The sequence below is a fragment of the Ambystoma mexicanum genome, chromosome 1q, assembly GCF_040938575.1.
Source record: "Ambystoma mexicanum isolate Mex_15411 chromosome 1q, UKY_AmexF1_1, whole genome shotgun sequence".
Classification (NCBI taxonomy): Eukaryota; Metazoa; Chordata; class Amphibia; order Caudata; family Ambystomatidae; genus Ambystoma; species Ambystoma mexicanum.
The window spans coordinates 832,613,074-832,901,431 of record NC_090922.1 but is presented as its reverse complement, the minus strand read 5'-3'; the positions used below and the strand labels follow the sequence as shown (position 1 = coordinate 832,901,431).

At 46.1% G+C, this 288,358-nt stretch overlaps 1 protein-coding gene across 1 annotated transcript; it reads left to right on the top strand.

The window, feature by feature from the left end:
* The first annotated feature begins 53,314 nt into the window (after nucleotides 1-53,314).
* Nucleotides 53,315-257,513, top strand: LHX4 (LIM homeobox 4). Its single transcript, XM_069641452.1, has 6 exons — nucleotides 53,315-53,931; nucleotides 211,153-211,324; nucleotides 237,515-237,717; nucleotides 240,696-240,850; nucleotides 251,105-251,276; nucleotides 252,980-257,513. Exons 1-6 carry the CDS (start codon nucleotides 53,856-53,858, stop codon nucleotides 253,372-253,374), a joined length of 1,173 nt encoding a protein of 390 aa, XP_069497553.1. The 5' UTR covers nucleotides 53,315-53,855; the 3' UTR covers nucleotides 253,375-257,513.
* Nucleotides 257,514-288,358: the final 30,845 nt, after the last annotated feature.

The window sequence follows — 288,358 nt, the reverse complement described above, 5'->3', positions numbered from 1 at the left end:
TGTTAAAGGGGACATTAGTGAAGCAGTGTAGTAGGCGTGGGAGCGCCACCATTTTGAGGAGTCCCGCCCGCCCAGCTACAGAGAGAGGGAGCTTCCCCCAAAACTCCATGGATTTAGCGAGAGCGTCCCTTGCCCTGACCGTGTTAAGAATGTGTTCGGTGCTCGGGTTACGGTGTATGGTAACACCCAGGTATTTAAAGGACGTTACTTGCCACTGGAGGTCTAGTGGGGGGAGGGATCCGTACTCCTCGCAATGCAGTGCAGCGAGGGGGTAGAGGCAGGACTTGTCTTTATTTATCTGTATGCCTGTGAGTGTGTGGAAGCACTCCAATGTCTCCAGGATGTAGGGCAGGCGGAGCTCGGGATCCTGCAGGTAGAGCAGCATGTCGTCTGCATACATGGAGATGAGATGTGACACCCCGTCTAGCTCGATGCCTCCGTCACCATATTCCTGACGGAGATATGCAGCCACCGGCTCTGCAGCTATGATATAGAGCATGGGGGATAGGGGGCATCCCTGTCGTGTGCCTCTGTGGAGGGTCCATTTGTCAGAATAAGTCTTGTTGGTGCGCACCCTGGCGGTGGGATTGGTGTAGATCAATTGAGTCCATTTAAGGAAGGCGGGTCCGATCCCCATCCTGGTCATAGTGGCATACAACCATTCCCATCTGACCGAATCAAAGGCCTTGGTGGCGTCGAGTGACGCCACGGCATATTTCTGGGATTTCCCCTCGGTACTATATATGATGTGGTGTAACCTACGTAGGTTTTCAGTAATAGAGCGCCCGGGCACGTAGCCCGTTTGGTCCTGATGGATTAGAAGGGGAATCACTCTGCGTAGTCTATTGGCAAGCAGTGCCGATAGTATTTTGCTGTCTACATTTAACATAGAGAGAGGTCTATACGACCCGCAATCTGTCCCCTCTTTACCAGGCTTTAGTATGGGGATTATTATTGCTTCACTCATGGAGTTCGGGAGAGCGCCTTGCTCGAAGGCCTCGTTATATACCTGTGCGAGCAGGGGGGCGAGGGACTCCTCATATGTCTTATAGAATTCCCCGGGGAGGCCGTCCATGCCCGGCGCCTTTCCGGAGGGAAGTGATCTAATTATTGCCTTCACATCATCAGGGGTAATTGGTTCGTCTAGTGCTTCTGCCAGTTGTGGGTCTAACCTGGGTAACTTAATGCAATCTAGGGCGTCCTCGATCCCAGTGTCGGCTGAGGGAGGGGTCTGGGAATAAAGGTCACGGTAGAACTCGGAAAAAACCTGGTTAATCTCTGCTTGTGTGTGCGCGGTGGTGCCATCGGGTTTGCGTATGTGGCAAATGGGGGTGCTAGGGGTCTCCCTTTTGTACAGCCAAGCTAAGAGTTTGCCGGGTTTATCTCCCAGAGCGTGTGATCTTTCTATATGTTTGGCGAAATTTAATTTCCCCAGTGTCTCCCAGTGGGATAGACAGGCTTGCCGCAGTTTGATTATTTCCTGTAGACACTCGGGGGTCACGTCTACCCTGTTCTCCAGCTCCCCCAGCTTCTTTTCTGCATCCGCCAGGGAGTTCACAATGGATCTCTGGGCCCCTCCCCCCGATGCTAACATGTCCCCTCTCATGACCACTTTATATGCCTCCCATGCGGTGCCAATACAATCTACACTGCCCAGATTGTCTTGCCAGTATTCGTCTGTGCTGTCTTGAATGTGATCCCGAAAGGCAGCATCCAACAGGGCCTCGGCCCGCAGTCTCCACGTGGGGACCGGGGGTCTGGGCGGATATACCACCCATGTGACTATCAAAGGGGAATGGTCTGACAGTACTCTAGGTAAATACTGTGCATCACGAAAGGTGGCTTGCTGCTCTTGACTGACCAGCATGTAGTCCAGCCTGGTGTGGACTTTATGCGGTGGGGAGAAGAAGGAGTATTCTCGTCGCTCTGGGCCTAGTTCCCTCCACAGATCACAGAGTGATAGTTGGGTCATTAGTTTGGACAATATCTTGGCTGGGGGGGATGGTCGGGAGTGTCTGGCATCGGACCTGTCCTTGAGGGGGTCAAGGGTGCAGTTGTGGTCGCCGCCCCAAATCACAACACCGTTTACATATGGGCCTAGTCTGGGATAAAGGGAGTGGAAAAAGGGAGTGGCATCGTGATTGGGTGCATAAGTGCTAACCAGGCACAGGTCTTTCCCCTCTACCGTACCTTGCACAAGTGCCATCCTGCCCTCGTCATCTGTCTTGGTGCTCGTTATTCTGAAGGGGACAGACGGGTCGATCCAAATCAGGACCCCTCTTGCGTATGAGGAATAGGCGGATCCAATCAAGGTCCCTCGCCATGTTTTGGCTAGTGCCTTCAATTTCTCCTCCGTTAGATGTGTCTCTTGGAGCATAGCGATTCCGACCTTGCAGCGTCGCAGGTATGTGTGGATCCGGCGTTGTTTTACATAACTGTTCATGCCTCTGACGTTCCACGTCATTATTTTAATCGTTTCAGCCATGAGCATGGTTGTGCCCAAAGTTCCTCCACCGACTCAATCGGGGTCCTATTAGAGATGCATCTGTAGTGAGGTCATTCTGAGGTCTCGGTATATCTTGATCAAAGGTCCCAACGTGGGTATAACTCCCCTGTGTTTCCCTCCCCCCCGATAAACTTCCCCAACATAGAACTGGTCCAACGGGCGGTTCCCCGTCATGACTGTCCCGTTTCCGCTCCTTGAGACCAAGCATGGTCTTCGGGTGCCCTACGGGCGGGTAATTGTACCCTGAGAAGAAAAAAGAAAACTCCTGGGGGTTGAGGGAGCTGTTGCTTCGGTGTTCCGCGTATTTAAGATCAATTCAGCTGCTCAAAGGGCTCGATTTATGTTGCTGCGCACTTGGTGTAAGAGCCGTTGCTCTGCAGTCTTGGAGGGTGGTTCAATGCGGCTTGCGTCTCTTATCTTCAATGTCCGGTAATTGCTGCTCGTCCATCCAGTCCCGAGCCAGCGCCGGGGTGTCAAACAGGTAGGTTCTATTTTTGTATATCACCTTTAACCTAGAGGGGTACAGAAGCATGTATTTCACTCCGGCAGCTTTCAATCTGGCCTTGGTGTGTATGAACTGAGCTCTGTCCATCTGTACTTGGAAGGTGTAGTCAGGGTAGATCGCGATTTTGGCAGAGTTCCTCAGGATCTGGCCCCCAGAGCGCGAAAAAGCTAGGATGATCTCGCGGTCCCTGTAGTTTAATACTTTAGCTATCATAGGCCTGGGAGGGCCGCCTGGTGGAGGTTTCTTAGCGAGGGATCTATGTGCCCTTTCGATGGAGAAACCCTGTGATAGCTTCTCAGCTCCGATCTCCTGTAACAGGAGGTTCTCTACGTAGTTGGTGGGGTCTGGGCCCTCGATGCCCTCCGGTACGCCAAGCAGTCGGATGTTATTCCGGCGAGCCCTCCCTTCGGCCTCCTCAGCCCTGTCCTCCAGGTTCCTGACCCTCTGCCGCAGGCCATCCACTTCGTGCAGGAGCTGGGTTTTCGCTTCAGTGTTTTCACGCACCTGGGTCTCAAGCGCCTCGGTCCTGCCCGCCAGGGAGCGGACGTCTTGGCGCAGGAGGCCCAGGTCTATGGCCACCGCGTCAATTTTGTTCACCATTGTCGCCTGGAACAATGTGATAGCCTCCAGGAGTTGGGTGTTGCTGGGTTCGGCTGGCGCTCCAGTAGGGCCCGCCCCTCCACCAGCCGCCGCCGCATCCGGGCACCCGGGGCCGGGGGGCTCGCCGGCTGTATAAGCGTCCAGGGTGGTCTGTCGCTGCTTGGACCTAGCTCCTCTTCCCGATGATCTATCCAGGCCTGACATTCCTGCGGTTTTGTGGACTTCAGGCTCGCGCCGGCACCGGGACGTGGCCCTGGGTGTGGTCCCGGCTTCTATATGTAAGGGCGGTTGATACGTCCCGGCTCCCGGATGGTGTGCGGACCTGCTCCGCGGGGGGACAGTCTCCAGCTCCCCCAGTCTCCTCGGGTCGCTTACAATCCGCCTCAATGCCAGCGCCGTTTGAAATATAGGTGTATTGCGCGGGGAGGGGTGCGATGATTGGCCTGGCGTGGGGCCGCACTCCGCTACATGTGGTGGGAGTTTCTTTTCTATTGTCCGGCGGCTAGGAGTTGTCCGGTCTATGGCGCGCGGGGAGAGCCCCTGTTCCGCTCACCTCTAGTGGATGGAATTACTGTCCCAGACCTCCTCTCCTTAAGTCTGCAGGCCGCGGTCTCACTCTGGTCCCCAGGCAGGTAGGCCCAGCAGGGGGGGGGAAGTTCTCTAGTCTCCGGTCGGCCCGCACATCTGTGCTTCCACCCCCAGGCCGCCGGCCCGTCAGGGCAGACGGCCCCAGTAGATCCCCCGGCGGGACAAGTTTAGGAGCAGGGCAGTTGGCGTTTGCTCCGTCGCTCCGGTCCAGGCGCAGGGCTGCTATCGTCAGGTCCCTGAGCTCCACTGGTCTCCGCTGCGGGCCGCCCCGGCCAACGGTGCGCCCCAGCGGTGCAGGCAGTGTCTTCGCTGCGCTCGCTTCCCGCGGGGCAGGTCACAAGCCCGGCGGGACTCCTCTCAGCCGCTCTCCGACACACTCCCTCTCCAGGCGCTGTGCAGGTTTGCCGCCTCCGCGGGTCGCCGGGCCAGCGCAGGCCTCTCCGGATTCGCTCCGGTCGATGGCGCGGGCCCGGCAGGGCAGGCGGCGCCGACGAGCCCCCCGGCGGGGCCAGTCCAGGCGCGGGGCCGCTAGCGTCAGGCCCCCGAGCTCCACTGGTTCCCGCTGCGGGCCGCCCCAGCCAACGGTGTGCCCCAGCGGCGCAGGCAGTGTCTCCGCTGCGCCCGTTTCCGCGGGTCAGGTCACGAGCCCGGCGGGACTCCTCTCGGCCGCTCTCCGACACACCTCCTCTCCAGGCGCTGTGCAGGTTTTCCGCCTCCGCGGGTCGCCGGGCCAGCGCAGGCCTCTCTGGATTCAGCAAGGGGAGGCCGCCATCTTGGCTTCGTGATACGCGGTTTTTCCGCAGCCTCGTTCAGGTCTCTCGGGCTGCAGCCCTCGTGTGTGGGGGGCCCAGGAGCCTCTCCCTGGCTTCAGTGTCACTCGTGATGCGCCGGCGGGCTCGGGTGAAGCTTCGGTGTCCCGTAGGGCAGCTTATCAGTATTCATCGAGCGGAGCACACCCAGTTTCGGCTAATCATAGTGACGGACGCATCCCTGACAGGCTGGGGAGCACACATGGGCACTCTACAAACGCAAGGTCATTGGTCCCGGAGGGAGTCACTCATGCACATCAACGTTCTGGAACTGAGAGCAGTGCGCTGGGCCTTGAAGTCTTTCCTGCCGCACATCAGAGGGTCCATAGTGAGAATATTGACAGACAACACGACGGCAATGTTTTACTTAAGGAAGCAAGGGGGCACGAGGTCCAGAACCCTTTCCACCGAGGCTCAGAAGGTGTGGCATTGGGCTCTGAAACACGATGTCTCCATCGTAGCTCATCATCTCCCGGGAGTAAGGAACGAGCAAGCGGACTCACTCAGCAGAATAATGGACCAAATACACGAATAGGAGATAGACAGCGTCCAATTGTCGAAGGTCTTCGAGAAATGGGGACAGCCTCCGCTGGATCTCTTCGCAAAGAAGAGGAACAAGAAATGCAAGATGTATGCCAGCAGATGGCCACAGGAAGGTTCTCGGGGGGAAGCGTTCTCCTTCCCGTGGATGGACAAGTTCCTCTACGCCTTCCCACCGTTCCCTCTTATAAGGAGAACTCTGCAGTGGATACGCAGGTACAGGTGCCGGGTCATCCTAGTGGCACCGTGTTGGCCGAGGCAACCCTGGTTTTCCGACCTGCTTCACCTGTCAGTAGATCAACCAAAACATTCCCAAAGGTTCCCAATCTCCTGTGCCGGGACTAAAGAACAGTGTGGCATCACAATCCAGACAGTCTCAATGTCACAGCTTGGCTTCTGACGTTTCGAAATTTGGTGCCTTGAGTATTTTGTCAGATTGTCAGAGAATCCTGCAAGCAGCACGGGCCCCTTCCACCAACAAGTCGTACACGTGTAAGTGGAGAAGGTTCTGTACATGGTGTCAAGGACAGCCGGGAGTGCAACCTCTAAGGGTAACTCCGGAGCAACATCTACGTATCTGCTACACCTGGCGAAAAGCGGATTATCCTTTTCATCAATAAAGGTACACCTGGCGGCCATCTCTAGGTTCACGAGGAGGAGGTAGTCGTCTCCCTTGTTTAGTGACAGGCTGGTGAAACACTTCATGAGGGGTCTGTTCCGAACATTCCCGCCAGTTAAACGGTTTCCACCAACGTGGAGTCTTAAGGTGGTGCTAGCAGGGTTAATGAAAGCACCCTTTGAACCAATGGCCACATCGTCGATGAAGTTCTTGTCATGGAAATTGGCTTTTCTAATAGCTATAACATCAGCTAGGCGACTCTCAGAATTGCAAGCATTGGTCGTAGACCCGCCGTACCTAAGGTTCTTTAAGGACAAAGTGGTTCTGTCAACTAATCCTTGTTTCATTCCAAAAGTTCCTACGGCTTATCATAAACACTCGTCCATTGTCCTGCCTACCTTTTTTCGCGACCCCCTCATCGGCTGCGGAAAAGGTCCTCCATACCTTGGACGTGAAGAGAGCTCTAAAATTTTACCTTCATCGGACTCAACAACTTAGATCTACTCAGCAAATCTTCATAGCATATGGTCCATCAGCGAGAGGAAAAGCAATTTCAAAGCAGGGACTGGCCAAATGGGTCTCGTCGACGATTGCCTTCTGTCATTCCAAAGCGGGAAAACCGCTACAAGGACGTCCGAGAGCTCATTCCACGAAGGCAACTGTCAGGACTGGCTGGGTTAGTAACAGGAAGAGTAACAGGATTAACAGGATGGCTGGGTTAGTAACAGGAAGAGTAACAGGATTAACATTGTGCTTTCAGAACTGGCTGGGTTAGTTGTGCTTTCAGAGCTGGCTGGGTTAGTAACAGGAAGAGTTTGTACATAGAATTAACATTGTGCTTGCCCAAGTCAAGATGGAGCGAAAGAAACTTAATCTGATTGGTTAAAGGAACAATGATATGTTTGGTTTGCCTGATAGGTGGAAAGGACAATGGGTTGGATTCTTGGGAGGTGAGCAAGATTCTAAACTGCCTTTCATTCATAGAAATTCAGTGGCTGGTTGTACATTAGTTAAGCTCCTTAAGTAAGGCCTTTTCAGAGCTCAGAAAATCTACCAAAGAAGTAAGAATATCGTTAGCGATCCAGTTTGAACAAGAAGACATCAGGTGGGATTGTTCTTTTAAAGATTTTATAAAATTTTTATAAGAAAACTTAAAGAGTTAACAAGTTTCAAAATTATTTGAGAAAAGAGACATTTACAGTTAAAGTTATTATAAGGAAAACAAGCTTGAAGATTGTGCGTAGAATTTTAAAGTTAATTAACTGCGTGTGTTCTTCAAGACTGTTTAATGTGTGCGCAAGCTCGCAAGTCGTTGTTTACGTGTTTTTTTGAAAGCGCGCGGGTATTCAGAGCGATAGAGCGCGTGCCCAAATGAATTGCGCAAGTGAATTTTAGCGCGGTTACATTTTTAACGTGAAAGACGTTTCATGAGAAAGCGCGTGTTGGTTTGCGATAGAGTGCGTGCCCAAATGAATTGCGCGAGTGAATTTTAGCGCGTGTACATTTTTAACGTGAAAGACGTTTCATGGGAAAGCGCGTGTTGGTTTGCGATAGAGCGCGAGTCCATTTTGATTAAGCGCGAGTTGTTTTTAACGCGTGAACTATTTGACGTGAATTACGTTTCGTTTCTTCGCGTGAGTTCGGTAGCGATAGAGCGCGAGTCCATTTTAACTAGCGCGTGTTATTTTTATCGCGTTTAGGTATTTTTTCACACGCGCGGGTTTGTTAAAGAATCGCGCGTGTATTTTAAACGCGAGGACAATTCTTCACGTCTTCTGATTTCACGTGTTTAACGCACACGCTTATCAAGGAAGAAACTATACGTTCTTTGTGTAAATAAGGAAACAATTCACACGCAGAAGGAAAGCAGCATTCCAGAAAGTTAAAGAATATTTATTTTATGTAATTTATGCAAATGGAATTCAATACTTCAGAGAAAGACTGCATTTTATAAAAGCATTAAAAACTACATAGAGTTAAAAGAACTTTGAAGCAAGAAGAATATCTAGTTCTGAAAGGTGTTTGCAAGGGCCATCACTTTAGGATTCTAAAGAGACTTGAGTGGCTTGAACTATATGCACTACACAAGATATTATTTACAAGATATTCCACACAGATTATTAGCCTCTAAGTCTTTTACTGAGGTTTAAGAGGTAAAGAGTTCAGAGTTTATTTAGAATAATTTTAGAAAAGAAGTTTATATTATCATATAAGTAACCAGGTGTATTTGTTTACCACAGATACCAGAGCCTACCAGACAGTTGGAGGGCTGCAGTGTCTCCGTTGTTATTTTCTCCAAATTCACCTTTCCCTTTCTTGGGGTTTTCAGCTCAGCTTATATTTAAGGGTTGAGAGGTGAACTCCTGGTGAGGGTCTGTGGGGCCATCATCAGCTCCTGTGGAATTCAGTCAAGCCGGACCCTGACAGCAACTTTGTCTTTGGCGTTGTGGGCAGGAATCCCGCTGGCAGACATTTGCCAGGCGGCATGGTCAGTGCCTCACACGTTTACCTGCCATTACTGCCTCGAACGGCAGCATGCAGACGAGATACAAATGGGAAGAGCAGTCTTACGCCATCTGTTTCAATAAGGTAAGCCCTTTTCAGGAAGGGTCTGTACTTATTTTGGCATACGTATATATGTATATGTATATATATATATATATTTGCATGTACTTTTGCGTATTTATATATTGGCAGTTTTTACGTAAGCATGGTTCGGTATACATATGCTTAGGAGGGTGTTGGATCGCATTCACACCTCCCCTTTTCAGGTTCACTGCTGTGTATTCTATTCTAAGCATGTGAATCCATGAAAGATCCAAAGCTGGAGAAGGGAATAGTTTCTTACCTGTAACTCCATTTCTCCAGCATTGGTATCTTTCATGGATTCACATGCGCCCTCCGGCCTCCCCGGAATGCAGTCTACTTGTATAACTAGGTTTTCACCCCATTCTGCTTTGGAGTGGTCGAAATCTGAAGGGAGCCGCGGGGGTGGGGCATTTATACCACTACGTCCTAGTGGGGCATGCGTGGGCGTCCCCAAAAACAACATAGATAGGACACAAAAGTGTCGTAAGTTTTCCTATGGGAAACGGCTTTATAAGTGTACCGAGGGTTCCCAGTCTGTCGACGGGGAATATTCTAAGCATGTGAATCCATGAAAGATACCAATGCTGGAGAAATGGAGTTACAGGTAAGAAACTATTCCCCATCTCTATCGCTACCAAAGAAACTGGCAATAGTTAGATGTGCTTCCCATCAGAAAATATTGACTGAAATTCAAAAGGGAAATGATTTTGCTGACTTCATAGCTAGGCAAACAGTGTTAGATTGTACTTCTGGGATGTATCATGCTGAGAATATTAGAAGGGCTCAGGATTTAGGATGTATGGAGGAAACCACTTTCTACATTAAAGAGATACAAGCAATTGCCACTGAAGAGGAAATCAGTGGGTTGTAAAACAGCTCTGCTATGCAGGATGATGTAGGGTGTTGGGTCACAGGGTCTAAAAAACAGCGGATGCTACCTAATGCTTATGTGCCCCATGTTTTGCGTATGACCCATGGACCCGCCCACATACATGATAAAGCTATTTGTAAACAGTTGGAAAATGTTTGGTGTAATTCATTAATTACAGCAACAGCTGAGAATGTGGTTAGGAATTGTGTAATATGTCTAAGCCATAGTGTAGCTGGAGGGACTACAGTCTCTGCAGGAAATGTTGACCCTCCTACCTTTCCATTTGAAGTGTTGCATTTTGACTTTATCGAAATTAGAAAGCTGTAATAATTTGAAGTATGTGTTAGTAGTAACCTGGGCCTTTAGCAAATGGGTAGAGGCTTTTGCCTTGAAAGAAAATACTGCCATCTCCACTGCGAAAGTTATGTTGAAAGAATATTTTCCCAGGTTTGGAATATCCAAGGTAATTTGGTCTGATAATGGCCCCCACTTTATTGCAGAAGTAATACAAAATGTGTGTAATGGATTGCAGATCAAAAAGAAATTTCACACAGCTAACCATCCTCAAAGTGTGGGTTTAAGTGAACGCCACAATGGAATTTTAAAGACCAAGATCGCTAAAATATGTGCTCACACAGGACTTAAATGGCCAGATGATTTATCTTCAGCATTACTCTCTATGAGGACTACAGTTGCGTCCAAATCAGGGCTATCCCCTTATAAAATTGTTATGAGCAGACCAGCTAATATTTGGGGTGCTCCAAGACCACGACCCTTGAAAGACATTTCCATGCTTGTTGATTATTGTAAACAATTGATTGGACAATTGTGTTCTATCCACCAGTAGGTGAAGGATAGCTTACCAGAAGGACATCGGGTGAAGCCTGGAAACCTGGTGCTGGTCAAGAACTTTCAGCGGAGCACTGCACTGGGACCACGTTGGTTAGGACCATACCAGGTGGTGTTGGCCACCCGAACTGCAGTTCGAGTAGAGGGGAAACGGATTTGGATCCATGCTGCTCACATCAAATTGGTTGCCCTAACCCTTGGATGAATATCATCCTCTTTTATCTGAAATAAAAGATTCTTGCACCACTGTGAGTTTGCCAAACTCTGAGATGAAGTCAATACAGACACCCATCTTGTTTGAAGATCCTACTATTCCGGGAGCAACTAGATACAATTTAAGACCCAGGAAGGATAAGGAGTGCCCACCTACAAAGTGCAGATCTGGTACTGAGGTCAGACTCCACCCACTGGAAACCTACAAGTGCGGGTTTGATATTTGGGTATCCTTGTACCTATGCGAAATCGGCATGTCCTGTTCCCTGTGCACACCAGGAGTGAATGGGGTATCAAAGGACTGAAGAAGAATCTGCATTATGGAGTTGCATCCATTCGGTGATCAGATTCAAATGAAAAGCAAGGATAGGACTTTACCTTCTAGCTCACAAAACCTATGGCCAAAGGAAGATCAAATAGTAATATTGACATTTTGTATGATTCTAGGAGTAGGACTTTCTGCCTTTTTCTGGTTCCTTGAACATGACTCTCTGCATCTTTTAAAGACACTTTTTCCCAATGACACTAAAGCTACTACCGAGATTCCTTTTTGCCCTCATGTCTTAACCCATACTCATCGCCGCTTGGATGTGTTTCAAAGATATAGGTACCATAATAATTCATATGTACCAGTTTTGGGAAAAGTTCAAAAAGCCATTAATAGAACAAATTGTTGGCTTTATACAGAGTGGAGATGGCGTAGGGATACCCTATTATGCAGTCCTAGTTAATAGATAAATATTGTGTGCTGTACTTGATGATTGGGATAGAGCACGAGCTCCTCCTGGAAGGAGAATGCTTAACACTACTATTAAAAACCCTGAAATATGTAATAGCACCCTTAATAGCGATCGTTCAAGTCTTAATATGGTGTCTAAACTCCCATGGAGATCCTATACTTCTTATATGAATGTTACACATGCTTTATTCAAGGTAACTCATAGGATAGGAGAACCTCCATTTAATATAGGTAGGGATAAATATAATATGCAATCCTTTGATTCTATTGTTGATTATACCAATTATACTAATTCCATCCTTCCTTATGGGAATTGGTATTCTGTCTCCGAGGACGGGAAATTATATAAGTGGTTGAAAAAGGTTTGGATTGGACAGGCGTTTGTTATCTTGAAATATATTTCCTGGAGTGTATGTGGCCTCCACAGATAATATATATCAGCGTGTAAAATTGCAGAGAGATAAAAGAGAAGTGGATGAGACTGATACCTATGGCCAAGTAGCAGCAGATTTTGTGGAAGGAATAATACTTTAGTTAGGGGTTGCTCTAAACTCTAGAAGCATTCGTAGACTCAGTAGAGTGGTAGAAAGTATGTTGAACAAGATTGCAAATTTATTTGTGAATTTAATAACTGAACAGAATGCTAATAGGTTGGTGGCACTTCAAAATAGGATGGTGTTCGACTTTCTCACGGCTGCAAAAGGAGGGGTTTGCAAATAAGTGGGCTCTTTTTGCTGTACTTACACAGCTGATGGCGCTAGAGATATCTCTGATGCTATTGATCATTACATGTGCTGGGAGAAGCAGTGCATTATGAGGTGGGACAGGAGAACAGCTGGTCCCAATGGTTTTGGAATCTGCTAAAGGATTGGGGATGGAAGTAACGGTCTATATTTTTAGTGTTCTTTGGGTTAATATTAGGTTGTGGTCTTCAGAGTAGTCCTGTATGTTTTTTTTAATCTCAGAATTGTGTTAGTGCAGTAAAAAGAATTAAGCCCCAGCCCAAAACTAGATATAGAATGAATACTATGATGATGGAAGAAATACAGATCCAGAATTTAATGGATATATATATTGAAAGTCTAACCGATTTGGGCAGAAAAGATTTAGCTTAGGCTAAAAGGAGGGTTTGTTGGAATATGTTAATAAAATGCATCTTTCTTAGCCCCAAGCTAATTCCCTTTTTGCTATCAAAATCCTATTCTTTCAGTAACATTCAAAATGGAGTCGCATTTGTCAGTCATTGAGTAGAAACAAAATAGAGATGTGTTCATGGCTTCCTGCATCAGTTATTACAAGAAAAGGCTGGGTCCGTGGAGAGGGCATGCATCAGTCATCTGGACTTCACCAATAAACCTAGTTTAAATAACATTAAGTATAGGTCCATCTATTCTGCGAAGTAAGTTAAGCTGTTCCAGTATGGCTCTATTCTCTTCTTTAAATGCTATGTAAATGCTGACTGCACCAAGCAGAGGTTAGTTACACATTGAGTCATAGTGTTCAGCCTTTCCACTTTGTTAAACACACAAAAGTTATCTTTTTAAGATTGTGCAAATAGGGTGACCATTGTTGGACTGGAGGGCAAGTGGATTTTGTATTTAAGACCTCAAACATAAGTCACTGTCCGTGCAGTGGCCGAAAGAGTTTGTCATTAAAGCCATAGGTAAAGTGGAAATTCGCAATAATAACGGTTGAAAATGTCATTCGTTCTGCCTTCTGCGGATTAGGGCAATGTTATGTATGTAGTCTGAACATATTTGTGTTGTTATCTCTTGTATTGATTACCAAATGACCTATACTGATGCAGGTTTCATTTTCTGTATAAAAGAAGACAGGGCAGCAGCAGACGGGCTCTCACGTTGCTTTGTGTCAACAGAGCATTTCAATGTGAGCCATTAGGCACTGATGGGTGGCAGGGGGGACTATTAGCAGCAACTTTTGTCCCTTTAGAAATGTGCATGGGAGGAAGTGATCAGCAGTGGAAGGGTGCATAATGTTGCAGGCTTTATGAAATAATGATTATGGCTTTACCCAAGGGGATTTGTTAGGATTGCGTTAATCTGCATGATGCTATTGTGACTGTGCATGCAGAATAAGGGGAATACAACTAAAGCCATCCTCTTATTGCTCAACATATTTCTATGATGATGTATATAGTGTAAAGTTAATTATGAAAGGATAGTTTATTATGTAATGTGCTTTGCTTCCAAGGCATTGCTATAAATAAAGTATGATTTTAAGCACATGGAATTCAATGGGAAACCTTAATAAATATCTATATTAACTTAATCTGTGAAGATGTGCTAAGTTGCTTAAGTTGTCCACATCCCGGTTTCACCATTTAACCAAAGTGTGTGATCCTGGGCAGATCATGTAATCACACTGTGTCTTGTCTGCAGCTATGTAAGTGATTCACTTCATAGCGTATGTTAATATATCATGCTATTTTTAAAAAAGCCTGACTATAGAGTTGCTCCATATATAACAATAGTGCAATTTGGGTGTGTTGCATCACAAAGTTACTTGCGACTTGGCTTACTTATGGCAACTTATTCCAAATTCACTTTCATGGTGCCTCCCAGCATCAAAGACTGATGATGCTCCTTGCAATGTCCTTTTCTGTGAAGTAATTTCTGTTGGTGCAATCCATATGCAAATGAGGAGGTTTGCATGTATTTTGCCCAGTGCTTTAAGTGGGATTGGAAATCAAGGGGCGGGCCTATTTAGGGGGTGTGCCCTAAGGACATGCCCCCTAACGAGAGCCCCCGCTCGGTTAAGGGCAGGGGGCGGCTGGTAAAAGTTAGAGCTGGGGCAGACTGGCATTATTAACTTTGATGCAACCAGCCCCTCCGTTTACACAAAAGAAGGGGCTGGGCACACCAAATGGTGTGACACCAGTGTGCCCCAGCTCGCACGCAGCAGGCAGTCCTTTCATTCAAGGAGCCTGCTTTAACCACAGGCTCCTTGACTGAAAGGTCTGTACTTTAAACAGGAGGAGGGCTGGAGGGCCCAGTCTCTCCTTTTGTTTTTGAGTAACTAGTCCTCACCCAGCATTATGCTGGGTGAGGACTTGTTAGTTACTTGAAACAAAAGGAGAGCTGGACAGTTCAGTCCCCCTCCAATTTGAGTGTATAGACATCAGGCAGCCTGCACTGCACGGTTACACCTGCTGCCTGCAGGTGTCAGCATTTCGGTTTAGAAAAAAGAAAGGCAATGCCTTTCCTTTTTTCTAAACCGAAATGCTGACACCTGCAGGCAGCTAGTATAACGTGCAGCCTCTACACGGGCTGCCTGAGTTGTCAGCTGGCTGGGGCTAGTCGGGGTGGGCCCCGGCGGGGCCCTGGCTCGGGAGCCTCTCCTGTGTCGCTGCCAAATTCCCCGCTTGTGTAGGGTGACCAGATTTAAAAAGTAAAAAACCAGGACAGGGCAACTAACATAAAAGTAGGGCTAACTCTTGAAAGTGGCTGTCAAGGCACTACACTTCAGTAGAAGTTGGAGGAGAAGGGGGTTTAAGTGTTACTGTTCAAATAAACACATATTATAATTAATTTATCACAAACTAACACAATCTTAAATTGTAAAATGCAGCATTTCTTCTGTGGCAGAGTGTGCATTCATGCCTATCAGCTATGAAGACCGACTACCAAAAACCGGACCTCTGCAGTTTCCAATGAAAATATAATCTTGAGCAAGGGGGACAGAGCAGCAAAAACCGGGGCAGTCCCGCAAAACCTGTGACTTCTGGTCACCCTACGCTTGTGCCCCCAAGGCACGTAGATCTCTTCCCATGCATGTAGTGCTCTCTCCTCAAGCCACTCCTACTAATACCCAGTACGCCCCCGCCTCTCACCCGCCTCCCCAGCCCGCCTGGAGGGTGTCCAATGATTTCCTATGATCAGGGCTTTAAGTGGGCCCAGCCAGCTCCGAAATTTCGTTTTGAGGCGGGGCCCTGCCCCGGCCCACTAATCTCCCCTGCCAGCCCCGGGAACTACACGAAAATGATTTTTCTGAAGCTCTTGCTCGTGTGCGACTCTCGCTCATGTGCGAAAGCTTCAGGCTTCAGAAAAAATGTCTTTCAGCCATAATGGTGGTGGCACCTGCAAGGCATCCGGAGAAAACGTGAGGCTGCTGGAAGCTGAGGCCGTTTTCCTGAAGACTGAAACTCGAGGTAGTTTCAGTCTTTAGGAAAACGGCCTCCGCTTCCAGGGGCCTCACCCTTTCAGCCTTAATGGTGACGCTGCCCCTACCCAGCTGGTGAGGGGCAGTGCTACCATTAAGGCTGAATAGGCGAGGCGCTGTCCCCTGCCAGGCAAGCCTATGGAAGATAAATACAGAGATCAGCACGGAGAGGGTGCTGATCTCTACAAAAGGCTGCCTGGCAGGGGTGCCAGTAGCCCACTGAGCGAGGCTGGTCAGGGGGGCGTGGCCTAACGTGCCAGCAGGACCCCCTTCGTTAGGCCATGCCCCCTTGATGAGCCCCAACTCATTTTCTAGTGCCACTTAAGGCACTGCCTATGATAATTAAGATGTATATATAATTCCTAAAGGCTGTGCAGCCACATAAGTCGTGTAGACTGGTAGCGTGGCCTGTGTCCCGGGGCATATTAATGCTGGCTGTTGCTGCGCCAAAGGCCATGGTCTAGTCCCCGGTCTCCCAGTATATCCCCAGACCACCCCCCGCTCGTCTCCGGTGCCCTGCTCATCCTTCTGACAGATGCCATTGTGGGCGCACTGGCCTGCCTGCTTCGGCCGGTCTGGGCCCATCTGTCCAATCCTCCTGTAACCAATTCCCTGGCATTAGCGGTGAGTGAGCTAGCTCCGCTAATCCCGGCGCAGCGCGCGCTCAGGCCGGCCTACAGGCCGGGCGCCGGACGATTCCAGGCGATTACAGGCCGGCTGCTAATAAACTTTATTAAGGCAAGGAGAGGGCAATCCGATTTAGAACGTGTGTCCGTCCTAGCATCTTAACTTCGTGCCGCAGTCTGCAGCGGGTGGGGGAGGGGAGCGGCATGGGAGCCACCTGCTCGCTGGACACTGGCCAGCCTCGGACCGTTATCTTTGCGTTGAGTCCTTGACGGATGTTCTCTGCGCGTGGCTTCATCTTTTCATAGCTGCTTGTGAAGTCCGCGTGTGAATGTCGGTCTCATTGCTACTTTATTGCCCCAGTGGGAAGAGGGCTGCTTGCATGACAGAGTTTGCGAGTGTGTTGGAGGATTTGAGCAAGCCTGTCTGGATTCGGTTTGGCTGCCGTTGCATCCATATTTTTCCATGTGCAATTGTATGTGGGTTGTCTGTGTGCTTTCGGTTACTTGTGTGCGCAGTGTTTCCTTCGTCTGTGCGTTTTGTTATTAGCTCGGTTCGTTTTTCTGACCCTATATATTGTCTGTGTTTGCATTTGTTGGTTGTTTTCCATTTGATGTCTTGTATTTTTCATTCCTAAATCTATTTTTGCATGTCTATATTTGCATCTACTGATGTGCTGTTATTACGTCGATGAACCTCTGTGGAGTCTGTCCACGTTGATGTCTGTAACTATTATTCCAGATCTTCACGTGAACTTGTTGTTTGTCTATGTGTGTTTTGCGGTCTGTGCAAGTGCCAGTGCTTACGATTATTTGTGTTACATCTTAGCTACCTTATCTCTCTGCGTTTTGCTGCCTGGATATTTGTATTCATTGATGTCTGGGTGCACCGTGTGCGTTGTCTACGTGTGTGCATGGTCTAAATGTATTGCAGTATATGTGCATTGATGTCGATGCGTCTAATGATTCATTTTTGTGTGTGAACGTGTCTGCGTTTTGGTATGCATTTTATATTCCTGTGTATTAGTGTCTTTGTTTTCGTGTGTGTGTGTATTGGGGCTTGTGTGCGTCAGTGTGTGGTTTGGTTTCTGTGTGTTGCTGTCTCTATTAGTGTCTTTGTTTACGTGTTGAATGAGGCTGCCTGTTTTTCCTGCCACATTCTCCTAAGTGTTGTTCCTGCACGCTTTCATCTTGATTTCCCCAGACACTTGTCCTGGGTTTTAATAAAACTTAATATTCCTCCCCCGACACACCCCTACCTGACCCTCTCCTTCTCCCTTCCCTCTTGCCTCTTTACCCTGCCTGCCCCGAGCGGCAACAGCTGCTCCTCTACACCGTAATCTCATGTGCTGTGGAGGCCGATATGAGATGGCCTGCTTATGCAGCCATCTGCCTGCCCCTCGCCCCCGCAGCCCTCTCCCCGAGTGCCATTGTAAGTGGCACCCATCTTTACTAAATGCAGCTAGATTATTCTACTGCTTTCCGAGTTGTTCTTGGTCTATGTTATATATGCCTTCATGACCCATGTTATTTCATTTGATATTTGTATAGCGTCTACTGCCATTGTTATTGCTTCGAAGCGCTGTGGTGGATGAAGGCTCTTGGGAAGACCATAGTCTGTGCAAACGTGAAAACAAAAAGGCATTACTTTGCATGAGAATAGTGTTTAGAATTCGGTGACTATTCAATTACTAGCATAGCGGACTAGTCTAAAACAGTAAAATCATGCAGCGCATTGTGTTCAAGCGCAGAGATGACTGCTATGTCAGTGACTGTGACAGATGGACCACATTTTTCATGGCACTCAGCTGTATTCTATGGGTTGCAGCGTAAGAGGGGGAATGAGTATTATAAATAGTCTACCAACCTGTTGGGAAGGGTAAACGATCGTCCCAGGCCACCCCCAGCACTTTCGGATGAAACATAGGCCTGTGAATGTGCACTAGGGGCAGGACGAGGTGCACATTTTTTGCCCTAATATGCGTGGGGAATCAGACGCCATTTTAGATAGCAGTAGTCATATTAGAATCTAGGTCTAGATTTTCCCTGATGCCAGGGTCACAGGCCCTAACCACATGTTAAGAAAGATATCATCAACTTATAATTTCCCCTGCATTTGTGGAACCCTCCCACCCCCCCAAACCTTTTGCTTTTGTTTAGCTGTCCTATCCTGACTTTTGCCAGTGGAGAACAGCCTGCAGTTACGCTCCACTGTGCTTTTGCTCACGTGTTATGGGGAAACTGACACGTCCTTCAGACTGTCAGTACCAGGAAACTGTTTCCCTTGGTCTTCAACTATGTTGCCATTTTTTGGTAACTTTTTAACAGTGCACAATGTACCTTCCAGTACCATGCGCTGGGGTCCTTTTTGTTTTATTGCCCTAGACACCCTCGAAGGATTTTTGTGATTTTACGAGTGTGCCTGGGAGGAACTGGTGGCAGCAGTTACTTTTTATAAGTCTTTTACTTGTTTTTACTGAATCACATCGCGTTTACCGCATTTGGTACAAGACTGTGGCCAGGTCCGAAAATGGCGGAGCCACAAAGTCTTTTGTTCTGTCCCATGGCCATTTTGTTGTTTGCCTTCACACAGGTCGAGTAATACGGGTTTTCCTTATTTAGGCATGCAGCCTCCCGCGAAAACCGATCTCTTTCGCCGGCTTCTGCCTGTCGCGTTTCTGTGCCTAGCAAGTGGGTTGGGACTGTCTGGTCCCAATCCACACTACTGGTGCCAGGATGTCTGTAGAGCCTGAATGACTGGGACCACTGTGGACCGTGGTTGGTCCACAACTGGGATACCTGCATGAGAGCAGATCTTCGTTTGGAAGACTTCAATTTTTGTGCATAGATAATCTTGGATAAGAAAAGAGGCTTGCATCCACTCCAGGTCGATCACCTGAGTTCTCTCCGAACTACAGAAGGAGCCAAGTATCCTGCAACGAAGAAACAGACTTGCGGAACTTCACCCTCTGCTGTCCCGTCGGACCCCTGTTTTCTTCATCGATCAAGAAGGCCTGCCAAGATGCTTCACCCTTCTGGAGTAGTGGGAACAACTACTCTCGGCGCCCCCTGCTTAACCACCAAATGAGCCCCTTCGGAAGTGTTCCTGGGCCATCCAGTGAACTGTCTAGCTCTACCTCAGGGTATCCCGCAGAATCGCTGCCGTCTCGAGTGGAAGACTGAGACTTGCTTGTGGTCCCGTGCCCTCTTCCGCCAAATTTCACTTGGTTCTGAATTAGGGGAGTGCATAACGCTGCATCCATCTGTCATTCCTGCATCACTACATGTTAGTGACAGTCGCTGTAGGTGTCCTGCTGACCTGCTCTCCTGTGCCCTGAAGCCTCCTGCACCACAATTTTCTTTGTATCTCCTTTGGAAGTTGAGAAAAGGCACCTGTCCTGTCACAGACGTTCGGTCTATCCCACAGCCTCTGAGAGCCAGAGCGTCGCGAAACTGCAGGACTTGAACCTACTAGCGACCTCGACTAAACTGGCAAAGTTTGGTCCGGACAGTGCCGAGGGTCGGTGAGTACTTGGATCACTTACCGGTGGCCCTCTGGCACAACCAATCTCTTCTATGCACGAATATCCCTAAAAAGGTATTTGCTCTTGGCTGGGTTAGCCTGCGCTCCTTAACGATTCTCACCTTTTGAAAACCGCTCTGCTGGTAAGGGCAGACTCTACTCGAATAGTGGGAACCAATTCTTCATCACCTCGAGCCCCTTCCTGACTTGCTACAGCTCTCCCAAGAAGACGTGCTTTTTGTTACATCTGCACGATTGTGCATTTTTACGCACAACTGTACTGTTGAGCACAAGGCTCCCCACTTCTTTAGTGCTGGTCCTGAAAGTTAGGCAATGACTCCGATGAATTGTCTAATGCTCCTTGTGTGTTAATCACCCTTCTTTTTACATGTTGTAGCTGTGTTTTACTCATCTGTCACATTAGGAAACGTATTGTATACATGTTATATAGCATGGTATTTTGTGTGGTAACTGTTTTTATATAAATAAAGTTTACTTGTGTCTATTGGTCCAGCCGACAATAAATATATAGATATTTTTCATGTACACTTGTCTAAGATAACTTGTGGTTTGTTGCTGTGTATGCTCATTGTGGTCTTCCGATCACTCTCACCCCACCTGAGACTTAGTCTTGACTGCCAACCTACCTAGATTGGTCAGGCTTGCCCAGAAGGTTCCCCCTTTTCACTAAACAGAGGGTGGCCTCCTAAACTTCTGCCCACAAGGTCAGAGTTTAGAAATCCATCTTAACACCAAACACATAGAAATAAAGTGTATGCTGGCGGGAATAGGTTGAAGCTTGGGCACCGGTGAGTAAGGCCAGAGCTGCATAGATTCATAGACCCTTCATTTTCTCATGTTGTCAACATCTCATATCCCAGAAGGAATGCACCCTGCAAGGCCACAAGGGGGTTGAGTGCTCACTGCGAAAAGTAATCCCACAAGAAGGAGGGCACGAGCCTCAGACTCTTCCTGTCCCAGATCGAAGTAATAGCACCTGAACGCCCCAGCCCCAAGACCCCCAGCATTCCAAGATACCAGTCAGTCCCAGACCACCAACCATAAAACTGTTAAACTCCCATCGATCCGAAAAGATCTGAAAACAGGGATCAGTTGCCTTCATCATAGGTTGTGTGATTTGTACTGCGAGGTTGCCCCATGAGGGATAAAACAACATAGCTAAATAAAACAAGGGTGGGGAACTTTGGCCAACATGTCTGGAATCGAACTGTAGTTTGTTAGAAGCGATGGCCTCAAAGAATCCTCCATTTAGCTACATCTTTTTGCCTGATGACGCGCAAGGAGGATCCCACATGGAAGAAGATGGACAGAGAGGGCTGGGACCAATGGCCTGGCATCCCTTAGGGGGCAGGTAGCCTATGTATAGGGTCTCGACCAACCAGCCATGCGGGTTTGCACAATATGTAACTCACGTCACTGATGATGCTGTATGCCTTCATAAAGTTTTGTTCGTACTGATTTTGCCAGAACGTTCTGTGGCAGCAGAGTCCTTTGCTGGTGCATTTCTAATTTTGTGGAAATAAAACTTTGTTTTCCTTGCAAGAGGTGTGCTGGGGCTGTTTCCCTAGTTGGTTGTATTTTTTCTAGTTTAAGCATTGAGGGGCTTCTCTACACACACCCCAAGGCAACTGTTTACAGTTGAGGGGCATGCTATACTTTACTTGCAGAAAAGGCAAGTGTGAATCCAGTCCTGGTTTTAATTTTGAATTCTGGGACTTCGTCATACATTTATAATGGGAAAATCCAGGACTAAAAGTCCAAGAATGTAAATTTAAAACCTGGACTGGACTAGCACCTCCTGAATGCAATGTGCCAAATTGGCATGCATGGTGTGTGTGTGTGTGTTCTGTGCATGTGTGTCTGTTGGGGGGTGTCTGTTGTTTTTTGTGTATGATAAAATGGCTACTGCTCTGCAGGAGGAGAGCGAAGAGTAGTGGTCCTGTAAGCCCATACTCATCTCTACACTATTCTTAACAGAGCAGTGATCTCAGTCATAAAGGTGAAACAAGCACTGCCGGAAAGGTATATACTCCCTTTGCCTTGTGTGTTAGTGCAGACTGAGAGCAGTCTGTCTTCAGGAGGGGTGTACACTGATATCAATAGTTACACAAACATTTTTTGTACAATGGTCCAAAATAAAAAAAATGCCCAATCGAGGTTCTATACAAATATAGACTTTTAATAAAATATTAAAATGCAATCAACTGATCACAAAACACTAGAAAAGCCCATCCCTGTAAAAGAAACATAGATAATGCTGACTTTTGTGAAAGGGCACACTGGATAGATGAGCAGGGTTGTTTAGAAAATAGACTCCCAACAATGTCACTGTTCAAGGTTATGCCTTTGAAGAAAAAGGAAGAGAAGGGTGGCTTAAAAATCACTATGATCCCAAAGGTGGGACAGGGCCTCCTCACAGTTACCTTAGTTCTTGTCTTTGGGGCTCAACGGCTTCCGTTCAGGCATTTCGGCGTTGAACCAGGAGTCTGGCGCTTTCTGTGGAAGGCTGGGATCGAGTCGTGTAGTGGCTTTGGCTCGCAGCTTGAAGGCGCTGGGAATGGCAGGCGGTGTTGGGTCGGTGGTGCTGGAAGACTGTGACCTCTGGGATGAAGAAGCAGAGACTTGCCTTTGGTGTCAATGAATCATCTGAGAGCTCGAGGGAACTGGTGACCATGTGAGGATATTGAGATGGGGACACTAGAAGACTTGTGGGTCACAGATAAAGTGACAGCGGAGCATCTGCGTCGAACGAACTCAGAGATGCGGAGGAGGTGCATGTCAAGGATAACTTTGGTGGTTCCCTTACAGCAGCTTGGACGGCATTGAAGATGCCCAAACTAGTGGTTCAGAGATGCTAGGAGGGCCAGGGTTTGTTTCCTTGGTTCAGTGGTTGCTGGGAGACGCAGTCCAATGTTTCCAGAGACAAGGTTAGTCCTCCTGCTCTACAGTCCCACTCCAGGGAGCTTGGCTTGCATCTACAGGGAACCCTTTAGTGAACAAGGAGGATTCCAGTGCAGCTAGTAAGGCCTTGGTCCATCAGCATTTCACTCTCCTGTTCTCCAGGGATGGTTAGGGGAGGGTGCTCGCTTCTACCCTGGGTGCCTTCTGTCTTCACCTTTATCGCAGAGGACATTGAGGTAACAAGAACTTCCAACAGAGGTCCAGTGAATCCTTCTTTTCCTTGTATGTGTCCAAGTTGAATCAAAGAAGGAGGGGATTTCTCTCCTTATAAAGGAAAATATCACAGGAGATTGGTCCAAAGTAAGGCTGATGTGAGGGGCCTAATACAGGCTGTTGTAACAAGTGCTGTTTGCTTGATGACATCACACCCAGAGTATATTGCCTGCATAAAATGGGGGTACAGGTAGAGAGCCCCAACAGAAATCCAGATGGTGGAACCCCTCTTTCAGCTCATTTTCTCTCCTGGCTACTCTACCTCTGCCCCTTCCTATGCTTGCTGGCTTCAAAGGTAATTCTAATAGTCAGCACCAGCCCTACAGATAAGTGGTGTATCGGCCACTTTTAGTTCCTAGAAATAGCCAAATGCTTCAAGAAAATAAAAATAGGGAGTAGAAATACTCCCAACAAAAATAAGGAAACCGACATGTAGGACATTGTGCCCCAGTTTTCTCCCACACAGCTCAGCGTATATGTTTGGACCAGTAGTACATGTAGTACCACAGAAAGAAACTACTATTATTATTGCCTGAGGTAAACCTGTAACTTTTAATGTGCATAATTAGCTAAGTGCAAAGAAATATTATTACAAAACATTTCCATTTGCCAGTTAAACGTTTTTACTTGCTTATAAAATAGTCTCATTGGGAATGGGATTTACTTTTTTACTTCCTAAAAAATCATTTTACTCCCAACTACAAAATCTTATCTGGAGCATTGGCATAGCACCCTGGTGTAAGAGGGGATTTGGTTATGTCAGTGCTGCTTTTGAGACACCTGTTCCAAGGAGACCTCATGCTGGAAGTTCCTGTGTCCTAAGGGAATGTGTTACGCTTTAAGGGAATGTGTTACCCTTACTGCAGGAGAATCAACGAGGCAGCATCCTGGCCATTGTGCCACACAGATATATTGGAGAGACCAGCCACTAATAAACATCAGTCCTGTCATAGCTCTACCCTGCTCACACAGCTGACACTAGTGTGAAATCAAATTGCTGTTGCTGTAAAATTGTGTGCTCATAGTAGTCAGCATGCACAACCAGATAAGGCATACCTTTTAAAGATGTATGTGCCACAAGTGACTAAGGCATACAATTATTAAGTTTGAAAACAAAGGTGCAGAAGCTTAAAAAGTCACCACTGCCTGCAGGAACGTTGTGTTCCAGCAGCAGCCAGGAATGCATATGTGACCGTTGAACCTGCCCATAACTCGTGAAGGGCTGGTGAAGAAGGGCCCCAGGAGGCTGTCTCCACAAAGGTACATGTATGCACTGCCATTTTGGCATGGAGCATTCAAGAAAGGGGGTGGTCTGATTAGCAGTCCACCCCCTTTCAGAAACTGAATTACCTGCGTCATTTAATTTCAATAAAAATCAAGAGCTAAAGTTTTCTCACCCATGCAGATGGCACCTGTCACTGTGTGCGAGGGGGTGGTGGTGCGGTGTGTGTGTGTGTGTTGATTGATAACATGTATATAGCACCAACGCAAAATGAGCTGTATCAGGGTGCTGTACTGAGTATGAGCACAACATTCTTGAGGGAAAAACTGCTGAAGTAAGTGAGACTTGAGCAGTTTTTCGAAAAATAGAGCTGGAGTAAGCATTTATGTTTTCAAAGAGTAACACACATTACAAACAGATACTCTTCTGGTGAATGAAGAAGGCAGGAAGTCTTTTAAATTATGGTCTGCCAACCTAAGTGTATGTTGCATTCCATTGATAGGATTGGAGCGCGGCGCAGGGTTCAGGCACCGAGTTCCCAGTCCACCACAGCGCGCCTTCTCGCTCTTCCAAAAGCGCATCTGAGCAACATGACTTTAACTGCTGAGGGCCCCCAGACCCGAAGGAAAATGCTCCATCATTGACGTATGCTGAACCCGTGGACTGCCATGAAAGCCACCTTGGGCGGGCGTGAAAAGGTAAGCAAGTGTGCAAGTTGGCCTCTGCCCTTACCCTTACCGTTATCATCCTCGTCTAAAAAACAACCGCTGTGTCATTCCAGCGACACGCGCAGCGAAACTGAAAGTGCCGTCACGTATCTATTTCAACAAACTCAGCATTCTAATGACTGCCTGGGCGTGCAAAATTGCATACCTGCATACCTGTAAACACAGGAATTGTTGTTGATCAGCCTAGCCCGCACACCCAGCTCTCCTCATCCATCTTGCAATCTCATAGCAAAGTTAGGGGAAATTCAGGAGCACCTGTGGCAACTCCAAAAGAAAAAGTGCTTACCCTGTTATCACTACGCGACCTGGATGCAATGCCGGTTCCAACTCTGCCAGCATTCAATTTGTCACAATTACATTCTAACATGGCAGCGAACATTGACAGTGGCGATACTTCTGACAAGTTCTATTCTCCCTTCTCCTTCACCGATGCTGAGTTAATCAGTTCATCTAACGCATCAAATGCTGACCCTCAGCTCGTAAACAACAATGTTTGGGAGTCAACTGAACGTGCCCTCCAAAAAAGCACACTAAACAGAAATGGAAACAAGTGTTTACAAATTCCCCTGAATGAAGCCTTCCTTATACCGACTTCAACGTGTCTTCCCGCTTCTTCTGGAGTTTCACCTGTGGCAGGAGGTGAACGTACAGGGCATGACAGTAAATGCTCGCGCAATCAACGAGGAAATGTAAGTAGACTTGATCGAGTCAAATGTAGCAAAAAATGACATGAGACCACGTGTCTCGGACACAAACAATAGCAACCACAGCAACAGAACCGCAAAAAGGGGGCGGTGATGACAATTTGTGAGAGTTGGGAGTTGATAGATAATAACCAGTCAAAAGAAAATGGCAACCATAGTGCATATGTATGTTAAGTTCCTGAAGTGACAGGAAAGTGCATTATGGTAACTTCATGCGCAGACTTAGACAATGCTAATGCCTCTGCCGCAATCCAAAGTTCACCTCAACCAGTATCTAAAATGAATACCGTGGACTTGAGCTCCATTGCAAGAGCACGCCGCCTACAGCGAATTGTTGAGCTAAAACTAAAATTAAATCACTCAACATTTAAGGAGCCAGAAATCTCGGCAACAAATGCAAGTATTCTGTGTCCTAAAATCAATAGTATTTCTGTGGAGGACCGAGTAAACAAACCACAAAATCTTTCTTTACTAGACACACAGTTCAACATTGAAAGCTTGCACGCATCATCCAATGGAAATGATTCTTCTGCCCAAAACGAACTACAATTGAGCCTCTCTGTCAAAACCCTAACCCAGATACACAACAATGTTGCAGCAGCCTCTTCAATTGTGCTGCTCCTGTTCACTAAATTATACGAATCACTGAATGGAGCAATCAGTGATCAAGGGGCAATGCTGTCCAATCTTGTAAATAAAACGGAAAAATTGGATCTTTTCACGGGGTTCTTGCAAAAACAAATAGAACAGGAAGCTGATCTTTCTGAGCGATGGCAAAAATGCTTAAGTGATTTAGCCGCACGCACCATTGCCAAAATTACAATTTAATCGAATGTTTGTTAGAGGCGGTGAGATGGATGCGTCACCATACTGGAGAATTGGAAAAGAAGGAACAGAACCGAAGAGAACCCATCATAATGAAGGACAGCCATCCCAACAAAATAAAACCAAGCCTCCGAAGGTGCTCAGGAGGCCCTCTTCAAACGAGCCAGAGACCATCCAAGGCACAATGCCAATCATAACCACTTGCCTCAGCTCACAAACCCCGGCTCTGATCGCGGATGTTTTACTGAATGAAAAGGGAATTCAAATAAATGGCTATGATCAAAACAAAGCCGGCAATATGGAAGTAAACAACCAGCATCCTCTTGAATGCACCACAAACCCAGCCGACCCTCTGCAACGCTTAGCTGGCGCTTTACTGGCACCAGCAAATGCAAACAAGTCCACAGCTTCCAATAAGCGATCTGAGGCAGATGCATTAGTGGTGCCAATCAAAAGCACACAATGTTCGTTTAACATCTTTAATGGCCCTGCTAAAACCATTTCGATGTTTGGGAATTCCACAAGATCTTCTATAGAAGTCAAAAATGTCTCAGTCCGAGGAAAGAAAAACAATCAACAAAAGAATGTGCGTCCAAATGTGAAAAAATTAATAAGGAACCTAACCACGCCTACAAAAAGCGGCCTGTTTGAACGCACAACAGGCACAAGTAAGCCGGTCGCACAGTCCGCGCCTGACCAAGGCACCGGCAAAGACAACGGTCATCAATCAAACAAACAGCAACACGTCGTCGCCTAGAATCCGACGAAATGAGTAATGCTAGCTCACCTGCCTCATCGGCGGTGGACTTATGCGACCTTTCCACTTACTCAGTTGAAGCTGAAGAGCCTGAAGTGTCCACAAACAATGGCCTTGTTGCTGGATGAACATGTCTCTCGTGGACACCAGCAGCCGACAAGCGGAAACAACCAAAGCCACTGTCCTCAAAAAAATCAATTAAGTATGCCCCTAAAAAAGATAATGGCAAATCCTCACGGACGTCAACGTCCACTTTAACTTCTAAGCTCAATCCAAAACTTACAATAAATCAGCGGAATAAAGGAGTACATTATTCATCTAGGGTACACCTCAGCAAAAGTCCAAAAGATAACACTCGTCTTTGGAAATTGTGTCTCCAAAATATTCAAACTGATGACAACGAGGTTAACCTAAACAGAGCTAACGTAATGAAACTATTTGCCTGTATTCCTCTATTGCGAACAATATCCTCTGATGATATAAAAATTGTAGAGTACCCAACCGAGTTAACGTTTGATCAGGTACTACTGCACATTAGTTCTTCTGCGATGAAAAATATGTTACTGCAAGCCATTGAAGAACTAATTGTATTTGGATTTGATATAACACTGGATCCCGATCAAGTGACGCAAAATGGAAAATCAGGATGACAGGAACGCAAAATCGAGGAAGAAATTGAACTACGACGAGCTACACTGCGAAAATCGTTATCATATCCTTCTGCTACTTGAAATGAGAGTACCAATCAAGGAGCTCTGCCGAGAACGAAAACAAGAAACCAATCATCAAATGTGAAACATCAATAGCAATGATTGAAGTGGATCAACCCTGCTCAAAATGTGTTATCCTGGAACACACAAGGTTTCGTACACCTGTTTAATAATTTCGAGGTTCCGATGGACAACATTCTTGCAGTCTGCTTGCAGGAAACCTGGTTACGTGAACCACCGACCCGTGATGGATTTAGTATTTTCCTAAATCCTGCTGGAAAAAATGCTATGGGATGCCCTTTCTCGGGCCTTGCTACCTTGTTGAAAATACACAACTGGTTGATCCCTTTGGAGTCGTCAAATAATAATAATGACTGACAGAAAAAGCCATGACCACATTTACATTTTGATTTACTCGGTGAAACTGACAAGCGCAAACCCTTTTTAACATTGCTAAAAGAACAGGGTTTTGATCGCAAAGAGGGATTTGCTTAGGGCTAAGAAAAATGCATATTATTATTATATTCTAACAAACCCTTCTTTTAGCATAAGCTAATTCCGTTTTGCCTAAATCAGTTAGACTTTCAATATCTATGTCCATCAAATCCTGAATTTGCATTTCTTCCATCACCATTATACTAATTTTATGACTATCCTGTGGGTTCCTTGGAATAAAGGATAGGTAACAATCACATAAGAGGTGTAGGATCGCCATGGGAGTTGATAGGTTGCTTAAGGGTAATATTACATATTCCAGGGTTTCTAATGGTAGTGTTAATCACTATCTTTCCAGGTGGGGCACGTGTTCCATCCCAATTATTTATCAAACTGCTATGAGACAGAAAAAGTACAACACATAATAGTAATTGATCAACTAGAACTGCATAATAAGGTATTCCTTCGCCATCTCCACTCTGCGGAACATGTGAACAAAGCCAACAGTTTGTTCAATTAATAGTTTTTTGAACTTTGTCCAAAACCTGTACATATGAAATGTTTCCGGTAACCATATCTCTGAAATACATCCAAGAGGTGATGGGTATGGGTTAAAACATGGGGGGTAAATGGGAGCTTAGTAGTAGCATCACCATCATCGGGAAGATGTGTGTTTAAAAGATGCACAGAATCATGCTAAAGATACCAAAAGACCACAGAAAGGCCCATCACCACGATCGTACATAATGTCACTATTACGATTCGGTCTCCTTTTGTCCATAGTTTTTGTGAGCGAGAAGGTAGATTCACTTTATTGTTTTTCATTTGAATTTGATCACTGAATGGGCGCAACTCCATAATGCAAGTGTTTTCAGTCCTTGGATACTCTGTTACCTTCTGGTGTGCACAGGGATCAGGATGTGTCAATTACTCATAGGTGCAGGGCTGACCTCAATATCAGACGCGCACTTGTCGGTTTCCGGTGTGCACAGACTGACATCAGTACCAGATCTGCATTTGTAGATTTCAGAAGCCCAATCTTATTCTTTCCTGGATCTCAATTTGTATCTGGTCGCTCCTGCAATAGTATTATCTACAAACAAGGTGGCTGTTTGTATTGAAGACTTTATATCGGAATTTGACTTGCAGGGGTGAAAAGATCCTTCATTTCAGACAAAGGGGAATGATCTCCATCGGTGGATGAGGGCAAAGGAACCAATTTGATATGAATAGAGTGGATCCAGTGCCTTTTCCCCTCTACTAGAACTGCAGTTTGGGTGGCCAACAACACCTGGTATGGTCCTAGCCAACGTGGTTCCAGTGCAGTGTTTCTTTGAAAATGTTTGACCATCACCAGGTTGGCATGTTTCACCCGATGTACCTCTCGCAAATTGATATCCGGCACGCTATGCTTCACCTGCTGGTGGATAGAACGCAATTTGTTCAGTCCGTCAATCTCTATCTCTCTATTATTTTGTTGGTGTTTTTGCCGATCATGGATTAAAGCTTTGTCATCCTGTGACATATGTCTTAGAGCAAATTTCTGCTCGCGTTTGATCTTCTGCGTGGCTTCATTACGCCAATCGCTGATAACATGAAAGGCGGAGGGTCTAGCCTTATTCTTTAATAACACCGATTCTAAATGCTGAATTAAAGATACATCAAAAGAGCCATGTTCTGGCCATCTAAAACTAGATGTATTTTTAGTCTGTTTGTGCCATGAACTGTTGAACACTATCGGCTCTATGCCATATTTGACAAACATTTTGTATGCTGGGGTTCCTTCTTGGGGTGCAGGCTGAACAAATTCTAAATTGTTCGCTGGGCGAACACACAAAAGTCCAGACCAGCAAACTTGAAGCTTACTGGGACCATGCATCATAAAGCTCTATCCTGGCAAAGAAGATATCTGCTAAATACCTCCAATTTAACACACCCAATCAAGTCTTACCTGCCAAGACTGCTCTACTTACTAACAAAGGTCTGTCTAAATTGTTCTGGGCGAAATATCGCGTGTAGTTCGAAGGGCCCCAGTCGGGAGAGGGTGTCAATGGGGAGAAAATCTCAGAGGGAGACCAGTGGCAACTGCGAGAAACCAAATCTCCCTAATAGTAGGGATCCCTGAAACCAAGCGATCAATCGGCTGATTCTTCTCCTTCACGTCTAGAAATTGGAGTGTCATTGGTGGGGCCCCCACATTCCTGGACGCCATTTGAGACTTTTAAGCAATATAATTCAAACAAAATAGAACATCTGAGACAGGGTTGCAGTTCAAATTTAATATACAATATACATGATAAAAATTAAAACACTTAGCGGACCTCAGTTCAAACCACTGCCCATGTATAGCAAGTGCAGAAGTGAAGTGCCTGAATGGTTAACCAGGTTGCATTTTATACAAAATTGAGCCTGCATCAACATAGGTCATGTGTTATTCATTTGCAAAAGATAACGCAAATATGTTTAAACTACATACACAATAATTGACCAAATCCCAAGAGGGCAGGACAAATTGCATATTCGGCAGATGTTCTTGCTATGTCAAGAGTCTTTACTTTGCTTTATGGCTCAATTGCATACTTAATTGCCCAGTTCACGGTCAGTGACTTATGTTTGAGGTCCATAAACATGGATCCCGCCTGCCCTTCATTACAACAATGTTCACCCTATTTACACAACCGTTTAAAGATACCTTTCTTGCTTTTAACAAGAATGGAAGGGCTGAACATTATGACTCAGTGTGTAACTAACCTTTGCTTAGTGTGGTCAGTCTTTACTACATAGCATTTAGCTAAGAGAACTAAACCATATTGAAACAGCTTTTCTCACTTTGCTGAATGGGAGGTCCTGCTTTTAATCTTATTCCACCTAAGTTTATCAGTGAAGGCCAGGCGGCTAAAACATGCCCTCTACATGGACCCAGTCGTCTTCTGTCATAACACATTCTTATAATGACTGACAACAAAAAGCCACAAATGCATTTCCATTTTGATTTACTCGGTGAAACAGACAAAGCCGCAACCCCTTATTAACATTACTAAAAGAACAGGGTTTTGATTGCAAAAAGGGATTATTTTAGGGCTAGGAAAAATGCATATTATTATTATATTCTAACAATAGTATACCCGAGTCTTTTCCAGACACTACTCAAACTCTATCCGCACAACTGGGCCCATGTATCCTGGATTTTGGTGGATTCCCCCTGTGGCAACAGGGTGGGTAGCATCCTTTAGGTAGAACAAGTACTCCTGCTAAAGTACCGAGTTTTGTTGCAATAGCGCCCATACTGCCTCCCAAATTTGACGTAGGCCAGGAGGGTCTCTAGGTGCCTGGATAGGTGCTATGGTAATCCTCTGATCCCTGGGCATGATCCTATTGCTAGTCCCAGATTACTTTCCTCCTCACAAAACTGATGCTCACTCATTCCTGGGGCGCTGTCTCTAGGCTTAGAAGCTGACCCTTGGGCTGTCTGTCTGCTAACCTCCTCATCTGCCCATCAATAGATCGTTCCTCCTGCCTACTACTTCCAGACAACAGTTTGACACTATTGTCTTACTGTCTGTGGCTAGCCCTACATTCCCCCCACCCCCACGTTGTTCTTCTCCTTTCGGCTTCTTCTTTCCTCCTTCAGGTTCTCATTCCTTCTATGCGACTGCCCTCCTTGGCCCACTCTGCTCTCTTCCTCAATATTCTCCTCCAACCTCTGTTCTTTCTTTTTTGATGTTCTTCAACCTCTGCATTTCATTTTCCCCACCTTCTTAAAGTTCTCCTCTTCCAACCTCTTCCCCATGATCTCCTTGTGCTTGATGATCTCCTCAAACCTCGCCTATCCTCCTGCTTGATGTTATTCTCAACCTCTTCTGTTTTCTCCCCTCCTGCTTCATGGTCTCCTCCTACAAGCTCTTTTCTTTTAACTCTTTACTGCCCTCTGGCACCTTTAGCTGTCTTCCTTCAACCCCTCTAGCCCATTCAACACTCTTTCCAAACCCTGCTCCTGCACCTTCAGCCCTCTCTCCACGTCTTCCTTCTGCACCTTCACTTCTCTCTACAATAATGTCACTCCATGCCTGCTCATTCTTGTTCTCTAAACACCCACACTTCTTAATACTCTTTCTGGGATTTTATATACACTTGATCCATTCCCCCTGGGCCAGGCTATATAGCCTTTGGTCTACATGTAATGATGACACTGAGCTGAGGATAGGCCATGCAGTAAATAATGAGGTGATTTCAATGTATCTTCTGCCCTCTGGGGGGAAACTTCAATAGGCTGGTCTGCCGTATTGGAATTTGACTCAGACATGTGTGGTGGAATGCGGACAAAATGGTTGCGTTTGTCTGGGGGCGGGTGGACTGCAGTGCCCTCGAGAGCATCATTCTAAAACCTGAGGTTGGTAATGCTTGCAGTTGCCTTGTCACTATCCTTTTCCTTTGGGTACACTTGACTGTGGGCTGTGCGGTTGCTTCTATCTTACATTTAAATCTACCTGATTTAAACACCTAGTAGGTCCTATTTCCTTATCGCTTTCCCCTCTTGTATGTCCTCGGTGGGAGCGCCTATCCTACATATGGGCTAGTTTAGCCAGCAGATCTTGGTTCCTTGTCACTAAACTCCTTCTGCCGGTTTGAATGACCGCGGGCCATGATGAGTTTCTTTGTCTTGGGCTATGGCTGATTCGGAGAGCCTACAGCAATAGTAGACTTAATTTGGTGGTCCCCTGTTCCATGCCCCCGATGTTGTAGTGGGGAACAGGGGATCATACCCATGGTTCCATGTCATTTCGTCGCCTACAATTTCATCCCCTGTCATTTTAAAGTGTACATTCCAACGAAAATGCTCATCGTTTTTATTGTTCCCTCCCACACTTATTTTTGGCTTTTGCCTACCCGCCAAAACCCTTATCTGCCCTTTTCCACCCCCCCTAAAAAATTAGATGAGCATATTCGTTGTAATATGCACGTTAAAATGCCATGGGATGAAAATGTAGGCGAAGAAAGGACGTCGTACCATCCCTATACCACTCCTGGACCACACATTACACGCTCACACACACACCCTTGAGACAATACAGCAGAACAGTGAACTCTGCATACGTAAGTGCTTCCCTCGGCAAAAATCCAAATCTGGATTCCGCACCATGATACACCCCCATCCCTGCATCCATAACTTCCCCCTCTCTGTGACCATACAGAGGGCCCATGTGTGATACAGACAAACGTACCATCAAGAAGCAGCTTTGTACAGATCTGGCCAATGATACGGATAACGCATGCAGAAAACATTCATGTAACGCCAACAACCATATTGTTTTTCCACTTGTGTACAAATGACACATGCACAAAACACACACATGTAGCAGCAGCAGCAGCAGCAACAACAACTAGATTTATTTGGACATGGCCATGAATAAACATGCACAAATACACACCTATGTAAACCAACAACTGAATTCCTTACATGCCCATGTGTATGGATAACACTCAAAGTAATGGGCATGTGGAAATGGGCGTGGAAAGGAGACACTTAACAAAAAGAGAGGGAAGTAGTGGAATACAAATATACTTTTTTAAAGGATTTAAGGTTACTGCTGTGACAACGGCACTGTGGCCTCACAAGAAAAGGGAGACTGAGCAACTCTGGGGTCCAGTTGGATCCATCTGGCCAGTGATGCCACCTCTGGAGGAGGTGAATGTGGGATCGCCTAGTGCTCCTGCAGTCCTCCCAAAGATGGCATGAAAGACCAACAGCACATGGGCCTCGTTCAGACTTCTTGCAAAGACCACATAGCCAGGGCAGAACTCTCAGACACACAGACAGACAGTGGCTGCTAGGGTAAAACACATGCTGCCTAGCGTAAATGCTGAACACAGTTGAGGCATGGAGTGGGAGTCCCAGTGCAGCTTGACAATGAGGGACTATGCCCGACCGGACTCGAACAGAGCTCCAAAGAAAAGCATTTGGCAGACACAGAAATTGGGTGTTCATGCTTGGTGCCCGAACATGAACCACAACTTCCAAATCCCAGCAAATAAACAAAGAGGAGAGACAGTGCCACACCTTGGAAGGCAGAGGACTGGGTCAGATAGCAGCCTTGTATCGCCTGCCTGCCCCGGACGCAAGCTAGACCATTAGACAGCTCCCCTTATCTGGAGTTAAGTAGAAAGGGTGTTGTAGTTGGGCTTCATGTCACATTATTATGTAGTACAATGTGTGTCGACAGGGGCTTCTAGAACTGGAACCTGTCTGATGGTGTCAGTTTCTGGAGGCTGCAGCGACATGGGGTTGCTGCAATAAAGCTTCTTAATCTTCATGGTGTGCTGCCCATCATTTCATTGGCAGCGAGTGGAGCACCCTGTGTCCGTACCCACAGGGAGGATCTTCGAAGGGTGGTGTGTCTCGACGGCCGGCGTTCTGGCATCTCCTGAGGGACAGTTGCCAGTCCCTCCCGACGGCATCTTCAAGAACCAGGAGGCAGTCTTCCTAGCACCGAAGCAGCCGGTCTCCACGGAAAGCAAGAGGTAAATCCTGTGGGAGACCGTGGGCAGAGAGAGATCCTGGGAAAAGGCCCCGGCTCGAGGGAAGCCTGCAGGGCTTTAGGAGTTCTCGTGCAGCTCTGCAACGTCAAGGAGGGCGCCCACTCTCAATCGAGCTCACGAGAGCAAAAACCTGGCCAGTAGCAACATCTACTGGTGGAGGAAAGGTGGACAATATATATAGAAGCGATGCGGCTAATCCTCGCCCGTGTTTTTTGACAACACCCGGTGAAAAACCCCATATAGTGGGAGCTTGGTAAGGACAGCTTCAAGGTGTATTTCAGAGAGGCAGGGGGGAGCTACGTTCACTGCTGACCAAAAGGAGGCAGCCCTCCTCAGTTGCATTGGGACCGAAGGGTTATGCATCCTTCGGCATCTACCTGGGGAGAACACAATGGCCCCACCTGTGGAAGGGAGTGGTGAAAACGTTGTCAGCTTATATGACACGTTTTTGGCAAAATTGGAGGGACGCTTTGGAAAGAAACCAAATGTGGTTCTAGAGCGCTATCATTTCTATTTGCGTGCACAAGGAGCTGAAGAATCCATTGATTCATATGTCACAGCACTTAGGACCCTGATGGCCACCTGCAAATTCACCGGAGTGTTGGGTAAGTACATCAGGGACCAGGTCATGATGAAAATATTGAATGCCAAAGTAAGGGAGCATATGTGGATTGACAAGGCCCTCACATTGGACAAAGCCTTGTAAATTGTGCATGCTATTCAGGAATCATCCTGGAGTGTACCTCAAAGCATGGTGGAGGATGTGCAAGCTGTGCAATCTAGAAAACGGTCAGAAAAACCGACACGCAACTGGGGAATGAATGGAAATCAATTTGGAATGGAGGCTGGCACGAACAAATAGAACAGGGACAGGAGGACACTGCAACAGGTGTAGGTGGTACAGCCACAATACAGATACTAAAGAGTGCCTTGTCTGGAATGCAGATTGGAAACAATGTGGTCAAAAGGCGCATTTCTCTAGACCTTGGCAAACACCTAGCGTCAGGACACAATACAGGTGATATATTTTTACTTCTAATGTGTGAATGGTAGGGGACGGGGAGGCGGGTGATGGGGAAGGAGCCCAGGCAAGAGTGTTGTTACGCTACAGGGCACACGACATAGTGGATGATGGGACACTATACGAGTCAATGAAGTAGACATGGAGATGTTGGTAGATTCAGAATCTCCCTATGCCGAGATTTCTTCTAAACTTTATGAAAGCAGTCACAAGAAGGCAGAGTCAGGTTTGAGGCCAACATATATAAACCCTAGGGTATCCAGTAATAACGTCCCCATACATAATGTCCCCAGACATAATGTCACCGGGTAAAGACATTGGCGACATTATATATGGTGACATTATGTATGGGGACAGGTTGCAGGGATGTCCCCTACTCCCCTTGTAAAAAAGCAAAACTCATATTCAATGTAATAATGTCTCTGCAAAAAAAAGGCAACATTTTTGCGGGGACATTTACATGGAACCAACCCTAGTGCGTATGGACAGTCAGCTGTAGAAGTGTTAGGGTACGATTAGGCGCTATCGAATATAAGGGGCTGGTGGTGACAGGGAAATTGTATGTAGCAGTCAAAGGGGCAAATGTATTAGGGTGGGAGGAACAGGCAGCATTGGAAATTCAGTTGTGTCCAGGAAAAGCATACCCCACTGCATTTGCAGAGAAATTGTGAAAGCTTAGAGGATTTGCCTACTGAGTATACACAAAGTCAGACTCATCTCCGTTTTGGCTAGGGATGCCCTACATTCTGAAGTGGATAAACTGTTGAAAGCATGGCTGATTGAGAGCATTGAATCATCAGGATGGTTATCCCCTGTGGCACTAGCTCGCAAGCAGGATGTGGGACTGCGAATGTGTGTTGACCTCAGGGAGTTAAACAATAACATATGGGTTAACAGGCATCCTTTTCCTAACATTATATATTTATCAGTGGACAAGGATTGTGGATTCGCAACTGGGTACCTGTGCGCTGTTTATCACTTATCAAAATTAAGAGAAATAGAGTAGTGTAAGCAGCAGTCCAACTCCCGCCAATCTATCCAGACAAGCTGGTGCTGGTACAATGATTAAGTGAAAAGAGGGGTGGAATTGCGCTTTACACCATTAGATTAAACAACTGCGATCAGAATTCAGTATTTTAATAAGATAAGGAACAGCCGACACGTGTTTCGACTCTCAGGTCGTCTTCAAGGCTGAGTAATTAGATCAAAATTAGATATCAGATAACAATAATGTAAGACATTACAGAAAAAATAACATACCGAGTGATGAAATAAATAAACCATCAAAACAGTAATGATCACAATATTTGTACAGCATGATATAATAAACATAGACATGAGTCATGAGTGCATGTTCACAAAACAAAATAGAATGAAGTTGGAGAATAAAAGGAAATAATTACATGTACCAACATTACATGTACGAGTGGACATTAACCATGAGGGCACATTAACAAGAAGACAATATGTGAAAAATTCAATAAAAATATAAAGAAACAATATATAAAGCATATCAGGTAGGGAGGGAAGGACAGACGTTGCGGAACGGTGAAAAAGCACAACAGGAAAAACAAAATTCCAATAAATACTAATGATAATGGTTGAGTATAGTTATAGGTCAACATGGATGACGTATACTGCGTATGCCTCAATCACCGCTGTCATCCCCCATGCAGATTAAGCACCAGCCACAGAAAGAAAATGTGCATAGAGCAAGACAAAGGTGGAGCTAGGAAAGAAAAGAGAGATAAAGAGGAGAGAAAATCGTGCTGAGACCTATGATTGCAGATAAGTCTTAACTCACCAACATTCGAATTAAAATGTAAACGGAAGATTGATATGACGGCAAGTAAGCCCATAGGCGAAATCAGGTCAGGGGGTGTACCATGATGAGGAAGAGAATGGTTGATGGAAAGCCCATAAGTGTGGGAACAGTAAAACCCTAATGGTAGTGAGTAATAAGGTAATAATCTGAGAAGAGCTTACCGTGGAGGAAAGGAATTAGCAAATCAACAATGGACTCCTGTTAGGAATGAACCTTATGTCAGGTTTCATAAGTATGAAGAATGTCAGTATTCATATAATGAAAAAGATGCTAACACATACCGTATGGAGAATAACTAATTCGTACCCGAAAAAATTGTGTTCGAAATCGAGAAGGGAAGAGATGGCGCTGCATTGGCTCAACTACATATATTGCCTGCAAAATAACAATGAAAGTAAAGGGCTCAGACACCTCTACGTGGCTATCCAGCAAGTGAAGAGCACAATAATACGTGGTGGAAAGGAAGAGGTTATTCTTACTAGTTGAATCGAGTAGCATCCTAATATGACGGGATGATTCCAGCGAAATGAGTATAAGGTTGCGTGTATATTATCGCGGCTGACGTGTATGTCACGGAAGTGACGTAGGCGGTCGCATGAATGGATTACGTCGCACGAATGACGTAAATGGTAAACAATGGTGTGGGATCGCGTGTATAGTACCGGGGCTACCGCGTACATCATGGAAGTGACGTAGGCGGTAGTGCGGATGGATTGGGTCGCACGATTGACGTCAATGGAAAACAAAGTGCACAGTAAACAACAACATGAGACTAATAACTGAATAGCCGAATGAACAAAGTAAACTACTATGAAACCCAGGAATTAGCAGGGAAAAAATAAACAGCATTCCAGAGAAGGTGGAAAAAGTAGAAGGAATGGTGGAAAACAAGTGGAGAATTACTATTGCTACCAGGTGGCTATTAGCTAATGCTGACAACTGGAATTAATCTCAAGTAATAATAGTAGGTGCCGGTGATTAAAGATACATGGGGGAGTACAAGGGTGAAAGGCAACCATGTCCCTCAAGATGACTTTAGTCAAAGTAATGATCAATGAATATAAGGAATAACAAAGAAATCATATAATGCAGTGATGCATAATCTAGGTTTACAAAAAGACGTGCATCTCGTGATCAGAATTCAGACATCGAGTGGTACATCGTAATAAACAGATAAGTTTTGCTTCCATTTGTCGTAGTTTAAGTTGAAGATTGCCGCCCCTTTTCCCCGATGCGCTTTCATTAATCCAATGTAGCGCAGATCAGAAGTAAGATCCAACTGATGTTCAAGTTTCCAATGAACTGCTAAGGGAGATTTTGGTTCATACATCCGGCGACTGGTTAGGTGTTCTCTCATACAAACTCTTTAGAGTTGACGTATGGTGCTGCCCACGTAGAGCTTGCCACAGATACAGATGATGGCATACACCACGTGAGTTGTTTTACAGTTAATAAAGTCCCGTATGACCACCTTTGTACCAAATTTATCTGTGAAGATTTTACATTTAGGGTGTGCCCAAGGGCACTGGTTAAAATTCCCACATTTGTGGAAACCGGCTGGTTGGCGTAGCCAAGAGGGATTTTCCACTTGAGTGTCAAAAACAGGAGGACTGACCTGTGATTTGATCGTGGTTGCTCGCAAGAAAGTAAATTTAGGTTTAGGTGTCAAAAATGGTTCAAGATCCTTGTCGAGTCTCAGGATGTGCCAATGTTTTTCGACCATTTTATGCAACAGTGACGAATCAGTAGTGAATGGGGTGACAAGAGAAATGTGTTGCGGAGATTCCTTAGGCTTGGGCACCTTGTCCAAGAGGTCAAGTTGTTTAACTTTAGTAAACTTGGCATGTGCTTCATTGATAACATCACTTTTGTATCCTCTATTAAGGAAATGCTGATTAATGACGTTACATTCCTTATCATAGTCTCTGGGGCAAGTACAGTTACGTCTGGCCCTATGGAATTCTCTCTGTGGTATATTTTCAATAGTGGTGTGTCGGTGGTTACTTTGTGTGGCTAAAATTGAATTGACCTCAGTGGGTTTCCTGTAAGTACTAGTGAGAAGGTGTTTACCTTCAGCAAAAATATGCAGGTCCAAAAAATCAATTTGCTGAGGATCGCATTTGCCAGTGAGACTGATCCCGAACGCATTGGTATTGGCAAAGGTTAGAAAATCATTAAAGGCAACTTCAGTGCCTCTCCAAATCATAAAAATGTTGTCTATGAAGCGGCGGGAGTTAGACTGCTGCTTACACTACTCTATTTCTCTTAATTTTGATAAGTGACAAACAGCGCACAGGTACCCAGTTGCAAATCCACAATCCTTGTTCACTGTTTTGCTGTTGCCATTATCTGTGCCAGCTGACTATCACTTTTATGACAATGGCTGATTATGTCCAATAGAGACCAAGATAGAGCGGCCCTATTTGCCCCGAGGGGCAGTATGGCCAATGCTTTTAAAAGCAATTTTTCAGTACCTGAGACCCTGAAACAGAAATTCATCAAACTTGAACGATTATCAAAAAAAGAAATCAATAAATACTGGGAACAAGCTTCCTTTACTAATTACCTTGAAAACAATCTCATTCCCAGAGTCTTAGGGATTCTCACATTTCCGAATTTCAATAATGAGGAAGATGCAAATCTAGAAGAAAAATGGGTCGATAACCTCAACCAGAGTTCCAAAAATATGTTAGAACTACTTATTCTACACGTCACCAGAGAGCATAAAAGAGTACTTGCCCAAATACAGGAAATTAAAGAGGAAATTACTAAAATGCCTAATTATGAAGAAACTAAACAAAATAATTTTGAAAAGATGCATGAACTTTTTGTGGAATGCCAGGATGAAATTAAAATGCGAAAATTCAGGAAGTTTTTTCAGGATGACAAGGACTATCGGCAAGATAGTTTACACATTTCAACCTAAGTATGATAATATTAACACCAGTTCCAAACCTTCAGCTAACACCACTCCCGCTAGCTTTGACCCAGATTCTGAAACAGAACCGGGTGAACCAGATGCAAATAAGACGCAATCGATTGAAATTTCCAACCAAAAAGGAATTTATTTTTTAGGAGAAATCAGACGCTACAAGAAAGGCAACGTAAGATTTGCAAATATCAAACAAGTCTTTTTCACCAAAACTCCCACTGTGTTTACTCCACCTCCACCAAACATAGTAGGGGCAGGGGGGGGGGTAAGCGGCAGCAGAAGCGGCAGCTCGGACGAAGATCTGACACGTCCGGGTATCTTAACTCGCTCCAAAAAACGTTTGGGTCAATAACTGATGTTGATTTGGTGATCAACCTTTCCGAACGCACTCTAACTGCTCATGAAATGTCTGCCCTCAATAAAGGTTTATCATTTTCACCCAGTATCTGTACTAATTTTGTTAACTTCCAGGTAGATCTTTTTAAATTTCTGAGAAAACTTAAGTTCAAGAAGTTCTTTGCTACCCAGGTGACCATGTTTACTCCTAAGCCCAAACCAGATCCCCCTAGCACTTTCAGTATTGGGGATTTGAGAGCGATTGAGACTTTGGTTTCCTTGGACCAAGGGGTCAGCTGTGATTCTTCCAATGTAGTTCATGATTTGAAAATTAACCCACTCCATTTGGAACTTAAGGAATTAAAATCTAAGTCGAAATTTACTCCACAATTCACAACTGATAATGTCATTGAGACTTTCAATCAAGCAGTGACTAAAGACATCCATCGGTATCTAGATAGGCGGACTAAACCCCACAGGAAATCTAACCTTACCACCAATCAGCAAACTGCTCTATGACAATTAGCGAATGATCCTGATATTGTGATCAAAGAGGCAGATAAGGGAGGAAACATTGTCATTCTTAACACATCTGACTACATTACCATGGGCTTAAAACACCTTAACACCCCCGGTTGCTACCAGGTTCTTAAATCCAATCCTACCAAACGTGTTGTGAGAGACCTTAAAGAGCTAATTGATTGCTGGTAATCCAAAGGTTATTTGACTGAGGATGAAAGACTTTCTACTTATTAGTGACCCCACCTTACCCACTTTGTACTTCCTGCCCAAGATTCATAAGTCTTTTGATTTGTTGCCTGAAGTGAGGCCGATTATGAGTGGAATCAATTGGGCTACGGCAGGCCTATCTAAATAATTGGATGAAGCACTTAAACCGTTTGTAGTACAAATGAAATCTTTCATTAGAGATAGCACTCACATTCTTCAGGGGCTTCAAGGGTTTTCATGGGAATCAGACTATCTGCTAGTCACTATTGACGTTGTTGCCCTCTACACTAATATTAATCACGACCTAGCATTACAAACACTAGACTATGTCTTCAGAAATAGTTTGGCATCATTTCTTGATCATGTACTTATGCTCAAACAATTTTTACAATTTGTTCTAGCCAACAATGTGTGTCTCTTTAATGACCAATTCTATCTACAATTGAAGGGAGTGGCTATGGGGGCAAAATTTGCGCCCTCCCTGGCCAACCTCTTTATGGCTTACTATCAAGAAACTCATATTTTGAACCAATCACAATTTGTTTCTAACATTACTTGGCAGCACTTCATAGACGACATTTTTATGATTTGGAGAGGCACTGAAGTTGCCTTTAATAATTTTCTAACCTTTGCCAATACCAATGCGTGGTATACACGCATTTCGCCGACCTATTTTTGGTCGTGGTACTTTTCATCGCTGGATTTTACATCGCCAGAAACCCCGTTTTTTATTTTGGGGGGTGTTTTGTTGGGGTTGGGGTATTATTATGATAGTAAGGGGTGGGTCTGGAGGGGGGAAACCCCCCCAGAATAAAAAGAAAACCAAAAACAGGGTTTCTGGTGATGTAAAATCTGGCGATGAAAAGTACCACGACCAAAAATAGGTCGGCGAAATCACGTAGAACCCAATGCGTTCGGGATCAGTCTCACTGGCAAATGCGATCCTCAGCAAATTGATTTGTTGGACCTGCATATTTTTGCTGAAGGTAAACACCTTCTCACTAGTACTTACAGGAAACCCACTGAGGTCAATTCAATTTTAGCCACACAAAGTAACCACCAACGCACCACTATTGAAAATATAAAACAGGGAAAATTCCATAGGGCCAGACGTAACTGTACTCGCCCCAGACACTAATAAGGAATGTAACATCATTAATCAGTGTTTCCTTAATAGAGGATACAAAAGTGATGTTATCAATGAAGCACATGCCAAGTTTACTAATGTTACACAACTTGACCTCTTGAACAAGGTGCCCAAGCCTAAGGAATCTCCGCAACACATTTCTCTTGTCACCCCATTCACCACTGATTCCTCACTGTTGTATAAAATGGTCGAAAAACATTGGCACATCCTGAGACTCGACAAGGATCTTGAACCATTTTTGACACCTAAGCCTAAATTTACTTTCTTGCGAGCACCCACGATCAAATCACAGGTCAGTCCTTCTTTTTTTGACACTCAAATGGAAAATCCCTCTTGGCTACGCCAACCAGCCGGTTTCCACAAATGTGGGAATTGCAACCAGTGCCCTTGGGCACACCCTAAATGTAAAATCTTCACAGAGAAATGTGGTACAAAGGTGGTCATATGGGACTTTATTAACTGTAAAACAACTCGCGTGGTGTATGCCATCATCTGTATCTGTGGCAAGCTCTACGTAGGCAGCACCATACGTCAACTAAAGAGTTTGTATCAGAGGACACCTAACCAGTCTCCGGATGCCTGAACCAAAATCTCCTTTAGCAGTTCATTGGCAACTTGAACATCAGTTGGATCTTACTTCTGATCTGCGCTACATTGGATTAATGAAAGCGCATCAGGGAAAAGGGGCGGCAATCTTCAACTTAAACTACGACAAATGGAAGCAAAACTTATCTGTTTATTACGATGTACCACTCGAGGTCTGAATTCTGATCACGAGATGCACGTCTTTTTGTAAACATGGCTTATGCATCACTGCATTATATGATTTCTTTGTTATTCCTTATATTCATTGATCATTACTTTGACTAAAGTCATCTTGAGGGACATGGTTGCCTTTCACCCTGGTACTCCCCCATGTATCTTTAATCACCAGCACCTACTATTATTACTTGAGATTCATTCCAGTTGTCAGCATTAGCTAATAGCCACCTGGTAGCAACAGTCATTCTCCACTTGTTTTCCACCATTCCTTCTCCTTTTTCCACCTTCTCTGGAATGCTGTTTATTTTTCCCCGCTAATTCTTGGGTTTCATAGTAGTTTACTTTCTTCATTCGGCTATTCAGTTATTAGTCTCATGTTGTTGTTTACTGTGCACTTTGTTTTCCATTGACGTCAATCGTGCAACCCAATCCATCCGCGCTACCGCTTACGTCACTTCTGTGACGTATGCGGCTGCTGCGATACTATACATGCGATCCCACACCATTGTTTACTATGTATGTCAGTCATGCGACGTAATACATTCATGCGACCGCCTATGTCACTTCCTTGACGTACGCGGCAGCAGCGATAATACACAAGCGACCTTATACTCATTTCGCTGGAATCATCCCGTCATATTAGGATGCTACTCGATTCAACTAATAAGAATAACCTCTTCCTTTCCACCACGTATTATTGTGCTCTTCACTTGTTGGATAGCCACGTAGAGTTGTTTGAGCCCTTTACTTTTATTGTTATTTTGCAGGCCATATATGTAGTTGAGCCAATGCGGCGCCATCTTTTACCTTCTTGATTTTAAGCACGATTTTTCCGGGTACGACTTAGTTATTCTCCATACGGTATGTGTTAGCATCTTTTTCATTATATGAATACTGACATTCTTCATACTTATGAAACCTGACATAAGGTTCATTCCTAACAGGAGTCCATTGTTGATTTGCTAATTCCTTTCCTCCACGGTAAGCTCTTCTCGGATTATTACCTTATTACTCACTACCATTAGGGTTTTACTGTTCCCACACTTATGGGCTTTCCATCAACCATTCTCTTCCTCATCATGGTACACCCCCTGACCTGATTTCGCCTATGGGCTTACTTGCCGTCATATCAATATTCCGTTTACATTTTAATTCGAATGTTGGTGAGTTAAGACTTATCTGCAATCATAGGTCTCAGCACGATTTTCTCTCCTCTTTATCTCTCTTTTCTTTCCTAGCTCCACCTTTGTCTTGCTCTATGCACATTTTCTTTCTGTGGCTGGTGCTTAATCTGCATGGGGGATGACAGCGGTGATTGAGGCATACGCAGTATACGTCATCCATGTTGACCTATAACTATACTCAACCATTATCATTAGTATTTATTGGAATTTTGTTTTTCCTGTTGTGCTTTTTCACCGTTCCGCAACGTCTGTCCTTCCCTCCCTACCTGATATGCTTTATATATTTTGTCTTTATATTTTTATTGAATTTTTCACATATTGTCTTCTTGTTAATGTGCCCTCATGGTTAATGTCCACTCGTACATGTAATGTTGGTACATGTAATTATTTCCTTTTATGCTCCAACTTCATTCTATTTTGTTTTGTGAACATGCACTCATGACTCATGTCTATGTTTATTATATCATGCTGTACAAATATTGTGATCATTACTGTTTTGATGGTTTATTTATTTCATCACTCGGTATGTTATTATTTTTTCTGTAATGTCTTACATTATTGTTATCTGATATCTAATTTTGATCTAATTACTCAGCCTTGAAGACAACCTGAGAGTCGAAACACGTGTCGTCTGTTCCTTATCTTATTAAAATACTGAATTCTGATTGCAGTTGTTTAATGGTGTAAAGCGCATTTCCACCCCTCTTTTCACTTAATCATTATATATTTATTAGCTACCATGGGGAGGGCATCGTGGTTTACCACGCTTGATCTGTCATCTGCGTACCACCGGATATACTTACATGATTAATCTCGTCCACTCACATCCTTTGTTATGCGGTTTGGGGTATTCGGGTTTTGTAGGATGCCTTCCAGATTGGCATCTGCATCCTCAATGTTTCAACGGTTGATACAGAATTGTTCAGCGACATGCGAGGGGTCCGTTATTTTCAGGGCGATATATTGGTGTGGGGAAGAACAGAAGAGGAGCATGATATGAGGGTGCACAAGGTGATCAGGGTATTGCAGGAGAAAGGGTTAACGGTTAAGCTTGCCAAATTTCCGGTGAAGGTGAACAGTGTTGCATATTTTGAACACACCATTGATCAGAGTGCTTTCAGGCCTAGGGAGGAGTTGGTCAGGGTAATGGTGCAGACACTGGTGCCGGTGATTAAGGAACAATTCAGGTCTTTCTTGAGTATGTCTTGAGTATTATGTTAAGTTTATTCCGCTGTATGCTGAGAGGACAGTGCATATGGGAGAGTTACTTAAGAAAAATTCACCTTTTGTATGGTCAGGGCAGTGCCAGAGTGAATTTGAATTAATCAAGTGTAATATAGACGATGTATCTTCATTGTATACGTTTGAAGTCGAGTGTAAGACGGTATTAACGGTGGATGCTAGTGATGTAGGTGTGGGGGCAGTGTTGGTGCAGTTGCAAGGTGGCAAATACAAACCCATTGCAATCTCATCTAGAGCATTGAGGGAATATGAAAGGAGGTATGCTGTTACCGAGAGGGATGGTTTGGCGGTCTGGTGGGCTCTGACATTTTTCGAACATTATTGTGAGGGATACCTTACGTAGTCCATACAGACCACAAACCAATCGTGCATGTGATGATCACAAGATGCAAAGCCAGATGGATTTGCAAGAATAAAATGTTCTGGTAGAGTATGTACCGGGACAGCGAAATGTTGTAGCAGATTGTTTATCCATGGTAGGAGAGATAGGAGGAGAAGGCAGCAAGCAGGTCACGTGTGTTGTACCTGTAATAAACAAGGAGAGTTGGGAAAGAGCAATTCGACAAATAGCTAAGATGAATTTGCAAGGGACTGCGTGAAGGATGGGGACAAGTGGTCAAAAGTGAGAAGTATGGTGCTGTGTTGGATTAGTTGGCCTGAGATTCCCCCCTCCCCAGGGGCTGTGAGAAAGGCGTTGGTGACATTAGCGCACAAACTGGTCATAGATTGTGTGCTGTGTGCCATAAGTTACAAAAGGCAGACCGTGAGGAAGCAACCTATCATGCCTGGGGAAATTCCTGAAAATGTGTGGGATAAACAAACTCTTGATGTAATGGGTCTGTTTGAGATTTTGGGGGAAAATGCTAGATTCCTATTGGTATTGGTGGATTACACCTCTATATGGGTAGCAGTATAACCGGCACGGCCAGTCACGATGGAAACTGTAATCAGGTTTTTGGAGATGGTGTTTGTGAAGGAAGAAATACCGGCATGACTAGTGATGGATAACGGGGTGCAGTTTGTGTCTCTCCAGATGAGAGATTTCTTAGCTAAACAGGGCATAAGGCATCACAGGACGGCTCTAAATAATCCCAGGTCAAACGGTCTAGTAGAAAGGACTTACAGGCTCATTAAGGATCCCAGAATTAGCGCTGGTGAGTGGTCTGGAATGGCGGACAGTGTTGTCTCAAGCCATTGCTGCACACATGCGCGCTCCATCAGCCTTGAGTGGGTGTACACCATTTGAGATGATGTGGGGAAGAAAGGCCGGATGCAAGTTGGTTCCTCTGAGTTTGGGAGGGGGGCAAGTGTGTATAGACATAAAGGCTATGGCTGGACATGCTACAAGAAAACAGGCAGAAAAGAAAAAAAGAAAGGCAGGAGACATTTTAAAAAAAAGGAGATACAGGGGTTTAGGTGTGCGGGTGGGGGACATGGTCAGGATAAAAAAAAACATTTTGTGAGCAAGGGGTTGTTTGTGTACCTGGAGCCAGCTAGGGTAGAGAAAGTGGGCAAGAGTTATGTCAGGCTGGAAAACGGCACAGCGTGAAGTAAAAGTCACATTGCTGTACAGGGAGGAAACGGCACTGTGGTTTTGGAATGGAGGAGGGCAGTAGATGGTGACAGAGGAGTGTGTCGGGGTGAGGTGGCGGAAGACTGGGGCGGATTGAAGTAGGACGTGCGCTGGGAAGGTGAGAATGGTTGGAGAAATGGAGGGATTGATGTTAGGGCAATTGCCGAGCGGAGATCGGGGAGCTCAGACGGTCTACAAGAACCAGACGGATTATGTGCGTTATTAATGTTGGGACATTGTTGAGGTCATTGTTCTTCTGTCAGCTCAAACGTTTCTTTTGTTCTTTGTGTTCTAGTATTAAAGGGTTAGTAACGTAAAGAGTATAAACCTTGCAAGCCCTATGGAGGGAAGGGGGAGGGTGTTGTAAGAAGGCTTCATGTCACATTACTATGCAGTAGAACGTATCTTAGTTCCGTGCCGTCAGGGGCTTCTAGAACTGGAACCGGACTGAGGGTGTCACTTGCTGGAGGCTGCAGCGACATGGGGTTGCTGTAACAAAGCTTCTTAATCTTCGTGGTGTGCTGCCCATCATTTCAGCAGGGTTGCCCACAAGGGGTAGAAATGGGCACACTGGGCCAGGGGAAGAAAGGAAGGAACGAGCCAGCCAATCAGAGCACATATTTACCCAACCACCCTAAATATAAAGGGGGCTAAAACTCCACTGGCTTTCTGGAGGAGAAGACACTTCAAGGAGGCTGGTGTTATCAAGACAGAAGAGACGGGGAGATTGATGGAAGGGGAGAAGGAGAAATAATGGAGAGGGAGAGGTTGGAGAAGGGCGAGTGTCAGCAAAGGTGGGAAGTGGCGGGCAAGAGCTGGAGTGTAAAGACCAGGAACGTCACCAGGGGGGCAGAGTCAGAGACCAGGAGGGTGTCCCCACCAGAGGACCCCAGTGGGAGGATTCAGTACTCAAGTGGGAGAATCCGGGCCAAGGCAGAGGGTCAAATAGGGATGCAGGGAAAGAAGCTGGCAGGGTCCACAGAGTACTAGAGAGGAGGCTAAATAGAGTTAGGGGTGCCAGATACTCTAAAGATGTTGTAGCAAGTAAGGATCAATGTATCCCGTAAACAGAACCTATATGTGGCCAAAACTGAGCAGGCCAACAATGTCTGTTGACACAACAAGTGGCTTCATATTGTGAAGGAAATGATCCAGTGCTCAACCTAGATAAAGCATAAGGTCATGTGCATGGGAGCAAATGTAAGAATAGACAAGTTGATTGATGTGTAGATTATATTCGTCTTTTACAAGTTCCTGAATTCAAGTACCTACGGCTCACACAGGCGCCTGCAACCTTTTACTAGCAAGTTGTTTTGGACTAAAACTTCCATCAGCCCTCGTCAGCAAAGTCAATTGTGAGGGATCAACGGGGGTTGCAGTCCAAAACATCTCAAGAACCAAAGGCTGCAGACCCCTGGGTTTAGTGATAGGTTGAACTTGGTGGTCCATAAAGGAGTGACTCTTAAAAATTGTGAAGTCATGTTGGCACTTTGCACTTTCAGTTTCCGTTTTGGTGGCCTTGCTGTCAGCCTTCCGATTAAAGCCTTTTGTTGGAAGGAAAGTCGAGTATATTATATGGTGTGGGACGCCTACATTATTTACTTTTTTCTGAAACAAATCAGTGGGTGTTAAATAATCCTGCTTCAAACATCCTTCATTAGGGTGTCGTCACATTTAATAGTGGTTATAAACACATGTTGATATAACATTTCATTTTTCACAACGTTGACACATTTGAATCTATAATTAGACAGCTAACATAATCCTCGTACACTTACAACTACAGTTAAACTAAGTAAGTTGGTGGCCAGTTACCAATGGAATCCAACGTTTGTGAAACCCAAAAAGAGCATATTGAAATTTGCAAAACCATTTCAGCCATACAATCTCTTGCTAACTCCCTATCAATCATCCTCTGTCCACCTAAATGTAGGATGTTTATGGAATGTAACTTTAAACCTGTTGGGTTCAGGGGAAGTTGCCCAAATTGGCACACCAAGAGAACAAAGTCGTATTCGTCTATGCTCCTCTTAGGGAGTAATTGAGACTGCTCATCACCATATTATTCACTGTATATTTTATTTATTGTGCATTTGTATGGTGCTTATGCACAAGTGTTTCCAGGTGCCACAACACAAGGGGGTGGGTGTTCCAGTGGGAAATAACAACAATAAACGGCGCTACTCGGCCTTGTGACATTCGGACTGTGCAAGTGCAGTGACAATAAGTGCAGGGGGGGCAGGGCGGAAGGGAGAGGGGTAAGGGAGAGGGGGAGTGCAGGAAGGAGGGGCTGGGATAGGGGGGAAGGGAAGTGCGGGAAGGAGGGGCCACAGGGGCTGGACAATTGCTGAGGGGAGCCCAAGGAAAGCATGTGCAAGGGAAAACCAGGGGTAGAGGTCAGCTATTGCAGGGACGGTGTGGACCAGGATCATTCTGGTCTAGGAAGGGTGCCCGAGGGCATGTGCTGATTTGGGGTGCTGGTGTAGACTTGTCGTGGAGGGCCTGGCCACAGTAAGACTTGTAAGGGACCAGGCACCAGTCACAGCGGCAGGGGCACATTAGCATGGAGGGGGGAGGGAAGGAGGAGAAGAAAGGAAAGTCTTGGGAAGCTTCCAGAACTTAAGGAGATCCGGCTCAAGTCCGAGAGGGGCATGGAGGCTGTTCCAGAGCGAGGCTCCTGCCGATAGAAAAAAGGGGTCTACCCCCCACTCTGCTTGGCAAAACGTCTGATCAGCAGAGAGTTGGAGCTAGAGAACCAAAGGACTCTAACAAGGAGGTATTTAGGGAGCGAAAGTTGGATGTATCTGGGTCCCAGGCCTCAGGAAGCCTTTTGGGTGATGCAGAGGGTCTCGAATTTTATCCTTGCAGTCACTGGAAGCCAGTGGAGAGATTTTAGGGCTGGAGAGATGCGTCCCTGGGTTTGAGAGATTTTCGTGTGACATTGCTTTGAAGGTCCAAAAGGTGCTTAGCTTTTAAACCCAAGAATCTATATTAAAAGTCCATACAGAGCGGAATACCAAACTAGGCCATTTTAAGACAGTCTGCTCATTCCTATGTGATTGTTTGGGCTGGCAATCCGATGACCTGTGTTCGGATCCACCCTTGACATGTAGAAGCCAAACACACTTTCACCCGTTCATGCAATTGATGGAGGCACAACACTTTTTTTTGTTACTTCCATAAAAACACTCCAGCAGTAGGGCGCTCGCCCTCTGAAAAAAAAATTAGGTTCCGTGACCTTCGTGCGCATGTAGTCGACTTGAGCCCTACCTGCCAGAACATGGTTGGTTGCCACCAGGGATTGGGGGGCGGGGGCTCATGAGGGGTCACAATTTGCCTATACACCAGTGGTCTTCAAACTGTGGGGCTAGTCCAACTGGGGTAGGGTGACCAGATGTCCTGGTGTTGTCAGTACCGTCCTGGAATTAGGACCCCTCTCGAGTTTTTTTTAAATTTAAAATACATGTCTCGGTTTTGGGAAAAGGAATGATGGCTGCTGTTGTAATACAACAATTCAAGCTGACATTTTTACATAAACTGTTTTCTAGCATCACCATTGTTAGAAACCCCACGGTAACCGCGAACCGCCAACCTTTTTGTGCATAACCACACTTGCATCTACTGAATGCACCTCTGAGACTGGTTTAAAAAAGAGTGTTCCAAAGCCTGTAACAGGAATCAAAGCAAAAGCTCCTCAAACTGCTAGAGTGAGGTATAATTTCACATCCCTGACGTTAATGTAGAGACGTGCTGGAAATATTTAATGTAATGCATGATCCCATGGGGAGGAGGTGCCATGGAAGGGGGGAAGGTGGGCATGACAGAGGTCACGTTGAATTTGCTTAGGGTGCTAGTCCTACTTTTATGTTTCTAACCTGCCCCGGTTTTTCATTTTCAAAATCTGATCACCCTACACTGGGTGGTCCGAAGGATGGCGGGGAGAAGGGGTGGCACGAGCCTCTTCCAAAAGGGAGTACAGTGACCGCTTTGAATAGAAAATGTAAGCAGATATGGCATATGGGGCGCAGCAGCAATATTTGTACTGGGGGGGGCTGAATACCTCTGCTGTACATGCACAAGACTCGGCGCTTTAAGACCATTAGCATTGCAACAATTAATTGGTTGGGCATTCTAAAGGCATGTATGTTTACAAATGCACACAATATATTTTACGGTAGCCTGGAAGCCTCCTCCTCAAAACTGCTCGCTATGGACATTCCGGGAGACGTGAGGTCTGCTCTGGCCTTTGACCTCAAAATAGAATGCGGCGGGATGGTGAAGGCTAAATTGCAAAATTGCATTATTATGCACAAGTGTGCATAATAGCACACTGCTATTGGCAAGTCTTGGTGAGGGGGCACGGCGGTTAGCAGGAAGCCAACGTTGGATTTCATCGGTAAAAATGAACTAAAAAAACCACAGACATTGAAACGGTTTTCTGTCAAATGCACAATTGTTGCATTGAAGATTTCCGCCGCCCCAAGCCATGGCGCTTCACCCCCTCCACACCCCAACCTTGGGGGCACAGGGGCTATTCTCATTCATTGCCTCTGGGGCCCGGTGCTTTAAATCCGCCAGTGCTGACTGGCCTAGACACTGGGGGGCAGAGGGGTGCGGGGACATAGTGGGCCTCAAGGCCAGAGAGGGGGTGAGGCACATGGGGGCGAGAAGACAGAGAGAGTGGGGCACAGAGAGAGTCGGTGGGGCGTAGTGTAACCGACACACACACAAAGGGCTACGGGAGAGAGACGGGAGGGGGTGGCGGGGAGCTGCTGGGAGGGGCAGGGCGAGGAGAGGCGGCTGTCACATCAGGAGCTGGAATGAAATGACGGGACTCGCAGAGGAAATTAGTAACTTCATTTTCTTCTGCCCAAAGGCCGGGGAAACCCTGGGGGATTTGGCACACGCTGTCCGCCTCGCCAGAGTAAGGGAGGGGGGGGGGCGGGCCTGGCCCTGCGAGCTGCCATGAGGAAGGGATGGGGCACCGGCAGCCACAGGTCGAGGACTGCAGAGCAGGGAGGAGAGGCAGCACCGGCACGTGGGGTGGCGCAGCGCGCGTGTGGGGAGTGGGCCCGTGGAGGCACGCGCAAAACAAGGCGGAAAGCATGAGGAAGGCAGAGGGAAATGCAACTCGAATCCCGAGAAAGGCGGCGTCCCGAGAGGGAGGACGGAGAAACTGAAAGAGAGAGGGCACTAAATATGGAGTGGGCGGCGAAATAAGAGAGGAACGTGACGGGAAATGAATGAAAGACGCGTGCGGGTATGTCCATTCCCAACCTCAAATTAAAGAGATAAATGATAAAAGCAAGGAGACCCTGGTAACAAAGAAAGGGGGAACGGCGAAAAAAAGAGAGGGGGAAACAAAAGAAAAAAAGATAGGTTCCTATGTGCGGCTGACCTCTGCTGACCTTTGTGAATTGCTGGTGGGGAGGTGGGTGACCTCGCGTTGACTGCCCTCGCTAGAGTGGAGGGCGCACTGGTTTTGCGCAAGGTGCATGTGTCCGCCAGCAGAGAGGCCAAGAAGAGCAGGGGAGTAGGCACGCTCTGTCTCGGAGGAGTGGGGGCTGTGCCTACACGTGCATGCGAGACAGGGGAGAGATAGGAGAAATGATGGATAAATGCCTGTGTCCCTGAGAGGGGAGCGAGAAAAGGCAGGGGTTCGGAGGACCGGGGGTGCATCGGAATGGAAGGATGAGAGGGGAGAGCAAGGAAGGGTGGATGGCGGGAGAGAAAGGAGGAAGGGAAAGGTGGTCCATATAAGACGGAAAATAAACCACTTGCTGCTGCATTTAAAGGGCTGCAGAGCGCCATGGCGGGCCACGCCCCGGCCACGCCTCCTGCATGGATTACCTGCCTGTGCCCCCACCCACTCTGTGCAGCGATTGGCCAGGGTGTGGGGCCCACCCTGCGGGCGGTGGCGTCACTCCTCCCCTGCAGTGTGAATGAATCAAAGCTGCACTCAGTGTGGAGCCTCCAGCTGTGGGAGCTGCAGCCTCTTCCTCGGGGGCAGGACCGGCAAGAAACCGACAGCAGCAGGGTCCCTCCACAGCTGGACTGAGCGGGACTGCGCCACAGCTGGACTGACTAGGCCCTGCACAGCTGGGCTGAGCGGGCCCGCGCCACAGCTGTCCTGAGCAGGGCCCCATCACAGCTGGACACTGTTTTTTTATGTTTTGAGAAACAAACCTTTTTTTGTTTTAAGTATATCCATATATTTGTGGCTCGTGAACTCCTCTCGATGATGCAGAACTCGGTTCTGGCCGCAGACGCTCCTGTCAAGGGGCTTCCGGACCTCCTGGGGCTGCCACTACCACGTAAGGCCTTTTCTTCCTACTCATTCATTTGGTGTGGATGGTGCTTGCAGTGCTTGGGCGAGGGGCATGCTGGTTAGGCGGGTGTGTTTGAGCCCCCTGGAGCCAAATCGAGTGGGGTTGGGGAGGTGCAGGGGCTACTCACAACCGGGCAAGCACGAGAGGCCTACTTTAAACCCGCCTCCTCGTAGTACCGAGAAAAGGTCATCCTCAGGCCTCGGGATGGAGTGGGCTCGGCTCCCGACGGTGGCAAGATCGGCCCAGGACAGACAGCCTCCAATCTAAGGAACACGTGGGGTGCACAGACCACAGCGGGGATCCCTCATAGATTAGTCAGCCATGGGACCCCTCAAGGGATTTCAGCGCTCATCATAAAAAGCTCCATGACCAGAAGCTGGCATTGCACCCCAAGAGGCCCCGCTACACACACACAGGCCTGCACTGCCCAAGTGAAAGATTCGGGGGGCGCCGGAATGCTAACATAACAACAGAGGCTGTGTGCGTGTCGCGGCCCATCTCCCTGCGCCCTAAATTCGAGGTCCCCAGGCCCGAGGCGCACTTTGGTATTGGAGCAGAGGATTCTCCGGACAGTGGCATTCTAATCTAGTGCCAGATCAGGGCGCCTGCCCTGGGCGAGGGAAACACAGACCTTGGGATACGGGCATATGGGTCAGGAGGTACCGAAACACTGTGGCCCTGGGATGCAGGAACACCAGGACTGTTTCTCTGGCCCTCTAGGGGTGGGTGTGACCGCAGCACGGGAATGTGCAGGGGTTCGGAGGAGTGACACTGGAGCACCCTATTACTGCCACGCGGGGATGCTGGCACAGATGGGACACTGTGAGGCCAGTACACTCGGGCAGTGGTAAGCAGGAATGCCGGGTCTTGGGGCTTTGGGGTACTGATTAGACTGGCACATAGTGGCACATAGTTACACAAGTGGAGTTAAAGCACACGGATCTATGAACATTGAATGCTAGGAGTCAAGGGTGTCAGTTAGATGCATTGGTACTAGGGGTAATAGGATGTATGAATGCTAGTGCACCTGACTCTGGCTGGCACTAGAATGCTGGCACACGTGTAGGTCTGGCTCGTGCCACGTCAGAGTGCTGTGTGACCACGTCCAGGCTTGAGTCAGGGAGCTTGTGCTAGGGGTCAGCGTCAGCATGTGGGCAGTCTGGTACTCGGATGCTGGGATACGGTCAGGGTGGGGGCCTGTAGGATGCTCCGTTCATCAATGACTGGACTTGGCGGGTCATACTGGGGCGCTGAGGGGCCGTGGCCTTTGTATAACGAGACTCTATCACCCCCACCACCTCCGGGCATATCACTGGGAGCCTAGCATATATGGTAACCTGCCCGATATCATTCTCGAGGGCTCTCCCACTCCTTCGTTTTAGTTGTATTCGGGGACTGGCGGTTTTGCAATTTCCCTTTATAAAGTCAGAGCTGCAAATCCCAGAATGCAAGAGGGGCTCTGGGACTGGGATTTCCAGACACTGAACACCTAGAATACGGGAGCACACAAGGACTATTGGATGACTGCAGTTCTCGCATACTGGTACACTAGAGCTATGGGATACTGGGGCTCCTGCACACTGGCCCTATGGGGCAGTGGAATTCTGGGAAACTGGGGCTCTAGGACACAGGAGGTGTACGATACACGGACTCCAGGGCACTGGGACGATGGGATACTGGGACTCCTGGACACTAGAGATCTTGGATGCCACAACTCCAAGTCACCAGGCCTCAGGGATACCGGGGCGATATAGACCAAGGCGGTGGGCCGACCCTGCTGGTAACAGCCCAACAGCCAAGTTAAAGGCCCGAGCAAAGCTGCTGAGGCCGGCGAGGTGTACATCAGCACCCCTGTAGTTCCCTACGAGGGTGCTAATGGTGTGTATTAAAAAAAAAACATACATTGCTGCGAGGCCCGGTGCCGCTCCGTGGTTCCCAGGTCTGTTTTCAAAGTTGACGACCGTGATGTCATTCACATTGAAAACAGATTTGGATAACCATGGTGCGACGCAGCGCCAGGCCGCTTACCAAGGTAAATTTCTTTTTTGTACAAAAAATAAATGACACACTCTTAGCACCCACGTAGGAAGGCACACAGGTGTTAAGCGGTGAAGGAGGTGGGGAAGGAGGAGCAGGGAAGAGAAGCAGGTGTTGGCTGGCAGCACCCAGGCTGCTTGGATCGCAGGCTTGTATCAGACAATACAGCCCATGTTTTGAGCATCCTGATTGGCCAGCACCCCCTTCTAGGGTGCTAATGGAAGTAAAGGGCATTGGGAATCCGAGACCTGGGGACTGTGGTATTCAAGAACTTGATGATACTGGGACCTGCAACTGAAATGCTCGGATGCTGGGACTTTGGGACACAGGGATCATGTGATACTGTGATGCTGCAATAAGGCGAACTCCCGGAGTTTGGAACACTGGGACTACAGTATTGGTGGACTCTAGAATACTGGAACTCCAGGAGACTGAAATACTGGTACTTCATGTGCATGGGACTCTAGGATTTTGGAATACTCAAAACTCTGGGTGGTTGAGACTCAAGGACTTCTGGGTTTTGGAACTCTTGGGTACTGGGCTTGTCGAATAGGGGGTCTCTAGGACACAGGGTCTCTGGGATACTGGGACTCTGGGGCAGTGAAATTCTGGAGCTCAGGAATACTGGGACACTGGACTTTGAGATACTGGGATTGTGGGATATTGGGCTACTTGGACTCCATGAGCACTGGGTCGCTCGGCTACATGGACACTGGATATTTTGATACTGGAACTCCTGTACACTGGCGGTCTGGGATACACATACTCTGGTATAATGGTGCTCTTGGACATTGGGCCTCTGAGATACTGGGACTCCAGGACACTGGGGCTCTTGAGTAGTGGCCCTGGGGTACTGGGACTCCTTAACATTGTGGCTCTGGGATACTGGGGGCTGCAGGACACTGGGGTGCTGGGAGTACTGGGGTTCCTGGTCACTGAGGTTCTGGGATAACGGGCTGTGCAGCATCGAGGCCCTAGAATACTAGGCTGTAGGACACTGAGGTTCTGGGATAATGCTGCACTTAGAGACTGGGCCTTCTGGATACTGGAGCTCTGTGATACTGAGGTCCATGGAACCCTAGGCTCTTGGATGCTGGGATTCTTGGACACTGGTGGTCTGGGATACAGGAACTCTGGGTTATTGAGATACTCAGACTCCCTGAACACAGGGGCTCACACCTACTGGGGCTCCTGGATACTGGCACTTCGGGGAACTCTAGGCTACTGGGATTCCTTAACATTGGGGCTCTGGGACAATGGAGGCTCCTGGACACTGACTGGAGTTCTGGGGGTACTCGGGCTCCTGGACACTGAGGGACTGGGGTAACGGGGCTGTGGTGCACTGAGGCTCCAGGACACAGCGGTTCTGGGATAATTGTGCGCATAGAGACTGGGGCTCCTGGGCACTGGGGTTCTGGGATACTACTGCGGCTCCTATAACCCTAAGCTCTGGGATAGTAGTGTTCCTGGGGCCTGGGGCTCTGGGATACTGAAATGCCAGGCCACAGATGCTCTGGGATCTGAGTGCCTTGGCCCTGCAGAGCGAGTCCTGCGCCGCAGTGGGTACGGTATTTTGGTAGACGCTCTCTGCCCCCTACCTCATTTCAGCGTGAGTACCTCGAGCCAGGGAAGAACTCCTGGTGTGAGTATCTCCCGCAGAGCACCGCTAGGTTCTGGGCCATGCGTGCAGGTTGGGAAATGGTTCGGTCCTCGCCATGTCAATGCATTGTTTGTGTGGGTGTTAAGATCTGTCAACACACTGATCGCCAGGTCGCAGACACGGTGGTCGACGAGAGAGTGTAATAATCAGCCCGGGGTTTCAAATAATTTTACAGTGCGCCCCGATGGAAGAAAACGCGCAAAGTAGTTAATTTCCCCCCCGAACATGTTTATGTATTTCTGGGTCGGTCGGGGGGCATTGGGCTGTCACGGTTTCGTTTCTTCCCTCCCATAAAACCAACGCCTGGTTTTCGGTGCGTCCCGAATTATATCGATTTAATTCTCGAGTCCCAATTTCTGATCTGAGGAATTGTTGAAAAAAGATAAGAAACCCATAACAGTGAGTAAACAACACGGTGCATTGTACATTTCATTTGAAAAGCACGTTGTTGAATTTTCCGTTTTTTAAAGAAAAAAAAAAAACAGCAAGATATTTCGGAATTGAAGCGAGGTCGGGAAGCAGTCGCGCGACACTCGGGGCTCGCATTCCAACCGGCCCTGCGGTGACATGTCTCTGGGATGCTTGGCTTTTATTGCTGGGCACGAGCGCAGTTTTCGAAATCTGCGCCCTGTCGTTGTTTTTAATGTATCGCTATATGTTCTTCTGTATTTGCTTAGTCTTATTGTGTAACGTTCTAACCGGGAACGTGTGTTGTTCCATTAATGGCACGGGTTTCCCGAGGAAGCATTGCTGCGTTTTCGTCGTTTTTAATCGGCGTTGTTATGATGTTTTCTCGGTTGCCGATATTTGAATAGTTGTCGATGTTCCTGTTTTCGTTGTTAATGATATTCGTAGTATCCTGGTGAGCAGTATAGGGAGGTTTTGCAGGTGCGCTTTTTTTGAGGGCAGGGGCACTCCCGGCTCGGGTCTCGTGGACATAGCCCCCCGCCCCCCTCCTCTCCCTCCGGGTTTCCCCTTCTCGTGGCTGTTATTGCCACTTTTCGATGTCTGGGTATTTTCCCTCGCCCTCTCTTTGCACTGGGTTGCCACTGGTCGTTTTTCCTCGTCGTTTGGTAAAGCCGAGAGAGAGGGACAGAGCCGTTTATCTGCCACAGTCGCTTAGAGAGGTGCAGCGGCCTGTGTGCCCGAGCGCTCACAAGTGGGTTTGGGAGGGTGGGGGTTCATACGGGGTACCGGTCCCTCAGGTCTCTGATAGTCACATTTAAAGGCTGACAATCCCAGAAGCATTGCGTGGCCCGAGCGTATGAACCTATACTCCCGAATTGGCCTGTTTTTACTCCCGTATTCCAAGGGCCTGGAGTCTCCCGCTTCCTGCGCCACAAACGCACGTTCCGTGCAGCCATGTACGCATCCGCACGGCGTGTGCGGTGCATGTTTCGCATATCTGTGCACCCTTTTTATCAACGAATACATTTACACACGTACAGCCATCATGTAACGCACATACGAATATCCACGAATCGCAAGCACCAGAGTCTAAGTGCGTCCGTGTACACATTCAGCGCGGCCCCTTTCTGCTGAGATGAAAATCACGTTGAATTTATAAAAACCTGCTAAAAATAGCACACACCGGAAGTAGAAAGCTCTGGACGCCCTTTCCACATATGTTTCCCCACCGTTTACGGTGCATGGGCTGGGGGAGGGTTGGGAGGTTACGTATTAAATGAATTCATCGGAAGCGTCGTCTGTCATGCCACATGCGCATTTATCAACACAGCAATAAATCAACAGGTGTGTGCATACACCATTACAATCACATTTATCGAAATGTGCATTTTGGAATGTGTACTCATAGTTATATATAGTTACACTAACACGCGTGTTGCTCCAACTTCGCAGGCGTATAATGTAAATACAGGCGTGCGGCTGATATCAACCGTGCACCTAAAAATTCACCTTTTTTAATGTATATCCAACATTCCTCAAAAAAAGGCCTCGTTCTTGAGATTCGGCATGTTGGGGGGTTTATAGATCAGGGTTAGTGAAGATATTTGCGGGTGGGAAATGGGGGGGGTGCTCTTTTTTCGGTGTATTCTTGGCCACCCATGGCGAACAGGCATGACCACGATGAGCACCACACATGCACCAAACGATAAAATTACGTGTACAGGAAAGTTCCTTTCAACTGATGCGCATTGTTAAACAACGATACATGTACACGATTTTGTTGTATATATATATGTCTGCTTGTATACACCGTGTGTAATGCTGGTAAATACTCGTGTAGCGGAAAGGTATGCGTGTTTACTTCTTAATTGTTTGTGTTTGCTACTGTGGATTCATATGTACACGTAAACATTTACGTACTTGTAACCCGAGCACACGCCTTTGTACACACGAGTATGGGTTTTGTGCCTGCACATAGATATGCATGCACAGAGATTTTTTTGTTTGCTTACATAGCGGCTCGGTTCACCTGTTTCTGTGATGTGTGCGCACGTGTGTGCACAGAGAGGGCTTTGTAAATATACGCGTGGCAGTTTCTTTCGGGTATGCCTTTTCCAAGCAGTATTGGCATCCCATCGGTAGCAATCGGTCGCACGTGTACATGAAGGTTGAGTGGACCTGCCCTGGGCAGGGGGGCTTTGCCTACTGTAAATGGCGGCCCCTCATTGCACACGCAGTCCCCAGAATACTCGGAGGGGCTCTGCCAGCACACGCGCCGGCGGGGAATGGTCTATACTGCGCCGGCCTCAGTGCCCCCTAGAAGGCATTATAAGCATAGACTACACCTCCTCGCTGTTTCCCTCAAGAATGGGCTCTGTGCTTTGCATGGGGCGCAGACCCTCATACACCTCCACCAGGCACACACTCTGTTCCCTCACAAGCTGCGCTCCACGCCCTCAGGGCCCCTTCATGAAACACACTATACTGCGCAGCTCCTCCATACCCAGGCCCCTAACGCGTTCTGTAGTGTCAATGGATGACACCTGCTCTCTAGAAGGCACAAAGAAAACCTACATTTGGGGGGGCTAACCCTTCAAATGTTGGGAGTGGCGCTAACTTCACAGGTGGTGGAGGAGGGGCAAATTTATCTGTCTGGGGGCATCTAACTTATTTATGCATTCTAATGACACTATTCTAGTGCAACTTCAATGTTACAAGCAGTTAACTCTCTCTGTTAAGTCTTAAAGCACCCACTTAAAGACTGCTGTGGGAATGAGCGGTTGCCTGTCCCCCCTCTACCCTTCCAATCTCTCCCCTGGCATGCACGTACAAACCCCACATCACCATTTCAATTGCCTAAAACTGTATGCACATGAATGCAGGTGCTAGCAATTGCAGGGCCTTTGTTCACTGTGAAGCACAGGCGCGGTTTAACATCTGTGTCCTGTTCTGTCCGGCCATGTCCGGCCACTGATCTTTAGGTCAGCCAGGTCGAGCCAACATAGCCCAACATTTCAGGGGTGGGGGGGGGGGCTGAAGCCCGATGAGCTCAATTGTGTTTTGCGCCACTGCTCATAGCTCACGTATCCTGTGCATTGCCTTAATGCAGCCCCTGGGAGAGCCCCCGAGTGTCCATCCCGGAGTATGGCGACTGCGGTGTCCCCGTTCCCTTCCACTGTACGGCACTGCACACTGGTCCTGTCGCCCTGCTCTTGAGTGCATCCCACCCGCACGTGGCCGCTTCACTGTGCACGGGTGCATCCGCTCCGGCGTGGCCCCTCCTCGCTCCATGCTGTGCATGCGGTTGGGCCTTCTCGTGCTCCGTGGCATTCGAGTACCCAAGTTCCAGAGTTTTAGCCAGCTACATGTGGAATTCGGTGACATGTAGTTCGGCGGTTCATCTTATGAGACATGGCGAGAGGCTGGGGTTGACCTTAATTAATAGGGTCAGTTGACCGTAATGCGTGCTCACCGTGCCAACCTGTGAATATCGGGGAGCGCCCAAGAGTCCTGCTCCACTTACAAGGCGCTTTATTCTTTTCATGCTGTACAGCTTCAATATAAATCGACTCCCTGCTCATGGATGGGGGCCGACTCTGATTTTCGCTAAGGGACTCCGACAAAACGAGAGCAACTGTGTTGGTGGATGCGCGCACCTGCGCATGTTACGCAACCCTGCAACATCAAATCCGTGATTTAGAACTTTGCGTTAACTACTGGTCAATTGATGGGCAGAGTGGAGGGGGTTCGGACAGCCTTTGCAAACCCCCTACCTACTGTGGTACCAAGAGAGCACACCCTAGGGGCAAGCACCTGGGCGACTCGGGATGTGGAAATTCACCAGCCGGCTATTGCCGGCTGGTGTGAAGTCCGGTACAGGCCAGAAAGCCCCTGAAAGGCTGAGAGGGCTGGGGCAGAGACGGTCACAAGTGAAGTGCACAAATTCTGGCCTGTCAGTCCTTAAACCTATATGTGCTCGTGAAAAAGGATAATATCCGTTAAAAGAACATTCCTCTATGACATGGACGCGCAGCATTGCCAACTTCTAAAACATGTTTTCAAATGCTTAGATGAGAAAGAGAGAGAGGACTGTCATTTGTAACCATTAACGTCTTAAGTGATGGAATGGATTTCGGCAAATTCCTGAGCTCTTACAAGAAATGAGTTTGCAAGTGTTTTCAGCTGGCCGTGCCTTGCGCCGAGAGGGGGGGCGGGGGGGGGGGGTTGACCCCGCTGCCTCGCTATACTCGGTGCCTATGTGTGCATGCGTTAGGGCCTTCTGATCTCTAAGGGGGTCTATATTATGCATGCGAGGCAGCCCTTCAGGGCCGCACACCCGTCTGAGGCTCTCTATACTGGACATGGGAGGCAACCAATAGCCCCAGTATCCCACCCCCTTCAGAGGCACTCCATGCTCTGCATAGGAGGCAGCCCCAGTATCCCACCCCCTTCAGAGGCACTCCATGCTGTGCATAGGAGGCAGCCCCAGTATCCCACGCCCTTCAGAGGCACTCCATGCTGTGCATAGGAGGCAGCCCCAGTATCCCACGCCCTTCAGAGGCACTCCATGCTGTGCATAGGAGGCAGCCCCAGTATCCCACCCCCTTCAGAGGCACTCCATGCTGTGCATAGGAGGCAGCCCCAGTATCCCACGCCCTTCAGAGGCACTCCATGCTGTGCATAGGAGGCAGCCCCAGTATCCCACCCCCTTCAGAGGCACTTCATGCTGTGCATAGGGGGCAGCCCCAGTATCCCACCCCCTTCAGAGGCACTCCATGCTGTGCATAGGGGGCAGCCCCAGTATCCCACCCCTTCAGAGGCACTCCATGCTGTGCATAGGAGGCAGCCCCAGTATCCCACCCCCTTCAGAGGCACTCCATGCTCTGCATAGGAGGCAGCCCCAGTATCCCACCCCCTTCAGAGGCACTCCATGCTGTGCATAGGAGGCAGCCCCAGTATCCCACCCCCTTCAGAGGCACTCCATGCTGTGCATAGGAGGCAGCCCCAGTATCCCACGCCCTTCAGAGGCACTCCATGCTGTGCATAGGGGGCAGCCCCAGTATCCCACCCCCTTCAGAGGCACTCCATGCTGTGCATAGGGGGCAGCCCCAGTATCCCACCTCCTTCAGAGGCACTCCATGCTGTGCATAGGGGGCAGCCCCAGTATCCCACCCCCTTCAGAGGCACTCCATGCTGTGCATAGGGGGCAGCCCCAGTATCCCACCCCCTTCAGAGGCACTCCATGCTGTGCATAGGGGGCAGCCCCAGTATCCCACCCCCTTCAGAGGCACTCCATGCTGTGCATAGGGGGCAGCCCCAGTATCCCACCCCTTCAGAGGCACTCCATGCTGTGCATAGGAGGCAGCCCCAGTATCCCACCCCCTTCAGAGGCACTCCATGCTCTGCATAGGAGGCAGCCCCAGTATCCCACCCCCTTCAGAGGCACTCCATGCTGTGCATAGGAGGCAGCCCCAGTATCCCACCCCCTTCAGAGGCACTCCATGCTGTGCATAGGAGGCAGCCCCAGTATCCCACGCCCTTCAGAGGCACTCCATGCTGTGCATAGGAGGCAGCCCCAGTATCCCACGCCCTTCAGAGGCACTCCATGCTGTGCATAGGGGGCAGCCCCAGTATCCCACCCCCTTCAGAGGCACTCCATGCTGTGCATAGGAGGCAGCCCCAGTATCCCACCTCCTTCAGAGGCACTCCATGCTGTGCATAGGGGGCAGCCCCAGTATCCCACCCCCTTCAGAGGCACTCCATGCTGTGCATAGGGGGCAGCCCCAGTATCCCACCCCCTTCAGAGGCACTCCATGCTGTGCATAGGGGGCAGCCCCAGTATCCCACCCCCTTCAGAGGCACTCCATGCTGTGCATAGGGGGCAGCCCCAGTATCCCACCCCCTTCAGAGGCACTCCATGCTGTGCATAGGGGGCAGCCCCAGTATCCCACCCCCTTCAGAGGCACTCCATGCTGTGCATAGGAGGCAGCCCCAGTATCCCACCCCCTTCAGAGGCACTCCATGCTGTGCATAGGGGGCAGCCCCAGTATCCCACCCCCTTCAGAGGCACTCCATGCTGTGCATAGGGGGCAGCCCCAGTATCCCACCCCCTTCAGAGGCACTCCATGCTGTGCATAGGGGGCAGCCCCAGTATCCCACCCCCTTCAGAGGCACTCCATGCTGTGCATAGGAGGCAGCCCCAGTATCCCACCCCCTTCAGAGGCACTCCATGCTGTGCATAGGAGGCAGCCCCAGTATCCCACGCCCTTCAGAGGCACTCCATGCTGTGCATAGGAGGCAGCCCCAGTATCCCACGCCCTTCAGAGGTGTTCTGTGCTTTTCATGGAAAGGCACTCTATCCTCTGCATGGATGGATCAACTCGGGGCCCTTCCCCCTCCGGAAATGCTCCACACTGCATAGGAGGCACACACTGAGTGTTCCCTCTCTCTTCAATAGCGCCCTCTATGGTTCAGGTAAGGCAGTCCTTGAGTGCTTCTTTCCCTTCAGAGGCATTCTATACTGTGCGTGGATGCAGAACCTCAGTGCCCGCAACCTTCTGAGGTGCTCTATCCATCCCACTCCATTCAAAGGCACGTCATACTGTGCATAGCAGGCAGACCCTCAGCCTCCCGCTGCCATCAGAGGTGTTCTGTACTATACATGAGAGGCACCCCTGCAGCACCCCATCCCCTTCCAAAACATGCCATTCTGTGCATAGGAGGCAGACCCTCAGTTCCCTTCAGAGTGCGTCTATACTGTTTATAGGAGGCAGACCCCCAGTTCCCTTCACAGTGTGTCTATACTGTGCATAGGAGGCAGAACCCCAGTTCCCTTCAGAATGTGTCTATACTGTGCATAGGAGGCAGAACCCCAGTTCCCTTCAGAGTGTGTCTATACTGTGCATAGGAGGCAGAACCCCAGTTCCCTTCAGAGTGCCATACTGTACATTGGAGGAAGTCTATAGTGTGCATAGGAGGCAGACCCCCAGTTCCCTTCACAGTGTGTCTATACTGTGCATAGGAGGCAGACCCTCAGTTCCCTTCAGAGTGCGTCTATACTGTGCATAGGAGGCAGACCCCCAGTTCCCTTCATAGTGTGTCTATACTGTGCATAGGAGGCAGAACCCCAGTTCCCTTCAGAATGTGTCTGTACTGTGCATAGGAAGCAGACACCCAGTTCCCTTCAGAGTGCCATACTGTACATGGGAGGAAGTCTATAGTGTGCATAGGAGGCAGACACACAGTTCCCTTCAGAGTGCGTCTATACTGTGCATAGGAGGCAGACCCTCAGTTTCCTTCAGAGTGCCATACTGTACATGGGAGGAAGTCTATAGTGTGCATAGGAGGCAGACACACAGTTCCCTTCAGAGTGCGTCTATACTGTGCTTAGGAGGCAGACCCTCAGTTCCCTTCAGAGTGCCATACTGTACATGGGAGGAAGTCTATAGTGTGCATAGGAGGCAGACACACAGTTCCCTTCAGAGTGCGTCTATACTGTGCATAGGAGGCAGACCCTCAGTTCCCTTCAGAGTGCCATACTGTACATGGGAGGAAGTCTATAGTGTGCATAGGAGGCAGACCCTCAGTTTCCTTCAGAGTGCGTCTATACTGTGCATAGGAGGCAGAACCCCAGTTCCCTTCAGAGTGTGTCTATACTGTGCATAGGAGGCAGACCCTCAGTTCCCTTCAGAGTGCCATACTGTACATGGGAGGAAGTCTATAGTGTGCATAGGAGGCAGACACACAGTTCCCTTCAGAGTGCCATATTGTACATGGGAGGAAGTCTATAGTGTGCATAGGAGGCAGACCCTCAGTTTCCTTCAGAGTGCGTCTATACTGTGCATAGGAGGCAGGAACTCAGGGCTCCTCTGCCTTTAGAGCTGCTTTATGATGTGCATAGAAGGCAGAGACTGAATGTCCATAAGAGGCAGACACTGAGGGTCCTCCTCTCTTCAGTAGCGCCCTCTATTGTTCTTATAAGGCAGCGCCTCAGTGCCCCGCTCCCTCCTGAGGTCCTCTATACTGTGCAATGAGGCAGCTCCTCAGTGCCCCACTCCCATACTGTGCATAAGAAGCAGCCTGTATTATCGCATCCCTTCAAAGGCATATCCCCTCAATGCTCTGCTCCCTTCGAAGGCTCTCTATACCGTGCATGGAAGCAGGAACTCCGGCTCAGGCCCCGCACTCTTTAGAGGCCCTGTATACTGTCCATAGGGGTTAGACCCTTAGGGTCCTTCTTCTTTTAGATGTGCTCTATACTGTGCATCGGAGGCAGACACTGAGTGTCCGTAGGCAGGAAGGCACTGAAGGCCTTCCTCTCTTTAGTAGCGCTCTCTATTGTGCATAGGAGGCAGACCCTCAGAGCCCGCTCTGTTCATAGGGGAAGCGCCTCAGTGTTCACTCCCATAATGCAACGCTATCCACTTTGCAAATGTCCTATGGGTTGCCCAGCACCCCATGTTATCAACCCCTGCTCTCTCTACCCAATGCCTTTTTGTACTCAAGGTACAGCCAGCACTGGTCAATGGGCGCTTGCCGGGTCCGAGAACCGGCATAAGATGTCTGTGCTCTTTTGTCCAGCTGTCATTTGCAGATCTGCAGATCATATTTGCTTAGCCTGTGTTCTTCCTTCTGGTCTGAAAGGGACACCCATAGGAATCAATATGATATGATAAGTTATTTATAACGCGCTTAATACCCAGAGGTTTCTAAGAGCTGACCTGGGGATCGAACCTGTGTTGCTCCGTGTCGTCTTGCTTCTAAGGCGAGCACGTTGCCCCTGAGCTATTGTCCCGAGACAATGGGACATGAATATCACTGGGGCAGGGGCCATCACTGTTGAAAGCAGGCTTTCTACATGCTGGGCACAGCACTGTTTTCCAAATGTGCATTTTACACTTTCATAGAAAAAAAGTAATTTCCAAACTCAAAAATGCTGCTTAAGCTTGCATTCGCTAGTTCACTAGTTTTCTTTGAAATGTGTTTTTTTTGTTGTTGTTTGGACTACCACACAAATACTGTGTAATTTGTGTGCCCCTTCCTTTGTGTTTTATCACAGGTTATATTTATAAAGATGTTGTATGCTGTTGTACTGACAGCAGTTGTTAGAAATTAAACTCTGGGTTCATGGGTGCCAACTTTTGATTTTCACTACAGGGGCAGAGACACCCCGACCTATGCCCTGAATATAAGCAAGCAAGCAGCCCAACCCATGCTCTGGCCACACACATTTTATAGCACTTGTTTTTTTTTCTCTTCTAAATAACAAATTGAAAAAACTCATACGATTAACAACCAGTTTTGAATAAATAATATCTCAGCAACAGTCACTCAACCTGCTGAGCTACCCTGGTGCCTTCTACTGTAGAGCATGTCTTTGGATCCCTTAATGTACTAAAAATCACTGCATTACCAACAGTATTTTGGGTGCACCGCTGCCATGGAAGTGATTTAAAGTATAATTGATGTACAGTGTGGAGTTTGGAAAGAAGCAACAGAAAAGAAATTGCACAATTTAAAAAAGATATCATTTTGAAAATTTGCTTTGAGCAGAGTCCAACTGCCAGCTCTGCCCCCTTGGAACCCTGCCCCCTCCTCCAAACTCGACCCCAGCCCTTGTGGGATCCCCTTTCAATTGTATCCATTTCCACCAGTGGGTACAGCTTCTGTGCCCCCCTACAGGACTCTCTATATATGGGATGCTGCCCCCTGGCGTGGCCCATAAGCACTACACACTAACGTGCTCCATGCGCCCGACACCCCCCTCCCCCCCTGCCCCCCTCATATGTCGGCTTCGCTAGTGGGAACCACCTCCCCCTCCCGTCCCGCGGGTCTCCGCGCGCGGCCCTCTGCCACGGAGGGATGATTAATGGCGCACCCCATTACTCAGCACCGCGGGAGGGATGCTGGAGTCTAGATCACCTCAAAGGCAGAGCCCACAGCTCCAGCTCGCCTGCTGTGCAGGAACGGGGTGGCCTTGGCTTAGCAAACCCACTTCACACCCTCCCAAATAATGGCCTTTCCCGCCCGAGTCCGCGGACTTGCGCGCGCGTCCCCTCCATCTATTTCCTTCTACTGTTGTTCGAAGTCGATCGCCTTTTTCTTTCCTTTTTGTCGTTTTTGCCCTGTCTATGTCTCTCTATCGGATTGTTCTTTCATCCTTTGCTTTTTCATTCCATGTTTCGATCTTTATTACCTTTGTTAAATGTTTTTTTTTGTTGCTCCCTAGCTTCTCTTTCTAACCTTCTTTGGTCTCACTTTTCTTTCTGCCTTTCTTAGCTTTTTCCTTCTTTCTTTTTTCGATCTTTCTTACTTGTGCTTCCCGTTCTTTTCCCCCAGGGACCCTGCTGCCAGTCTGCGCCTGCTTGCTTGCACCCTGTGGGCTGCCCACCTACCTGAGCGCACCGTGCCTGGGTCCTGCCTTCACACTGATCGCTCGTTGCACCCAGACTTCTGCAGCCACCCTCTCTTATTTCGTGTCTCCCTCCCTGGCGTCCCCCGTGTCATCATTCTCCGCGCGTGCCCGCGCTTCCCGTTTAGTTATTTCCCATTCCCCTTGCATGATTGCATCTTCCCCTCTTTTTCTTCATTGCATTTGTTTCACTTGGTTAATTTCCAGACTTTCTTTCCCCGAGCCTGATTATTTAATGTCGCGGGTTTCCTGTCACTTACTGTCTGTATTTCTAACTTTCTTTTCTCGCTCTGCTTCGCCGCGTGTCCTGCGCTTGTTTCCATCCTGTCTGCGGCCTAGCATGATAGCACGGACGCTCGGTCCTGCCTCTTGCTGCCAGTGGCCGATAAGTAACCCCCCTGCCCTGCCCTGGCCTTCACCTTGCCCGTCTGCCCGGGCTCCCACCGCTGCGGGTGTTACATCGTGCCCAATACCACGCCCTCCCCGCCCCCTACGCACGCAGGGGCAAAGACCTCGCAACAGCCGAAACTCCATTATATATCAAGCTCCCGATTCCAGTGTTCTCGCTTTTCCCGTTTAATTATCTTCACATTTCTTCATTGTTATTGGTTTCTGTCTTTTCATTTCTCTCTTCTTTTTTCCTCCTTTGTTTCTGACTTCCTGTTTTTTTTAGTTCTTTGTTGTGTTTTTCTATCGCCATCTGTATCCGTTTTGTGTTTCCTCCTTTCTAAGTTTGCTTTTTGTGTTTGTTTCTCTGTCTTTTCATTTCTCTATCTCGTTTTCTTCCCCCTTTGTTTTCAAATGTTCCTCTTTTCTTTGTTTTTCTTTTTTTCTATCCGTCGACCTGTTTCTCAGTTGTGCGTTTTCTCCTTTCCTAGTTTGCTTCATTTTTCTGTTTATTTTTCTCTTCATTTCTCTGTCTCGTTTGTTCCTCCCTTTGCGTTGCTTTTCCTCTTTTGGTAGTTCCTCTTTGTTGTGTTTTTCTATCGCCCTCTCTGTCTCGGTTTTGTATTTCCTCCTTTCTTGGTTTGCTTTTTCTGTTTGTTTTTCTGTGTGTTCATGTCTTTGTCTCATTTTCTTTGCCCCATTGTTTTTGAAATCTCCTCTTTTCTTAGTTTTTCTTCTTTTCCTACCCGTCGCCCTTGCAGTCTCAGTTTTGCAGTTTCTTCTTTCTCGGTTTGCTTGATTTGTATGTATTTTTTCCTCTCGTTTTCTTCGGCCATGTTTTTGACTATTTCTCTTTTCTTAGTTTTTCTGACCATAGCCCTCTCTCTGTCGGTTTTACGTTTTCTCCTTTGTTAGTTTGCTTTTTAGGTTTGTTTTCCTGTATTTTCCTTTCTCTGTTGCGAGTCTTTGCCCCTTTGTTTTTGAAGGTTCTGCTTTGCTTGTTTTTTCTTCTTTTTATGTCCGTCGCCCTCCATGTCTCCGTTTTGCGTTTTCTTCTCTCTTGGTCTGTTTGATGTATATGTTTATTTCTCTAACTTCGTTTCTCCGTCTCGTTTTCTTCTCCCCGTGTTTTTCACTTTACTCTTCTATAACCGTCACCCTCTGCGTCTTGGTTTTGCGCTTTCTCATTTCTTTGTATTGGGGTCTCTCTTTCGTATCTCTGTCGTTGTTCCCTTCTTTCCGTGCGCCTGATTTTCCGGCTGTTATTTTCTTGCTGCGTTTGTGTATTCGCACTGTTGGTTGTTTATTTCTTTCCTTCGTTTATGTCTGTTTATACTTTTTCCTCTTGTGCATTTTCGTTTGTAACCCGCTGTTTCCCTGTTTCCCGCCTTATCTGTACCGCTCTCGGGCCTCTCCCGCGTCACCATTTTCCACACCGCTCCTTTTCTTGTTTCCTCTCCCCCTTTCCATACTCTCCCCATTATTTCTTCTTTGCGTGTCCAGGGAAGGCGGCGCTTGCGTCGCAGCCCCAGAGAGGCGAGGTCGCCCACTGGAGGCCCGTGCCCGCTCGGGCAGGGAGGCTGGGTGCCAGTCTGGAGCTGGCGAGGGGACGGACTCGCTACACCTGCGCCGCCCCCCGGCACCGGGTGCAGGAGCTCCTCGGAGCCGAGGGCCTGAGCACTGCCTTCCTGTCAAGCCTTGGTAGCCGCCGCCCTTCTTTCTTTCCCGCTTCTCAATTTTGCCTTCTTTGCATTCTTTTTTTCTATCTTCAGTTTAACATTATTTCCCCGGGCTGTCATTCGTACACATATGTTTCTGTCTGAACATTAAATATCTTTCTCATTCATGTATAAGTTATGTTATTCGAAACTCACCTTCCTTTCAAATCTCTATTTTTCTATGGTCTTTTTCATTCTTTAGTTTTTTTAATTGACTTTGTCTAGCGCTTAACGCCTAAGTGCGTCACAGAAATCATCAACACGGTGCCAGAAGTAAGCAGGCTTTCTTAGGCTCCGCCGTCCATCTCTCTCTTCTGCTCTTCAATAGCTTTGCCTTTCTTGCCCCGCCGCGTTTTTTCTTCCCACTGTTTCGCTCTTCTGTTTCTCTCTCCTGCCTCCTCTCTCTTTCTGTTGGCTCGATTTTCCAGGCATCTTTCACCTCACGCCTGTCTGCCTCTCAGCTATATTTCACTGCCCATGTTTCATGCTCAAAGGTTGTACTTTCCTCGTTCTTACAATGTTCCCTACCCTATATTCGTCTACACCCCCTTTTCATGTGTTTGTCTATAGCCCCGTGCTCCCTTTTCGTTCGCTTCTTCCCTCTCTTCTAAGTGTCCCCGGCTGCCCCTTAAATTCTCCCCAGACTTTTGAGCACTGGTCTTCGTTCCCTTTCCTCTTCGTTTCTTCGGTTTCCCTTTCTTTCAGCACAACCGTCACCACCCCCCCCCCACGCCCCCACCCTCCCTCCCTTAACGTCTCTCCCCATTAATCGAGTATCAACCCCCCCACTCCCCCCCTGACAGGGATGGGATTCGCTACAAGTACTCGCGTGACATCGACTCTGACAGGTGTGTGCCTTGGCAGGGGTCACTGCTGCCACTCTGTGGCGAATCACTCTCGGCAGGTGTGGCCAACAGCACGTATCGGCCCTGTCAGGTGACAGTGCTGGCAGATGGACACAGTGTAAAGGGGGATGCCACAAGCGCCAGGGTGGGCGCGGAGTTTGAAGGAGGGGGCAGAGTCCTTAGGGGGTGGAGTTGTCAGATGAACTACACTCAAAGGAAATTTTCAAAATAATCTTTTGAAAATGGTGCCTTTGCTTTCCTGCTGCTTCTTTCCAAACTCCACATTTTACATCATTTACACTTTAAATCACGTCCATGGCAGTGGTGCGCCCAAAATACTGTTGGTAAGGCAGTGATTTTATGCACATTAAGGGCTCCTTAGGAACGCTCTACAGTAGAAGGCTACCAGGGTAGCTCAGCAGGTTCAGGGACCATTGCTGAGATGCTATATATTACAATTTGGTTGTTCATCCTATGACTTTTTGCAATTCCTTATAAAAGGCAAGTGCTATAAAATGTGTTTGGCCAGGGGATGGGTTGGGCTGGTCACTTGCTTTTATTCAGGGCGTAGGTGGGGGAATTTCTTTCTGCCCCTGTAGTGAAAATAACAAGTTGTCACCCATGAACTCACAGTTTAATTTCCTAATAACTGCTATCAGCACACAAAACAATTCATTTGTGATTAAGCAGTTTGACAAGCATAGAACATCTTTATAAATATAACCTGTGAAAAAACGCAAAGGAAGGGGCACAAAGATTACAGGGCATTTGTGCGGTAGTCAGACAAAAACAGAAACACATTTCAAAGAAAACTAGTGAATGCAAGTTTAAACAGCATTTTTGTTTCAAAAGAACTTTTTTTTTTCTATGAAAGTGTAAGTTGCACATCTGGAAAACAATGGTGGGCCCAGCATGTAGAAAGCCTTCTTTTAATAGCGATGACCCCCACCCCACTGATAGTCATGGCCCATTGATTCACGTGGTGTCCCTTTCAGGACAGAAGAATTAAAAAACAGGCTCAGCAAATCAGCCTGCAAACATGCAAATGACGGCTGGGGATAGGAGTACAAAGCAGATTAGATCACCAAGCCCCCAGCTTCCCTCGCAGGTCCGAGATCCTTTGCTGACAACTGGCCGGAGCGCCATTAGCCCCCTGCCACACCTGCTCGGGGAGTCTTTCAGGGGCTCCCCCGAGCTGGCGCATTGGGTGAAGGCTCGGCAGGCAACCTATTGAACCAAAAACTGCCGCTCTCGCGCTGATGCCAGCATGAGAGTGGGGTGCATTTGATCACAACAGGGTGCAGCTGTCAAACCAGCCTGGGAGAGCCTTTGAAAGGCAGCCCTAAGCTGGTTTGCCAGCAGCAGCTCTATTGAAGTCATTAACTCCCTGCTCCAGCACGGAGCAGGGAGTTAATCAGTTAATTAAATACAGCGCCGCTGCTAGTTTTGCAGCAGCGCTCTATTTAATTTGCCCCCCAACTCCTGAGGGGTGCTGGGGGAGGAGCGTGGGGGCACCACATTTTGTTGACTCGCCCCAGTGCGATGGCAGTGCTAGATCCAGCCCTGCCAGCAAGAGCCGACCCATTGACCAGTGCTGCGCGCAACACTCTTCGACTCAATACAAACCAGAATCAAACATGTTTTTCCCTGACGTAAACCCCATGTTATGCCATTGCTTTATCATTTGCCTCGACCCACCACAAAGCGTGATGTTGTTTTTGTCCAAAATGGTCCCGGCTATTCTTTATCCAGATGTAGTAAAACGGTGCTCCTTTATCGCTGTTCCGTGTGTAGGAGCCACGCACCCAGCCAATTCTTTCCCGGTACATGCCTGCTTATGTGCCAACTCTCGATAACTCCCATGTAAGATGCAGAACTTCTTTTTGAGGGGTTTCTCGGGATTGGGCTGAACCGTGCTTGTTGTGCCATAGGAAGTCACCACTGTCAGGTGTCGACCTATGTCACTGAGCTAATAAAAGGGGAATCCCCCTCAACCCCCCCGCCCGGCACAGGAGCAAGTCCAATAGGATACTAAAAAGCTACATTTTTTTTTGGGTAATCACTTCTTCGGCTCTGCGACCAGTCTCGCTAATGTATCCCGTGTCGCGTGTGTGTGAAAGAAGTCGGAGGAACCACTTCCAACCTCCATTGTCAATGTACAAGGTTGTCGCTTCCACACAAGAATTGCGCCACAAGTGTGATTCAAAACATTATTTTGCTTTATATAGTTAGAAGCTTCTCATAACTCCCGAAGGAGAGCCCTTTTGGATTACACGTGTTTCGGCACGTCATGTGCCTTTATCAAATCAGGGCATGTAATCTCTCCATGGTATGACATTCACATGTGTCTCATTCTTCCCTTCTTTAGTATTGCTAATGCTCCGAAAACCTCCTGGCCTTCAATCCCACCTCAAAAGTTTGTATTTCGTCTCTGTAGGAGGGAAAGAGAAGAATAGAGGGAGAACGGAGTGACGTCTAAGTAATTCATTCGTCTAAGTCAGTAGGCTATTAATCCAATCATCATGCAAAGGTCTAGCCATATTTTTCCACAATCTCAATATTTGCTTTTTGGCCACAATGAGTGCTCTGTAAAGCCATTGTTTTTCGGCTTATTTAACCCTGTGGTTCTAGGTATCAACCCTAAGGCACAGGAAAGGCTTCAACTTCTTCAAATGTCAGAACATATGAATGGTGGTACCCCTCACAGATTTATATAACCAACACATATCCGTTAGTAACAATTGAATTATCTTCTCTTGCATGTACCTTAAATTCAGATCAATTTTCCATCTGGAAGGCCCAGCACATATACAAGACCAATCTTCATAAGAAATATCCTGGCTTAAAATCAAAATCCCATATATCTTTCTCCTTCAAGAACATATAGTTTGAATCAAAGTCATTAATAAAAGAGTATATAAAGGATGCAACAAATATGTAGATTTGGATAATCTATACAAGTCTGGAATATTGTGAAGATTAACACCCAAAGTCGTAAAGTCTCCAACATCTCTCGAGTTGCCTGTAATGACGGATCTCTTTAGTTTCCAGCTGGTATTTAAATTTAAGAAAACCAAAATCTCTCAATTTCGCCCAATCCAGGACTTGATCCAAGGGCCATATTCCAACCCTTTCCACGAAAGTGTGTGATTGTTGATGGTTAAGGCTGGGTATTTCCAGAGGCATGACTCTTTCGATAGAAGGCATTTTGTTCCATACAAGAATTATTGACCTTCTATTTCTTTATGATGTGAGAAATTGGAGGTGGCATTTTAACTACTTGATAATTATTTTCCATATTTAGAGCGAAAGTCAAGAGGAATAGCAAAACACATGCTTGTTCTATTTTTACCCAGTTTGGAATCTCATACGTGACAGCATTTAGCCAAAGATGAAGTGAGCGAGGCAAACATGCTAGATGATATTCTTTTGTAATTGTAATTGTTTCTTTGTAAAGCGCTTATAGACAAGTGAAGTGCTTCAAAACGCTTCAAGGCAGAAAGGGAACAAGGGAATACAGTCGTCATTCTTAGGCCTTGAAGTTTCGGAAAGAGCTAACAAAAAATATTTAGCTTACTAGGCCTGAGGCATTTCTACTAGTGCAAGTGCATGACAGGAGGGAATGAGATAAAGGGGGGCAAGGAGCAACCAAATCCTCCTTTCTCTCCAGGACTTTGCAACACATCAAAGGGAATCTTTGCTTCTTTCCCTTTCCTCCACAGAAAGCTGTTAAACACTTTATGAATTTCTGAAAAAACACTGAAAGCAAGACAGGCAACATACCAAAAAGATATATTAGTTTTGATTAAAAAAAAAGTTATTTTTAGCACACCTATTTTCCCCCAAATTGTTAACTTAAGTCTCTCCCATGTCTTACACAAGTATCAGATGTTTGTCAATTTAGAATGAACATTATGTGCTAGACTCTTATTTACATCTTTAGAAATCCAGATTCCCAAATACTTAAATGCACTTTCTGACCAATGTATTCTCTTAATTCCAAACATATATTTAATGACATGAAGGAGAAAAAGGGAAGACTTCCGTTTGGAAGTATTAACTTGGAACTCAGAAACACGATCAACCTTGTGAATTACATCCATCACATTTTCAGAAGACCTTTCGGGATTAGAAATCAAGATTAGTAAATCTTCTGATTAAAGTAAAACTTTTGAGGTTATACCGCCACAGTCTATTCCTTCAATGTATGTATTATTACGAATAATAATTGCCAGCGGTTGAGTAAACAAGTCAGATAATATTGGAGATAATAGACAACCCTGCCTAGTACCCCTCTTAATAGGAAAAGCAATGGATGTGAAACCATTTACAGACACTTGAGCTTCTGCCTTTTTGTATAACGCATCAAAAAGAGTCAGGAAATTAGGGCCACAACCAATTTTACCAGGAATTCTCGATAAATAGGGCCAACTGACCCTGTCAAAAGCGTTCTCTGCATCTAGGATCACAGCAGCACATGCCACCAATGTTGATTCATGTAGGTTTATGGCATCAACCAACTCGCTCAAATTGTCTGAACTGTTCCTCCCTGACATAAAACCCATCCAATTTTTATGTATAACCTTAGGAAGGACAGTCCTCAATCTTCTGGCATACATTTTAGCTAACAACTTCACATCAGCATTCAGTAAAGCAATGTGCGTATAATACGCACATTCCGTTTCACTTTTCCCAGGTTTAGGGATTACAGTAAATAGAGCTGATTGCATTGAGGGGACAATAATACCTTTCCCAATAATGGAAATATATACTTCTCTCAAAACTGGAGCAACGTTCTGTAGAATTCTATAGGCAACCCATTGGGGCCATGGCTTTCCCACTTTTCATGAGGGCCATGGCTTCTATTATTTCTTCCAACAATACTTCCTTCTCTAAATGTTCTGCATCATCCTCCCTCATTGTGGGCAAATCTAGTCCTTCTAATAGTTCTATAATCTCCCCATCATCCACAATTCTCTCTTGTGTGTATCGCTTTTCATAGAAGGATCGAAATACCTCTCAAATGTCTTCATTTTTCATCCATATAATTTGTCCTCTATCCAATATTGACAAAACATGTCTCTTATCCATACCCTGAAGACAATTTGCCAACAACGAACCTACTCTTTCTCAATGCTCCCAAAAAGCCTGCCTTGTATAAATCAGACTGGTCTCTGCTTTATAGGATAACGTACAACCTAAGGAATGTCTGGCCTGTATAATTATTTCCTTAGTCCCACTATCAGGGTGAGCACAATATATTTATTCTGCAATCCTATGGTCAGCCTCCAGTTCTTTCTCTGTGTGTTTTCACAAATGTGAGATGCATAACTAATTTTCTTGCCCCATATTGTGGCTTTCAAAGCATCCCATAGAATACATAAATCTGTGTCTGCCTCACTATCAATTAACAAGTACTAACTTATCTCCTCATTACTATGTTAAAAAAAACACATCAGTCAAAAATGATGCTTTAAATCTACACCGACTTTTACTGCCCTCCAGTTGATTTGTCATTGTTAACTTCTATAGCTTCATGATCTAAAATTACACTCCTACCAATATCAGTCGAGAAAGAATCCCAGAAAACACTCCCATAGATGAGAAATAGATCAATATGCGCCCAAGTGCCATGAGGCAGAGAGAAAAAAAGTTAGCTGCTTTTCAGCAGGATGCAGCTCCCGTCATACATTTGCTAGGTCCCAGGTGTATTTAAGCTCTACCAATCCCTTTCTGGCTTTCTCTTCTGAGTAAGATCTACCCCCTCCCAATTTATCTAAGTGATTATCCAAAGTTGTATTAAAATCTCCTCCTGGTACCAATCCATAAGTCATTTCACCCCAAATTATATGACTCTGTTTCTTGAAGAAAGTAGCCTTGGCTATGTTAGGGGCATGTACACTTGTAAATGTTGAGGGTCTATTTTCCACTAAAACATAAGCAACTACAAAGCACTCTTCGCTATCCTGCTTTACACTAGTAATGGAAACCTCGGATTCTTGTGGACCAAGATACACACCCATCTAGAACTACCCCATCACAGCTTGAGACCTCTTTATTATACATTTTGTTGAATATGTATTCATTATCTCCACCTTTTAGATGTGTTTCCTGCAAGAAAACTACATCTGCCCTCCTTTTACTAATAAAAGGCAATACCTTTTTTCTTTTCACAGGATGTTTTATGCCGTTTACATTCCAACTTAATCATTTTAAGTTTTTTAGCCATCCCAGTATCTAATGAGGACCTTCAGAAAAAAACACCAGCATCTGGATTAATGTGCACATATAGTGGCATTCTAAATAAAACAAGACTTTTTCTTATTCCGTATAGACATGGAAGGACATGCTGATGATAGATAACTACTTCCCTAGAACATACATTAAATACAATTGAAAACGAACGATACAATGCAAAGAAAGGAAAAATAAAAACTTGAACACATAGTAAAGTCCTAACCGGGACCAGCTCAAATAAAAAGTGATTTGAAAGAAAATCCATGTGGCAGATAATTAAGAATTGATTGTTAATAACCACCACTATGTAAAACGGACCTATAACTGATATAAGCAAATCAGCAACAAGCAGCCTCCATGCCAAAGTGTAAAAAATATCACTTCACTCCCATTCTTAAATCCCCTATAACCTCACACAGTACTCCACAAAACAAGAGTTACATCAAAATAGGAGTGCTAGTGATAGTATAGTCCTTGTGTTATCAGGGCAATTAGCGACAGTCAAAATGAATCAATAGAAGCATGTACACACACAAAAGTCTGAGTCCACCACCCCGGAATTAATATACAATTTGATATACAACTGATAACTGCAACTACACATAATTCACAAGGGGATTTTCGCTTTTTTTTATTTCTTCATTTATTGAATTCACTGCACAAACTTGTATAAAGCAACACACACAAAGATTACAGGATTTAAATCTCAGCCATGACCAATCCCGACAATAAAGTGGACATACCTGTACATTCAAATGCATACAATTTCATGAAAGAAAACCTAATTACAACTGAAACTAAAAGCACTCCCTCCCAGAAATTTGCTTAACTTAATAAGAGCCAACAATTCATATGTGTCCTCATATGAGAAAGAGATTCAAATTACTAACCCCTTAGAACGGGAAACATTGGCAAATTCCATTGTAAAAAAACAACTTCCATTCCCCAACTCATTAACAGCTACCAACAGGGAAAACATAATATGGGCTTTGTAACAACAGCATTATTTACTGGGCAAGCGACTCAACGCTCCAACCATGCCCCAACAAGCCACATTTCTATATGCGCGCTATGGAAGGAGTTTGTGAATAGCGGGCGATCCAGAGCACAGAGCACATCACCATTACGCTCACGGTATGGGACATCTAATGAGTAAAGAACCCAACCATACAAGGAGAATGGAATTTATTTAGAATTTTAAACAAAATACGGCACCATTGCAACCTTTTTTTACCATTGAAAATTAATGTAATTAAAAAACATGGAAATATATAATGTAGTGTCTATAAATATAGTAAGTAGTGTCTATAAATATAGTAACTAACTGTAAATAAATAAACAACCTGAATGAATACTAGGTCTAACAAAAACACAAGACCACTATTAATCAAAGTTTATGAAGAATGATGAGGGCATGCCTTGTGACTACCCACCCAACCTTTCTTAATAAGTTGTTTAGCTTTATCACGATATGAAAAAGAGTGGGTAATCCCATTTATCACAATCTTAAAGATAGTAGGATAGACCATATACAATGTTAGTTTTTCAGTCCGGGCTATCCTGCCTGCCCGCTTTACTTTTACAGAACCGTTCAAAATCGAATCCTGTGGTTGTTCCACAATATTTCTACAAGCCCCCTTGCTCTTTTCATAACCATTTATTTAACAGGAAACCTTAGAAATCTGACCACAAACGCTCTTGATGGTGGATTAGGAGCTGGTTTGGGGGCAAGAGTGTGATGTTCCCTTTCTACTTCCTAAAGGTTTCCTGGTGGCAAATCAAGTAATCCTGGTAGCACCTTTTGCAAAAATTCAATGGGGCTTCCTTTCCCAGCATCTTCCCAAAAACCCCAAACCTGTACATTAGAACACTGTGATTAATTGCCCTGATCCAATATTCTTTTGATGGCTGTGTCCAGATCCAAAGACAGGGCTAGAATTGTTTTTTTCTGAAGCTTAACTCTTAGCTTCAGCCCCTGAGACCCTTCATTCCAGTATATCAGTGCGGAGGTTGCTTAATTTTCCCTATTGAAAGAACCACCCCATCCATTATATCCATCAGGTAATCTTATGAATGTTTCTATATGGCCACACAGGAATAAACTGATGCAGCCAAGCTTGACCTGTTTTCTTATTGGGGCATGGCATTTTTGCAGGTAAATCCAGCCAGAGTATGTTCTCACTTGGAGATACTGGCATATACTGTTAGAGCCATGATATGATATTTTATTTGTAGCGTTGCTATACACAAGTGTTTCAAGGCGTGACATCATGAACATGTTTCCTTACAGTATCATTACTGTTATTATGCGCAAAACAAACATGAGTACGTTCTTATATGGGAATATTGGCATATGTTAGTGCAGCCAGCATGGATATGTATGGGCACAGCCAGCATGAACATGTTTTTTACTGGTACATATTGTAGGAAAAGGCATCATGAAAAGGTGTTGGAAAATTCAATTGTGTATTGTTGGTGACTTGCATCTCTAGGATGAGTGACCCTACAAAACCGATTTCAAACTGTGTGGCAATTTACTCAATTTTTTCACAGGTAGGGTACTACAAAATGCACCACTTTAATCCATTAGTTTAAAAATGTTCTCCGTGGTTGGTTCAAGATCCTTCACTGCGCTTGGTTACCTCTGCATATTGGCGGGGAAAATGTACACCCGCCCAATAAATAAATTCACCAGATGCCGTTGGAATAAATGCTGCCCTGCAATTACAAAACACGAAAGTACTTCCAGTTTAAAGATGCTAAAAATCAACTTCCAGCTCCAGTTCAATCGTTTACTGATTGGTCAAGTTCTTGTAGACTCATAGTGCACCGCCTCCTCACTCTAAAAAATGGTGGGTTCCTCAACACTTAGATTGTAGTCTAGTGCCTACTTTCCAGAAGGGCACAGGGCCTAGTGCACGGCTCTAGGCTTTAATTGGATGCTCTGATAGTCTCACGCAGACCACTTGCTCTAAAGAGATCCTTTAGTCCCTGGGCTTCCACATCTTCCAGGCACTGTTCACAGGTTTCTAGGCACATAGGGCTCATACAACAAGGGAGGCCAAGGCAACACAGCGAGGCCGAGCGTCCCACTAGCTCTCTAAATGGAATCAAGGAGTTGCCTCTCCTGAATTCAGGCAGTCCATTTTCAATTCGGAGCAGCACTATGACATTGAGAATTGTAAAATGTAGAATTTGTCACCCCTTTTTTTGGTGGGGACGCATTTTCCATTCAAGATGCTGCACAGTATGTGGCCGTGTTCTTGTCATTAGATCGAGGAACGGTGCCATAGCTCCATAGTGTATTCTCAGGCCTATGAGGGCTTCCTATCGTAGCCTTCCACGTGCCACCCACGCGCCACCCATGCTCCTTTACAGCAGTGCGGCCTACCACACATCACACGCATTTGGATCCTAGACTTCCTTCAAAATCAAATATGGCTCCAATCTGACTTCATGTAACAGCACTCTGTTCTCGGTTATCACTTTGGAATCACAGCGTGCCATACCAATCCAGAGCAAAGGGCATAGGCATCAAGCATCGGGGGCATTAAGCACTCAGACCTCACTTTCCTGCTGGAAACATGCAGTGACGTGACAACCGAGGGTCTGGGCGTGTAACAAATAAATAAAATAAATGCACTGGGGGTCCCTTGCCATCTTCTCTCCTTATTATTTTGGCTCTAGAAGAAACATCCTAGCTAACTGTATGGCGTTATGCCCCATATTCATTTATTGTGTTTGCCTTTTTGCTCATTTTCATTTTGTTCCAACTACGCAACACAGATTTGAAAAGGTTAAATGGTGCTCAAGTTGTGGTTATTCACATCAAAATCAGCCGACACGTGTTTTACACCAAATGGCTGTTTCTCAAAGCTTTTGTAATGCTTGACCGTCCATCTTACTTAAGATCGGTCATGTGTATGATGGCAGGTGTCATTGGGTGTGCCTCCGAGTATAGTGCTTGAGACTGATAGAAGCCTTGAGAAAACTAGGTTGTTTTTCGTTTTTACTTTTTATTAAAGATGAGGCATGAGCCGATGCCCCTTTTCATAGCTGATTTGGCTGTGCAACAGCAGTTTTCCAGGCAAATCACCTCATGAACTGTTGGTGCACACTTCTTCCTCATCTTCCTTTTGCTTTTGACACAATGAACACTCCATTTGTCAGTCTTACATTTCCTTTTAGGTATCTCTGTCTCTGTTTTCTGATGTTCTTCCTATCTTTCTAACCCCTCGTACTGTGTGTCGTGGCTGGTGACTCCTCTAATATTGTTCCACTATGTTTCAGCATCTCGCAAGATTCTATCCTAGGCCCGCTGCTATTCCCTATCTAGACCATCCCTATCTCATTAGTTATTTTATCTTGTAATTTCTATATTGATAAAAGTGAAATCTTTCTTTACTTATCCTTCACTGATCAACTTTCCTCCTCTGTCTCTGGTTGTCTTTCTGCTATCAAGCTCTGGATCAAACTCTTCTAAAACAGACCTTCTCTTCCTTCCTGCATCTTCTCCCAACGACTGTCCTTCCCCCCCTCTTCCATCTACAGTCTTCCTGATTTTCACTCTGTCTACATCTTCTCATACCCTTGGTAGCATTTTCCATTCCTCTTTCTCCTTTACTTCCATCATCTCTTCTCTTACCTGTTTCTGTTGCTATCTCCTTCAAAAGATCCACAAAATGTGTCCTTTTCTCACTTTTTCTGCCATTAAGACCATTGTTCTTTTCCCGTCTTGACTGACTCTTGCTTTAAATTTAATCTTTTATTTTCAAACCATACAACTATAACAATAACAGAAAAAAGAAAGGCGTAGGCCAGTTAGTACTGCACTCACACCATCATATTATGTCTGAATACAAACGGATATCATGCGGCCATGGTGTGCCTAGTCATGCGTCAATTACCACATATGCCTTGCTTATTGCAACAAACCTAAAGAAAAGAACCACCACCCCACCACCCTCCCCCTCCCCTTCGCCTACCCTCTGCCCCTTGTACAACGTTCCATATAAGTTACAGTGTGGTAGACATAACCGTCATTTAGCGGCCTGGTCCGCCAAGCCCCAGGCAAAAGGCCCAGTTTGAGTAATAAGACGTGCGTTCCAACACCACATCCACCCTTCGCCCCTGGCCCAGGTCTGCCAGGGCCGTCGTCGGGTGCATACCACTTATATTCAAATTCAAGGGCCATGTACCCACCCGCGCCCACAGATCACGGCTATCCGTTATCCCCCGACCAAATGTACCCTCAAAAGAGCAAATGTCCCCTCGTCACAACCGGGCTAGCACACTAGATATAGGGATATACAATCTCCCAGAAGCGGTCCGCACATCTGGTACCGGAGTGCTGTTTGAGTGCACTAGTTCCAGCGAGCACAATTTAGCCAAAAGAGCTCTCCAAACGGCTTCAGTAGGTGGGGAATTCGGATCTCCATTGGATAATCAGGAGTTTACGGGCAGTGAAAAGCATCACATGGATTAGTTTGCATATCAGGCAGTCTTCGTGCCACTCATCACTCTGAGCTCCAAATAGCATAGGGCCTGGGGTTCACTCAAGTCTCCTGCCTGCGATTTGTGATATTTGCCTCTGGACCATGTGCCATAGAGCCCAGGCCCCCACAGTGCCGCCAGCATGTCAGTGTGTGTATTAGCCCCATGTTATATAGCTTGGTAGATGTGTAGTACATTCTGTGGATCCGTTTGAATTGGATCTCTCTGTTCCTGATGTTAAGAGAGATCTCCGGGATACCAGCAAAAAGGTCATACAGATCTCCGGCATCCAGAGTGATCTCCAGGTCGCTAGCCCACATTGTTAGGAGTACAGATGGCATAGAAGGTGTGCAGGGACGGAAAGTTGGTCACATTCTGTGCCATCGCCAGGTCACCTGCATTCGGGCCAGCTTGGCGGGATTGCGCAATAGTGTACCTACTGAGCACTGACAACCGGGTTCTGTACTTAGCCAATCAGCCTCCCCGTTTCCAGGATCTGCCTGGCCTTCGGGAAGGACACTGTGGCATCCCCTTCGTATAGGTCCATTACCCTGACATTTGGCCAAACCATGTCTTGCTTAGCTTGTGATTGAGTCCGCATGACAAGAGCGCTCTGATACTATTCCAAGCCGGCGCATCTTGGATGGTCGTGCCCAATGCTCACCTCGTCCTCTGCCACTGCGTGAGAGTCGGGCCGATAATGGGGTGCGCCTTAATTGGGCCAGGTAGCTTGGTTGGTGGAATGGCGAGGACCTCTGATGGGTAGAATGGTGCCAATCCAGATAACTCCATCACCATCCAGGTGGTCGTATCCTCCGGGTTGAGCCACTGCTTGATCTTTATTTAGCACCCGAAACCTGAAATCCCATTAGACTTTGTCAAAAGCCTTTTCGGTGTTGAGGAGTAGTACTGCGACCCCGGGCTCTGCCCCCCCCCCGCAATGTTATGTAACAATCGTTGGACATTATCTGCAGAATGTTAATGGCGGATAAACCCTGTTTGGCCCCTATGGATCAGGAGCAGAAGAATCCCCTCCATTCTTTGCGCCAGGCACTTTGTGAGGATCTTGGCATCTGCGTTAATAAACAAGATTGACCGATATGAGCTGCAGTCTCCCAGGTCACAGCCATTTTTGTGCAAGACCACGATATTAGCAGCCGACATTGTGTACGGGAGCCTGCACCATTCACTCACCTTGGCAAACTGATCCCAGAATTGGCACCAGTCTATCTGCCATTACTTTACTTTAAATAGGTCGATGGGCAGCCCGTCTGGACCCTATGCTTTGCCAACTGTGAGGGATTTGGTAGCTCGAGAATTTCTGCCAGGGGTGCGCCAATCTTGGAAAGTGTGACAGAAGCGAGAAATTTGCTGATGCTCTGCGCTGCGTGATGCTCATGGTTGGTCTAAAGCGCGCTGTAGTATTCTGCAAAAATGGTCATTGATTTTGCTATCTGCCAAAAGAGGTCTGCATCCCCCTCTAGGTGCAGAGGAAATTCTGTATACCACATGGCCCTGAAGTTCAGCCGCAATTGCGGTAGTATGCGTGGGACCTCGCGAGGGCCAAGCGTAGGAGTACCGGCACGTGGTCTAATAGAGTCGTGGCTAGGATATTGCATTTCTGAACCAGGTGTGTGGCATTGGAAGGGACCAGTAATCTATTCTAGAATAGCTGCTGTGCCGGTTCAGAATAGAAGCTGTAATCCCTGCGCCCCTTGTGTGCGACCTGCCAGACATCCTTGAGCTTAAGGTCAGTCATAAGGGAAGCAAGGGTGGCCCATTTGCGGGGAGCGCTGCCGCGGTCTTGTGCGCGCTCTGACTGTCCAATAATGGGTCCAGAACGACATTCAAGTCTCCCCCACCATGGCCAGAGCCCCCATGTAGTGAGCGCATTCAGTGAAGGTGTGTGTAAAAAAGGCTGGTGCGTCCGCTGTGGGCTCATATATGTTGAGCACTGTGATAGACTGTTGCTGGATGCGGCCCTGGATCAGGATGTAACTTCCTCCTTTGCCTGCGTGTTGAGCACCTGAAAGGGTGTGTGTCCATTAACTAGAATCAAGACCCCTCTTTTCCACTGGCATGTAGAGTGGTGCGCCACGCCCTCCCAGCCATGACTCAGTTTCGCTGACTCAACTGCGTTGAGATGTGTCTCTTGTAAAAATATTATGTCACCGTGGGCGTCCCGCATGTAGTTGAGCATTTGCCTCCTTTTGATGGGGTGGCCCAGTCCCTGTACATTAAGTGTTACCAGTGTGAGTGCAGTCATCTCGGCCTATAAGGGGGGGGCCAGATCACAATGAGCTTGGGCGTGAGTCACCAGGCTACCACCCATGATTCCAGAGTTGACAGAGACATGCTAGTAGAAGGAACCCCAACAATGAAAACCCCCCAACAAACACATCCACGAGACCATTGGAATTAATAAACTACTTTCCAATACAGAGCTAGAGTAGCCCATGCATGGGGCCTAGTGGGATAGGTCACCAGACCATCTCTCTTACCCATGCATGCCAGGGCCCCTGTCTCGAGAGCATGGTTGATCTTACCAAGCCAGTTTATTGCTACAGCCCAGTAGAACCGGGGGATGTTCAAATGAGCCCATGGTGGCGAGCCGTGCAATGTTCACCATCCCTATACGTACTTTCTAAAATAACGTAGTGTAGAGTGTCCATATTACCGTCAGAAACAGCGTTATGGTACATCCTGTGCAGAGATTAATGTTAATCCCAGAACCCTGCTGTCGCCTGCGTATGAAGAGAGGCCAGGCAAAGTGCCAGTCAACCATCCTCTGGCACTTGCCGAAAGATATTGGCTAACGTCCCCTTTGCAGGACCACCACATTTTAATGTCACTCCCTCTCTTGTCTGTGGCCCCCTTCGGACTCTTTTCCATCTCCCTTTCAACCACAAACTGCGCTGCAGCAACGGCGAGACACACCCCGCCTGTGCATCACTGCTGTCCATCTTTGGATAATCGGTGACTACCAAGTCTTGGTGTTTCAAAAAGCGCCATGCCTCTTCCGGGTCCTCAAATGAGTGCCACTGCCTATTGAGCTGGATGCACCAGACATCAGAGAATTTCTGACAGAATCTGTGCTCCGTACCCTTCAGTGCATCAATGAGAGGATTGAATCCTTTCCTGCAGCGTGAGACCTCAATGGAATAGTTGTTAAACAGACAAAGGCCTGAGTTGCCCACTCGCACCTTCCCTGCAGCCCGGTACGCCTTGAGAATTGCGACCTTGTGCTGAAAGTTTAGTAGGCGCATGGTTATAGTACGTGGTCGTTCTCCGGCAGCGGTTTTAGGGATAGGGGCCTTGTGCACCCTTTCGATTATATAGTTCCTCAGACTGTCAATGCAGGGTTTTTCCTGCAGGAAGCCATAGATGTATGATTCTAGATCGGCACCTTCAGTCTGCTCCGATAGGGCCAATAGGCACAGGTTATTGCGCCAGGATCTATTTTTCTGGTCCTCCATTTTGGCCCCCAGACGCTGCACCTCTTTGATCCGTCCATCGAAATCCACGGTGGCTGTGTCATAGTCATCTTCCAATGAGCTGATGGGCTTCTCATTATCGGTTCTTCGCTACGCCTGCACATTCATTCGGGTGTGTACATCCTGCAGGTCCCACTTGATATCTTGGACGGCACTGTTCGTTTCCTGCGTTCAATGCCCAATTATTTTCATTTCAGCTAGTATTGTGAAATGGTGGAACCGCAATCCTTGCCGGTAAGTTATACGCACGCTTTATTGTCCTTGGTCTGGTACTCATGGAGGGTCCATGAAACAGTAGGAAAATGTAGGCAGAGGGAGACACATAGTACACATTTTGGACACTGGATTCCCCACACCCATCCAGCCAGCCTCTCTCACTCAAGTCCCAACCATCCCTTTAGAACTCAAAAACCCCTTCACTCCACAGAACCAGAAGCTCTGACATCACCAACTTGACAAGCACGTCACATTAAAACATATTGCTTGCAATTGGGTCTGGATATCCATCTTGTTATGTTTTCAGGGCGATCAGCGTAAGGGGACATCGGCCGAGGCACAGTCCTCAGCACTGTCAGAGGCATGATAAGCTGTGTCCCATTGCATGCCAAGCAGACGCAGGAAGCAGGGCACCCAGTGGCTGCACGCCGGCAACAACAGAAGGTGTCCGGACCATCAGCATAAGCAGCGGTCTCTACTCCGTCTAAGGCCAGTGCCAGCCGGGGGGTAGCGCCCCTGGCGGTCAGCGTTCACAATTGTACAGTCTATATTATGCAGATGGTAGTTGGTAGCGGTCTTTGGTGACACAGATGTGCGCACAACCACCTACCACTCCCATAGCGTTGTGCCCGGAAAGCAGAAGGCTACCAGCTGCCTCATGTTATGGGCTTATGATATATTTGAACCTGCTACCGGGGGAGCCCCCGTGGATGTCGCAGTCCAATTCAGCTCGTCCAGCCTTCCTCTTAAAGCAGACCATAGAGTTTTAGGGCAGGAAACTGTACTTGAACATCAGTGTTGGTTATTGGGCGCAAATGTTCACATGCGTTCTCCTTGCTGCCGGCACTACCGCCACTGCTCCCTGCTCTTTGGTGCCTTTTCTGTGTAGGTGCGGGCCTGTCACATAACTACCCCAGGCCGCACATCCGCAGGTGGAGGAATGGGGCCAACCCACAGCCGTGCTCTAGGTCTGTCCCATGTCGTGGCAGCACAGCTCAGCCCACAGCTTGCTAACCTTAAAGCGCCGCCGTGCCCACCACCACAAGCACATCAGGAGCAATACTCCCATCAGCACTAGCCCAAATCTGTGCTGCAGACTGCAGCTCCCAGCACCGGGTGCACAGGGTAGGTGCGCCGCATCGCTGATCAGCTCACTTTCTCTGCAGGGGATGGATCTCATCTTCGTCGCAGCTCCTTCCACACCAGATCTCCAGCAGGCAGCCAGCTCAAGCCTTGGACCGGGGCGGTTACAGCCGGGCACGGCACAGGGAGCACCACCACGGTAGCGGCCCACATGCTCCTCCCCCTCCTGCCTGATCACGCTGCAGGCATCAGCCCACCGTTGCCGGGTTCCCACAGTGCTGCCTCCGTCACCCTGCTGCCATCTTGCTCGGGCTCTCGAGCGCCCCCCTTGCTCTTCACTTCTTCATGGCTTGCCAGCTTCTCTATTCGGTCTCTTGTTATTTCTAATTTGTGATCATATTGAAACACTTTTTCAGGCAATTTGACATGCCAGGCGCTGCTGGTGCATGTAGCGTTTGGTATGTCATTGAACACAGGAGGACATAGGGGAAAATCAAACTGGTCCAAACTTTCTACTGAAGTCAAAGCAGTGGCATCAAGGCAAGACAATCCTGGGGTGTACCAAAGATATTAGATTTTCTAGAGTAATAAACGTGAAGGGATATACAATTTCTCACCATGTTAGGCATATTGCATATTTTAGAGGGTGTCACAATAAAGCTTTTCCCCCAGGCCTTCTCTTTTAACCCCTGGCACAACAAACAGTTGTTATGTTGATGAGTGCGGTGCCCGCTGAGAGCCTCAAGGAGGACATTTTATTTTATATGGCTATAAAATGAATTGTGGCCTATGAATAATGCATTGCATTTATTGTGCATGCACTCTTGCTCAGACCCACCCCCTTGTCTTTAAGCACATTGGGGATTGTAAGGCGGTAGAGTATACGCAGGAATGAATATGCCTTTAGGGAAATCACAGGAGATTTCAGGAAAGGGGGGTGCCTCTGGAAAGTGGGGCAAGCTGAGGTAAACATTACAATCTGACTATGCCACAACCCTCCCAGCATTTCCATAAACTAGCCGGACATATGGACAGCTCTCAGGTTTCTCCTGTGTGAGCTGCCCATCCAGGCCTGATTTTGTGCTTTGAATTTTGGTACACATGGTTTTATTTTTCCATTAAACTACTGTTACGAAATGACTGCTTCTCTGCAGGGTTGAGTAGTGAATACAGTTCCTACTCTGCCCCGCACTAATAGTAAACCAGCAGTGATCCCAATCATAAAGGCAAAACAGGCACAGCCTGACAGGTATACCTCCTTTGCCTAGTGCGGTAGCATAGGCCGAGGGCAAGCTCTACTCCAAAGGGGATGTGAGCTCGCACAGATGCATCCAAAGAGCAATATAACTAGGGTACCAAAATAAAAGAAAGTTCAATACAAGGTTCTATAAAAATAGGAGTCTTTAATTAAACTAAGAATACAAACACACTAATCAAAAACACTATAACCCACCCATGCAAGAGAAGACACAGAATATGCAGGCATTGGGCCTCATTACGAGGTTGCCGGTCCGGTAACAATGGTACCGGTATGCTTGCCGGTACCGTTGTTACCGGACCGGCAAACTCCGAGCTGTGCTCGCGGGTGCCTTTCATTCCGCCAGGTCTGCCCTGGTGGAATTAAAGGCACCCACAAGCCCAGCAAGCCTGTAGGACTGGCACCGTTATGAAACGTGCCGGTGCTACAGGCATCCCCATTCCCATTGAGCCCTATGGGGCTGAAATGGGAATGGGGGATCTACCGACACTGGCACCCGCGAAAGGGCATTTACCGGGTCCGGCGGGCCACCAACCTTTCCTCATGACCAAGAAATCGGAGGCTGTTCTTATGCACCTGGTTGCCCTAGTGATGTGCAAATTACAGCACAGGGTGAAACCGGGTGCAGCAAGTGGTTTGTGTTCTTTCACCTTTACCATCGCTCTACGCATGGCAAGGCTTCCTTTAGCACAGCACAAACCGCGTAGAGAGAGACCCACGAATTGAGCGTAAACAGTCTCGCAATGCCCTATAGGGCAATAGGCCAATGCCTGAACCAAAAATGCAAAATGCTACTGTGGGCCGGGCCAGTTTGATAAGTTACTTCACTCTGCGGCTAGTAGTTTTGACCGGTGTTACTGAATGAATATTCTTTAAAATGCACAATTTGCATCACATGGTACCAAAAAACTCCCCCTTGAGTACTATTCAAACAGCGTAACAAAAGGAATGAATTGCCATTTGCAGCTGTGAGACCCTGAGCGTAAACTGCATATTTCATGTAAAATGATCTACATGCAGTATTCCGCGATGAAGTAAACCACACTGTCTTCTTCACATTGTGCAGCAGGACTTGTGCACATGTCTCTTGGGCTTGCTGCATCTATGTGTGTTGCTTGTTGCTTCATTTCACGTGAAGCCTGCTGAAACATTTGGGATATTCCCTTCCCTCGGCGTGCTGCTACCACAAAGACTTTGGCAATGCACAGTAGCTATACAAATACCTGTGGTGGTGGGGGAGGGGTGCATCCTCCTTATCCACAAGGCCCACCTGGATTACAGATCAAGGTCAGAGGGCATCGGTTTTGCCCCAGTCTTCAGCAATGACACCTGAAAGTGCCATTGCAAAAATTGGGCAAAAGTCAGATAACCCAGGATCCAACTAACCGTGCTTCTTTCAACTGGTGTGAGCCGCTTGCGAACTGCTTGTCGTGAACACCACAGGGCAGGTGTCCATAAGCTGTGGCTCTCCACATGTTTTAGACCAGGGGTGCACGACTGGCTTCGCTGAGGGCCGAATGTACCACACCATTCCATAGACTGGGCGGAACTAGCCATGGGAAGGAGCAAGTGGTAGTGGCATTGGTGAGCACATTTGAGTTCTAAAAAAAAATGGGTTTTAAAGTGTACTTGAAAAAAATATTTTATGTTTTACTGTAGCCCGCGATGCATAACAATTTGATTTATTATTTGTATTATGGAACTGAAATCATGTCTTAAATAGAAGTGAAACTGCACATATAATTAAGCAAAGACAAAAACGTGACCTCAGAGGCTTCACGCGCCTGACATGCCAGACTTAGACTGGACATTTCATTATTCAACTCACGTGACTTGGAGGGTCTTAAATAATGTCCACAGAAGGGCCGCTTTTTTTAGCCTATGTTATGCAGCGCTGTTTTAGACTATCTCTCAGGATCCCTCACTGTTGACTACGCTGGCTGAGCTGCACCCCAAAACATCTGGGAAGCCGAAGGTTGTCAGTAGACATGTGCTTTCCCGTTTGTATGCTGCTTTTGCGTAATGTAAGAACCACCACAAGTAACGTCCGCGCCACTGAATGCTATTTTTCCTGAGCCGAAGCCCCCTGGTTAGAAATGAGCCCTGGGTTTCTCTGGCCAGGCGTGGCTAGTTAGTTCCTTGTTTTGGGGTCGTGTAGGCGCACCCCTTTTCTGATACGCACCCTGCTCCGCAGTGGGAACGCCCAGTCATGCCTTGTGTTCATATGTGTTGGCCATGCCGTTAATCTTTACCGTGCCAGCCTTACTGCTCCTTTAGAGCAACGCCACATGAAACCATACGCCATCTTCAGAGCGCAAGGCTGATTTGCTCCTCGTCCGAAAAGTGAGAAAAATATCTGAAATATCTCGGAGTAGACGGGGTGGGTTACGGGGTAGTAAACCTATAAGACATTTTGTCTTATTTTTGGTACCACTGCAATATGTGACAAAAAGCTGACGATTCGCCCATAAAGCTGCACGGATATTGGAAACCAGAAGCGGGTTTGGCGCCAGCAGAACTGGAGCAGCACCAAGGAATGGTGCACTCTATTCCTGCGAAGGTTCTTCGGGGCTCGCGGGGCGGCTTTCACAAGAACATAAAGCGCGCGCTCAGTTATTCCAGGCACGTCGGCCTTTGTGATGCTGCGCTGTCGTAAACGAGGCCTCGCAGAACATGAGGCAAGCACTTAATGTTTGGGAAAGGCTCCCATCCGGCATGGAGGAGGGTGGAGGAGGGTGGAGGGTGGAGGAAGAAGGGAGGTCCCTGACACTCAGAGGAAGGGAACGCGAGAACGGGGGGATGGTGGATGTCAAGGGAAACGCAGAAAGTGGAGGAAGGGGGCAATGGAAAAGGCACTGTGAAGGTAACGGACAGGAAGAAAGTGTAGAAGATTACAGCAGGCAAAGATGAGGAGAAGGGGAAACGAGGAATGGAAAGGAAAAGAGGACAGTGATGAAGTGGAAGGGAAGACGAAAGGAAGGACCGCTAGAGGACATGGAGGAACGAAGGGGAGAATGAAATGCTAAGAAAGGGCGGGGAAACGAGATGAGGGAAGGAAGCGAGGCAGTAAAGGGGGAAGGAAGAAAGGGAGAAGTGCTAATGATGGGGTCTAGAAGATAAACAAAAAAGCAGTGAAGGAAGGGGATTGGAGGAAAATAGAGAAAGAAGGAAGATGGGAAAGCAAGGGGAATTAGAGGCAGGAAAGCACGAGACCATGAGTTGACCTGTAAGCCTCAGGCAGGTTTTGGGGGGGGGGGCTCCAAAGGTAGCCTTCCTTAGACGTACCAATACCCCAGCACGCTCCACTCTTAATTGAATGTTAAACAAGGGGTTTACAAGAACACCTGCTTCACAATTCCGTAGCAAGGCTGAACGCTCAGGCTGTACACCACAGAAAATGAATTGGCTGTCTTAGATTACAGCATAGCACACTCATTTAATCTCAATGAATAAATAGGGTCTTGTCTGGTAGTTCTAAAAATGCATGTAACTATTTAGTCACATGAAAATATAACACAATATTTTAAGAAATCTATGCATAGTTAAATAACATAAACATATTTAAGGTTTACTGATTTTAGAACAATAGCACATATAATTTAAAAATACAAATGCAGGAGTACTGCATCTTACTCTCCTATAAAAAGAGAGGCGGGGCAGGGGGGGGGCACTTGGAACTTCACTGCGCCCTGACCCTCCAGATTTCCATATGTAATGTTGTGCTTGCCTATGGTGTGATGAGCTGTGTTGTGTCATGCAATATTACCAACTCTAGCTCGTTTCCAAAGTTTTATGATGCTTTCGATTCCCTCTTTTTTCTACCGCCTATTGGAATATTTGCAGCTTTCTTGTGTGACTAACAATTTTTGCACTTGTACCCTAACAACATTTCTGTGCTGTTATACAAGCTCCTGCAACCCGCCCCATGCCACTAGACCCTTGAAACATAGCAAATTTCCATGAATAGATTGAATTTTCTCCCTGACCATCACACTATACATTGACCAACTTGCCAAAAGCTACCCAGGCCTTGACAAGCACTGTCCAGGGTTTCATCTCCAGAGCACTTTGCATCATCAAGCAACCCAACCTTCTAAGGCCATCACCCCGCAGCACACTTATCACTGTACATTTTGAGGAAATCGATGCTTAACTACAGCACATCATGATCTCTGAGTTGCCTCAGATCACCACATTGGGAAAAGCAACCTTGCTCTCCTGCCGCTCTTTCACTAAATACCATCCCGACACTTCTATTACATGACCCAAAGTACCAAAGAGGCACACAAAAGTCAGAAGTGGCTCTATATATTACGTTGTTAAGCTTTTGTACTGCACCAAATCACCACCGTAGTAGTTTCAAGGTGGCAATCCTTGTCCGTGGTGTATGTGACCCCGCCTGGGGAAGCAAGACCTTAGTTTGTTGCAATCAAGAGTGAAGCAGGGATGGGAGCTGCAGACACAGAGGGGGAGTCAAACGGGGAAATGCTTCGTATTTGAGTGAATATGATATGATATGATATGGTATTTGTAACGCGCCTATACACAAGTGTTTCAAGGCGCGACGAGGCAGGGAGGGAGGGAAACAAGGGGAAGACGGACAAGCGATCCTACTAGGCCAGGTGTCATTCAGATCGCGCAAGTGCAGAGGTAAGGGGAAAAGGAGAAAGTGCAGGGGGAGGAGGTGGGGGGAAAAGTGCAGTACAAGGTAAGTGGCGTAGTGAAATAATAACGATAATAATAAATAAAAAGGGCCAACTAGTGGCAAGTGCGAGGTAAGTGCAGAGCAAGTGCTGAGCAGGGGGCTGTAGGGATACAGTGACAGTCCCACAGTGCAGGGGGAGCCAGGGGGGCAGTGCAAGTGGAGAGTGGCTGGGCCCTGGACCGAGGTCGCTGAGAGTGGCCCAGATGCAGGTTAAGTACAGAATTCAGTGGGGAGTTAAGCAGGTTTAGCAGGGGAGAGGGAGAGAGAAGGCAGAAGCGAAGAGGAAGGTTTTGAGGTGCTTCCGGAACCGGAGATGGTTCTCCTCAAGTTTCAGGGAGGCAGGCAGGCTGTTCCAGAGGGAGGCCCCTGCTGCGGAGAGAGATCTACCCCCAGCGCGTTGCTTCGAGAAGCGGCTGACCATGAGGGAGTTAGAGATGGATGAGCGAAGGGCTCGTGAAGGAAGATATTTAGGAAGAGAGAGTTGAAGGTATTTAGGCCCCAAGCCCCAGAAGGCCTTGTGGACAATGCAGAGGGTTTTGAACTTAATCCTCGCAGCCACTGGGAGCCAGTGAAGAGATTTCAGTCCTGGAGAGATACGGTCCCTGGGCTTGAGGCCAAGGACAAGTCTCGCAGTTCTGTTCTGGATAAGTTGCAGAGGGCGGAGAGTGGAGGCAGGGAGATTAAGATAGAGGCTGTTACAGTAGTCCAGCCTAGAGAGAACCAGGGCTCGGGAGACAGTGAGCTTCTGGGGGAAGGAGAGGAAGGGAAGAATACCTCTGAGGAGGTGCAGCTGGTAGTGTGATTTCTTAGAGACATCAGATATATGAGGAGAGAAGGAGAGTGTGGAGTCGAAGATGACCCCGAGGTTTTTAGCCTTGCATGTAGGGGCAGGAAGGGGGCCAAGGGAGGCCGGCCAGAGAGCTGCAGGGAAGGAGGGAGTGGGTGCGCCGATGAGTAGAATCTCAGTCTTACTGGCGTTAAGGCAGAGGTCATTGGCGGCACACCATTCCTGGATAGCAGACAGACAGTCAGAGATGAGGGAAGGAGAGGAGGAGGCCGAGGGTAGCCTGAAAATGAGCTGGGTATCGTCCGCATAGCACTGGAAGTGGGGGCAGAGGGCGGCGATGCGGTGGGCAAGGAGTGCCAGATACTGGTTGAAAAGCCAGGGAGAGAGGTTGGATCCCTGGGGGACACCACAGGTGGAGAAAAAGATGTCAGAGAGGAAGGAGCCCATTTGGACCTGGGAGGGTCGACCAGAGAGGAAAGAGGTCAGCCATGCCAGAGCCTGACCAGTGATACCCAGGTTATCACGGAGACGGTTGAGCAGGATGGCATGGTTGACAGTGTCAAAGGCAGAGGAGAGATCGAGCAGAATGAGAACACAGGGAGTGTTGGAATCGAGGTTTAGGAGCAGGTCCTCACGGATGTTCAGGAGAGCAGTTTCCGTGCTTCTGGCCGCTCTGAAGCCGGATTGATGGTCATGAAGATTACCCACAGATTCAGCATGGAGGTTAAGCTGTGTTAGTCCACCAAATACTGTCTAATTTCTAAAGAGCTGTAGCACAGAAAAGTATGTGTTGGGTACATACACGCATTGAGATTCCAAGGCAGTTTTAGAAGAATTATAGGTTAGTGACGGTGCAGTGTTGTATGTGTGAGGGGCTTGAGAGCAGGCTCGGGCAGTCTGACAGATGTGTTGCCTTTAAATACCTGCAGTATCTATGGTACTGCAAGCAAGTTCCCAGACATTATCAGACCCAGTAGCATAATGCAACATAAAATCTCCACTTTCCAGGTGGCCATACCTTTGTTGTTGCAGTGGAAGTATATTTTTTTTCTGCAGGGAGAGATTTGATCGACCTGTGAGGGTCAATCTTTTGCTGAGAATAGTGCTTCCACGTCCCATTAGTGAATGACTATGTTAAACATCATCCTGCCCCAGGGGAATGTGTGTCTCACCTGCAAGGGAAACAATGCACTCCATGTTTTCAAAGTTTTTGGTAAAGAATTAAGAGGTTGACTGCTGCACACGATTGATTTTTCTTCATGCCGGCCAAGGTGCTTTGTCTGGGAGTCAGTTTTGGAGCAAATTCATTTGTGTTTCATGTGTTTTCTACTCTGTCCTGCTTAAAACATGTCACATTTCAGGTGGCAATGGCTATAACTTAGGATAATGTAAACAAAAGCAAGAGCATTGAACTAAAATGTCTTCTCTGTAGGCCACTTAGGAGAGTTTTACGGGGTTAACAAACTTTTTTTAAAAAATATGTTTTGCTGTTCTCTGAAATGGCACCAGTGGGTACTCTGTTGTTTTGAAAAGGAAGGCACATCCTTGTGCCCATTTAAGGGAATTGTGGTACCTTTTTGGATCCTTCCACAGTCATTGTCTTCTGCCAGATGGTGTGCTCACAGTCCAAAGCCTATGTGCTTCGCAAAACACCTGTTGGTGTAAAATCCAGGCATTCACTTTAGGAGTGTACCGAACTTCGGCTTTGAGTAAGTATTCGGTTCTGAACAAATAGTTTCTTCCTCTTCCGCTCTTGTCGAATACTTTCTCAATTGAATATAATGCAACAAGAAATCAGTAAGGCAAATATAGACTTCAGTTTGCAAATAGAATTAGACCAGCTGTAAAATATCTTATATTGTAATCTGGTCTTTAGGGCATGTTTTGTTACAGATTCTTAGACATAAAAGGTGCTCACCTTTTATACTTAGCCAGCAACAATACAGGAAAACCTTTCTTTTGGCGAATGTTTAGATGCAATGTGCACTTTCTTCAGTTGGAAACGACAAACTGAAAGCAATGTGCATATTTCACTTAAAGATACATTCAGTTCCTGTCATGTCACTTCCCATTGCGTACGTCCTCTTTCTTTTTTTAAGGACTTGAGTCCTGAGTTTAACATTATCTGATATTTTATCAGGAATGATGAGGTGCATATGTTTGTGTATTGGCGAGAAGGAGTGGTGAGGATAAGTGAAAAGTGAGCCGCATTTGTTCCTATGGGCCATGTCCATGGAGACACATTAAGAATTCCCAATAGGTAGTGGAGACTAGCAGGGCTCGGTTGTTTCAGGCAGAGTAATATGCCCCCTCATAACAGGCCTCTCAGAGGAATTTCTGTTGGATAATCTCTCCAGTTCCAAAGTGGGCCCGTGTGTGACAGCGGGTAAAGATAGGTGAGGATTCTGTATGAGACAGTCGGAGAGCTATGCTCTGCTGGTGGAATTTGCCGGATGTAGAGTTGGGAGAGCCAGAGAATTCTTGGGATAGGCCAAGTCGGGGCTGTGCCTTAGAGTCCGGCTTGGCTCCAAGTGGCAAATGTGAGCTGAACCGGCAAAATGAGCATGGAACCAAAGACACCATAACTGACACTGCTGGAATACAGTGCAAGTCCCCGTTACTGGCTTCCTTCCTCCCCAACACCCCCACAAACTTCCTACTTGGGGCCTGCCATCCCCTAACACAAATACCATACATGACATTCCACCTCCCACCCCAACAACACAAATCACCTACCTGGAATTCTGCTTGCCCATCCCTGCTAAACATAAATCCCTGCATGGCCTCCCACCTCCACAGACCAGGCAGAGCGACAACACCCTACACCTACTCGGAGCAATCAGACAATGATGGCAACCAGAGGCAGAAAATGATTCCGCTTTAACGAGGAATGAAAAAATAAACTATCAGGTAGTAGTGATTAAATTGCCCCTTTGGTCTGCAAAACATAGGACTATTCCTCTGAAATATTTCCTTTAAATCATTTTTAATGTGGGTTGGCTAGTGGCAGTGGGTTCAACTCTGACATAAAGCAATGCTCTAATGAGTGTGCATTTAGGGCCTTTCTTTCTGGTTAATATATCAAAGGGATTTGGATATGTGCATTGGCTATCCTAAATGTTAAGCCCCTTCACATGCTTGTTTCTCAAAAGGAGTATTTTGTTCTTTTGACACGCATATTAACAGCTGGTCTAGGTACTTCCAAGGTGACAACAGAACAGACCAGGCTGGGACACAACACCTTTCCATCAGCACGAGTGATTGTGGACCATTGTTTACTCAGAAATGGGTGAAGGTCATAATTACTGTTTAATCACTTCTAGTAGCATTTGAATGCAGGGGCAAGAGGATATCGACAGCGCTCGAGAGAAGGGGCCAGGCCAGACTACCCTTTTTTTAATTTATTTTTTAAGAAATGGGTGTAAACTCTACAGGAGGCCTTCAGCATGGACACAACTGGACAAAGGAGTGGAGAGAGGACCATCTTGCAAAGCTCACTCTCAAAGCTACCAGAGGGCTGCAGTTCAATATATGTGGCAGATTTCCTTGTACGTTTGCACACCTATGTTTTTTATACAATGCTTTCTAGTAAAAAATGTAATGCTTGTGTAATTACCCTTTGAAGAATGAAAGTATGAATCGTGTGAGACCTGCAAGGCACTCAGAATAATTCAGGGTCGCTGCTGCTTTAATACACCAGACTATCCAAGCAGCTTTTTTTGTTGCCCAAAGAAATCAAAACAAAAAAAACAGCACTACACAGGTAAAAAGACAAAATTGACAAACGCAACTGCAAATTTGGTGGAAAACTGCAGCAAATATATTGGTTAGAATAGGACTGCGTTTCAATTAAATATGAAGTACATTTTAAAATATATTTTAGTACTGCTATAATTGGTTTAATTGTTTTGGTGGCCATCAGAGTTACTTCCCCTATGTATGATCCAGAATTGTTATATTTTTCGTATTTCTTTTTAATGCAATGAAAAGTTAGACCTGATGCGCTAAATCAATTGTAATAAATGAATGGGTGCTTACCCATTCACCAAACACCAACAGCCTCTCTGGGAGAGTCCTCTCCTTTGTTTGGCCCGTGAGCGGGTGGGGTGAATAGTTGTGAGATGAAGTTCACACATTTCAGATTTCCTCTTGACTTGTGTCCTGCATGAGCCGACATAAACCATTTTATACATGCGTCTGATTCACAAAGGCAGTTGCAAATTGCAATATCCATTTTGTTCATTGCAACCTAGTCCTTTTGCATTTGTGAAGCCTCCTACTTTGACTGGCACTGGTTTTGAATATGCAACACACTTCTGTACATTTAGTCTCTTAATTCTGGTAAAATCTGCTTTTTCTGACTTTTATACTTTACATAAAGATGCTGCGTTGATTAAAATGAAGAGAAATGAAAGTATAAAATGCATTTAAAATGGTGCTTTTTTATTTTTAATAAGTTTGTTTTTGCAACATGATTTATTAAATAAAGCAACTATTCAGCTTCATATTCGGCTTCAGCCGAAAAAGTTGACAAGCTATTCAGTATTCGGCCGAATACTTAATATGCTATTCGGCACAGCCCTAATTCTCTTACATATTGTCTGCATTTGCAGGACTTCGGGATAATTCAGCAACACCTCAGTCTATGGCCTAATGGAACGTTTGGAAAAATAAAGACTGTGCACAGGCCATCCACAATGCTGTTAGGTCTCTGTAGGGCTGTGACAAAGTCACTTCATTAGGGGTAATGGATGGGACCCCAGTGGGGTCTGAGATTGCCACCCACACCATGACGCTGGCTGGGGAGGCAGTATATCAGGGATTCCTACGAGCTCCACCCATCCCTAGCTTTGTGTACACACCCTATCAATCCACCAAGAACATATCTGGTGGTCCTCGAGCATACGTTGTATGCATGAGGGAGTTGGAGAAATGCCTGAACTGAGAGGTCTGTCTGCTAGTAGGTCTCTGCAAGCCACATAGTGTATTCAACAAGTACCAAATACACTTAGATGACAAGTGTGTGAACATTTTTGCACAGCACACCACAAAGCATCCCTGCACTAGCAAAGTAAAGGGGAATTCATGGTCCATACTGTGTAACTGTAGAGCACAGACTTGCTGGGGTACAGACAGGTAGTGACATCCTTCGGTCGGGTGGCCATATTGATGAAGCAGATTGACTCCAAGATGGCAGACCACCCTTATGAGCCTTTCTTGCACAGGGCAATATCCCAATCTACAGTCAAAATAGTCTCACAGGGGAAAGTGGGAGTCCAATCAGGGCCCCATCAATTTGAGGCCCACTTCAGATTGCCACATAGCTGTCCTGGGTTCCCTGCTCAGAAGCACCAATACAGTTTGTGGAGAGTTATGAAATGTAGCCCGGTCAGGCCATGAGTGTGGGAGTTAGGCGTTGGGCGGCATATTAGGAGGCCATTGGGATGTGGGCAAGATGTAGGAAAGAGGGCTGAGAGGTTGGATATTTTGAGGGAGCGAGGGAGAAGAAGCTTCAAGCAATAGTTGGACAAGAGAGAAGAAGGAAGAACATCAAGGGGGAAAGAGAGGGGGGAGTACTGAGAGAGCGAGAAATAAAGGAAGGAGGATGAACAACATAGGAGGCAGAGGGGGAGATACCAAGAGAGTGAGAGTGGGGAGGAGGAGGATAAACATCAAGGAAAGGAGAGAAGGTAAATCAAGGGCGAGTGAGTGAGAAGAGAGGAAGAGGAAAAACAAGATAGGGAGGACATTCTGTGGTAAGGAATCGGGAAAGGAGGAGGAACATCAAAAGAGAAAATGGAGTGAATGAATGGGCAAAGCAGAGACATGGAAATACAGTGAGGAGGAGGAGGGAATATACGATAATGGCCCAAAATGTCGGCCTCATATTTGCAATGGCTGAAATTATTGACTTTATTTTTAACACCCCCTTACACCACATATATATGTGGGGAGGTATGTGGTATTATAGTAATATGGGGGGACTGCAGGGATTTCCCCCACATATCTATGTGGTGTAAAGGGGGGGGGGGGTTAAAATTTTTCTATATTAAGTTGGCATTTTCAGCCGCCGCAATTATTGGGGTTGCAGTGATCACATAGATCCGAAAATACTTGAATAAAATAGGAGAATGCAAGAGGGAAGAGATAATAGAAGTGGACATTTGGAGGAAGGAAGGGCTGTGGAAGAATTGGGCCGGAAAGGTGCTCTGGAGATGGTGCAGTAGTTCGCTGACAAAGCGCCATAGGTGAATTGTAGAAAGAGAGTAGCAGAGGGCGATTCTAGTAAAGCTCTCAGACCTGAAGGGTCCATTTAGAGCCTTACTTGAAGGGAAATGTGGAAGGTGCCCTAGGGTCCAATTGTCGCTGAGGAGTCTGACACATGACCCCCCATCAGACAACCCAAGGTGCAAGGGTAGCGGGGCCTAGTAGCATAGAATGTCAACGTGGACCAATGCAACACCCAAACTAATCCTGCAACAGCCAACAGAGAATCGAAATGAAGGCAAAGTGTTGAGGCGCACTAGAAAATCCCAGAGACAGCGAGTGACTGATCTATGCAGGCCAATGGACTTGATATAGAAAGAGAAGAACTTGCTGAAGGGCCATATTAATCTGAGTAGACGGCTGGACAGATTCCTTGAGCAGTGACGGCTGATAAATGTTACAATTGGAGGGGCATACATATTTCCCACAAATATGGCAGTGACAAGCGCAACGATGGAGCCCTAACTAACCATGGGTAGTTTTCGCCCCTGCAACATTTTTAGAAAAATTGGTTAAAATTGTGCATTTTACAGCACACTTTCTGTGAAAAATTGGCTCAAAAGCCACACAGTTTGCAATTGGTTTTGTACAGTAACTCGTGAAAATATCCACTAGCTGCAAGACACCAACAGTGCAGACGTTCATTTCCCAATGCATTTTCATGATGTCTTTGCCCACAATATATTCCAGTTTAAAAACATTTCCCACACTGGCTTTGCTCATACATTTCCATGCTGACTGCACCAATCTACGTGAGTATTCCCATATAAGATAATCAGCAAACAGTTGAGGGAGCAATTAATTTTTACACCATGTCGCCAATGAAGGATTGTAATTGTAATTGGTTATTTATATCGCGCTTATACCCAGAGGTTTCTAAGCGCGGACCCGGGGAATGAACCTGTGTTGCACTGCATCATCTTGCTTCCAAGGCGAGCGTGTTGCCCCTGAGCTGTCCCCCCAAGACAAAGGATAAGCTTCCCCAGCTCCTGAAGCACAAAAAATATACACTTGGCTCCGAAACAACATGTAAGGGAGTTGCTCAACAGGGTAGGCCATTACACAGACAAGACGTTGTAGGGTCAACAATCTTGAAAGAGCTTGTAATTGAATTCACTTCAAGGTTGGTACTAGGAGTAAAACTTGTTGTAAACGCAGTCTGCAGATGGCTTCAGATCCAGCACAGCTCTACAAGGCTAGGTGGAGTGGGTCAGTAAGAGGCACTGCATCTGTATCCTCAGTGAGTATTCCGTTAGCATGATCTCATCAAAGCCTTATCTAACAGAAGAGGTATATCCCTGGCTACGCTCGGGATGTTCGCAATTCAGCAGTGGAAGAATTTCCAACAGACCTTGTGGAAAATAGACCAGGCTACTTTGACCACTTCCAAGTTTTAGAGGGCACCTGGAGGGAAGGGGAGAAACCAATGGACAAAACAGTTAGTTACTCACTCCTCTTGAAATTAAAAATTACTAACACTAGGGGTCTTTTGAAGTAAGACATCCCTTCACTTTGCTTTTTGTGCAACAGTATTTCTGGATCTGTGACATTTGCTTGCAGCAATTTGCTTGAATTCTATTGTCATAATTTCTTTTTACCACAGTTTACTGCAAAAAATGCACGGGGCGCAGCCTGTCTCACACACACGCACCCCATACCTTTGTAAATACCTAAAACGCCTTTGTGATAAAATGTGATAAACATTTTACTAACAAACGGGCTTCGAGCAATCTGGTCTGCGCGGAAATGGGGCAGTGCCATATTTCCGATGACAAAAGTAACACTAGCCTCTGCCACGATGGAGTGTGTTACTACCACTTGTTAACACCTCTTTCCCTACCCATTGTCTATCTAAAACATCCTGCCCAAGCTTTCCAGTTGGCATGGGCCTAAGTGTGAACTGTCTCTCTCATGGTTGTAATGCCAAATGCACAGCTTCCATTCCCATAAATGCCCAAAGCATGTATTTATGTGTTTTTATTCATGGAGGAAGGAAGTTAAGATATGAGAGTTACAAGGGGTCTTCTAGGTTCTTAATTTTCTGCCACCAATCCCTTGAAACAAATGACAAACACTATTCCCTGAACAGCATCTTCCGTTATTAAAGCTTAGATGAATGTTAAATGCATTGTTTATAGAAACCTGACAGTGTTTGATCTTTGGATTTGATCTACAGTAGTACAGAAATGAAGGACCTAAGTCAAGGCAAACATTAGTGCTATGTGGCTTGTGCAAGGCTTCTGATAGAGGGACATCGATATCGAATTATATTATGTAAGCTTTCGCTGTGCCCAAAAGTCCTTTATGAACCAGGGTGAGGCTCCTAAAAAAGATAAGGTCTTTTTTTATAGTGGAGCTTGATAGAAAGTGCTTAGCGTAGACTATTTATTGCTGGAGGAGCAGCCTGCACACGCGCCAATACACACAGAGCAGAGTGGTTTATGGGGCACTGATTTCAGGCCTGGAATATGGGTGTACTGAATTGACTTACAAGCAAGCAACACGGATGGTGTCTCACGGGGACCAACTACATAACCAAATGTAAGACAATTAAAGAACACTAGGCAAATTACAGCAGCAGCAGAACATTATCAATTTCATTTATTATAAAACATAGAAAACACATATTCAAAAACCTCACGTATTAATAAAAGTAGTATGAACTCCTGCCACAGACACCTACATACATACATATAAAGTGCTCAACAGTTATTGCAACCTATCTACATAAACATTATTCATGTGAACAATAGAATATAAAACATGAGATATGTGGATGACCGCATAGGACCATACACTACAAGGCACGGTCTAGTAGCAGACCATTGATAGAGGCAAGAGGTCAGACTTATAACCTTGATCAACAAAACATGCCCACGCGTCCTATACGTATGTGGACTTGACCGAACAGAGTGGCATTTGCAGTCTTTAGTAACATTCTGATCGTTTTGCTATGTATACTGTTTTGCACTGTGCTTTTTGTATATGTTGATTTTTACTACACCATTGGTCGAATTTGCACTTATGTTTGCTCTGCATTTCATTAAAAAAAACTCGGTGTACGGTGCATCCCCCGTTTTACTTGCACAAAACTATACGCACGTTTATTAAAAGGAGAACTCGATTCATTTGTATTCTTAATTCACAACAGTCAAAAGAACATCACCCTCTTTCAGTAATTTCCTGATTTTGGACATGCCTCGGTATGCACTCATTTGTGATATTTCAACAGTGCAGTGTTATTAATTTATGGCACCACATAACTCTACCCTCCATCTGTACTAATTGCCCCGATATATATTACGAAACAACAAATCAGTGCAATTGCACTGGCCATTCACGTAATAAATAATCAAACGTTGAATTGCCAGAATGCATAATCTGAACTATGCATATATATTACCTGCATTAGCAGTGTGTTTCATCAGTGGTCCCCGTGTCTAGTTAGCCTGATAGTAGTGCTACCATTTTGGAAAGGAACCATTGGTATTCATTTATTTTACCGTTTTTTTCTTATTGGCCCCAGAGTTTTGCGTTGTCTGCATTTTACTTCCTACAGTTGGCCCCTTGTATGTTCCTGCTGGTATATAAGACGTTTCGTTTGTAATTGTAGAGCAGCAACGGATGTAATGGAAGCTGTCTGACATACCCTCATGAGTGTCTGTTTTCGGTTTCTACGTGTTGTCCTGCGTGGAAAATGGCGGCCTCTGCGTATGTCAATGAGTGTTGCTGTCTGTGCTAAAAGCAGAGTACATTAATCAGCCCCTTTTACCTTTCCATTGTCAGCTTGGCGGACGTGATTTCCCACCAGCTAATTCTGCTCTCATTTTTTTCTTTTCCTGTTTTATTTTGTAGCATGCTGTAACCTGTTTTGTTGGCAACTGCATAGATTTGTAAAAATAACGGCATGTGGTTTCCTTCCCCACTGTTGCACCTGCGGTTTTTGAGTCTCCGAACATACCCGCTAACTATCTTTACCTATATCTGTCACGTTCTCCAGCATGGGGTCTGGCATGGATTCACATGCTCATGAATATTCCCCGTCGTCAGGCTGGGAATCCTCGGTAAAGAAAAAATCAGTATCAGTTTCGTTTCTGATCTGTCTTTCGTAGTAGTAACCAATCACTGATCTCTGCGTCATACTGACCACAGCCAATGACTGCCCTCTACCTAAGCCCCGCCTCTGGCAGCCATCTTCAGATTTTTACCGCACGTTCAAGTGTTGGGATCCTCGTGCTATTGCTATCGAGCGTTAGTGCTATTTTTCATGTTTTTTCTCAGAAAAATTTCTCTTTTTCGGTCAAAAGAGCCTCAAGCTCCACCGTTTCTTCATCCGATCAACGGGGACCCGTGTCGGATTCGTCTACGCCCCTCAAGGGTGAAGATTTCATCAAGCCACGCTTTTGGAGGACTCCAGAAGTTTCTCAGGCCCATCTCGGACATGGCCCAGGAGAAGGGAAGCTCGACGCCCGGAAAGCTGTTCAGGGTCTGCCCTGGAAGCCAGCTTCAGAATGTCTTTAAGGAGGACGAACACTCCCTTTGCCTTTACTGCCTACATGAGGACAAGACGCACGTGGAGAAGGACTGTGCGTTTTGCGGCAATATGTCGGAGCGGACCATGAAGGACCGCCATCAACGTCTCGCCAACTGGCTGGAAGGAAAGAGCCCGTCAGGCGAGAAGAAGAAGAAGAAGTCCGAGCGGTCTTCTAAGACCTTTGAGGGCGCCCCGGCGACGGGGGTCCAACAGAAGGCCAAGCACCGCGAGTCCGCTGGCACCGGGAGCGCCGAACGGTCAGGCTCTACGGGCGCCAGGCAGGGCGCATCCTCCCCGGTGCCATCAACCACGAGCCAACGCTCTGGCTCGGGTAAGAGGAAGGCCGAGCACCCGGCGAAACTCCTGGAGAGACCCCGGTCGTGCCCTAAGGCCCCATCGGAGGGGGAGCGAGGTGGTGACCCTCCCCCCAAGGAGAAGACAGTGAGCGCACCTAAGGTGGTGAAAGCCTTGATCCATCCGGCCAAGGCCTCTATCGAGACAGTCGCTGCGGCCCTGGCTCAGCCTGTGGAGGCTACACCAGTGGTGTCGACCCCGGGGTCCAGAATCTCCCTGCCACCGCGGAGGGAGTCCTCTTTCATGCCCATCGACAGGACCCCCGTGAAACCTCTGACGGAGAAGAAAAAGGGGGGCAGGAGGTCGTCGTGGACTCGGCCTCAACCTCTGAGGAGGAGCTGATCGAAGTCTTAGGCCACGGCTCTGGCGTGGAAGAAGGCCATCCTGTCGGGAGGGACCCCGACGTGGAAGACGACGAGGGCGTCGAGGATGCCGACGGGGCTCCAGATCGCCCGTCGGATCTCCCTCAACCAGTGCCGCAAGACAACTCGGCAGCCATTTTGTTGGCTATACAGTCCTTATGCTCGGAGATAAGGACGAGACTGCCGTTACCACCAACGGAGGAACCGCTCCCGACGGGGGACCCGGAGCCAGGCCCTTCTGGGAGCCCTCCCCCTAAGAGGAGAAGGATTCATCCTCCACCTCCTTTTCAGCCATCGCGCCCTGTTCAGCCCTCCTCCCCGTCCACGACACGTGGGGATGATACGGGGACTGACACGGCCGCGACGGGTACAGACGACGAGGTTTACGACGAGGATCTCCCGTCGTCACCTCCCACCCGGGCTTCCCCGCCCGACGAGATTGGATCGTTTCACTCCATGATCGCCAGGGCATCCGAGCTTTTCCAGCTCTGCCCGGAAGAGAAGAAGAAGGAAGGTTTCCTTTATCAACGGCGCGAGACCAAGAGGAAGACGGTCCTCGCTGTACCTCTACTAGACGATATTTGGGATGAGGGCCTCGCCCTCCTCAAGAACCCATCCACGACGCCGGCTAGAAGGGATCGGTACGAGAAGAAGTACCGGGTCCCGGACGCGGCCCCCTTGTGCCTTCGGGCACAGCCGACCCCGGACTCGGTCGTCTCCGCGGCGGCCAGGAAGAAAGCGGGGGGGGGGGCGCGGCCTCTCCGTCAACCTCCCCGCCGGACGGCGAGGGAAAGAAATTAGACACGATGGGATGCAGAGTCATCTCGTCGGCAGCGACAACGATTAAGGCGGCCAACGCCTTGGCTATCGTAGCCCGCTACAACAGGGAGTTGCGGTACAAACTGGCCCCCCTACCAGACGACAAGAGGGCGGAAGCCCTAGAGATCTTGCAGGAAGGAGAGGTGGCGTCGGACCACGCTATTATGATTGCGACGGACATCGCTGACACTGGATTTCGCAAGTTGGGCAACGGCGTGTGCCTTAGGCGGCGTGGATGGCTCAAGGCTACTGACTTCCGTCAGGACGTGCAGACCAGAGTCTTGGACATGCCTTTCGACGGAAACAACCTGTTTGGGAAAACAGTGGACGATTCCCTTCAAGCCATCAAGGCGGACACGGAGACGGCCCGGGCTCTTGGGGTTCTCCAGCAACGGCGGCCGCCCTTTCGGAGCAGCGGAGGCAAACAGGGTGCCTCCAAAGGTTCCAGCAGCGGATTTTCCACCTACCGTCAAGCGGCCCGTTCGTCGTCACAGGAAGCTTACAGGGGACGAGGCAAGTCAGGCGGACCCCGCCGTCGTCACCAAGGAGGACAAGGCGGCAAAGCCTTGTTGAAGCAGGACTGAAGCGGCCATGGGGTCGGGCCCCCACCGAAGCACCCCGGTGGGAGGCCGGCTGGCGAGCTTCGTCAGCATGTGGGAGTCCATCTCCACCGACCGTTGGGTGCTGGACGCCCTAGCTCAGGGTCACGCGCTCGAGTTTCTAAAGAGGTGCCCGCACGTCCCCCCTGTGGCCAGGAAAGAACATCACGTCCCTCAACTTCTCTTGGAGGTAAAGGCGATGCTCAAGAAGGGTGCCTTCGAGCTCGTCCCAAAGAGGCTTCGGGGCTCCGGAGTTTACTCAAGATACTTCCTCGTGAAGAAGAAGACGGGAGGATGGCGTCCCATCCTGGACCTACGACGACTGAACAAATTCATCAAGGCACAGAAGTTCCGGATGGTCACCCTCCAACACGTCCTGGGTCAATTGGAGGAGGGCGATTTCCTGTCATCGTTGGATTTGGAGGATGCCTACTTCCATATTCCCATCCTAAAGGGACACCGAAAGTTTCTGTCATGATCACTGCTTCCAAGGAGCCAGGACCAGCCCAACGTCCTTGGAAGCAGGCCCCTAATCCTAAACCTAGGCACCAGCCGGTCCCTACTGGGACCTTTTGGACCTTGTCCTGGCGCCGGTGGCACCAGGCTCATCAAAGCCATCGGTCCCGGCACTGGAAGCGCCGGGCTCATAATATGTGTGAAGATGCTTGGGTGGACTTACCTGCAGCAGACCATGCTGCTTACTTACCAGCTACATAGGAATCCTCTGTAAGCCGGAACTATTTTCTTACCTGGGTGGGGCAAGCTCCACGCCCTGGATACAACACTGGAACTCTTCTGGAACAGGAACTCTTTTCTTACCTAGGCGGGGCCGTGGAGGAAGACGCCTCATCACTCCTAGGCTATTCAAACCACACCCGATTGATGAAGCGTGCTTCGCGTTATTCTGCATCTGCAGCAGAACGCTCACCGAGTCTGTTCCAGCTTTTCTTCTTCCGATCCTGTACCTGCAAGAACAATACTTACCATTCCAGTATCCAGTCTTCAGCAGCACCTGTAAAAGACAAGAAACAACAGGTTAGCACGACGACTTCACATGCAACGCATTCCTTACCTGGTCCATCGGCAGCGATCATTTCTTCACGCTGCACCTCCGCCTGTGGAGCCAAAAGCAGAGTTATTACTTACCGGCAATCCGCGAATTCCGGATGTTTTCAACACTGCAACCCAGCATCTGAAAGACAAAAGAAGAGACATTAGACAGGTATTTACTTACGCCCATAGCGCTCTCCACAATAGAGCGCCTGCAACTACTCTGGCGTTTTCCATCACCTCTTCAGCACAAACTCACAGCTGTGAAGGAAAGAGACAGTTAAAGCGCTTGCATTTACTCACGCATTTCCAAGCGCTCCTTTCCAAGGCTCTGGCTCCAGCTTTGGCTCTCTTCATTCCATCTTCTAACGCTAGAGCCCTGCAAAACAAATAGAACAAAGCATTATTCCGAGCCCTGTTCAATACTTACGTGTCCACGCACCTAAAGACTATATGGACTAAAAGGTGTCCGGAAACTCACCGCTCGTGCTGTTAACGGCGGTTGCGATCCTCTGATGTTAAGAGGCCTACGTTTCACCCAGTGAAGGAACTGGCAACGGCACCCTGCACCAGACGCAGATGGGGAGCCCAGCATTCACCTATCTAAGGTGAGCACGTTGGCCTGGGGGCTCTACGGAGAAGCTTAGACGAGAGAGAGAGAGAGAGAGAGAGAGAGAAGGACACTCAATTGCCCAGATCTTTAACCCCATATATTCTTTCATCTGCAGAAATCTCACCCTTCGAGTTCGACACACAGTGCGAAGAAGCTCAGCCCCAGAAGCCAATCGAGTCCTGCACCTCACTTTTCGAGTCACAGACTCCTTCCTGCCTAGACCAGCGCCTCCGTGGGAATCAGGTGAGCGTTACAGAACGCGAAGCCCACCACAAAACTCCTACCCAGGCGCAATGGAAACCTCGGACACAGACGAACTGGCCCGATTGCTTGGGGAACTAAGAGCAGAGGTACATGCAGCTCGTCAGGAAACAAACTCTTTGAGAAGAGAGCTGATAATATCCAAGGAGCGAATGGAGGACCTCGCTAGGCAATTACTACAAACGCAGGCAGGACAGACTCCTTTGCCCGCTCCAGGAGTAAGTTACCCTTCAGCATCCTCAAATCCAGTGCAAATCAATCTACCCGGTAATGTGCCTTTGGCTCCACCCGAACGCTTTTCTGGTGACCCAAAGAAATTTGCAGTGTTTATCAACCAGTGCCGCCTACACTTCTTATGTCGCCCAGCTGCCTTTCCAACAGACCAGACCAAGGTGGCTTTCGTGCTTTCTTATCTCAGTGGCAGTGCCGCAGATTGGTCGATCCCTTTGGTCACTCAGGATGATCCGGTCCTTCACGATTTTCAGGCCTTCCAGTCCAGCATGGAGAAACTGTTCGCAAGACATGCCCAGGGGCAGGCCTTGGACAATGAACTCCTTTCGTTATGACAGGGTAATCAAGACCTCTTGACTTATATTGCCTCATTCAATAGACTTATAGTGGAAACTCAATGGCCGGAGGATAAAAGAATAACGCTTTTCTACAGAGGCCTGCGTGGAGAGCTCAAGGATGTGTTAGCTCAAATTGTGAATCCTCCACAAGAATGCTCAGACTATATTGACTTAGTTGTCCAATTAGACCACCGATTACAGAACAGGTGGCTGATCGTTCTAAATTTGATACCCGAGTATTTCCTAAACCACAGACCTCTACTAGGGGAGCCGACACCGTGGAACCCATGCAACTAGGGGGCATGAAAGGACCTTTAACTCAAAAGGAGCGGGAAAGAAGAAGACAGCTGCAATTATGCCTCTATTGCGGAAACTCGGGGCACTTTCTTCGAGACTGCCCAGTGAAACCGGCTAAGAAGGCTGTAGGAGCCGCAGATACCTGTACTCAAAATTCTGAGCAGGGAAACGACCTAGCCCGACAAGTGTAGAGGTCCTCCTGCCGAGCGTTAAAATCTGTCCCGTGACCTCGCATTTCGTGGTGCCTATGGTCCTCATTAGCCCAGAACGTCCGGATTGTTTGCATGCAATTGAAGCTTACATCGACAGCGGAGCAATCGGTAATTATGTGGACCGTGAAATGGTATCAAGGATGAATCTACCTCTTGTCCCTAAGGCAGTAAAAGACGTCATTACTACAGTGGATGGCACGGAGATAGCCTCCGGACCAGTAACGCATGCCACCCAAGAAGTGACGTTAGTGAGCCTAGATGGACACCGGGAGAAAATCGTGTTCGATGTGATCAAGGCCCCTCAGTTCCAGATCATTCTGGGAATTCCTTGGTTAGAGAAGCACAATCCTCAGATCGATTGGCGAGCAAAGACGGTTCAGTTTCCAGAATGTTTTACCACTTGTTATCCTCGGCCTGATCTTTCACTGGCAGCGATCTCTTCCGAGGTTCCCAAATTACCTCCCGAATACCAGGAATTCCAAGACGTCTTTCGGAAGGACCAAGCTAACACCCTGCCTCCTCATAGGTCCTACGACTGTCAAATAGACCTGATACCCGGAACAACTCTTCCTTGTAGTAGGATTTATGCCCTCACCGAGCCAGAGAATCTTCACCTCAGACAATATCTGGACCAATACCTAGCTAACGGGTTTATCCGTCCTTCAAAATCTCCAGCTTCCTCGGCTTTGTTCTTCGTTCCGAAAAAGGAAGGAGACCTTAGGACTTGCATAGATTACCGCGCCCTGAATCAAATCACCGTTAAAAACAGATACCCGTTACCTTTGATCCCTGAACTCCTGGACCAAGTCAAAGACGCATGTATTTATACAAAGTTGGATCTCAGAGGAGCCTACCACTTGGTACGAATAAAAGAGGGCGATGAATGGAAGACGGCATTCCGCACCAAGTATGGGCTGTTCGAATATCAAGTGATGCCCTTTGGACTTTGTAACGCTCCTGCCGCTTTTCAGTATTTTATGAACGATGTCCTTAGAGAACTCATAGATGTGTGTGTTGTTGTCTACATTGATGACATCCTCGTCTATTCATCATCTGAAGAGGAACACCAGAGACACGTCAAAGAGGTTCTCGAGAGATTACGTCAACATAACCTTTTTGCTAAACTCGAAAAATGCGTTTTCAACGCAACTGAAGTTGAGTTCCTGGGATTCATATTGTCACCTGACGGAGTACATATGGATTCAAAGAAAGTCGATGCAATCATTAAGTGGCCATCACCAACCTCTGTAAAAGGAGTTCAAAGCATGTTAGGCTTCGCTAACTTTTACCGCAGATTCATTCCTGAATTCTCTCGGATAGTCTAGCCCATAACCGCTCTGTTAAAGAAGAACAAACGTTTTGAGTGGTCTACTGAAGCAGAACAAGCTTTTCAGGATTTAAAAGCTAAATTCATTTCTGCACCTGTTCTAAAACATCCTCGCCCAGAACTCCCCTACATCGTGGAAACGGATGCTTCTAGTCTTGCTATGGGGGCAGTTTTATCACAAAGAGATCCGGTCACACACCAATTACATCCTGTAGCCTTTTGGTCCCGCAAATTCTCGGCTCCCGAGATCAACTATTCAATTACAGACAAGGAACCTTTAGCCATCAGATCGGCCTTTAAAGCCTGGCGGCATTATCTTTTGGGAGCCAGACACACAGTCACCGTAATGACTGATCACCGCAATTTACAATATCTGAAGACAGCCAAAGCTCAGTCTTCCAGACAGCTTCGCTGGGCTCTGTTTCTGGCTGAGTTTGACTTTATAATTACTTATCGACCAGGCAGTAAAAACGGAAAAGCAGATGCTCTCTCCCGGATGGGAGTAGATGAACATTTGACCAATCCAGAACCAATACCCATAATCCCAGAACAAAGGATTTTGGGTTTGGTCAGCGCTCAATCCTTTGAAGACATCAAGACTACAGTCAAATCACTCCTAAATCCGGCCGATTTGCAGGACTGGCAATTAAAGGGAAAAGAATTCTCAGTGGATCAAGACCTACCATATTTCCAAGGACGATTGTACTTGCCCTGTGAGAAAATACAAAAACAAGTAATCTCCTGTTATCACGACTCTCTAATGGAGGGTCACCCTGGCATTACCAAAACCATGGAAAAGATCAAAAGACATTTCTGGTGGCCATCATGGAAGAAGGATATTAGAGACTTAGTAATCTCCTGCGGTGTGTGTGCCCAGAATAAAAGTCAAAAGGAGAAACCAGCCGGCCTATTACACCCCTTAGACATCCCTCCCTGTCCATGGCATACCCCGTCCATGGATTTCATCACGGACTTACCTCCATGCTCAGGGTACAATACCATTTTAGTAGTCGTGGATCTATTCTCCAAGATGGCTCACTTCATTCCCCTGAAGGGCCTACCTTCAGCTTCAGTATTGGCCCGAGAATTCTTAGAAAACATCGTTCGGTTACACGGTTTTCCCTCGGTTTTGGTCTCCGATAGGGGAAGCCAATTCATCTCCCACTTTTGGCGAAGTTGCTGTCGTCTAGCCCAAATTGATGTAAGACTTTCAACCAGTCACCATCCCCAAACTGACGGACAAACCGAGAGGACAAATCAGACTTTAGAGCAGTATCTACGTTGCATGCTCCAACAAACTGAAAACCCTTGGAAGGATATTCTTTGGATCGCTGAATACGCTTACAACAATTCGACTCATTCTGGAACCGGGAAGACTCCCTTCTTCCTATTATACGGACACCATCCTAGAACCTCTAACCTGGATCCTCCCCAAGAATTCGAAACACCTGCTGTGGATTACTTGCACTCGGAGATCACTCGTGCTTTTAAGGAAGCCACTGCCCATCTGCAAAGAGCTAAAGCTCAATTCAAAAAAGGAGCAGATCGACACCGTAAAGAGGCCCCTCACTACGCAGTAGGAGACCAGGTCTGGTTATCCACTAAGCACCTGCCTCTAAAAGGACCCCGCACCTTCATCCCAAGATACCTTGGACCCTATCTCATCTCCGCCATAGTTAATCCGGTGGCTGTCAAATTGGTATTACCTGCGCATATGAAAATACATCCAGTCTTTCATGTCTCCTTATTAAAACCAGTACAACCAGACACCCGATTGACTAAACTCCCAGAACCTGTTTTGGTAGAAGGAGAACTTGAATTCGAAGTAAAGAACATCCTAGACTCCAAAATCGCCAAATCTAAATCATATTACCTGATTGATTGGAAAGGATACGGCCCCCAGGAAAGATCTTGGGAACCCTCAGAATATGTCCACGCACCTCGTCTGGTCAAGAAATTCCATCTGAATCACCCCGACAAGCCAAAACCCCCGGAGAAGACACGCTTAGGAGGGGCCTTGACGGGGGGTGCTGTCATGATCACTGCTTCCAAGGAGCCAGGACCAGCCCAACGTCCTTGGAAGCAGGCCCCTAATCCTAAGCCTAGGCACCAGCCGGTCCCTACTGGGACCTTTTGGACCTTGTCCTGGCGCCGGTGGCACCAGGCTCATCAAAGCCATCGGTCCCGGCACTGGAAGCGCCGGGCTCATAATATGTGTGAAGATGCTTGGGTGGACTTACCTGCAGCAGACCATGCTGCTTACTTACCAGCTACATAGGAATCCTCTGTAAGCCGGAACTATTTTCTTACCTGGGTGGGGCAAGCTCCACGCCCTGGATACAACACTGGAACTCTTCTGGAACAGGAACTCTTTTCTTACCTAGGCGGGGCCGTGGAGGAAGACGCCTCATCACTCCTAGGCTATTTAAACCACACCCGATTGATGAAGCGTGCTTCGCGTTATTCTGCATCTGCAGCAGAACGCTCACCGAGTCTGTTCCAGCTTTTCTTCTTCCGATCCTGTACCTGCAAGAACAATACTTACCATTCCAGTATCCAGTCTTCAGCAGCGCCTGTAAAAGACAAGAAACAACAGGTTAGCACGACGACTTCACATGCAACGCATTCCTTACCTGGTCCATCGGCAGCGATCATTTCTTCACGCTGCACCTCCGCCTGTGGAGACAAAAGCAGAGTTATTACTTACCGGCAATCCGCGAATTCCGGATGTTTTCAACACTGCAACCCAGCATCTGAAAGACAAAAGAAGAGACATTAGACAGGTATTTACTTACGCCCATAGCGCTCTCCCCAATAGAGCGCCTGCAACTACTCCGGCGTTTTCCATCACCTCTTCAGCACAAACTCACAGCTGTGAAGGAAAGAGACAGTTAAAGCGCTTGCATTTACTCACGCATTTCCAAGCGCTCCTTTCCAAGGCTCTGGCTCCAGCTTTGGATCTCTTCATTCCATCTTCTAACGCTAGAGCCCTGCAAAACAAATAGAACAAAGCATTATTCCGAGCCCTGTTCAATACTTACGTGTCCACGCACCTAAAGACTATATGGACTAAAAGGTGTCCGGAAACTCACCGCTCGTGCTGTTAACGGCGGTTGCGATCCTCTGATGTTAAGAGGCCTACGTTTCACCCAGTGAAGGAACTGGCAACGGCACCCTGCACCAGACGCAGATGGAGAGCCCAGCATTCACCTATCTAAGGTGAGCACGTTGGCCTGGGGGCTCTACGGAGAAGCTTAGACGAGAGAGAGAGAGAGAGAGAGAGAGAGAGAAGGACACTCAATTGCCCAGATCTTTAACCCCATATATTCTTTCATCTGCAGAAATCTCACCCTTCGAGTTCGACACACAGTGCGAAGAGGCTCAGCCCCAGAAGCCAATCGAGTCCTGCACCTCACTTTTCGAGTCACAGACTCCTTCCTGCCTAGACCAGCGCCTCCGTGGGAATCAGGTGAGCGTTACAGTTTCTCAGGTTCGTGGTCCAAGGGCGTCACTACCGGTTCAGAGCCCTTCCCTTCAGGTTGAGGTCGGCACCCAGGGTGTTCACCAAGTGCCTCGCACTGGTGGCGGCGCAGCTGCACCGAGAGGGGATCCACGTCTACCCCTACCTGGACGACTGGCTCATCCGAGCAAAGACGAAGGAGCTCGCCGTGGAGCACACGGCAAGGACCGTCCAACTACTCACGGACCTGGGATTCTCCATAAACTACGCCAAGTCCCACCTGGTGCCCACACAAGACGCTCTGTTTCTGGGAGCGAAGCTCGACACAGTGTCGCTTCTGGCCTCTCCGTCGGAGGAAAGGACGAGGGCCATCTTGGGCAAGGTGCAGCGGATGCTGGTTGCGAACGCGGCCAGGGTGAGGTCCATCAAGTCCCTCCTCGGAATGATGTCTTCTTGCATTTATCTCGTCTGCCTGTGCAGGCTCCGGATGCGCCCGTTGCAGGAGTTCCTGGACGCGCGCTGGATCCAGACGACGGGCAGCTTCGAAGAGAAGATCACACTCGACGAGAGTTTCCGACGAGCGATCCGGTGGTGGGGCACCCGCGCGCGTCTGACGGCGGGCATGGACTTCCAGACCCCCTGCCACCAGGAGACAGTGACCACGGATGCCTGCCTGGAAGGGTGGGGAGCGCACACCGAAAATCTGCACGCGAGAGGCCCTTGGCTTCCGACGGAGAAGTCCCTCCATATCAACGTCCTGGAGCTCCGTGCAGTGTTTTGGGCCCTCAGGTCCTTTCTTCCGTCCCTCAAGGGCAAGGTGGTGAGGATCTTCACCGACAACACCACCACCATGTTCTACATCAGGAAGCAGGGCGGTACCAGATCCCCAGCCCTGTCCAAGGAGGCACAGGATCTGTGGCATTGGGCCGTCGCCCAAGGGATGTTTCTGGTGCCGTTTCATCTGGCAGGGATAAAAAACACCATTGCCAACTCGCTCAGCAGAGAGCTGCGCTCGTGCCACGAGTGGGAACTACGACAGGATCTAGTGGACCGCCTCTTCCGACGGTGGGGCACACCCCAGATCGATCTGTTTGCGACGGCGACGAACTCCAAGTGCCGGAGGTTCGCCAGGAGGTTTCCCCAGCCGAGGAGCATGGGCGATGCTTTCTCGTTCCCCTGGGAGGGCCTGTTTCTATACGCGTTCCCTCCATTGCCATTGCTGATCCGGCTCATTAACCAGCTCAAGAGGTCACGGTGCAGGATGATCCTCGTCGCAACTGCGTGGCCGAGGCAGATATGGTTCCCGGACCTTCTGGACTTGTCAGCGTCCCCGTCAATCAAGCTGCCAGTGGACGCAGATCTTCTCTCCAGGGAAGGAGGCGCCATCCTCCATCACGACCCGAAGTCGCTGAACTTGCAGGCCTGGCTCCTGCAGCGTTAGAGTTTGGAGGATACGACATACCGGCCGACTGCAGAGAGGTTCTTGCAAAGGCCAGGGCGTCCTCAACTCTTAAATGCTATGGACACAAATGGAAGAGGTTCTCTGTCTGGTGCCACGCACAGAAGATTAACCCTCTATGGATTACGGCTCCCCAGGTACTGCCGTACCTTTTGACGCTGGCCAAGGCTGGACTGGCGCACGCGTCCCTCAAGATTCATCTTGCTGCGATCTCCCGATACACCAGAACCACGGGGAGGACGTCTTTGTGGTCTCATCGTCTGGTGAAAGAATTCATGAAGGGACTGTTAAGATCATTCCCGCCGGTGAAGGCTCCGGCCCCGGCGTGGGAGCTCAACGTGGTGCTGACCAAGCTCATGGGACCTCCGTTCGAGCCTCTGCACTCGGCTCCGTTGAAGTTCCTGTCGTGGAAAACAGCGTTTCTTGTGGCCATCACCTCCGCACGAAGAGTGGGAGAGATCCAGGCTCTTTCCTGCAAGCCCCCGTACTTGATTTTTCATGACACGAGGGTAGTGCTCAGGACGCACCCCTCCTTCATGCCCAAGGTGCCGTCGGACTTCCACCTCAACGAACCCTTGGTGTTGCCTGTTTTCTTCCCGTCGCCTTCGTCGCCGGCCGAAAGGACTTTGCACTCGCTGGATGTGGCTAGAGCGCTGAAGTTTTACGTGGACCGCACGAAGTGTTTTCGGAAGACGTCACAACTTTTTGTGAACTTTGGACCTGTCAATCAGGGGAAGGCTCACTCAAAGGCCTCCATTTCCAGATGGCTCTCCGGCTGTATCATGTACTGTCATCGGTTGGCAAACCGACCGCTGCCTGGCCGTCCGAGAGCCCATTCCACCAGAGCGATCGCAGCTACCACGGCGTTCCTATCTGGTGTGCCCTTGCTGGACATCTGCAGGGCTGCTACGTGGAGGTCGACGCACACCTTCACGAAATTCTACTGCGTCGATCGGGATTCCAGGGAGGAGTCCAGGGTCGGCCAAGCAGTGCTGCGCAACCTGTTCGCCTAAGGTGAGCCTGGTGAGGAGGTAAGAATTGCTTAATGTAGAGTTTGATGTAATGCTTAATGTTGAGCCTTTGCCACCTCCCGTGGTTGTGCATGTGTGTACTGCTATGTATTCTTTATTCATGAGCATGTGAATCCATGCCAGACCCCATGCTGGAGAAGGAACAAGTTATTTACCTGTAACTGTTGTTCTCCAGCACGGGTCTGGCATGGATTCACATGCGAACCCTCCCGCCTACCCCTCTGCGGCTCTTCACTTGGTCATACTGCCACTTCACGTGCTACCAAATCTGAAGATGGCTGCCAGAGGCGGGGCTTAGGTAGAGGGCAGTCATTGGCTGTGGTCAGTATGACGCAGAGATCAGTGATTGGTTACTACTACGAAAGACAGATCAGAAACGAAACTGATACTGATTTTTTCTTTACCGAGGATTCCCAGCCTGACGATGGGGAATATTCATGAGCATGTGAATCCATGCCATACCCATGCTGGAGAACAACAGTTACAGGTAAGTAACTTGTTCCTTACTGACCTTATATACCTGCCTTACCCCTCCCAATTTTTTGTCTTCTTGGACTCTATTTAGATCCAATTTGCCCTGAGGAAGGCTCTTCAATCAATGCCAAGAAAGATGGCAATAGCCGAAACATGCCTTTAGTACAGCGCATATCAAAATTGCAAGAAGTAAAGTTTCTGTATGCATTACTACTTATCCATAGTTTCAATACTGGCACGTAGGCAGCTCCACAAAACATGATCTTACCTTGATCATGAATACACACAAAGGAGAGGAACCTTTGATAAAAGACAGTCTGAATAATACTGTGCAAATACTAAATACTAAGTCTAATTTTGCAATTTGTATGCTAAATGTGATTTTTGTCCATGCTTTGAACAAATCTCTCTCTTAGTATGTTTTAACCATCTACTTTGACAATTCTGTTTAATTCACTGTTTATGTATCTGAACAATCTATGTACAAATCCTTATTGTATTGTTTAGAACTATTTTCTTTCATTTTTGTTGTACATTGGACATTTTAACCAATTTCCTTTTTGTTTCATTAAAATTCATGGTCAGTTTCGCTCCAGTTGTTCATCCTGGTACTTTCCTATTTTCTGACTCTTTAGGAGCAGAACACACATTGGTTTGGTAAATGTAGCATAAATTAGACCTTAACTTCTTTGTCAACGTACAGTGTGAGTTATTCTTCTTTGTTTACTTTGTACTTTGTCCCATACCCACACTGAACACGCTGGGGGCTCCCCTATTTTTTCATAAAACGTAACCTGTTTTGTTAGCGTGTTTGCACTTATATTTTTATTAAATGTGTTTTATTGAATACGTTTTTCAACATATGTCTAACTAATGTGCCATGCATTCTTTTCAGTCTGCTTTCTCTCTCCTTTGCAATCCTGTGTCATTCCTGCTGCACTTGCCCAGCATACAATGGAGTATTTTCCTTATTTGCTCGTTGTGCAGTTCCCTGTACTGCATTATCAATGTATTTGAGCGTCCTTCCTTCCGTTTTTATAAATCATCTTTATTTTTTTGTTGTATAGGAGCTTTCCATGCATTTTACAACCTGACTCCCTTAAGGACCTGCCATTTTTTCTCCATCCCTTTCAGCATAATACTCTCCACGTTCTTCTTATATTCTGAGAACTATCCATTTCCTTTCATCCTTTTTTGAAAATTAGCCACCTGTCAAGCTGTACTACTGCTGTTAATGACACAGCTTTTGCCTTCGACTATTTTGGTTTTTCGTTTTTTCTTCTCAATTTAATGCTTATTGCACTGGCAAGAAAATTCAAACGGATGCGCTACTATTGGTATGTGAAAAGGGATTGCCAGCTGGTGTCATCAGAGTATATTTGATATTGTTTGCTTTTTAGGTGTCTTTTTTGTGCCTTGTGCCCATCCCCATTCAGCTTGATGTTTTTGTTGTTGTTTTGTCTTTAGATGAATGAATCATCCAAAAATGTCCTCCACGCCTTGATATGCTCGATTTATATTTAGATAATCTTAAATTAGTCACCATAGATGTTGGCGATGGTGGCTACCAAATTTGCACCCATCACAATTACTTATATCTGTGGGTAATATTGCCCATTGTACTGGGAATAGTTATATTTAAGGACTTCTATGAAAGTTGTTCTTTTATTGTATTGCTGTAATGATTGCTCCTATTGACTCCTGTTGTAGAATGGAAGTGTATAACGATTTGACGTCCAATCATATAAGGAGAATTATCCCAGGTGTGTAACAAAAGTATTCTAGTGATTTTGGATTCAATGATTTATAAAGCAGCCTACCTTGTCAAGACAATCAGGACTTGGCAGAGGCAGGTGGACTCACTGCCAACCCCATGAGCTCTATCTACATTGTGGCAAGCATAGATCTCAGAGATTTGACGGAAAAGGTGGTCAGGCATTCCTAGTGTATGTGTACTTATTCCTAATTTGCATGTGTCCAAACTTCACTAGTGATCTGTAGTCTTGCACGAGCTTTAAAATAGACCAGAAAGAGTATTCTTTTAGTACTAATAACATTACAGACTTCCCAGGGGCAGTCCAGCACCCAAATGCTAGGCAATTTTTTCTCTGAACAAGAGTACCAACATCAACCCCAGACACATGTTTCAGCCTAGTCGGGCCTCATCAGTGAGGTGGAGCTGTGCCTCTCTAAGAACAGTGAGCAAGGGGTCCACGTCTGGATTCCCCTGGTAACTTAGGCTGAGACCCAAAGTTACTTAATATGCAAAACAAGGGGTGTCTGGGAGTCTCTCTACCAGCACGAACACAGCCCATTGACCTGTTCTTGGGTGGATGGCCTTGGGAGAGTCTCAACCAAGTCTTAAGCTCCCTGTCCCTTTCACAGAGAAGAAATAGCCCTGCATATCAGTCTTTGTCCTGCCCACTGATATGCAGGGAAATTTCTTCTCTGTGAAAAGAACAGTGAGCTAAAGACTTGGTTGAGACTCTCCCAGGGGTCACCCACCCAAGAACAAGTCAATGGGCTGTGTTCGTGCTGGTAGAGAGTTTTCCAGACACCCCTCTGTTTTGCTTCCAATTTATGGATGGCCTCTTTGAGAAATATGTCCCTAGCTGTTTCTGGCACATCGAGGGACAATACCATGTCTAAGTATCACCACAGGCCCTATTCAAATTTGGTGGTATTACATTCGTAATACCACCAAATTATATTATTGTTACTGCCTACGGGAAACATTAGGTACATTAAAAGGGTCTGAATGATTGAGGCCTGCGTACCCTTCAGCTATTGCCCATTTTGAAGTGGAATATGAGGACATTTCTTCCACACAAAAGCAGGTATAAATTAAGAGTTTCATTAATGAGACTCATGGTGTGGCAGAAAGATAAAATCAAGTATTTAGAAATACTACATCTTTGAATACTTCAGCCAAACTTGTAATACCTCCACGTGTTTCTTGTTAGTGATAGACTTGACTGGATTTTGATAAAATATTTTTCTATTTCTCCTGGTTCATTATTTATGCATGTTGAAATTCACAACATTGGCAGGTATTCCACAATCGGGTTGCTTACATTTGAATTGTCATTTGCTGTGATTTGTCTTTTATATTGTCTTATGATTGGCACCAGTATTGACCTTTAGTTGGTTTGGATAGGCTTGCTTCCTTTTTATTTTATTTCAGCCTAACTCACAACTCATTTCTTTCACTCTCCGTGGTCCTCAAGACCTTTCACTCCGGCTCCTGTACTCACTACCTCTATCAGCATTTGCTGTCCTCAAGAAACTCTTCTGAAGGGAAGCACTTGGGTCGTTAGTGATGAGATTTATATATCTTTGCCTCCAAAGATGGCCGCCATAATACGAAGAGATGTTCAAATATCGCAGGCTGTTTAAATTCTGAATGGTGGCCATAGACCTACAAGATCTTTCCTTACTCATTAGATTTGAAAGCTAAATGTTCAGTGGCATTATTTCTGAGTGGTTGCTTGCTCTGTGGCCTCATTAGTATTGCTCCCATTGGCACAGAGTTTGTAGGAGTGACTTTCATGTCTTCAAGCTGTCCATGGTGCAGAGCTTGGTACAACGTCCATACATTGCGGGATGTTTTTTTGTGGGTTTTTTACCGCAACTTTTTTCACGAAAAAAACCCCTCACATTTTTTTGGGGGGTCAGAAAATTATATATATGGGATGTGGGTGTTTGGGAATAGATCAAAAATGAAAGGAAATGGGGGCTTTGGGGGGGAACCACCCCAAAAATAATTTTAAAAAATGTGATTTTTTTTTTGTCAAAAAGTTTGTGGTAAAAAAAACAGTGAAAAAACATCCTGCGATGAAATGAAATGGAACCCAGAGCTTTAAGGAATACCCGCCATGAGCCTGTGCTCTACGGACATTAGGACCAGGCATTCAGAATCAAATACTATGAGATGGTCCAGTGCAGTGTGACTGGGTTTTGTATGGTGCACGTGCTGCAATTTGTATGGCCCCTTGATGCTGGGCACTGTAAGAGAGTGGGGAGGGTTGGTGATTGTGATAAGAGTGTGAGGTATGATGCAAATCCTGACGTGTTGGTGCACGCAGATTGCAAGCTCCTGTTTTCTGTTTGCTGAGAGGATTGCAAGTGACTGACTGGAAGGTCTTGGTTGCTATTGGGTCCTGGGGACATGTGGCGTCCTGTTGTTACTGTCACTGCTGTATTCAGCATTTGGGTTCGTCTGCTCTCTTTGTGAGTTTATCCCAGCATTGGACATAGGGTCTCTGACAGCAGCATTTTATTTTATTCTTGCAACCATGTGAACTACCATGTTTGAGGATTTACCAGAATGCCAGTTGGCCCTCCAGAGGGCAAGGTCCTCCGGCTATGAAATACAATGGATTAGTGGCCAGGACTGCCAAAGAAGCCCCACGTTCATGTTTCATATTTTACTATGGGACCTACAAAAAGAGGACTTGCCAGATAAGTGTCTTTTCTGGATTTTATGGGATGAACTTTTTCAATGTGACTGCTGGACCTCTGCTCAAAATTCAATGTATAATTTACTAAAGTCGCACCCTTGATTTAAAGTAGTGCAGAGCTATCCCCAAAGGCACACTGATGAACATGCAATATAAGAATGAACTTAGACCTCCTTGAAGCCTGCACGCATACATCTGGCTGGTGACAACCACACTTCCAAACTTTATTTAAATTGTTCCTCTCCAACATGGTTACTTGATTATAATCGCAAGTGTCAATTTGATTTAATATGGTCCACTCTGAAAATTTTACTTGATTAGTCTTAATCATTTATAAAGCAATTCAAACTCATAAGAATTACCTAAAATGTTTTGAACTCTCATTCTTCAACAGGTGGCCCGTTTTTACAAATAGACAACTTTAAAGTAACATTTATATTAATCTCATGCTTTTTGAAAAGTTAAATCAAAATTCCTCCTAATACAACATCAAGGTGTTCTACTTACCACATCAGATGCATCAATTTTCTTCAACCGTCTTCATGAACTTGCCGGAACGGGAAGTGACATCAAACTCACTCCCCCAGTGCAGCAGCCTATGCTAAATATTCACTGCATATAGAGGGGCATAGATATAGACAAAATAAGAATTGCAGTACTGTTCAATTCTAAATGCACAATGATTATCAGTGTCAAAAATATGTATGACAAATAAATAGTTATTTTCAATATTGAATCATTTAAAAGCAAAAACTCTTCCTCTATAAAATCCTGTTATTCCACCTCCTCTTCTTGGATATTTTGTAGTGAGTTCAAAAATGTAAAACTAAAGTTGTGTAATGGCATGTATATATACATGAAAATGGCTGGCTAACGGTGATGATTATGTGTTGAATTTTCGTAAGTCGCTTTTATGCTCAATATTTCATTTGCAAACCGTCCTAGTGGTTTCTCCAGTGTACCTTTTGCCACAAGTTCATTTTATGAGCTAAACTGCGACTGTTGAGCTATAAGTTGCACTGTCATAATGGTATGGCTGCTCTTGTTTTAGAATGTAGCACTGCAGAAACATTCCACACTTTATTACAACAACACATTGTGTGACGTGGAAAACTACTGACATCACTGTATTATTTTTCTTTTGTAAGGAAATATTGGCGTACTTGAACATTTGATTGAAGTTCTCTGTCATTTCTTTGAATGCTCCAGTATTGTTGGATGATATTGTTTACTTGATTACTAATTGGAACATATTTCAAGGCAGATACTGCTCATTGGTATTTCAGTTTATTGCTTATCAGGTACTTTAATTCTTAATCACAGTTTTTAAAGCCTCTTGTAAAAGCACCAGTGGATCCCACTATCTTGAAATATCTATGGCACTAATGCAGATTCTTCAAAAAATGTCTCCTCCGAGGATGCAATTCTTTTGATTCTCAAAAACAGAGAAAGGTTGTTACACTCTGTAACGTTTTTATACCATTTAGTTAGTTACCTTGCCCCTAAAACAAAAGCTCTAGTGTCCAGAATATTTTGTATTCGTTATGAAAATCTTGCTTTAAATTTGATAAATTAAGATTTTTATATCAAACTAATGACATTTTGAAGCTGTACTATTGAAGCTTTCAAAACAATGATAATACCCCTTGCCTCCAGTTTGCCATTGTGGTTGATTCAGTATATACACCTTTTTAGAAAAACTGCATGAAATTATTTACACAATGTGAGGCAAATGTCATGCCTTCTGAGGTCTCGTGATTTGCCTTTTAAATGTTTTGTCATGTCTGGAAAAAATTGTTTTTAATCGCAAAATGTAAAGTACTCAATAAGAATGTGTGAATCACTTTTGTAATAGACACATTTCTAAAGCATTCTGAACTTCTTTAATCCCTCATCATGTGGTATATTGTTGTATAAACTGGGGATGACACCAGAATACAATGTAGCGACCAGTCGGGCATTTTGTTCAGTTGATCTTTAAAATTGCATAGTGTCTTCATCAAGGCTTTCAGCGTTAATTATTAGCTCGAGCAAAACAAATCAAAGAAACTCATTCTAAAAGACCATCAATTTGGTCAACAGTGGCACTCCCGGGCAGATTTTCTTTGTCTTTATGAATTTGTGGATTTAAATAAAGTATCTACATAGTTGATGTCTTGAGTAACATGAATTCAAACGTTTTCTCATTAATCCATTAATTTTCCGTAGCTGTTAACAATGATGTTTCCAAAGCTGCATGAATATTCAACATTGGATCATTAACTAATGGTAAGCTGTTTATAATTGATAATTGTCTCTGATTCTCTGCAGCATAATTCACTGAATCTTGAATTACAGTAGATTTGCCTTTATTGGTGGGCTTTATTTTTTACTTGTACCATTTTGTATTTTGCCTACAGTTCCCAATCCCAATGTAGAATTAATTAAATGGCTGGCCATTTATCAAAGTTTATAGATTCCGAAATAATCATTTGGCAAAACACTCAGGTTTTTTTGTGTATGTTGTAGTGTAAAATAACTTTCAGCTCTAAACTCACAATCGGGGCCCATTTTATTCTGATTTGGAATTGTGAATTTGTATTGTAACTTCAATTTTGAAAGAATATATTGAGATCAATCAGAGTTTAGATGGATGCATTTTCACTTTTGGTACATAAAACAGACCTTTATTCATCGTTTGTTTAACATATTTCTCAACTTCAGGTCGAAATATTAATTACAGTAGTTGGCTTGTTTTAAATCTTTCTGTTCCTTTATCTGTTATTATTGCCATTTGACTCTCTGTTTACACAGTCTAATAGTCGCCTTTCTTCATTTATCCTTTGAGGGACTGGTTGAAGGAGTTTCTAATCACATTATTTTATCTCTGTCAGATGTTTGTGAATCTGTTGACATAGCTTTGAAGGTATCATAAATGTGTGCTTGATCACCTGATTGGTGTCCAATGCCTCCTCAAACTATGTGTATACACAGTTGTATTTGTTTGTTTTCATTCACATCTTGTTTAGACCTGTGTACTTTAGTGGTCATACATTCATTTTTATAAGTTTCCATCTGTTTATCCAAATAGTTTTCTATGATTGTCCACTCTGCTGCTTTTTGCTCTATATCCAAATTAGATTTAACTTCAGTAATCCGTACATCCATTATCTACAATGATGATGTACTTCTTGAATTGTTTACAGAATAAGGTATAATGAACACTTATTTAAACTCATATTCCATTTAATAAAAACATATTCCACTAAAGCTCCTGAACCCTTGTGGCATCCTTTGTTCTTATAATCTTCATCTAGGGCAGGTGCATGCTTAGGTCAGTTAATTTGTTTGTTGACTAACTGTTTTAATTGTTGTGTTGGTGATGCCTAAACAGAAACCTTAGGTAATCCTCTGTTTTTGCAAGAATGCTTAAATGTTATATGCATCCTATTTGCGGAATGACACTGTCTCAGCAATTTATTTGTTCCCATTGATGCTTCTTAACAATCTCTGTTTGATGCAGTGGTAATAGAGTGGTGCAAAAGAATCATTGAGCATAAAAGAGATATAGGAACATTCAACATTAAGTCCTCAGTAGCCAGACATTTTAATGAATGTAAATATACCACTCCACTACTTCAGTTTCGTATTTTGGAACTCATTGCAAAACACAGTGAGACTTTCTGGATTTATACATTATTTCATTTGTTCCCAGATTTGATAAATTATCAAATGTAAATCAGTACACACAATTAATTTGTCATACACATTTGTGTACATTTCCGTAAATTGTGAATCGTTGCGTCTAGAAGGGAACAGTACTGCGATAAGTATTTTGTCTATGTCTCTCCATCCAATGCAGTGAATATTTAGCATAGGCTGATGGACAGAAATAATTAGTTTGATGTCATTTCCCCTAAATGGATGCAACCCATAGAGTAAGAACACCTTGAAGTTATATTAAGAAGAATTTTGATTTAATGTTTCTAAAAATGAGATTCATTTAAATGTTACTTTAAAAGGGTCTTTTTGTAAAGAGAGCTACTTGATGAACATTGTGGCTACTGCTTATGCATTTGAACTGCTAATGTTAAATGGATGAACATAAACACGGATTAAGAAAACTCAAGTCACAATTTTGGAATGGGTCATTTTGAATCAAGTTTCATCACCCAGACACACAAGTTTTGGTTTAGACGGGGTTCCTTGTTTTAATGCACTGTTGGGCCACTACTGCAGTAGCTCGATGGGCAATGCAGAGGGTTTTGAGTTGGATCCTCGACTGGAAGCCAGTGAAAGGTCCAGCAAAGGCAAGAATTTAGGTGACATTACACAAAATGTAGTTCAGCAGATACACTGGAAATATTTATCAGGCACCCACTTATGCTTGTATTGGAGTCCTCCGGTGGCTTTGTGGCATCACACTACCCACCAGAGGAAGGCTGCAAAATCTGATGTTGTTCCTGCAAGAAGAGAAACATTTGCAAATGACAAAGCACTCTTCTCTTCATGTGGCTCGCATGTGCTGAAGTGAAAATAGTTTAACGCTCTACGGTAGTGGGTGGAAACACACTCATCAAATAATAATCCTTCAAGAGGAGATCTTACTGAATGAACACTACCTGCACACAAAGCATTCCTGGGGTAAAAGGAAAAGAAAATCAATGTGCCAGGATGAGTGTCCCAACTCTAGGGTGTTTCAAATGTTCAACATATACAAGCATTCTACAATATTTCCAAAACAGAATGTTTTGGTGCCATTGTTGCAATTATCTTCTTTGACTATTATTTCCCTGAGGAATGCTTCCAAATGTAACCTTAGAAACAGGTCTGTTCACCATGCATCCTATTGGCTACGGGCAGATTCATGCATGTAGATTTGTTACTACTTAAGAGATCTGGTTAGCTGATGCTCGTGTATGACTGGGACAATATGCTTCTGTATCCTGAATTGTCACTGTCGATAAGCCCAGTTTTGCTGACAAAGCCTGCGCAACTTGTGTATGTGGACAGATTAGCCCAACCTGTGTGCACTATGATATTCCCACGACAACTAACTTCACAACAGCAGATGGAAATGGTTCCTGTCCGACAGGGCAAACTTTTCAAAGGTGCTCCTGTGGTTCCTTAACAGAGGAATAACATCGAGAGATATTGAGCTTTGAATGGTGATAGTAAAAACATATCAATACCAAATAGAATACCCAATCCATCTGAGGTGATTTCACAAAACTTGCAATCTCCTACATATTGGGCCAAAAAAAAACCTGAGCACAAGATAGTACAGTAGTACACAGGAGTGCCTTTTTTTATTTGCTCCCCCAAACATGACCTAACGTACACTCGAATGGTAGATAGTCAAGAGAAGAGAAAAGGAAGGGAGGCCCAAGAGCAGGGAGACGGGCAAGAGCTTCTAGGCTAGGGTGCATAAGCCAATGCCCCAATTTAGGTTGTGTGGGAACCCTCCTCCCAGAACGAAGGGCTGTCTTCACAGTGGCCTTGACAAGCATGTCTTTGTAATGGTTCTGTGGAGGAACCAAGACAGCTGGTCCTATGTGCAGCTCTTCCAAATTAGTTTTAATTTTTTTGTACACCATAAAAAACCGGTACAAAGTGTTTTTTGTGTTTTAAGTGCGGTTTCCTATTCTGGATGCCAGCCCGTGGCACATGGTTGTCACTTATGGTATTATTGCCTGCATAATGAGCCTCATTACACATATGCCAGTATCCTGGCAGTAAATCCACCAGGATACTGGCAAACTGAAATACCAATACCGGCACTCGGTCTGGCAGTATTAATGCTGTATTACGAAAGCCGGCAATGGTTGTAAATCCCCATTCCATGGAGTCCTTTTGGACTCTATGGGTGGAGGGGGTTTGCCAGTAATACCAGGGATTTTTGCAGTAAGGCGCCTGTTCTTATTTGGAGGTAAATCAAGCGCTCCACCGGTCAACTTGTAGTCGGCCGGTGCGGAATCGTGCCAGTATACGGTAATACAGGCACATTAATTCTGCACCGGCCCACTAATGAGTAATGAGGCCCAATGTCCTTTGCTGGATATCCTTGGATGTTGTTATAACTGTGTCTGCTTGTCTCACCCCGTTTTACTTCTTAGATGATAAACTCACCAGCATCTTACACTCATCTCCATTGACATCATGAAAAGCTGGTTTTGTTTTCCCTTCTTCTATTTGCCAATGACATGCCTCTTCCAGCAAACCTATTCCCATACTTCCCCTCTCTATTCCACTTCTCATTCTTTGTTGCCATTATATTTATCTTTTCAATGCTGACTGACTGGCCCAGTCCCCTCGGCCTCAGCCTGGGGTAGCAGAAGTGACATCACATGACCCTTGACCTCTGATGGCATCACAGGAAGTGATGTCATTCGACCCCACCCCAAAGTGATATCACAGGAAGCAATGAAACGTGATCTTTTACACCTTGACAAAACAGGAAGTGGCATCACATAGCATTGTTCCCAAGTACACTACGATAAATATGGTTTCAATATCACTAATGTAATATCCATTTCATACAAGAATGGACCACCATACGTATCATTAATATCAGTGTGTACAGGCCCATATTACCAAATTACTGTGAATGCAAGCAGACGTCCAAGGCAAATGATAATGATGTGTTATTATATAGCAGTTACGCTTAAGCGCGTTACATTGAACAAATATACATACAATATCACCCAACCTGTGTTGGTACTCATTTATCAACCTCAAAAGGATGAAAGGCTGAGCTGGCCTTGCCGGGATTCGAACCTGCAACCTGCAGATCTCACGTACACATTGCAGCAGCGAGCGCTCCACCCATTGAGTTATCTTACTGGCTATAGCAAGATGTGCAGTTACATGTCTGAACGTTCTCAAAGTCAGAAAGCAAATAACACTCTGTAGTGGATACCATTAAACTGCTAGCTGAGTTTCAACAGCAGGCCAGTTCATCTGCGAGTCTGGTGCAAAGTAGGCTGCGTGTCAAGCCTGCGTGGATCTACTTTTCAGGCTTCAGAGGTTGGCAAAATAGGTAAAGCGGTGCACTCACACGACATCACATACTCTGGGCACTCGTTACCTCATAGATGCAAACAAACATCCTGAAAAGCATGCCAGGGAGATGGGAAAGATAGGCACATTGTACCAAAGCATTAATTGTGGCGCATCGAAATCAATGGCCACTTGATGCGCTATGGTCTAATATTTCTACACTGTTCACAAGCTTTTAGGCACAAAGATTTTGTTACATGACTGAGGACACCGAAATGGAATGTCTTGTGATGATCGTAACAGGGACAGTGGCAGGAAAAAAATGCTATACCTGCAATTTACGAAAAGCAAAATACGTAGTCCGAAATGGATGCTTATTCTACTCTAAATGCTTTTTGAAGGTTTTCGTCTGCGTTGTGAATTTGAGGTCTTTAAGAACAGACTAAAACAGTGACTTTCCCCGTGAAGTGTGCCTGAAATAAACCTTTAATGAGTCTAGCAATTATTTTATAGATTTCCAGAAAGACAAATTATTTGTTATTCTGATTCTTCCTCATTAAGGGACACTGCTCAAAGTGTTACAATTGTGGCACCCCCTGTTTATTTGAAGGGGTAGCAAGGGAGACCTCAGGGGTAACAAGGGAGACCTCAGGGGTTGCAGTTGCGACCCCCAAAACACATCCCTAATGAATTTCCCGCATCATAGACCTTGTTCATTGAAAATTGATGAAATGCACAAAATACATTCTGGACCTTGGTTTTCTCAGGATTTAACAAGCGTCACCCTTGGACCTTGTCATGCCCCGGGATTCACAAATGATCCCAGGATCTTTGTGGACAAAAAGAAAATTAAATCACAAGGATCGAAATTCCTCATAAAGAGCCCACACCACGAACGTAGCAGCGTCCTTTCTGATAGATACCACATCCTCATACAATTGAGATTTCTAATTGGATAATAGTAAAATCTGTTATTTATAATGCGATGACGATGGCCTACAGAAGCTCAAACATTGGCCAAGGCAATCGAGCATGTAGAAGAAAACACTCCTTGGTTTTTTTTGGGACCCCTCTCCAAAGGTCCACGTGTATAAAGTGCAGGCCCAACCTGGCTGAAATAAATCAGCCTTGACTATCTCTGCCTGGCAACTCTACCTTTGTCCCGTGTACTACTGAAGCAGCCGCAGGTCGAGTCCTCCCCACTCCCAGTTTCTCTGCACAATCACACTGGATCTCCACCTAACCAAGCCCTCCTGCCCAGCACAGTACAGTCTGGTTGCCACAAGCCCTTAGTTTCAACTAGAGTTCCAGGCATACCAAGCCTCCTGTGGCTACCATCTTTGCCAAGAGGCCTGCAGGATGCCAGGTCTTGCAGCTCACTGACGCCTCCGTTAGCTATGCTCAGAGTTGCAGCGGGAGCACAATGGTGGATTGCAACTCAGTGCGCTATTCCACACACAAGGTGAAGTCTGAAAGGATTCCTAAGTAGAGTGTCATAGAAGTGTAGCAATTTGCTATTTGCGTGGACCCCAAAGTTGACATTTTCTGGGTAGGCAAATCTGCACACCAAGCAAGTGAGCACTGAAATCCGTTTGCATTGATTGCAGTATTTAAGGCAAACAAGTGAACTGAGATTAGCAACCACTCTGAGAGCTTGATGTGTGAGTAGGGAAACCCGCATTGAGAAGCAGGATGGTATGAAAACCTGAGGAAAAGTCACAATTCACTGGATAATAGAAGGCATGTTTCTGGGGAAGGTTAGTTCCAAGGGGTTTGACTTCTTTTTTGAGATGGGATACTGTAGCAGTCTTCCTACTGCATATAACCTATACATGCTCACTAATGTAAATAGATGCGGCCTGGATCACTTCCCGGAGAGTGCTGGCATGTGGGTCTCCTTTCGTTCTAGTTAGAATTTCAACCATAGGAGTTACATGGGTGGCAGTGGCATTTGGTCGCTGTGCTGTCTTGGCCTTTCAGGATGACTTGAACATTGTATTTATTTCAAATAGTAAGCCAACTGAGGTCAAGTTCAGGGTGTTGGAGAAGCAGTTAGTTCAAGGATGATGGAACCTCTACTATGACAAACTCTACAATTTGAAGGCCTCTGAATGTTCTTGTTTAACTTAAAATACGTGTTGTTGATATGTCTCTTTTTTCCAGTTGTGCACTCTTTTCGTGTTTTATCTTCTTTTTTGTCTAGAAACACATTCAGTGTTTCCCTATGTGATGTGGGCTATGCCTGTTGATGCCCCCGCTAATATGACATATTATGGCATAACACAACACTACCTCCCACTGCACTCACATGTACAACATTCACAATACATAGCACAGTACGTCGACTTCACCCTACAGTACTACGAGGCAGCATGGGAGTTTTCTTTTATTTAAGAGCAAGTAAAGTTTCCTGGTGTGCATCCAGTTGTCCATGTGTTCTTGATTGTGGCTATGCAGTTCACAGATATCTTCTGATCCCCTGAAATCCCAATGGTAGATTGGCTATCTTCCACACAAAGGTGACACACCGTTATTATACAGGCAGAGGTTGAAAGAGAGAAGTAATCAGAGGTGGGCGGAGGGACAGTGAGAGAAGTCTTTGGAGGCAGGATGAGATTGGAGAAGCAGGCGTAGAGATAGCCAGGGTGCAAGTGCTAGAGAAGTCCATAGTATTGTTCTCATGGGCCCGGAGAGTGGCTGGGCCAAATGTCTAAAGACCCAGAAACAAGTGAAAGAGAGCCATAGGGCCTCATTACGGGTCCGCCGGTAACCGTGCCAGTGCTACCAGCGGGTTGCCTCCGGACCTGTAAAAAATTATCGGCGCCTGACTTCCCGGTGCCACCAGGCTACTCCAAGTCCAACGGCCGGAAGGCAGGCGGCAGCAATTTTATTAGTCCACATTTCCATGGAGTCTGATGGGACTCCATGGGAATGGGGACACGGGAGCACTGGCACTGTTAGCAGTGGTGCTGGTGCTCCCGTGAAAACTCTCAGTGCGTCTTTTCCCGTCCCGCCCGGCCGGTGTGACCCTGGTGGTTGGGATGGCACCCGTCCGCAGAGTTGTAGTGTGCCGGTCCAGATACAACGTTGCCCCCCTTGTGACTGTCTTTTTTTAATCTAATGGTTTTGTAGCTTGACCGGCACACTTGTAATGAGGTCCATAGGCTAGCTGGTAACCATACTCTGGATTACGGTTGAATTTCCAAGCCCACTGAAGAAGATACCTAAAACCTGCTGCTGGACCACTCGAGCCAGGGAGCCGGTTGAGCATCATGAACCAGAAAGGCTTTGATTCCATTGGTTGGCTGGGTGCTGTAGTTGGCTCCTTCTCAACGAGGTGGCTTTGGATCTGTAGGATGTTGTCATTGAAGCGTTTAGTGATTGAGTCGCATGGTTGTTGCATTGGGGGTTGATGAGGTGTTGGAGACTGATGAGTTTTTAAATTCTCTGATTTTGTGCATTGCCTTCTGGGAGTGTTGTGTTGACTGTGCATTGTGGGATATTTGACCACAATCCTCATTGTGCTGTAGGCAGCTTGGGGGTGCGGTCTTGGCATGCTCAGCGGTGCGCTTTGGAGCCTTTGCTGCATCATTCAGCATATGTTCTGCTTGGTGTTCCTCCCGTGGGGCTAAGTTGAAGGAGGCGCCAGACCTCAATCAACCAAACTCCAGCCAGAATTGCTGGTGGCGTTAGTCAACTACAGGTGTGTGATGCCCCAATTGCAGGTGACAACTTTCAAACTGCTGTTGAATTGACAGCTCTTCATGCCTTAAGGGACCCGTTCACTGATGGTGGTGTGGTCACACTTAAAACAGAGATGCGATGGGTCCTTGCAGAGAAGGTCAACTTTTCACGATGTGAAAACAAATGTTGGTTTGAATGCATTGACATAAGGAATTGCAGTCTTGTGGCAATCTGAATTAAACATCTGACTGGCCCCTTTCTCGATTATGATGCCTTTCTTATTTGAAAAATAGGCTGCTGTCTTTATTCTTGAAGTTGCTTGCTATTGATCGTGCTCTGGTTAGAGTTATGTAGCAATTCACAGCAGAAAATGACTGTACACAGGGATCGAAATTAAGATTGGATAAGCAGGAGCTAAAAGCAGCTCATTGGTATCCAGCATTAACCGGTGACCAGGAGCTACCTAGGGAACGGGGAGCTAGTCCACAGATTTCCACAAGTCTTTGACATAAGCTGCAAAGATATCCTTTTGTCCATTATTAATAACTCTTTAGGCTTTAAATGTCATATAGATGTGTTTGAATATTTATTGATTTTCCCCAATGAATAAAGTTAAATTCCCATTTACCTGTTTCCTATTTTCTAATATTAGTGCAACTTACTGATATAGTTAATACATATTTCGGGCCTGATTATGAGTTTGGCAGTATTTGAGGTAATATCCCAAACTAAATTACTGGTACTGCATATGGTAATTCCCGGGTGCCTGGAAATGTCTACATAATTCCAAGTCATGCACAGACCTTTCTATTATTCCCAATTTTTGACTCCCATAGGACTCAATTGGATCCAGTAGTGGCAGAATTTGATAATTACAACACCCAGTAATTACAACATGCAGTGCTGCTTGTCTAACAATAATTTCCTCCACGCAAAATCAGTTGGTAATCAGAGTTTTGGAAAGGAAGCTATGAATTTGTGTGTTGTGGTAAGACTGCCATTAATTGTATTGTATTGTAGTAGTCATTTATATAGCACCTTTTCCCATTACTATGGTCTCAACGCACTTGTGGTGGAAACGCTCTCGGGGACCGCCATCCAGAGAATGGGAAATTCTCATAGAGCCTTAGAATGTGTGTGGCAAACTCATACCCGGGCCCTTTTTCTGTCGATTCAATATTCAGGAGTTTGTTTTTTAAATCTTTACATTTTCCGAAATGTTTACAAAGCAGGGGATCTGAGTAGTACTCAAGTCACTATGATTGCGACTCCTCTGAATTATTCACTGCACATTAAATGACGTTGGCCCTCATTACGACCCTGGCGGAATTCGCGGTGCTAAATGCACCGCGGAGCACGGCGGAAAGCTGCCGATAGCGCCATGGGGGTTGGCGGATTTACCACCCCATGCCGACCTTGGCGGAGCGGTAAATCCCCAATCCCCATTTTGCCCTTCCCCATTCCCATTCTTGCCCCATAGGGTATAATGGGAGTGGGGAAGGCGTTAATTACGCCACCGTAAAGTACTGTGGCGTAATTAACAACGAGGTCCCTTAGCGCCATGGATTTCTCCGCCCGGTAAAACCAGGCGGAGAAAGGCTCCATGGCGCTACGGGAACTCGTAGTAGGGCGGACGGGTCCGCCGCAAATAACGCTGGCGGAAACCCACTCCGCCAGGGTCGTAATGAGGGCCGTTGTATGATTCTGGAACGGATGGAGCATGTTGTCCCCTCCATCTGTACTCTGTGCTCTCCGTTTTATATGCCTGACAGCAGAGTATGTCGTCGGCTGCTTCAAGCTGAACCCGGGTGCCATCTTGGTGAGCCCTTTGCAGTCGCTTCACTATCAGCACAGATGCTCGGTGGGAGCCGGTATTTGCCTAAGGAAATAAAGCAAACACCATGTGCTAATCCCGCATATTAATGCTGACAAACAAAAAAGTGTGCAATGACATTCAAGGTCCAATATTTTATAGTGAGAATATTGAGGTAACAAATTCATTACATGTGTAAACCATAGGGCCTGTTTTAAAAATTATATATATGGTTGAGGAAGCCCGAGTTATGGAAGGAACTCTGAACCCGAAAGTAATCACTGGGTGGGCTCAGATAGCAATGTGCTTGATTGGAGACACTTATATCTCCATTGTTCAAGAGTAGAAGAAGGGTAACAAAATAAATCTGAACATTATGGGTTATGGGTCGAGCTTACAACCAGGCTCAATGACGTTCAGAGGAGGTTCTTCTTGGTGACAAATTCGTTAAAGGAATAGGAAAGTTTGCGTCCACTTATAACACATTAGATAAGTCCCAAGCTTCATTGAAGAAACTTTTCCAACCCCGTTTCTCTACCAGGACTGGCCGAGCCAAGGGTTCCTCGTCCGGCCGTGCTCATTTCACTAGATGAACCGTTGGCACAGGGCTCCAGCAGCAGATGTACCAGAACTTCTACACTCAACCCAAGGCCTGGCCTACCTTTCTCCACATTGAGCCAAGGCCAGAGGGAAAGGGGATCCAGAAGAGTTGATAGAATCTTCCCCCGTGAACACAAGTATATTTCATCTTCCCGTAGCAAATACTTCAGTAGGAGGGTATGGTTCAACATTAGTTAAAAAATGTTTTATGTGTATTAAGAGACCCTAGGGTATTTCCATTACCGGTATCAGCAAATGAGGTGGGTCAACTGTGAACAAGTAGACTGATAGAATTGGAATCCACAGGCAACAAAAGAGTTTATAGCAGATATTTATTATGGCACAGAATCCATTAGTACAGTGTCATATGCAAAGGTAGTTGACTCGGGATTCATAATCAATTTCAAACTTTTGGCCTGCCCAGACACTTCAGTTGTGTTACTCTCAAGCTCAAGTTGCTTCATTCCATGATACGTGGGATAAAGAAGGAAATCTCACAGGTTCTTTGAGCCCAGCTGTGACCCTTAGGGGGTTGACCAGAATAATATGCCTTCTGTCCGCCTATATTCCAGCCACATTTCCCATCTGTTGCACTACAGGGATTAAAAGAAGGGTAACAATTCAGAGTCTTTGCAGAGGTTTAGGCTATTCTGATTGGGTGCAACGTTCCTCCGAAGCATATGGTGGCTAAAACATATGGACACCTCCAACAGGAATAACAGTTTTGCTCCATGTCCAGGTCTTGTCTTCTAATCCGATGCCAGCACTGGCAGGTGGGGCGCTCACTGTGATGTGAGTTTCACAGGAGAATGGTGGTCTCTGCCTGGGTCACAGCTGCACATATACTTTTTTTGAGTTTCTTGCAGATCCTTTGCAATCCAATGCTTCACAAAAAATAGGATGCGATGCACGATCACGGTATGTCCATTAAATCAACAAATTGGGAGGCACCAAATCAAAGGGATTGAGAAATCTGGCAAAACAGTTTTTGGAAGTTTTGCCTGGGGGGCATGCAGGAGCTGGCTCAGGAAAGGGGTGACATTCGTGCAATTGTGGGATCTCACTTCTAAAGCATCCACATTGAGATCAAGGGGTGTGCGACAGCACTGCAATTACAAAAGAGTATCTAATCATGACAACAGGAAACAGAACACGCTAACAGAGACATTACAAGAGAGAGAGCTCCCAATAATGTCAGAGTTAAAATAGCAGTGTATTAAAGGGTTGCGTAGACAGTGGAGAAGTGGGGAGTTGGCAACATAGCACATGTGCAGGGTTGGAGATGTGTGATATGATTGGCTAAGTCAGTAACTAATTTTCGATGTGTGAACCTTATGGAATTATCGATCGCTGTGCTAAAGGCTCCATGTTACTTGAATGCACGTACGTATACCACGCATTTGGTTGTTATTTAGGCCGTTGAATTGTACAGGGGCAGCATGGAGTTAGAGGAAGGCGAGACGGTGGTGAACTGAAATGGTTGCCTGCAGCCACACTAGCACTGGCTATGAAATTGCTTTGCCACAATGACATACCAGTAGTGATCGCAGGAAGCGTAGATTGAGTAGTAGAGTGATCTTCGTGACAAAGCACATGTGGGAGGTAGGGTGTATAGTGCAACATTATCATTGTCTCATGTTTTTGGTCCTCTCGAAAGTAGAACTTCATTTGAGGCGAAGTCCCAGTCTCCCTGGTGGAACTGTGACAATAGGCCTCCATGGTCAATCAATATGTTGAGGAATGGAGCGTGGGTCTGGGGAAACGATGGTCAGTTTACCACAAACCACCCCTTTCCCCTCCAGATCAACCATCATCTATATAAGATACAATGCAACACTTCCCCTCTACTATGAAGTCAGGGGCCGTCCACAGCCCATTCAACTCCAGGACCTTGACTCACTCTTCACGCCTAGTAACCCTTCCATCAAGAATGTCCTTCACAGCCCAGAGATATGCATTCCCCAGGATGAGAAACCAGCCATGCGTACAACCCATCGAATGGTTCTAGGAAACAGAGTGAATCTATCTAAGCAAGGCTGTCAATAAGTGGCAAGAGAGACAGGCAGGACAACGTGAATGGGTGGCTGAATTAATGCATTTAAGCCAGGTTAATGATTTAAAATGTGGAAGAATGCCTCAGTGAGTAGTTAAATTAGAGGGCGAGGAGAGTAAAATGGAGAGCGGGTACTCAGATCAGATATTGTTATATATTTTTATATTGCAAACCTAGCTGGGTTTGAAGCCAGATTGGTAGGACTAAAGGAGATTGTTGGCTTTGATGTGTTTGAAGAGTTGTGTGGCTACTGCTTTCTCAGGGATCCAACTTAGGAAGGGATGATAGTTGATGGGGCGGTAGTTGCTGAAGTCGTTGGGGGTCCTGTGTTGGTTTCTTGAGAAGTGGTAAGATTTGCCCATTCTTGAGGGTCGAGGGGAAGGTGCCTTGAGTGAGGGAGCTATTGATGATTGTCAGGTAAGGGAGGAGTTTGTGCACAAGTGCACATTCTTGTTTGTGCTTGTGCTGAGTTTTTTTATTTTTATTTATCAGGAACTTTTAGCAAGTGCTACATGTTTCCATCTTATTAGTGCTTGTGTAGAAGATTTGTTGTTTTGCACGGTAGTGTCTGTGCACTCTTTACGCACCACGCCTTTTTTTGGTTGTGTCGTGTTTTTGTGATCTTTGTGTTGTGAGTGGCTATCCTATTAAATTTGTTTTCTGTTCTGTGTGTGTAGAGAGGTGATGTTAGTGGCGAGGAAGGTTGGTGGTTGTGGGTTACTTGTAAGGTTAGTGATATTCAGACCTTAGGTTATTCTCCATGTGTTTTGTTTTTTTGATAAACGTCAAGGATTTTGGATGTAGTGAGATTGCTCGCTTTACAGAGACCGGAGTGTCCTGTATTGGGGGTGAGGTTGTGCCGGGACGTGGCAGGTCAAGGGTTTGGGTGTGGTACGCCCTTACAGAAGGAGAAAGATTTGTGTATAGATGGGTTTCATTTGTTAGTGGAGTTTTGCTCAGAGAGAGCAGGTGGTGCTTGGGGGTGGCAGCCCCGAGGTTCTGGGGGGCAGACCAGGACATAAGGAGTATTGTTCCTCGATGTGGTAAATTCTTTATATGCACATGGATGGTTTTCTTTTCTTTTAAGGAGGGAGATGTGTTGTAGCCTAGCGTTTAACCTTAGCATTACATCTGCTATGTGAGCTGTGTGAGAGAGCAGTAGAGCTTGGAGTGTTCGTGTGAGGCCTGGAATGGAGTGAGTGTGAGGGTTCCAGGATTGACGGTTGGGGACAGGCAGGGAGAGAGCCAAGGGAAGCAGAAGCGCATCACCTGATCTCCTGTCTCACCGTCCCACTATTAACTAACAATAAACAAGTCTTACCTGTTATAGAAAAAAAAGAAAAAAAAAGAAAGGTAAGGGAGGAGTGCTTCAGTTGGCAGAAGGGTTTTGAGTATCGAGGCAGGGAGAACGTCTTCTGCATACAGCATGGTCTTGTGGAGTAGTAGGGTGTCAGTGAGGTCCTCCATAGTGAATATCTTGACAGTTGTCCAGGGGGAGGTGATTTTGCAAGATGTGATATGTAGTGTGCTGTCAGTTGTGGCATTGGTATCTATTTTCAGGAAGATCATGCTGACCTTGTTGCTGAGGAAAGAGTTGATGGCAATGACATTTTCAATGGGGTGTGGTGTGGGTTGGTCAGGAAGAGGCTTCATACAATGCTAGATGACTTGAAGATGTTTATTGACGAAATGTACTTATACTTATACTAGTGATTGCTAGTGTTTGAGGCCATCTGTCTCCATGTTCCGCTCTGGGTTGCTTCCTTTTCCCTACTCACCCCCTCTCCATTCCCCACACTGTGCACTGCCATCCTCCTCTCCTGCCTTTCTCAGGGCTATGTTCCAGATGTCCCTTTTTTCCCCCCTTCTTTCCATGTGCTGCACGTTTGCTCTTCTCTGTGTCTGGGAAAGTGTGCTCCCTCCCTCTGTTCCACTTGCCTTTCACCGTACCCCACTCTAGGTTTCCTTCTCATTCTCTCTGTGTCCCATGTTTCTCTTCTTTCTCTCTATGCCCTGCACTGTGTGCTCCTTCCTCTCTTTGCCCCATGTTTTTCTTCCTCTGTGCCCCGCACTATGCCTAGTCAACCACCTCCCCATGCTTCTTCCTGCTTTCATCCAGGCCCCACTCTAGGCTCCTTCCTATGCTATTCCTCCTCACCGTGCCTCACTTTAATCCTCATCCTCTCTGCGCCCTGAGCTGTGTGCCATTCCTTTCCATGCCCCGTGTTCTCGGATCTGCGTGATTTTTCGTCACAGAAAAGTAGACGCAAAAGTTTGCATGTGAAATGTGCAAACCACAAAAGGTTTGCATATTTCCTGTACGAACACGCATTCAAAACCCCTACATACCCACAACATACCGTGATCGGGAACCGGCGCTGCAGGGTCCTTTTCTTTTTTATTTCATTTCTTTTTTCTTCGGGAGCTGCAGGGGTGTCCCCCGCAAACCCCGCTCACTATACCACACAGCATAGTGAGCGGGGAGTTGCGGGGGACACCCCTGCAGCCCCCGCAGTCTTTTTTCTATATACTTACCTACAATGTTACCACCAAAGGTTAGAACTTTTGATGTTCGAACCTTTGGTGGTAGCATTTTTCAGACTTTTTGTACGGTCAGACCTTTTTTTTCAGTCCAATCATACCATTCCGTTCCCTCCTCCTCTCCCTTCACAATGCTGTGTGCTAGGTGCATAGTCTATCAGGGCGGAGCATTGGATGTCCGGTGTGGAGAGTCACTGTGTTGAAAGGGTTGAACTTGCACAGATGTCCTTAGCTGGCATATATGGAAAGCACCTGCACAGATATTATTATTATCAAGTAATTCTTATAGGGCGCAACACGCCCAGAGGCCTCAGTGCGCACAAGTAAGAGAACCTAAGACAAGGTAAGAGAACGACATCAGTGAGTCCAAAGGTGTAAGGGGGGGGGAACAAGAAGAAAGTCTAATCATCAGAATTAAACAGCAATGTCTTAATAGCTTTGTTGAATCCTGATATACATGGGTTATTTCTCAGGTTCAATGGGATTGAGTCCCAAAGACAGGAGGCACGAACATCAAAGCTTCTTCCTCCAAACTCAATGTACATCTAGGAAGGTGTAAGATATCAAGGGAATTGGAGCGAAGGGATCGTGAGATAGGGGCCTTCTTCAACCTCTTCGGTAGATAGACGGGAGCCTTGCTTGCCAAGCATTTTTAAGGCAATGTCAAGATTTTATAACGTGATTTATATTTTATGATTTATAATATGACACAATGCTGATTTGTACTTCTATTTGATTGGTCAAGAGTGAGTCAGTCTTTTCCAATATTGAGTGATTTTCAAGCTCTCCAGTGAACGTTGTGGATTTTCACGTTACACTCATTTGCATACATGAAAACGGTAGGGGCTGGAAGCTGTTTTAACCATGCTGTAACCTTTTAATTAAATGCAAGCTTTCGGCTTTTTCTCACTGTTGCAGGGAAAACGTGCTTATGAGTGATTCATTGGATGGGATTTCTCTGCATTGCCGAAGGGGGGTGGCGGAAGAGTCGCCAGCATTAAATCTGTGTTTACGTTTCCGAAAGCAAAGAGTCTTACTATCACTTGCCCCTTAATCAGGAAGGTACATTACAAAAACAGTGCCCAGTGCCTGCCTATCATTTAAATGGAAAGATAAAGAAACATGAATGAGCATTTAAGAGGGCCCTAAGCCGATATTGGCAGTCTTTGTTTAAAGGGTGGGGGACAGTGATGAGTTCTTGTGGGTAAGAGTTTGTGCCATGTTTTAATGTTTCCTGATTTTCTTGCTTCGGTCGTTACAGTATGTGCATTAGCAGTGGATAAAATAACGAGTCGATTGGCACTATATAGCCATCAACAAGCAGAGGACTCCACAGACGAGAACCTTTCCATAACTGGACAAGGGAGATTCACCTGAGTTACTTGGAGACCAGCAGATCAGAAAGTGCAGCATTGAAAAAACAATCAAATAGACTCCTACCGGATCACACAATTGGCATACAGAACAGTAACCTACCGTCTGGCCAAAAATATAGGTGAGCATGGATGTAAAGAGTGATGCTGTACCAGGAGCCGCCTTCGCTCAGGAACCTACGGTTTGTGGGTCAGAACATAACAAAAATGTACGTGACAGATTTGGTCCTAGCGACGACATAAAAAGTGTATCAACCTAGCGCATCAGGAAAAACTTCCACCACAAGAGGCGCATTAGAAGTATCTCTAACAAAACCACATTTATTGTCCAGGTAGCTTCAGCAACCTTGAAAGCCCCTCAGAACGATTGATGGAGACACATTCATAGGCGTGTCCAGGGAGTGACCTGGGGTGGCACGTGCTACCCCTGGAATCTGATTGGCCACCCCAGGTGCCACCCCATTATCCTAAACTATGATCATTAAACGGTAAACACAGGAATGTAAGCCACTAATATTAGTAATTCAGGTAGATATTGGTAGTGTAGACAAATAGTAAATTAATGCTATTCAGACGTGTGTGTGTGTGCTCGTACTTCATGCCACCCCTGCATACATACGTCAGTGCCCCACTTGGGCCACCCCATTCAAAAGAGTCTGGACCTGCCACTGGACACATCAACCCTGAGCAAATCTAACAAAAAAAAAATGATCAGAGAGCTCAACTAACACCATGCAGACAGCAAACCCATGAACATGCAGTTTACAACTGCAGAAACAGATGACCTCAAATCAAAAAGGGTTAAACATTGTGGACAAACCATTGCCACCTAGCAACCACACACAAACAATTCAACCTTTCAACTAGTGCACTACAGGGGCCCACAACAGCGGCAGATTTAATATTTGGACAAGGAACAAATGCCCACGGGGCCCACTGCTCTACCTAACTCATATCAAAGGCAAACAACGGGGTGGCACAGGACCTCCCACTGAGATCTTCTCCTTTTTAAGAGGCTCAATAAGCACACCATTTAAAATGTGGATTAACGCCATTAGCATCCATCCCATTGGCTTGGCTAATGGAAAGTATTTTCGTTCTGTGAACGCTTTCTGACAGCGTCCCGTGCACAGAACAAAGACTCTTCAAAGATGGCCTCCATGGAAAGGGAAGGCAGGGCTCTGTACGGAGCACCTCTTTCCTTTCCATGGCACCACACGCAACAGAAAATGAAGAAGGAAGCTGTGACGCCGGATGCGACTGCTGCCGCCACCACAATGAGGTAAGTGGGGAGGGTGGATGTTTTAAAAAAGGGTCGGGTGGGGGAAGATTGTGGGGTGGGGAGGCGGACATCAGTCAGCTTGGGAGGCGGGCTGAGATCGCCGGTTTCAGCCTGCGTTCCTAGCCACCTGATTGGCTGGTTCCCCCCATCAGGGTGCTAATGAGAGGTGATTAGTGATGTTAACAGGTTACAATACATACAATATTTGTTACTAAAGTTCATAAATACCGTAATTGTGATAGCCAATAACTTCTCCCTTCCTAAGCTCTGCCTACCCATTGACCCCCATCAATCTTGCTTACGGGGCCCTTTTGCCTTAAACCCGCCACTGGCCCACAACATTGCCTATGATTAATACGTCCTAAACAAAAAAAGCAACATGGCCGATCATTGCCTCTTCTATATTCTCCACAGCAAAAACTTGCCAATGACGACAGGGTTACCCATCAAAAGTGTACAGGGTAAACCATCAAAAGTGGAGCAGTGAGCAACAACACTTTGATGTCCTGATTTCATTCTTTGCTTCAAAAATCGCAAATACTATATGTCTCCTGGTGCATAGACTTCTCATCCAAAAAAAAAACACCTCTACGTCTAAGGGTCTAGTCTCACCACCTACTGAATTATTCTAGCACGAGAAGGGACGAGGTGTTGACAAGATTAACTGGAGCATCACAATCTTCGCTATGACCACCAGTCAGACTTTAGATCCAGTTTTAAACCAGTGAGAGGAGCAGCCATATTGCCGTACAGCATCTTGTGTGCTCTCTGGAACAGGGAATCGCACAACAGCAGCTCTGATTCGCAGACGCTATGCAGATATTTGAAAAGGAAGCACTAGGCCAGGCTATCATCACACATGTCGGAACCACATTTCTTTCAGGAAGAAGTGAAACAACTGCTCTCTGAAGGGCTCTGCCTCATCAGGCAGTGGCTATTGTGTGTGCATGAAGCAAAAAAAAAGGCAAGGTTATCAGCTAATTTGCATACCCATGATGCATTGCTGTGTGGATCTGATCTGGACGTGCACTTTCAATGATGGCTGCTATGTGCTGCTGTGTCGCGTGTGTCTGCCCTTATCCTGCTCGACCTCTCCGCAGCCTTCGACACAGTTAGCCATGACACCCTAACCAAAAGACTAGAAGACATAGGCATAACAGACACAGCGCTGCGCTGGACTAAATCATTCCTAGCAGACAGAACTGAAACCGTCTGGATCAAACCCTTCAAATCCACCCCACGAGTCAACGACTGTGGAGTACCACAAGGATCCTCACTATCACCACTGTACTTCAACATCTACCAAACCCCAGTAATCAGAATCTTCAAGAAACACAACATCAAATGCTACAACTACGCAGACGACACTCAAATCATCTACAAGATCGAAGACACCCAAGCCGATCATTCAAACTTAACCGACTGTCTAAAAGAAGTCTTCAACTGGATGAATGCCAACAACCTGAAAATCAACCCAGGAAAAACCGAAATCATGATCATATCCAAAGACCAAGAGAAGGAAACCGCCATCCCGTGGCCAACGGAAATGGGATCTGCACCATCACCATCTAAGGTAGTAAAAAATCTGGGAGTCCTGATGGACAACACCCTAACCTTAGAACCGCAAATAAACGCAACAGTCAGGAAATGCTTCTTCCTCCTCCACACGGCAAGAAAAATACTACCTTTCCTCTCCTTCACACACAAAACACTCACCATCGTCGGCCTCATCATGTCAAGTATCGACTATGCAAACAGCCTCTACCTCGGTATACCGGAATACCTACTGAAGAAATTACAACGGATCCAAAACACAGCAGCCAGACTACTCCTCAAACTATCCAGAAGAGAACACATCACCCCGGCCCTAAAAACACTACACTGGCTCCCATTAAAACAGTGTATCATCTTCAAAACAATGTGCATAACGCACAGGGCAATCAGCGGACAAGGAGCAGAATTCCTACAAAAAAAAATAACAATCTACAAGCCAACGAGACTGCTCAGATCAACCAACGAAATCCGACTGGAACAAAAACCTTACATCAAGAAGAAACTCGGAGGCACCGCTTTCTACCACTTAGCCGCGAAAACCTGGAACAACACCCCAAAAGTAATAAGGAACACCAAAGATCACCTTAAATTCAGAAAACTACTAAAAACCTACCTCTTCAACACCAGAGACTAAAACCGAAACAACAATAAGACAAACGACTCAAAAAAAGGACACTGACAAACCCATAGAACGACAGAAGTACTCCAAGCACCAGTAGGGCTGACGCTGGACACAAGGGTCCACCCGCGAGACCCAGGGAGATGGAGGCAACAACTCCAGCCAACCCTTACCATCCCCCACCGCCCGTACAGCCACAACTAGGTACCACAGGGCTGTGGAACGGACGAGATACCACCAATCACCCCACAATCGGATGTATGGACACTAGCAGCTGCGCTAATCATGTGGGGGGGTGAGGAGCATGCAAAGTTATTAAGGGAGCAGGCGGAGGGGACAGCTAAATCCTCAAAAAGCCTTGAATGCAAAAACGGGCACATACCTCCTGAGGCACAGGGCGTACAAGCATTCCGTCGTGTAAGATTACACGAGCCCAACTGGCTCAATCCAGGATAGAGATACCAACTAACCAATACCACTAACAATTTCCTTCTCTGCATACACCTCTCAAACTCCAAATCAAACACAACCACAAACCTCTAGTGCAGCAAACCGCAAGAACTTCACTACACTGCAACAACAAAACAAAACACACACAGACTCGCACATCAGCACACGACGACTACCGGCCGCATACACCCCAGGCCCAGCCGACGGAACCACCGGGCTGAGGCTGCCAACAGCACATCACTGCTCTCTTGCACTTTTCCAGCCTCCACCCACTAACCCACCCCTCCCTCCCTCTTTCAGAGCCGCCAGTGCGCCAGGGGACCACTCCGGTGGTGATAGTGCGCGGTACAAATGACCTTTAACATTAACATTAACATTATTAGTTGAAATGTCCTATTCTACACTCATATTGAAGGGCTCAAGACGTTGATATTGGCTTTGGCTGGTTCACAGCCCAAGACTATCCAATGCTTAGACACAGTACCAGCCACGTTTCTTAAAACAAAACCTTTGGGCCTTCTTGCCCCAAATACACAGTGTTCCGGGCACGCATTTCACAACTGCTCTTTCGCCGTTAGATCCTGCCCTTCTTTCAAAGCAAGCATTGAGTGCGACCAATAAGTGCCCGCGTCACCGTGCACCCAAACTACTGCAGCACGGTCTACACATAATTGTCCTTTCCAAAGACACACCACAACCAGTGCAAAGCCAACGGGCCAGGCTAAACCATGATCCCGAAGTGCTAAATCACACAGCACCCAGTCAGTCAGCTACTCAGCCAGTCAATACACTTTATTCGGATAAAAAGTATCCATCAAAGTCACACAAAATACAGCAACAAATAGAAGATGGAATATACACACATTGCAGATAAAATAAATAGGGCAATACATAAAACATCTCTTATCTAAAACCATTCCATTATAAACACCTAATGAGATCAGCCAAAATGTGTAGCACGGAAGCACTCGTACGAGTCGGGTATTGCTTGTCCATCTATGCCTCTCTCACATATTACAAGCAGCCCTGGCATAGGACGCTCACCCGCCAACACAATGGCACTCAAAGCTAGTCTATGCTGGCAAATGCCAAACTAGCACAGAACCTGGATCAATATGCGGGCCGAGGCATCCATTTCACACACAAATCAGAAAATGCGCCAGTGTTTCCCAGAGAGCACGCATCAGCAGTCTCGGGAGCGGCCAGCCTGTCTGTGATCTCAACAGAATCGTATTGAGTGAGTCTGGTGCATAATGTTTCTAGTCAGCTGGTCCTGACCCTGGAGGTAATGGTAAAGAAACCCTCACGGATGTCAGATCCAGCATAGCCCCTCACTCTTATTCTCCATCGTCTGTGACAAACGAGCCCTCGCTATGCTTGTGTGCTTCAAGACATTAAAAGCAGGCACTTAGAACCACCATGTGAAGTTGCTGTCCAATTGCATCCTCCTAGAGAGTTTCACTCATGCGAATCAGCAAAATTCCGGTCTGCCCAGCTTGGTCATCACTCCTCCAGATGATCCCAGAAATATCCTAATTCCATGCAGCGGTGTTGCTAGGTCTGCAAAGGATCTGGGGCTACGCTAATGTCGGGAATATTGGGAGTCGGGGCTAGCTAGCCTTTTGGTTGTAGCCCCTATCCGTGGCTACAAGCAAAAGACCCGGATCTATATCCCCCCCCAACCCACTCTAGCAATGCCTCTGATTCCAAGTGCATTACATAGGTTGATGTAGACCGTGGTGCACCCAAAGGTTGACAGATAAAGAATTTCACACCTTTTGTAACAGTTATTTACCCCTGACTTTGAGACACACAACAACAAATCTGAATGCTGTCATTGCCTCCCTGTGTTAGACCGAATCAGGCTCACGTTGCCCTGCCCTAGTGGCTATTTGCTCGATAGTGCTATAGCTTATGCAGAAACTATGGCCCTCCAGTGCTGTCCACCAACCAAAGTTCAGGTGGCAGGAGCATGGGGTGAGTATTGTTCAGACAGTTCATTGATTGAGATGGTTCATCACAAGACAGAAATCTAGCGTCCCTCCCCCGACACGATCCATTCACCAGTCCCAACAAGCCCCCCCCCCCCCCCCCCCCGGCACTATCACCCGCACATAATAGCCAGTTCTTTTGAACTGGGACAGGAAGGTGGGACAGAGAAAATACATTGTATCCTGGCTGGAATCCAATTGCAGCCAGCCAGCGGAAAACATCTCAACAGTGCAGAACGCAGCGATCAAAGAAAGGCGGAGAGGACCCACCGTGGTCCAAGACTGGACCCCCACTGTAAAGTAAGCCCTACACTGCATAGTGAAGCCCCTCCCCTACACCTGAATGCAAGACGATGAATGATGTACTAGGATCATCCCTCACTTTAATCTGCAACCATATTAGTGATTTATGGAATCAGGGCAAACATAAGGAATGCTCGACTAATATTAATAAGTATATTAACTGTTCGCAATAACAAGAACATGTTCTGGGCTAGTGTATACATTCCACAAAAAAATAGAAAATGCACCAGTGTTTCCCATCTTTGCATTGGCTTTCTTCTGTGCCCACAGCAGGGACATTGGTGGCCGCAGCACCGTATTGATTTATTTAGTGGGGTTTTCATAATGCGCCAAAATGCATGCACGCTGCTTCAGGGCGCTGATGCATAGCTGGCATTCAGAAAGAGATATATATTACTCTCCCGGAAAAGAATGCCTTTTCAATGTTCTTGGAGCCGGAAGGTAATATTGCAGTATTACTGACTCCAGAAATTGATCGTTCTGAGGACTAAGAACTCTATGCACTGGACGGAGGCCACGGTGAGGCGGAGGGTGGGCCGCCGCCCTCGCGTAAGAGTCCTACTTCATTTTTATTTACCAGACTGCTCACTTATTCTACCCATCAATATTCATAAATGCTCCGATTGCTTTTCCTTAACTGTGTGATTATTTTTTGAAAAATCAATTATTTAATTACGCTGATAAGAAAAACATTTATGGAATCATTAAATGGCTCGCCATGTCCGGCGCATCGTTTAGTTCATATCTAGGTAATGACGGTACATGGGACTTCGTTTAATGTATTGTTTATTTAATTTAAATCCCAGCCCGGCCTGGGCTGCGGCGCACCATCACTCAGACGCAGACTCCTTGTAGATTAAAAGCAATTAGTGCAATCGGACAAAAAAATCCATGAGGACGGGATAACAATTTATATTGATTGGGAAATAAGTGCGCCAGGAGCTCTGCTTACTCTGGGATTTCCCTTTAGGGAAGGCATTCTGCCTTGTGTTTTTTCCTGTTTGGCCTTTTCAATTTTCTAATTAAAATAGATATCTTTGGCTAATTGCTGAGGCTGAGCTAGTGATGAGCCCTGCGCGTGCTTAGTGTTCATACCACTAGCACAGCCCGGGGAAGCACCAAAGGGTCACAACCTAAGTTAACTTAAAACGGACAAAGGCTGGGGATGATGCATTCGGCCCTCTTTTAAGAGCTCTGAACCTGGAAGTCCTAGAGAATACGGCCTGGGCACAGAAAAGTGGTAAATTGGGCCTCAGTGGCAGAATGGCATCTGCGGGTCACTGAGCAACTCCCGTCATTTGGTAGCGGCGGCTGAACGGCAAGCTTTACTTGGAAATTTAGAGGCTGTGAGATAAGTATTAAATAATTAAGAACATGTCAAGTATTTCAAAGATTCCAGGCCGGACTGTTTAACGTGTAAGAGCCTCATCGTGAGTTTTGCAGTAATTTAGTGGTCACTCTGGCAAATTAACGCAAAATCAGTTACTGCTAGCGCCACTCAGTCCTATGGATTTACCACAGGATTCTGAGTGGTGGTATGGCAGTTAGTCCCCATTTTTGTAGTCCATAGGACTCCATGGGGATTTTGGCAGATTTAGAGCGAGGGGTTGTACCGCCGTTTTCTGTCATTAAGGAATATTGCTTACCTCCAGCTGCAGGATGGATGGAAACCCTCCACTTCAAGGTCAAACTTATATTTGTAAGCATGATAAATGCACCAGGTAATTCTGGTACGGCCCAAAAAGTGTTGGTAATAGGATTGCCACCACTTTTTGTTTGCACCGCCCAACTCGTGATGAGGCCCTTGGGTAACATTTATAAAAGGATTTGTGCTTAGAGGAAGAGGTGTGGCATAACAACATGAGGGGCGTGCCTGGAAAACGTGATGGGGCCTGAGGTTCCTTTTAGTGGGTGGCATTCTAATATTATAGGCCAAGTGGGACCTGCAAAAATGGGCAGAGGAGAGCGAGAGCCAGGAACAAAATGAGAAAGGGAACAAAAAAGACCTATACAAATGGCAAGTGTTTTTCACAATTCAGTGTTCAGGTCGTAAGGGTATGTTTTTGAAAATGTCCTCTGTTCTTTAAAGCACAATATTTAAGGCATGCTGACTTCTGCTTCCAGTCAGTTGCATTGTTCTGCATTCAAGGTGAAAGAGTTGGACAGTCAGCAGGACCTATTGGACCAGTGATAGGTTGGAAAGGACAAGGCCATAAAGACATGAGATGATGGTAGGGGAGAAGTACAGCGATGGAGTCTGGAAATAGGCAGGTAATTGGCATTGTTTTGTTCTTGGTCCATTTCCTCTTGTGTTTAAACTATGCAGGTTACTTGGGTTTGGATGCAACAGATCAAACAGTGTCCACTTCCTTTTCCATCCTGTGAGTTCTGGCCCTCTACTTCACCCTTACTTGCTTGTGTGTGGATTCCAAGGTTTGCCTGTGAGGTCTGTGTAAATCTGCAGCCTTTGCTCACTTTACCTGGTTATTTCACACCCGTATTAGGGATACTCATGTACTTGGTCAATATTTACCTGTAAATGGGGGTCCACATATCGACTTGTGCCTGTTAAAGTCTCCTACATGTGACCCCTGTCCATGTACCCCATTATTATTTGCCTGTTTTCAGAGTGGCCACGTGTGCTTGTGAGAAATGGGCAGGTCTGCTTGTGTGGTCTCAGTATCCATCTGTGGCAGCTGGTGCTGATGCTTTATCCCATTATAACATTCCTGCGTTCGGAGAGTCGTATTTCTGATCCATGTTCTTTGTCTTTTTTTAAATGTATTTCAGCTGCCCATATCCACCATGACAATTTTAATGCCCAGCCTGTCACGGCTAGCCCTATAGATGGTCTGTATTTGCAGTGGCGACTCCTCCATAATGGGAGCTTAGTGTAAACAGAAAGCAAGCATGATTTGTTATTACATGGCTAGATAGGCATTTTGATGTAGTCAGTCTAGCTATTTCTTACTTTGACTTTTACTGGGCATCTATGATTAAGCAAGCATGGTGTGTTGTTATGTGGCTACACTGGTATTTTGATGCAGCCAGTCTAGCTGTTTCTTGCTGTGGCATGGCATTTTCTACTTGGCGTCTATGATAAAGCAAGCATGATGTATCTTATAGTGGCTAGACTGGCATTGTGACACACCCAGCCTAGCTATTTCTGTGGCATAAAATGTTGTACTGGGCATCTATGATAAAGCAAGCATGATGTGCATATTACATGGCTAGACTGGCATTTTGGTGCAGCAAGCCTAGCGATGCCTGACTGACACAACATTTTGACTGTGCATCTATGATAAAGCAAGCATGACATTATTATGTGCCTGGAATGATATTTTGGTGCAGCCAGTTTGGACTTGTTTTCATACTGAGTCATGCATTTTTTAATGGCAAAGCCAACATCGGGATGCTGCTATATATTGGCAGAACCAGCATGGACATGATTTCATATAGTATTATTGCTGGCATATGCGCAAAGCAAACATAAGTAAGTTCTTATATCGGAACACTGGCATATATTGGTGTAGCCAGCATGGAAATGTATTGGCACATCCAGCGTAAAAAATATTTTTATACTGGCATATATTGCGGGCAATAGCATTATGAAAATGTGTTGGGAAATGCTCCAGTGCACTGTTGGAGTTTTTCATGAGTTACCCTACAAAACCAATTACAAACTGTTTTATTTTTTTTGTTTATTTATAAGACAGCACACAGGTGATCACGTAAGGTAACAGTGAAATTCAACACTGAACCACAGCATAAGAAAGCAAGCTTTTTACGCACTTTGGGCCTCATTACATGGAAGGCGGTGAACCATGGCGCTATTAGCGCCATGGTTCATGCCGGTAAAATACCGGCACCGCCTTGGGGGAAAAGGGGAATTACCGCCCCATTCCAAGGTTGGCGGGCGGTAATTCCCCCTTCCACCATTGCCCTTCTCCATTCCCTTTTTTGCCCCATAGGGCTCAATGGGAATGGGGAAGGCGCTAATTACGGTACCGCAAATTGTGGTACCGTAATTAGCTCCACTGGTCCCTTTGCGGGTTGGTTTTTAACGCCTGCAAAAAGCAGGCGTTAAATTCCCCAACCCGCAAAGGGACCTCGTAGTAAGGCGGTAAGGATTTACCGGTACCGGTAAAATACCAGTACCGGTAAACCCTTACCGCCTACCGTGTAATGAGGCCTTTTGTCACTTAAAGTGTGCTGTAAAATGCACAATTTTAATGCATTATTCAAAAAGGTTTCTCAGGGGAGAACTCCTCAGAACCCCATTGGTTGGTTCGGCTCCCTCACTACACTTGGTCACTGGGGCATGTTTGTGGGAAACATTTACGCCTTTCCAATTTAAAAAAATCACCAGCCGCCACTGAGTATTTGCCAGTGTTTGTGATCCCTGGTTATGTCTGAGCCTTGTTCATTCTCCAGCCTTGGGATAGCTCTCTGCTGGCCATATAGCAAGACCTTATAGATAGATTGTATACATGTTAATGTTAATGTTAATGTTAAAGGTCATTTGTACCGCGCACTATCACCACCGGAGTGGTCCCCTGGCGCTCTGGCGGCTCTGAAAGAGGGGGGGGATGGTGGGTTAGTGGGTGGAGGCTGGAAAAGTGCAAGATTGCAGTGATGTGCTGTTGGCAGCCTCAGCCCGGTGGTTCCGTCGGCTGGGCCTGGGGTGTATGCGGCCGGTAGTCGTCGTGTGCTGATGTGCGAGTCTATGTGTTTTTTTGTTTTGTTGTTGCAGTGTAGTGAAGTTCGTGCGGTTTGCTGCGCTAGAGGTTTGTGGTTGTGTTTGGTTTGGAGTTTGAGAGGTGTATGCAGAGAAGGAAATAGTTAATGGTATTCGTTAGTCATCTCTATCCTGGACTGAAACCGGTTGGGCTCGTGTAATCTTACCCGACGGGATGCTTGTACACCCTGAGCCTCAGGAGGTACGTGCCCGATTTTGTGTTCTATATTTTCACATGTGTGTTCATCAGAAGCACAAGCCATGTGAAACTATACTGAAACCAAAGGATTATATATTTTTAGTGGTAGGTTGTGGATATTTATATAATCTAGGTTGATTGTCAAACAGCTGCAAGATTATCTACAGTTTTGAGCTTATCCAGAAACTATGTTTGTTCTACCAGGTTTTGGATTTTGAGCATACTGATGGCTCTGTGTAGTAGAGCGTGTCACACATCTTTGTAGACAGCATGTTATTCTATAATGGCCATTCTTTAATAGTGACAGAATGCCACCTTTAGCAACATTGGAGTCATGATTATAACGTTGTAACACATGGCAATGCTACAGTAAATTGCCTTATTTTAGATATCAATATATTTTGCTAGATTGCAAATAAGAAATATAAGAAATAACCTAGAAATGCATGATTTGTTTAATTGCACAAACGGTTTTTTAAAAATGATGTTGTCCTGTTCAGTAGTTGTATGGCATACATGCATGTGTATGCATATGTTTTTTGATATCAAAATTAATGAACCATTAAAAAAAATATTTTGTAGTATTGCCATAGTAGTGAATTTTATATTTGAACTGCTGACATGGACATGGTGGGTATATTTGCAGGGATGGCAGCAATTATATTCTGACAAAAGCAAAGACGGATTTTGATTCGTAAATAGAGAGGATGTTTACATTTGTGCTTATGTCATGGACATGTTTAGGGCACTTTTTCCGATGACGACACAGGTGGGATTTGTATATCTGTAGTGATCACAATTGTAGGCTGTGTACATTCCAACTAATGACATAGACATGATCTGTATATTTTAACAGTGGCTGAAAGGATGTGTAGTTTTGTTTGGTTGACGATATTTGAACAAATGATAAAGACAGGATCGATAAGCATGTTTGCATTGATGACAATGACATGATGTCTTCTTTTTGAATTGGTGAAACGTATAGTACAGGTATCTGTAACATGCATCGCTCCATATGTTTTAGACTACGACTCCCGTGATCCTTTACCATTGACTCAGCTGGCTAGTGCTGATGGAAATTGTAGTCCAAAACATCTGGAGAGCCAAAGGTTGCAGATCCCTGGTATAGTATATGCATAGGTGCACTGACAAGGAACCTGTTACTTACCTGTAACTGGATTCACATGCTCATGAATATTCCCAGTCGTCAGGCTGGGAATCCTCTGTAAAATTAAAGCAGTTTAACTTGCCCCAAAGTGTCACTTTGGGGCATGCTGCCTCAGCCAATGCCACTCATCCCCCTAATTCCCACCCCTGGTGGCCATCTTCAGATTTGGTCATGCACCAAGAAGACCCAGTGAGGGGAAGGAAGGGGGGGTTTGCATGGATTCACATGCTCATGAATACATTACACAGCAGTACATGTACACAACCACGGGAGGTGGCAAGGCTCACAGAAGCAGTCACTTACCCCTGGGACAGACTCACCTCAAACAGGCTGTGCTTGGCCGACCCGGGAATCCTCCCTGGAATCCCTGTGAACACAGAAGAATCTTATGAAGTTGTGTGTAGACCTCCAGGTAGCAGCCCTGCAAATGTCGAGGAGGGGAACAGCAGAGAGAAACACTGTATTCGCTGCAATGAGTCTGGTGGAATGGGCTCTCGGCCGGCCTGGAAGTGGTCTGTTGGCCAGACGATGGCAATGCCTGATACAGCAGGAGAGCCACCTGGAGATGGAAGCCTTAGACAGGGTCTTCCCATGTCGCAAAGGTCCCAAATTGATGAAAAGTTGAGAAGTCTTTCTAAAGTCCTTTGTGCGTGCAACATAGAACTTCAGGGCATGCGCAACGGCCAGCGAATGCAATGACCTTTCAACAGTGTGAAGAAGGCTTTGCAAATAAAACTGGTAGATCCAAAGGCTTGTTTAGATTTAAGTCCGACAGAATCATTGGCATGAAGGAAGGATGAGTTCGTAGAACCACCTTAACTGAATGGAAGGACAAATAAGCAGACTTGCAGGCGGCAGCCTGTATCCCCCCCCACCCACCTGGCAAAGGTGATTGCCACAGAGAAAGTGATCTTCCATGACAGAAACCTTAAGGAGGCCCAATGCATTGGTTCAAACGGAGGCCCCATAAGTTTCGATAGTACCACCTTCAGCTCCCATGGAGGGGTCGGAGCCGTAACCAGAGTTTCTGAAGTGGCCCTTAAGGAACTCCTTAACGAGTCTGTGCAACCACAGAGAGAGCTTGCCTGGAGCCCGGGCATACCGGGATATAGCAGCCAGTTGGACCTTGATAGATGCATGAGCAAGGCCAGCCTTGGCCAGCAAGAGCAGGTACGGGAGAAGCTGCAGCGCCATCACGCATATCGGAGAAATATTCTGTGGCTAGCACCACACTGCAAACGCTTTCACTTATGTTTGTAACAAGCAAGCGTAGAGGGAGCCCTGGCCTTGGCCAGAATCTTCTTGCATTGTAAAGGTAGCGAATAGCGTCCAAATTCTAGGGCTGCTGGAGCTAGGCCGTGAGGCTCAAAGACGCTGGGTCGTGGTGCAGGATTGACCCTCCTTCTCTAGAGAATAGGTCTGCAAGTGGAGGTAGTTTGATGGCTGGAACCACCGATAGATGGAGAAGGTCTGAGTACTAGATCTACCTGGGCCACGCCGGTGCAATGAGGATTTCAAAGTTCTGGTGCCCCTCCCTACCCTCGAGAATAAAAGGGCACATAGTCAACTCCAAAAAAAAGTTAAAAGCTGCACATTACTAGCATGTTGCTCCTGAAAATGTTTGGCCATAGGATAGGATGGGTCAACCGTTCTCATGCCCCTTAGATGTTCCTAATATTAAACCTGTAGGCGGTACTAGGGTTAAATGTGAGGTCTAGTAATGAGACCAGTATACTAAAATTATGTGTCTTTATCACGGTAGGGATGCTCAGCAATTCCAGGGTGGTAGAGGGTTGCAAACAGTGGCCAGCCACGTTTTTATACACACAAGAGGACTATGCCCCTAATGAATGTCCAGCAGCTTTAGACCTCACAAGGACAGAAACATGTACAAGTTGGGCTAGAAACATAGCATGCGATTTGTGTGTAGTAAACTCATGCCAGTGTCAATCAGATCATGGAGATACTGGACAAAAAGATGTTCACTGTGTTTTTTTGTATTCTTGTGTAATCATGTACGCGTTTGTAGACTTGATGTTCAGGTTTTAAGCATGAATTTTAGTGTTTTATGCTATTTTATTGTGTGTAGGTAAAATGAATTATTTTGTAATAAAACTGAGAGAAATGTTATGGATATACTAATGGTGGATGTTAGGTCTATTATTTGTTGAAGACTATCCCTGGTAAATTGAAGCGGCAATAATAACTGACACTTGCTACTGTACCTTCCTTTGGTTTGTTATGGTTATACCTACTTTCCATTTGTTGCATGGACAGTTCAACACATAGACAACAAAAATGGCATCATATGTAATGTGATGCTGTATGGTACGTGATGTGGCCAGTGTGTGATATATATATATTTGTGTAATCCTCTTCTGAGCTTCAGCTTCTCAAAGAGTACCCTTGCTTTTCCTTGAACATAATTTACATTCATGAATTGCATTGGGACAGATGCTGAGGATTCTCTGTGGAAATCTGTCACCCGAACTTGCCGTTTCCTTTTCACTAGAAATAATTACTCCCAAAATATGGGAGGTGATTAATACTTCACCAACAGGTCAAATCCGGGGAAGGGTACTGGGGCTACAAAACTGCAGCCCAGTTTCTGTAATCCGACAGGTTTATTGTCCATGAGTGCGCATCCTGAAGTGGAGGTCTTTAGCCTTGTTTCGGAAAGCTAGTTTTCCCCCTGCGCACTCTCTATTTAGTAAGTTAAATATGATTATGTTGAATAATAGTTGTCAATACTTCACAAATTCGGTACAGATTAATACATTGCTATTAACTTTTATGGGGCAGTCCATGGAGAGCCTAGAACGGAAGCCATATAACGTGAAAAGGGTATTTTTGGGTATTTTTGGCGAATGATGGGATTCAGACGTGTAATTCTAATCAGAAATATGCTTTATTTCGAAGTGCGTCAAATGGGAGAAACCACTAAAAGATTTCCTTGCCCCTTTTGGTGAAATACATTTTTAAGGTTTCAAATGAATATTTTACCGACAATGGAAGTAGAAGGTGCCTGTAGTAGAGTGGAAGGGATAAAAAGAATCTGTAGGTTATTTAAGGACGAGAATTCATAGAAACCCAGGAACACCTTCTAACGCTTTGTCCTCAAACTGTATTGGTAAAATGTAAAGATTCTAGTAGATTTTTATATGATGGAAGGATTTTTAATCAAACATGTATTTGGAATTAAATTGTAAGTGGAATACTGCTTTTGTTGATTTTAGCATCGTTAAGATGCATCAATGACATTTTGAATTTTTAAGATTCTGTTTGATAGGATGATTCTGTATTTTTGGTTGTTGTAGTAATCATTTTGAAAAATTATTTAAGGTTTTATTTTAAACCATTGGCACAAATAATAACAATATGCCACCAGCCACGTCAACTGGTTTGTGGAAGCTGATGAGATCTTTCCATCTATTTCAGGCCGGAGTCATAAATCAGTGCTGGTGTCCCTTTTAGTGACATGTGCAAGGCAGTCAATGGCAGCAATGTTGGTGTGCAGATATTTTTACGTTTTTTTGGTGGCTTTCAACACTGGCAGATGCAGAGTTTGGCTCAAGAATCTGAAGTTTGTCACGCTGGTAGAGCAGGTGCTGGCCTTGTTGGGTTGGCAGGACAAATACTGATAGGGTAATGTGAGTTAGCAAATGTATCAATGTTTGGCTAGAAGAGTAACGGCCATATAAACAGAAAACAGGGTGCGAAATGTGTTCTAGTCATTGGCTATGGATAATAGATGCTTGGCGGCTAAGAAATGGTGCTGTATGTATGTGTATTATGGAGGATTTATGGCACTCTAGTATCTTGCAATATTAAATGTTTACCACTGCAGAAAATGTAAGTAGACGAAGGCAAATCCTTTGGTACACTGCCATGGGTAACCAATGGCGAGCTAACGATATTGGATATACGGGGGTAATCAGGTAACCGATCAGTGAGGCATACATGATATAGTCTTGAAATATTTAGAAAACCTGTACAGTGCAAAACTGACAGGAATGTAGAGGGAGGTGTTGGTCATATTTTTGCATAAACCACACCAGGGACAACAGGAAACGTAAAATGCTGTGCACTGCACTTTTAAAGCAACACGTATTTGTTACATTATCCCTTCAAGAATGCAGACCTACATTAAAAATAATATTTGTTGTGTAGGGGTTTGGGTCTACTAACGAGTCCTAGACCCAGAAGAGGCATAGCAACGCCCCAAGTGGCTGTGGCTTGGCATGACACTGCAGATTGGGGTAAGGATATAACATAGATTGCACCTGAGGGTTAGAAACGAACAGAATAATTTGAAGGGAAAATGTCTTACAATCCCCCATATCCCCTATCCCGCTCTTTCCATTTACAGATGCAGTAATCGCCACCAGCCGAGCTCGGTGCTCAACATGGTACAGAGGCCCTGAAGAAAGTGGCATACCTAGATCCACTGAAACCTGTAGGCCTGTCTTTTGGTTCTTGCGGTTATTGAATACCAATTGGAGGAACACTAGTGAAGAAACCAACACTAGCAAAGGAGATAGCTCACAATTATTTATTGAAGCTGTGCTTCTTAGTTTAATCTTTTGTTTTTATATTTGTTGTGGGGTCGCTAAACAGGAACATTAAAAAGGAATAACCATGGGGGGCGTTGTTGTGCACATCTAAGATGGCCGCCTAGTTCCAGAGCTCCGGCTTCTATAAATCCTTCAAGATACGCATCCTCTCTCAGGGCCGCCCGCGGAACAAACAAAGCGCGTCGATCTGTGGCGTAAGACTGTGGGCACATACTGGGAAAAATACACCGTCCTGAAGATCCTGCGGACGGAGGCTGGGACGTTGGCCGCCCGCGAGTTCTGGGCGATCTTCCCCTGGAGCCGCGGGGGGCGGGGCCAGATCGAGTCGGATAGGCCGCGCTTCGACCAAGCTCCTGGAGTTGATCGGACCATCGCTGCCGGCTAATGTGAGGGTGCTGCGAACGCGGTGGTCCCCGCCAATGGCCGCGTGGTGTGCAGTCGGCCGCCGTGCTACGCGGGCCACTGTTGATCCGACTCCCGTGCCTGCGGAGCTGCCCTCGGCTCCCCTGATATCTCCTGCTGGTGGAGTGCCCCTCCACATGTGGACGGACGTAAAAACAAGTAAGATCAGGTGGGGCAACGCATGAGGAGGGTGGACACCCCGAACAGGATCTGCCGAAGAGGGGACATTTTATCCAGCTACAGCCCTCCCTGGGCGATAACCTTTACACACCTCTCCTGCACGATAACTGGGTCTAAGCACACTACCAATCCTGTATAGAGTCCGTACAATACATTGGGGCGGACGGGGCTGGAGGCGCTGGAAGACGCGGACTACTTGAATCTAAACATGGGCCGTTACGAGCAGAAGGGAGCACGCCCCAAGAAAACAGGCCCAATGGACTCCTTCGCCAATTCCCAGCCCAGCGGGCCCATGGCACCCCCGTCGCAGCAGGTGGACCGTCAGCCCGAGTTGCCAATGGAGGAGAGGGTGGACCGATTGATGGCTATGGTTCAGAACGGCTTCCTAGTGGTGAACACTAAATTGGATGACATAGGGGCAACAATCAGCTCCTTGAAGGCGAGGGTGGACAAGGAAAGCACACGGATTACTGAGGCCGAAGGCAGGATCGCTATCAATGAAGACTCGATACTACAACATGGCCGCGATATTGCCCAGTTGAAGGACCTCCGGAAAACCCTAGACAAATGCGAGGATTTGGAATCCCGTTCCAGGAGGAACAATATCCGTCTGGTTGGGGTGGCTGAAACCTTTGGCAAAGGGTCTATGGAACGCCAAGTAGAGGCCCTTCTGAAGGAACTCCTGGGTTCCGACTCCTTTTTGGACCATTTCCTTGTGGAGCGAGCACACCGTACATCGGCACCTCCGCCCACGCCTGGAGCTCCACCTCGTACAATAATTGCCCGCCTTCTCAATTATAGGGACAGGGATGCTATCCTGCGGATATCCAGGGATAAGGGCACTCTATTCCATGAAAACAACAGAATCCACATATATCCGGACTTTTCCACCAATGTGCAATCACTTAGGAGATCTTATGAGCCCGTCAAGAGACAACTGAGACTCCGCCAGGTCCCGTACTCCCTTGTCTACCCAGCGAAAATGAGAATTCAGCATTGAGGCAGGGCTGACTTTTTTGAAAATCCAACCGAAGCCATGCTCTACGTTGAAGCCTCCATACCTCTACCGACCCGGGAGAGGGCCGGGAACCAGAATCTGCCGCCCCAGGGAGCGGTGGAGCCCGACGACCCCGCGGGGTGATGTGTTTTTTGATGCCACACTGCTATAATGTTTTAAATTGAAGGCCGCAGGGTGGCCCTGAATGTAAATGTTTGTTGGAATGGAGCCGTGCAGACTTCCTGGGTCGGCGGTCATATGAGTGCAGCTCACACCCCCAGGAGTGTTCCTAGGTTATGGTTTTAGGGGTACATCGTCCAGTTGGGGTTGATGATGCAGGAGGGGGTTGGTGGTGGAATAGGGATACGGTGTTGCCGTGCGAAATGCCGGGCTTGTTGGGGGAACCCATGTTTTGGGTTGTTATAGCGGTTAAAATAGAGAGCGGTTTTGCAGCAGGATACCCATTCTCCCTGCGACAGGGGCGGGAGTATGGACGTATGCCTAGTCTCAGGTACGACCATGACACAGGTCAATAAGGGCTTGAATGTTAAGCTCCTTTCCTGGAATATCCAGGGGTTAAATAACCCGATTAAGGCAAGGAAGATCACAGCATACATCACACGCCACAACCCTCATATTCTTTTTATGCAAGAGACGCACGCGCTTGGGCAGGTCAATACTAAACTTTTACCGAGGTGTGGGTCGAACAGGTACTATACAGAATATCCAGCACAATCCAGAGGAGTGTTGACTCTCATACACCCCAAATTATGTTTTAAATATCAGTCCAGCAAAATAGACCCACAGGGTAGATACGTACTGATGTGGGGGGAATTGGCGGGGCACCAAGTGCTTCTGATTAATACCTATGGTCCCAATTTAGACGACCCACAGTTTTATTGCAGAATAATGGATATGCTATCTTCATCTGGGGAGACACAAATACTCTGGGGTGGCGATTTCAACATGATATTGGACCAATTGCTGGATTGCTCATCGACTGTCCCCAGAACCCCTCCAAGGCCGCACTGGTAGTAGAACAATTAATGGAACAGATGGGTATGGTAGACGCATGGTGTGCATTACACCCAAGCGAGAAGAAATACACCTTTTACTCGTCGGTACACGATTCTCATTCGCGCATTGACTATTGGATCGTTAGTCAGTCCCTATCTGGGGCGATCTCCCAATGTGATATACATCCCCGTACCCTTTCGGATCACTCGCCGGTATCGCTTGACATCAACTTTAGTGATGTCTCCCCCCCGGAGAGAAGATGGAGGATGCCCCCTGCAATCCTAAGAGACCCCAACATATGCGAATCATTACATACAGAGATTGCGGAGTTCCTAGAACTAAACGAGGGTTCGGTTGCCACTTATGCTACGCTATGGGATGCATTCAAGGCCTGGGTCCGGGGAGCCTGCATCAGCCAAAGCCCGACGATATGGAGAAAGCAATAAGGCTGGGAGATTCCTGGCCAACATGCTTAGAACTGATAGGCACCATAACCCGATCCCAAGTATACAGACACAGACTGGAGGGACGGTAAACAGAGACCGAGACATTAACTCCACTTTTACTGAGTTCTACTCCTCTCTCTATTTCAACCACGATAAAAAAAACAAAGAGGACACATTTCAATATCTAGATAATCTCGACCTTCCCACATTAACGGCCGAGACCAGTAATATACTAGACAGGCCAATCACATCAGAGGAGATTGCAGAGGCCATAAAAGCTCTATCGAGCGGCCGTTCCCCTGGCTCGGATGGCCTTCCAGCGGAACTATACAAAGAATTCTCTAGTAAATTGGCCCCGATACTGCTGAAAGTGTGGGAAGAGGCAATGAGCCTGCGGGTTCTCCCGGAATCGATGCGGGAAGCAATCATCACTGTCCTTTTGAAACCCCGTAGACCGCCACAAGACATGGCGTCATATCGACCCCTGTCTTTAATCAACACTGACGCAAAAATCTTCTCAAAAAAGTGCTGGCCACCAGACTCCATACATGCCGATCCTGGTTCATCCTGACTAGGCCGGCTTTATACCAGCCCGATCCACGGCTCTCAACCTGAGACGCCTATTTAATGTTATGGCACAGATAGATCCAGATGCCAAGGCGGCCGTGATCGCATTAGATGCCGAGAAGGCTTTTGACTCCGTTTCCTGGGCATACCTCTTTCTGGTGCTGGAGCGGTTTGGTCTTGGCCAGTACTATATTAACTGTGTCCGACTATTATATACACAGCCGACAGCTAAGGTCCTGACTAACACCGCTCTCTCCCCGTCATTCCACCTACACAGGGGGACCAGGCAGGGATGTCCCTTCTCGCCCATACTTTTTGCTCTGACCATTGAACCAATGGCGGAATTCATAAGCCAGAACCACTCACACAGAGGTCTTAGGATGACTGGCCCCCCTCAGATAATATCACTTTACGCGGACGACACTTTACTATATGTCCGTGACCCCAAAGAAAATGTGCAACACATCATGTCGGACATACATGAATTCTCAGAATACTCGGGATATAGAATGAATGTACCGAAGTCAGAAATAGTTCCCCTTACTGACGGCACGGGAGACCTAACTGAAATAGAGGGATTTAGACCTGCCCCCACCAAGGTACGCTACCTAGGGATAATGGTTGCCAGAGATAAAACCCTGCTATATATGCACAATCATGGGGAACTGTTGTCAACACTTTCGACCAAATTTCAGATGTGGGCTAGCCTTCCACTATCCCTGTATGGCAGAGTTGCGCTACTTAAAATGGTGGTCCTCCCCAAGCTCCTATATTACTTCAATAACATCCCACTTTGGCCTGGTAAACCCTTCTTCTCGAAACTTAAATCACTCGCCTCCTCATTTATCTGGAATGGGAAGACTGCCAGGATGGGTTGGGATAAAATGGTTGAGCCTTTCGTGCAGGGAGGCATCGCGGCACCAGACTTCAAACTTTATTATTTATGCGCGCAAGCTCAATTTGCAAAGCATTGGTTCGACCCAGAGGACACTGCCCCCCACATATTGATTGAAAAGCACTCTGTTCGCCCAAACAACATACGCTCAGTCCTTCTTAACCCAAGCTATGGGGACATATGCCCGTTCGATCCGGTATACACGACCACTCATGCTTGGGCCAGAATTTACAAGAGGCTAGGGCTGGAATCCCCCTACGACCCGGAAGTCCCCCTGTGGGATTTCTCCAGCATTTCCCCCACATTTGATCGAGCCCTCCAGCAATCCTGGGACCCTAACAAGCTTTTCACGCTACGCGACATGTTCCCAGATGGTGAGTTCTGTGACCTCACAGGCTTTATTGAAGCAGTGGGGAGGGGCCAGCTTAAACGCCTTCAATACTACAGGATGAGGGCTGCTTTCTCGGCGAAGTGGCCGACATTTCCGCAGGAACCCCAGTCCCATGCATGCATTAGGTCAATAGTGTCTATGGACGGTCACGGCAAGGGGGTTGCTATGTTATATTCATTGGTGCAGACCCATTCCCCATCGCGCAACATGATGAGAGAACTCTGGGAGCGAGACGTGGACTCTCAGATAGATGAGGTCCGCTGTGCCCGGTATTGTCAACTTAATTGATCAGTGTCCATGAATGCTGGGCTCCGGCTGGTTCAGTTCAAAGTTTTAAATCAATTACACTATTCCCCTGCCAGATTAGCTAAATTTGTGGAAAATTGCACAGGTGCCTGCCCCAAATGTGAAGCCCCCAATGCGGGGCCTTATCATATGTACTGGTCATGTCCGCTAATTGTGGAGTTCTGGAAGGAAGTTGCGAGGCTCCTTGAAGATCTCACGGCCATTCCGGCGACTCTCTGCCCCCTGAAATACTTGTTGGGCGATATAGGCAAGGTAAAGGAAACCACGAGGCGATTATTTAACATCGCTTGCATTATTGCCAAACGCTGTATTCTTAAATGTTGGAAGTCCTCCACCGCCCCAACCAGAGCCACTTTCTTAAAAGACCTTTGTATGGTAAATGACGATGAGGAACTATTTGTACTGTCGGTTCCGTCACCATGTCGCCCCAAAGATATTTGGTCATTGTTACACTTTTACCTGTGCGACCTGGACACAGACCTTGATGCAACACCCGGGTCCTCGCCTTGATTTGCAATGTCTTCTACTCTTGTACTGGTTGCTCTCATGTCCGAAAACTGTGATGTCTTCCTCTTTCCCTCCTCCCTTAACTTGAAGGCTGTAAGATAATTAAGCTATGTTTTGATATGTTTATGTTGTGTCTTGCTGCTGATCTACTCTCACAATAAAAATATGTTTAAAAAAAATAAAATAAAAAAGGAATAACCATCCTGTATGGCCTCCTGCACACTTTGGGGCTACAATACCCAGTGCCTTTATGAGTGTGTTTTTCATAACAATGTTACTGAGAAACTCGCCATTGCCTGACTAGATAGGGCAAGCCTCTTCCGTCTGTCCCCTAACCCTAGATAAGCGGTACATCAGTGCATTCTGGGTGGAAAGGGTGTCTCCACTGAGAACTTCTCATCTCAGTCCTTTCCGTATTCCTTCATTGGTTTTGGGCTAATTTATCCTTGTTTCAGTACTTGGTCGCTTACGAGGTGTGCGGGTGCTGTTCAGTTAGTTCCATTGTGTTCGGAGCTGAAGAGGCAGGTTTTAAGAGGTTTCCTCAATTTTGTGTGGTCCTCTGTAATTCTTATTTGACAGGTTTGTGTACAAGCTTTTTGTAGGCATTTGCCCAGCATTCACTATCAATCAGTGATATGACATATTGGGCACAGTTGCTCTGGTATTCGCATTGTAGTACAAGTATTTCTACCATATAACAGCTATTGCCATCAAAAGCTCAGGCCATTGCCAGGTTTTTACATCAAACGTCCTGGTGCTTACACAATTGACAAGTCAAGGATTGCCATCAAAGGCACGGGTTCTCACTCCATTATTTTTTTAATTTATCTATTTGCATTTATAAAACGCACAAACAGCCCAGAGGCATCATGGCACTGTTACAAGGAATCAGCTTAGTTATATTTGCATATACATGTGGTTAGGTTGGCAGGATGTGTTAAATGGGTTTTAATGCATCTTAGGGTTACTTATTGTGCAGCATATCATTACATAGCACATAGTTGCATATTGTGCAGCATATCATTACATAGCACATAGTTACATATTGAGCAGCACATCATTACATAGCACATACATAGTCTACAAACATAGATGTCTCGGCCAGGGGCCTTAGTAGTGATATTTATGAGGTTTTAGGCACACAGTCTAGTTTTGATGGCTTTGCAAAAAGCGAGATGTGAAGGTTCAGATCTGAGGGCACGTGGAAGGGAGTTCCATTGCCTGGTGGCAATGAAGGGGAAGCTGGCACCTCCTCCTCTGGCACGCTTAACTAAGGGAACAGGAAGCAAGTTGGCATAGGGTGTTCTTGTGGGTCTGGAGGCGGGGGGGAATGATGACTCTCTGAGAAAGGTAGGGCTGGGCTGTGTGATGGATGCATTTGTGGGTGAGGGCAAATGTTTTGAAAAGGACGTGTTCGTGGACAGGCAACCAGTGGCCTTGTTGTCTGGCTTCGGAGATGTGTTCCCTTTTAGGGATGCCTAATGCAGCGCGTAGGGCATTGTTTTGGATGGTTTAGAGTAATGAGGACATTACAATAGTCCAGTCTTGAGCCGATTAAGGCTCTAGCAATAGATAGACAGTTTGTGGTGGAGAGTAATGGTCTAGTTGTGTTTAGAAGTTTAGTGTAGTAGGTTTCAGAGGCAGCAATGTCACTAACTTGTCTGGTCATAGTTAGGTTGGCATCTAAATCGTGAATACCATACAAAAACGCCTGGGTAGCTATATTTTTCCTTTTTGCAATACACTACTTGCTGTTCAGTAAGATTCATAGAACATGGAATCTTGGGACGCCTGCAGTACTTAGTTCTTTTGATCGCCTTAATCCTCTACCATGTACCCAACACAGGCTGGCAATTGGTAGCTGTACCACCAATCAGCCAAAAATAAGAGTGAATTATTGATACCCTACAACGGGGACCTGCAACCTTTGGCTCACCAGCTGTTTTGCACTTCAAATCCCATCAGCCATAACCAGCACAGTCAATGAGGAGGGTTCATGGGAGTCGTAGTCTAAAACAGCGGGAGAGCTGCACGTTACAGAACCCTGTCTTTCAAGTTAGCTTGCAGCTGTACCAAGACATCTGAAGAAAATCAAAAACAAAAAAAGGCTTGAATAAAAAATAAACATTCAAGCAAGTGAAGGGGTGCATCAACTTTATCCTCAAGTGCATAAAGAAAGGCACATCACTCACAAATGGGAGCAGTAATGCACACATTCCGACCCACTTTCGCCAATCATAGTGGGCCATTGCTCAAATCTTGTCGACGTCGGATATCTGTGCATTTAGATGCGTTTCACATGTCTATAAATGTGCTGTGCTTTGACACGTTCTGCCCTGGGATGTGCAAGTGCATCAGAGGCTCATTTCTGGCACTTTCGGCAATGTCTTTACCCTCTTTTCTAAAAAAAGCACAGCTTCTGCCATCTTCGTGCTTTTGGGTGCCTACTTAGTAATCATTCACTCTGCTCAACCGCTACTGTTAAAGCAGATAGAATGGAGATGGATATATGAGCAGACAAATATTCGAACTAGGGCACAATGTTGTCTGGAGCAGTCATAGGTGCTGAGGCAGATTAACAAGGTAACTGCAAAACCAAGTTCTAGAAATCTGCACTTATTGCTTTAACAGTAGCGCTTGAGCAGAGTGAATCATATATCTAGAAAGAAATGAAGACACAGAACTGTCACTAGAGCTTGTGAATGTTGCCCAATCAGCAGGCAAGATATTGAGCTGAGCAGTTGACGTCACCTGCGAGTGCTGCTCAAAGTCACGATGAAGTGCGTCACCAAGTAAAAACAGAAAACACACAGACACCGCCACTTGTAGAAGTGTACCAGAAAAGTAGTGGAACTGTGACCTCGGTGAGGGACCGTATGGGTGGAAGCATTGTGCAACATATTCCAGGACACTGTGGCTGCGGCGGGCAAAAGATGGTGTTAACCCTATATCGGTTTTCTTTTTTGTCTCAGACGGCCAGTCAGTGGAAGATGTAGAGTCACTTATTGTAATGCTTCTAGAACCTATTCCTTACACCTACCTGACTAGATGCTTTTCAACAGAAGCCTAGAACTAGAAAAAGCTTGCATTGTCAGGAACATACATTGGTAATTTATCTAAATCCTGGGTCCCACGATAGAAAGTCTCATCTCCTGTGGCCTGACAGAGTTTTACGTATGAATAGTCTGTCATCCTCAGGACAAACGGTTGCATCCTGGGATATACTATGTGATGCTATCCTTATGGTAGGCCAAAGCAGCCACATGGAGGAATTTGAAAAGGATGCAAAGAATTGTAAACTGAATTCTCTACTCTACTGGAAGCCGCAGCCAGTTCCTGTAAACCTCTTAGACATGATCACTTTTCCTAGGTCCAGAAATCCAATCTTTGTTTAGCACATGGAGTCTAATACGTTTTATTGAAATATCCCTCATGGGTGCATTGTAATAGTCCAAGTAACTAGTCACTAAGGCTCGTACTACAACTGTGCACTTCTCCAGGGGCATGAGTTGGCAAATCCTATTTACCCAATCCTGCAAATGGAATGGGCCTTTAGAAATTATATGATCTTAGTATTTAACCTGAGATAACAACAGGGGTAAATGGAGTGTGAGGAGAGATCCCTTCTCAGTGCTAGCCAGGGTAAGATGGGGGAAAGTCCTGCTAAAATGAAGCCAGATAGAATCTATCCAGGCACTGACATCTAGATTTCATAATTGTATAGTCAGATTTTAGTCTAGCTGCAACTTCTACAGAATGGTCAAGAGAAGACGTATGCTTTGACTTCAAAAAGTGCAGATCTGGAATGGTGAAAATAATTTTTAAAAGTAGTGGAACTGTTAACAGATGTGACACCATGGAGATACTATGAGCAAAAATTGGATTTGCGAAATGATTAAGATTATGCAGCTTATGCGGGATGGAAAAGATCGAGACGGCTAAACATTTGATATGCTACTGTGAAAGTCTCTGTAAATTGCGTGTCAAATATTTCTTAAGATATAAGAACTCATGTTTAATATATAAGATTGAAACAACATGGCAAAGATTGATTGAAGGGAATGATATTAATTTGATTTTCCACATGATGAACTTTTATGAGACGATTTTAATTATTTTAAAGGAGTTATCTGATGGAATATATATGGTAATCTTATATAGTGAATTGATGGAAAATTGTAAGATTTGGTGTTTTTTAGATTGTGTTTTGTATATGTAAAGCCATTGTTGGCTAGGAACATATTATCAATAAATAGATAAATAAATCTCTGCTGTTAACAGTAAAAAATAAGAATAGTGGAACTCCGTCCCGGCTTATTTTCCAAGTCTCTAGTAATTGCACAGAGGGGACCACAAATATGTCCCCTTCTGTTCACGTAGTCCCCCCTGTGCAATGTTCTTCCATTTTGCAAGAGGATGTAAATGCAACATGGAAATCCTGGCTATCCCGGGTTTCTGTGTTGCATTTGTACAAATTACAAACTGGAACGCAAGTGTCTCCGCCCATCTATATGCATGGCGTGAGGCATTAAATGGATTCCATAGTAGTATCCAACCGCATCAAAATCAGATGCTGGCGGAGATGCTCCAATATTTGTCCGGTGACTGACCTTGGTTGCAGAATCAAACAATTTGAACCATGCCCTGGTCTGCATCATACATATTTCAAAATCCTGCAGAGCATTGAAACAGACTTAAACCCATATGTAAACACCTTGTGGATGGATTTTATGGCCGTTCAATTCTCTGGGTACTGCTTAAATAAGGCCCATAAGAGTCTTAGTAATCAAAATAACAAACACACTTGCCCACTGTCACATCCATTGTATGAGCACAGCAGGGACCCCGTCGTCGCTATTTGCAAATGCAGCTTGCCTCGTCCCACGGATAGGTTGTGAGCATGCAGCAGCGGCCTGATTGTGAAGCTTACTGCCATTGAGCGGCAGCTAGCTTCCTATATGTCCTTGCAAATGCTATATTCCAAGTTGGCATCACAATCCAGATCTAGTGCCATTTCTTGTTCCTCACAACATGAAATCTCTGAGTTCTGACCATTTGAGGAACAGATTCCCTCAAAGCATGTAATATCCACCAGGCTTCTGAAAATCATTCCATGTTGAATTGTTACCCATTTCAGGGTCACCAGGAGCTGCCTGGCACTGCACATAATGGGCGAGATGTCACCCCCAAGAAGTTACCCTTCATCCTCCATCCTCACAGACCAATGAACAAGGAATCCTGAGTTTAATGCATTACATCTAAGTGCTGTGGATGAGAAGATATTTCTTCTATTTTAAATGTTGATAGGTTTGTTTCATCTAACTTTTGATGATCTGTTATCGATATATGTAGCTGTAGTCCTGGGTGTACTTAAAGGTAATCATTGTGTTATAATACCCGAGAAAATCGGGATTTGTTTTTACCAGTTGCATCAACAGTTGGATCAAACAAAGACAGTGGCTTTATAAAGTTTGGAAGTAGTGGGTTCATGAAGTTGCAAGAGGGGCAGATTGATGAAGGCTGGAGGAGGTGGTTTTATGAAGGTTGGAGGCAGTGGTTTTAGGGGTAGTACTATTGACGGATGTGGTGAAGGTTGGAGGAAGTGTGCAGGGGAATGTTGGAGGTTGCATAGAGAGGAAGTTTGGAGGGGTAGGTTGTTGACTGTCGAAAGTGGTAGGTTGGTGGGAATTGGAATTGGAAGTAGTCGTTTAATGCAGGTAAAACTGGAGACTCACCATGGCATACCCATGAACAGGTAACATAAAGTGCAAGCACACTGTCACACCAGGCACCTCACCAGGCGCCTCACACAGTGTCAATAAGACTAATTACCTATATTGAAATAGTGCAGTATGTTTTATATTTATATTGCAACCACAAGATAAGTATTATGTACACTTTACAACATGATCAGTCGGTTAGTAAACAAGTTGATCCACAAGTTTGAATATTTCAACTGAAAATGTAGGAATGTAGGCATATATTAAGCCTAATTATCCTTGTGAAACGTGTGCCCAGCCATTGTGACCATGGGCATGGTAATTTCCCTGTGCAATTAGACGGGCAACAGTGAATTGAGCCTGCTGTTGTGCAGTGTGGTGCCACAACCTACATCAGGGGCATGGGAACCACTATCCATAACCCGGTGAGTTGCGAGACACCTAAACTATTCAAATTTCGTGTTGTGTGTGTGCACTTTAAATATTGTGTGACATTACTGGATGGGCGGCTGTTATAGACCGCCCAGTACCTGAAACGGTAGCTGCTTTCCCAAACATGTATGCGGAAAGACATACTGTAAAGTTGTCTGATATAGAGATCTGTATATAATAGGCCTCAAAAACATTGGAAAATCGTACTCACTTCAATGGATTATTGCCTGATAGGCAATAATATATGGAGATGCTGCCTGTATAGCAGAGAGCCACTCCATACACCAGTAGCCTGCTGAGAGGTAAAACCTGGACATCAATATACTTGTATCAACATAAATATCCATGTTAGTTATAAATGTTCATGGATATTTGTACAAGCGGTTTACCTTGTAATGTTGGTGGCAAATTGCTGGTAAGCTCACCCACTGTGAATGATTCTGTTTCTGAGCGCTATGAGTGCAGTATGGATATTCTTCAGCATGGGGTCTGGCTTGGATTCACATGCTCATGAATATTCCCCATCGTCAGACTGGGAATCCTTGGTAAAAGAAAAACAGTTTCACTTTCACTTACAAACTGTATTTCTCCTTTAAAACAATCACTGTCCTCTGGGTCCTACTACCCCCATCCTCTTATCCCTAAGCCCCTCCCCTGGCAGCTATCTTCAGATTTTTACTGCACACTTCAATGTTGGGAGTCCTCGAGGTTTTGTGTTTTTCGACAGAAAAGGGTTCTATTTTTGTTCCGTAACAGCCTGTGTGCTTTTTGCTCCATCTGCCGACAGTGGGGATCCATTGTCGGTGAATTTCAGTCAGCGTCCCTCAAGGGCGAAGATCGTGAAGGTTTCCATCGAGCCTACTTCGTGCCCTCCAACATGACGGAGGGGAAGAAGGGGGGGAAGATCCCTCTTCAAATCCTCACCAAGTGCAGGCTACGGAATGTGTTTGTGTTTGTGGAGGACAAGCACCTGCAATGCCTCTACTGTCTGCATCCAGACCACAAGGAGAGTGCGAGATATGCCTCGGCTTCTCCAAGAAGATGACGAAGGATAGGCACACTAGACTGGAGGCGTGGCTGAACGCCAAGGTCTCTGCCCCATGGAGCAGGGTCATGCCTCACCCAGGACCAGCCGGTCCGAGGAGCGGTCTTCTAAGTCCTTTAAGGGTGCCTCTTCCCTTATCCATGGGGTACCAAGACAAGGCCAAGAACCACAAGTTTGGGTCCACTGGGGTCACCGCGCAAGCGGGTCCTGGGATGGACAGGGCGCGATGGACATCACAATCCACCTCCACTGGCAGCCGGCAGTCAATCTCCTTCTCCAAAAGGAAATCGTCCAACCCGGCTAGGCTGCGGGAGAAGCCTTAGAAGCCAGGGGCAGAGAAGAGGGCCGAACTGTCCAAGAAGGCCCAATCGGCTCAGGAGAAGTCTTTGTCAATGATAGAACTTGTGGCGGCTGCTCTTGACGAAGGCAAAGGTAGCCCCTGCAGCGCAGAAGGTGTACTTGCGCCCGAGGTGTGAAAGTGCTGCATTGACTTAAGTGAAGTCTGCTGGCATGCCGGAGAAGGGGATGCTGTCTCTGAGCCCCGCTCCAACTCCTCAGGGTGGAAGAAAGGGGGGGCCAGGAGGCCCCGGACCAGCATGAGACTGTGTCCCAGGCCATTGCAGTTTCGTCCATGGACTACAAGGACCTGGAGTCCTTACACGCGGTCCACAAGGACGTGCAAGGAGGATGACGAAGGTGACACTGGCGCAGGGCCTAGTGTGCCAATCACGCCAGCTCAGCCGAGGGATGTGTCTATGGACATCCTGTGTACCATCCACACCTTGGTGTCAGAGATCCAGTAGAGGATGCTGCAGGTCCCGGTTCGTATGGTCTGCCAGGTCCCGGATCAGCTGCCAGCGAAGAGGAGGAAGCATCATCTGACGCCCTCATTTCAGCCTCCACATCCGCGTCGGGCACCCACTCCCCCAGTAGACCTTGACATGGGTACAGGGACAGATACAGCCACAGCGACGACGATATTGTCACTCCGTCGATGGGTCTCTGCAGCCTAGTGCATCAACCCTCCTTCTTGGTTTCTTCAGGCACAAGCTGGAACAGCTCAGAGGCTCTGGTGATCATGGAATGGAATGACCCCCACATCATCCACTGGGGGAAGACAATCATGGTGGTGCCCCTTATGGACGACGTGTGGGAGGAGGGCCTGGCCCTCTTGAAGAACCATTGCACGGCTCTGGCCACAATGGATAGGCTGGTGAAGTACTGGGTGCCGGAATCTGCACCCAAGTACCCGAGGTCGCAACCTTCACCGGAGTCAGTGGTTTCGGCGTCCGCGAGGAAACGGTCATCTTCTGTCCCTCCGGACAGCGAGGGGAAGAAGATGGACGCCATGGGAAGAAAGGTGATTTACAATGCAGCGTCCACTATCGAGGTGGCCAACGCACTGGCGATCCTAGCCAGGTATGACAGGGAGCTGTGGGACAAGCTGGGTCTGATTCTGGAGTTCCTCCCTGACGACAAGAGGATGGAGGCAATCGTCCTCTTCCGGGAGGGGGAGATAGTGTCGGATCACATCACAGAGACGCTGGAGATTGCCGACACAGGATTCCGGCAGATGGGGAACGGTGTCTGCCTTGGTCACCAAGACTGGGTACTGGAAATGTCTTTCGATGTAGATAACCTCCAGGCCATCAAATCAGTTACTGAGACGGCCCGTTCACTGGGCACACTCCACCAGCACTGCTCTTCTTTTCGCTCCTCTAGAGGGAAGTCGAGCAGGTCATCAAAAGGTTTTTCCTCATTGTACCGTCATCCTTCCAGAACCACGTCCCCAGGCCTACAGTGGAGGAGGACAGCACCAGCATCGCCAGCAAGGCAGGACGCCAGTGCCGAAGCAAGCCTGAACCGGCGAGGACATCGGGTCCCCGCCCTTGCACCCCAGTCGGAGGCGGACTTACGGGTTTGCCAGCAAGTGGGAAAAGATCACCACCGACAGATGGGTGCGGGACGCTCTCGCCCAAGGGACATACCCTGGAATTCCATCACAGGTGTCCACGGATCTCTCCGGTGGCTCGGCAGGGGCAGCACATCGCTCAGCTCTTGGAGGAGGTTCGGGCCATGAAAAGGAGCGATAGAGCTAGTTCCCCAATGACCCCGGGGGTGCATAGTCTATTCCAGATACTTTTTAGTCAAAAAAAAGACCAGGGGCTGGAGGCCCATTCTAGACCTGTGACATCTAAACAAGTACCTCAGGTCCCAAAGGTTCAGGATGGTCACGTTGCAGCACGTGCTCGGCCAACTGGAGAAAGGAGACTTCTTGATGTTGCTGACCCTGCAGGACGCCTACGTCCACGTCCCAATTCACAAGAAACACTGACAGTTTCTATGCTTCGTACTGCAGGGACGCCACCACCAGTTCAAGGCCCTTCCTTTCGGCTTTCGGTCCCAGGATGTTTGCGAAGTGCCTGGCATCAGTGGCACCCCATCTGCGTTTACGGGGTATACATGTGTACCCGTACGATGACTGGCCTATACGGGCACGCTCGCTAGAGTTAGCCATCGGACACACTGAGATGACTGTCCAGCTGCTGACGGATCTGTGATTCTTCGTCAACTATCCAAAGTCCTGCTTGACACCATCGCAGAACGCACTGTTCCTAGGAGCCAGACTCAATACCATATCCTGCCTGGCATCGCCCTCGGAGGAGAGAGTAGTGGCGATTCAGGGGAAAGACTGTTGTTGATGAAGACCACCATGGTGCGGACCATCAAGTCGTTGCTCTGCATGATGTTGTCTTGCATCTACCTTATCCGGCTCTGCAGGTTACAGGTTACAGGTTGCAGGTTACAGATGCAACCTCTTCAGGAGTTCATGGACGCTCGCTGGATACAGGTGTCTGGGAGCTTTGCAGACAAGATCCTGCTCAGCGAGGAGTTCCGTCGGGTGATAAAGTGGTGGGATGTTCACTCCAACATCGCCCGGGGTATATGGTTTCAAAAACCCACATACCTGGAGACGGTCACCACGGACACGTCCCTTGATGGCTGGGGAGCCCACACACGGATGTCTGCACCCCATAGTCCAGTGGCTGCCGGAGGAGAAGGATTTTCCATATCAATATCATAGAGCTACGGGCCGTGTTCTGGGCGCTCAAGTCATACCTTCTGTCTCTGAAGGGCAAGGTGGTGAGGATCTTCACAGACAACACCACCACAATGTTCTACATCAGGAAGCAGGGGGGCACTCAATCCCCAGCACTCCCCAAGGAGGCGCACGACTTGTGGCACTGGGCCTTCAGAAAAAAGATGTTTCTCATTCCTCTTCACCTGGCGGCAGTCAAGAAAACCATCGCAGACTCTCTCAGTGGGAACTTCGGCAGGACCAGGTGAACCTCATCTTCATCAAGTGGGGCAGGCTCCAGATCAAACTGTTTGGTACGGCAGCGAACTCCAAATGCCAGACATTTGCCAGCAGATTCCACCAACTGAGGAGCCTGGGGGACACATTCTATTTCCCGTGGCAAGGTCTGTTTCTGTACGCATTTCCTCAGTTGCCTCTCCTGCTGAGTCATCAACGCACTCGGACAGTGCCAATGCAGGATGATACTCATTGCCCCGGGGTGGCCGAGGCAGATTTGGTACCCGGACCTTCTCACCCTGTCAGCGTCGCCTCCAGTCAAGTTGCCAGTGGTTCTAGATCTACCCACCAGAGAAGGAGGTGCAATCCTTCATCATGACCCAGGATCACTGATCCTGAGGGCTTGGCTCCTGCAGCCCTTGAGTTTGGAGGATTTAGTTGCCTGCAGACGCAGGACGGTCCTCGCCAAGGCCAGGGTGTTGTGACTTTGAAGTCCTACAGTCACAAGTGGAAGCGTTTTGCTACGTGATGCCGGTCTCAGAAGATTACCCCTCTGAGGGTCACGACCCTGCAGATTCTTCCATACTTGCTATCCTTGGCCAAGGCCAGACTGGAGCAAGCCTCTATCAAGGTACATCTGGTGGCTATCTGCCACTACACCAGTTCTCCAGGAAGATCCTCACTTTGGTCTCACCGACACATCAAAGAGGTCCTCATAGGACAGTTTCGATCTTTACCGCCGGTGAAGACTCCTGCCCCGGCGTGGGAACTCAACGAGGCTCATGGGCCCCCCTTCGAACCTATGCATTAGGCCCCTCTCAAGTTCCTCTAGTGGAAAACGGTTTTTCTTGTGGCCATCACCTCTACCAGGAGGGTAGGTGAGATCCAGGCCCTATCCTTCAAGCAGCCATATCTGACTTTCCATTAATCAAGGGTGGTGCTGCAGACGCACCCCTCTTTCATGCCGAAGGTCCTAATTAATTTCCATTGGACAAATTGCTAAAGATAGCACATCGAGCAATAGTTCCATTTTTATAATTTTATACCTGATGTTCAGATTTAATGAGCACATATATTTTGTGCGGGTACTCCGGCAGGGTGGCGGTATGATAGCCACTTCAAGCCGAGTTGCTGGTTGTTAGGCAACATATGCATGTGAATTGTAAACAGTGGAAAGGGGCTGCTAAACCAATCGAATACTCATGGCTGGAAACAGCGAGCCATCTAGGCCTGTCTCCGGTATAGTCTGATGACTTGTATCTTGTCAGTAAATTAATGCATGTTAGCATTTAAAACTAAAGGAGGAGTTAACGAGAGCCCTTTTGTACCATTAACTACAGAGACAACTTTAAAACCAATTTATTTAGTAACACAATGCTAAACTGTGGCCTAATCACTAGAGCGTGGTGTGTGTGCTGATGTATGAATTCTGTGAGCAAATTGCGTTTAAATGCTCAGACGAGAAAGTGGTATGATAGCCACATTTGATGCACGTTTTCCCGTTACTTAGCAAAATTGATTAGGGGGGCTGTTGACCCTGTCAATTGCATAATACTGGGGATTGAGTGCCGTCTTGGCTTGTCTCGAGTGTAGTATAATTGCATGACTGTTATTACCATGAACATGTGCATGTTAGCATTTTAACTTGGAGAAAAGGGACCGATGTTGTAGTTGACAATGGCCCTTGTACAACATGAAGTAGGAGAACAACTGTGGTGAATAATTATTTAATTGATGGACTAATAGTCAACTGATGATTTATTAACTTGACCATGTGGGTATCATGACCTAGTTGAGCCATGATGACCTGAGATGCACTTGGCCATTTAGGCTCTAGTTAAATGGATAGAAGGGGAGTACAATGGATAAAAGCTGAGTGCATTCTACTGCTATGACTCTGTTGTAGTCGCCAGTTATCGAGGGAAGTCATTTCAGTCAAACTAAAGAATCACTGAATGTCTGAAAAGCTTTGACCCGCTTTGCTGAATGGCGAGATCCACCGCTGCGGGTAACAATATTATAAATGACTGGAGGGTTTCATTCATTCACTAGAGGCACGTTTCCAATATTTTGTGTTAGTTTAGGGATTGATAAACACAAGAAGTTCATGATCTATGTTTAACGCATCTCTGCTGGACTGTAATTCACAAATTAACCTGGCTTCCTTTTGCCACATTGAAAGTAATCTATTGTCACATCTTGTGTTTCGTTTGAATTACTGAATGCCAAAGAACCTAATGCCACCAGGATCACTGGTTGCATGTTCATGATGCCGGTGATTCCCTATAAGATTTAGTGTGTTTTGGTCCAAATGGCGTATAAATGTTCCCATATTCAGACCCTCAACTCGCGTTTGGTGCTACCAGTATAGAAATTCTGACACACAAAGACCAGGCAATATACAACGTTCATAGTTCTACAATTAATAAATCCCTGTATTACAATGTTATGGCCCCTGTATGTGACAAACACCTGATAACTGAATGCATGTTTACAGAAATTACAGGAATCACATTTATTAAAACCCAATGCAGGTGGAAGCCATGTCATGATATTTGAAACCGGATGCTTTTTCAAGAAACTTGGACTGATGCTATTACCAAAGCTTTGGTATCCCGTAAGGACCATTTGGAGTTTGTCTGTGATAAATTGGTGCAAATCAGGATCAAGTCTAAGTACTCTCCGGTGTCGTTTAAGAATATCGTTGACAGTCTAATGATGAACTGAATATTTGGTGCCAAAAAAAGACATGTTCTATGTTTGATTGGCTGGATATATTCTTGGGTGATAATAACTGTTGATTCAGCCTGCGATATGGCTGCATTGATAACTTGGGGCCTGTATCCCCTTTCCTTGGATCTAGTGGCAATCATATTAGTTTCTGATTTCAAATCATGCAAATTACTGCAATTGCATTTTACCCATAACAGTTCACCTTTTTGGATGTTTAGAATGACACTTTCTCTGTGCCTGCTGCGGCCATGTAGAACTGAGTTTACCTCATTCGGTTTTTTATAAGTACGGATTGTGGCTGAGTTGTCAATAATCTCAATATCTAAATCAAGAAATGTGATATTATTATGACTGGATGTGCAGGGTATTTCTATACCAAATCTATTGTCAGTTAGTTTTTTGGTGAAAATATCAAGTTGGTCCTGGTCCCCAGTCCAGATGACTAGTATATCATCAATATACAGTTTCCATAGTAATACCTTGTTTTCTACACAGAATGGGCTGGGGGATAGTGCGTGTACCGTTTCATACTGCCCCATGAAGAGATTTGTTAGCTTGGGAGCGAGCTGCGCTCCCATAGCTAATCTTTTGCGGTGTGTGTAGTATGATCCATTAAACAAAAATGAATTGTTGGAAAGAGCAAAATCTAGCATTTCTGTCAACATCTGTTGAAATTGCTAATGTGACGCAGATTTAAAAGAGAGCCAATACGCAACAGTTGCTAGTGCTAGATCATGCTGTATGTTCGTGTAGAGAGCTTTGACATCATATGTTACCGAGAGATAATGCTCATGTCATTTGATATTTTGTAAGGTGTTGAATACATCCATAAAATCTCTGGTATATGATTTCTTCTCGTAACTGTAAATCAATATATTTGAATAGAGGTTTGGTGATCCAGCCATTGCCTGACATGATGGGTTTCATGTCAGGTATGGATGCAAACTCTTTGTGGACTTTCTGTAAGAAATAAATGGTCGGCATACGACCAGAGGAATGCAGGAAACATTAATTTTCATCTTTTCTCAAAATTCCATAAGAATGCCACATGTCCATCAGACGGAACAAATTCTTTTAGCCAATGGGGTGGGATCAATCTCTATTTTAGAATAGCAGTCTGGTGTGGACAGATACTTATCTGCAGCAGTAACATAGTCAACCGTATTCATGATTAGTATGTTCCCCCCTTCGTCTGCTGATTTGATGACTATATATATATTGGGCCTCATTACAATTGTGCCGGTTTCGGAAACAACGGTGCCGGTAAGCCGACCGGCACACTATGGGTTTGCCTGCTGGAGCCGCTGTGCCCGACAGGGCAGACCCTGCTGGACACAACGGCTACATTAGGCAAGCCATCAAAGGTGCTGGTGCTGGTGCTTCCATGATCCCCACTCCCATGGAGTCCTATCAGACTGCATGGGAATGGGGATTAACAGAATTACTGGTGCCTGCCCTTGCTGCCGCTAGGGTTGTAATTACTGGGAAGTCAGGCACCGGTAATTCTTTACGGGTCTGGCGGCACCCCGCCGGTATCACCAGCAGGGTTATTTCTGGGCCCGTAATGAGGCCCATTGTCCCTTAAATTATTAAGACCTGCTCTTTCTGCTCCAGTCAGATTGTCTGTAGTGTGTTTTACATTTTTCTTCAAGGTCACAAAATCCTTAGAGACCATTTCAAAGAAGGTGTCTATGATTATTCTCTGACCTGGGAGGCAAGAATTTCTTGAATTCACTTGGACGTGGTGTGTCATGTTTTATATCTAAATTTGGAGAGTGATATCATTGATTCCTAATTCCCCAAGCGTAACGTTCAAAGGCATGATTGTGTCGGGTCTTTTAATGTGCCGAAAATCCTTGTTTAGGGAAAAAAATTAAATGTCAGATTTCTGACAAATTTATACAGATCTATGTATGTGTCAGTGATGTTGAATGCATCTAATGGGGAGAAGGAGAGACGTTTATTGAGTACAGATTTTTCCCTGGCACTAAGAGCAAGGGAGGATAGATTCATAACAAGATCAGATGAATTCCATAAAGACCTGGGGTATTAAGTGAAAAAGTAGTTTTAGGATACTCAACAAAAAAAAGATCGATTTAAAAAGACCGCTCTATGACCTCACAGAACGGTCTTTCTAAATTGAACTGTCATGCCCCTGCCATACACAAATGTGCACAGGGGCTGACAAGCACGGGCAGGAGAGGAAAGGTGCATCCAATAAAGTGAGTATATTTAATATGTTGCGTGTGAGGGTGTGTGTTTGGGGAGAACGTGTGTTGGATTGGGAAGGGGGTGATGGGTGTGGAAATGGGTGGTTCGGGGAGGGCAACTAAGGCTGCACAAAAAAGGCCAAGGGTCTTTTTTGTGTTCGGCCTTCAAAAAGCAGAAATATCACAGAACCGGACCTGGTCATCATGACATGTCCTGTGCCTCTTGGATGCCCTATGTTTGTTGCCCTGTCCCCTCCTTCCTCTGATGTGTTTGTTGGTGTAACCCTGTTTGACACTGGAGGGTCTGAGAAGGTTACTCTCTTTTTGGGATAATTCCTGGTGTCTAAAAATGTGCCTTTTGTGTCTCGTTGCGGCTGTCATATCGCCACCCTGCCGGTGTACCCGCACAAAATATATGTGCTCATTAAATCTATACATCAGGTAAGAAATGATATTATGTAACTATGGCTCGATGTGCCATCATTAGCAATGTGTCCAATGGAAACTAATTAGGACATCGTTCTCGTTTCATTGTATTGCAGTAATATCCATATTGCACTTGTATCCCTGGGTGCAGTGGTCGTCACAAACAGAATCATTCACAGTGGGTGAGCTTACCGGCAAATCCCCACAAACTTTACAAGGTAAACCGCTTGTACAAATATCAAAGGACATTTATAAGTAACATGGATATTTATGTTGATGCAAGTATATTGATGGCCAGGTTTTACCTCTCAGCAGGCTACTGATGTATGCAGCGGCTCTCTTCTATAACGCCCAACAGCAAGCATCTCCATGTATTCTTGCATATCAGGCGATAATCCATTGAAGTTAGTACAATTTTCCAATAATTTTGAGGCCTATGCTATACAGATCTCTGTATCAGGCAATTTTACAGTATGACTTTCCCCATACAGGATCGGGACATCAGCTACCGTTTCAGGTACTGGACGGTATATAACAGCCGCCCATCCAGTAATGTCACACAATATTTGATGCGCACACACCCAACACGAAGGGTGAATAGATTAGGTGGCTCGCACCACACCGGGTTATGGATAGTGGTTCCCATGCCCCTGATGTAGGTTGTGGCACCACACTGCATAACAGCAGGCCCAATTCACTGTTACTCGTCTAATTGCACAGGGAAATTACCATGCCCACGGTCACAATGGCTGGGCACACACGTTTCACAAGGATAATTAGGCTTAATATATGCCTATACTACTACATTTTCAGTTGAAATATACAAACTTGTGTATCAACTTGTTTACTAACCTACTTACCATGTTTTAAAGTGTACCTAATACTTAAATTGTGGTTCTAATATAAATATAAAACATACTGCACTATTTTCACAATATGAGTAATTATTCTTGTCAACCTTGTGTGAGACGCCTTGTGTGACAGTGTGCTAAAACTTTACGTTACCTGATGCAGGTAAGAGGTGATGTCTGATGAAATTGGAAGGTTATGTTGTGTTATTTAATAAACCTTTTCTATCCAACTGCGAATGCCAAATGGCTTCTTCATAGTGAAGGCGAGTTGAGAAATGTATGCTTTCGGAGCTAGAGGAATGATGAAGATTTGAAATGGTGGCTGATGAAGCTTGGGGATGGTGGTTTATGAAGGTTAGTGATGGAAGGTCAGTGGATGAAGATTTGTAGGGTGTAGGTCGACTATGGTTATAGGTAGAGAGTAGTGGGTATAGGTAGAGTTGCTCAAATCTAATGGTAGATTGGTGGGTTGATGAAGTCAGAAGGAAAGGAGGAGAGTTCATGTATATGTATGCACGCTAATGTGATGTCCTCATCGTTACACTAACATTATATTGCATGATTTAATATGGTGGCCTACCTTATGACTTTTTCAAATTCACACATTTTCTTTCCCACAAAGGGTTCTCAAAATTGAGTACTTTATTGCTAATGTGTCCTAACTAGGGTCTTGCACAATGTGAACGTCATTTATATAAGTCTACCTCCTCTGCCATTTATGCATTTGTGTTGATTTTCAGCACACAAATAAAACAATGGAAATTAACACAAAAAAGTAAATCAAACCAGATCGGTGCATTTAAGCAGTCCTTAAATAGTGGTGAACCAATATTTATGAATACAATCAATAATCGAGTTACTTCAGCAGTCAATCTATTATGCAGCATCTCAGAGATTCCTTCATGACGAATCGGCTTCCCATGCAATTTTTCATACTAATTAGCACCTGGCAGAGGCTGGTCAGCCATTCAGGTTGCATGGATCATGGGCATAGCTACTGGTACATGCCCACGTTCCAAGCTGCCAGGTTGGTTGTTTGGACCACTCACCTCCACCCCACTGCCTGCGTTGTCTCCTGGAACCCACACCCACCTGAACCTTTGTATCTCCTTCCTGGCTACACTGCTGCCACTCCCTACCCACAATAAAGCAATGCAGCCACTCATACTTAACCACCCCATCAGCTACATCCATGCCTCAGGCCACAATGGAATGAAACGATGGGCTCTACGTGAAGCTCTCGGCCACCGCTTCTATGATGTTAATTGTTTCTGTAATTTGTTGGTGAAAACAACACGTTGCACCCTTTGTTCGACCCATTTCTTTCACACAAAAAATGTCCCAGAGTAGTCTGCATAAGGCTGGGATGCTAATAGCAATAATATAAAGATACGAGGTGATACTAGGTGGTAATGGGCCGCTAGACAGGTTGAATACTCTTGCTTTGCTCGGACCTATTAGCTTGGGCAGCAGGCCAGTAAGCTCATCATGATTGCTCAATTAGAGTAGGACACAACCTTGAGTTGTTGACCAATCATAACCATTGGATCATGGTCATGTTCCACTGGTACATGCTCATGATCTGAGAATCCTGACTGATCGTTCTGGCTCTCCTATGGCTTCCTGTCACCGCACACTGCCACCTGTCACCTCTCGCCCCCAACAGTCGCTCATGCTACCAAAGCGCTTGCCTTTTCGGGACCCCACCCACACATATCTGCTGCGCAAGGTGCCGTCATCTTCCTCCTCCATTCTGACCTCTGCAGAAATGGATGACAGACCCTTCCCAAGAGTCCATCCACCATTTCTATAGCAGCCAATTTGGTTGTAGGATATTGTCATTAAAAAGTAAAATAGAGCTCGGAGTGACATGCGAGGGTGCTGATAGCAATAATGGCAACTTTCATGGGCCTCACCAGTGGTAATGGTCTGTCACCTTCATTAAATTCCATTACCTTGCTTGAGCCTATTAATTTGGGAGGGGTCCATTACCAGCCGGTACAGCCCACCGATCTCACCATTATGGCTTAAGTATCTCCCACCTTAGTTGGACCGTAGCGTTGATTTGTTGTGACCTGAATGTCCCACCAGGCACTGATTCCTCAAATGCCCATGACCTGCCCATGTTACCAAGACCTCAGATTCCAATTTAATATAGTTTGTTCTGTCCTCTATCATTCCCTGGCATCAGAAGAGGTGGGCACATTGCTACTCGTCTTCATTTTGAATCATTACAGATAGTACAAAGGGCATTGCAGCAAATATGAAATCTTGTGTAACGCCAATAGAAACCCCTTGATAGAGAATGTTAATCTTCCATAAATAGAATAATTTGTTTCTTGAACCTACTTTTCCAATCGTTATATTTTTTAGTGTGAAAAAAAACCATCCATCGAGTCACTTCCCTAAACTAAGATCACCTTAGAGCCACACCATGCTGCCTCGGCCTTTTATGTAGGAGATGTCAGTTTGAACTCCTTTCCTATCTAATAAGCTCACAATGAAGCTCAGCAAGTCAAAAAAACTATCTGCGACCACCAGTTACATGTGTACATTCTGGCAGGCCTTTTTTAAGCCTTCCTCGTTCTGAGTTTGATACATTTTGTACCATTGAGTTGAGCAATTAGATCTATTACGACAGCACTTAGAAGTAGGAGAACCTTGTTGTGAAGCACTATTTAAAATGTGATATTATCACCACAGGCGCTAGAAATATAGTCTGTACTCATGGAAGCAGTATTAATTGGGGCACTGATTGAAGCTATAGTTATCAAGTTTGAACATTATTTTTTTTCTACTCTACGTGGATGTACTCAGAGAGTCTATACACATTGATCTCATGCTTGATGAGGTTCTACACGCCGATCTTCGGTCCTGAATAATAAAATGCGTTCAATGCTTGTGAAGGCTCATTACTGCACTTTTAAATTCCCTGCACTGAATAGCACTGCTTTTACTACTGCTGCACCCATAGTGTTTCTATAGGAATGCAATGGCAAATAAGCCAATGGACGACACCACAGAGAGGTCAAATGAGCAGGGGCCAGGGCCTGCTTATAAGCTGCATGATGAAACTGAGATTCGGGGAGTGATGGAATTTCCTTCGCAAAAATAACATTTGGGTGCCCAAAATAAAGACGGACCCCAATAGGACTGCCCCACCACACTCATGGATGCAGGGGATTATCATCCTGTGCATCCAGAATCGTCATTTGCACCTCCAAAGGTACACTGTTCGCCTGTTAAGAATCTCAATACAAAATGATCATCTTGGGCTGATTACACAGATCAATCTGCAACTGGGGGCTTTGTCTACTATTGATATGCAATATCTTGTTGAGAAAGAACCTCAGCATGGATAGCTCTGGGCTATGACTTCTAGCCAGCATTCCATTACTCATTTCATAGCACCATAGCACTCTCAAATGTCACCTGCTGTGTGCTTCTCACGAGCACAATCATACCAGTTGCCCTCATCCTCTCCTCAACAACCTGACCAGTCAACCTGGTTCTTCATGCCCCATCAATCCAAAATATTTGGTCGATACCCTGTTGTTTTGAAAACCTCAATGGAAACTGGGGTGACCGTGTGCAAGAGCAAAGAACGTTCTCTAGGGACCACGTAACAACCACAACTATACTTGAAAAGTTCTATTGACATATAAGCTAAATGGTGCTAAATTAAAGGAACCGTTACCCCTTCTATTGATAGCTGTACACTGTGCCTACAACCTAAATAAAATTAAAAACACATGTTACAAATTATTTTCCAATGGAGAATCAGCAACTTTATGTGCTCCGGACCCCCTGTTTCTTACAACGTGCTGGTTCCCATTTTATAATACTGCCATGTGTTTTTAGGCTTCAATGCCCTGGTGGCAATAATCATACAGCAGAGCCCTCGAGTGTGCTTGCACAGGTTAGCTAGAGAACATGGCACCCTCCTCACATTGTCTGTAAGCAGGCTCGAGGGGGCTGGCGTTTGATTATTGGCGCCAGAGTATTGACCTAACAACACATGGCAGTACTACAAAATGGAAACCTAAATGTTGTAAAAAAAAGAAGGTTCTAGCACATAATGTAGATCCATTGTAAAATTCATCGTAATATGTTTGATTTAATTGTTTGTGTGTATGGGCACAATTTACAGATATAAAACGAAAGGGGGTGTCCATTTCTTTATTTTGATATATATCAGAATACCAACTCAATATGAATCATGTGAACAACAAATGTAACATACACAACATTACTAAACTGCAACAAAACACAACTAAATAGACCCCTACTAAATAACAACCATCATATAGTGGAGAAAGTGCAATCAATGCTTTACATTTTAAATGTAAACTAGCCGACATAACATTTTGTTTGTCAAACTATTTCTGTGATTAGATATTCCGAATGGGAAAATGTTGATTTTGATTGATTGACTCGAGTTGCTGTATCATTATTTCCCAGCATCCTTCAGGATTGGAATACTTTATTTGAGTTGCCATGAGGAAATGTTTGTGTTTCACTGCATGGTGGCTATATAATTCTCTGAAAAGGTGGATAATCACTTTGCATATTATACATTTGATGCATGTTTTCTCATGATGGTCAATTCAACAAGCATCTCCTGGCTCTATAGCTTAACCATAGATTCAGATTCAAATTTAATGCACAGGTTTTTCATAGGCATATATCCAATGTTTTCTTAGAATCGTATTGCAGTGACAATCCTGTTGTTCACTGCGTAATAGCTAAAATGCCAAATTGTTGAATCCACAGGGACAAGAACTACTCATGTGTATGGGGCTATGGGCCATATTCCATTAGTTTGCCTGGTACAGAGCAGGACACAGAGTGGAAAATCTGAGCATTCCCGGCTCAGTGAGGGATACTAAACCTCTCCAGCCATATCAGATTATCAACCTGTTGATTCTTCAAGGTCGTATTAGATGGCTGCCCAGTTTTTAAATGGTGTCCACCATTACTGATCAACAACATCTACGCATGTAGTCACACGGGTGACCCAAGTGCATTTTCCGTCTCGTGGTAAAATGATTCGTATCTGGCAGCGCAGATCAAATCCGCTCTTTCTGATTCACTGGGACAATTAAAATGAGGCTGGAAGTGGGTTTTTGTTTCCATGATTAACCTGGTTTATGCTTCGTAGTAATTTTGTTGTCATGTCTGTGGGGTAGTCCATATGTCATTGTTGCAAGGCTCCTCCAGAAGGAAATCTCCTTCTAGGTGGGAGATGTCTCTTGCAATGCGATGCAGGATAGAATGTCCAGGGAGACATTTCTGTAGATCGTAACATTTCTTTCATTTTTCACAGTTCTGACCACTAAACCTCGACAGATTGAAATGTAAGGATCATCCTATAAGGTGCTCCACAAGTCAGGCGTTAAACCTATTAACTTTATATTTCAGTGATTTCTCAAGGCGCATGAGGATATGCCATGTGGGTTTATGTCATCTGGGTGAGCTCTTGGTGAGCCATGTTCTCGGTCTCTTTCTTTATAAACCGTAAACTCTGAAAATGATTACATTGTTTTGTTTATCTTGGGTTTCATTGTTGTTCAGTCGATCAGTGGAAGCAACGGCCTGGGTTCTGATCTTGGAAGCATCCACAGTAGCGTCACTCAGTTGTATCCTTCTATTTACCCATGGAAGCCAGGTCAGCTCTTATTGCATATTGTTGCTAGTTTTACTGTTGGGATATCTCTGCGTACACATTTAGCATTGGCTTGCACGTATTGTAATAAGCTATGGATGCAGCTTGTTTATCAGTACAAGCTGGAAGTAAACCAGTTCCTGGATACATCAGGGCTAGCATGAGAGTGTTTCCTTTTTGTGTACTTCATTACTACTTTTCACTCAAGAGGTTCCTTCTTTTTCTGAATGTCTTCCTTCGTGCATTCCTCAATGAACTCACTGGGCCATAGATCACGCCTTTCTACTCTGAAGCTTTAATGGAGGAAACCCAATTAATAGCTCTTCCCTCATCAATCCCCTCATCAATATGTGCTGCACGAGCAGTATGGAGTCCGTCGACTCCTGAGGTAAGCATACGGGCTATATTGGGATAAAACCTCAAGAATTTGCTTTATTTGCCGCCAATCTGCAAATCTTTATTATCGCTCTACATATGCCTGCAATGATTCCTGGGTGATTTGGCATATTATTTCTGCGAATTTACAACCAGCACCAGATCCTGTTTGCGATATCTGTGCATTTAGCACATACAGCCTTGACCCTCACTAATGGCACCGTGCGTGTCTGTCTTGCTGAATGCCACCATTTTGTAAAATCTACGGCATCGCTGATTGGTGCCTGCTGCCTTTTTCCAGCCCACCAGCTGACCGGTAGGCGGAAGCCGGCACCTTTGCTAAGCCACCTCGTATAAGGCGCCTGTCCCGACCTGTCCAGAACTGCCAGAGACCAGGACCAGACTCTATACCCAATTTTCCTTCCACATTGCTTGGATTTTACCATCTAGATACCTATATCCGCATAACGATTCGGTAAGAGCTACCCTTGTTCTAGGCTTGTCCTGGACCTGTCAGATGCATATGTATCACTATGACCTCTGTATTAATGTCCTCCAGCTCAATTACATGTGCCTGATGACGTTAACCGACATGTATGCCGTGTAACCTTGTGCCCATGCCTAGCACTGCGTTGTATATTTCTGTATCCCTGTATTTCTGAGACCCTTAGCCCTATATCACATACACCCTTGTTTATTTGCTTCCTTCTACGCACTGCAGCCTATCACATGTCCTGCGACCCACTCCCCATGTGTATAATTGTTGGTATCGCGTTGCTGCACGTACGCTGCGTTCTTGTCGTGAACACAATTGACCAAAGGATGGCCACTTCCTGCTCTCTACCTACTACGCCCCAATGTCCAGGCCACCTGCCAGCATAAGATCTGGTCCATGTTGGCCCTCCTACATGTTCTGCCGAACCGATTCCAGAAGTATCTAATAGACACACTCATACCCGTCACCAACTCTCAGTCGAGTCCGTGGGTGAACCTCTGCCTACTTAAGTACACTTGAATACCTCCAGATCAGTGTAATCCCAATCTTGCACATGTGTTTAATTTGCGAAATAGCCTACTTTGCCTAAATATACTAGCCATTTTCTTGCACATGCGATTAATTTGTGAAATAGCCTACTCTGCCTGATTGTACTTGCCTATCATGCACTAGAGTGTCTTGTTCAAGCCTATTCTACCGTGAATGTTTTGTTCCATGTATGAATCTACACTATGCTGATCTAGATTATACCACCTAAAATATTGCTTCTGTAGTAGCTGCTTTACGTTAGCTAATAGGCTCATCATGATCAACACCTTTTGCATTATTCCGCTGATACTTACCTTCTCAAAGCTCTGTAACAGCCAACCTCCCAGCGATATGTCGGAACCCCTCAAAGACCCTGACCTAAAGGTTCGCCTAAGCGCCATACCGGACCAGAAGCCCATGATTAGACCCACCATCTTCCTTCCAGCATTGAATCCAACCTACTGGAATTCCAAGATTAAGCCTACTTCTTGTCTCCCCCATTGCTCTCCTTCAACTCTCCCAGAGTTAATTATGACATATCCTGCTCCCACCATACTTACTCTCAACTGCCTCACCCACGTACAAGTATCTCCTCCATACCAGACATAACAGATCGCAACAACAGGCTAGCCACCAGACTCCTGATAGACTGTAACCTTCCTACTAAATGCAACCCTAACTCCATTAGTAAGCGCTGCACTAAATCTACTAGCAAAAAACAAATATGCAAAAGAACCCACACCAACGAGTTAAAGAACCTAGTGGACAAACCCCGAACCATGTCCAGGAGGACACACAGAAATTTCCCTTAAAAGGAGCCCTTCTAAATGCAAGGTCCCTTGCTGCCCACGCAACTGAGATCGCTGACCTCATTCTGACCGACCAACTTTGATTTCCTTGCTGTAACTGAAACCTGGCTGCATGACGCCGGAGGCCCTTCCCTCACATTAGCTGTTCCAGACAACTTTTCCATCTTCAGAGCAGATAGACCCAACGCTCGAGGAGGAGGAACCGCCATTATATTCAAATCCACACTAGACATGAGATTGGCCACTTCTCCTTTTTGACATCCTGTGAACTCCTCTCAGTCAAGCTTCAAACATCCCCTACAAATACCATTACTATCTACCTTATATACAGGCCCCCAGGTCCTTGCAGATCCTTTGAGGAAGACATAACTTCATTAGCAGCTAACACCAAGCTCACGTCACCAATCATTATTCTAGGGGATTTCAACCTTGGTTACAATGACCCTAACAACATACCTGCCACCTCCTTAGTGACTGCACTAACTGAACAAGGTTTCATTCAAGTCAGCACCTTACCCACCCATGAGAAGGGAAGGATACTCGACTGGGTAGTAGACCTCAATTGCAACATCACCCTCAAGGACCCCACACCACTTGTATGGTCTGAACACCACCTCTTATCCCTAGAACTTAATGTAAACAACTCAGAGTTAATAAAGCTTCCAGTTGCACCACCCTGTTTCACCAGAAATAAACGTAATATTACAGCCAAGGCCATAATACCCTTGGTTATCCCTACCTTTAATGCATTACCTGACACTAATCACCTTAATCTACTGGTTGACACCTACAATGACTCCATGACTAAAGCTATAGACACCATTGCATCGTTCAAATTATGTAAAGGTAAACCCAGAGCACATCTGAACTCCTGGTTCACCCCTGAACTTAAATTACGCTGCGCAGAAAAAAGAAAACTCGAAACACTCTGGAAATTATCTCCTACCCCAGAAAACAAAACCAACCTTATCAATACTACCGCCACGTACAAAAGTGAGATCATCCGAACCAAAAAAGAAACCTATAACGTTTGAATCAATCAAGCAGGATCCAACACTAAGGAACTATTCACTATCCTTAGAGAATTAGAAAACCCCAATCTCCCCATAGATACCAGCACTAAGGATAAACCCTGGTGTACCAGTATCCAAAATGCGCTTTCCAACAAACTTTCAGGACTCCAGACCAAAATAGCAGACAAACGACTCCAACTATCCTCAGACAATTCAATTAGTCCAACTCTGCCTTCCACCCCTGACCATAACTTAGGTTTCAAATTCAACAAGGTATCCATCCCTGAAGTACAAAAAATCATAGCTTCACTTAAACCTTCGAATTGTAAAGGTGATAGCTGTCCAGCACAGATTATAAAAGATGCGGCCAGGGACCTAGCTCCCTTCATCACCAAACTAATAAACTCCTCATTTGCTAATAACTCAGTCCCAAATAACCTAAAACAGTCATGGATTCTCCTCTTACTCAAGAAACAATCTCTTGACCCTACTATTCCCACTAACTATAGGCCGATTACTACAGTCCCCTTCCTATTGAAAATCTTAGATAGAGTAGCCTACTTGCAAATTCAAGATTACATAGAGCTCAATAAACTACTAGGAGATTGTCAATCTGGCCTTAGACCTCAACATGGAACAGAAACAGCCCTTGTTGACCTCAAAAGCCAGATTGATGACCTAAAAGACAAGAGTAAAGTTGCCATTTTACTCCTCCTGGACCTGTCGGCAGCCTTTGATTTGGTCAACCATAACATTCTATGTGAACACCTGTCATCGACTGTTCACTTTTCGAACCCCGCTATCATGTGGATACGGTCCTTCCTTGACAATAGGACTATGCGTGTCTTCTCGCCTACAGCAGCGGCAGATCCGATCCCTATCCCCTGCGGAGTCCCACAAGGGTCTTGTGTATCGCCTACTTTGTACAATATCTTTACAAAGCCCTTATTCAACAAATTGGACCATCTGGGTGTCACCTACATTAACTATGCAGATGCCACCGAGGTACTCCTACCACTATCTGGTACCTACGATATAGACATCTGCCGGATTAATGATGTCTACACCATCATTCAGGCATGGATAGCCATTCATGACCTCTGCCTGAGCTGCTCATACTCGGATCACCCAACAACGTACTAAAACTCAGTCCCAACTACACTAGTATCCATATAGATGGGAATAACAAACCCATAGCTAAAGTGGTAAAAACCTTAGGGTTTTACCTTGATGCCAACTGCAACCTTACTAAACAAGACAATATGACTGCCTCAGCCACTGCCTATAAAGGCAAGTTGATCAGGGTTTGCAGACCATTACTATCCTCTGACAGCTGCCTCACACTGGCCAGAGCACTTATACAATCTAAGCTGGACTACTGGAACGGCTTTTACCTAGGTGCCAACAAATCTATAACCAACAAGCTGCAGATTCTGCAAAATAATGCGATCAGAGCAGCATTAAACATACCCAAAAGAGAGCACATCTCGGCCAATAGAAAACACTGTAAGTGGCTGTCCATTCAAGAAAAAACACTCTGCCTTACCCACAAAGCTCTGAACCATCGAGCCCCGCCTTATATTACTGACAAATGTACCCATAAATCGTCAGCCAGAACCACCAGATCTACCAATACCTCCTGCCTTGTGGTGCCAAGATACAAACTTAAAAAGGCGGGTGGAACTAGTTTCCCGGTTCTTGCTGCCCAATTATGGAACACACTTCCTCAGAACATCAAATCCACACAATCACACAAAGAATTCAGAAGTCATGTAATTTCATGGTTACTGAACAATAACTAACCCAAACTTGTCTAACTCTGTGATGCCAGCAGATCATTTCACACTTTGTACTGATCGCTTGTATATTGTACATGCATGTGTCTTGCGCCTCTGTATACCTGAACACTTCTGTATTATTTACACTTATGTATTATGCACCGGTTGTATTATGTATTTGCTGCCCACTTGTAATCGTATGTAACTTTAATCTGTACTTCAAGTGCCCAGATACCCCTGGGTCAGGCGCGCTATATAAGCAAAATAAACAAACAAAACAAATAAACAATAATGTTATAATGTGGCGTTCATTCCCCGTTCCAGGTACTGGGGATAACGGACCAGCAGCTCAAGGTATCGGCCTGAGCGAAGCAAGCTTCAAGATATGCATATGCAAAGCCCACAAAAAGAATTTTAAAAGAGAAACCTGATGTTTCTTCATTTTGAGAGTTTTTCTTTTATAAGACAGCAGTCTCCTGACCTGCCAGATGATGGCATTAAAAAACTGCCTATTTCCACTCATAAAACCTAGAGTGTTGGAAGATGCTTGTTGTTGCGGTCGCAGCAGCTGTCACCAAGTTGCCAATGTGTGCCCTGATGTTTTTATCCCATAACGTTTTACTGAGTTGAAAAGGCCCGAGTCAGACAGATATAAAAGATAGAATGATAGCCAATGATGTATGTTGCTTCCTGATGTAGGTGTTTGCGTTCCTTCAATTTGCAGAAGTGGGTTTTTGCAAGGTAGCTTGTAGTCGAGCCCTACATGGCAAGGGATGTCATATTAAAGTGACTTTCAAAAGTGTGGGGCAATCTATCTGGGTATGGACCTATGAGAACAAGCACGTGAGTGTGCCCGGAGAGTGGGAAGGCAAGTAAACAAAACAACTATGTTAGCTGTTTTCTCACAGCTCCTTTAAGCCATTTTTTAATTGAAAATATGTACTAAGACAGTAGGCATTTGAGGGGATGAAAGGAGGGATTATAAAACTGGCAACAGTGCAGTAGAAGGCAGCAGCACATGTCATGTTTTAAGAGACTACGTAACATCATCCCTGTATGAAGGTGTGTGTCTCTAATCAGTGGCCAGGTACTCTCAATGTTAAGCCAGTACTCTGTATATCATCCCCTCATCCACACACCCTCCAGACCGAAAGCAATAGTTTGACAAGGTTATGGGCAAAATAGGCAATCAGCCCTATTTTTATTCCTCACTTGGGAAGTGGCTAGTGTCACATAGCAGGCAGCGGGGAGCAATACAGATGCCAAGGCGACAATTCGCTCACAGGTTTATTAAGGTTTTGGTACACACGGGGCTAACTGAAAGTTAGCTGGGAACTTCCTAAGCAAAAGAAAAATCTGTTTGGGACAACAAAATGGTCAGCATAGACTTCTAGCAACTCTTTCCTGCTGGCTGTGGGTGCCATGCTTCTTGGTACTAATATCAAATTTCCCGTAGTTGGAGCTCTCAGGAGGCTTCGCAACCTCACTTTCCTCTAAGATGTGGGCTCACGGGGTTCCCAAACCCTCTCATTCACAGCCCATGAAGACTCCAGGCAGGGCGCACCACCACTCTCCTACATGGTGTTTCAGGCTCCCTGGGTTCCCAAACCCTTGTCTGGTCTTATCCCCTTATGCAGGCTTTCCATGGTCCCATACAGCTTGTTATGACAGTTCAACAAAAATCCTGAGAGGTCATTTCCTTGATTGTAGCGGGCAGGAAGAACCTGAGAGGAGTCTTCTGAGCAACCTTAGAGACCTTGCCTTGATCCGCAGTACGACTTATACTCACCATGACCATGTCTTTTACTTCTGGCCACTATCTGGACCTGCTTAGTGCCACTCTGCTCTGCCAGAACCAGCCTATTCTGGCTGGCTAGGCTGTGATATTCTTTATAATCTATGTTAATTCTCAACTTCCTTCTGCCCCACCTCACCCCCTCTGTACCACTCTCCCCTACTTTTACAACCAGTTCTGTCTCACTCGCAGACACTGGTGTTCACCCCGCATCTTGATCTGGACTCCTTTCCTTTCCCCCTATTATTACCATCCTCACCACTCCAGGATTGAGCTCCCCCTCCCTTCCTCTGCCTTTACCACCTCCTTCCAATCCTGTGTATTTATTATCTCTTTTCCTCTGTTGATTCCACCTCCTTCCACTCAATTCCACATTTTACCTTCTTCCTCATTTATCTTTATTTAGACCCTGTCAGCCATTTTCAAAGCTTCTTGTGAGGAGCCATGATGAGCTTTCTGGGCCAGCCTGTATCTATATTATTGATAAATAAGGATAAATTGGAAGAGCTAAGGCTGCTTATATTTTGTTTTACATGTTTTGCATAGGTTTTGCACATTTGCTGACTTTTTTGCAAGTTTGCTAACCCAAACTGGTCCAGGAACCTCATAGAAAATGCAGGAAATGTGTTTGCGTTGTTCCAGAGTCATGGGGGATCTCCTTCGGTGTCTCTCGGCACTTCCTCAATCTAAGGTGGGTTCTCCTATGGGATTATTCTATGGGGAGGGACCCATCAGCACTTCTTCTACATTGGGGAGAAGGTATGATAGCCCTAATGTGGTTGACCCCTACCAAGCAGTTCGGACAAAAGAAGTGTTCTAAAAAGACCTCCCATTACACCCGGACCCATCCTCCACAGTCTCAAGGTGATACCCACACCTCAAGACCACTCTCCCACCTGGCAACACAAGGGATTTCATCACACTGGTTAAGGGATAGAGCTAAACTTCCAACCCCACTTTCATGCCAGGAATTGTCCTTACCTTTTAATCCCGGTCAAAGTTTTCCATACCACTCTAACACAAGCTGATATTCTCCGAGATTCCCTGACACAGCAGAACTCCTGCCATTCATTTACAGTTGTTGGCAGGTTCTGCACTCAAGTCAATCCTGCTTGCTAACAGGCCCCATCACTACATGAATCCCTTTGTTTTGTCCACCAGTTTGCTGCAGGCAAACCTGATCTCAGAAAAAGAAGCTACACCCGAGATGAAATACAACTATTTTGTGTGCATTTCCTATTTAGACTCAAATTGGGTTTAACAAAGTGACATTCCCAAATTTTAGCTGCACAAACTGTGTTCAGCCTAATTATTTGTTCTTAGTACTTTGTTAGAACAGGAACGTCTCTGTCCCCTCCTTCTTTTTGCCATCACTACCCTACGACTTCCGTTTCTCTTGCTAATTATTCTACTTCTTTTCCCGCATGCTTCCCCTTCTTTCCTACACCACTACCCGGATTTAAACTTACATTCTTTGTGATCAAATAACATGAATGTACAAGGCGTGTGTTTTCCCTTTTATGTTACCAATGATAACAATATGACTCTTTGTTTTTCTGTTTTGATTCATAGTATTATTGCTGTTTGCATACATTGGATGTCTGGGGTGGAGAACACCAGATAATAGTCATTTTCAACTTCTGCTTGTGCAACCCAATACAGAACTGTTTGATTTTACATAGACTCTGCAGTTTCTTTCCTTGGTGTCCCCTCTGCCTTGTCAAAAGGACTAGATGTGATGTACATTAATGCATTTATTGCAACATTGGTGGGTTGGCAAGAAGAGGTTACGGAATAATACTAACCCATTTGCTTTAAAACCCATGGCACAGCAATACTCCCTTTTCTATGATTTACCAGTTTGTCGTGACCACAAGGCCCATGAACTATCCTCACGACTTGCACCCACGCTGAGCAGACAGAGGCCCCAGAACTTCAGGAGTTACAACTATGTTGTCACTCTACCCTTTAAGCTATTCTGGTTGTCTGCCCTAAGAATGATCAAGTGCAATAGGGCAGCACTAGCAGGCTCTGGCTCCGACCCATCTACCACACTCTAATTTAATGCTTCACAGATTATATGAGGAGCAACACTGCTGTACCTCAATATTCCCAGCACTCTACTCACTGACCATTGCCGCCCCTGCAACAAGCCGTGATCTCCCCATTAGAAAATGGTCTTCACCCTTATTTTTCAGCTGGTCCTTCTCTCAGCAGCACATACCTGTGCAGGCTACTGACTACTCAAATTAACTTAAAGGTCAAATCAAACAGTGCTGTTTTATCAGAGAATCAAGTGAGCCACACAGTGCTTTTCCTTATGTAGCTAATGTTTGTGAAAGTCAATGCAGCTGAGGGCACTGTTTTTGATAAAACCTTTCCCTAAATAGATTTGAAGAACATACGTTATGCAGACGATGTCATACTTTTTGACCATATCCAACTGGGGCTACAGCGTCTTGGTTTTCAGATTAACACAGACGCTAATGAGTTCAAAATTAATCAGTCGAAACTAACATAAGGTACTTTACTAGAAAGAAAAAATGAACAGGATATTGCTGGAAATTGGGTAAAATAAAACTGGAATTTGTCAATGAAATACAATTCCTAGAATTTATCTTGACTAATGCAGCTCGTCATATGACCCTAAACGACAAGTTAAACCAGCAGGGTGACCAATTTGGGGCTCAAATGTATTATGTTGTAAGGAAATATTGAAGGTTTACTCTTGTCCCACTAATGAAGTTTTATAAAGCTAAGGTGGTACCTACAATTTTATATGGTCTTCACACAAGTTCATTGTCAGGGGATTTTAATTTTGAAGCATTAGAGGGAAGAATTTGGCACAAAGCACTCTCCCTGCCAAATTGTGTACAAAGTGTAATATTAAAATATGAATTTGAATTACATTCTTTGTATGTACTTTATACCCGGAGGGTCATTACTCTATTTAGGAATATAATAATGTCCACTGAAAATACAAATATATAGTGGTCTAAAGAGCTAAATAGAGATGACTAATCCAGGAAGTATGAAACATTTGAAAGAAAAGGGTCTAAAAAACATAACTATTTAAATATCACTGGAGAAGATTTAATCACAAGCCCAAATGCTGCTAAAATAAGACTTTATGAATTGGACTGGATTTCTACATGTGATAAGAGGATTTTATAAATCATACAGGGACCTAGTTTGGGAAAATAAGAAATATGTACCATTCGAAGATATTTGGAAAGGTTCTCAGATTGTCACCATATGAAGATGTTTTAAGATTTAGGTTTAACCTTATCCATACTAGGGAAGAGGAAAATCAGTAAAGAAAACACCTGTAGATTTTGCAATGTTGCTATTGAGACCAGGTTGTAACGAAACATCCAGCTTTACAGATCTTGAAGCAAACAATGTTTTTACATTTTTTTTACATGAATTGGAATGGCTAAATAGCGATGAATTCTGAAGAAGGGTTAGTAGGGGCAGGAATGTAGCACTTATAATTGCAACGGTAACATCTTTTACTATATTAAAATTAATTGGAATTTTATAAATCTATTGAAGGGATATTAATTGGAGAAGGTTTTTAACAACATGTCATTAGGAAATATAAAAGTGTAAACAATGTTTACTTTTAGTTACTGATGTACAGGATTATAACTCTTTTGCATAGATTTTTGTATAATTTTTGTATAAGGTTTTGTAGAAAACAATACAATAAAAAAAAGATCTGAAGAAACTGATCATGCATGCATTTTAGAGTCCTAAGCCTAATTTACATCCATGAGATTTCCACATCGGCTGGATATATTGCCTTTAAAAAGCAAAGTTCTTTCTCTAACTGGGTGTCTAATACATTGAGTAGCTGTCTCTAGAGATACTTTTTCATTGAGAGATTTGGAGATAGATAGAACTATTTTACTTTATAGTTGATTATGACCTGAAGCATCTTGAAGAGGCAACTATCCTTGCAGATACCTAGCAGTTTTCCAATTATATCATTCAGTGTGGGGGTGCCCCCCTGTGTATTACTCTTTAAGGTATCTCACTCATTGAAGTCTAATGCTGTGACCCAAGGCGTCTAATGTGTTTAAATCATGTCTTGAATCTTGATGGTTTTTCAATCCTGTGTTCTTTTTCTACTTTCTGAAGGTTTTGCATCAACAGTGCCCAATCCTTGCAGTGTTTGCTGCACTTTGAAGGTGTAACATTACATGTGTTCTCTCATCCTGGGGGTTCATGCTCTCTTGTGTAAAATATATTCAGTTGTTTAAGACTGCACTAAGGAAGCACAATTTTCATTTTGGATTGTGATTTGGAATCACAGTTGGTTTTGTTATAGTATGAAAGTTGGAACAATAGAAACGTGTGTGAAATATATTCAGTGGATGTGTATCTATATCTGAGAGCAATTGCCGCCTTTCACGATATATTTGGCTCTGATTAAAGACAAAGGACGTACTCTGAGATTATATTGAATTTATAGAGAAAGGGAGCTCCAATAGAATGTACCATTTCAGTTAAACTTCAAGACAATGTAATGATGAGCCTTAAGAAGCATTTACACTAGACTCCTATACCGGTTTCTAGGGAGGGTGAAACATGTGCTAGTCAACTCGTACCAATACTTAGGATTGTATGCAAGGAACTCCACAGTTCCTATGGAGAGGCAATATACAGAGAACATTGTATTGTATTTATATGAAACAGTGTATTGTATTTGTATTTTATTCAATGCAATTCAGTTTATACAAACCTTTCACAAATAAAGAAAACATAAATGATAATACTTCAGTCTAATACTCAGCTCTTACATATCATAGAACACTCCCGTATTGTATACAGGTATTCCTATTTAATAACCTTTCAAAAATGATATGTTTACTTTTGATTATGCCAACCTTTTTTTCTTCATAAATTTGAATGTAATCCCTAGTGGTGTGGGGACTTTCATTTCTACTTGGTGTGGCCAATTCATAGACAATAAAGTTTAAGAAATGGTCACAAAGCATGTATGGGGTCTGGCATGGATTCACATGCTCATGAATATTCCCCGTCGTCAGGCTGGGAATCCTCGGTAAAGAAAAAATCAGTATCAGTTTCGTTTCTGATCTGTCTTTCGTAGTAGTAACCAATCACTGATCTCTGCGTCATACTGACCACAGCCAATGACTGCCCTCTACCTAAGCCCTGCCTCTGGCAGCCATCTTCAGATTTTTACCGCACTTTCAAGTGTTGGGATCCTCGTGCTATTGCTCTCGAGCGTTAGTGCTATTTTTCACGTTTTTTCTCAAAAAAAATTCTCTTTCGGTCAAAAGAGCCTCAAGCTCCACCGTTTCTTCATCCGATCAACGGGGACCCGTGCGGATTCGTCTACGCCCCTCAAGGGTGAAGATTTCGTCGAGCCACGCTTTTGGAGGACTCCAGAAGTTTCTCAGGCCCATCTCAGACATGGCCCATGAGAAGGGAAGCTCGACGCCCGGAAAGCTGTTCAGGGTCTGCCCTGGATGCCAGCTTCAGAATGTCTTTAAGGAGGACGAACACTCCCTTTGTCTTTACTGCCTACATGAGGACAAGACGCACGTGGAGAAGGACTGTGCGTTTTGCGGCAATATGTCGGAGCGGACCATGAAGGACTGCCATCAACGTTTCGCCAACTGGCTGGAAGGAAAGAGCCCGTCAGGCGAGAAGAAGAAGAAGAAGTCCGAGCGGTCTTCTAAGACCTTTGAGGGCGCCCCGGCGACGGGGGTCCAACAGAAGGCCAAGCACCGCGAGTCCGCTGGCACCGGAAGTGCCGAACGGTCGGGCTCTACGGGCGCCAGGCAGGGCGCATCCTCCCCGGCGCCATCAACCACGAGCCAACGCTCTGGCTCGGGTAAGAGGAAGGCCGAGCACCCGGCGAAGCTCCTGGAGAGACCCCGGTCGAGCTCGAAGGCCCCATCGGAGGGGGAGCGAGGCGGTGACCCTGCCCCCAAGGAGAAGGCGGTGAGTGCACCTTAGGTGGTGAAAGCCTTAATCCATCCGGCCAAGGCCTCTATCGAGACAGTCGCGGCGGCCCTGGCTCAGCCTGTGGAGGCTACACCAGTGGTGTCGACCCCGGGGCCCAGAATCTCCCTGCCACCGCGGAGGGAGTCCTCTTTCATGCCCATCGACAGGACCCCCGTGAAACCTCCGACAGAGAAGAAAAAGGGGGGGCAGGAGGTCGTCGTGGACTCGGCCTCAACCTCTGAGGAGGAGCTGATCGAAGTCTTAAGCCACGGCTCTGGCGTGGAAGAAGGCCATCCTATCGGGAGGGACCCCGATGTGGAAGACGACGAGGGCGTTGAGGATGCCGACGGGGCTCCAGATCGCCCGTCGGATCTCCCTCAACCAGTGCCGCAAGACAACTCGGCGGCCATTTTGTTGGCTATACAGTCCTTATGCTCGGAGATAAGGACGAGACTGCCGTTACCACCAACGGAGGAACCGCTCCCGACGGGGGACCCGGAGCCAGGCCCTTCTGGGAGCCCTCCCCCTAAGAGGAGAAGGATTCATCCTCCACCTCCTTTTCAGCCATCGCGCCCTGTTCAGCCCTCCTCCCCGTCCACGACACGTGGGGATGATACGGGGACTGACACGGCCGCGACGGGTACAGACGACGAGGTTTACGACGAGGATCTCCCATCGTCACCTCCCACCCGGGCTTCCCCGACCCGATTGGATCATTTCACTCCATGATCGCCAGGGCATCCGAGCTTTTCCAGCTCTGCCCGGAAGAGAAGAAGAAGGAAGGTTTCCTTTATCAACGGCGCGAGGCCAAGAGGAAGACTGTCTTCGCTGTACCTCTACTGGACGATATTTGGGATGAGGGCCTCGCCCTCCTCAAGAACCCATCCACGACGCCGGCTAGAAGGGATCGGTACGAGAATAAGTACCGGGTCCCGGACGCGGCCCCCTTGTGCCTTCGGGCACAGCCGACCCCGGACTCGGTCGTCTCCGCGGCAGCCAGGAAGAAAGCGGGGCTGGGGGGTGCGGCCTCTACGTCTACCTCCCCGCCGGACGGCGAGGGAAAGAAATTAGACACGATGGGACGCAGAGTCATCTCGTCGGCAGCGACGACGATTAAGGCGGCCAACGCCTTGGCTATCGTAGCCCGCTACGACAGGGAGTTGTGGTACAAACTGGCCCCCCTGCTGGACTTCCTACCAGGCGACAAGAGGGCGGAAGCCCTAGAGATCTTGCAGGAAGGAGAGGTGGCGTCGGACCACGCCATTACGATTGCGACGGACATCGCTGACACTGGATTTCGCCAGTTGGGCAACGGCGTGTGCCTTAGGCGGCGTGGATTGCTCAAGGCTACTGACTTCCATCAGGACGTGCAGACCAGAGTCTTGGACATGCCGTTCGACGGAAACAACCTGTTTGGGAAAACAGTGGACGATTCCCTTCAAGCCATCAAGGCGGACACGGAGACGGCCCGGGTTCTTGGGGTTCGCCAGCAACGGCGGCTGCCCTTTCGGAGCGGCGGAGGCAAACAGGGTGCCTCCAAAGGATCCAGCGGCGGATTTTCCACCTACCGTCAAGCGGCCCGTTCGTCATCACAGGAAGCTTACAGGGGACGAGGCAAGTCAGGCGGAGCCCGCCGTCGTCGCCAAGGAGGACAAGGCGGCAAAGCCTCGTCGAAGCAGGACTGAACCGGCCGTGGGGTCGGGCCCCCACCGAAGCACCCCGGTGGGAGGCCGGCTGGCGAGCTTCGTCAGCATGTGGGAGTCCATCTCCACCGACCGTTGGGTGCTGGACGCCCTAGCTCAGGATCACGCGCTCGAGTTTCTAAAGAGGTGCCCGCGCGTCCCCCCTGTGGCCAGGAAAGAACATCACGTCCCTCAACTTCTCTTGGAGGTAAAGGCGATGCTCAAGAAGGGCGCCATCAAGCTCGTCCCAAAGAGGCTTCGGGGCTCCGGAGTTTACTCAAGATACTTCCTCGTGAAGAAGACGATGGGAGGATGGCGTCCCATCCTGGACCTACGACGACTGAACAAATTCATCAAGGCACAGAAGTTCCGGATGGTCACCCTCCAACATGTCCTGGGTCAACTGGAGGAGGGTGATTTCCTGTCGTCGTTGGATTTGGAGGATGGCTACTTCCATATTCCCATCCTAAAGGGACACCGAAAGTTTCTCAGGTTCGTGGTTCAAGGGCGTCACTACCAGTTCAGAGCCCTTCCCTTCGGATTGAGGTCGGCACCCAGGGTGTTCACCAAGTGCCTCGCACCGGTGGCGGCGCAGCTGCGCCGAGAGGGGATCCACGTCTACCCCTACCTGGACGACTGGCTCATCCGAGCAAAGACGAAGGAGCTCGCCGTGGAGCACACGGCAAGGACCGTCCAACTACTCACGGACCTGGGATTCTCCATAAACTACGCCAAGTCCCACCTGGTGCCCGCGCAAGACGCACTGTTTCTGGGAGCGAAGCTCGACACAGTGTCGCTTCTGGCCTCTCCGTCGGAGGAAAGGACGAGGGCCATCTTGGGCAAGGTGCAGCGGATGCTGGTTGCGGACGCGGCCAAGGTGAGGTCCATCAAGTCCCTCCTCGGAATGATGTCTTCTTGCATTTATCTCATCCGCCTGTGCAGGCTCCGGATGCGCCCGTTGCAGGAGTTCCTGGACGCGTGCTGGATCCAGACAACGGGCAGCTTCGAGGAGAGGATCACACTCGACAAGAGTTTCCGACGAGCGATCCGGTGGTGGGGCACCCGCGCCCATCTGACGGCGGGCATGGACTTCCAGACCCCCGGCCACCAGGAGAGAGTGACCACGGATGCCTCCCTGGAAGGGTGGGGAGCGCACACCGAAAATCTGCACGCAAGAGGCCTTTGGCTTCCGACGGAGAAGTCCCTCCATATCAACATCCTGGAGCTCCGTGCAGTGTTTTGGTCCCTCAGGTCCTTTCTTCCGTCCCTCAAGGACAAGGTGGTGAGGATCTTCACCGACAACACCACCACCATGTTCTACCTCAGGAAGCAGGGCGGAACCAGGTCCCCAGCCCTGTCCAAGGAGGCGCAGGATCTGTGGCATTGGGCCGTCGCCCAAGGGATGTTTCTGGTGCCGTTTCATCTGGCAGGGATAAAAAACACCATCGCCGACTCGCTCAGCGGAGAGCTGCGCTCGTGCCACGAGTGGGAACTACGACAGGATCTAGTGGACTGCCTCTTCCGACGGTGGGGCACACCCCAGATCGATCTGTTCGCGACGGCGACAAAGTGCCGGAGGTTCGCCAGCAGGTTTCCCCAGCCGAGGAGCATGGGCGATGCTTTCTCGTTCCCCTGGGAGCGCCTGTTTCTATACGCGTTCCCTCCATTGCCATTGCTGATCCGGCTCATCAACCAGCTCAAGAGGTCACGGTGCAGGATGATCCTCGTCGCACCTGCGTGGCCGAGGCAGATATGGTTCCCGGACCTTCTGGACTTGTCAGCGTCCCCGTCAATCAAGCTGCCAGTGGACGCAGATCTTCTCTCCAGGGAAGGAGGCGCCATCCTCCATCACGACCCGAAGTCGCTGAACTTGCAGGCCTGGCTCCTGCAGCGTTAGAGTTTGGAGGATACGACATACCGGCCGACTGCAGAGAGGTTCTTGCAAAGGCCAGGGCGTCCTCAACTCTTAAATGCTATGGACACAAATGGAAGAGGTTCTCTGTCTGGTGCCACGGACAGAAGATTAACCCTCTACGGATTACGGCTCCCCAGGTACTGCCGTACCTTCTGACTCTGGCCAAGGCTGGACTGGCGCACGCGTCCATCAAGATTCATCTTGCTGCGATCTCCCGATACACCAGAACCACGGGGCGGACGTCTTTGTGGTCTCATCGTCTGGTGAAAGAATTCATGAAGGGAATGTTCAGATCGTTCCCGCCGGTGAAGGCTCCGGCCCCGGCGTGGGAGCTCAACGTGGTGCTGACCAAGCTCATGGGACCTCCGTTCGAGCCTCTGCACTCGGCTCCGTTGAAGTTCTTGTCGTAGAAAACAGCGTTTCTTATGGCCATCACCTCCGCACGAAGGGTGGGAGAGATCCAGGCCCTTTCCTGCAAGCCCCCGTACTTGACTTTTCACGACACGAGGGTAGTGCTCAGGACGCACCCCTCCTTCATGCCCAGGGTGCCGTCGGACTTCCACCTCAATGAACCCTTGGTGTTGCCTGTTTTCTTCCCGTCGCCTTTGTCGCCGGCCGAAAGGACTTTGCACTCGCTGGATGTGGCTAGAGCGCTGAAGTTTTACGTGGACCGCACAAAGTGTTTTCGGAAGACGTCACAACTTTTTGTGAACTTTGGACCTGTCAATCAGGGGAAGGCTCTCTCAAAGGCCTCCATTTCCAGATGGCTCTCCGGCTGTATCATGTACTGTCATCGGTTAGCAAACCGATCGCTGCCTGGCCGTCCGAGAGCCCATTCCACCAGAACGATCGCAGCTACCACGGCGTTCCTATCTGGTGTGCCCTTGCTGGACATCTGCAGGGCTGCTACGTGGAGGTCGACGCACACCTTCACGAAATTCTACTGCGTCGATCGGGATTCCAGGGAGGAGTCTAGGGTCGGCCAAGTAGTGCTGCGCAATCTGTTCGCCTAAGGTGAGCCTGGTGAGGAGGTAAGAATTGCTTGATGTTGAGTTTGATGTAATGCTTAATGTTGAGCCTTTGCCACCTCCCGTGGATGTGCATGTGTGTACTGCTATGTATTCTTTATTCATGAGCATGTGAATCCATGCCAGACCCCATGCTGGAGAAGGAACAAGTTACTTACCTGTAACTGTTGTTCTCCAGCATGGGTTTGGCATGGATTCACATGCGAACCCTCCCGCCTACCCCTCTGCGGCTTGTCACTTGGTCATACTGCCACTTCACGTGCTACCAAATCTGAAGATGGCTGCCAGAGGCGGGGCTTAGGTAGAGGGCAGTCATTGGCTGTGGTCAGTATGACGCAGAGATCAGTGATTGGTTACTACTACGAAAGACACATCAGAAACTAAACTGATACTGATTTTTTCTTTACCGAGGATTCCCAGCCTGACGAGGGGGAATATTCATGAGCATGTGAATCCATGCCAGACCCATGCTGGTGAACAACAGTTACAGGTAAGTAACTTGTTCCTTTCTTCCACTCAAAGCGGTGCAGATGCTCCACTTAATAACCCTACTTATTACCTACCTCTTTAGATTCATATGTATTTTTTTTTGTTGAACTTGCAACATTCTCATGCTCGACCGAACGTTGCTTCATGGCAAATGAGACAAAGGTATGGCTAAACTGTAAGTCGGAATGGACAGCAAGAGCAGAAAGGGAGATGAGAAGCAGAAGGGGAAGAAAGAAAAGTTGAATATTGAGGAGGCATGGAAAACCAGCTGAGCCTTGAAGTTACTTCTAAAGGTGGAGCAGCTATGTTTGTCTCGAATGTAGAGGAATAGAGTTCCAGAGCATAGATGCAAATTGTTTGGTAAATCATGTTAAGCATCCCAAGTTGGGTCACCCACCCATAGTGATTAGAGGGAAACCTCTGAAGATCTGCTTTACTGCTTTACAAATCTCATGTCCAAATTCCTATCTTAAAAACATGTCTCACTGAAGCCTTGTTGCATAAAATGTTCTCAGAAGTCGGTCTAGACTCTTGGGAACATCCAGGGAATTAACACTTGTCTGTCGTGGAGTAGGGAAGACCGTCTCCTGCAGATTAACTTTCTCTCTTGTTCTTGTGGTGCTCATGGAGTCATGACATATAGATGGAGGTTATCCCTGACCACCTAGAGCATGCTGCCTGCTCACTAGGGGCACTAGCAAGCTAGTTAAAAGAAGGTTCCCACCACATTGTCCCCTTACAGATGCAAAGTTTACTTCAATCAAAGGAATGCCATAGGAACCGTGTGGCAGAAATCAAAACCTATATTATATTTTTAGGATGTAACTCCCAAGAATAGAATCGCTGGCCCAGGGTAGATAGCTATATTAGTAAAGCATTGGTCTCTGACATGAAGGAAACGTGCACTTCACAAGTTCGAATCCCATGGTAGGGCTAAATTAGACTTTTATTCATCAAAGGTGGATAAATCAAATACCATTCTAGGCAGAGTACTGGTCGGACTGATGTTTGGGGCGTATGTAGTTGATAGTTGGCTGCATGATTCCCAAGTGCACACTGTTCCTGTTATTGGGGGTTTCCCTAACCAGTTAAACATATCTTATGTGAGGGAACTCTGGATGTGGCCCTTGTATTAACTGAAAAGGAAATCGTGAAGTACTCCTAAGTCCTGTCCCCTTTCATCCATACTTGGGACCGGAGCACTTTTTGATAGCATCAAAAAATATTGTCCTTTTATTTTTACGCAGGGCCAGTGCATGTAGCTTTATCACCCCCACCCAGCGCATCACCCTTCATTCCTTTTCGTTGCTCTGAGCCCTTCTGGTTTAATGATCCTCTCGGGACTCTCCGCTTGAAAAGAAGGGAAGCTGAACGGAAGTAGAGGTCTTCTTATGGGTCAGAAGATAAGCTCCTCCTGAAACATGTTTCCTCTGTTTATTCTAAAGCTGTTTGTGAGGGCAAGTGCGTTTATTTTACCCATCGGGTTGAGGGTGTTCTTATCACCCTAGAGAGCTTTTTAGCATCGTACGATCACTCTCCTCCATTCCTCAAGAGGTTATTACTCCCCTCCAAATAACTCTGCAACTCCTTGGCTTCTTTTTTGTGGAAACAATTGAAAATATCCACACTAAAATTAGCTCTACTGGGGTGCTGATAGGCTTAAGTCCAGAGGCTGAATTTGCATCTGGACACCCCTGTCTGTAGGCCTCCTTCCCTGTTTTTCCGCCTCAGGATATCAATGCTGCCACTCTGAGGCTAAGATTTGCATCACCCATTGACCCTATCCCTCTTTTTGTGATGAAGGACATTATGCCCTCTGATCACTCAGGCGGTTAACCTTTCCTTCTCAGTTTTATCCCTGCCAATTTTAAGCACGCTCTGGTAATCCCTCTACTTAACAAACATTCTTTGGATTCTTCTGTGCTATCCAATTTCTGCTTTATTTCCCTTCTTCCTGTTTTTTCTAAACCTCTGGAATCTTTAGTGGTCACTTGTCTCAGCTCTTTTTTGGAAAGTTCTTTGTTCTTTGACATTTGACAGTCCGGTTTTCACCCAGGCTGCAGCACTGAGGGAGGGCTGGTCTCTGCTGTGGATGATCTGGCCCGCATTCAGGACCAAGGCTGCATGGGAGCTCTTTCTCTTGATCTCTCTGCCGCCTTTGACACTATAGATCATTTGATCCTGTTGGAACGACTTGCTGGGACCCGCATCTCCGGTGCAGTATTAGCCTGGTTCAGAACCTTCTTATCTGCCCGGACTCAGTCACTTTGACTTCCCCCTTTTCGGTCGCTCCCTTCCCCTCTCACTTGTGGTGTTCTCCAAAGGTCTGCCATCCCTCTCATCTTGTGTAATTACTGCATGCAGCCCCAGGCCAAACTTACAGTCTTCCACGGCTTCCACTATTATTCTTACGCAGACGACATGCAAATCATAGTGCGTCTCGATTTCTCATCGGCAGACACTGTTTCCCGCTTTAGGGTGTGTCTTGCAGCCATGAGAGATTGTATGAGTAGCAATTGGCTTATGCTGAATGGCGACAAAACCGAGGTGCTGGTGGTGCCTCCATCTCTGGCAGCCTTGTGGACCCCAACGTTCTGCCCCCCCCTCTCTTGGGCTTTTTCCCACCCCTGTTTCCGTTGTGAAAGATCTTGGTGACAGAATTTCTCCCACTCTTTCAGTGGATATGCATATTGGTGCAGTGTGCCAACAAGGCCATTTCCAGTTGAAAGTTCTTGGGAAAATGTTGCCTTTTTTTGTCAGTGCACTTTAGGGCCCCTCTGGTGGCTTATTTGGAGCTTTCGGCCCTGGACTACTGCAATGCGCCGTACCTGGGCCAAAAGGCTTATCTTATCCGTTGGCTTTGGGTGCTCCATAAGTCAGCCGCAAGGGTGGCTACTTTGACCCTGCGTTTTTTCTCATGTCCCTTGTTTATGCGCAGCCTACACTGGCTCCTGGTGTCCAAGCGGATATTTTTTAAATCACTTTTCCTCATTCACCGTGCATACTATGACAGGGGTGCTGAATATTTACAACAGAAGTCCTGTCACTATACTCCTTCTAGGGCTCTACGCTCAGCCGATGCTTGCTTGGCTGTTATTCCTCGCGCCAAGTATGCTCAAATTGGTGGGCGCGTGTTTTCCATCGTCAATGCTAAATTGTGGAATTCCCTTCCTATGCAACTGAAGACTATCTTGCCTTTAGACACTGTCTGAAAACATATTTGTTTTGACTTTGAGTTGATTTGGCAGTTCCTCTCATGCTCCGCCTTGCACCAAGATCCCTCTAAGTGAATGTTGCACTTTACAAGTACAATTATACAATACACAGATAAATACATACATACACACAATCCTATTCATTGGGCTTCATTATAAGTTTGCCGGTCCAGTAACAATGGTACCGCCAAGCTTACGGTACCGTTGTTAACGGACCAGCAAACTACGAGGTCTGCAAGTGGGTTCCTTTTAGCCCACCAGGTCTGACCTGCCGGGCAGGCCGGTACCCGCGAGCAGACCATGTCGGATGCACCGGCATCATTCACGAATGGTGCCGGTGCATCCGGCCTCCCCATTCTTATTGAGTCCAATGGGACTCAAATGGGAATGGGGAGTAATATTTCCCGGCGCCCGGGAATGGGCAATTACCGGGTCAACAAGGGCTGTAATGCCCTGGTAATTGCCCATTCCCGGGCAATTGAAATAAATGACTCAGGCAGCAGCGGTGCTGGGTTTCATAACGAGGCCCATTGTGTGCATGTGAGCACTTTGGTCCACTGACATGACATTTTTTACTGGGTATTCCCAGTAAAGAATGCCAGCACAGCTGGGATTCCTAGTGCCTCACATGCAATGTCATACATGACTCCTAAGCCCTCCAGCGCCTCGAATGCAAACACAATTGATTATCCCTGCATTTGAGGTGCTGGAGAGCCCAGGGGGAAGGCATACCATTTATTAATAGGCATCTATGATAGATTCCAGTAAATAATGCCATGCCTAGATCCCCCCTGCCCCGCAGCACCTCGCACGCACGCGATTGTGTGCCTGCAAAGCGATCGGGCCCCAGGGGACAGGTATGGCATTTTTTACTGGCCATCTACCATAGCTGCCCATTAATAAATTGCATGCCTTCCCCCTGGGCTCTCCAGCACCTCACAATGTGATTATGTCTGAGTGTGAGTCGCTGGTGCACCAGGGGGCAGGCATGGCATTATTTACTGGGCATGGATGATAAAGGAAGCATACATTTTATTACGAAGCTAGACTGCATTTTTATGCAACCAGTCTAGCCATCTCATAGTGTGGCATGACATTTTGTATTGGGCATATTTGGTAAAGCAAGCATAATAAGTGTTATTATGTAGCTAGACTGCCATTTCAATGCAACCAGTCTAGGCATTTCCTATTGTGGCATGACATTTTGTATTAAAGCAAGCATGATGAGTGTTATTATGAAGCTAGACCTGCATTTGTATGCAACCAGTTTATCAATTTCTTACTTACAAGCATGATAAGTGTTATTATGTAGATACCCACCTCTCCTGCATTCTGTCCTCACGATCACTCTATGCAAGGTGTAAATATGTTAATGCTGGTCTGAGAAGCTCATTATTAAAAATAGTGTTATCTCCTCCAGTCCCTGGTATTTGTTCCCACTCTTTCCTCTGCACCACCCAGTATTTGTCATTCAATCCAACAATTCCCTCATGTAACAGCACCTTTCCATCCAAACCCCCATTACCTTTCATTTGTTATCTATTCCCAAACACCCACATCCCATATATATAATTTTTGAACCTCCACCCAAAAAAATGAGATGGCTTTTTTTCATTTAAAAATTCAAGGTAAAAAACTATGCGAAATAACATCCCGCAATGAAAGGACGTTGTACTGATGGGAGGCCATAGGTGGCAGGGTAATAAGGGGAGGGGCAGGGGAAAAGGAAGAGTGTGTGCTCAGGGTGTCCTGGGTTTTGCAGTGAAGTGCGTGGCCAATTCATTGCAAAGGGCCTGAGAGGGAAGCAGCGATCTGGAGACTGCTAAAGGGTTGGCTAGTTCCTTGCAGATTTTAAAGAATTCAGCCGTGTGTTGTTGGATGCAACAGAGACACAAGCCTGGATATGGGCCCTTTTCTTGGAACAAATGGAGAGTCAGTATTGCCTTTGGAGAAGGTGACAGGCCAGTTTGTCAGAGAGTGAGCCTGACGTCTTCCACCTGGTCGGCGGGTGAGCGTGAGGTCTACATGCTTCAAAATGAGATCTTGCAGCTGCACTGGTTAGGCCTGCCTTCGTACAGGATGTTTCTACTGTTCATCAGTGTGCCCACGCAATAGCGAACGTTTTTCTGTGCAACTGGCACACTTGTAGATTAATGACAGAGAGAGATTTAGATACCAAAATATACTGCTCAGCACAGGTAAAAGAATAGGGGTGTAAACGGGCAACATAAATGTGGGTGTACAAAAGTGCATATGGATCTCCTACAAGTACTCGGCAAGTCCCCCGCCACCGCTTTAATTACCCAAAGTAATGCCCTCTGGCATCACATCCTCACTGATGCAGCCTAGGACCTCCAGGTCATCCTTACTGATGTGAAAACGTTCTAATGAATACTGTGCATTTTCCTGTGCCTGTCTGCCGACGAGGATCCTGCTGTTGTCAGCTCTTGGAAGCAGTACCACCTAAATGTATAGAAGTAATGTTTGGGTGTGAGGTACAGTCCCTGTGAACCTTCATTGATGTTTGGTGTTTTTTCTCTCCTTTGCTCCCTGTTTTTCTATCTCTTGATCCCGAACCTCCCTTTTCTCCTAATCTCTTGCATCACCCTCCCTTCACTCTCTGCTCGACATTACCCCACGCCACATATTGCTCTTTAACTCCTTCGCTCTACTCACATGTCCCACCTCTCACCTTTTTCTTTTTCTCATTGCCTATTATTTCCTTTCCTCTCTCTCTCAATGGTACCCTTTCTGTGTCCATTCATGATTCTTTGCTTGTATCTCTCCTCCTTCTTCGTTCTATATAACTATTGTCTTGTCTTTCTCTAACTATCTCTCTGTGTATACCTTTAATAATATCTGTCTCTCTCCATCTCTGAACCTGCCTCTGTCCATATCCCACTGTCTCACCCTGTTCATCCCTCGTCCTTTGTTTGTCACCTTCCACTACTTATACCTCTCTCTGTACCCACCCTACTCATTGCCCTGCTCTTTGTACCTCTTTGTGCCCTTTCCTCCTCTCTCTCTTCCCTGCTCTACTCCCGCCCCATCACCATTGCTCGCTCTCTCTGCACCTCCCTCTACTATTTTCCCCTCAACCTTCAACTATGGTCTCTATCGCTCTACCCCTCTCTCTGCCCACTTGCCATTCTCTCCTCACTGCTTCCCTGCTTGGATTCCTGGATGTACAGAGGTCCCTCAGTGTGCCGGCTGCAGTCAGCACATCTTGGACAAGTTCATCTTGAAGGTCCTGGACAGACACTGGCACAGCTCCTGCCTGAAGTGTGCAGACTGCCAGGTGCAGCTGGCGGACAGGTGCTTCTCCAGGGCAGGAAGTGTCTACTGTAAAGAAGACTTCTTTAAGTAAGTGCACCTTTCTCTATTCCGGTCATTAACAAGGGACAAAATCCCTCCTGCAGAGGACTTACCCCCAGCAATGCACAGCACACCCCACAAGCTAACAACAGCTGTATGATATGGCTCTTGGGTCTAATTCTGACAGCAGAACAGTACTTAATAGAGTCAAATCCTGAAACTTGTAAGGACAATGAGATGAAACTAGTCAGAGAAAAGTACTAAAATGAGCTAGTGAGAAGTGCTGAAACTGGAGAGAAAGAACTAGCTAAATGTGTCAGAGCAAAGTGGCCAAGCGAGTCAAAGGGAAGTGCTACAATGATCCATTGTTAAAAGAAGGTGGAACGAAGTAGCCACATGCTGCAGCAGGTTAATGGAAAGTGCTACACTTAGTTTGCACATCACAAAGAGAAACCTTGTGCAAGCAAGTCCTAAGTCTAGAGACCCATGTCTAGTCGGGAATCCTCAAAAACTGCATTTGGCCTAAATGGGGCAGCATATTCAAAACAGTAAAGTTGATACAGACTTTTTTGTAATCTTGGTAAACCTTTTGTTCCAATTAGACTTCTTACATCAAAGATTGTAAAGTAATTGGTCATTGTATATCGCCTTTTTCCATTGGTGTGGCCTCAAAGCGCTGTAGGCGAACGCCCCTTGGGGGACCGAAGTCGTGGGGATGACAAGTTCATCAGAGGGGTTTAGAATGCATGTGATGAACATCATGTCTGTGCAACCAGCCAGTGACTTTGTATTATCAGCTGTGTTGATCAAATTGAAAATAGCCAGAAAAGCAGTTATCTCCACCACCTGGGAGGACATGAGCTTTTACCAGACAGGAGAACGAAGTTAAAATATACCCAAAAGTGGGAGTGGCTCTATGTCAGTGGAAAATGGAGCTGTCTAACAAACTATCTATGCAAAAATGTTGCCACCGGGTTATTTATTTTTACTAAACTAATGTATTTTCTTTGTAAATGATTCAGACTCCAGTCCGTTCATATGAATGTTAAACTAAACTATTTACTTTTAGAAATGAAACAGGCACACTTAACAGTCAACAAAGTAAAAAACGAACTTGTTACAAAATGTCCTAGTTTAATTTATTTTTTGATTTACATAGATCAACCCCAATATTAGAAACATTACTAATCAAAAAGACAAAACACACATGAAAAAAACAAAAATAAATAATACAAAGCATTACAAAATTCCAACAATTAAACAGAAAATGAGGTTCATACCCAAAATGAATTCAACATATTAAAACAAACTATAAATACAAGAAACATGTTCTAATCTATCAACATTTATATTTAGATCAGCAAATAAATATTAATAATGCTAGTTGAGATTTGTACACATAAACCATTCATAATGGATCATCAAACATGTTTTAATTCTCCAAGTTATCACAATTAATCAAAAGTTCAGATAAATGAAATTAACCATCTTTGTTCAGAAGGAATTAATCCCAAATCTGGATCAAAATAAAAATTGGTCTAGGTATTAACCAAGATAGCAGTTGTTCTGGAGATTGGTCATTTAAATAGAAATTGGTCTTGACTTAGGCCTGGTTGGATCTGGAAGTTAATAATCAAAATAGAAATTGTTTGACTTTGGTTTGGCGTATTTTACCTATATTGTTGTCTTTACAATTACGTATATGGGTCAGCATCATCACCATGTTCAACACCTTCATCAGGACTGAAGAAGATGGGGTCAGCACTTCACTCTACATTAAACAGAGGCATATGTTCATGTTTTATTAGTACATAGTTTTCTCAGCATATTATAAATCAATTAACACACATGATGTGGGAAAATGCCATTGGGGACATACCGCTACCCCTCTTAACCAGGGTCAAATTTAGCGGAAATTATTTATTCTCCACTGTTAATTTAAAGTAAATGTTCAACTGTCATCTGACCAAAAGGCATCCCAAGGATTGTTGAATTTATAAAGACAGTTTGAGCAATACCAAATGATTATTGGTTGGAGTCATAGGTTACAATTGTCAATTTAACGCAACAAGTATCTAATCTGAGCAGACGTAACAAGCTGCTCAGGCATAGTTATTTCTCTATATTATGTGAAGAATCATCATTTCTTTTTACTAATATGTAGCCCAAAATTAAAAATCAACGTTTTAAAGAAGTTGCCCTAGCACAATGTTACTTACACAGGAAAAGTGCTTGATGCTTTAAATGTACGTTTGTCCTGTAGCATGGTGTTTCAGACAGGCAAACATGCTCTTTTTCATACATCAATGTAATGGTACGATACAGAGTCACAACAGTTCACAGGTGAAAACCCACAAGTAATTTTCAGCAATGCAAACAACCCATGAAGCATCTTATCACCTAGACATCTGGCAATAATAAAGGACTGTGTGGAGTGTTTCCTGTGTGGGGGGAACCTTGCGGAGACTGCCTGAGATTTTTACTCTTCACGTACTTATTTGGTGTGCTTTAACACATGAATGCACAGTCTGCGTTCCTGACCCGCTGTGCCGTGCCGATTGAAGGGAGGAGGAGCCAAAACCAACAAAACCCCACTCCCTGACGTGGAGCACCACAAAGTGTGTGGAGTGTTTCCTGTGTTCCCTGGGGCACCGGGGAGCCTGGAACCTGATATGGAGCACAACCAAAAGGAAAATCAAGAGATGAACCAATGCGGTAACTTTAAAGTGCCACTGACATCCGCAGAGTCCGAAGTCACCGGTAACCGCATGAAGCAGGCCACGTTGCAAACGAGACAACAGGCAAGACTTGGGGCACTAAAATAAATGAGCCATGGCAGTGACTCCAGCGCCTTCAGCGGCCCCAGGGAGCTGTGTGTGAAAGAAAAGATGATGCGTTAAATGAGGCATTAAATTAGGCAAGTGCGAGCTGCGCGCTTACCTGCAAACCGCCTAACTCGCAACGCACTGCAACAACGAAGCTAAGTGAGAAGTGCACTCAATCTTTTAATCCCAAAATGGTTCTATGTGAAGTGGTCACGAACGAAGGCCCAAGTGGGCAGTGCTTGACATCGGCTGTACATGTACCATTGACTAACAGGGAGGAAAAAGCAGAAAAGTTGGTTGCCAGTGTTTCCGATCCTATCTCTGCATGTAGTGAAAACTATGAAACAGTGGCAAGATTGGCACTGTCACGTTGATGTCTCCGTGACAATGGGAGGCGGGCGGAGGGAAGGCAAGGGAAGTGACGCATGGGGGGCGGGATCCGGGAGTTCTGTATGAAGAGGGAAATAAAGCGGACGTTTGTTGAGAGCTCCGTGTCTGCCTTTTCATTCCTGCGACACCGCAGGCCTGCTGCGCGCCAGGGTCGCTACACTGGCGACAAGGATGGGATTGGTGGCACGGCAGCACACAACGAAGCTGCTGTAGCCCGCCCACGGACCCCCACGAGCGAGTGCGCGCGCAGCGCGAAGAGGCCAAAAGAACGCTGGACTACTACGCGGCTCGGGCCGCGGCTGTGAAAACACGTGGGGAGCGAGAAGACCTCGCGGAACAACCGACGGGTAAGCCCACTGGACACATGCTTTCCCGACTACAGCTATGGGTGCCGGCAGCACGAGCGCACATGCGCTGAGCACACAGCTGTGGCCTACATCGCCCGTGTGCCTCGGAAGCCCTCACATCCCACGGCAAGGGACACGGCAAGGGAGGCACTCATTGCACGTGCCCTGCAGGGCCAGGGAACATCACAGTCCAGCAGCCCAGACCAAAGGGCCCACCAAGACCCCAACAGCAGAGGGCACTAGAACCCCGGGGAGGGGTAGGACCAACGATGGTGCTCGTGCCAAATTGGCGGCCATCCCTCACGGACCAGTGAAGAGACTAATCCTAGGAGGAGGCGGGTAACTGCCACCAGAGACCCGTAAGGGAATATCATCAGCACCCAATACCCTCAGCGCCATGTCAGGCCAAGATGATGGGCAAGGAGGACAACCGCAGGCAAATGCACCGCCGGTTCCAGGCGTACCAGCGACGGACACGTACCCTACCAGCTGCCGGACACGCTGGCCGCCCAGATGCCGGGGGCATTTGGCGTGACGGACACTAGCAACATGGGTCAGAGATGGACCAAATGGATCAGAGACTTTGACCTATACATGGGAGCCACAGGATCTATTGCCGATGCAAGACAGGTATGCTTACTCAAACTAGCTGTAGGATCTGCCACCCGAGACATAATTGATGAAATGCCCCAAGACTCGATTGACTCAATCCAAGACCTTAAAGATGCGCTTGCTGCGTACTTCGCACCACATACCAATGTGGACTACGAAAGGCATCTATTCCATAGTACCAAGCAGGCCAAAGGGGAAACCATGGACGCATATGTGATGCGCTTGCGCACCAAATTGAAACATTGTGATTTTGCGAACTATTCGAACTATTAAGATCACAAATTATCTCCAGATGCGAATCCCAGGCCTTCCGCCGGAAGCTGCTACAAAAATCGCGCACGCTGGAGGAAATCCTAGCGCTGGCCAGAGTCGAGAGAGCCATAGACTCCCAAGTAGAGAGCTTTGGAAGCACAAATGCGGCGGAAAGCGTGAACAAACTACAGCTAGAGAAAAGGTCAGAGGAACTCTTCTGCTATAAATGTGGATTTGAATACCCACATGAAGGAACCTGCCCTGCGCTACGACAACGATGCACATCCTGCGGTGAAGAGGGACACTTCAAAGCAGTATGCAGGCTGTTCCATGACCGGGGGAGAGACCGACCCAGGGACAGCACGGCTCGCCTGAGAAGCCGATACGGGGGAACATCCAGCAACAACCCAACCCCCACCACGTCAGTCACCCCGAACCAGCCCATAGGTGATCAGCGAGAGCGCGACTCGGGAGAAGATCGGCAGAGGAGGAAGGACAGAAGGAGGTTCGTAATGCGCGCAAAACCAAAGCGCAGGTCCAGATGCCATGTACGATACCTGGTGGAACAATCCCCCACGGACTCCGATCCTAGCTCATCCGGAAGCGACCAAAAGAAGAAGGCCTACATGTATGCTCTGGGCAACCCCACAGCGACAGCACACAGCCCAACATTAATAATCAAGCTGCAAGAAAGGCCGACGGAGTTTCTTATTGACACAGGAGCCACGGTCAACGTGGTGAGTGAAAAATTCTACACTGACCTACTACAAAAACCGAAGCTGATCCCAGCGACGGTGGACATATATGCATATGGAGCCAAAACACCGCTCAAGTGTCTGGGACAATTCAGTGGTTTGTGCCACTACAAAGGGCATGAAATGAGGATACCCATTCATGTTCTGGCAACAGAAACGGACAGTGGTTGTGTCCTCAGCTTCAAAGCGGCTGCTGACATGGGACTGATACACATCTTATACAACATAATGGTCCACAAATACATAGATCCAGTGGAAATGATAAACAATCTGTATCCCAAGATCTTCAGAGGCATTGGAAAACTTCGGAATAGACAAATAAAACTCCACGTGGACAACTCAATCCGGCCAGTAGCCCAGCCATACCGCGGGATCCCGGTAAACATCCAAAAGAAGGTCGAAGATGAGCTTCAAAAACTGTTAGAACAAGACATCATCGAGAAGGCCACCGGCCCCACCACGTGGGTGTCCCCGATTGTCCCGGTCCCCAAAAAGGGCTCTGAGGCAATTAGACTTTGTGTTGACATGCGACGCCCGAATCAGGCCATCAGAAGAGAGAGGCACCCTGCACCACGCATAGCCGACATGATACATCTATTAAACGGAGCCAAAGTTTTCTCAAAGCTTGACTTGCAAAAAGGCTACCACCAGCTAGTTCTACATCCTGAAAGCAGAAACATTACGACCTTCGTTACACACGTTGGTCTTTTTCGGTACAAAAGATTAAGCTTTGGGGTATCCTCGGCAGCGGAGACATTCCAAGCTGAAGTGCATAACATCATAAAGCACATTCCAAAATGCCTCAACTAATCCGACGACATACTAGTGTTCGGGACCGATGTCAAGCTCGTCATTCCCCAATCCATGAGAGCCAAAGTCATAGAACTAGCCCACGAGACGCACCGAGGGATGGTATCAACGAAACGCATGCTGCGCCAAAAGGTGTGGTTCCCTCACATGGACAACATGGTTGAAGCCGCACTGAAGGCGTGCCCCACGTGCTGTGTGATCACACCAAACCGCCATCCTGAGCCACTACTCATGTCGGAACTCCCACAGAGGATATGGGAAGCAGTGGCGGCCGATTTCTTCGGGCCCATCGAAGGGGGGAAATATGTCCTGGCTGTCATGGACGAGTACTCACGATACCCCGATGTGAGGCTAGTATCGTCAACGGCTGCTCACCATGTCATCCCCGCATTAGATCAGATGTTCTCAGCCTATGGAGTGCCGAAGGTGTTGAAGACAGATAATGGGGCTCCGTTCTGCGGACATCAATTCGCACAATTTGCTGACTATCTGGGATTCCATCACAGGAAGGTCACCCCTTTGTGGCCTCAGGCCAATGCAATGATCGAACGATTTATGGCCAACCTAAAGCGAGCCCTACAGATAGCGAGGCTAACTGGCCAGCCTTATGAACAAGTCCTGAACCAACTGATGAGAGATTATAGAGGGACTTCTCATAGCACCACAGGGAAGACCCCAGCAGAACTGATGTTCGGTCGGAATACACAAACACGCATCCCCCAGACCAACAACATCTCTCCGCCACCGATGCTGGATCAAGCGGTACGAGAATAAGATGGAGCAGCAAAAGCTTGCATGAAAGAATATGCCGACACCCGCCGGAAGGCGCAGCCCTCACACCTCGAGGTAGGCGACGTTGTGGCAGTACGCCAATCTTCAACACACAAGTATACTTCGGCATTTCGCGATGAACCGTTATTAGTCACTCAGAAGAAGGGCTCTATGGTGACGGCTCAAGGGGTCGAGGGATCAATCACAAGGAACTCCTCCCATTTCAAAGAGTTTCCACCGACTAGGGCTCGGCGCCTGAGTGGCAGAGTTCAAGCCCCCCCTCATGTATGAATCGGATGATCCGTATCAGGCTGACCAGTGGGACTCGACTGAGTCGGAACATGAAGAAGGGGATGCAGTGGAAGAGAGTGGGCCGTCACCAGGGCGAAAGCAAGCACGACCACAAAGGGCTCGGAACAGACCTCGGAGATGGATAGAGGAAATGGACTAGAAGCCCACCAGGCCGCCGCCTGTTGCGAAGAACCTGGTAACTGTTTAAAAAGGGGGGAGATGTCACGTTGACGTCTCCGTGATGATGGGGGGCGGGGGGAGGGAAGGCAAGGGAAGTGACGCATGGGGGGCGGGATCCGGGAGTTCTGTATGAAGAGGGAAATAAAGCGGACGTTTGTTGAGAGCTCCGTGTCTGCCTTCATTCCTGCGACACCGCAGGCCTGCTGCGCACCAGGGTCGCTACAGGCACCCACAACAACGGCATTGAGATTGACAGCGGTGAGGTTTACATCATCAATAACAACCTCACCAATGACATCCCCCGATTACACTTATGAAGATGCAAATGCAACTTCAACAGCCCCGCTAACAGGGGCAAGAAACAATATAACCAGTGATTCATGGGCAAGCATCATTAAGGGCAACATTAAAGGCATGGAAATGAAATGGTTGGAGGCGGTTGAAGTAACTGAGGGGGAGCAAGGTGAGCAAAGTGCAAGTTTGTATGTCGATAGTTCGATCGGAAGACCAGTCGTGAGGAGCATGGAAACAAACAGTGACAATGGAGGGCTGCGGGAATCCCATGACATTTATCCCGAAACAACGGAATCAATGACATTAAAAAACACACTACAGGAAAAAGACAGCCTGCACACAAATTGGCCGATATTGCATGAGGGAGAAGATGCTACCACTGGACTTAACTCAACTTTAACTTCCAGACGTAACTCACTGGCTGTGGCAAACAAACTCTTGCTTGAAATAGCTGAAATAACAGCCCAAATGGAGAATAACCGAGTTAAAAGGCTGAACCAATCCTCATATTCAGTAGAAACAGCGTTTACAAAAGGCATACATAGCAGCAATTCTAAAAAACGGTGCACAGTGGATTCTGAAACCTCATTAGACATTGAATGCTCAAAAATGAGGCAGAAACTGTGTTAAAAAGTTATTGAGCCAATACCGCGAGTGATCAATGCCAAAAAAAAGGCAATAGCCGAAAAGTCCAGTACGCGTACAGAAGAATCGTCTTCTACCTCTTCGATTATGCAGAGAGACTTTCCAAAGTTCGGAGATCTGTTCAACATAGAAATAACAGACCTAAATTTTCACAGGCAAATACGAACAATACTCCAATACTCCTCAACAGACCCTGCAGGACTTGAACGCTAGCATTATGTCTGCTATAACTATATCATTGGTACCTTTCCTCAAGATGTATGAACACATAAATGACAATGTGAAAGAAGAGGGCGTCTTGTAATATCAACCTTCAGTGTCCCGCGCTAGACGGTGAGTGGCAGCTGGCTAGTGGAGTAACGGGGTGAATCCCCCTGCTCCAGCAGAAAGTAAAACATACACAAGGCTCAAAAAAGAACCCTTCTCCACATAAAAAGCAGCGCCAAAAATCAATAAGGATCCACGCACAATGATTGTCAAAGAATAAGAGTGTATTCTAAATGCCCTTTCTGAGACATGTGTTTCGGCGACAGACACGCCTTTTTCAATCAGGGCTAAAGGAAGTGATCATAGTGATAACACACATTTCAATTTGCCATAGTAAATAGCATGAGTTCACCAATTAACATAAATTAGACAATATGGAAATTGAATATTAAATAAATAACAATAATGATAGCAGTTGTGACATACATGATTTCACACAGAGATAAGGAGGGGGTAAGGGAAGGATTGGTATAGGTGAGAGAGATGGAGAAGGGAAGGGAAAGAAAAAACACAGAGTGATACATTAGTTCAAATCAAATAATGGGTCTATGCTCTCTGAGTGACAGAATGTCTGTCTCAATTAGTATTGAGAAAGGAACCTCTTACCTAGTAGGAGTTGATAATAGTCACGTTTAAAGTCTGTTGGTTGCTTGTTCATGGGATAAATCCTGCCTACAAATCCCGCCTACATTATCTGATAGCGGTCTGGGTAAACATACAAAGTAGTTCTAGATAACGGTGCCATGGTTGGGCTACAAAAGCTGGTAGTACGAGTTTAGGAAGTTACAAAAGTAGTCTGGCAAGTCATATGGGTCAAAGAGCGTCTCTATATTTCTGGCATTGTGGTCTTGCATTAAGAAAAAAAGTGGGTAGTCCCAGTAACCTAATGTGAGGCATACTGGGTCTCTTATTTGAATGCAATGGAAGTGAGTTCCAATCATAAGTGCCCGCTAAAGATTACCATTTAAAACACCTTTATGCATTTAGCAACTACCAAAGACGCCTGAATATATTCGTAAAATATGTGAGTGGAGGGGGCATTGCTTCCTTATGAACTGTTAGGGTTATTGTGTGTGCCTGAGCTATTAATCAGGGTGAGGAGAGCGTTCCGTTGCTGCGATAACATAGACAGTGATGTCACTTATGTGACACATCTTACAGTGTGGCGGTAACCTTAATATCAAGAAAGCTGTGCACGGATGTCGGAATGGAATTACATGAATGAAAAATTAAACAGTGATGTCGCTTATGTGGCACTTCTTACAGTGTGGCGTATACCCGGTATCATAATGAAGCTCGACCTGCATGTCCAAGTGCTGCGCACAGCCTGGGGGCTTACCTCGCAAGAGATGAATGAACGTCAGTGCCGACAACAGGGGTCCGGACGCCGCGCTTGAGTTTTGTGTTGCAGCAGGGTAACCATGGAAACCCCAGTCCTTTTTCAATGCTTATTTCTCCCAGTGGGCAGCAGAGCGCCATGTTTGAACAACCAGAATGGTTGTTGTGTCAATGAAAGTAGAAAATGATATTTTGGACTTACTTAATTGTAGATGTCGTTTAAGAAGTAAAGAATCAAGAACATTGTATTAAATAGCACACATATGTCTCTGCAGTTGGTAAAGAAAAGTAAAACGAGTATTGATATTATACACTGTGATAACATGATAGCAATGAGAAAATGAGTGTCGCCTGAAATCAGCACTCAAGTAAATTCTGGCCTGAGGTAGGCATCTGTGGATTATGGTAATTAGATGAAAACAATACTGAGACAAATTCAAATGGAATGGGTATGAATCAAAAAATGTGCTAGTTAGGTGAGAACAATACGTAGTTGGTGCAAACAGTGAATTGCTAATTTGTAACACTGCATAGTAATAGGGGGTAGGAAATTAGATTCAAATACAGATGGTAAACCGTAAGGGTATACTGTTTAAGGTAAAGTTACCATGCAATTGAAATGCAGTCCCAATTCATCAATCTTAGAAGTTCTGGTAAGGACTGCTCATAGGAATGCTCCCATCTCATTGTCGGAGTTCAGATGGACATGGGTGGCTCGGAAGTGGCATATAGTTCTCGCTTCTTGTTGCCTTAGTCGCAATTCTTGTTTGCCTCCTCGTCTACCCAGCCGAATTCTTTTCAGTCCAATAAATTTGATGTTGTGTTTATCATCCATTTGGTAATGTAATTGCCAGTGTACCGCAAGGGGCAGTGTAGAATCTTGGCTACCTATTGAGGAGAGATGTTCTCGCATCTGTATCCTTAGCTCACGTATGGTACTTCCAATATAGATTTTTCGGCATAGGCAAATAATTGCATATACAATAAATTTACACTTACAGTTAGTAATGTCCTTGATCATGGAGGACATTGCACTGGTGGACTTTATCGAAAAGCAACAATATGACCGTGTACGTTTGCACCTACAATCAAGACTAATACATTACCTTTTACTACCGCTTACTAAAGGCCTCACAGGATTTATTGCTATCTAGGATTTGACATCATTGAATCTACACCTGAAATTGGACAGGATGATAGGCATCACGATTTTAACAAAAACAAACATGAAGTTGGAAAAACTCAAGATATGACCCATAAAGAATCTCGAGTTAGAGCAATCTCCATCAGCCCAAATGAACAAGAAAACAGCAACGGAAACATAAAAGCCAACCAGGACCTGTTGCAAAATAAAGTAAATAGATATTGGTCGACTAATAAAGATATGATAGAAGGTGATATGGATTTGATGAAGATAACAATCAACTGCCCAAATGATCGATGCAAAATAGCTGCTAAAAACTCCCTATACAAAAGCTAATGCCAGGATCAACAAGTTGTCAAATATACACGCATTGGCTCATGCAATACAAGGGGATTAGTCCACTTATTTGCAGAGGACCATAAGCTTAGCCAATTCAATGTCCTATGGTTACAGGAAACCTGGTTAATTGAACAACCCTGTGCCGAAGGTTATGATACCTTACTGAACCCTGCCATAAAGGGCAAGAAGGGGAGACCCAGGTCTGGATTGATAACCTTAATAAACCAGAAGACTGTATTCTGTGTGATAAAGACCATGAACCCCAATGGATAAATACAGGCTATTGTATTACATTTTGGGCAAAGAGTGAACACCTGGAAAAACATAATTTTGATTATAAATCTTTACTGGCAAGATAAAGCTACGGGCACAAACCAGTATATCAATCAAGTAACAACGCTGATTGACCACTTTAACATTCGTCTATCAAATCCAATCATAATCATATGTGGTGATTTAAACATTGACTGTCTGGAAGCAGATAAGGATAAAAAATGCAAACCTGACAGAAAACCCAATGGGAAGTTCACGCGAGGTAAGATCTGGCTGGAAAAACTGGAAACCAGAGAAATATGTATGCTCAATGGCCACATACGAGGAGACATCCCAGTACAAGCAACTTGGAGGAGAAGTTCTCAAGAGTCAACATTGGACTACTTCTTCATGTCAGGAAAAGCGACACATAAAATCATGTTGCTACATGTCAGACCCATGAAAAACAGTGATCACAAATTACTGGACCTTGAGTGCAATCTGATAAAACCTGTAATACAGGACATGTGGAAGGCAAAGCTGTCAGTGGAATCAGGAAAAAACAGAATTTGCTTAAGCACAGAAGATGTGTGTGAAATGCACAGGAAATTTGGAAGCTTGAATGTGCAACACAAAATTGATGTTGAATACATGCCGCTACTTCAAGCGTATACAAAAGAAAGTGCGAGGGACACTCAGATGCGGACTTAAAACTAATGACACCTTTGATCTACAAACTGCCACGCGAAAGAGAGAACTTCGGAAAGACCTAAGACGCATTGTCCATCAGACGTCGACGGAAGGAGCAAAAAAAAGAAAGGCACTAAAACAAAGGTACACAAATTGGCTTATCTCCCACAAGGAAAAGGTCATGTGCAAGAATTATGAAAAATGTTATTTTAATCTGGAAATGTGAAACTGATGGTTTTTAAAAGTTTGTGATAAGCTAACAAAAAAAAAACAATAAACAAATTAAGGAGTATTTCATACTTGGCTAATCTTCAGATAAGTCTTTTATAAATGTGGTATTTGTAACATGTGCAAATTAGGCAATACAGAACAACGTATGGGTGAACAAAGCAGAGTAGTAACAGGTTAACAGGTTAGGAACTGTATTATTACGTATGTTGTTTACACCATAGTGTATGTTGTTTACACCATAGTATGTTTTTGGGCAAGTGAAACAGAGAATGCGTTAACACCACTTTGAGCCCACTGGAGTACATACCATAAAAGTGAAGATCAGCTGAAATCAAATTCTTTGGAATTAAAAGGATCCCACTCAATAACAGGAGGTGACTGAAAAAGACACCTTCACCAACAAGAGGTGAAGTCAATATCTGAATGTAGGCCAATTATCAATTACCTCAACAAGAACAGCAAACTGAGTGAATTTTTGTGATCATCTACAGTGATGTGGATCACCATCGTAACTAATTCTTCCATCTTAATTAATCTTCTCACTAAAGGGACTATTTCACACTCATTATGATCACAATGTGTATACCTACATGCAAACAACTAACTCTCTCACCAGATCAATTTAGCATCACACAGACAACATTGGCACTATGCTCTAAATAGGATTTAGATGTTTAATTGGTACGCTTCATGTGATGCAAATAGCCCAATGAGTCACAAATCAGTTCAGGAATTTAACATTCTCATTTTAGGTTCATAACTGGCAATGACAACGTTATGCTGGGACCCAATAGTTAATTCCAAAATTACTATTCTGTAGCCGTACCAGTTTGTTAGAATTTTTCAACGATCACAATAGGATTTGATATGATATGGCATTTATAACGCGCCTATACTCAAGTGTTTCAAGGTGAGACAAGGCAAGGGAGGGCATACAGAGGGAAGACAGACAGCGATCCTACCAGGCCAGGTGACATTGAGATCGCGCAAGTGCAGGGGGGAAGGGGAAAGGAAGGGGCAGTGCAGTACATAAGATAACAGTAAATAAATAAGACAATAAATAAAAGTGTGGTCAGCTGGTGACAAGTGTAAGGGTAAGAACAGACATCAGGGGTAAAGTGCTAGTATGGGCTGTAGGGATACAGAAACAGCCCCCAGGTGCAAGGGTTGCCAGGGGGCAGTGCAGGTGTGCAACTAGCAGGGAGGGGACCTGGGCCCGAGATCAGAGGGTAGCCAGGTAACCAGTGCAGTTTCAGATTCAGCCAGGAGATCAGAATGATCAGGTCACATGCTAAATTTGTAAATATAACAGTGGAATCATTGACTCACATCACACCACAGTCGAGGTGTATTGCCTTGCATAGCAACTATGAGCAAACACGTTTTAGCAGTCTATAAAAATAAATCAACATCATACCTTAATAGTAGACGCTAACATGTAATCATTGTTATTACATGAGTCTTTTCAGTATCTCCATGGTGCTACACACACATTTAAATATGAACACATAATTGTGCCAGGTTATGATCCATGCTGTCCACACTGTCTACATGCCCGGTTGAGGAGACTCACACACATGCACTGTCAATCCAGCCAGTGGTAACACCATTGCGGGCGTTAACTTAGTCCAGTATAGTATGTATGTGAATTGTGTTGCCCTTCCTATGACTGTACCCCTATTATCGCTATTAGATTATTATTCTTACGTTCTTTCAATATATAAAGATTCAAATAACCATCTTTTTAGTCTCAATACAAAAAGAGTGCTAATTTTAATCATAACGTGAAGAGAGGAATGCCAACATCATGGCCACGAGGTTCTCCCACACAGCTTTGTCAAAACTTTTAGCAAAACAATTGCCTATACGAACTTAAAAATTACATTCTGATAGGTCTATTCCATTCGTTTTCTATGCATTGTGACATCATGTCAATTGCCACAATAATGTTGTTTAAATTATCCAAGGTTCACAATGTCAAAACAATTACATATTAATTCACAAAATCGATATAGCAACCTCTAATGTATATAATGATGGGTATTGGTCTATAATCTTGATTCATTCGTTTTGTGACTTCTAATATCTGATCCCTTCATTGGTTTCCAAGAATCAATTGCAGGGTTCAGTACAGTATGCAATATTTGCAATTAATAGCCATTGTTCGTTGTTGTTCTTTGTTATAAGTTATTAATTTCACCTTAATGGTTTGTTGACCCAATTACAGTCATTGTATTCAATTTATTCTAGTAAATGATGACAGATGTTAGTACCTCCTGCTGACTTCGGCCTTCTGCTTGTACTTGCTGTCCACACGCGGCCTACACACCGTGTTGAGAAGGTCTATCAATCCAGCCAGTGGTAACACCATTGCCGGCTTTACCTTAGTCCAGTATACTATGTAACTGTTGCTCATGGTTCAGCAGTTACCTTGGACTTATAGATTTACAATTTTGACCTGTTCCAATATCATTTTTACTTTTAGTTTGGAATGTCAAATGAGGATTTGAATCTTAACACGTTATCACAAGTGAAGATAACATACAGTACAACATCATTGGAGATCCCTTAAGGCAATACAATACACATTACTTTCATTTCCAACACTTCCATACCTTTTCACATAACTTTATGTAACTGGGTAATTATTTGCATCACATTAAATAATTAACCTTCAATATTCCTCTATCATAGATACATCCCACATGGAATTTACAATAATATTTATTATGGTTGCACCACATTAAGAGATGTTTGGAATAACTTACCAAGTAAGCGACTGAAAACTGAAATCGGCACCAACTAGGTAGGGTGTGACATTGTTTCCTGAGTGGTGTTTTTGCTTATAATTTTATGAATTGACCACATTTGAACAAATTCAGTACACTGATTCTCTCAACTTGCGACCGCTATGTAACCATAGTCGACCAGCACTTAATGGTGTTGTTGTTGTGTTGTTGTTGCTCGAAACTGTCTGTAACTCTTGTGTACTTTTTTGGAGCCCAGTTACCTGAGGGTTCGGCGTGCAGACAAATAAAGAAACTAAACTAAACTATTTCAACAGCTTTAAAGGTTTCATTGTTCACATATACGTTTATTTCCACACAATGCGGTTGACCTATGTCAGGCTTAAAGTTCACCTAACTTGATAAAGTCAAATTAATTTTAAAACATTAAAGTCTCTAATAACTGAATACATACTTACCTCTTACAATTCCTTTGTTTTCTCTTTTTCCTTCCCACAATGGTTTTCTTGGTTTTTTCCTTTAATATTACAAGCGTTTGGATTAATTGAAATTACTTTGGCACGTGGCCTTGATGAAGCACGTACTCAGGGAATTATCATATTAGCTTTTAGTGTGAAAGACATGTCGACCTCTTAAATTGTGGTACCGTAACCCGGGAACTGAATAGTTTTTATGGAACAGAGCAGTAATACCAACATTGTGTAATATGTATTTTGATTACATGTGTGTTTTCATATATGAATTGTTCAATTAAGGGATATTGCTTCAAGTGATACATAAGCTATGACCATCTCTAAGAGTAAATTGTGCCATGAGAATTTTGTTCCTGAGTGCAATGAGGACATCAGGCATTTTTGAAGTTGAATTGCCAAGCTATATCTTGCACACATATAACATCATCAATAAACATAGAAAAAAGACATATATACAGTGTGGTGGTAGAGGTTTCTATACTATTTCTAATTTTACGTTCCTATGTGTGAAAATAATAGTTTGCCCATTTCTGTTATCAATTTGTTTCTTTTCCTCCTATCTCTACCTCACCCCATTTTCTGTATTTGTCTCTGTCTGCATGTCTGTGTCTCTCTCAGTCTCCCTTTAGAAGCATCTGCGTCTTTCACGCCTCTCACACCTCTCTTTCTCCTGGAGTGATTGGTTTTGCAGTAGGGCACCAGGAAATGGCTCATCTTCTGGAGCAGGTGGACAGGAGACTGCTGTAATTTCCTTTCATGAAATGGTTTTGGGAATGTCTCTTTGTATCTCCCCCAGCACTTTCCCCATTACTATAGCTGGGGATTATTAGGAGATTATGTTGTCCATTGTCACTCTGCTAGTGACACAAGCAGCATTCCTGAACCAAAGCCCAAGATTTGAAGTATAGACCTACCGTTCACCTGCTATTCAAGTATTGACATACACACACGGATAGTCTAATGCCCCTAACTACTGACCCACTGAACATAGTCTGCAGTTGTGGACCATTCATGGGCGGGATGGGGTGGACACAGGCTTTGGGTGACACATGTTTCAAAGCAGCCAATTAGCTCCATGTCAACTATGACATCTTCAATCAGACCGAATTATATAACCAGTAGATATCTGTATTCTGGGGCTTGTAGCTTAGCTTTACAGTGCCTGCTGAAATTATTCCAAACAACTCACAAAATGTCTTTGGGTGATTCATGCCCATGTACTGAAAGTCAAAAGGGCGCATACAAATGCAACTCATTTTGATCAAATGTGTAGCCCTCCAGGTGGGAACCACATAAAACATTTCAGCAATTTAAATAACTTAGCTACTCTTTTGGAGTTTCTCTCTTTAGTTAATGGCCAGTACAAATCAAAACAACTTCTACCAATGCAAGTGTTTGTTTCGGAAAGCACTGGGACCTCACCCCACCTAGGGTTGGAGCAAAGAGGGGATAAAGCTGGAGGATTCACCGGCCATACCAGTGAAGTCCACACAAAACAAGGTTTCTGTTTGAAGTCAAAACAGACTTAAACAATGCAATGTGAATAGGAGAGAAAAGTGATATGCCTGAACAAGCAGGTGGGAGTTTGTGTGCTACTGTCCTTATCAGCAACCATTGTCAAAGCCAATATGTCTTGCTAGATAAACAAGGAGGGTACGATTTTTTATTAAGTCAGTTTTCAAGTCAGACCGATTGGCTTTGCCAATGCTTGTTTCCGTATGCCGGAGGGAACGAGGGGTCAACAGTACTTTAAAGTTCCCGCTACACATGGGTGGTATAGCTCCGTGGCAACGTGCTCATCTTGGAAGCAAGACGACGCAGAGCAACACAGGTTCGAATCCGATGTCCGTGCTTAGAAACCTCTTTGGTATTAAGCACGTTATAAAAAACAATTATTATAATATTTATAAGAGATAAGAGCTGTGAAAGCATCAGTTTTAGTGGGAAGGTTTCCTGAAATGATCTAACTCTCTCTACTGCCCCAAACCTTATTTAGCCAGGTTAACGGTTGTTGTGACCAGACGTCTACACAAATCAGATTGTAATATTTCCATATAAAATGTGTCTGGCGGGTGAACACAAATTAAATCACCTTGGGCTTACTTTACCTCTGTATAACCACAGCTGGACAAAAGCACTTTTATGGGGCAGATAAGAATGCAAGACAATATGGGTGTGGCTCCTGTGGTGTTTAGCAGGCGGAATTGAACCTACTCTTCCGAAAGTCAGATCTGTGGATCCAGTGTGCCTGGTGGAAGCTCTATGCCAAGCCTGAAGAAGCAGTGCCTAGCTTACCTGTGATACATACCAGAGTCCCTCTACTCAAGAGGATGCAAGGAGTTCACCAACTGAGATCCGAGTCTATATTAGGACATCTTTTATGAAGCTCTTTGAAGGCCTCCATTGAGTATCTTAAAGAGCTGGATAAGAAACTGGGAGGGCCACCAGTTAGGATTAAGCAGCTACAGTGCAGAACTTTGTAATTTGGCGGGATAGTCTTAGCTTCCAAAAGCCATATGGTGTGGATCCTGAACCCCAGCATCAGGTATCCTGATATGGAGAAAGGTGGTGATGTTGCCCCCATCTCCTTGGGAAGCTGGTTGTGGGTCCTCCAGACAAGCATTTGGGACAATACAGATTAATTCCCAATCTCTGCACCCTCTCATACTGTGATATCAACACCTAGAAAAAAAATCTCAACACAATTTCCACAACTAAAGACTTTCAAGGAAACCTAGATATATGACCCTAACCCTAATTCCCATGGGCCCCTTTAATCGGTTATCCTGTTTGGAATATTATTCCTTATTTTCTATCTATACAAATGAATTCTTATTACCTGTGTAGTTCGTGTGCATATTTGGTTCTTGATCTCTTGACCTGTGATTAATAGAGCCTGCTCTGCCTGTCTTCTTTCTCAATCACATCACCTCTTGCATTGCTCTCTTCCAAGCCACCAACAGGAGAGCGAAGGGCACCGTAAAGTGGATTCTTTCTGAGTAGATGAGTGTAGGTGATGTGCGAGCTTGAATATAGTGCACAGAAGCCTTTACAACTCTGCAAGTTTTACCTGAAATGCTCTACACATTCCCCCTTTTCAAGAACCAGTATTGTGTGGAAGCATTTTGTATTAAATTCCTAGAAACGTCCTTTATTCCATATAGTGTTGACATAGGAATCTTTGGTCATTATTCCATACCTTTATCATTGTGCACAAAAGTGAGAAAGACCTTGTTTCTTGTCCCTCAAATTCATCCCTTCTCGTAGCAGAAAGATGCATACACATAAAAGTCACACTCTACAAAAATATATCATAACAGTAGGATAAAAAAAAGCATTGTTCTATTTTCAGTATAGTGGTGCAATGAGATGGAAATGATGGGGTGTTCATTTTCTCTGCAGTGAGAAAGAAGGGTTACACGAAGGCAGGTCCTTCATTTTAAGTCGATAATCAATGGCTGCACTCAGTGCATTTTATGTTAGTCTACGGTTCTGTAAAGCTCACCACATAAACTCACCACATAGCAGCCTCTTGACACTTTTACTGTTCGCGTTCCTGATGGAAATAATGGATTAGTGGTCGATCCATTTATCAAATTGTGTCATAGTGACAGCTGTTTTACAGTCCTTAGAAGTGGGAGGAAACCAGCATGGAGCACTATCCTGATATTAATATTACTATTTATTTTTAGGCACAGTCTATAAATAATTTGGAAAAAGCGAGATCTTGGATGCGCTACTGGATGTCTCCCTATCTTCTACAGAGCACACACCTGGGGGTGAGGCAAACCATAGGATACAAAAAAGCACATTCCATCCCTGATGTATCATAATCAGGAATTGTGCATGGAATAAGTATAAGTTGTGAGTGGATATGTCTACAAATGTTCCAAGATGAATGTTTGGTGAAGATCATGGTGACCCCTCTGCATTATGCATGGGGCCTACTTCTTTCCTTGGCGGGAACCACGGGTGATCCCTATGCCAGGGACTAAATAAAAGGTTTGACTAGCGCTACAGAGCTTGAGGTGTGAAGGGTACATAGAGGATTAGAAGGCGCCCTCCCCAGCTTAGAACAAATATCTATATGTTCAAATATACCAGGGTCAAACTAAGACCATTTTAGTAGCAACCAGTGGCGAATATGGAAACTGGAGGGGCATAAATGTTTGCACCGAAAATGCGTGAGGGACTGAGTGTAGTGAGGTTGCCTGAACTAAACAATAAGGGATCGGTCAGGGTGGGGGGAGGTGAGGTTATCCCCATGAACATTTTTTAAAAATAATGGGTTAAAATGGTACTTGAACAATTCAGCGAAAAGCCAAACAGTTTGCAGTTAGTTTTGTATGTTACCACATGAAGAAACCCAATAGATGCAGGTCGCCAAGAGTGCAAAACCAAAGAGGTGATGACTGGAGGTTTAGAATTAAGCTTAACCTCTGGCATTGCTTTGTGCAACTCTCAACACCATCGTTCTTTACCTGCTAAGCCATTACAAAAGAGCAAAGATCAAATCCAAATCAGGCTTGCCCCCCCCAAAAGGGGCAGACCAGCCTTAACTGCTTGGTCACATCACTTCTCCATGAGACCACAAGCATCCCCAGACATGTTTCAGCCTACTTGGACGTCATCAGTGAGGAATAGCTTGGTTAATAGTGTCAGTCTGAATATACTTATTTTATGTAATGTGGCATGACATTTTTTACTGGGTCCCACAGGCAAAGCAAATTGAAGTGTTTAGCCATGTTATCACACTTAGCATGGTTGCTGTTAGGCAAGATTTAGATCCGTTCAATAGCTAGGACAATGTGGACATTAATCTATCACTGGTACATTTATAGCATTACTTAGAGGATTGTCCATAGAAAGGTTATCAAAATAAAACAAGAGATCACACAATTATTCTGAAGCAGATAAGTACTTTTGAATCCCCCTCACTCCCCCGGCCCCAATGCAAGGCCAGTTAACCCTTTCCTGGAAGGAAGGTAAAAAAACACAAGCAGAGGAGAGAAGAGTCATTCAGGAGCCAGGCCAGCCAAAGTCAATTGGGCAAAAGTCTAGGGGAATGAAGCCCTTCTTGCAGGTAAGTAAAAGTCTTGCACAATGTATTAGTCTTTGTAGAAAAAGTAGAATCAATGTAGGGCCACAAGCTGTTAGGCTTGTGAGTAGTAGAAGATGCAAGAAACTCTACAGAAGCAACCAAGACAAGTCTCAACTGAGATCAAGTAAGGCTACAAGACAATAGGTAAGTTCTCTTAGCCCGTACAGTACCTTTGGTTAGAAGAAATGGTTCCAGCTGGGTTCTGTTCCTGTGCAGCTCTGCAGATCCTGTTGCTCTTAGGCCTAAGTTGTGGAGATAAGAGGGAGGACTTCTGCTCTGCAATGGGACGGTCAGCGCAGAAAAAGACCAACTTCTATTCAGTGGCACTTTGTGGTTTCAGCGCCACGTGTCTCAGCAAATAGCACCACCGCAGACTCTCGGATACCACACTGGACTTTCCTTGCATCTGGGGTCCGGCACTCTGTTGAGGTGGCTCAGGCTTGGTCAGTCCTGCTTACTGGGAGTCCGGTGGATCTTCCACAAGCTCGGGTCACACTTAAAAGCAACGCACTCAATCTGGTGTTCCTCTCCCAGGCACTTCGATTCCAGCAGCAGTGGAAGTACAGCCAGCCTCGAGAGGATGTCAAGACGGGCTTACTTTGAAGTTGATTGGTCCCACCAACTCAAGGGGAGAAGTCGTCCTTGCAGGGCTTCTCTAGTCAAGGCGAATTTGGAGCTTCAGCACAGCAGCAGGGCTTCACCGGGCAAACCAATGGTCCAGGAGTTGCAGCAGGCATCTCGTCCAAGTTCTTCTTCGGATTCCTTCGTCCAGTGGTCGACTCTGCCTTCCAAGCCAAAAAGCCTCACCTTTTATGCAGGTTTCTCCCATTCATTCCAGTCTAGATGTCAATCACACAGCAAGGTGTCTGTCGTTGCCGGACAGCCAGCCGGCCAATCACCTTTGGGTGCATTCCTGTAACCAAGGGGATTAAGCACAGGGAGTTTTGGGCACCTCCCTCACTTCCTGCCCCTGTCAGACATACTGGAGCCAGAGGCGGCCTTCACTCATGTATCCTGCCATAGACAAAACAAACAAAGGGACACAACCTGGTTTGGCGCACACAGTAAATCTCAAAAAGGACTGTTCCAACAAGAAATGTTGAAAAAAGAAGACCGGGGCCATTTTGACAAAAATGGCACCCATGGGTGCTGTACTGCAGCCCGCGGTAAAAGCACACAACGGTAGTTAAAAGTAAACCACTGCCATCAGCCATTAATTGTGGAAAGGGTAACATAACATTGCTACATGAGAAACTCGACAGAGGGGATACTAAGTAACCACTCCAGCACCATATGGAAATTTACAATTGTAAGTAAAGTCAATTTCACTTCACTGCTCTTGGAAACAGTAGTTATCCAAGGGAAAGGTATTTAAACCTTTGGGAAATCTGAAAGACTTCCCAGTACCACTGCACTGAAGGTGCTGTGTGACACAATGTAAAAAGATGGCTACGGAGTTTGTCACACTCCAAAAACCAAAAGAAACACAGAGCTCAAATTATAGGAAAACACATCAGAGATTGGGAAAAAGGCCTCACTCTCTCTCTGGGTTAAACATTAAAAAGTCCTAGAGTCCAGCAAAAGTGCTGGGGGTCTCTTAGGTAGAGAGGAATTAGCACATTTCTGAGAATTCTCCCTAACAGTTGCTTTACCATTAATGCACAGAACTGTGCATGATAATAATTGGGTAAGTTATATAGCACTTCATACCAGAGTCTTCCAGGGTCTTAGTGTTGTAATAATCAGTGTTACATTGAGTGCCACAAGTGGGTAATAATGGTATCCATCTCAGGAAGATGAAGGACTGAGTTAACCCAAACAGGGTATCGAACCCAGGTTGCATGGCATTTTATGGGTACCCAGCCCAATGCTACCCACACTCTGTACAGCGCTCTGCTGCTCTCGAGCTAGGTCTGCGCTTTAAACAATAAAATAAAATGAAAAATAATTATATCGTCTTGTTCCCGAGTCGAGCGCACTGTGCTTGAGCTATCCAATTCAAGGTGGTGAAAAGTAGCTTTCCTGAATCATAACTTCCTAGCTGCCTTTGCTCCATCCATGGCCTATCTTCTGAAGAACAAAGGGCCCCTGCTAGTAACTACCTCCCTCTTGCCAGCCCACCTTCTGCTAGCTATCAGGTTCCTATGCAATGTTTATAGTCCAGCCCTGCCTTTAGACATCAGCCTCTCCACATGTGAGTAAGGTGCTCCATCCTCACTCGTGGCTAACAAAGGGTTTCTGGGTGGCGCTGGACCATATACCTACCAGCCTGGGACATTCTAGCAGATCTCTCGTTCCCTGACTACCCAATCAGGGAAACAAGGAATTCATGGGAGACAAGGGCCCTCATTCCGAGTGGGGCGGTAAGGGATACCGGGCACCGTTAAGGAGACTGGTGCTGGTAATCCCTTACCGCCCTACTACGAGGTCCCTTAGCGGGTGCCTTCCTTAAGGCCAGGTCTGACCTGGTGTTAAGGACGGGACCCGCTAAGGGACCTGGGCGCAAATAACGGGCTTGGCATACGCCGGCCCATTATTTGCGCCCTGCCCATTCCCATTGAGCCCTGTGGGGGCTCAAATGGGAATGGGGAATGGTTTGGTAAATGGGGACTTACCGGTCCCTCCAAGGTCGGAATGGACCAGTAAGTCCCCATTCACCCAAACCGGAGTCGGTACCAGTATGGGAGGCAGTCATGGAGAAAATAGCGCCATGACTACCACCATACTCGGAATGAGGGCCAAGGAGTCACTAACTTTCACCAGTGAAGCCGGAATTGCCCAAAACCTAATTTCCCCATAGAATCCAATATTCTCTTTTGGTGTAATATTGCACTGCTGTACCTTTACTGAAATCGTAGGATGCTAGGACATTCCCTCGAAATGTGGGAGAGAATTGTTAAAACCAATGGAAGTTAAAATGGGGCTCTGTTGATTAATAGAAACCTGCATGATTGTTAGGGAAATGTAAGCAGTAGCAGACAGTTAATATCAAATACCAAACTTTGCACAGCTCTGTCTGTAGCCAGTGGCGAATATGGAAACTGGAGGGGCATGAATGTTTCCACCGAAAATGCGTGAGGGACCGAGTGTAGCGAGGGGGCCCGAAGTAAACAATAAGAGATTGGGGCGGGGCGGTTCTCCCCATTGAACATTTTTTAAAATAACGGGTTAAAATGGTACATGAAAAATTCAGCAGTGATAGTTAGGTGTGGCAAAATACATTTGTATGCCTTTAGCCACTTTCTCTGTTGCCAAATGTGCAAATGAGCATTGGGCGGTGCAGCAGGTTTCTGCTTGTACACATTTTAAGTGACAGGATATTTGTGTATCTCAAATGTGGTGAATGCACATGTCAGCGCCTGGTGTGTCTTTGGACTGTGCACACCAACAGCCCCTACTTTAGTGACAGTGCTTATATATCACACCCACTGTCAGCTCAGGTCCATTGGAATTACCTTTTTGCAGCATAGCATATGTGAAACGTGTGTCTTTTTAGCCGTGCCGAGTAGCCGGATCTAGGTTAAAACAACAAATTCTCAAAAGCTCGAGATACAAAATTGCGAAGCCGACATGCTCGCATTTTGTACCTCGAGCTTTTCGAATTCTGTTGTTTTGCCCCCCGTTTCGTATTTACTGTACGCGGGGGACACCCCCTCAGCCCCATATACCCATAACGGCCAACTAGGTGAGCGGGGGCACCCAGTTTGGTATTTTGGACTTCGTTATTTTCTTTCATGCCAAATGCGCAGAAAAAGCACATTCGGCATTTTATTTACGTTATTTTGGTGTAATACCGAGCAGCCAACTTAATTTTGCATTTCAAACACCAAAAAAGCTCAGGACAGGTCACTTTCGCAGAGAGGACTCTTTGCCAAATACTGTACATATTTGCCATCTACCACTACCCATACAAGTCGTTTTTGCTCTGCTAGGTGTCACTAAAATGACACATAGGATCCAAAATCAAAGTAGAGGTACCTGCCACCATGAAAATGGGCGCCCTGGTTTTCCATCCGGATTGTCCAGGTAACTGCCTACAAAGAGGCGGCCTCTGAGTCACGTGTATGTGCAGAGCCTTGAACCACCACATTAAATACCTGGGCCCAAGAACAGTTCCAATGCCAGGCACTATTGTACAGCGGCCTGGGGTGCCACGATCCTGGACCTGTTGCAAGGAGAGACGTGGTAGCCCTTTGCCTAAAGTAAAAAAGACTTGCACTCTTCTGAGGGCCTGGAGGGATGGGAATACAGTGGCTACATACCTGGCAGGGGAGAATCTGTGGTCAGAAAGACAGATCTCCCAGGGTGGTGATGTTCATGCCTTGCACTTGGGATGTGCTGACCTCTGCAATTCCTTCCTCCTCCCTCCCCAAAAAGGGAAGGAAGGGGAAGTTATTTTACATACTGGGAAAGCCATGTTTTTGTACATTCAAGGTATGCTTTGCTGTGTTTTATCCTTGAAGTCCAATAAGAAACTGTGATAGTCCCACGGTGAACACCCTCAGAGTGAAGATTCTGGGTAATGTTTTCACAAAATAACTGAGGTTAATATTCAAATTCGGTCGTGGAGCCCTTTTTATTATTCTGAATACATTTATGGATATGTCTTTAAACAAATATGTGACAACAATGTATAAAAAAAAGGTACACAGCTGTTGTTGGTTGTATGCTATAGGTTTTACAATATCTTTTTATTCCAATGGTGGTGATTTTTATTTGAATGTTAAAAAGAAAACTAGAGACAGGAGGAGGGAGAAAAAAAGATAAAACAGTAGTGAAAAAAAAGAAAGCAGAAAGAGATGGTGAAACAAATACTGAAGAGACACAAGACAGAGAGGTGGACAGAAAGAGAGCAGACGGCTCACAGCCGGCTACTTGTACCCATGGGCTGAATATTTTGTAAAGGCACCCCATCCTGGGACTGCCTCTCTGTCCTGTAGTCTTTCCTATGTACATCATTTCAGGTCGAAAGGACACCACAACCTCTGATAAATTCAAATACAAAATAGATGAAATGTAAGGGACAGATATATTACAGAAATAGAATAATGGAGGTAGAACGGGAGAAGGGTGTTACAAAAGGAAACGCACAGGATAGAAAATGTAAGAAACATAAGGGTCAGGAATGAGTTATAACAAGGCAGGAAAGAAAGGGGCAGGGTTAGAGAAAGCAAGAGAGAGATTAGGAAAGAAGATACAGAACTAAGGTGAAGAGTGCATAAACAACTTGAGAAAGGTGGAGAAAAGAAGAGACATGGGAGAGGTCAAAATAAGAGATACATGATAAAGAAAAGAGCTCAAGATGGATGGGGTAACGGTGGATTGAGTAGAGGAGATGTTGGCCGGAGGGAAATTGTAGAATTGACAGAGGTGGTGAGATAGTGATGGAAGAAGCCATACACAGTCGAGAGCAGGCTAACTAAACATGTTCGGCCAATGCCTTTTTATGTGCATGGTTATCTGAATGCCTCTGTTTCCTTCCAGGCGATATGGGACAAAGTGTACGGCCTGCCAGCAGGGAATCCCCCCCACGCAGGTGGTCCGGAAAGCTCAGGACTTCGTCTACCACCTGCACTGCTTCTCCTGTGTCATCTGCAGTCGGCAGCTGGCCACGGGTGATGAATTCTACCTCATGGAGGACGGACGACTGGTGTGCAAAGAAGACTACGAGACGGCAAAGCAGAACGGTGAGCTTAAGGACAGAGGCGAGGGAAGGGAAGAAAAGAGGGAAGAACACATGAGAGTAAAGGGCAAAGGGTTTAGAGAGTGGAGGGAGATAAAGGAGAGGAAATGGAACATAAAGGACGAATGAGAATGAAAGTCTGAGGAGGATGAAGAACTAATGGTGGGAAGAGAGAATGGATAGGACACAGAATGGCATGGCGGCAGACAATTCCATGAATCCACAGTAAGGCAAAGAGAGGAATGGCAGAGGCGGAATGACTACTTGTAAAATTGCAAAGGCAAAATATCAGAGGTGGACAGAAGCACATACAGAGGGGGCAAGTGTTACAGAACGTGTCTCCACTGAGACATGAATGATGGAGGCAAACTAGAACGCTTTCCGAAGGGCATTAAATGGAAACACACTGGGTTGGCGGGTTTTACCCTTCCAGCATTGGAAGATCGGGAAGGAAGTGGCTTTGCCAGATTCTAAGGAGGGATTGTGGGCATTTGGAACTACACAGCCACGGGCATTAAGGACTTATAGAAGCTTCCACGCTAATGCCATAAGCTTTGGTGTGAAGGATGCATACCCCCACCCAGCGGGAGGACCTCTGACTAGCAGCAGATCCGATACCAGTGGATCTTCTGTCTGGCTTCTAAATATCCGAGGCGGCTGCTCATTCTCTTTGCAGTAATTCTTGGGCATTTAGGAGACTTCAGCCATTCCCTATAAAGGATAGATCAAACAGACCGCTTCCAGATCAGGTAAGGAAAATAGAAACATGTATTGAAAAAGGAACACATGGAACACTATTTTTTGGAAGACCATGAGGAATGACAAGGGATTACATGTAGGAGATACAGGGTTCAAGCTGCTGCTGTTACATTGTGTTACATTTTTCAAGAACCTGCCAGTGACATGAAAGTAGGCAGCCAGGGAGAATAAAGGCAGATCAGACTGGAGAGGAAGGCTGCTGATGTCATTCTTCAAAAATACCCACAATCCCTTTTTGTCCTGGGCAAAAAAGGACTGCTAGGCATTTTGTAATTGTCGAGGTTAAGACTTTCCTGTATCAGCCTCAACAGCAGACACATAAGGCATTCATCCTCGATAGAATGTGTTTGTAGTTTGGTCCCTAACTTCCTGCAGGCATAACCCATCGAGTGGGAATGGGTGGGAATGGGTTTTGGGGCAGCTCACCTAAGTACTAAAAATGGCATTCTGCACTCCCCCTATCTCTCTGGACTTGGGGTGATCCTGCCACAAGCTCACATGAGCTGAATTATGTGGATCACACTGAAGATCCTCTGCCATTATGTGGAAGTTAGTGGTGCACCCAATGCAAGACTTCAACTTAGATAGCACATCGCCCTTCCCATTATCAGAAAAGCAGATTAGACTCAACTCTGCTCAGTAATGTTGCAGAGTTTACCAATGGCAGAATGGTAGAAGAAATGCTCTGGATGCAGGGCGGAAACTCTTAACAGATCCACCCAGAAAATCATACTCCCATAATGAGGATGTATGCTGTGATCTCTAGCTGTGCTAAAAGGGCAGCACTAGGGAAGTCATGTGCTGCCTCACCAGCCGGAATGCAGCTAGTCAACATGAAACCAACAAAACCTAGGCAGGCAAATGCATGCCCCCTTAAGGGTACCGCGGTCGTTGACCATGGTTGGCTCTGTCTGAGAATTGTTTGGTCTTGTGCTTTAGCACAGGGACACTATATATAGTGGCGAGAGGGAGCCCATGAGTCTATGAACGGAGTGTTTCAGGTATATATAGAGGGATGCTAAGATTTAAGGAACAGATGAAATCTACTGTAGGTCCTGTGGGAGCTCCCATGGCTGGCGGGAAGTTTCAGCAAGAATGGGAAAGGGGGAGCACCCAAGGCTGAGGGGGTTAGGTGGAGGTGTGGACAATTACTAAGACTGAAGTAAAGAGAGATTCTGTGTGGCTCGGATGAAGGCAACCACCAAGTCTGAAGTAAAGAATGGAGCATGTAGCGATGAAAGAACATGGGTTCATGTTCAAGTGCATACCTTTACACTTGGCAATTGCCAAGTGTAAAGGTATGCTGTGATTATCACGAATACCAAAATAACTAATACCATTATAACAAACCTAAAATGACGAATTCCAAAATAACGAATCCTGAAAAAACTAAAAAAGGGGTTGGGAGGGGGGATAGTGGTTTTGGGGGTGGAGGAACATTATTAAAAACAAAAAAGGGCCGGCTTGAGGGGGGGGCAACACACCCCAAAAACAACAAAAAATGAATTTGTTATTTGGGAATGTGTTATTATGGTGTTCGTTATTATGGTGTTTGTTCTTTTGGATTCGTTATTATTACATGTAACCAAATGTAAGTGGTGTTAGGATCCAGGATAGATGAAGGGTGGTTGCAGGCCTGGACGGAAGGAGGGTTCTGATCTGGATGGACGGATCTCCAAAGGAATTAGCTAAAAGGGCATCAGGTTGGGATCAAATGGTGCTCATGGGGCTTAGGGAAGAGGGTGTCAGCTAGTGACGTAAGGAACATAGGGAATTATGAGGGAGGAGGGGCCAAGTAGGGAACAGAGGGGACTTCAAAGGTTAGTAGCATTGAGGAGCTCAGTAAGGATAGAGGATTTACCAAGTTTGGATGGATGGATGGATGGATGGATGAGGATACCAAGTTGGGAACCAATGGTGCTCCCATGGCATGATGGAATATTGGATTTTGTACAAAGCGTAAAATATCTTATGGACAGAGAGAAGGAGGTACGTAGGGATTGGTGGAGCACTTAAATATTGTTGGGATCCATCAGGAATGAAGGTCCCTCACGATGTGAGAGAGCAGAGACAGACTGAGAAAACATTTTCCCCTCAAGGAACTTGATAGAGAGGTGTGTTGATGCCAGAATGAAAAGCACAGCTTCTTCTTGGCTGTGTTCCTCTTCTCTATGTGGTTTTTGGTGCTCAAGTAACCATGGCTCATACCTTATTTTCTTTTAGATGATTCTGAGGCAGGAGCAAAGCGACCGCGCACCACAATCACAGCCAAACAGCTGGAAACCCTAAAGAGCGCCTACAAGAACTCTCCAAAGCCTGCCCGCCATGTCAGGGAGCAGCTCTCATCTGAGACAGGCCTGGACATGAGGGTCGTGCAGGTGAGTTCATGGTCAAAATGGTATGCCAGATCTGCACTGTGCACATATTTCTACAATGATTACATTGGGACATGCACAGTGAGTGACATGCACTATCTACAATCCATTGACTAATGATGAAGCTCAGGGTAGGACAATCATGCTTCATTTTGTCAGCATCTTCAAAATACCACAGTTGACCACTATTGCAGAGTTTCTGGGACTACTCTATTGCCTGTGTGATACATTAGGACCACAGACTATTCATCCCTCGGAGAGTGTCAGACCAGAGGAGATTTTTAGTCTTGGGATCCAGGCTTTGTAATAAAATTACCAAATTCTATTCATGACGGCAAACGTTTTTCTAGTGGAAGGCCTTTGTTGAAGCAGCTGCTGTTCTGGTAGGTGATAAGTAGGGGTTCCAGCAAAGTTAAGATCAGCGAGCAGAGGCAATTGATTCACAAAGGCTATGTATAAATGTTCCTGCTGACTGTACAGAGGACCTTCTCCTATTGCCTGCTTCACCCACTTGACTGTCAACCTGACTCATCCGCAACCCCTTTAAATACCTTGCTCTCTGCTGCCTCCCCCACCGGAGTCACAGTGCAAATACTTTTTCAGCACACTTCTACCACTGTGTATGACAGGCTCCTAATGCACATGTGGTCCTAAGAAATGAAAACAGCATCTCTATCTCTGTTTTATGGATAGGAAAGAAAGTGGAACAGCATCGGTTCGTGCCGTTCAGTGCACGGAAATGCCCCCTGTCTTGTGCTATTGCGCAAAAGGTGTGGTAAAGGTTGCATCTGAGATCAATGTGCGCACATTCACATAACCATACAGAATAGGGCACAATTTTTTTCCTCTTGCATTTCTGTCCATCAAACAGCGATAGAAATGCTTTTGGTCATCTTTTAGAACTACGTGGCCGTAGCTAGCCTATCATGCACAATTGACTGGCGCGCACCCCCACACTAATGTTTGCAAGGGAGCTGGCACACCTCATCGATTGTGCCAAAAAAGGTTTGCGCATCTGCCCCTATGTTTTGGAAACAATATGAAAATGTAATAAAAGCTGCTGGGTGCACAGTTCTTCTGGCACAGAGGAGTGTGCTGCTCATGTTATGAATAGCAATAGAGGAACCATATCTCCATACATACTTTCAAAACCATCAGTGTGTGTTTGCAGGAGCATGCGTCAAATAAACGCTTATTGAACCAAATAGAACTTTGCAATAGCGACACACATCTGTGTTTGTTGCAACATGTAAAACCTGATTACATAATATGGAGACTAATAGATTGCCTTAGTTATAAGGGGTTCAAAGCTGAGTATGTGAACTATACAGCTACACCGTCATTTCACTAATGACGCTCTTTTTCCATCATTGAGATTTTTACCATATTTTCTATGCTGAAATATTCTTTTTGCAAATTTATTAGCCAAAGAACGCTTTCCACTTTCATATTTCTCCTCATGCTAGGGGTGTTGCCCAATGGTAGTTGCTTGTCATAGTTATGGGGATCCACAGTATGATGGGAAGATTTCCGGTGGTGAGGGTCGCCAATGCCTTTAATGCCATCTAACCATGACACTCTTGCGTGTAGTCACCGTCAGAAGATAAAGCTTAGGACTCCAAGCTGATTGAAATTCTTTGCCTTTGTCCATGAGGATCTCTGCTGCATCTCTCCCTTCAAGGACAGATCATCCACCTCAGGAAGTTACCTCTGGCAAAGGTTTCTCGAATGGTGATACAGGTCAGTAATACCCAAGCTCTGAGCCTAATGTTGGGTATAAACTCATTTCGGTATGACCGCAACCGTGTTTTGAGTATGACCCGCTGGATGACTCTGTTCCCATCAGAAAACAACAAGGATTGGGAGTGTCTTGAGGAAGTCAACATTGTTTTTTAGTTCCTGTTGAGGGTCTTGGTACCAAATGACATGGAGAATTTTCCAAACGAAGGGATCCGGCCGCCACACATTTCGATATCCTCCACTACCTATTCGGTGGATGGCAGCTTTTCTCTCCAATACGTTGGAAGTCCCTTCAGCTGCAAAAGACACCATTTCCATGAGTCTATCGGATCCCACCCTGCTACCTCCCTCTCTTGCCTTGCTTTCATCAAAACAATTAAAGTAAGATGTGAAAGGAATTAACGTGCCTACCCTAGGCCCTCTCCTTCTTAGGGACCTATGCAACAGGCTTGTTTGATTCTGGCTGCAGTCATAAAAAGGCATTCCATACAGGACCTCCTTATCCACTCCACCTGACCAGAGGAGCAAGAGGCTGGACCACAGAGTAAAGAATGTCTTTAACCCTAGATCCATCATCCTGTGGCAGGCAATTGCACTACCATCCTAAGCATGATGGATTGCTCCAATTGGGACCATGTAGGGATGCTGAGCAGATTGTAAGTGAAGGATGAGCAGTCGGAAAACGGCACATTAAGCCTGCAGTTGACATGGCTTCTATGGCCTTCAGGGCAGTTTCCTGTGGAACTGGTTTTCAATCTCAGAACTTTAATCCCAAGACACAAATCAGAATTGCAGGGCTCTGATGGGTTTGGAATAAAAGAGATCAACTTCGGCTGAAAGCCAGTAATTTCTCACCAATACATTCAAGTTCTGACCCGGTGCCAGCACTTCTAAACGTACAAACAGAGACTGTTTGTTTGTTTGTTTGTTTATTTTGTATATTTTGTATAGCGCTCCTGACCCAGGGGTATATGGGTGCTTAAACATCAAGTTACAGGCAAAGGTGAGGAACATTTTTACATTTGTGCAGCATATGTATAGTTACAAGAAAGCAGTTAGTGCAGAGATAGTAACAAGCAGACATAGCAAAGGATACATTCATACATTAGGCATACATAAATAGTTGGTTATTTATTGAGTAACCAAGTGATGACCTTAGATCTGAAAGGTTGGAAGGTGGGGGTGGATTTGATATCCAGTGGAATAGTGTTCCACAGTTGTGAGGCTAGAACTGGGAAGCTGGATCCACCGGCTCTTTTAAGGGAATATTTGGGCACTGTCAGTTGTAATGTATTGGAGGATCTGGTGGTTCTAGTTTTCTGTCTTAAGGTGAATTTATTGGTTAAATAGGGTGGGGCTAGGTGGTTGAGAGCTTTGTAAGTGAAGCAGATGGTTTTTAGGTCTATTTTTTGTTGGATGGAGAGCCATTTGCATGAAATTCTTATAGCCGAGATATGTTCTCTTCTAGGAATATTGAGGGCGGCACGGAGTGCATTGTTTTGTAGAACTTGCAATTTATTGATTACTCTTTTGTTGGCACCTACATAAAGGCTGTTACAGTAATCCAGTTTGGATTGTATGAGTGCTCTGGCTAAAGTGAGGCAGTTGTTGGGGGAGATCAAGTGTCTGCAGGCCCTAATTAGTTTACCAGTGTAAGCAGTGGCTGAGGCGGTCATATTAATTTGTTTGGCGAGGTTGGTATTCATGTCTAGATAGAAACCAAGAGTTTTTACACTCTTAGCGATGGGAATGGTGTTACCGTCAATGGTGAAGCTGGTGTAACTAGGGCTGATATTCCGGATGGTATTAGGTGAGCCGACAAGGAGCAGTTTGGTCTTGTCATCATTCAGGCAGAGGCCATGTGTGGCCATCCATGCCTGAATGATGGAGAAGACTTCATTGATGCGGTTGGCGTCCGAGTTGTAATTGCCGGATAAAGTGAGGAGCATCTGGGTGTCATCTGCGTAGTTAGTGTAGGTGACACCCAGATGGTCCAGCTTGTCGAATAGGGGCTTTGTAAATATATTATACAAAGTAGGTGAGACACAAGATCCTTGTGGGACACCACAAGTAATGGGAATAGGGTCAGCCGCTGCTAGGGGTGAGAAGACCCGCATGGTCCTGTTGTGAAGGAAGGATTGGATCCATGTGACCGCAGAGTGGGAGAAGTGTGCTGCCGATGACAAGTAGTTGCACAAGATTTTGTGGTCAACCAGGTCAAAGGCAGTGGAGAGGTCAAGGAGAAGAAGGATGGCAGCCCTACCTTTATCTTTGAGTTCGTCTATCTGGCTCTTGAGATCAACAAGGGCCGTTTCCGTCCCATGTTGAGGGCGAAAGCCAGATTGGCGAGTTCCTAGTAATTGGTGTGTCTCAAGGTAATCCTGAACTTGTAAATAGGCCACTCTGTCAAGAATTTTTAGTAAGAATGGGACAGTGGTAATGGGTCTATAATTTGTGGGTATATCTGCGTCGAGAGTTTGTTTTTTTAACAGTGGTAGGACCCAAGATTGTTTCAGATTACTTGGGACCGTGTTATTGGAGAATGACAGGTTTATTCACACGGTAATGAAGGGGGAAAGATCCCTGGCTGCATCTTTTATGATCTGTGCGGGGCAACTGTCCCCCTTGCAGTTCAAGGGTTTCAAGGATGCTATAATTTTTTGTACTTCAGGTATGGTTATCTTTTTAAAGTGAAGCCTGAGCTAGTGGCGGAGGGTGAAGGAACGGTGGATCTGGAGGTAGGACCATGAGTGAGCTGTTGTCGTTTGTTTTCAATTTTAGTTTGGAGCCCTGAAATTTTGTTAGCAAGGGCATTCTGGATCCCTGTGCACCATGGTTTATCCTTTGTGCAGGTATCTGCGGGAGGAATGGGGTTTTCTAATTCCTTTAGGATGTTAAAGAGCTCTTTTGTGCTAGAGCCTGCCTGAGGGTTCCTGGAATTAAGAGATTCTTTCTTAGCGCGTCTAATCTCATTTTTGTAGAGGGTGGAGATATTAGTGAGATTAGTTCTGTTGTCTACTGAAGGCACTGATTTCCATAGTGATTCAAGTTTACTTTTTTGTTGTCGGAGAAGTTTGATCTCCGGGGTGTACCACGTATTCAGGTGCACTTTTGGTTTCCCTTTGCGCATTTTTAGTGGGGCAATGATGTCGATAGCTTTAGCCATGGAATCATTATAGGCGTTGACCAGTAGGTTTAAGTCAGTTGTAGCTGGTAGAGCGTTCAGAATAGGGGTCACCAGGAGTATTAAGGCTTCCGCTGTGATGTTGCTCTTTTTCCTAGTTGGGCAGGCGGGTGCAATAACAGGCCTTTTATGCATTAGGTTGTCAATATTAATGTCGATTGGGAGGAAGTAGTGATCCGTCCAGATTAGCTGTACGGGGTCCTTCAGGGTGATGTTGTAATTAAGGGCGGTTACCGAGTCAAGGATTCTGCCCTTCGAGTGGGTGGGTTTGGAGCAAAGTTGTAGGAGGCCATGCTCCTCTAATGCTGTGGCCAGGGCAATGGCTGGGGTGTCGAGAGGGTCATTAAACCCAAAATTGAAGTCTCCCAGTATAATCATTTGTGCTGAAGGTTTGGAACTTTCGGCTACTAGTGAGGTGATATCTTCCTCAAATGAGCCAAGTGGCCCCGAGGGTCTGTAAATTAGATGCATCGTGATAGTACTCTTAGGGGAGGTTTGTAATTTAACTGTGAGATGCTCACATGATTTCAGTGGAGGAGAGGAGGCTAGTCTAATATCAAGCGAGGACTTAAAGATAATAGCTACACCACCTCCTTGAGCGTTAGGTCTGTCTACTCTGAGGATGGTGTAGTTATCAGGGATAGCTAGGGTAAGAGATGGTCCCGCATCATCATGCAACCAGGTTTCAGCCACAGCGAGGAAGTCCAGGTTGTTGGTCAGAATGATGTCGGCGACTTCTATGGAATGGGCGACTAATGATCTAACATTTAGAAGAGCTCCTTTTAGTGTAGGAGGGGTGGAATTGATGGAGGTTACAGTGTGATTGTTAGTCTTGTCGGGTAGTTTAGCTGGGTGTTTGCTAGTTCTGTGATGGGTTCTGGCACCAAGTCTATTGTTACGATCGGTAGGGATGAGGGTAGTAGTTTGAGAGACAGTTAGGTCAGTCGTTATGGAGGGGTTGTAGTCAGAGGTAGGGCAGGATGCTCTTGTGTCGGTAGGGTTCTGCTTGGAGCTAACTGAGCTCTTATTGGCTAGGACATCAGAAAAGTGTGCGTGGTCATAGGTGGGATAGGCAGATTGTGAGACCGGGAGGAAGGCTGGTGTGGTGGGCAAGAATGGTGTGGGGCAGACGATAGGGTGATGTCTTGGGCAGGGTGATGTCTTGGGCAGGCAGGTCTCGCTAGGCCATTGCAGGGTATATTGCTTTGCATGACACAAAAGGGGAACATGATCGCGGTAAGGCAAAGTAGCATAATAAGGAAGCTAGGGCCGAGGCACCGTGGAGAGGATTGGCGTGTGACATTCTAAAGTTATCAACTACTCCAAACCTATCCAAAATAAACATTGGCTCCCCCTTTTGCACCCATTGATACATGGCCCTTTTTCAGGGATGTGCTGGAAAGGTGACAGGTGCAGGAAGTATATTCTGGGCGACAGGGAATAACATCATGCTAATGGTGCTGGAAACCACAGCTCTTGGCCTTAGCATCTAATTCAACACAAAGCCACCAGGCATTCTACCTCCTCATACTTGTCCCCAACAGGATCATTTTTCACTCATTCAAGCAAAGATAGACAACATGATAGAGTAGGAAGGACAAGGAAAGGCCCCTCCACAAGCACTAGGTAAATAGGGTTCTGAGTGGATCCTGAGGGAAATAAAAGACTAATTACAGTCCTTCATAAACTGAACTCATTTCTTCTTTATGTATCTTTGCCCTCAATGGTTATCCTTGACCCTATGAGCAATTTGCAAGTTCAGGAGTAGTGGCTCAATCATGATTTTAGTAGCACCTTTCTGGGAGACACCAGTCATGCTGCCGTACTGTCTTAAACTATTGGTTGCTCGATTGAGACTAGCATGTGGCCTGTTCCTGTTTTCGAGAGACAGCACAAGCGTATTTTGTTAAAATTCCTACATTCTGCAGGATGGTTGTTGAAATCTGCCAGAGGATTGCAAGGAGATCCTGAAGGAAGTTTGGAGGTAGTCCACCTACAAATTGTATTCCATAAAATGAAAGGGTTTTTTGTTAATGGTGCCTAATGAACAATCTCCATCTGTCACCTTGTCAGGCGGAAGATTTAGCTCTATGGATCCATCAGGCTAGACAGGATTTCCTGTACTCTTCCATCAGGGTTCATCTCGTAGCTTTCAGAGCCTATAACCAGTCTTCTGCATTTTTGAAGAAACACAATTCCCAGCTTCCCACAGTAATGCCCCCTTGCTTCAAGTCAGTGCACAATTGTGATATAAGCTTTCTGTCCTGGAAGGTGGCTTGCTTAATAGCCTTTACCTCTCCCAGGAGAGCAATCAAGACCAGGCTCTTTCTGCAGAAGAAACATTCACCATATTCCACAGACATAAGATGGTGCAGACAACGCATCCAGTTTTCACGCCTTCGTTCCCCCACTGGCATACTTTGCGGCATGGTCTTCAGCCTAGGGACGGTCTTCATCCAACCCACGCACAATGAGGCTACCATTCAGTGCCTGCAGGCCATGCCCTGCCAGCACTGTGACAGTAGCTGCATTGGCTCCAGGCAATGGTCTGAATACAACTGTCCTTGCTGCAATCTTTGCAGGTCCTTTTGATTGGCAATAGGAGATGAGAGACGTTGCATAACATTGACAGACCCTGCAACCAAATGCAATCATTTATTTAAAAAGGGGATATATATTTAAAACTTTTGGAGTGTGTCCTTACTTTCTGTACAAGAAGATGCCCCAAGAATTGTCTATATATTTCTGAAGTGAACACAAGATGGCTGCCAGACACATAATTGTGAGTGTGGCATTCACCAATCACATTTTTGGGTTTGGATTCAAACTTGTGACCAGAAACTGTCTGATATGCCACAACCCACTTTTCTTTTTTTTTCAAATTGATGGATGAATTATTGCTAAACTAAGAAAGCATTTCAAGTTGGACCAGACACCAACTTATAGTGAAAGTTTGGTTTCAATCTATGTTGCCTATTTTACGCTACTTGAAAACAAACATTCCCTGTTATAGGGGAGGATAGCCCAAAGGATCTTAATACCTGTTGGCACACTCTGTTTCTTTATTTGCCATCAAATATAGGTTGATAATCATATGTTGATTTTATGGCTTCAAATGGGTATAAATAAAGTACTTGTCTACCCATGCTATACTCTGAACAATTAGAAATGCCTGTTAAACATTTTTGTTTGCGCCCTCTGATACCAATTGGTAGGTCATAGTGCGAAATACAAGCTGGCTGTATACGTACATATGAAGCCATAACGTTGTAATATTATTCTGTAAAAATAACACCAATAGAATCCGGGTTTTCCCTATAAGACCGGAGTAAATTAATGTATATTAAAAAAGCTTGAATATTAACAAATTACCTTTATTTAAAAGCGTTTTTGCAACAAAAAACATTGTTTTTCCTACTTATGTCATGGGAGGATAGCTCAGCGGCAACGTGCGCGCCTTGGAAGGAAGACGACACGAAGCAACACAGGTTCGATCCCCGGGTCCACGCTTAGAAACCTCTGGGTGTTTAAGCACGTTATAAATACGCAACTAAGACAACAACAAAAAAAAAAACAATTACGCATCCAAAAACAAACAATTCCTGTAACAGCGCCTCGATGCCTGTGGGCTGTGTGAGCACTTTAAAAATGTTAAATAAATAAAATATAAATAAAATAAATAAATAAATACCAAATTATCAGAGATGGCGGAAACACAAAGGCTTAAAAAGCATTTCTAATTTCCTATGAGGCTTGGTATTTTTGGATCCTCCCCAAAACTCCAAACCACTTCACAGAACTTCATGAAATGTTCCATAATAATTCAGATTTGGCTGTATACAATTTCTGAAAAGCTTTGTGCAGATTGGTCAAACAGGGCTAGAGTTATAAGCATCCCATAATCACCTTTTTTAATAGAAACCTCAATTTAAATATAGCCACGGAGTCACCATCTCGCCAACGCATATATTCTGATGTCATGAGAAACCATGACATTAACTATCACGAGGCTTGAAGATTTTGCTAGAAACCTAAAATACCATTATTGGATAATACTTGATTACTGTCCATATTATATATCAGCAGATGGGGCAGCAATGAATCAGGTTGCTAGGAACGCGGGCTGAAACTACTGATCTAAGCCCGCGTTGCGAGCAACCTGATGGCTGCTTTTCCTGCCCCGCTATCTTCCCTCCGCCCTCCCTTCCCATCTTCTTTTAACACCCCCATACTTACCTGATTTCTGCGGCGGTGGTGCTGCTGCCTCCTCCTGTTGTCCGCTCTGGCTACCATGGAAATGGAAGAGGGGCTACATATGGTGCCCCATCTTCCAGCTCTGTGGCAGCCATCTTGCTAAAGTATTTTGTCTGAATGAACAGGAAACTGTGAGGCGTGCTGTTAATTCAAACAAAATACAATGCTCTCAGCACCCCGGGTTACCAGGCTGGTAACCCGGGGTGCTAATAGCATTCATACCCTCTCATACCCTTTCTGGCGGGCCGGATCGGTTGTCATCGGCCTGGGGACCCTTAATAAGCTCAGGCCCGCCACATCGGGTATGAATGCTTAATTAGGAATTTAGTTGCAGAGGAAAAACCCAACCTCTTGCAACCTCCCATTCACTCCTTCAGGGATTGCAATCTTCCTGCCTGGCCTCTCCTACACTAGAGACCTTCTCCCCCTCCTTAACTACTCTCACGGGTACCACTGCTAGCATTACTACCACTGTACTTCTACAACTACAGGGACTAGTTCTGTACTTGCACTACAGCAGCTGCTACTGTTACTGTTGCAAGTGCTACTTCTGCTAATAAGAGTAACAACTACTATGTCTGTTCTGTTGCTACTGGTGTTTCTACTACTGTCACTACTTCTAGTGTTAATGTTTGTGATACTACTGTTACTAATCAAACAAGTATTATTATTTTGCGGATGGTACGAATAGTATTAGTACTGTGAATACGATTGCTAATAGGGTATGTTTTCTTTGATATGTGTGTATGCTTTCAGAAGGCAGAATGTAAGGCAATGACATATCACCAATTTTTTTGAAATCATTACTGTGAATCATGGGGTTTGCAGTTATTGGGAACCATGAAAGGCAGCATCCAAATGATGGAAAACCCAAATCAGATTCTGGTGCAAATTGCCCGGCAGGACCACCCATAATTAGAGTGGGTAACCAAGCCAAGAGGCTAAGGGCAGTACAGCTCCTGAGTTTTCAACATTGAAATGAGTAAGCCCTGTGTTTAAGAGCACAATGTTCAGCCTCATCTGGTCACGTGTGTGGGCGTCTCATTGAAGAGCACTCAATATTGGTATGTGTGCTGCAGGTCTGGTTCCAGAATCGCAGAGCAAAGGAGAAACGGCTAAAGAAGGATGCAGGGCGCCACCGCTGGGGACAGTTCTACAAGAGTGTGAAGAGGAACCGCGGGGTGAGCAAGCATGAGAAGGAGAGCTCGGCAGAAGACTGTGGAGTGAGCGACAGCGAGCTGAGCTACCGAGGTGAGCCCTAAGGGGATAAACCCATGAATTGGGGTTTGAGGTTATATGCTCTCCACGGAGCTACGATCATGCTAGGCACACCAAGAGGGAGCTTACCCAGGGGGGAAAATGGAGGTAGACTATGGAATGGGAAGGTAGGCAAGGGGGAGTAAGGCTGAAGAAGGAACGAGAGAGACTGTTGTCGGGAATAATAAATACATAGAGAAAGACAGGAATATAATGTCCATAGAACATGACGAGAAAAGGAGAGATACTATAGCGGGCAAGAAGAGGGCAGCGGTTAAGGAGGAGAAAGAGATACAATGGAGGACTGAGGTATGTAGATGAGGCACGCTACAGGAGGCGATAGACTGTGCAAGTTGAGAATGAAGGAGGAAAAGAGTGAAGGAGGGTGACTATCCATTAATAAGAAGAAACCACAGAGAGAAAAGAATTCAATGTATTGAGGGAGTAAAAAAGTAAAAAAAAGATCATGAAGAGAGACTATTGAGGGAAGCTCTCATCAATTGGAAAGCCAGATTACAAAAGGAGTAACAATGCTATGAGTCTGAAGATGACTGACTGAAAGTGGAGGAAGGAGAGAAACTGTGAGGAGCATTGATATAAACCAAACTGATGTGGGGGCGGCTGAAACATTGGTGAGAACCCGCAAACATACTAGAGGGGTGGGCAGAGTCGCCTCCCACTTCCTCCTGCACTGCACAGGAGGACTTTAAACCATGGGAAGGAGAGAGACTATTGAATGATCAGGAGTGCAGTACAGAGACTGGAAAGAGACTACTGATGAAAAGGACAGACTAGAAGTAAGCAGAGTGTGGTGAAAGAGCAGCAATATGAGGGAAGACGAGAGCAGTGCAGAGAGATGAGAGGCCAAGGAGGGGTGTCTGAGTGAGACTGCAGGCGAAGAGTGAGGCTCTACAGAAGCGAAAAAGACTGTGCAAGGAGAGGCCAAGTCAATCACAAAGGTAAAAAATCAGTTTGCTCCTTTTTTGCCTGCAATAATCTCAAGATAGATCTCACCATGTATCTCTTATGCACTCCCTCTCTCTGTCTATCCCCCTCTTTTTCTCTCTCTCTCTCGCTCTCTCACTCTCTCTATCTGCCTCTCCTGAAACCATGCAAGGTCATTACCTTTATCATGCCATTAGCCTCTCATGTTCCGTAGCCTTTAATATCCTCTCGCCCTGCGTTGTACCTACCCATAGTGTCTCGGCTCACCACTCTCAGTGTCTTTCACCTTCTTTGTTCTCCCTTAACTCAACTCTCTCAATTTCGCACAGTCTAAATCTATTTCCTCCAGGTTTCTCCTGTTCCTCCATTTCTTTCTCACATCTATCCTTTAAACTCTTCTTTTCACCTTACTGCTTCATCGCCCCTTATTAGCGCAGCCTCCCCAAATCAGCTGGAAGAGTCCCATGACCTGAAACACAATGACACAATGTACCCGCGCCCAACACAGAACAACTGTTAAAGATATTACAGTACTAGTTATCTCTGCAACAGCCATTGTTGTTTTCCTCCAATGCAATGTACAGTTTATCATGTAACATTTATACTACAGTATACGGAAACATAGCACAGCCATAATGAGATCCATTGGCTTGGAGGTTGTACAATGCTAGCAGCTTGCTCGTGAGCAGTGAAGAAACATACTCATCGTATTCCCGAGAGCCTCACGCTTAACTCATTTTCTTTTTCCACAGAAGATCACATCCTCTCCGATCTGGGTCACAGCAATGGAGTTTATGGCAGCGTTGGAGACATCTCTGGTGGGACGCTGATGAATGGGAGCTTCTCCCTGGATGGCTCAGGACAATCCTACCAGGACCTGAGGGACGGGAGCCCCTACGGGATCCCCCAGTCTCCCTCCTCCATATCCTCCCTCCCCCCGCACACACCTTTACTGAATGGACTGACATACTCCATGGACAGCGCCCTGGGGATCCATGCACATGGAGGACAGGCTATGGGCCAGACACTTCGAGCCCTGGCAGGAGGCCCCACCTCTGATCTTTCTACAGGGAGTAGTGTTGGCTACCCAGACTTCCCCACGAGCCCGGCCTCCTGGCTCGATGATATGGACCATACTCCTTTTTAAAAGCTGCTTTCTCCTCTGCTCTTTTGACTTCAGGAGTCTACCAGGAGAGACAGACCAGTAGACAATTAACTGCCTTGGACAACCTAATGTGGCCTCATGGCTACTTTCTAATTCTTTCTCATGCTGGGAACCACTTTGCAAGGCAGTTTCCATGCACGATGGTCTTTTCAATCAACCTTTGGGAGATGGAAATCTCTCATGAGCATTGCACACGGCCCACAAACCTGCACCAAATCAGCTCTAGGCCTTTACTGACTGGCAACCTGAGACCTCTTTCTGCCGATGCCATGCCAGACTCATGGCTCAATTCACTCTTGAGGCCCCTAATTACAGTGCCTGGGAGAGCCAGGCTTGGGGGTGTGAGGTTTTCAAAATGTCGGAATACTATTGCCACTTCTCCCAGGAGCTGTCGTTGTTGATGAGATCAGCAATCAAAAAGGAGCGATGCAGGTAGCGGGCGTCTTGGACAATCAAAGCACTTAACTCCTCTCCTGTGATTTGTGGTTGTGGCTTTGAATATTTTGTGGAAACAAGAAATGTGATTTAAACACTGACCACAGAGCGGTATTTTCAGGGTGGTATAAGAGAGGCTGGGATTCCAACAAATTGGGAGGTAATATAACTCTGCTGCTAGTATTGCCACATACATGTACTCACATCCTGAAGGGCCACGTGAGCCACCGATTTCTTAGTTGATGGAATTCGTATCCAATTTCAAAAAGACTAAAGTTTTCACCCTCACACACAGCATTCTAAGGCAAGGCCCTAGTGTACCTCAAAGATTGGGTCTACTCATTCATCTATTCATAATGCTTGAAATCCTCGCGCAGGCAGCCCCGTACGTACCCCCAATCTAAGATAAAGCATGCAGAAAACCATTCTTCTGCGGGCCACTTCAAGTTTCCAATAAGCTTCCAGAAAGTATTATCAGCTGTTGGTCCACAAGAAGATGCTCAACATCCCACCGCCCCCACAATATTTTCATAACAAGGTTTAGAGCTTGGATGCCCCTTATGGAGCATGAGCCCTATATATATTTCCTAAATATAGACACAAATAAAAAGTATAGAGAGGGGGCTATCTGTGTACGTATAGTTTTTTCCCATTTTGTGGCAGACACATATTACTTGTTCAATAGGATATAGTAGTAAATAAAGTTACTCAACTCGTTGTGTTGGCCTGTGCTGTTCACAACAGCCATGTAGGTCAATTTACCATATTAGTATCTGCCACATGATGGATTCTCAAAGGTTAAGGCATTGCTGATGCAGGGAACCAAACCATCAACCTCCCACGCCATTATCTGGAATTCTGATCCCTCATAGAAAAGGGACAACACTTTGGGCCTCCATAAGAAGGATCTCCCATTAGTTGCACATCCATCAGAGAAGTCTTCCTCAAGTAAATGAATTATAAGAATCGCCAATGTCTACTTCCAGGTATAGAACCTTGCATATTTAGAGCCCACAGCTGCATCAGTAGGGAAGATCATCCATTCACACATACATGTAAAGGTTCAAATGTGCAGGTGTAAGTGGATAGCCCCCTGTGGATCCATAGGAAAGATATTGCATGGGTACAGCCACACAGGCGTATCAAGCCTGTATATTCATTGATGTTTCTGTGGATGAGAAACCTTCGATAAGAACAAGCACTCCGAACATTGTGTGAAAATACATATCTGCCTGGCCAAGTCATAAGGCATCCTTCCAGAGCTCAATGATACAACTTCCTTGATCTCTGCCAAAGTGAAATGGAAATTAATTCGCCTTTGGCCTTTACCACAGTTTAATTGTCTAGATGTTTGTCCTTTTACACAATTCATGGAGATTGTCTGGTGCACATTTAAGGTAATGTTAGATACTTGATTGGCATACAAGTAGGAATGGGCCAGAGCCACAAGGTCCTAAAATGGCACTTTGAGGCCATGAAGGAGGAGACAGCCTGAGGAACAATGATAGACTGGGAAAGCAAGAAGGTGTTTGGGGTGAACCACAGAAGGGGAAGGCTAAGGGAATCTTACTAAGGAAAAAGAAAGATGTAGAGGACGTTTGAGGAGAAAGTGCAGCCTGAAAGTAAACAGCAAAGAGGGGCGACGATGGGGCCCACAGCAGAGGTTCTATGGTAAAGATTCTTTAGGGGTTACAGAAGACAATGCAATAGAATGGCCTAAACGCATTGATGCAAATCAGGATTGCCCCCATCCCAAAAGTGACATGAAAAAGGAGTGTTGAGGGTCACAGAAGAGGAAAGATTGTGAAGACCCAGTAAGACCAGTGAGGCAAACAGAAGAAGGTAGCTGTTACAATAGGCAATAGTACAAGTGGAGAGATTCTGAAGCCCATGGAATTGTGTGGCTTGCTTGGAACCCATGCCCCTTAACCACTCTAAAGTCTGGTCCATAATAGGGAGTAAAGGGAAATCTGTTCTGGGCATCTAGTACTGGCTATTCAAAAGCACATTGCTTCTGCTGGCATTCTGAGGCAAAGAGACAGAGGCACAATATAATTATGTACATTACACCTGGACAGGTTTCCCATTTAAAAAATAAGTTCTGCCTGGTTGACCCCACAAAGAACAATCTGATCAATTTGACTGTATGTCAAAGGCAACTTGACAGGTTGTTGCCTTGGATGGCCAGGAGCGATACCTAAGTGGGAATAGCGATTTCCTACTGGCCCTAACTTTGTACGTTTTGTCAGTATTTGCACAGTTCAAATGTTAAACACAATTTAGCACAAGAGCTTTGATTAAGAGGGTATACCACAACATGACAAGGAATAACAGGTGGCTAGCGTAGCTCTATGATCTGCAGTCACTTCCATTTAGGACAACAATGGATTTGGTCAGTCCATTACCTGTGAAACTCCATCTCAAACGTATACAATGTAGACATGTGATCAGATGAGGGATTTACAAAAGCAATCAAACTCACTGTGGCACAAGGAAATGTAGGCACATTCCTAGCAAGACCCTCAATTCTGCAGGACACCTCATCAGCACCTGGACACAGATGGGATAAGCCTATGAAACATCCTGCACCCTGATGGGACTCGTACACTCTTAGAGGGGTTTTAAGAAATAATCCATAGGGATCCATGTATCCCTGGAGAGGCTTTAAAACATTGATGGAGCAGAATGGCACCCTTGCACCCACACAGTTCCCTGAATACTGAAAAGATACCTAGAGGTTGCACTAAGGTTTCAACCTCCCCATGGAGATGAACTATGCGCATCATAGACTCTGCTGTACTCGCATGGGCATCACATACCAGTCAAGTGGTGTTGAGAGAGGAGGTCTCTAGCTCGACCCTCCAGAGTACAGGCAGCTCCCTAAAGACCGCTGAGGCCCTGTGTACTGGAGCCTTAAAGTCCCAGCCAGCTCTTATAAAATATGCCCGATCACATTACGATGTGATATTCCGGGGCCTCCGACTCTCGATGACATGTGTCCAAGCACCATTTACTGTTTCTACTGGAGTTCCTGAGCTCCTCTTTCTTTCTTTTCAGTTTGGAAGGCAACACTCATCCCTCAGTTTTTCTCCTCAGTACTAGGCCTGCTGTGTAAATAGGGAAGCAGTTCTAATCTCAACAGGTCGTTTCCCCTTTAAATGCTGGCCAAAGAACTCCAAAGTCATCAAGGCCTAGCCCTTACACTCTTAATTTACAAAATCCAGTGTAAAGGATATCGTCCAGCAGGGTGTGGGCCAGGAAGGATGTAGGGGCCACGAGGGACTGACTCACTGGCTGCGCTGTCATAAGGTGGGGAAGGGTGGAAGGGAGACTCTCTTCCAAGAGATACAGAGCAAGAAACAAGCGGGACACCGCTTCCTCCCCAGGCTCTGAATTTGCACTGAATAACTTGGGGATTCTCTTATGCACTTTCAATCCATTTCTGTGGATCCGTTCAAGCCCCGACAACCTCCCCCAACAATTCTACCCTGGGTTACAAAAGACTCACAAGCACTCTCCCCCAGCGTCATCTCCCTCCCTGCACCCTTCCTTGTGTAAATTGTGTACAGTTCAAAAACAAAATGAGTGTCTTGTTTCCTGGATAAATATTGAAATGAATTGTATATTTATTGCCATGTGTCTTTGAAAATAAACCTTGGTCACGGTGACCGTTGTGTTTTGCGGCAGCTCCTGTGCACTGGCATGAGACGCATTATATGGTTACAAAACTCTATGTGAAATAAATATGGAGCCTACTTTCGACAATGTTGGGTTCTGGGGATCATTTCATTGGTTTCCGTTGCTCAGTGTTCGCTTATTCTATGATTACAAGAGCTCATGTGGTTTATGAGCCTTTGGACGCTAGAAAACAGAGCTCTGCCTTGGGTTGGGCTTGGTAGCCAAACAATGAGTAAAATCCAATCGAGTTTTCAAGTTTACTAAAAAAGTATGCTAATAATCCTCTTAGACAATTATTACATGCACATTTCTCTCCTGTAGATTCATTGTGGTAGTCGTAGAAAACTCATTCGTTTGTTCTGATCTGCTGGCAAAATCGGTGTGATTTTCCTAGAAGTCCGGTTCAATTGCTGGGTACTCCTGGGTGCAGCAGATGTGGTGGTGCAGCGACATACCCGGCAAAGTGGGCAGCTGATCCTTGGTTGCCATGGCTCGAGAATTACAGTTTAAGTACCGTTCTAAAAGTCACTAAAATAATATGAAGTGGGACAAGGGTTAGAGGTGTAACACGCTTAAGCTCCGCTCCCAGAGCATCGCTTTACCCAGCTATTCACAGATGGAGGCAGGCCATAAGAATTTTTGAAGTAACCTTGGCTCTCATGCAGGTAACGCAGGCCTTGGCTCTCATGCAGGTGGCAGAGGCCGAGCCATGGACGTAACTTTGCCAGAGGTACAAGAGCGGTGGAGGATGCGTGAATTCCAAGAAGCATTGCAATACAAGTAGGAAATGAAGGTCTAAAGAAGAGATTAGTTTAAAAGGTAGCAAACGCATATTAAGTAGAGAAGTAAACACGATTGGAGTAAAAACAAAACGAAAAGTTAAAAATAGATGTAACTGTTCTACAATATAAGCCAACGGGGCCAGCATTTATAATGGATCACAATAGAGATTTTTCTAAGTCAATTGGGGGAAAGTTAGAAATGCATTGGGTTGTTCTTGTGGGTGTTTAGAAATACCAAGATCCTAGAACAGGTCAGGCTGTAGGTGACCTTCGCCCTTCTAAAGTTTTGGGATCAGGCGAGTGAAAGAATTTGTCATTTGGCCATTAAAGTAGCCCACATGTAAATTCACCAAAGCAGGAGCTGTTTGCAGTCCTGGCCTGAAGCGGGCTCCAAGGAACTTCTGGAGACTAGAGTGGAGAGGCTGCCAGCGAGGAAAAAGATCCACGTGTTGGACAGCGCTTCTTGTTACGGAAACAAGTTGCATGACTCACAGATAAATGCAGTGGTGTTCTTTCCGGTTGGGTCACTGTGGGCAGCTTCTTCATGTTGCAAGACCCTTAAGTGGGCACTGGACGAAGCGAGAGTCAGAAAAAGGCTCCACTATGTTCCCTCCAAGCTGTGTCCATGTATGCATGCCAACCTGCCCCCTAGGTGTTGCCAAGAAGGGCATTAGCAGCACTTACAGACAGCGACCACCCACTGGCATTACACATGAATAGCATTATGATGAATCTATATTGCTTTTCAGGCACTCTGCATACTTTCCAAGTTTTCATTGTTACATTGAGCATAGACTTTAATAAAGACAATGATAATTCATACCTCTTGTATAAATCAATGGTTTCACTGAGCACGTGTACAATCCTATCCACTATGATTAGAGGGCGGTCAGGATGTTGCAAACAATCTTGTTTGCGCTCTAAAATAATTGTGTTGATGCAGATCGACATTTTCTTAAGCTGCGCATATCATCATGGTGAGGTGTTACATGTTTTCCCATGCAAAGTATTGTGTGTATGTAATTATTCCAGCAAGTGTACACTTGATACAATCGGCTTTACTTTTTACTGAGCCCTGTCAGCTCATTTTGGGGGCCAGCACCGGAGCCTCGTGGGGGAACAGGAGCACATCACTTAGGGATGAAGGACGAACAAGACATTTTGAAAATTCAAGTCATGTCAGCAGTACGTTGAGGAAAACCTTATTTTGTTTCCGTTGACGGCCAGGCAACCTCTAGCAACAGTCTATGGAACTGCACCTTCTGTTTTCTTTCTGTGCTCAGATTCTGAGGGCTTTTAACTTAATCATGCTGTGTTTTGGGCCTCTTTTGTTCCCTCTTTCTTGTTTAACTGTTAACAATGAATTGCAGAGGAAGGCACTCCATCTGGTCTACTTTGCAGCATTGCTGCTATTACATTATAAGGCACCTTGTGATTTCTATTTAAAGGGGCTACCCGAGAAACCTCATTGAGGCTCTTATCCGTTTCATTTTGTTTAGGCTGGTGTGAGAAATTGTGGGCAAAACAATTATAGGTTACATTCTGCACCCAGTCATTTCACTTCCTATGACAATGTTACAAGCAGGTATTCAATCATATTCTACTCCAGATCATTGAAGGTTTGGAGTCAAATGATGTTTCAGGAAGTAGGAAAGTAATTTGCATTCACAATGGGGTTAGGTAAGTGGCAATATATTTGAGTTCAAAAAAAGATTTATTATTGTAATCCAAACTTCTTTCCACCTAGTAAGTAGTTCATGCTTATTAAAGGATCCTTTTTCCCTTAACATTGCTCAGATCAGGGCATAATAGTCCTAACGCTTCTTCCTGTGCCACGGCTCTGCTGGTACCACTGATCCAAAAACATCATCGCATCTTTGGGGTTGGAAGCAAGTGATAGACACATAGTAGCCTATAAGTTTTCTTTTTGGTTGGGTCGAGTTTTACTCCCAATTTTCTTTGTGAGGTGTATTTGCCTGTTTTTAGGGTGTAGAAGTGGTAGCTTGCCTCTTATCTGTAGCGCTGGTACGAGTGTTTCCACTGTTTTTTTCTCAGTTCAGTCGTGGTTTTAAAAAAAACGCGGATACAACATTAGTAGGAAAGCAGCAGGAACACATGTGGGTAGCCTTGCGGTTACAGAATTGGTACAATGGCATAACACAAAATTAGGGGGCCCATCCCCAAGCTCTGTTTGAGCCCCGCCCCCACCCCGCCTAGCTCACAGAAGAAGTGCTGGCTGCTCCACAATCCTCAAGGGATAGCCTGGGCTACTATGTATGTGTGATGTCCCTGATGAACATGCTGCCATTGCTCAAGGGGAAAGATGTAAGCAGGTTTTTGAATCAAAACTTACATCCTTCACACAGCCTCGAAACATGGGAAGGCAGCGCTTGGACCCTGGCACCCAAACGTACCAGTTGTCACTGTAATATTTTAATGGCACAAGCAGCATTTGGTGCCGGGGGAGGATGAGCAGCGCCTGAGTGCCATTGAAATTTGAATCAATTCAAGGTCCGGGGCAGTAGGGGAATATTTTTAGTGGAGGGGCAGTAACATTTCCCATGAATTAGCGTTAGCGACCGAGTGCAGCGAGAGAGCCCTGAGTAATAGGAGGCTTCTCCCGACGCACCCGTGTACAGTTTGAAGGTCATGTGTTGAAATATTGCAGTTTGCAGCACAATTGTAAAAAATGGACTAAAAATAAATAGAATTTACTATTGGTTCACCAGGGGAACAAAAATAAATACAGCAGATGCTATTTCACCGACAGTACACCAGAGGGCTTTACATATGACAGCATTGCCACTTTTTTTTTTAAAAATATATTTTTATTGATTTTGTGAACAACAAAGAGCTCTGAAAAAAGATTACATTAGGGCACATGCCCATATCAACTTCATTTAAAAACCATAAATCTCTACTGTATTCACCCTCCCTCCCCCCTCCCCCCAAAATCCCCCTTCTTGGGGCACAGGATCCACGGTTCCGTGGATAATTTCTTCGGGCAGCGCCGACCGGGCATATAAACAGACACAATGAATGAGCTTTCCTTAGGAGCGTACAATGAGTTCTATCCTGAAACTGGTTTCGGGCCGGGTGGAGTGGCCATATCACCTTTCTGGCTCGCAGTTTGTGCTGGCGAACACCTCCATGAATTGTGACCAGTCGGCCTCGAGCTGCGAGCTGGAGCCATGAAGTGCTGCTGTTAGTCTATCCATAAAATAAATGTCCTTGGCCACTGTCACCCACTCTCTCCTTGAGGGGAGTGCTACTCTCTTCCATGTGCTGGCCCGTGCAGCCCTAGCTGCTAAGAGTAAGGAATGTGTCAAGTCCGGGAGCTTCTCCCAGTGCTCATCCTTTTGCTGTGGCCCAAATAAAAGTGTGAGTGGCTCCAATGGATAGACCCCTTCTCCCGCATCCTTAAGCCAGCTGAGCACCTCCGACCAATAAACTTGGACCTTCTCGCAGGACCACCACATGTGCCAATAGTTAGCCCTTTCTCCGCAACCGTGCCAACACAACGGGGCAACGTCTGGGAACATCCTGGAGAGGGTGGTCGGGTCATATTGCCACCTATGAAGAAGATTGATGGCATGTGACTTGTACTGGCAGGAAATAGATGTCTTGAATGCCCTGCTACATAGTTTCCACCAGAGCCCATCCCCAATGTCCCAGCCCAGGTCCCTTTCCCATTTCCCTCTAAGACTTTTAATCGATCCCTCGCGGGGGATTAAGAGTGCTCCATACAGGAGAGAGATAAGACCTTTCATTTCCGTGTGGGAGTCTAGGATTTTCTCGACCGGGGTGAGCTTTCTTTGAATGCAGGGCTTTAGCTTTGGTTTCATGAAAATTCCCTTAAGGCGAAGGTATAGAAGTGGGGAGAGCCTGCCAATTCCCAGAGCCTCCTCGAGCTCCTGGATGCTTATGAAGTTGTCCTCCCTCACCAGTTGGCCAACCCTGCAGAGGCATGCGTCAAACCATGACTGGTAGTGTTCGTGGCCTGGGATTATCTCTAGCACTGGAGTGGACCAGATGTGGCTCAAGGGTGAGGGCCATGTCGTGACTTTCTCTTTATTTCCCTTCCCCGCTAACGCTTTCCACATTGTACCCAGTATCGGGTGGTCCCTGATTCTTTTGGGAAGCTTATTTAAAGGGACCCATAACCATTCGCCTACGGTGACTGGGTACAGGTAGTAGTTTTCAATGTATACCCATTGTTTATTGGGGTCCTCTCTAAGATGTGGGGCCAAGGCCCTTAGTTGGGCTTCTCTGTGGTAGACTGTCAAGTCCGGCAAAGCGCCCCCCCTCTATCTTTGGGGAGGGTGAGGGTCTCATACCCTATTCTGTGTCTCCGGCCCTGCCATATAAACTTCATTATGCGCCTCTTGGCTTCTCTGAGGCATGTGTCTGGGGCTTCCAAGGGGAGCATCTGGAAGACATACAACACTCTGGGGAGCAGGTTCATTTTTATGGCATTTATCCTTCCCATCCAGGAGATCTGCCCCTTCCCCCAGCTCTCCATTTCTCTGAACAGTTTATCAAATAGTGGGGGGTAGTTGGCCTGGCTCAGATCATGTGCGAGAAGAGGCCTGCCAGGAGGCCCGAGAAGGCCTTGTAAAAGCCTGCCGTGAACCCATCCTCCCCTGGGGCCCTACCCCTCTTCAGGCCCGCTATAGCTCTCAGTACCTCCTCCTCCGTTATCGGGGCGTCTAGGATTGATGCTTCTAGGGGTTCAAGAGCCGGGAGGGTGACCCCACTGAGATATTCGTCCAAGGCTTCCTTTTCCGTCTCCCCCTCTCTCCCATACAGGGCCTCATAAAAAGACGCAAATTTCTCTGCAATCTCTTCCGGGTCGGATACGTCCCCTTCTTCCCCACTCTTTAATCTTGCCACCCATCTATCCGCCCTCTGGTCTCGAAGTTTTGCTGCCAACATGGCGTCCGCCTTGTCCCCTTTTTCATAGTATTTTTCACGTAAATGTTGGAGTCCCGCTACAATCTTGCCCATCTCCATTTCCCGCAATTCTTGTCTCTTCTCCCTTGCGATGCCCAGGTCCCTCTCTCTCTCTGTCTCCATCTTCCCCTCCGACCTTTCTAACGAAATTATCTCCGATCTTAATCTGTGGGTCAGGAGAGTCCTAACCCTTTTTTTGGAAGCCCCTTCACTAATTAGCCTACCTCTCCAGGTTGCCTTTGCCGCCTCCCACACAATCTCCCTGTTGACTTCCCCCGTGTCATTTACCTCAAAGAATTCTCTGATCGCTGTTGCCATTTCTTCCTCAAAGACCACGTCTCTCAACAGGAAATCGTTGCATTTCCAAAGAGATTCCCTGGGTTTCAGGCCTGCTATACAGATGTCCGACCAGACCATATCGTGGTCTGACCAGCTAACGGGCCGAATCTCACAAGCCTCTATTCTGCTCATGTGCTGGTTTCCAATGAAAAGATAATCTATTATAGTCCTGGTACCATGGGCTGCAGAGTAGAAGGTGTATCCCTTACGCCTCCGGTGCAGCTCCCGCCATATGTCCACCAGCCCCTGCTCCCACATTATTTCCTGCAACGCACCGTGAGGCGTCCCCCCACTGCTATTCGGAGGGCCTGCGTTCCCACTATGGTCCAGCTCTCGGTCCGCCCACATATTGAAGTCCCCCCCAGAAGCAGAAGGCCATCTGCTTTAGCCATCACCTCCCCCAGGGCCTCTTGGACCAATTCCCTCTGACCCGTGTTGGGGCAATATATTGCTGCAAGGGTGACTCTGGTATTATGCAAATTACCAGACACTACCAGGGCCCTCCCATCCTCCCTCTCCCAAGTGGACACTTCCATTAATTTCTGATTCCTATGAAGCAGGATACCGACTCCTCCTTTCTTTATGAGGCCGGATGCCCAGAAGGTCTGACCCACGTGCGGTCCAGGGATGGCCCTCTCCTCCCCCCTTACCGTCCTGGTTTCTTGTACAAACATAATATCCACTCTCCCGTTCCTCATTTCCCTTCCTAGAAGGGAGCGCTTCGTTGGGGAGTTGAGCCCCTTGACGTTAAGGGAGCCCATCCTAAGCGACTCGACCTGGCCCCTTTCTTCATTTTCTGCCATTGCTTCTCTCTGTTGGATTAATTGTTTTCCCGGTCCTGTGGGAGCTGCCCCGCTTCTTTACCAAGCTGGATATGTCCTGTGCCCCAAGGCCTTTGTCCCCCATCCCCTCGCCTCCCCCCTCCCTTTTCTCTCCCTCTTGCATGACGCCTGCCAACGGGCAAGCCACCAGGGTGTGAGCATGTTCCTGCACCGCAGTTCTCTTGATGAAACTTGCGTCCCCGGCCGGGGTTGCTGACAAACTAATCTTGATCTTTCAGTTGGTTTGTCTTAATTCACCTAGTCCCCTTCGGCCTCCGATGTCGGGGTGTTTGGTTTCCTGAATTTCCTTCTGCCCTTTGTCTTCTTCTTCGTGGACCAAGGGCCAGCCGGTTCTCTCCTGGTGTCACCTGCTGCTTGGGTGCCCACCTCATTTTCCTCACCCAGGGCGTCCCCCTTGATCACTTGCAGCACTTGCGAGGCCTCCTTGCCACTGGTCACTCTGTAGTCCACCCCAGCGCGTTCAAAGGACAGGGCGAAGGGGAAGGACCATCTGTATTTTATATCTTGAGCAGTAAGCCACTGGGTGAGCGGACGACATTCTCTTCTGCGGGTGAGCGCAAGATATGATAAGTCCTGGTAAATCTTAATTGTGTCGCCTTCAAAAATAAAGCTCCCCAGCCTCTTTGCCTTCTCCAGGACCTCCATTTTCTCCCTGTAGCGGAGGAACCTCACCCCGATAGACTTTGGGCCTCCACCTGCGCCCCTTCCACCTCGATGCGCTCTCTCCAGCTGGACCTCTTTGCCCCCCTCCAACGCGAAGAGCTGGTTTATCAGGCCCTGGACCTTCCTCCCCACATCCGCCGCTGTCTCCCCTCTCTCCTGCGACACACCCATGATACGCAGGTTGTTCCGGCGCTCTCTGTTTTTTAAATCGTCCATCTTCAAGGTTATGTCCTCATCTCTTATCTCTAGGTCTGTTAGCCTCACCTCGTATTTCATGTCCAGGAGGTCCGTTTGGAGGTGGTTGTTTTCCATCCCCTCCATTTTCTCCTCTAAGGTGTCCACCCTTCCCTTGAGATCCACTATGGACGCTTGTATATCTGTCCGGATTGCCTTGATCTCGTGGAGGATGTCCTTGAGATCCTCCTTCGTGAGTGGTGCAGGGGGGGGGTTCGCCGCCTGAGGGCATGGTGTCTCTGGGGGCCTCCCTCGTGGCTAAGTGGGGCCGTCGGAAGCGCTGGAGAGACGAGATCGCCCCCAATATCGGAGTGCTCTCTAGGGTCTGGGTGTGTTGACGCACCCAGGGGTGGTGCCTCTGTCCGGGGTTCTCTCGCGGGGGACCCTGTGGTGTACACCACGAGTACACCACGGCCCAAGGCCTTCCCCGTGCCTGGTGTGCTAAGGTCTTGCGTAGAGCGCCTCGTGTTGGGTAGCAGCTCTATGGGGGGGGCTGTGCCGTGTCATCAGGTGGGGCCTTCGGGGGTAGGGTATCAGATCCCCGGCACCTTTGGTCCCTCTGGCCTACTCCCCAGCTAGGAGGGAAGCCGGGGCGTCGCACGGGAAAGGTTGCGCGGGAGGGGAGCCCACTTTCACTGCATCCAGTCTGTTTCCTCCCACCCACGCTCTCCTCACCTCCTCACTTCACAGTCACTGTGGGGGGTCCAGGGCTGACCGTTTGGCTCGGGCTGCGGTAGGTGGGGCTCTGGGTGGGCTATATCCGGCGTGCTGACTGGCGTTCAACTGATCTTCTCTGTCGCCAGTGGGGGCCCGGGCCACGTCCCCCAGAGTCCGCGACACCCGTCCGGATCACGTGTGGAGGGTCCTCGCCCCGTGCCTCCCTCGGTGATGCTCTGGGCCGGTATCCTGGGTTGGCCGTTTCCTCCCGCATGGGCGGCCGTCTGCGGGTCTTCGTGTGGGCCTCCGTGTTTCTGCGGAAACTCGGGAGGGGCCCTGGGCCTCCCAGGAGCGAGGCTCCCCTTGGTGTGCTGGTGGGCGCTCTTCCGTTCCTCACTGTCCCCCGTACGTTGGTGAAAGGCGGGGGCCCGGGAAGCGCTTCTCCAGAGCCCGCGGCCCTCTATCTCGATGAGGGACCGTAGCCCCGTGCCTCTTATGTCGCCGCGCCTCCTCCGAGACCCGACCGTCCGGCACAGGTCATGAGCGCAGGGTGGGGGCGCACGGCTCCACTAGTCCTTTTCGCGGTGCCGCGGGGTCGGCCGCCCTTGGTGTGTGGGGCCTCTGGCGTCTCCGGTGCACACTAGCCTCCGATGCTCTGTGCGGGAGCTCTCTGTGGGCCTTTCTTGGGGCTCCGCTTCCGGTCGCACCACAGAAGGTCTTCACTACGGGTCTCAGGGTGGGGCCCGCTGTATGCAGATGTGCTCTCCACTGGCTGGGCTCGGTAATCCAGGCCGGGGACTGGCTGCATCCACTATGCCCTGCGGTGCATTCAGGAGCGCAGGACTTACACGTCCAGCATGTTCCACGCCCCCTGGTGGTCAAGCAGCATTGCCACTTTTAATCACTTCATGAAGCTGCAGCCACAATCTATGCCTGTTTGGTCGTCATTGTAAATCCTTTTCATGAAGGTGCAGCCACAATCTATACCGTAATTCCCATTACAGCAAATTGATGATGTTGCACAAACAAAATAAGTGGGCAGTGTTACTATAGATACCTTTCATGGCACAGCCCCCTTGCCACCAAACACAAACACATTGCTTGTGCACAGAAAAAGGCACAAACTGAAACATTTACACCATCCGCGCACACATTCAAAATCGTGTACACACATTGCAATACATCCAAGCAAGCATGCAAACACTTATTTTTATTTTAACTTCCCTTCAAGTTCACACCTGCTGCTTTGGTGGTCTCTCTGTCTGGGTGGGGCACAGACAGCACTCCAGAACTGTATAACTAATGTGCAGCAGGGATTTATTTATTTATTCGTATTTGTTAAGCGCACAGGAACAGCCCTGAGGCATCGTGGCGCTGGTTACAGAAATAGCGTGACTTAGTTACAACATTGGAAAAAACAGCACAGCATACAGTGTTATACAAAAGCATTTGCAGTATGTGTAAGTTGGCTGTCGGTAGAGAAGGTTTAGTTAAAGAGAGAGGTTTTGAGCTTTTTTCTGAATGCCAACAGGGAGCATTCTGCTCTTAAAGCGTGGAGGAGATTGTTCCAGAGTCTAGGAGCTATGCAGGGGAAACCTGCCCACCTGCTGTGGTCTTGTTGATGCGGGGTACAGTGAGTTGGTTGGTGTAGCACAGTCTGGTCGGCCTGGATGAAGTCGGTATGCGGATAGTGTGAGAGGTATGATAGTGCAGTGTGATGGATACATTTGTGGGTAGTAGTCAGAACCTTGAAGGTGATGTGTTCTTTGACAGGGAGCCAGTGAGCGGAATGTCTTGCAAGTGAGATGTGTTCCCTTTTGGAGATGCTTAAGGCTGCTCTCAGGGCATTCTTTTGGGTGACATGCAGTTTGTTTAGGTTTTTCTCAGAGGTGCCAGCTAGGAGTGCGTTACAATAATCAAGTTTGGCGCCTATGGTAGCTCTTGCTATTGAGAGACAGTTTTCTTTGGTGAAGAATGGTTTGATGGCGTTGATGAGTTTGGTGCTTAGTGCAGATGCGGAGACAATGGCACTAACTTGTTTGTCCATAGACAAAGTTGCATCAATGTAGACCCCTAGCGTTTTCACCGAAGATAGGACTGGAATAATGCAGTTGTCGATGTTAAAGTTGGCATAGAGACTATCTAGTTTAGCCAGTGTATTTTTTTGGGCGAGTATCAGGATCTCAGTCATGTCCCCGTTAAAACATAGGCCATTAGTGGCCATCCAGGCTTGAAGGGTGGCGTATATGTGTTTTAGGGCTAAGGCGTCTGCGTGATATGAGCCAGTTAGAGGGAAGAGCACTTGGGTGTCGTCTGCGTAGTTGGTGTAGGAAATCCCAAGTGCATCCAGCATATCGAACAGGGGTTGGGGTGAATAGGTTGTACAGTGTAGGGGCTGTACATGAGCCTTGTGGGACACCGCAATTTATTGTGGAAGGTGTGGCGTTAGAGGTGTTGGAAAAGACTTTCATGGCCCTCCCTTCTAGGAATGATGTTATCCAGGAGGTGGCTTGGTCAGAGAAATGTGCATGGTGGGAAAGGTGTGATGTGAGGGTCTTATGGTCCACTAGGTCGAATGCCGCTGACAGGTCGAGAAGTAGAAGGGCGGGTTTACCTGTGTCCAGTATCTTAGTTATTTGGCTTTTTAGGTCCAGTAGGGCAGTCTCCGTTCCATGACCTTTGTGGAAACCTGACTGTCTGGTTCCTAGGATGGAGTTTGTTTCCAGGAATAGTTGGATTTGGCTGTGTGCCACTTTAACTCCAATCTTGAGGAGGAAAGGGACTGTCGTGATGGGTCTGTAGTTGTTGGGCATTGTGGGGTCAAGAGTGGTTTTTTTTCAGAAGTGGGCGCATCCAGGCTTCTTTGAGATTGTCTGGGACAGAGCAGGTCATGAAAGAGGAATTAATGAATGCGGTAATGAGTGGGGCAAGTTGTTCAGCGCAGTCCTTGATTAATTTGGGGGGGCAGATATCACCTTTGCAGGTCGATGGTTTCAGGTGTTTCAGAATGTCCAGGACTTCTTGTTCCGAAACTTTGTTGAAGGCAAATTTAGGGATGTTAAAGGTTTTGCTAGAGGATTGAGATTGTGAGTGCTGACTCTGTTTCGGCAGGGTATTGTAGTGGTTCAGAATTTTGTTTTGTAAGAGGTCTATTTTGTTAAGCATGGAGGCTTGGATACTGTTGCACCATGCTTTGTCCTTAATGATCTCGTCATTGGAGGTGGGAGGCACTGTAAGCTCTTTGAAAAAAGAGAAGAGTTCTCTTGAGTGGGACTTGGATTCTGCTATTCGATGGTTGTATGACTCGGATTTGGCATTGAAGATGGCAGTTTTGTATTTTTTTGCAATGTCTTTGAATAGGTCTTTGGCAGTGTTGCATGGGTTGGCCTGCAAGTTTTTGAGTGCTTTGGCGCTTGTTGCTCAGAGCTAGGAGGTCCTCAGTGAACCATGCGTTGGAATGGAAGGACTTTTTTTGTTTTTTTTCCTCTAGAGGAGCAATGGAGTTTATAGCATTAGTGAGCGTTTCCTTGAAAATGTCTGCTAGAATGTTAGGATCTTGTGAGAAAGGTGGGGCGAGGCATGGGGTGTTGAGATGGGGGGCGTAAGTTGTCTGCAGTTCGTTTTTTTGAGCTTCTGGAGAGGTCAAACTAGCTTTAACTCTGGAGCCCCATGCTTCTGGAACTCCCTCCCCGTTTCTCTGTGTACCTTGCCAGTGTTCTCTTCTTTTAAGAAATCTCTTAAAACATTTCTTTTTAATTCCAATGACTAGAGCACACTAGCTCCTGTCGCCCCCCCTGTTTTTTTCTCCTCTTCTCCTTTCGACTGAGCTCTCTTACTTGCTGTGCACTGAGGCCTATGGGAAGAGTTTCGCCTAATAAGAAATACTTTACATTAACATTAACTAGCTGTCATAGTGCAGCTTACCCCAGGGTAAAGAAAGACTCAAGTGGGCAGGAACCTGGCTAGCATTAGCGAGTCCTGCAAAGGAGGAAATCTGTTCATAAGCAGAGGACGAGCGAACCAGATAGAAACTCAGAGTGAAGTTACATTCAGTGTGGTCAACAGCAGGCAAGTATGCACAATAGTACCAAGATGTTGTCTGGGCCAGGTATCAGCATGGTCCCCTGACTCGGAAGGGGCAAAATAGCAAACATGCTTGAAGATTCACTTCGCAATTCAAATGCACCAATCAGATTCCCCCCATACAAGGGATGGAAGTTGGCAGAAGGGTGTGGAAATATGGGGGGCAACTGAGGTGTGGAGAAGGAGCATTGTGGAGGCAAGAGGAGGTGGAAACTGGTGTGCTGAGGGAGTAATCTAGTGAGAGAAGAGGTTGGAGACAACAGAATATGGTGGGACTAAGAAGGGAAAGGTCATGAGACGCTATGAGCAGGGAAAGGTTTTGAGACAAAAGGAGGAGGTGGTTGAGATAGTAAGACTGAAGGTATCGAAACAACAAGATGTGATGGAAAGACATCAGGATGGACAGGTGATGAAACAGGAGAAGGTGGTGAGACATCAGGAGGGAATGGTGGGGAATCATGAGGAGGAGGTGATGAGACATCACAAGGAGGAGTTAAAGTATCAAGAGGAAGAGGTGGAAAAACAATTGGATGAGTTGATATGGCATCAAGAGGAGGTGGTAAGGGACCAGAAAGATGCGGCGGGTCTCCAGGAGGAAGAGGCAGTCAAACAATAGTCGGAGAAGGCCAGATATAAGGAGGAAGAAGTAGGAAGATGCCAACAGAAGGAAGTTGTGATAAAACCCTGAATGTAGGTGCTCGAGATCCAGGAGGAATATGAGAAGAGGGGCAGCCTATGAAGGATAGGACAGTTAGGGAAGATATCCCAGGTATGTTCCAAAGCCAGTGGACATGAGTGGTGGATCAAAGGAAGAACCAAAAAATGGAAAGGCAGGGAGGAGGTAGTAGACATTCTGAGTAAGGTTTAGTACTACAGCAGAAGCAGCAGGGGAATAGTGAACAATTGCCAAAGAACGAGATTGTTGTGGGTGAGTGTAGAGGCTAGTGAGCAGGGAAGGCTGGGGATCAGTGAGAAGCCCCCAAGGGTAGAATTAGAGAAGCCTCCCTCGAACCTGGCTCAACATACCAACCTGAGCAGGAAGCATTGAGGTCTGAGCCTGGGGGTTCCATGCTTCCTCTCAAGAGTTAACAAGATCTGGATGGTAGTGACATGTGACCACAGGAACAGAATCCTATCATGAATGCAATGTAGGAGACGAGAAAAGAAGTAAAGTGGTCCCTTAAACATCCCAGACTGTGAGTGACTAAAATTCCAAAGGATTGCTGGGAGAGAGAATCCAGTTTACAAGACGATTGGCGACCCAAGCTCTTTTTTGTTTATTTTGGTTGGTGTGGAAATGCTTTCTTTTTATTTGGCTTGGTTTAGAATCCTGCTATTTTTGTAACCTTTGTTTCAGGTGTTGGGGTGGCAGTTAGTGAGAAGGCTATCCAACTACACCCTATTTGTACCCAGGATACAGTTAATGAGCCCTTCAGAAAATCACTTGCAACCCACCCAGAAAAGTCACCTAAGCTCTTCTCCGCAAAGATAGGGACAGAAAGGAAGTTAAGATAATTTATATTAGTATTTAGTTGTAGAACACCTATATTGTCAATTTTAAGTGGAGTCGGTGTATGTGTGTGTAGATCCAGTTCAGCTTTCTGAGAAATGGTGTCAGTCGTGGTATCAATCAGTTCCACCTATCCCCAAATTTTTCAGCTAAGCCCTGTCCGACAGTATAGTTATGGTCAGTTTAAAGAAGAATGAGGCCGCTCCTTTAGACAGGACAAAGTAGAGTATGGTGGTGATGGTGGCCCTGTGTCTGGAAGTCAGGAGCCAGCAGGAAGGGGTCTAGGCTTCATTTGGGACATGGCCTCCTACAATAAAGCAACCTGCCAGTTTTGGAAATGCTGCTTTTGGTTTTTAGGATAACTCCCCAAATATTATTCCAAATCATAGAGGCATGCTGATTTTGCCCCCACCCCCTTTCATTGGGTTTAATGGATGGCCCACAGGGCCCCAACAATGACAGATACACAGTGGAAATCTTTTGTACTGTAGAAGAACTGGCTAATGTCCTTATAAGTAGCATGGACCGCAAAGAAATGAAAGGAGGGTAAGACCCACCAAGTGGAGGGCCCTCCTTAGAAAGCATCTGGTGACAGGCCAGAAGCAAATAGGGACCAGAATAATACAGCTGACCCGAGACCCAGTACATCTATTAGACCTGCTATAAAGATTTGTGCAGGGTGAGGAACTGGAGGCTTTCTTCCTCAACCTTGAACGATTATAGAAGACAGCTAATTGACAGAAACAAGGCTGGGCATGATACATCACACCGCTTCTCATAGAAGACCTTTAAATCAGCGCCTTGATGCTTGAAGGTTTAGTGCACTTTACAAGTGTAAAAATAAATAAATAAAATCACTCTGCAGGTTCTTAGTGCTGATGGGCAGATGCCCTGTGATGGGCTACAAGACAGGATCCTAGAGTGCCAGTGGTTCAACAAGGAAAACATCCGATAGTCGGTCTGTTGGGACAAGAAACATGCCAACAGATAGGTTGCAGGATTACTTATACCCTCCTAACCCTGGATGTTTGAAAGAATAAATGTATTAAAGAACAATTTGCAGCTTGCTTGCTTTTCACCTTACAGCAGCCAGTGCATCAATTGCAGCAACTGTCCTTGGAGGTAGCCACTCAGATCGCTGCATGATACCAAAGGGCCAGCAAAGAAAGCTGACAGCACTTGAACCTGTTGTCAGGACTCCACCTCCGCCACCACTCTCCAACCGAGTACCACTTTCCTTCCAAGGTTGATTCAAATGTGTTCAATGAAGTCCATTCGTCTACACTTACACTTAACACCAGAGACCAATAGCCTAGACCCTGACTGGCCGTTCTCCAATAACGTGTTATGCATGTGCAAAGGTGGAGCATATGGCTAGAAACTGCCCAACCCACCCAACCTCAGTGCCAACGGAATTCACCTATTGTGTACCAACATTACAGGACAAGAAAGAGTGGTGGTTAACTTCGGAGATCTATGAAGAGGAAGGAAACATCATGTACTTCTGGAGCTTGAAGCCTGGTCAGCCCACCCCTCTTATGCGTAGGGAGACATCAAACTGCAATATGGGTTGAATCTGTGTACGCTAAATAGATGCCCTGGAATTCTGCCACCGGTGACCTGCATATAGGGAGACCAGGAGGTTTGCCCACAGGCTGGACTACAGTTCCATACAGAGAAAGAACATTTCACTGCAGATGTGGCAGTTATGGCCGGGATAGCAGAGGAGGTTATCCTACGGATGGTTCTATCACAACTTGTCATGAATGCGTCATCGCCGGAGAGCGGCAAAATACTAAAAAAAGGGGGGGAAATCCAAACAAGCTTTTATGGGGTCTGCACCTTTGTCGGTAAGAAAAAGTAGTACATTTATTCTATCTGCAGATAAAAAAATAAAAAATAAACTGTTTTTAAAAACGGCTTGTAAATTGCCACCGTAGGTAGGGCTGCGCTTTACGGTAATAAGCTAGAGCACATTGCCAAAATCCAATACATAGGGATAAAGGCTACAGCTTTTTGAATATAGTGCTCAAGAATTTTAATCATATGGAGAGAGGACGGTGTCCGCTTCGAAGATGGCACCTGTAATTAGCTTCACAGGCTCCTATCTATGATTACACTATAAATGATCATGTTACCCAGGGCAACCCGACTATGCAATCTGAAGAGCCCACGCGGCCGCTGGTGCTATTCAGAAACGTGGCATGCAAGACTAGAACAGCTTTACGAATCGGTAAATGAAACTCGTGTTCCCACAGAACAATCACATGGAATACGTTCCTAACCGGCATATAAGCAGCTATAACTGAGAATTGGTGTGGGTTCTATATTACAGAACGCCACAACTATGTCTCCCAAGGCAAACTGACACCCAGGGAGACAGAGCCCAGCAACCTAATAACTCAGAAGGCCAAGCCATTGATAAGTAAGTCAGAAACATTCTTTATGGTAAAAATAAGTAAGTTCAGAAAGAAAATAAGTAAGTATAGAAATTATACATGTTTGAAAGCAGCACCCCTACATGCTTGCTTGTTTCACCACAGAGAACAAGCAGAAACATACGGTTTGAATTACTCAAGCAGCCAGGAACGTAGCACCACTAATACAAGTAAGTGAGCTGCCTGATGATTTATAGTCAGATAATTTCTCGACCACAGTAAAAATATACAAAATAAAGGGGTACTGAGACGTTATATGTATATAATTACAGGTGCAGAATATCCCTAGCTACGTTTACAAGAAGAACTGCAAGTATATAATTAGTTACAAATAGAGAATTTGTAAGAGCAATAGGAATACGCACAGAGCAGCAGCTAATGTATATTATGCATGATTTAGCCACAGAAAAGTCCTACACGACAAAAAGCCAGACACTGGATGTCGTGGCACTTTGCATCGCTTACTATGAAGGCCTATTTAGTCAAGCCACCAACAAGATTAGGCTATCAAATATTTAAATAATTAGAAAGGGATATTGTACCCTCCTTGTGTATAGGAAAAAGAGTCTAAATTGAGATTATACGGCTCACAGCAGCATAGAGCTGAATGAATTTGCCCTAATTGATATGATGTGGCATTTATAATGCTCCTGTACACAAGTGTTTCTAGGTGCGGGGCATGCATCTTTATGTATCGCACTGGTACATTGAATAGTACAGAAATGTTTTGGAAAGGTTACAAGCCCCTGAAGAAGTTCCACAGATTGACTCTGAAAACAGAGGAACAAAACATGTTGGGCACACTACATGATCACAGATTTTGAACAGGATGTGTAGAGTAATTGCTAGATTTGCACTGATTTAAGGTGTTCCAATAATTGGTAGTATTTAGCATGGTGACACTTTGGCACAAAACACTTTGGCCCTCATTACAAGTCAGGCGTTAAGGGTTTAACGGCGCCGTTAACCCTTAACGCCTGATTCACACTTTAACGCCTGCTTTTTGCAGGCGTTAAAGTCCAAGGCGCTAAGCGACCTTGGTGCAAATTATGGCACCGTAATTTGCGGTGCCGTAATTAGCGCCTTCCCCATCCCCATTATGCCCTATGGGGCAAAAATGGGAATGGGGAAGGGCAAATGGTGAATGGGGAATTACCGCCACACTCACCTTGGAATGGGGCGGTAATTCCGCCATCCACCATGGCGGAATCGGACATGGACGATGGTGCTAATAGCACCATGGTCCACCGCCTGACTTGTAATGAGGGCCTTTATATTGGTTTTGTTATATGTGTTTTTTTTTTTTTTTATAAAACATTTTATTTTCATTTAGTCATAACGTAGACATAATAGGCCAAAACCAAAAGAGAGGCGCAAAAGAAAGAAAAGAGAAAGGAGAAAAGAGAAAAAAGAGGCAGCTACATCAGATGAGGCCCACATGACCCATTCAGCAGTAGTAGTATATCATTACCGTTCACAGGGGACACACCTGCAATTCACAGTGTGAATATTCAAAAGGGGCAACTCTCAAGGCCTCACTCCTCAAGGCCCTCCCTCCTCCCATGCCGCCCATATTTTAGAGGCTTTGTTGGGACAGCCTCTTTCAAACATAGCACATGTGTCCATGTCTATCGCCCATTGCTCCATCGTCGGAGATTCGGGGACTCCCCATTTTTGTGCAATGTTCCGCTTCATCAGGGCCGTCACCGTATGCAATAAGAGTTCTCCCCATTTATTCAGTTCATACTCCCCTGGCGCTCCCAGGATTAGGACCTTCGGGTCAAGTTCTATTGAAGTGGAGAGTATCCGGGTCAGTTCCCGACAACAGGCCCCCCAGAAAGTTCGGATGCGGGGACAGGACCACAGAATGTGAAAGAAGGTCCCCTCCTCGATCCCACACCTAAGACAATTCGGGTTTGTTGCCCTCTTCCATCCAAACAGTGCAGTTCTAGGATAATACACTCTATGTAGTATTTTAAGTTGCACTAGTCTGAGTCTCGAGGAGATGGCAGTTTCCCTGGGGTGCATTAGTACCCGTATCCAGTCCTCAGGGTCAATGTTTCCTACATCTGTTTCCCACTTGGCCTTTAAGCTGATCAATTCAGGAGTCGCAAAGGATGTAATGGCATTGTAAAGAATGGATGTGCATTTGGAGGGGATGTATTCAGGTAGAATGTTACGTTCTATAGGTGAGTATTCCGGTATGCTGTCGTCCAGCGCTACGTGGACTCTTAGGGCATGGGACATTTGCATATGGTGGTATCTTTCGGTGTCAGGGAGTCGAAACCTGTGCTGCAGGACCGCAAACGGGGCAAGATTCTCACCGCTAAGAACATCTCCCACTTTCTGTATCCCAGCTCTCACCCAGCACGGCCAAGGTTCGAACCTCGCCATTTCCCTCAGGTTGGCATTTCTCCATAGGGGTTGCGCCGCTGATATCTTGTTCCCCCATCCCACAAAGTTGTGCACTTGCCTCCAAGTGGTAGTGATCTGTGCCCTCATCGTTAGTGGGGAGGATCTAGGGGGGGTGTCATACAGTAGCTGTAGTGGATCGGTGTCATGCATGGTTGCCACATCGGCCTTAATGTGGGGTAGTTCCCGGTCCCCATGCAGTAGGTCATTGACCACCACTAATTGTGAGGCCCAATAGTAGGTCTGAAGGCGGGGCACTCCGATCCCACCCTCCCAGATCGACTTCTGAAGTGTAGCCAGGGCTATGCGCGCTTGTCCACCACCCCACAAGAGCTCCCTAAGGAGAGTTTCCACCCGGGCAAATTCGGCCCCCGAGATCTGCAAGGGGGCGTTCTGAAGGACGTAAAGGAATCGCGGAAGAGCCAACATTTTAAAGAGAGCGACTCTACCCATGAGGGTCAGGGGAAGAAGCTTCCAGTGCTGTACATCATTAGAGAATCGATCCAGGATTGGCCTGAGGTTATGCCTGCTATAGCCAGTTAGGTCCGATGTGATCCAAATCCCAAGGTATCGGAAACCAAGTTGTTCTATTTGATAAGGGCATTCCTGTGGGTCGGGCTGTTCTCCTCCCTTCACTGGGAAGAAAACAGATTTCTTCCAGTTGATCCTTAGACCGCTAAATCTCCCATATCGGACAAGAGTCTGGGTCACTATGGGGCAAGCTCGGGCAGGGTCTCCCAGGTATAACAGGAGGTCGTCCGCATATAAAGATATCCGGTCCTCGTGTCCCTCTGGCCATCTGAATCCCATCCAGGATGTGCTCTGGCGAAGCCATATAGCCAATGGTTCTATCGCCAGGGCGAAGAGAAGGGGGGAGAGGGGACACCCCTGCCGCGTGCCACGTCCCAGTCGAAAGGGACGAGAGGTCCACCCATTCACCTTGACCTCCGCCCATATATTTGTATACAGCAATTTCACCCATCCCATGAACTCCTCCCCAAAGCCCATACGTGCCATGATCTCCCAGAGGCTATCCCATCGGACCGAGTCGAAAGCCTTCTCAAAGTCAACTGCCAGAAGGGCCAGCGGAATGTCAATGGCGGGAGCCCTCTCTAACGCTAAATGGAGTCGACGCAGATTCATTCGGGTTGATTTGTGTGGCATGAAGCCACATTGGTCCGGGTGTATTAGGGTATCGGCCACTGATTGTAACCTATTGGCCAGGAGCTTGGCGAGGACCTTAGCCTCACCATTGATTAACGAGATCGGCCTATAGGAGGCACATTGTTCCTGGGGTTTGCTCGGTTTGGGGATGATCACGATGGTGGCCTTGCACAGATCCTGCGGGAGAGCGCCCTGTTCCCGGGCTGACAATAACATTTTATGGAGAGATGAGGCTATGCTGACCCCTCCCAGTTTCTGCCACGTCTCCACCGGAAACCCATTCGGGCCTGGCGTCTTCCCGGTCTGCAGCTGGGCTAGTGCGTCAGCCACCTCGGTCTCTGAGAGATCAGAGTCCAGCTTCACCCTTTGTTGTACTGAGAGAGTCGGGAGTGATATGTCATTTAGAAGGGACGGGTCCAGCCGCGAGGTCGGAGCCCGATAAAGTGTTTCATAAAATTGGGCGAAAGCCTCAGCTATCTCTGCATCCGACTGAAACCTTTCACCCCGTGAGTTGACAATCTCACGAACACATTGTTGTCCCTCATCTCTCCTCTCCAACCAGGCTAGCATTCGGCCAGCTTTGTCTCCGTGCTCATAAATTCTGGCTCTGGAGTCCCAATGGGCTTGTTTAGCATTATCTAATAGGAGGTTTCGGAGCCGCTCGGTGGCTCGTTTAAGGGAGAGCTGGGTCTGCGGGGATGGGTCAAGGGTGTGCTTGTCATCATCATAAGCTTTTATTCAGAATGAAACTATCAAGCTTCACAACAACTACAAATTACAAAGAAGAAAGAAAAAAGGGAATAGATATGTTAAACATAAAATACATTAAAAAAGCATAAAATGCAAGCCATATAAATTGTGCATGGCTATTGACCCCAAGAGTGGCACTATCCTATTTCAACACTTTGCTCCTCTTTTGCCATGCTCTAGATATGTAACATAGATAACATTTCCAGATAAACACGGACTTAAAAACAACAGTGCATAAACTACATGACGGATACCATACTCTATAAATATTGGTCGCAGATAGATTTATCTCAATAGATTTTTCGCATGTCAGGATAAAATGTACCAAAGTTTCTTTAAAAAGTCCACATAGTGGGCATCTTGCAGAGGCATTGACTCTCCAAGATGAAGTAAAATCTGCCACAGGTAATATTCCAAGTCTAAAACGAACATACAATGATCGCTTTAAGGGCGGAGTCACAACATCCCCATAAGCCTTGAAACCATACTCCATTCTAAACTCGAGATATTCTGGACCCAATTTTAGATTTGCAGCATCCACTAATAGATTCTCGTGGGCTCTCTGATTCATATTTACTTTAAGCTGCTTCATTTCCTGAGTGGTCAGAGCCTGAGGATTTTCCTAAAGTTCAGGTCTGTCTACATTCAGGAGGATTGCTTTAACATGGAAAAACCATTTCAAGTTCTTTCCTACATTTGAACCCAAGATATGAGCTAAGCCATCATAATGTTTTTCCAGACCCTTTGAACTCCTTGCTCTAATCCAATATAATACAGGTTTAAAGGACACTTGGGTTGCTACCGATATATGGTTGAGCCCTACGTGGAGCAATCTAGAGGGAGCGCTAGCTGGAAGAAGCAGCAGTTAAAAAAAATATATATTTTTCCAAGAGTTTAGCTTATCAGAGTTTACAAAACCACCGAGTTTGGCACCGTATAGTGTGGCTGGCAAGACTCATTTACAAAGCAAATCCAGGGATGCAGAAATGGCCCCACTATCATGTTTGTAAAAAAGGACAGGATGCCAACACTATACTTCTCCAATGTGACTACTGACTTGGAAGACTGTGCTCCGTGCCCTCCATTTTCTTGGAAACGCACACCAAGGTAATCAAAGTGGGCCACTTGTTCAATAACATTTTCACTAGGAACCAAAGCTATAGATCTATTTTTGGAAAGGGAATGCCTAAACACCATCACTTTTGATTTGTCAGAATTCAAATTTAAACAAAGGGACTTACACTTGCTCTGGAAGATAGATAAAGATTTCTTAAGGACTGTGGGAGTAGTAGCGAGTAGCACGGTATCATCCGCATAGAAAAGTGCAAGGTATTTAACAGATGCCAATCTCCAGGGTTCCTGGCACCCTTCCGTAAGTGTGTCAATAATTTCTTGTAGGTAGATGTTAAATAAGAGGGGTGCCAGGACACAGCCCTGCTAGACTCCCCGATTGACATCAAACTCTTTTGTCATTTTACCCAGCAGTCCATAACAAACTCTAGATTTATTATCAGAATAGAGGGCAGAGATGATAGATACTAGTTCAATGGGAGCATGGCATGCTAGCATAATTTGCCACAGGGCATCTCTCGAAACAGAGTCAAATGCAGTCCTTAAGGAAGGTTGCATAGAGGTACATTTTGTTTAACACTGTATATTTCTGGATAAGCATGCACAATAAAAAGCAATAATCCAGGTACCTCTTTTCGGCCGAAATCCAACCTAGAGGTGGCTAATCACATTAGCTTGCTCTTCCCAATCCTGTAAACAAACGATTAAGAAGGAGTTTACCAAAAAGCTTGCCGGCAGCGTCCAGAAGAGAGATTGGGCGATAGTTATCAGGTTGGTCCTTGCCTCCCTTTTTATAAATGGGCACTATTATAGCTTGTTTGCAAGATGTGGGGATTTCACCTTTGGTCAAGATTGCATTAAATATATTTTACAGAGGACCGGAGCCCAAACAGTCGCTTCATCTTTAAACAAATCTGCCGGGATCAAATCCGGGCCGGTAGCTTTGGGATTTTTTAACGATCTATGAGCACAGGCTACTTCACTAATGGAAAAAACTAAATTTGTACACGAGGGTAGGGCGACAGCAGCCACGCCAAGATCTTGGTTAGGCCCACCTATATAGAGACTTCAAAAATGAGACCACCAGACATTTCCACCTATGAAACAATGTATGGCCCTATCCCCATTCAGCTCCTTCCCATACACCATTTTTTGAAAAAAGACATGTATGCCAGGACTTCAAAGCATCGTCTAATAATGACCACCTTCTGATCACAAAGCTTCTTTTCTTGAGATATTAGAGCTTTATATTTGGATCTTAACAAACAGAGTACAGTTATCAGCGGCTAAGGCCATTTTTAGATAGGTTTTGATTTCCCTTTTTGCTAGGCAGCATTCGTTATCATACCACTTTGGCTTAGATTTTAAATAATTTTTCATTTCTCTGGGATTAACCGAGATGAAAGAAGTCACATTTCTGTTTAACTTCTGGTATTGTTCCAGAAAGGAACTAACACTTGAGAACTAATCACAAATAATTAAAAGATTATCTAAAATGGATGCATAAATATCTGATTGGACTATGTGGTTCAACCTATTATGCAATTTTATTGATTTTCATGAGTGCCCCATAATCTCCAGCGGTTGAACAAGGGAATCAACTCTGGTATCGCCCTCTGCTCGAGGTTGGCCCGTAACTTCAAACTCTAGTGGATAGTGGTCACTTTCCAACCGGTCACCAATCTTAAAATCCCCAAACCTTGCCCAGGCTTCCCCAGAGATTAACAAATAATCTATCAAGGAATTACCATTGTGCCCATGAAATGTTTCCTTGGCCGGTTGGTCATTTGGGCATTGCCCATTGCAGGCCCTCAAATTCATATTAAATAACCAGGCAATGGGTTCGCGAGGGAACCAAGGCATTTAGAGCAAGGATATTCCATGCCTGATCTTGATCCTCCCACAATTCTATGAGATCTTTCAATGGTCATAATTACAAATTGAGGGCTACAAGGTACAAGGGTAAGACCTACATGGTATCCAGTGATATTAACGAAAACCATAACACCGAATCACATGGAAGGTGATTCAATATTGTTTTTAAAGGCACTAACCAACACTTTGCCCAAATATTCTAGGCCCGGAGTTTGATTATATAAGTGGACCAGTCCTAAGATATGTTGGGGAGGGTGATTCGTTTTAAAAAATAAAAATCTAATAATTTTTGATGTGATTCAGTGTTATGGTTTTCGTTAATATCACATAGATCCGACTTGGATATGAGAGTGATAGGTGCATGCCATCCATCAGATTTTGGAGACGAACTAGTGTAGTCAATCCCAGAGTTGGTCTATTATAGATATTGTAAACATACAACAAGTCATTCTTGGCCAGCCAAATTTATAATAATTGCAGGTCAGTAGAACCAGTGACCATAACTTCAATATTCCATCCTAAAGTGAATACCACCCATATAACAGAACACCACTAGGTCTGCCACGATGAGCTTTTGTGGCTGCAGACTGGAAAGTCTAATACCCCCGCAGAAAAACAGGATAAAGAGCCCAGGTTTCCTGTAATATAGTGATTTTGAAATCATGGATATATGTACACCAGCTTGAGTCCGCCAGGAGCCTATTCACCCCAGCTATGTTCCAAGAGAGCATTTTTCAGCTATCTTTAAATTCAATTAAATGTGCAGGTGCCCCTCCCAGTCAATCAGCCGCCTCCAAGCCCAAAGATGGACCTTTTGTCCTACTCGTAGGATTGCATACAAGAGAGCTAGGAACATTGGATCGCATATAGGAGTGGTTGGTTTGGCTGCTGGTATTCGGCCACGCTACAGTTCCTATATAACATTTAAATAAATCAAAAGATCTAAAAACCAAGTGTGGACACCCTGGGGGGGAAACGGGGTAAGATCTAAAGTCAATTGATAGAAGGCCATCAACTTCATTTTGGGACAGCAGGAACACACGTATGTAATAATTATCCGAGTCTGGTATGGACCCTCTAATACAATGGACAATATCATTCCCAATAACTGATAGACAACCTTTTATATGTCGAATCCAAAAAATACACTTGTTCTTCAAGCTATCAGTGCCATCAAAAACATTCAGAACGTTTTGGCACATCATCACTATAGGGCACCCATCAATCATATTCCCATACCTATAAAAATCAATTGGGGGATGGTCTCTGTAAGGGTCAGTTGAGAGTTGACATCTTAGAGGCTCTAGCTGTTGTCTCAAGGGAGTCAGATTAGCACCAGACAAAGGGGTGTTTGAGACTTTATGGGTAACAAAATACTTTCCAATTGGGTGTTTCTGAAGTTGAAAAGAGGTTGTGAGAGGTTTACTTTTAGTATTCTGGCAGTTCCAACCCTCAATGGGAGTAGCTGTCCTCTGAATTGCTGAGTCTTTAATAACAGAAGTACTGTTAAGGGCATGTTGAACATGGCTAATAAGGGACTTGGGGGAGGGCGGCATAGTTAGGTCACCCATTCTATTCACAAGAGGGGTTAACTGGTCCATTAGACTCTTAAGTTCATTTGTGAAGTTGAGCACTTGGCCAATGGCAGCAATGAAAGCAGCCTCCTGATTAAGAGCAGAAACTGGTCGGATCTCCAGGGTTAACACCATCTGAGTTACAATTATCACTGGGACGGTCACCCATATCGGGGTGACATGTCTGCGTGCCCACTTCACAGGTTACCAAGGGCACACTGCCACGAAACAGGACCTTCATCCACGGCGTGGCTTCTTGTGTTTCCTGTGAGCCACGACTTGCCAGCAATAAAATCTAGAGGATCGGCGTCCCCAGGACATTTAGCTGAGAGGTCATATTGATTAGATAAAGGAAACTAAGGGATAGCTGAAGATGCTAAAGCCTGGGGGAACAGCCCTATGACTTTTTAGCAGGGGCTGTTGGGGAGGTACTTGTGGTTGGTTCGGGGCTGCAACAAGCGGCAGAAAAATGTGTGGTCTCAGGAGGGTTAGAAGAGTTAAAAGAATGTTTTTGGGGGTCTGTGGTTAGATTTTGACAATATCGGGATTGCAGACCCCTGTAGCCACTGTAACCCTATGGTTACAGTTTGCTTGGAAAACAAAATTCTGCCATATAATTCTTTTTTTGTTTATATGCAACTTGACCTTTATGATGAACGGAAGGGTGGGAACTGGTTTTATTGATTGATTATTACATTTTCTAATTAAAGTTTTCAAAAGAAAGGAAACTGTGAAAAGAATATGAGTGTTGAACTCTACCTGTACTAGCAGTCCAGGTTGGTTTTGCGTTTACAGAAAGTTGTATTGCCAGCTTGTCCTGCTGTAATAATCAAAAAGCCTGGGATCTCCCATAGTCACTCTGTAGCTGGTAGTTTGGATCAGTGATGCTGAATACATTTTCATTAAAATGCACAATTTGCATCACATGTTATCAAAACAAAGCCCCCTTAGGTATTACTCAAACAGTGTCACAAAAGAAATGAATAGCCATTTGCAACTGTAGGCTGCTTTTTCAGTGGTGCCCGAGACAATTTTATGCCCCAGTCCGACACTGTGTGAGAGAGTAGGCCACCTATAAAAGGGGGTTGTGCTGAGGCCCTCCCACCCAGAGGCCAGAGCCACAAAAATAGCCAACAAGCAATTTTGCCCCCAACCGGCAATCCCAAGAGTAGAGGTCTTCTAATTGGGGGGAGGAGGGGTTGGAGGGTGGTCTGTTTCCTAGGGGGGTGCGAGAACCCAGCCTGAAATTACCAACAAAAGAATTATGAAAAAGGAGCATATCCCATCCTAAAATGGCCTCCACCACACATGCTCAGTGTGACAGGGGCCAGACGTAGGGTTAGTGGCAGTGGCTGTCCCAGGAAATAGACACTCTGGAAGCACACTCTCTGTCCCTTTTCAGAGAGCGCACCTCCAGGGTGTGTTTGAATCCAGTTGCAGTAACAAACCGGGACCGAGATTATACTTGGTAAGAAGGGGGCCCTGGGGTTGTTTTTGGAGTGGGTGGGGGAGTCCTGAGGTTGTTTTTGGAGGGAGTTTGGGACCCAGTGACTATGCAGGGTGTGGGGTAAGGGGATCCAGGGACTATGCAGGGAGTGGGGAAGGAAGAACAGGGTAGGGGGAGCACCCTGGGTCTGTGCTGGGAACAGTGTGGGGAGAGCTCAAGGACTGTGCTGGGGTGGCAAGAGCCCTGTGTACGGAACACATGGTGGCAACAGTAAAGACAGACATAAGTGATCACAGTTCAAGGGTGTTTATTAAACTGTATAAATGGGTTGGAAAAATGGCTAATCTAATCCTAAATCTAAGATGGGAGCTAGCTACGACCATAAAATAATAAGGCAGTTCTAGTGGCATCTTGTCAAAATAAAAGGGCCTATACTAATAAAAACGATTGCCAATGTTTACAACTAAATACAGAAAAAGTGTGTGATAAGGTTCTTGAGAAAGAAAAAAGTGTTCATAAATGATAAGTCAGGATGTAGCAGCCAGGGGTCTCCCTTCCCCTTGTTTTTAGCATGGGACAAGGTGGGACTTCCGAGCACAGCACACACACAAGCTTTTCCCAGCACGAGCCTGTTTCTTTTCTACAAAAAGTCTCTTGCCTCTGAGGACCTGCTGCATTCAAAATAATAAACAAAAAGAGTTCCTTTCCATCTATACTTTGGGTGATGCTTCTTCTCCCCAGGGCGCCCCTCTTCCGGGCTCAGACCCCTCATAAATATTAGCCTCCCTCTGCCGGGTTCACAATGACTTGTATTCCAAGGGATTTTAAACAATCTCTGTTACATTCACGATTCTTGATGTATTTTTAAACAGTTCATGATGAACCTCCCTTTATCGGGTTCACTCTTATCAAAACTAATGTTAATTGAGGCATCAGGCTTGGCCCTTTTTTATCGGCATCCCTCCGTTGGGTTCACTCTTGGCAATCTTTTCTCTCATCATGCAGAATTTGTTTCCCTTAGCTTTCCATTATTTTCTGGTCAAAGACTTTCGAGTGTACATCGGATTTTGCTAAACCTCTTTATGACCACTTTGACACTCTTCTCACGGCCCTCGGATGGCCTTCCGGTATTGGTAGTTTCAACACAAATGGGGAACCAACTAGAGTCTCTCGCCGTACACCCACGTGGTGCCGGACCTTTTCAGCTGGCTTTCCCCTACGAACTTCACAGTTCTTTGAACTGTCCTTAACTTGCAATTTTCATTCAACACAGTTCAGTTTCTTACCGGTTCTCCCCTCGACTCACCAGTTGTGATGAAACGCTTGGCTCTCCTTGTATCTGGACTCAAGGACTGTACCACGGTAGCAAGCGCCTTCTGTTCTCCTGCTTATCAGCGTAAGGGCGCTCTGTGTACCGTTGATATCTGCTGCAACACACGTCAGCTTTTGGTCTCATTCTTACGGTTTCTTCCACAGAGAGAAGACTTCAGAGCACAGCACACACACAAGCTTTTCCCAGCACGTGCCTACAGTTCCGTTGTCAGGTACCAGGACCTGTGGTGGTTAAGTCTCTTTTCTACAAAAAGTCTCTTGCCTCTGAGGACCTGCTGCATTCAAAATAATAAACAAAAGAGTTCCTTTGCGTCTATACGTTGGGTGATGCTTCTTCTCCCCTAGCTCCACCTCTTCGGGGCTCAGACCGCTCTTAAATATTAGCCTTCCTCTGCCAGGTTCACTATGTTTTGTATTCCAAAAGATTTTAAACAATCTTCTCCGTTACATTCACGATTCTTGATGTATTTTTAAACAGTTCATGATGAACCTCCCTTTATCGGGTTTACTCTTATCAACACAAATGTTCATTGAGGCATCAGGCTTTGCCCCTTTTAATCGGCATCCCTCCGTCGGGTTCACTCTTGCCAATCTTTTCTCTCACCATGTGCGATTTGTTTCCCTTAGCTTTCCATTACTTGCTGGTCAAAGACTTTCGACTGTACAGTGGATTTTGCTAGACCTCTGTATGACCACTTTGACACTCGTCTCACGGCCCTCGCACAGCCTTCTGGTATCTGTAGTTTCAACAAAAATGGCAAACAAACTAGTATCTCTCACCCTACACCCATTTGGGGTCCGACCCTTTCAGCTGGCTTTCCCCTATGACCTTCACAGTTCTTTGAACTTTCCTTAACTTGCAATTTTCATTCAGCACAGCTCGGTTTCTTATCGGTTCTTCCCTCGACTCACCAGCTGTGATGAAACGCCTGGCTTTCCTTGTATCTGGAGTCAGGGACTGTACCACAGCAGCAAGTGCCTTCTGTTCTCCTGCTTATCAGCGTAAGCGTGGTCCGTGTACCGTTGACATCTACTGCAACACACATCAAGTTTTGTTTGCCTTCTTACAGTTTCTTCCACAGAGGAATCACAGGTCTGGGTCTGAAAGGGCAAGGTCACTTCTCTCCTTGTCACCCCTTCATTTCTCACTGCTTTTCTCCTCCTCTTGAACTGCAGCCTTCATAGTGTGCTCTCATGCTCCACCTTTTATCCCTGTGGGGAAGGGAAAGGGCCGTAAGGTGCGAATGATTCTGGTCAATTGCCTGACTTTGCCTAACCCTTGTGTTGGGACATGTCAGGTAAAGCGCCCTAATGTTAGTCTGTTGTCTCTTGTGGTGTATGAAAGTGTTCATGTTAGACAGGGGTGGGAGGTATAGAGGTTGAGTATCCTATGAAGTAGGATAGGGAAGAGGATTTATGAGAAGGGGAATACTGTGTCTCACCTGTCGGTGTTCCCACTCCACTCCCCGAGGACCCCCATCCAGGTGATCCTCCCGCCCTGGTCCACCCCAGGAACTGGATCCAATAACGATGGCTCTGTCCTGGCCACCTGGATGACAGATCCCCGGAGACAAGTTAGGGAGACACCTTCAGTTTTCTCACACCTGGGACTGGGCTAGGATTGGGATGGGGGAGCCCAGAGACTTTGATGGGAGAAGGTGGGGGAGCCCAGGGACTATACTGGGCATTGGGGTCTGGCTACGGCATGCAATGGTTCATAGCAATTTGGATTTACTGGCCATTTGGCATTTTGGAGGTGGGGGGCTTCCCACATTTTGCTCAGGGGGATGCCAGGGCAAAAAGGTTTAAAGACTGCTGCCCTATAGCCACACCTCAGGTGGGCTGAAGAAGCAGATACCTAAATCTGGAAAAACTGAGTGGCAAAAAGATGCTCAAATTCAGACCCACATCCATAACTACTTTTGCCCAAGTTGATCTTACTTGCTACCACAGACCTAAAATATCAGAGATTTGGAAGAAAAGGCTAATTCACAACATGCACCACAAATCCACTGAAAAAAACGCCAGACACAATTCCCCAGCGGACACGGCAGATCGGCCTCACCACCACAAATAACAGAATAGCGTTAAAGAACAGACGGGGAGATCCCTTATAACCTGTTAAAATGTTCTAAACATGATACACTACAACACTGCAAAGAACAGGACACATGCCTTCAGCAAGCACAAGGTAGGTACCCAGAGAGGGTCAACATACCCCTTTATCTTCACCATGGGTTTGGGGAGAGGCTCGGGAGAACTCAGAACGTGCTCTTCATCTATTATAGTGCTGATCCCAACTTAGGCTATAAACTACCGAGGGCACATCTACATCTTTAATGCGCCTACCGCAAACAGCCAACTGTACCTGCTCTGTCTGGCCCAGATAGGTCACCTCTACCTATACCACAGACACCTTGACCCTGCGCTTAGACAGCTTGGGTGCATGTGTACATCAGGCACCCCTAGACAAGGCCACTTCTATGGCTCATGAGCAGATCCAGTGGTGACCCACAGAGGTCTGATATTTCCATGGTACAAGAAGAATGCCCTATCAGGTAGTTCTAGGAACTCCAGGATTAAAGTAGGCCAACCAAATGGATGCCCATGAACATAAGAAGATCCGGGCCACCGATTTGCTCTGAAAACACCAAGGCTGCACAGTACCACTCCCAGGTAGGACCAACAAACCTGCTGGTAGAATCACCAAATTCACACCCCATCCGG

Excerpts from the sequence above, each read along its gene's own strand:
- LHX4 (XM_069641452.1), top strand. The coding sequence starts at position 53,856 with ATGATGCAGAACTCGGTTCTGGCCGCAGACGCTCCTGTCAAGGGGCTT. Across the intron at positions 240,851-251,104 it reads TGGACATGAGGGTCGTGCAG|GTCTGGTTCCAGAATCGCAG; the intron begins GTGAGTTCATGG and ends TGTGTGCTGCAG. Across the intron at positions 251,277-252,979 it reads CAGCGAGCTGAGCTACCGAG|AAGATCACATCCTCTCCGAT; the intron begins GTGAGCCCTAAG and ends CTTTTTCCACAG.